This window comes from Leucoraja erinacea, chromosome 10, assembly GCF_028641065.1.
Source record: "Leucoraja erinacea ecotype New England chromosome 10, Leri_hhj_1, whole genome shotgun sequence".
Lineage (NCBI taxonomy): Eukaryota > Metazoa > Chordata > Chondrichthyes > Rajiformes > Rajidae > Leucoraja > Leucoraja erinaceus.
The window spans coordinates 51,629,661-51,918,018 of record NC_073386.1 but is presented as its reverse complement, the minus strand read 5'-3'; the positions used below and the strand labels follow the sequence as shown (position 1 = coordinate 51,918,018).

The window sequence follows — 288,358 nt, the reverse complement described above, 5'->3', positions numbered from 1 at the left end:
CATAATTGCAAACATGTCGGTGGAAATTCTTCTGCGTCACAAGCAAAGAAAGGGCAATGGGTACAACTACTGTGCACGAAGGAACTGCAGATGCTGGTTTAAACTAAAGATAGACACAAATGCTGCAGTAACTCAGCGGGAAAGGCAGCACCTCTGGAGAGAAGGAATAGGTGACTTTTCCGGTCGAGACCCTTCTTCGGACTAGTGAAGTGACTCGTGACTTCACTCTAGTCTGAAGAAGGGTCTCAAACGGAAACATCACCCATTCCTTCTATCCTAGGTTGCTGCCAGTCCCGCCGAGTTACTCCAGCATATTGTGTCTATCTTAGGTACAACTACTGGATTCACAAACAGCTATAGAAAACGATATTCTAAATTAGAGATCATTCTTATACCTAGCAGAGAGTTAGTGCAATAAATCTAAAATGTGGAGAAATTGGCTTTGCTCATGGAGCTACAGTAAATGCGTGCATAAGTATTTCTCACCAACTACAGTCAGTGAAGATATAAAAACCCTGTAGATGCTGGCAATCTGAAGCAAAAACAGAAAATAAAAGAAAAACCTAGGTCAGGCAGTAACTGTGGAAATAGAAACAGGCAACTTTTCAGGCATGTGACCCTTCATCAGAACAGGAGTATTTTGGTTGGTGTGGATCAGTTGGGCTGAAGGGCTGGTTTTCATGCTGTATGACTCCATAACTGACTATAATCACCTCTCATTTGATTCCATTGATTTCAATACAGCCAAATGTCAGGAGACAAATACGAATAACATCTGAGAGACGGAGATGAAAGTATATTTTTCAACCATCTCTACTGGAATTAAATGTGCGTAGCCTGTGAAGCATACTGGTAAAAAAAAGTGTGCAGCAAGTGACAAGTTGCGATTATAAAAAAACATTAATTCTGCTGATATTTCACATGCTGTAAGTGGTTTGCTGATTCAATTCGGTGAATGTTCAGTTCAACATCCATTAATGGAACATACACATTCCTAACTCAGGTGTCAAAATTTCTACTGCATATATTACAACAATGATAATGATAAAGAGTATATTGCAAAGGTGTAAGGAGAGAGCAATCTGGAATATTATTTAACCGAGCATCCTAAAGTACTAAACAGATCATTTATTGTACTCTGGTAAAAGTGCCGCAGAGCCTTTAATTAAGTGCTTGACACTAAAGAATAATGTTGTTCAAGTCTGAATCATACTGTTGATGGCTTTCATAAAGCCACCAATACCCATAGTTGAGTACATCATGTTCTAGTCAAAGCTCATTGACCAGACAGATGATCGTAAATCCACTATGAAGCCGATGAAAGAACTGGCACTTTTTAATTTGTTATTTTCAATTGATACAAATACATCGATAGATGCTCCTGAACACATCATCAGTGATGTAGTCACATCATCAATATTTTAGTGCACACTTGGTTGCTTGATTTAAGTTCAAGCCCAAGGGTCCTAGGCTTTTACCTTGATCATCAAAAAACACCAGCGCGCACCAAGCCAGCTCGGCCCACCAGAAGCACCAACAGACGGCGACGCGTACGAAAACACCGCCGGGGACCCAGAGGTGGGTTAAAGGCCAGGTTAGAGCTAGCCCCACACAGGGCAGCGATTCCTAGCCTTTTCCTCGCCAACGTGCGCTCACTGGCAAACAAAATGGATGAACTCCGGCTGAGGATCACCTCCCACAACTGGATCAAGGACTGCAACATCCTGATCTTCACGGAAACTTGGCTCAACACTGACGTTCCTGACAGCACCATCCAGCTATCGGGGCGTCATTTACTCCGAGCGGACAGGACATCAGACTCCGGTAAGACCAGAGGTGGGGGTCTGTGCATTTATGTAAACAAAGCATGGTGCACGGACTCCACCATCATCGAGAGTCACTGCTCAGCTAACCTTGAGTTCCTCTTGGTTAGATGCAGACCGTTCTATCTGCCCAGAGAGTTCACCTCCACTGTTGGGACTGCAGCTTATATCCCTCCTGATGCTAATGCCAAGCTTGCAATAAAAGAGCTGCATACTGCCATTAGCAAACAACAGACTCACAACCCCGAGGCAGCCTTCATTGTTGCGGGTTACTTCAATCACTCTAACCTGAAGACTGTACTCCCCAAATTCCACCAACATGTCTCCTTCTCCACTAGAGTAGGCAAGACACTGGACAAAGCCTACACCAACATGGCTGAAGTTTACAAAGCCATCCCCCTCCCCCACCTTGGTCAGTCTGATCACGTCTCATTGTTCCTGCTCCCTAAGTACTCCCCACTCATCAGACGGGTTAAACCAACTGTGAGGACAGTTAAAGTCTGGTCAGAGGAAGCGGACTTCACACTTCAGCAGTGTTTTGGAAACACTGACTGGAAGGCGTTTGCAGCCCAGGCTACCCTTGACTCCCACACGGACATTGATTCCTACACATCCTCTGTTCTGGACTTTATAAACTCCACCATCAATAGTGTCACCTCCGTCAAACAGGTGACCATATACCCGAATCAGAAGCCATGGATCAACAGCGAGGTCAGGCTACTGCTGAAAGCACGGGACACCGCTTTCAGGTCAGGCGATGCTCGAGCCTACAGTTCATCCAGGGCTAACCTGAAGAGGGGCATCAGGAAGGCCAAGCACTGCCATAAGCTCAGGATTGAGGAGCACTTCAACAACAACTCCGACCCCCGACGCATGTGGCAAGGCATCCAGGCCATCACGGACTACAGACCCTCCAACATCACCCCCACATCCAGCGACGCCTCCTTCCTTGAGGAGCTTAATCACTTCTATGGCCGCTTCGACAGGGACAATCTAGAGACAGCCATCAAGGCTGTGCTACCTGCCGATCACCAACCCCTCACACTCACCCCCTACGACGTATACGTGGCACTGAGTAGAACTAATGCACGTAAAGCTGCTGGCCCTGACGGCATCCCCGGGCACGTGCTCAGGGCCTGTGCTGCGCAGCTGACAGACGTCTGGACTGACATCTTCAACCTGTCACTTGCCCAAGCAGTTGTCCCCACTTGCCTTAAAACCACCTCCATCGTGCCAGTGCCAAAACACTCCACTGCGGCAAGCCTCAATGACTTCCGCCCAGTTGCACTTACCCCCATCATCACCAAGTGCTTCGAGAGGCTGGTCCTGGCACACCTCAAAAGCTGCCTACCCCCCACACTGGATCCCTATCAGTTTGCCTACCGCAAGAACAGGAGTACGGAGGATGCCATCTCAACGGCACTTCACTCCGCCCTCTCCCACCTCGACAACAGAGCCACTTACGTAAGAATGCTGTTCATCGATTACAGCTCAGCATTCAACACCATTATACCATCAAAACTGATCACCAAACTCGGTAACCTGGGCATCGACCCCTCCCTCTGCAACTGGATACTGGACTTTCTAACCAATAGACCACAGTCTGTTAGGTTAGACAAGCACACCTCTTCAACCCTCACCCTGAACACCGGCGTTCCACAGGGCTGTGTGCTGAGCCCCCTCCTCTACTCCCTCTTCACCTATGACTGCACACCTGTACATGGTACTAACACCATCATCAAGTATGCAGATGATACAACGGTGATTGGCCTCATCAGCAACAACGATGAGTTGGCCTACAGGGAGGAGGTCCAGCACGTAGCAGCATGGTGCGCTGACAACAACCTGGCCCTTAACTCCAAGAAGACCAAGGAGCTCATTGTAGACTTCAGGAAGTCCAGAGGCGGCACGCACACCCCCATCCACATTAGCGGGACGGAGGTGGAACGTGTTTCTAGCTTCAGGTTCCTGGGAGTCAACATCTCCGATGACCTCTCTTGGACCCACAATACCTCTACTCTGATCAAGAAGGCTCACCAGCGTCTCTTCTTCCTGAGGAGACTGAAGAAGGTCCATCTATCTCCTCAGATCCTGGTGAACTTCTACCGCTGCACCATCGAGAGCATCCTTATCAACTGCATCACAGTATGGTATGGCAACTGCTCTGTCTCCGACCGGAAGGCATTGCAGAGGGTGGTGAAAATTGCTCAACGCATCACCGGTTCCTCGCTCCCCTCCATTGAGTCTGTTCAAAGCAAGCGTTGTCTGCGGAGGGCGCTCAGCATCGCCAAGGACTGCTCGCACCCCAACCATGGACTGTTTAACCTCCTACCATCCGGGAGGCGCTACAGGTCTCTCCGTTGCCGAACCAGCAGGTCCAGGAACAGCTTCTTCCCGGCGGCTGTCACTCTACTCAACAACGTACCTCGGTGACTGCCAATCACCACCCCCCCCCGGACACTTATTATTATTTATTCAAATCATTTGCTATGTCGCTCTTCCAGGGAGATGCTAAATGCATTTCGTTGTCTCTGTACTGTACACTGACAATGACAATTAAAATTGAATCTGAATCTGAATCTGAAAAGATATGCAATTACCAAAAATAAAAGATGTGATAACAATGAAAGTGATTACAATGTGTTAAAGAACTGGAAGATCATGACTGTGATTATTGAAGATAGCACAAAATGCTGGAGTAACTCAGCGGGATAGCAGCATCTCAGGATAGAAGGAATGGGTGCCGTTTCGGGTCGAGCCTTCTTCAGACAATGACTATTGAGATTATAAGTGCCTCTTTCGTGGATTATTCTGGATAAACTCTTGCACTGTTGTCAGTGAATAGGAGGAACTTGATGGTTTTCAAGATTAAATTGTATGTTCATAAATTGAGGATTACATTATTATCTATGCTGATATATTCATGGCAATGACAATAACTAACCTTTTTCACTTAAATATCCCATTTTATGGACCACATCAACATTTTTAATTATTATAAACCACAATCAAAAGATGTAAGTCTGTGTGACCCTAGGTTTTCATTCCTTCACTACAAACCAATGTGAGGGGCAAATTCTTAAATTCATTAGGAGCACCAGTAAAATATACATCTCTCTCTTTACTGAATATAGATGATAGCGCATATTCAGATGGAAATATGCATTTTCTTCTGGTCCTAGAGTGGCAAATCTGTGCCTAAAAAAGTACAATGTAACCCCATTTTAGTCAATATTTTCCATTCAGCAGGTTCTGACTTCAGCACAACTAAATCAGACAAGTCTGATTTATCTGCGGAATTCTCTGCCTCAGAAGGCGGTGGAGGCCGGTTCTCTGGATGCTTTCAAGAGAGAGCTAGATAGGGCTCTTAAAAATAGCGGAGTCAGGGGATATGGGGAGAAGGCAGGAATGGGGTACTGATTGTGGATGATGAGCCATGATCACATTGAATGGCGGTGCTGGCTCGAGGGATCAAATGGCGTACTATTGTCTTTTGTTTAAGTCATTTTTGTGAATAATTGAGGTATTTGGATAACTGAGGTATGTGCCTACATCCTGCCATCTGAGCTGAGACTAGATTCTGAGACTAGAAACAGCTACTTTAATTAAAGGAGATTAACATGGGATTTTAAAAGTTAAAAATGACTTCCATTACGCCAGTTGGCTGACAACTTTCAGTTTATAATAAACTGCCAATGTGTTTATTTAACTTTAAATATATTTTGAATTGAAGTTACTTCCGTGCCCTGCAAATATCACTTATTATTCATGACTCAGAAATAGCTCCAAATGACTTTACTGTATGTCCTGGGAACATTTGTAAAGGTTACATGAGATTATAGATTTAATGAGTTTTTCAGTTTATATGCTGTCCCAAAGTGCATACATTCCCGTGTGTTGCCATGAGCACTTTATAAACACTGCACTGTAAAGAGACATAATGCACATTGGATAATTACTTCTGACCTGACCCATTTGTACTGTCCCTGGGAACATCAGCTTTCATTGTCCATGAAATGGTCAAAAATAATATGTATAATTATCTGCAAAATTTGAGACCAGTTGCAGATTGCAAATGCATTGAGACATTATGGTCAAATTTGAAAACCTTTCAGTCCTACAATGTTTTTATAAACAATTATATTGGATACAGTATCTTGTGCAAAGAAGAATCATAATATGTTTATTTCTGCTTTGGAAGATTTTTAAAAAGTTATTTGATATTTCGTTTTTCTCAAGCAAAAGGCAAGTTTGTGTTTATCCTTTCTTGCAAAAAAAAAGCTTAAAGATCTCAACTATCCAGTGCAGACACAAAATGCTGGAGTAACTCAGCGGGACAGGCGGCATCTCTGGAGAGAAGGAATGTGCGATGTTTCGGGTCGATGCTGAATTATCTGTAGAAGACGATACCACATTATATCCTAGGGATCAGATCACTTACATCATCTGATCGCCAGCAGCGCAAAGACAAAATTATCAAAATATTCAAAAAGCAAATTATTGCAGATGCTGCAATTCTGAAATAAATCAAGAATATCTTAGACATAGGTACCATGCAAGATTTCTGGAGAGAGAAGCAAGGTTAATATTTCAGCTTTTTTTGTCCAAAATTTGCATTAGTAGTCCATTAATAGGTTAAACATACTCAAATGGAAACAAACCATGTATTGACATCTGAAAACACCAATGTTGCGTACTTAAACCCCATTATTTCAATTACATTTGCTAATTACATTCATTTACATTACACTAAAATTAATTTAAAATATTTAAAACTAATTTTAAAAATTGAAAAAAGAAACAAAGTGCTACAGAAACTCAGGTAACATCTCTGGAGAGCATCGGTTGGTATTGATTTTGGGCTGGGAGAAACTGGGTTGGGTTGGGTTGGCCCACTGAGGTGCTCCAGCATTTTGTGCTTTTTTTGTTGTAAATCAGCATCTACAGTTCCTTGTACTTCAAAGATTGAAGCTGGGATGTACAACAGCCCTGCCACTAGCCATTCTCTTTCCCGCCATTATCAGTGACTACCAATAGCATGAATGCAGATGCATACTTGGCATCAGTTTCTTGGCACGATGTTTGTGCAGTTTCCATCTCTACGTGATGAGAGATCTTCACAACATGCAAAACACCAAGGGAAGTTGTACTTTGAAGTGGTGGCAGCCAAGTTGACGATTATTTTTCGTTGCATAATATAGAAATTCCAAAGTAGTTGATATTAACTCTAGGAAATTTCACCAACTGTGCCTTGCAAAATCCAGGTCAATTACATATTCTTCAGATCATACTGTATAGATATCACGGTTCCATATGCAGTGATTTGCAGATATCCTTCTTCCAATTTAGTTAATACATTTTAAACTTGAATAATCTTGTCAGAAATATGCTATCCATGTTCGTTTTTGTCTTCCTCTTCATAGGCAGATGCTTAGAATGGAAAATGACTTACTTTCACTATAATTTTGTAAGTTATGATGGCTAACTAAGCCAATGCGAGAACCATACATTCTTCCACAGATGGGCAGGAGGAAAACTGATGATTACGTTCTTACTGCTTTTGCAGGCTGCCTTGATACATTGGCTGTAGGAAGGAACTACAGATACTGGTTTACAGAACATAGACACAAAATGCTGGAGTAACTCAGTGGATCTGGCATCATCTCTAGGGAAAATGAATAGGTGATGTTTTGGGCCAGAACCCTTTAGGCTGTGGGCCGAGCATCAAAAATGTGTCTAGAAATAGGTTTTCGTGACCCAAGTCACCAAACTACATGAAATTTTCCACAGATTTAGATGAAATATAATTGAGAAGGAAGTCATAACTCGTCATTGCCAAAAGTTGCACATTAATTAATTAAACTAATTAGAAAAATGAGATCGGGAAAATAAGCGCCATCTAGTGGCCAATGCCCGTATTACACCATGGGCAGCCTATTTCCGTGTTGCAGTCCATTTAAACTATATATTATTATACCTGTTAATATGAATGTTATCATATATAATTAAGTATAATTATATTATATAAAAATAATATGATGAATATAATTGTGAGTGTGTTTTTTTTAATGACACTGTCGCAGAGGTCCTGCTCCTGAACCAGCCTAATTAATGGGTTAGGGCAGTTCTTGTGGGTTCCTCCCTTTACTGAACCCCACTGACTGCCAGTGTGCAGAGTGGGGGTGACGGCCATAGTGGTACCGGGGCAGTGCCAGGCAGGCATGTTCCAGTCGCTTTAATAGGAAATTAAATGAGACTGCAGCAGATGTCCCAGGTTTTAAGGGCTCATGAACCTGCCTAATTAAAGGGTCAGGACAGATCCTCTAGGTTTCCTCATTTACTGAACCCCGCTGACTGCCAAAGTGGGGAGAGTGGGGGTAACGGCCATAGTGGGACTGGGGCAGTATATTTATATTATAGACCCTCCCCCCCCCGATGGTGCCTTTGCAAATGAGGGCTATTACCTTTGACCTAAAAGAACCCTAAAAGTGTTGCATTGTTTATCTCTAGTTCGTATGTGTGTCTGTGTATGCCTTTCAAACGTGTATCTGTGGATGTAAGTGTGTATGTACGTGTGGATGGATGTATGTATGCATGTATGTTTGGATGTGTACATGTATGTCTGCATGTGAATGGATGTGTGGATGTGTGTGTGTGTGTGTGTGCAGATTTATGTGTGCATGTATGTGTGTGTTTGCATGCATGTGTGTGTGTGGATGTGCGTATGTATGTATGCGTATGTGTGTGTGTGGATGTGCGTATGTATGTATGTATGTACTTTACTTTGAACCTTTACAAATGATGCAATGCGCTGGTAGGACATGCCTACGGTCAGTGTGCTCGACAGTTGCTGTTTGTTGACTATGACTTGTCGTGGATCGAAGCAGTCTCTTTGGGGCCGGCTCATCTGCTTCACCATCAGGAACTGCCACTTGAGGTGATTCACCTGCTTCAGGCTTTTCAGCGTCTTCAACTCAATTGAAAGAGGAAAAAGAAAACAGAAAAGGAATGAAAAGTGAAATAATTCAACATCCACAAATATATCTTTTCTTTTTTCAAAGTAACATCATATGACCATAAGTAAAAAGATTTTTTGTTTGAGTCCTATCATTACCTTTCTTCCTTCTAGACTTTGCTATCGCTCGATTTATTGTTGTTATGTTGTGAAGTGACTATAGCACTCTGCATGATAACCCGGGATACACTGCTGCCTCCTAATAATAGAAGATAATATGTGTCAGGGTGTATTTTACATCTTTTCATGTTTTATATTATGCAAGACAATATCGACATATCAATGAGGAAATTAAACATGTATGCATGTCCAGGTAGATGGGATGGCAAGTCTGCAAATTATCAAATTAGTGTTCATTAAAGCACTGTGAATGTCCACACAAAACACGTTTGTGTGGACAGGCTCTGAAGAGTGGAGGGGCAGAAGCTGCAGAAAAATAAATCTCATATTACTTAGGTCTGCATGGACTTCAATTCATAAAATGTCAATCTCCTCTTAATGTCAATGAGACTTACACTGTAATTTACTGCCATAGATAAGACTACGTTCAAGTGCAGGAGTAGAGGGTGCAGAATAGCTAGAGAAAGAAACATCTCATAGTACCTAGGTCTGCATGGACTTCCATTCATAAAGTGTCAACCTCTATTTAATGTCAATGAGACTTACACTGTCATTTACTACAATTGATAAGTTATTTCAAGTTTAAGTAGAGGCTACAGAAAAAAAAATCTCAGTCATTAAGTCTGCATGGACTTCAATTCATACATTTTCAACTTCTTAATGTTAATAAATTTTGTTAATTACTAATAATTAATAAATTAATTAATAATTGTTAATAAATAATGTTAATTAATCTTAATAAAATTCCACCTCCAGTTTAAATTCCATTTATACTTTGGAGGACCAAGAAACCAAGAAGAATGTTAATGAGAATAACAATAGGTTACTACCATAGAAAAACTAGTTCAAGTTCACATATCACCAATTCATTTCTACAGAAACATCAACCATTTCTGACAATTTCTCACTGCAATGGAAGCCTATAAATAGCGATCGATATCCCTCCGTTTTTCTCCCGTGGTCGGGGTCTGAAAACGGCCGTTACAGACGGCACTATGTACAGCCTCCCCCCCCCTCCCGCCCGCCAGCGGAGATGATCAGCGGCTCCGCGTTCGCAAATCGGCCACTTCTTAATTGAGACCGTGGCTTCACTATACCGCAAGTACCTAGGCCCCACGATCGGAGCATTTTTTTCCGGTAAGTTATCGCAGGCAGCTCCGAGATTAGCTGTTAAAGACTTATTACTCTACACCAAGCTGGCATTAGTGACAATGTTTAATTGACTGTGTTATGGAAACATATAGTTTAGGCCCTCAACTTCATGAATGAATGAATGAATTTATTCACATTATAAAAGGGTGCAATTAAATTAATTAAAGTCCATACAGATAGATTTTCATAAATTCAGACTTTAGATCTTACCTTTCAGTTAGAGTTGATTCCTGGCTGTCTTCTTTGTGTTCCAGCACCTCAGCAGCGACTTTGCTTTCAAGGCTTTCTTCCACTTAGCAGCACATTCTTCAGTCTTTTTAATGCTTTTCTCACTAAATTCAATTACCCTGCTGCAAGTTTCCACGACATGTATTCCACAGAACAAATCGGAATCTCCAGTAAAACAGGCATCTGTAGAGGCACCCTCAGCTATGTTGTGTGCTAGTCTGAAACAAAGCGCGTGATTGGCCAACTGGCAGACAACTCAATGTTAAACGTACTTTGATTGGACTAAAAATTACTCTAAAATTTTCCGTTTTTTCTCTAATTTAAGAAAAATGTGCAAGTTTTGTTCATGACGAGTTTCAGGGGTGATTTATATAATTCTTTTACACAATATGGGAAAATTTCATGTAGTTTGGTGACTTGGGTTACGAAACTGTAGAATAAAGCTCCTCGGCCCACAGCCTACTTCTTCAGACAGTATTTTGTGTCGATCTTTGATGCATAGTCTTGTGATCTCAATAATCATCTACTTGACTTTAAGCCGTCATGATGCACAGATTCCCAGCAGTCAACGATAATTTTGTATTTCTTCAAGGAAACTTTGTGCATATTCTCGATTTTTCTCTCTCTGTACTCCTGGTAATCTCTTTCCATCAGAAAACTCAGAATGGAGTACAGGTGCACAACCTTTTATCCGACAGCCTTGGGACCAGACACTTTTCGTAATTCGGAATTTGTCGGCGTTCGGAATGGAAATTTTTTAGCGTAGATTTTAATGGCTGGCTCAGTGGTAGAGTGCTCGGCTCATATCCACAAGGTCGCGAGTTTGCGCCTTGATCCCGGCAGTTCCTCGGTCGCGAGTTTCAGTCTTCAATGTAGTTTTTTCTTGCAGAATAAATGTCTGTATGAAATGCAGTGTGTTGAATGAATTCCTGAATTTGTAAATGCGACCGCAGCATTGAATCACCTCCCGCACTCATGTCACCCTAACGGGGCTACATGCCCTTGGGCGGCCTAAGGCGACATTTTCACACTATTATATCCGTGTGCAGCAGAAGCGACGTGCATTTGGCACTAAACGTGAGCTTTGGTGTGCAGACGACATCCTGGAAAAAATGTCCGGTTTCTTCCAGGTAGGCGATATACCTTCCCGGGCAATATACCCTCCACTTCTCTTTTATGAATGGGATTTAGTTCCCCTTTCTTCCAGGGCCGACTGGAGGTTCCGCTGTCACCTCTGCGGGTCGCCCTCGGTGAACGTCCTGTCTCCGTCCCTGGGATAGTAGGGGGCGATCAAACAGCACAATACTCCCCTCCCCCTCCAACTCCAGAGGAATCCGCTCCCCGATGAGCCGCTACGGCGACAAGCGGCAGTTCGCCCACAGCCCGAGCTGCGCGACCCCAAGAACAAGACGTACCTTGCACACCATCAGCTTCTGCCCCTACGGGGAGCGTGTTCCTCTGGAGTTGGAGCGGGGCTGGGCTGGAGTTGCTGATCTGGGATCTCCGTGCTTGCAGTGGGCCTGGGGGTCGGTGTCCCGATGAGGGGGCACAGCTCGGGCTGTGGGCGAACTGCCACTTGTCGCCGTAGCGGCCTATCGGGGAGCAGCTTCTGGTGGTCCTGATGTCTCCCGCTAGTTTGCAGATTTCCTCTGGAGTTGGAACGGGGCTGGGCTGCTGCTGGCTGTGGGTCTCTGGGATCTCCGTGCTTGCAGTGGGCCTGGGGGTCAGTGTCCCGTTGGTCCTGACGTCTCCGGTGACTGGCATTGTATGCTGGCATCGCCGACATGAAGACAGTGCAAAGCCCCCACGCCGGTGCAATGGGTGGGGAGCTGGAGAGGGGAGGGAAGGGGTCACACACATGGCCAGGAAGCAGAGGGGTGTAGGTGGGGTGAAACTGAAGGGAGCGACAATCTGCAGCTCCCTGCCCGCTGAGTTAAAAAGTTCCCACGCAAGACTCACGATACACTGTGTATCGTGAGTCTACCGTGGGAACTTTTTAACTCAGCGGGCAGACAGCAGCATATTGTCAATTATTAACCCTCCCACGCAATATACCCTCACCTCTTTTATGAATGGGGATTTAGTTCCCCTTTCTTCGAGGACCGACCGGAGGTTCCGCTGTCACCTCTGCGGGCCGCCCTCGGTGAACGTTTTCAAAGACCTTTCTTCAAGGACTGAAAAAATGTCCGCTATTCGGAGGTTTTCATTATTTGGATCTTCGGATAACAGGTTGTGCACCTGTACCTGTTTTAAAGTCTGGCGTTGGACATTTGAGTGATGTAGTCTGCTCAAAGCGGCTGACTGAAAATAAATAGGACTTCAATGCAGACATTGGTTCATTTTATTCTTTCAGTGAATTTGAAGATATTATGAAGACAACACTGTCTCCACAATAATCAGCTTCTGTAAAATTGTAAATTATCCCTAGTGTGTGGGATAGTGCTATTGTACAGGGTGATCACTCATCGGTGCAGACTCAGTAGGCCAAAGGGTCCACGTTTGTATCTCTAAAGTAAACTAATGTAAAATTAAGAAATTAGCTTCTAGAGAAATTTCATATTAAACATAACACCACAGGAATACAATGATACTAGCGTACAATTAATTAATGCTTTTTTGGGGGGGGGGGGATTGAAAACATTGAAAAGAGTTGGATATTTACTCTCCCTGCCTGATCTCCATCCTTGTGGAGAAGTGGCCACAAACAAACATACTTTTGATGAGGTCTACAAAATGTTCATTTCAGGGGGGAAAAAACTACTTCTCTGTCCTGAGGAGTTCATCCCCATTTCTTAGCTCTTAGTAGGGTGGGTTCTTGGGTGTTTGTACCATGGGTGGCTTCAACAGCACTAAAGAACCCATACACGTCATTGTAATCAGCAAGCACTGTGTTTCCTGCACTCTCCCCATCCATCAATTGTTCTTTAATCCATGGTATTATTCAGCACACGCTGGTTCCTTTCAAAATGATGAATGTAACTTCATTTTTCATAGTTGCAACATTGCAAAAATAAAATGACTTCTTTTTTACTTGAATTAATTAACATCTACTTAAATTTGATCACATTAGCTCTTGTCAGTTGAAAGGTCAGCAGTAGCTGTACCTTCATTTGCACACCGGTCCAATCTGACTGAATTGTTTTGTCACTGCTCCCTCTCCTGTTGAAATAGGGGACTGACAATCTTTAGGGATCAAAAATTTGTAATTGCCTTCCCGCAAGAATCTGTTTAATCATCTCTATTTACTCATTTCACTGCATCCATATATCTAGTGTTGAACAATCTTACTGCGTAAGTTATGACATTTTAGACAGTTACAACTGTGATATACTGTATAGTATCTTAAATTATAATAGATGGTATAATTATATACCTTGAGAAAAAGTCTTGTAAAAATTGTTACCTGTGGTAGAATATTTTAAGGAAAACTTGAGAGGTGTTCAAGCCGAGGTAGGAGATGGCATATGTGTACATTTACTTTGACATGGGCAAGTAACATGTTGCAACGTTATATATTATCAACCAAAGCTTACACATTGCAAAAGTAATAACTCTATGACCACGTGGGTTTTCTCCTGGTGCTCCGGTTTCCGCCCACACTCTGAGGACGTACGGGTTTGTAGGTTAACTGGCTTATGTAAATTTGTAAATTGTCCCTAGCGTGTAGGATAGAGCTAGTGTACAGGGTGATTGCTGATCCGCGGACTCAGTAGTCCAAAGGGCCCATGCTATATCTCTAAATTAAATAAACTAATGTAAAATCAAGAAAATTGTTTCTCGAGAAATTTCATGTTAAATGTTACACTACCAGCACTGGAATAGCAGACAATGTATTATTGTTTTTTTTGGGGGGGAAATAAAAATAATCCAAAGGCTTGGATATTTACTCGGAAACAAACACCTTTGATCCAAAAATTACAGATACTGGTAATTTGATGGAAAAGTAAAACATTTTAGATACAAAAAAGCATCAAAAAAGCAGGTCAGGCAGCATCTATGAAGGGAAGCAGAATTAACTTTTCAGATCGATTCACTTTCATCAGATGATTGCTAAAAATCTATTCCATAAAAATTCCATAAACTCCCTGAAATATAAAGTTTATATAAATATAAACAAATAGAACACATACGTTGGAAGTCATTGGAGTTAAGTGCAAAGTTCCATTGATACCACACGGGTCAGAGATCATAAGGTTAAAATTCCTCTCTCGCATTCTGAGCAAAAAATCGAGTCCAGCAGTCTAGTAATATGCTGAGTTCATATTTTGAACATGTTTTCATTGAACATTTTTTAAAGTAAGTTTGGCAGGCATTATGTATTCATTATGGAGAAAGACATTGTAGTAGGACAATTCTGGGAGGGGGACTGCGGAATTCAAAAGCAAATTACCATACCTTTGAAAAAGAACTGGCATTTAATGTCTTAATAAGTTTAAAGGTGGATTCATCTGCAGGGCCTGATGAGATGCATGAAAGGCAAAAGAGGAGATGGCTGGAACTCTAACAGGAATTTTCAAATCTTAATCAGTCTTTAGAAGAAATGCCAGATGAGTGGAGGATAGCAATTTATTCAAGAAGGGCAGCAAGGATAAGCCATTTAATTAAAGGGTGGTGAGTGTAACCGGTGCTAATTGATTGAATTATTTGAATTAAGGTAAACAATTAGTTTAGCTTAGAGATACAGTGCCCTTCGGCCCACTGGGTCCCTGCCAACCAGCAATCCCCACACACTAACACCATCCTACACACAAGCCAATTAACCTACAAACCTGCACGTCTTTGGTGTGGGAGGAAACCGAAGATCTCGGTGAAAACCCACGCAGGTCACTGGGAGAACGTACAAGCTCCATACAGACAGCACCCGTATTCAGGATCGTACCTGGGTCTCTGCCGCTGCAAGCGCTGTAATGCAGCAACTCTACCACTGCGCCACCGTGAAGAATAGCGTTGACCTTCATTTGGAGAAGCAGATATTGATTGGGTTTATATTTGCTGAAATTTAGAAAGATGAGAGGAGATCTTATAGAAACATATAAAATTCTTAAGAGATTGGACAGGCTAGATGCAAGAAAAATGTTCCTGTTATTGGGGGAGTCCAGAACCAGGGGTCACAGTTTAAGAATAAGGGGTGGCCATTTAGGACTGAGATGAGGGAAAACCTTTTCACAGAGAGTATTTAAATTCTGCCACAGTTAGCCAGGAATTCAGTAAAGACTAGAAAAGCTCTTAGGGAGAATCATGGGATATGGGGACAGGAACGGGGCATGATTTTGGATGTCATCCAAGTTTGGGTTCGAATGAATGAATGGCCTACTCCCGTAGGCAGCTCAGATTACTATGCTATGGAAAGGTCATGGTTGTATTTGAGAGAGTAGAGGTGATTTACTGGGAAATTAGAATAGAGCTTTTCAGCTATATCAAGAGACTGGAAAGATTGGTTTTGTTTTCCTTGGAGCAGAAAAGGCTGCGGATTTGATTGAAGTTTACAACATTAGTTGGGACCTAGATAGTATAGACTCTTTCCCTTTAGTAGAGTCTATGACCAAAGGGAAAACATAGTTTTACGAAGAAAGTAAAAATTTAAGAGGAAACCTGATTAATAAAGAAGAACTACTTGGTGCATCCAGTGTATGATACCTGGAAAACAGATCACAGAAACACCAGTGCTGGAGGCTGCGCAGGCAAATACACGCACAAGATATTTAGATGTATATAGGTAATCAATTTGAACAGGGAGATTATGGTACAATTAGAATGTCATAATAATTGGAGTTCTGTAGGCCCAATTATGCTGGAAAATCATATAGGAATCTAATGGGAAATTTAGAGCCTTTCAGGAGATAAGGAAAGTGGGGGTTTTCCTTGAAAGAAAAGGCTGCAGATGTGAAGTTTCCATGTTGGGACATAGATAAAGATTCGTGAGTCAGGAGGAGGGAAAACATTCTGCCATTCAAGCCAGGAAACTGCCATTCATCGTGATCATGGCTGATTGTCCCCAATCAATAACCCGTGCCTGCCTTCTCCCCATATCCCTTGATTCCACTAGCCCCTAGAGCTCTATCTAACTCTCTCTTAAATCCATCCAGTGATTTGGCCTCCACTGCCCTCTGTGGCAGGGAATTCCACAAATTCACAACTCTCTGGGTGAAAACGTTTTTCTCACCTCAGGCTTAAATGGACTCCCCTTTATTCTAAGACTGTGGCCCCTGCTTCTGGACTCGTCCAACATTGGGACCATTTTTCCTGCATCTAGCTCGTCCAGTCCTTTTATAATTTTATATGTTTCTATAAGATTCCCCCTCATCCTTCTAAACTCTACTTGTACATCAATGCGTCATTGGTGCCATGACTCTCTTTCCAAGAAAATTCTGATTCATTGAGGTCAATTACTTGCACAACATGGTGAAGCTGCAACGGAAACATAGATATATAAACTGAGAAAACATTTATTTTCTGAATAAGAGAATTGAAATACACATTAAAAAAAAGCTGCATTATCTATTTTCTATTAGATTTTGTTTCTTAGATAAACTGAAAATAATGGAATACCATTTCCTTCGTAAAGTGGTTTGAGAATTTGTATCTGCAATTTTATAGTCCCAGCATTGCAAAGCTACCATGCAATTGTTGTAATAATTGACAAGCATTATGTATGCATTGCTTCTCGTTTTTTGTCTATTAACCTTGACAGTGAAAACAAGGTTTAATAATAATAACAATAATACATTTTATTTATGGGCGCCTTTCAAGAGTCTCAAGGACACCTTACAAAAATTTAGCAGGTAGAGGAAAAACATGTAAGGGGAATGAAATAAATAGTAGAGACATGACTAGTACACAAAGTAAAGACAGAATTCAATACAAAACCCAATATGAGGCAATTAATGCAGATAAAAAAGGGAGGGGGACGTGGGGCTAAGGATAGGCAGAGGTGAAGAGATGGGTCTTGAGGCGGGACTGGAAGACGGTGAGGGACACATAATTGCGGATCAGTTGGGGGAGGGAGTTCCAGAGCCTGGGAGTTGCCCTGGAGAAGGCTCTGTCCCCAAAACTGCGGAGGTTGAACTTGTGGATGGAGAGGAGACCGGCTGATGTGGATCTGAGGGACCGTGAGGGTTGGTAGGGGGCGAGGAGGTCAGTGAGATATGGGGGGGGGGAGGGTTCAGATGGTGGCAAACAGACATTTAAATTGATGCAGAAGATTCTTATTGCTTTGACAATTTTATTTGGTCCAGGGAAGCTGCACAAAACAATGTCTGAAAATGAAACAAGAATGAATTATATGGAGAACTCATATGTATAGTGTATTTCATAATTATTGTTACATTTCTGAGACCACAATATTTGAAAATAATCACCTTCAATGTAGATCATAGAAATTAATCAATCGGAGTGGCTCTCTGGAACTCAAATGCCAGACTTAACCACCTCTTTTAAGTCACTTTTGACAAGGCCATTTCTTATAATCCTTGAATTAACTGCCTTGTTGGTCCATTTCAGAGTACCGTTAGGAATCAACTTCATTGCTCCATAACGAGAGACACGTAAAGAATATTCAGATAAGCATGAAGATTTCCTTCTTGAAAGTAAATTAGTAACAAATTAGTTTCATAGTAGCTTTTTTCATTCCAGATTTTCATTTAATTAACCAATATTAAGTCCCCAGCTACCACCTGGGGATTTGAACTGAAGTTCACAGAATTTTAAATGTCATATGACCACCATGCCACAGCACTAAGAAAACAGCTACTAGAACAGCAAAAGCATTCAGATTAATTTTGCAATTGAAATTCCATTTAGCAAATTCTTCGAATAAAATAAGCTAAATGTTTCATTGAGTGGATGCTAATCATTTAGAACTGCAGCAAAAAGCAGATGAGGCTTGTTTTTGTGCCAGATCAGAGGCTGAGCACCCACATCTTTGGCCCATTCATCAGAAGAGATGAGAGGATGGGATAATACACAGCATCCACAAGATGAAAGTTCTCTACCAAATTGCAAACTCTCCCTATCCCAACACCCCCGTCACCACATCAAACATACAACAATGAAGCTTCACACTAGAACACTAGACACTAGAAAGGGTGAACCAATTCCCATATCTTAAGAGCAACCACTCAGTGAAGGCAGATATCAATAATTAAATTCATCCCACCAATGTGTCAGCACAAAGTAGACTAATAAAAAAGGTATTTGAAGATCGAGACCTGTCACAGAATCTTAAAGTATCAGTAATCTGTAGCAGTGATCGCTGCCTTGTATATGCTTCTGAGACTTGCACTACTGAAGCAACCATGTTGGTATTGGTAGTGATTTATGATTGTCACCTGTATGAGAAACCATAAAAAACTTTTCACTATTCATGATCATACCAAGTGCAATCATACCATTTCTTGTGAATAATAGCTGGTGTTAAAAGAGAAACAGTGCAGATTATAGCATTATAACTACACAAAAAGTGCCAATAAAAAGTGCAAGGGCCGCAATGAGGTAGATTGGAAGGTCGGGAGAAATGTCACCAACACTATCTCCAAATCATAAATCTTAAAGGATAAGAAAACCAGTGTCACTATACTCTCCAATCTAGATCCAAACCATTGAGACCCTCGATACACTCAGTTGGTTATGTTGGGAAGGTCACATCATTTGTGTGCCTGAAACAGTCATTCTATTTCAAGAGAGAGGAGAGTCTGAAGAAGGGTTTTGGCCCGAAACGTTGCCAATTTCCTTCGCTCCACAGATGCTGCTGCACACGCTGAGTTTCTCCAGCATTTTTGTGTACATTCTATTTCAAGAACTGTGACAAGATACCAGACAGAGAAATAGATTGAAGGATATGCTCAAAACCTCCTTAAGGAGGTCTACTATCCCCACCGACTGCTGGAGACCTCTGGCCCATGATGTCTCAAACAGGAGGAGATGCATTTGGAATGGCAATGAGAACTCTCTGAGGCAAACATCAGGGGTACATAAAAGCCTTGTCTATTTAGAAATTGATGTGCAGCACCTCACAAACTACCCACCAGGCCACTCCGTCATTCACTTCCTACCCAATAGAGAAAATAAACTGGTTTCAACATTGGTCTCATTAGTCATCTACGATCCCACATAACCAAATGTAAGTACGTCATCAAGTTCCAAATACTGCCTAGGGATATCAACTGTTGATCTATATCATATTTGAATGAACTATGTAAATTTTTTAATTAAATACTCTTAGATCTTAATTGATAAACTGATTGCTTGTGTTAGTGATTTATCAGTAATTGCCTTGCTTTTTTTCCTCTTGCGATGGCTTTTTATTTGTTTTCCTATAAAGCTAAGTTGTTCTGATGATGAATTTTCCTCTAAAATATTAATCTGTGCATTTTTCTGCAGATGTTGATGAACTTGTTGAAATAATTTTGTTAATTATAATTTTTCTATTTAAAAAAAAACTAATAGCTTACTGTTACAATAAAAGTTACTATTGTACCCAAAATGTCACCTATCCATGTTTTTCAGAGATGCTGCCTGACCTGCTGAGTTACTCCAACACTTTGTGTCTTTTTTTGTAAAGGACCTGTCCCACGAGCATGCGACTGCATGCGGCAAGTGCAACCAAACCGGAAGCGGGGGCCGCGCGGAGGTCGAGTGATCCCCGTACAGGGCAAGTCCCACGAGCATGCGACTGCTTGCGGCTAGCGCGACCATACTGGAAGTGCGGGCCGCGCGGAGGTTGTGAGTGACGTGAAGTTTGCGCGTGACATATGGCGTCAAGATGCTGCGTCCAGCATCGAGATGCTGCGTATGCCCATCGAGGCGGTGCGTACGGCATCGAGGCACCTGTGAGCCGCAGGCCGATGCCACGTGGAATTTTTGAACACTGTCAGTTTTTTCGGAGCCCTGCGCGGTCGGGACCAGCTCCGCACAACTCCATACGGCTCCGGCGATCAAAGTGGGACCGGCCCCGCGAGGCAATACGGCTCAAGTGACCACGTTAGGTCGCGCTTGCCGCATGCTCATGGGACAGGCCCTTAAATCAGCATCTGCAGTTCCTTGTGTCAACAAAGTCAACTGTTATAACCACTCTAATTATTTACAGATCTGTGAGTGCACAGAAGCTGAGAGAGAAAAACACAGTAAATTATGAATTAAACATAGCTTTGCCTTCCATCTACTTTATAAACATTGCAATTATTATTATTATTATTATTATTTATTTTATTTTTTTTGGTGAATGATTCTTCCAACTTTTCAGTTCATCCTGCTAACTTTAACAATGCTGCCATCAAGTGGTGGGTTTTTATATTTTTTCCTCATTAATAGTTTAAATTTAAATACACTTCGCCAATAAAGTTTGACAATAATTTAGTTTCTTTAAAATAGAATAATTTACTGGAATTTACTTGGTAATTTACTGGAATTTATCCAAAAAGTTACATTAAGATGAGTGGACAAGTCTCTTCTTCTTCTTCTTCTTTCGTGTCCATCTTGTTACAAATGTTGACCTTGCTGTCATCGTCCGTCCTGAAAAGGACGCAAGCTTCCGGCGACAATCAGTGGGAGCCATCACTTGTCACAATAGAAGAAGGTGGTAGCAGAATTAGCTCAGGATACTTCTACAGCAGTTTACAGCAGTTTACGTGGACACTTCTGTTGTGGGGCCGAATGGACAAGTAAGCAATGCAGTGATCAATGAGATTGATTTTATTTCCTTCATTACTTGTGCCGCATTCAGTTGAACTAAGACAACCCAAATCAGTTTAAGCAGTGAGCTTCCTACTTAAGAACTCAGTCCCTTACTTGAGATTACACCTCCATGTGTAAGTGAGGGGAAGGGGCGCTGCACTGGCGGCAGCCTGTCGGCAGCGTGTCCGGTTTAGTTTTCAACTTTTTTTATTTTTTTAGTATGTTTAAAAGTCTGTTTTTAATGTTTCTTTGTGTGTTATGCGTGGGGGGTGGTGTGGGGGGGGGACCGTTTCGGCCACCTCCTCCATGGAGAGGCGACTTTTTTTCAGGTCGCCTCCCCCGTGGCCTAACATCGAGGATCGGGCGGCCTTTCCCGGAGACGTGCCCGGAGCTTCAGCAGCGGGCGCAGCGTGGACTCTCGGCGCGGAGCGGGTGAGACCTCGCTGGAGGGGAGCGCTCCGTTACGCTGGCCCGCGGCAGCCGGCAGACTGAAGCAGCGGTCTGCAGAACTCCAGCTGGCGCGGCGTCTACAGCCCGGGATCCCTCGTGGAGGACCCGGGGGGAAGAAGCTACCACTGCCGGCCCGTGTCCGTCTTCTACCGCGGGTGCGGTATGGACTTCGACCGCCGGCCCTGCAAACTGCGATGCTTCCGGCTGCGGCACGGCAGGTATCTTAAATCTTCGACCGCCGGCCTGTGGCCTACACCAACCTGAAGCCGCGGTCTCTGGTTGGGAAGAGCCAATCCTGGACTCACCTTGACTTTGACTTTGTCCCTTACCATCTGGATGCCTGCAGCAACGGCTGCGGAGGGTGGAGGTCCCGACCACGGGGGAAAATGGAGGACTGGCCAAGTTCTGTGACTTCCACCACAGTGATGAATGCTGTGGTGGATGTTTGTGTAAAATTTTTATTGTGGTTGTGTGTTCTTTATTACTGTACCGCTGCTGGCAACCCAAATTCCACCGACCTTGGTTGTGTGGCAATTAAATTAAATCAAATTATCAAATTTGCAAACTCATCTGTAAGAGGAAACATCCTCTTATCAATCCCTGCCAATCTCTCTTGGAATCTTTCAAGTCACAATATAATTTAAGTGAGTAATGGCCAAATACAACTCGATGCAATGAATATAAGATAGGTAAGGATACCAACACAAGTACACTTCATCATATCAGTTCTCCTCAATATCCGTCTGGACACCTATATTTGCTGGTGATAACGAAACCAGGTGAGATCATGCGTAGGAAGGAAGGTGTAAAGTCAATATAGGGAAAGTGAATTGGCGAGAATAGATTGAATAGTTTGGAAAAATGTGCTGTAATTTTACTTTATTGTGCAAAACAGAAAACAGTGTTCATTTAAATGGTCTCATAGTGTAAATGTTTATATTCAACGAACCTAGACATTATTGAGAACAAGTCACGAAAGTTTTAAAAAAAAAGTGGAACTCAGCACGTTAACCAGCATCTGAGGAGGGAATGGACAGATGACATTTCGGATCAGGATCCTTCTTCAGACATGATGACATTTTGCGTGAGAACCATTCCTCAAACTGATGTGATGACGATGCTTCAAGAGGGGAACCTTCTTCAAACTACACCCTCTGACACTGAAAGTTCACATGGCTTGCATGATTCACTGTTACACAGAATATTCGCTTCCAGGAATGAAGGGTGGATGTGGATGCGTATGTCAATTAATATAAATTCATGTTACCTCCCAGCCAATGATCTTAGGAGCCTAAATTCTTTCAAAACCTAGAACCCATGTTTCAACAATTTGGCCACAATGTTTTCTGCTGAAATTCTATGGAAGTCTTTGATGATTCAATGTTTAAGAAGGATCTGAAGATGCTGGAAAATCGAAGGTAGACAAAAATTCTGGAGAAACTCAGCAGGTGAGGCAGCATCTATGGAGCGAAGGGAATAGGTGACGTTTCGGGTCGAGACCCTTCCTCAGAAGATTTGATGATTCAAAGATACTTTATTGTCACTTGTACCCAGGTACTGTGAAATTGTTTTTATGTACAATCCGGTAAAATCACAGCAGACTCACGTAGGCAGTACGCAAAGGATTCTCACGTAGGCACTACGCAAAGGGCAGCCCCCCTCCAACCTCAGCGGTCTCCGGCCAGGTCCCCCTACGTTCTTGGCAGTTGCCGCCAGGTCTTCTTCCTTCTCGGAGCCTCCCTCGCTGGGTTGCTCTGGACTGCGCAGGTCTCCCTAGGCTCACAGTGGGCCCCGCCGGGTTTCTCTTGGAGGCACAAGTCCCTCCTCATTCTCAGCAGCCCTTCTCGCCCTGGTGGCCCCCTGCTTGGTTGCTCTGGCAGGGCGGGACCCTCCTCGCTCTCGATGGCTCAGAAAGGTAAGCAAAATGTGATTTTGGACAGTTCTGAATGCTGAGCAAACTGAATAATTAAAGCAAGTTAAAAGTAGTAATGCCAGTCTTATTTCTAAATAAACTTATATTAGATTCACAACTTCACACCTAGAATCAAACAATACACTAAAAGGATATTCAGCCCATTTCTGTGCCTGTGCCAACCTTTTGAAAGCCAATCGGTTTATCTCTCTCCTCGCTCTCAGCGGCCCACTTGCCGAGTCGTTCGACTCTGGTGCATCTCAGGAGCTTTCTGTCATCGCTCAACGCATCTCCGGTTCTACGGCACGCGATCCAGGTGTGCCATTGGGATGCGGCCATACATGGCTCACAATTCCTTTCACTGTGCACGGCTCGCAGATATTCATGTGCTTTTCACATACTCAACAAACATACTTTAACATTGCACACACATTATTTAATTAGTGGGCATGATGTTCCCTCCTGATAGGGTAGAATAAACCCTCCTTGTGAAAAATGTTTCAACCATTCATCTCTGTAATCATACTTCAATATCGTAGAGATCAGATCAGCATTCAATAAAAAAGTGCCTTAAATAAAGTGGCCTCCAATTTCCTGAAGAGGAGTTAGTCTGTTATCAGCTAACAGAAAGTATGTGTGGCCAAGCACTCTCCAAAGCAAAGAAAACTTTGACAGTAACCAGCAAAGCCAGTGAGGACCACAGGCTTTGATCTATTTTTAATTGGACTTTATGGGACTCCAATGTTATATCTTGCACTGAATGTTGTATCCTTTATCCTTTATCTGTGCACGGCTTAATTGTATTCATGTATAGACTTTTTTTCTGACTGGCTAGTGTGCAAACAAAAACTTTTCATTGTACCTCAGTACACATGACAATAATGAACTAAAAATGGAAAAAAGAGAACCCTGGACTCTGAGAGCCCCAAGAAGATGCCTATGAGCAGTTACCAGTGTAATGGATAAAGTTAAGGGCCTGTCCAATGGCTCCGGACTGGTGTCCCGTCAGTCCAGGTAGGACTGTAGGTTAATCTGGCGAGACAGGCAGAGTTGAGCTCGATTTAGCTCTGCTTCTCCGTGCTGGCTGTAAACCTGGGCCGTCGTTCCCATAAGTCCAGGTAGTCAGATGGAAATCCACCACAATCCAGGCATGCTCTGCAGTGAGTGGAAAGCTGTAGTGATGACAAAAAGGACAGATTCCATCAATGAGACTTTTATATCCTTGATTACAAGACATTAAGAGCTTATCTAATTGAGGTGTTGCATCATCACAAAAATTGACAGGTAACACATTTCTCCTGATGGGGAAAAAAACAAAGAAACATGATCTTAAGAACAGGGATGACGAACCAGGAGCCAGGCTGAACCCATGCACCTGAGATGAGAGTCCCAGGAACCAGTCAGGTTCAGACATCCCATTATCCTGTCCTTAGATGTTTATGTTTCAATAACATCACTTCTCACTCCAGAGTATTGGACTAATGCCAACTAGAGAGGGTATTAAATGTATGTATTCAGCCATAGTTCATTGCACAATCCCCAAGAATTAAATCTATTTGACCTCCAAGGCAAGTGGACCAAAAGATGACACTTTTGCCTTGGGAATGTCAACCTGGAGCATGTCCAGATGACTCTGGAACATGGTTTAATATGGTAACAACCCTAAATGCACAGAAACTTCATGTCATGTGACACTTATATATTACAAATATTTCCTACATTTTTAAAGTGGTTTGACAAGTTGGGATAATTAGCATTCGTATTTGATTGCTGTTAACAACCAACATCAATTTAGTAGGAGACATTGCAGGGCTGCTCCCTCTAAACTGCTAACACGTTCAGAGATTTAGGCTGTCATTAAATATCAAATAATAACTGGTTTGGCATTAACAATTGTCGTTTGCACATAAATCAAAATAATGCACTTTGCTTGTTGAGATGGGTTGAAACCAGTCTAGCCTGAAAATCATCCTAACAAACCTTTAGGATGTGCAGAATTTTGCTGAATTTGAACTGAACAGCATCCTCCTTGCACTTAGTAAGCAAAATGTGATCTTGGACAGTTCTGAATGCCTAGCAAATGGTACCCCTGAAAAATTGAACTAAGTTAAAAGTAGTAATGCTATAGTCCTATTTCTAAATAAATGTATATTAGGCCGTGGGCCGAGCATCGAAAAAGCGAATAGAATTTAACTTTCGTGACCCATGTCTGGTATCTACCTCAAACTTGGCGCAGGTTTAGATAAAATATCATTAAGAAGTAATTCATAACTCGTCAGTGCCAAAAGTTGCACACTAATTAAGATAATTATAAAATAAATAAATAAATAAATGGTATCAGGACTTGGTAACGGGAGCTAAAACAACAAAAACAGACTTGGTTGGTAGTCCCCTTTCTGCGGAGTTTAATGTTATAATAGAGCGATTGTTCCTATTTTCTTTTTCTTTCTTTTCTAGGGTCTATTTTCTCACTTTACTTCCTTCTCTAACTTCTTTTCTAAGGGCTTTCTTTTCCCAACACTCTTGCACTTCACGACTCTTGCGCACTTTCTTTACTTGCCTTACTTCTATCTTTTTCTTAAAGCTAAAAAAAAAATGAAGCGGTACAAAAAATGTATTAAGATATATGTGTTGTGTAGTATTGTAATTTACCGTACTTCTAATAAAAAAAAAATTAAAAAAAATTATCAGAAAAAGTAACAGCACCCTCTTCTGCTCAATAATAGGTAAATTAATATTACACTATGGGGAGCTGGATTCCATGTTGCGGGCTATTTACTTCCTGGGTCAGAGAGATCACATAACGGGGAGAGCCCAAGACCGAGCAGCCAGCCTTCCGCCCAGTAGCTACCCGCCAACCACCACCTCCACCGTTGCGACTTGGCCGAAGGACACTGTGGCTGGTGGGCCGGCAGAAGGCGCTGAGGTGGCAGCCGATTCTACTGTCCAGTCCCGGCGGCTGTTCGCAGCCACCCGACTACTTCCCTCCCTGGCTACAATGCGGTGGCTCCGTGCCAGGAACACCGCGCCAGCGGTGAGTGAGTTGCTGGCATGATCCCCAACCCTCTCCTTCTCAATGCTCCTGCCCTCCCCGCAACTTTACCCCTGGCGGCCCAGCCATTTGTGCAGCCCAGGCCATGCTGACCTGGGTCAGACTCCACACATGCTGTGGAAAGGAACTCTCCACCAACACGTTGGAAAGTTTCTTCTGCATGTTGTTGAAGACCAAAATGTTTTGTTTTCCCTCTGCGGCCGAGGCCCGCCAGGTCTTTCTTAGCGGTAGCAAGCCAGGCCTGCCGCCACACGTGGCCATGGTGGGGGTAAGGAGGTTTGGCAGCTTCCTCCCACAGGCCTCAGTCCGCAGAGTCTTTCATCGTCTGGCCACCGGGTCTGCTGGGTTCACGGCTCCGCTGTGTCCGGGCAGCTTGCAAAATATATTTGAGCATATTTTTATGAATGAAGTTTCTTATTTTTAAAGTAAAACTGCACATCTTGATAAAAAATAATTCAGCCCAGGTAACGTGTTTATTTTCCCTATATGTCGTTATTTAATTTAATGTGTTTAAAATCAATTTGATACAAAATAAAAAAAGTACAGAATGCATGTGACCTGGATACAATTGTGTTTTACAAGGTGGAGCAAGAAATGTAACCGAACAGGTATCTGTCTGCACCACAGGTAGAGCAAAAATGTAACCGAACAGGTGTCTGTTTGTGCCTCATCTCCTGTAAGATGGTCAGTGGCTTCTTGGATAAATGGCAATGTATTAGAAATTCCCATGAATCCATGAACTTGCTTCATGTTTTTCAAAGCAGCTTTAAGTATTTCTTTAAGTATTTCTTCTATCCTAGAAATCTCTTACTGTGATATCTTATTTACATGTCCACTGGAGCTGGTTGACCGTGATTAAGTTCTTGATTCCGGGGATGCAGGCCTCGAATATTAGTTCACTTAACCTGTCAATGTGTTTGGAGAATTTTGCCAAGGCACCTCTCTAGTGCCTATTGTAGGTGAGTCATGTGTCCAAACATACAGGGAAGATGATATTACTGCTGCCTAGTAAATCCCAAGCTTAATTCTAGTTCCTGATCTTCAAAATCTCTTCTTGGATGAGCAAAGGCTGTGGTGAAGCACTGGAGGCATTTGTTATTGGTGTTTGTCTTCACTGCAAGTGGCTCCTGATGCATGCAAAGTGATCAATTTCTTCCAGTGTCTCATTGTGGAAGACTAAGATGAGGATTGGAATAATGATGCAACCTTACTTGATCTCTGTCTATGTTAGGATACGGTTTGAGGCCGCACATGAATTAGAATCACAGCTTGCACGTCAACAGATGTCGTATGAAGACACATTTCTTTAGACAGCCAAAGTTAAGAAGAATTTGCCACAATCCCTCTCAGTTGCCCGGTAATAAAAAAAAACCCATGTAACATTGCTGATGCTGCTCCCTATATTTTGCTTGGGTGTGATACATGTCGAAGAACACACCCATTGCACCACATGATGAAAGGTATGTGCATTCTATAAATATTCTGGACCCAGCTTTTATTTATTGTTCCATTACTGCCATCTTTTGCATGCACTACCATCCATTTTACCAGTTAATCTCTCTTATCTTTATGGGGCAGTGGGCAGGTGCTATAGACCTGCACGGGAAGGTAGACGCTCCCGCCCCCATGAGTCTCGAACAGATGGGGCTCGTCAGCCTGGGAATCTAGGAGAGGGTAAACTCCGATTTAAAACCTCCGCTGCCTTGTGGCAATATCCAGTCACGGAAAAGGCTCCAGGAGTAAACCTCAAGAAAATCCAGAGTCAGAGCCCCTAAGGCAAGTCTACAACCTCGCTCTGGCAGTTCCTGTGACGGCGTGGTACCAAACTGTAACGGCCCTGCTGTTCCTTTGGAACGATCAGCGACGTGGAGTGGGGAGACGTGCTGCATGGGCAACAGCCTGTCCTCCATATGACATCGCCCAGGCTTGCATCCGACCACACATCACCTGCAAACCTACATCCAAAACCTGGAGAGGACACTCCAGTTTTGTCTGCAGTATAGACACAACACGGGGAGCAACAGTTACCGGTTATAAGTCATCGCTAGATTGGCGGAAAGCGAGGCTCCAGTGGTTGCTCCCGATGGTGGGAGGGATTTTCGGATCTTCACCCATGGTCAGTCATGACCGAGGGGGGCCTACTTTTGTTTTTGTCCCTTTTCCTTTCTAACTTTCTCAGCAAATTTAAATTTGCTTTATCTATAGCATTTTCTGGTTCTGATGAAAGGTCTGTGACTGAAATGTTAACAATTGCTCACTTCTTGAATATTGCTCAAACTGCTGAATATTAGTTTGACAAAATAAAGCATGAGAAGAATTCAGAGCAGTTACTATAAACTGTGTTTTCATTGCTTTCATTTGCAAATGTTGCACTTGATGAACAATTTGGGGGTGGTGAAGGAACTCTGCAAATATAAAAATTCCATAAAATCTGTTTGTATGCAATACAGTAAACTGCTAACAAATGTGAATACTTTGCTGAAGAATTTGGAATTTACTTAGCATATGCAATAAATTTGTTACAATGTTGTCAAATTAATTAAGAATTAATTTAGCACTCTCCAAACACATTCAGTAATATGAATAGAAATCAATCCACCCACATGAGGAAAGACGTATATCCAAGGGCAAAATTAAAAGGCATTAACAATATGCAGAAAACTGGGGGATGATAGCAGACCTTTGTAGCATTACCTCTGTCAGAAATGTTTCCTTCCTTTGATAGGGAGACCTGATCTGCACATGACATTTAGGTTGAATTTTACCTGAACCTTATATTATTCAGTAATAAATCTTTATTTGTATATTTGGCATGCTCAATGGTTGAAATTCTTTTTGCATAAATCACACATGCACAAGTCGTCATATTTTGGCGTCATTTACAACAAGTCCAAAGTCCACTCCACGCACTCAATGCACTGGAGCACCACCCAATCCAGGAGAGACCCAGGCTGCTGCAGGGCCTCCTCCATCACCCTCGACTGGCTTGGCCCACGAAGCAACATCCCTGACCTCGCCCAACTGTCTTTGAGTCCTGAGGGTGCTGCCTGTAGCCGACCTTGAAGGCATTGGATGTTATACCTCGGTTCTTCTCCTACAGGCTCGTCGTTGCCATCGGCTCCCTCTTCTGTTCTCCGTTCTTTAAGGTCAAGCTTGTTGGCTTCCGATCTTTCTCCCTGCAGCCGAGTCCCGCCAGCTGTTTCTTCATGGCAGCAAGCTAGGCCTGCCGCCGCACGTGGCCACAGTGGGGCTCAGCCGGAAGCTTGTAACTAATGCTAATGTGTGACGGTCCCTGGGGGGTAGGCCACTCCTTGGATCATCCCCCTCGCCGATTGAGGGACAGGGGCGTTGGACTGCCCGAGGGGGTAGAGATAAGAGTGTCGGTGTGTGTTCTTGGACTGTTGGAATTAAAAAGCTTCTTTTGAATCCGCCTGGCGTCCGATCTTTTCCTGACCTTGACCAGGCCACTACAAATGTATCATTTGCCTGGTTTGAAGGTAGACACAAAATGCTGGAGTAACTCAGCGGGTGAGGCAGCATATCTGGAGAGACTGGTTTGCATGCTTTATCACCTCAGTGGGTCATGTACATGGATGCCAAATGTTCAAGAAAAATCCTCGAAAATGTGGATTTTTTTTTCCTCCAAAAATGTATATCATTCACCATTTAAAAAAAATATTTCTACTTTTTAATTCTTTATTAAAGTATGTGGCGTCGGAGATGACCACACTGACACTCGCATATATATTTTATTTACAGAGGTAAGAAAGTCCAGGGGGGCTGTCTCTCGCTGTCTGTGCGCATGTGTGGTGAAACTGGAGCTCTCGGGCTTGACCCAGCAACTCAGTCTTGGTCTTTGAAGGAGACGTGGCGATCTCAGGCTTCTCCCTGAAGTTCATGCTTGCCTTGAGATGAGGCACTGGCGGTCTCAGCTTTATCCTGGCAATCTGAGTTTTATTCTGGCAGCTCAGCTTTTGGCTTGAAGAAGCCGGACTGGCAGTCTCTAGATTACCCTAGTGGTTCAGTCTTTGCCTCTGGGTGTGATCTCAGTCCCTCATTGTCCATTGGCATCTCAATCTTGCCCGGGTCACTCACACTTAATCTCAGTAGGGGCAATGGCTGTGTAGAGCATCTTCATGGCTTGAGTCTTGACTATATGGTGGCACTGTTGGTCTCTGTTTTGTCCCAGTGGCTCAGTCTTCCTCAAACGCATGATAGTGAAGTTCTTTGTTTTCGCATACACAGCACACAAAAAACTCACAAGGCACAGAGAAAGTCACAAAGTACCCTTAGATATCGTTGGTCTCACACCACTGCCACAAGTCCCTCTTGTTCTCGTCGGCTCCCCCAATCTGGTCCCCCCCCCCCCCCCCCCCCCCCCTTGTTCCCAGCGGCCATGCCATGCCCCCTTTGTTCTTCCTGTCCCTCCTCGTTCTTGGTCAATGCCGGTGGCTCGGCCCCGGGTTTGGAATCTATAGTGTGTGGGCCTACCCGTCCTATTGGTAGGTCCTTCATTGACGGTCCGCCGGAAGCAATCTGGAACGTGCGATCCACCATTGTCAAAATGCGGCGGCGGTGAACCAGGCCTGCTTGCCGAGATCATCCCATTGTCGGTCCTTGGCAACAGTGAGCCAGGCCTGATTTTTAAATGTTTTAATCAAAAATAATTTAATCAATTATAAAAATAATAATTATAGTACACAATAAAACAAAACAAAACCCACCAGCATAGTACGAGTCAAAGAAATACTCTAAATGAACTACTATATAACTATATTACAAGATATATTCCTCATCGAGGATGACTTCCACCCCACATGGTGTCCAACGGTGCTGCAAATTCCGCAGGGCGCCCATGGACAGCGCGTAGTCCCTCTCATGTACCATTCTGGCGCAGACATAACCCCAGAAAAGGGGCAGTCAGCCGGCTCGGGCAGAGCCCTCTTCCGCCTGGCGCCATGACTCACGGATGTCCAGCTTGGCCAGGCCCAACCCAACCAGGACATCTTCAGCCCTACCCTATCCCCTACGCACAGGGTGTCCAAAGATGAGGATAGTGGGTGAGAAGTTCAGCTAGAAGCCAAGGAGCAGCCCCTTTAGATGTTGGAACAGGGGCTGCAACCTCACACACTCCATAGACATGTGGAACACAAACTCTTCCAGCCCGCAAAAGTGTCAGGCGGCTGGCGAGTCTGAACTATGAGATAAACTGGTTGCAAAGGACTCCTCAGTGTAGTACCCTCCACCCCAGGTTCCCAATGTAGAGGGGGGAATCCCTGCGTAGAGATCCCCACTGGCGTAGCCAGGCCTGCTTGCCGAGACCTACCCGTCGTCAGTCCATGGCGAGCCAGACCTGCCTGCCAAGATCCACCTATTGCTTCTCTCCCCTGAAGGCTGTGAGGCCTTTCAGGAGGGGGAGGAGGAGGACTCAACCAACACCAATCACTATCAGGGGCACTGAGGTGGAGGTGGTCGCCAACCACAGGTACCTTGGTGTGCAGCTTGACAGTGAGCTGGACTGGAAGAGTCATATGGAGGCGGTGTACAGGAAGGGACAAAGTAGACTGTATTTTTTAAGGAGGCTAAAGTCATTTAATATCTGTCAACCCCTACTGTGCAGTGTCTACCATTCAGTGGTGGCCAGTGCTCTGTTTTTTGCTGTGGCCTGTTGGGGAGAAGGCGCCCGAATAGCGGACAAAAACAGACTGGATAAGCTGATCAGGAAGGCCGGCTCAGTGGTTGGGGCAGAGCAACTAACGGTCAAGCAGGTGGCAGAGGCCAGAACTCTGAAAAAACTAGGCTCAATAATGACCAACCCCACTCACCCACTCCACGCCCTGAAGGTGATCAAGTGCAGCATCTTCAGTCAGAGACTGATTGCACCAATGTGCAAAACGGAGAGACATAGGAAGTCTTGTATACCAGCTGCTATAAGGTTTTATAATGCACAAAAATTTTAACTTATTATGTATTGAAGATATCTGTTGAAATGTGTGGTGTTATGTCTGTCTTGAAGCTGTTGTGGCACTGTAATTTCCTGTAAAGGATTATTAAAGGTTATTCATTCATGTAGCGCTCTGTGGGTGCCTTCAGCCGCGAGCGGCCAATTGTTAATATCCACCTGTAGCTTTTCTGCATCAGCCCCAGCTTTGTGTGGAATGGGTTGAGTTGGGGGACCAGGCCTCCCATGTGACAGGGACCCAACAGGTCCCACTTAGATTAGTTTTAAATCAAATTTTCAAACATAAAGAAAAGCTAAACAAAAACATGTGGCGTCTGGGATGAAGCTGAATTTCGTTGTGACCATGCCAAAACTAACAGTAAGGTGCTCACATGATTTATTTTATTTACATTGGTAAGAAAGTCCAAGACAGCAAACGGATGCTGTCGCTCATAATCAGGATGTATGTTTAGTGATGCTGGCAATATCAGGGTTGTCCTGGCAGCTCAGTCCTACTATTTAAACGCAGGCTTCTCCCTCGAGTTCACCCTAGCTTGATGGACACCTTCGTGTGTGGCTGCATCAGGCGGAGCTTAGAACCCAAGGCACGTGGGCACCAAGTGTCACTACCTGCTGAGGTTCTACCTGTCCCCGGTGTTACGAAGGATGGGCCTGGCGCAGATGCCACGCAATGTGCCAGTCAGCTGGACATTGCTGCACCATCTATCATTCGTGGAAAGGTTCTTCTAGACCAACACCTTTGACCACACGTCCATTGGGCAGTGGTCAGCATGGAACGTCCTGCAGGCACTGCAGGGAAATAACTCCATGGATCCTGTGGCATGGTTCCAAGAGCAGACTGCCCAGCTTGTCTGTCAAAATGCATCATCGCCAGAACTCACCAACATGCACCAAGACCTGGCTTAGCTGGCGATGAGGTGAGCCCTCCCAGTCAGATTCTTCCTGCACCGTCGGGACCTCACTACCAGTGCATGCTGCCCTCGGAACAGCTGCTATGGAGTGGAGACGGTTGCCCACCTCTTTGCAGAGTGTGGATTCGCAAAGAGAGTCTGGAGAGGTCTGCAAGGGTCTCAGTCACGGTTTATTCTGAACAGCTCCGATACAGAGGACTCTGTGATTTTAGGACTGTTCCCAGGGACGCATTCAGAGACGGACATCGAGTGCTGCTGGAAGGTCATCAACTCGGTGAAAGACGCTGTTTGGTCTGCCTGAGCGTTGTTCACCATCCAGCGGAGCAAGATGTCCTTCGGGGAATGTTGCCGACTGCCCCGCTGCAGACTGCAGGAGTACATGCTCAGGGTCACACTGAAGCTTGGTGCAGCCAACGCCAAGGTTCGGGGGGGGGGGGGGGGGGGGGGGGGGGGGGAGGACCACAGTCTAGGTTCCTTCCGCTGCTCGACATGAGGGGCAGGGTGTGGTGGAGACACCCCTCAAAATAAGGGAAGGGATTCCACGCCAGTGGGCCACATGAGTGGCAAGGGTGGGAGATAAATTTGAGCAATGTATTGAGACTGTATTGAATATTTTGTATAGCCTCCGAAAATGTCGGATGAATTTTGTGCATGGTTCATGTATTAGATATATTTATTACCTGAATAAAGTCTATTTTGAATTTTTTTTTAAAAGATTGGCCTCTCCTGGTCAGTCAGCTAGTGAAAGGGATCAGAGCGGGCTCCAAGCGAGGCAGCGCTGTATATGCATTTTGAAAAAAAGTACATTTTAGAATTCTCAGTTTGGAATATTCAAGCAAGGAAATTGCACAACAGTAAAGTAAATTTAGTACATAACATTACCATTGTAGAGATAGTTAGATTACCAATAAAAGTTTAATTGAATCTTATATAATGAAGCATTTGGTTTTTGGGAAAGGGTGTGTAACATAAGTTCACACCAAGTGATTTTAGCTCATCGAAGTAAGAAACTTAGGGGCAACACAGCTTGAAAAGACACACTTAATTATTGCCAAAACAATTGACACACTTAATTATTGCTACAGCCAGACCTGGGCCAAGCAAGCCGACCTGGGCGCTACAGCCAGACCTGACAGCCCACCTGGGCGCTACAGCCAGACCTGACAGCCGACCTGGGCACTAAACCAAACCCTTAATCGTGTCCCGCCAGCTTTATTTCAAAATTTAGCAACTCACAATGGAGGTGTGCCTTCAACGCAGGTGCGTCCTCATTGCCGGGAGATACGGTATGAAAAACCGAAGAAGGGGCTCGATCCGAAACATCACCCATTCCTTCTCTCCAGAGATGCTGCCTGTCCCGCTGAATTATTCCAGCAATTTGCGTCTATCTTCGATGTAAACCAGCATCTACAGTTCCTTCCTACATTGTTCTGGTATATCTTGTCTGCGCTCTCTGCCATGCTTTCGCGCTGTACAGTGCAGTGCCCAATATCCCAGCCTTATTGAAACCAATGTTTTAAGGAAGTTCAACACAACCTCCTTGCCTTTGTACCCAGCACCTTCGGTTACAAACTCGTGCAAATGGTTGGCATTGTTGATACTGCATATTTTGCATAGTGCATTTACTGCATAGTGGAGTATCTTGCTGGATGATCTTTGGCCGGTGCTCCAGGTGGCGTCCTCGAAGGGCGGGATCTATGTGGCACGTGATTTTATTAGCCTGCCATCCGGGGCGGGATCCATATGTGCACATGATAGATGTGGCCTGCCATCCGCTCACAGACATGCGTCCGGCCCCTATACAGAACAAGGTTGCCGACCCCTGCTCTAAGAGCTGGATAAAGCTGATGAACGAAACGGCTTCCTTCTGTGTTGTAGAAATATATGGGGAAAAAAACATTAAATAGTATCATGTACTGACGTATTCTCTAGGGTTATCCAAAATCAATATAACGCAGAATAAATCCCATTATGCAATAATTGTCAGAAACAAATAAATGGTCCAGGCAAAATTTCAAAAGGATCCCAACCCGAAACGTCACTTATTCATGTTCTGCAGGATTGCTGCCTGTCCCGTTGAGTTACTCCAGCTCTTTGTGTCTTTCTTTGTCAATGAGCATCTGCAGTTCCATCTGTCTATAGTCACACATAAACCAGTTTTATGGTGTCAGGGGCACAGCTAATTACATCATCCATTGTACAACTTAAGTCTCCACTTGTATCAACATAAATTGGAGTTTAAACAAATTGAAACTCAATGTTCTGCACGCCAACTGTCACGGAGCAATCTAGACAAAGTTGGAAGCATAACATGTCATGATTTTGCTTTTTCTATTTTTTAAAAACAAATCCTACCGACATCGAGAGATCTGGCTTGGCAATCTCAGGAAGAGTACAGATTGATCAAGCAGCATCCAACATCCACAGAGCATGCAACAACTAACTATGTGTGTTTTGTTCCAACAGTTTGACTGCTGGGCTACTCATTCAGTACATTTCTCAAAAATAACACTGCTGGCAGAACACCATTACTGGAGGCTTCAGGATAGGTGTGGCAGGCCACTTAGGGAATATTGAGTGGACGTAGGACAGATGGCACAATTCTTCATCTCTTCCCTCAAGCAGTGTTAATTATTAAACTTTATTTCAGACTCAAGGTCCAGATAAGAGGCCTTACATAAAATACATTGCATATAAAAACACCATAAAATACATATAAAAGCTTAGTATATTACTTACAAGAGCATCATAAATTAGATACAAAAACACAATACATGATTCAAAATGTTAAGATCAAGGATTATTTGCTTTCACACAGATTTTGTGGTTCTAAAGTGAGCTGATGATGTAAAACACTCAAAATCCACCAGAAGAACAAGAGAAATACTGCTTGCATGCCTGACATCAGAGTCATGGAACAGACGCTTATGTAAAAGAATGTGTGTGTTATGATTGTGTTTATAATTTGTTTGGTTGTTTTGTTGTTTGTCTTTTGCACAAAAGTCCGCGAGCATTGCCACTTTCATTTCACTGCACATCTCGTATGTGTATGTGACAAATAAACTTGACGCGATTCTCAGTTCTGCCATGTAATGAGATTGACCAGGCTGTCAAACGAAAAGATTTATGAACATTCTCAAAGACTCCTTGAAAAAATGCAACAGTTGTTTAGAGGAATTGAGTCATTCTTGCTTCAGAGCGACTGCCTAAGAAGATGAATATCTTTGCCAATTGCCCTTTACACGCCCTTCCAGAGGTCTGTAATAAGACTATGCTTCCAGCAGTGTCATCTCTGAGAAATGCATTGAATGAGTACTCTCAACAATTAACTGCTGGAAAAATCTCATCGGCTGTTGCAAATGAGACTGATGGAGAATTGCAAACTCTGCCACATATGGGATGGGCGGTAGCCAAAGAGGTTGAGGAGTAGTAGAGGAGAGGTTAATAGTAGTTAGAAACACATTGTTGCTGGTGATCATGTGCAAGGTTTGTGTGTGCTCTAAATGCATGGATTTTACGAATCTCAAAACCATCCCAAATTCTCCTCCACTTTGAGCAGTCATGAGCCAGGGATTCCCAGGAGTTTGTGGAGGTGTTGCATTTCTTTAAGGACATTTTGAGGATATCCTTGAAACTTCCTCAATCACCTGCTTCCCTTTATTTCATGTTAGAGAGCAGAATAGCAGGCCTGTTTCAGAAATCTAATGCTAGTCACACAAATTATGTGGCGTCCCCAACGTACCTGAATGAATGGGTGGTTATGGACTGGGCAGTTCACCACTTTTTGTAATCTTCTTCATTCCTGGGTGTTCCTACCTCCTAATATGCTTCTGACCAACCGGTCAATATGCACCCTCAGCAAATTTAAAGATGGAGTAGAATTATGTTCCATAGTGTTGGAAGTGTTATGGCACATTTCAACTCCTACATTAACACCGACCTGAGCCAAATGTACCACCACATTAGGCCAATGGAGGATGCAATCTCGCTGGCTCTCCATTCTGCACTGGACCACTTGGTCAGTAAAACATATGAGAGACTGTCTCTCATATATACAAAATTTGTCCATCTGAAAAAACCCTATCTCCAAAGTGGAATTTGGAGTGGCACTGTGACGTAGTAGGTAAAGCTGCTGCCTCTGATGCAGGTTAATTGACTGCTGTAAATTGCAATCAATTAACCTGCAAGTAAATTGCAAGTAGTGAATGTGAAAGTGTGGGATAGCATAAAACGAGGGTGAACAGGTGATCAATGGTCAGCATGGACTCAGTAAGCCAAAGGGCGCGTTTCCATGCTGCATCTTTCAATCTCATAAACTGCATTCAGAGACACCACGCCTACTTACTTACCTGATGTGCATGCACAGGCTGATTTTTGAAGGCACGAGTCTATGCATACATTGCAAATCAGATTGAGTCTAGGTACAGCAGACTCATCCAATGGCATTCACAGAAATATATGACATTCTGTGGAAAGCCTATAGGTCATATTGTGACTACTCTGCTCTCTCCTTGAAGGTCAAGGTGACATTGAATATCAGCTTGGTGGTCAGTGGATTATTTCAAACAGCAACTACAGACTGTATTTGTCAAATCGTTGCACCAACTGAGGCCCACCAGTTGAGGCCCATTCCTCACAAACATCCCATCAACTCTGGCTTTAGTGAGGAGAAAGTGACACCACAAGCACTGAGATTTGCTAACACTGCTGGCTTCCATGATGCAGGCAAACACTGACTGCACACATATGCTCATAAGAGACCTGATTAATAGCCTGTCCTTTTATGACTAGAACTGATGCACAGCTGTTGGTGAATCATGAGAATTACCTAATGAGCATTTCTTGAAAGCAGCCACGACTCGTACAGTAATGCCTAGAGGGATGGATCCAGGAGAGGTTTGAGAGGTGTGAAAGGCTATCCAATACTTCTGTTAGTATACATGAAAATCCACGCTCCAATCACATCAGGTACAAGAGCCATGCAAATGATCTAAATAATAATAATATAAATTCTTCTGAATCTCAAGAGGTTCCATTGTAAAGTCAAATTTACTGTCAATATACGCATGTATGATGAAGTACAGTACAATGAAAAACATGCTTGCAGAGGCATCACAGGCACATAGACTCAAGCAACATGCAAAACATAACATAAAAGATAACGTGGACTTACCATCCTCGCCGGGGATAGCTAGAAAAGAGCTCCGACTACTGGCCTACAACATCCTGAATCCGCGGACTCCAGTAAGAAAGTGCCGATTCGGGACCTCCAAGCCGTCGAGTGTTCGACGGTCCCGACGAGAGGGCCTGTACATCCGGCCGTCCGGAGTGACAACTGCGGAGGGTTTTATGGCCCTCGACCACCGGTGATCAAGGAGTTCTGACTGAACATTGTCCCTTCCACCTCAGTGAAGAATGCTGTGGTGGATGTTTGTGTTGAATCTTATTGTGTTCTTTTTTAATTGTACCCCTACTGGCAAATTCATTTCACTGCACCTTTGGGTGTATGTGACGAATAAAATTAACTATTGACAAAAATTGCAACAAGATATCAGTGCAAAAACAATGAGAAGAACAATTTCATGGTAGTGCATGAGGTAATCCTTCACTGAGCTAGGATTTGGGTTGGTTCAAGAAATTGATGGGTGTTGGAAAGTAGTTCCCAAACCCAGTGATTCTGCACATCCTGTCTGATTGTCGCAGTTGGAAGACATAGCATAGATGGCAGTGATCCTGGATGAAAAATGCAGCCTTCATGTAGATGCTTTGATTGAGGGGAAGGCTTTGTTCATTGTGGACCAGGTTGTGTACCTGGACGGTTCATAGGAGATGTTAACAGCCAGAAATTTGAATCTGACTCTACTTTCCACCACCAACCCACCAATGAAACTGGCATGTATTCTCCCTACTCTAGCAATGTTACAAAATTTTGAGATTTTAAAAATCAAGTCTGCAATTTATCCCATCAGATAAAGCATAACAACAAGTTTAATTTGACACCAAATTCACTTTCATATCTCAAGTATTAAAAAAGTTATGGCCATTTTCATACTCGGAAATTAGCATCTTGTTCCCTATTGATTTTCAATGGACATTACAAAAAAGCTGTGATCTTGGATAGTCAAAAGCCCGTAACTTTCTTAAGAATTAAGAGAACTGAATGAAATTTTCACTTATCATAGATTGAAGCATTCTGAAAAAATATAAAACAATCTTACTTGGATGACATGAAATTAAAGCATATAATTAGCTAATTACCTAATTGTAGCTAATTACAAAATTGACCGATGTGACAGAAATGGTAATAAACAACCAGACTGCCTTGAAAATTCAAAAATGTGATATTCTCAAGATCAGAACTTTAATATTATTGTATAATATGCTGTCAGTTATGGATAGGTAAATAAATTACAATTTCTAGCAAAAGACCAAGTCTTTATGGAGAAGATCAGCTGCTAGCTGGTACATTGGCATATCATAATCAGTAGCATCATCATACTCCTCAGACTGCAACCAATAAGCAACTCTGTACACGTTGTTTTTCCTCAATTTTTCAATTTTGGCATTGTAAACTACAAGTTTTTGATCTTCAAACCACGCATGGCATGCCTTTCTGCCAACTACTTTCCCACTAATAATGTCGTGTAGATCATCACATTTGGAATAGTCCAAATTCGGATAATCTCTGCGAATGTTGTCTAAATCAGTCTCTTTCAATTCTTTCCCTAGTTTTTTCCTCTCTTTCGTGTCTCGAGCATGCTCCTTGCCTTTCTGTCGCTTGATGATTTCTGCTCTCAATTCCTTCTGTTTTTTCTTCCGTCTGTTCCTCTGCACTCTCCCCCATGTCACTGCCTTACAGAGCACCTCCTCCCTATGATGCTCCTCGAGATTATCAAGGAAGTTGACTGTTCTATTCTTGCAGGCCCGCATCCTACATGACAAATAACACGTGGTGGCATTGGGAGATTTCTGTTTCGATTAACTAAATATCCCCATTATCTCCTCCGCATCAATGTTGTGTGATCTTGCTGATGCAGTCTCCTCCTTCAGTTTCTCAGTAACATCAAGTTCAAAGTATTTACTATACTGCCTCTCCAACACAGTGATGACAGCTTGAAGACAGCTCCTCATCTTTGAACTGAACTGTGGATGTACTGGTAGCTCCTGAAGTTTTGTCAATGTGGCGTCAAGATGTACCTCTTCACCGAAGAAATCTTCCCTTGCCAATATCAATTCCTCTGGATCATCTGTGGCTTCCTTTAGAGCAGCAATCACCCCTTTAACCACTTTGATGCCATCAACATGGTTGATCTGATTCTGGCTTGAAGTGTAGAAGCGCTTCATCCAAGGCCCAGTCAGATATTTGCCAAGTAAGGCCAATATCTGAAGTTCTACTTTTGCTTCAGCCTGGGTGAAGTCATGGAGGATGGCGCTTTTCAACCCCCCACAGGATATTCCGCTATTCAGCAGGGCAACAAAGTCATCATAATGTTCTATTAGCTTGCCACTAATGTGAAACAGTATGTGCAATCTGTTGCCACGATACTGTGGGAGGACACCTCGGGGGATGTTCCTGTCATCTAAAAATGCGACAAATCCTTTTGGGTCCCCTTTTCCGTTTTTATAACGAAGCTTGCTCATCTGCAGAATGGCATTTACTGCTAGACAGTCTTTCCCAAACAAGAATTGTCCTCCAGATTGTTTCTGCATTTTTAGGGCTGAGCGAACTGATGTAGCAATGGAGTCAAGAGGATGCGAGTGGCAGTAGAGCTCGTTCAAATATTTACCCCACTCACTACTCACAATTCTAATAGCAGCATGATTTGCTGCACACCGGTCACTCATTCTGTTTGAAATGTTGCCGATCATATTTTATCTGGTTTCTTGATAATTTGCTTGCAGATTGAAATAAGTGTAGGTTTTACATAAATTGTCAATTGTTTCACAAATATGTTGTGCATAGTCCTCAGCAGTCCCACCAGCTAATTCCTCGACTGCTGCAGAGAGACATTTGTTTGTGGTGGTGAAATGAATGCTGTTAATGTGGATCTCTTCCTGGGTGGTTGCGTCAAAACCCACAGTCAAACCCTTTGTTGCAAGGAGCATCTCTGCTGTTTGCAACTCAGCAATAGCCCCCAATTCTCGGGCCATAACTTCAACTGCACTGCGTTGTGGAACATGATCCAGATGAAGTCCACTCCGCTTGTAGAACTGGCTTATCAGGATTGGAATGTTTGCTGTGGGAGTTTTGTTTACAATACAGTCAAACACATGCATCCTTATTGTTGAGGAGTAAGTTTTCTGGCCCACCTTTGCCTTGACAATACTGGCAGCCTGCAGAGTTTTGATTGTTTCTTTGAGGACAAGAATGTCAAATTCGAGGCGTCTCACATCCTCTTTCCTGTCCTTTAAATATTCTTGACATTTTCTGAACTGTTGAATTGAAACAACTTTTCTCTTTTTCATACTGCCACGAAACATCAGCAATTGTCTGTGTGCTTTTTTAAGTTTCAAAAACTCTGCCTTGGTGTTAGAGAGCTCTCGTGCCAAAGTGTTATCATGTAATTTGGTTTTGAGTTCCTGAATCTTTCTGTCCTTTAAATCTATTTGCTTTTTCTTTCTCTTTAAGGCTTGATTAACTACACATTTGGGAGTTTTCAACCGTGCCCTAAGTTAACTGATCTTTGTGTGATACTTTGTTGAAAGAGCAGCCCTGGATTCGGACACAAACTGTAGTCTTTTCTTCAATTTCTGTTTCCTTGGTGAAACACTTAGAAATTCTCTGCTACATCTTGTAGAAACACCAGATGTCGATGGCATTGGTTCAGGTGAGGCAGTAGCTGTCGTTGGCGTTGCTAGATTCAGTGGAGAATGCAGACTATGACTGTCATCGCCCATCTCCTCGGTCTCTTGAAATATGGGCACTTGGCTTTCAGCTGATGTCAAGAATTCAGGATCTTGAGCACCAGGCAGTGGAATGTCATCTAAAGAAATGTGTCGACTGCCTTTTTGAAGTTTAAAAGTTTCATCATAAATTTCCATAAATGCTCCAAATTCCTTGGGATTGGTGAGTTTTTTAAACTTAAGCGAAGTCCGTTTAACGAGAGCATGCACTCTTAACTTAACAGCAGCACATGAATAGCCTTCTGCATCCGACAAAGAGAAATGCGAACTCAGCACTTTCTCTGTTTCAGGCAGACTTTTTCCAAATGAGGTAAACAAGTACAAGATGTGTCCATTTTTAAGATCCCTCGTAGACTTGGGCATGACAGAGAAATTCACTTCAAGTTGAACTCTAGCTATGCCTGGCTGGGCTTTTGGATTGACAATTTTACATTTCTTCTTTGGAGACATCTGTTTACAATGTAAATAAAACAAAAACACTGAACAGCATTAACAGAAACAAGTTATTATTTGCAGTTTTAGAAAAAAAGGTAGAGATTATAAAGTTAAACGCTAAAACAAATAGTAAATACTAAAAACGAAAATCATGTTTAATCAAAATTCAATTACTAGATATAAACATCTATCCATTTCTTAAGGAAAGATTAACATTTTTAAATAGCCTAAGTGTCCAAAGATTATTCACAAATAATTCACAATATAACATGATTTTTATATCTAATTTACATTAATTTATAGGCCAAATGGAAGGAATTTAGTGTTCAATTGCTGTAAATAAATGCCCATTTAAATCGGTTTTCTAGTGGGTTCCTGTGAACGCACTGGTTTAGAACGTTCACATCGCGCTGGATTTGTGCCCTCAAATGCCGAGAAAAATACTGCGGGATATAAAAAGCCCAAAATGAACTACTCGCTATAGAAAATTTTATATACAGGGTTATATACATGCCCCATTTAATGTAAAAATAAGGTACATATCTTTAATTGTTTGCTTTATAAAACCGTGGGGCTGCGAGAGGTTGCGGAGTGAAAGAGAGCTTTTAAAACTATTATAACTATTATTCAAGGCCTATAAAACTAGTAATAGCTTTTGCGACCGGGTCTTGCAGCGATTTTTCGTTAATGATTTACTAGGCTGAACATCTGCGATTGGAACAGCCTAGTAAAAATCGCGTTTTAAACCCGCCCCCTCCAAACAGCGCCAAAATCGCGGACATGACTTTGGGCAGATTCCCAATGACAATTCAGGTAGGTTTTGTAACATACCTACCTACTCCCCCTTTCAGAACAATTAATTTCTTTTTTTTTTTTACATTGAGATAACAAGGTGTTGAGCTTTCATTATGATAGCATAAATGTGTTGGGCCCAGGACAGATTTTCAGAGATTGGCATGTCCAGGAACTTGAAGTTGTTGGCTCCCTCCGACCTGCCGATGACGTGTACCAGTTTCATTGTCGTCCTGATGAGTTTCACTGTCTTGTGACATTGTGGGCTCCATCCTTCCTTGATCATCGTTACTTGTTTGCAAATCTTTCATTCATTTGTTGTATATCTCTCCCTTTCATCATCTATATAATTCCCTTTCTCCTGACTCTCAATCTGCAGATGTATCTTGAGCTGAAATGCCACCTATTTCATCTCCCCAGAGATGTTACCTGACCTGCTGGGTTTCTCCAGCTTTTTGTGTCTATTTTTGGACCTGTCCACGAAGACAGGTTCGTTGTTCCTCGGCTTTCTTCTTCTAAAATCCTTGGTCTTAAGGACATTCAGAGCAAAGTTGTTGTTCAGGCCCATTCAATCAAATGATCGATCTACCTCCTATATTCATTAGGTTTTGAGAACGTGACCAGTTACACCATGAGTTCCAGATGCTTTCTGAGAGTTCAGCCTGTCTGATATCGGCCTCGGTGACCGAAATTATAATACCAACCAAGTCGATGGGGCCCCAAGAAGGCACATCAGTATTTTCCCTTTCGAAGCATGCGTAGAATGCGTTAGGCTCATCCAGGAGTGATATCTCGCTGTTCCAGCACTCATGCATGCATTTTCTAATGGTGAAGTACATGTGGTAATGAAGGAGTCTACTGTAGTCCTATACTGCTTGCAAAGTGGCTTGTACCTAGTCTATAGGTGATAATCTCCTCCAGCCTGATGAGATGCAACACCCGAGTCACCCCTCTTATGCATAGTCTCAATCTCTCATTTTTGCCCTGAATGAGTGATAAAATTGAACCTCTCTCCAATAGCTATGCAGTGGCTGTGCTATTGTTCAACATGAACCACACCAATCATGTGTTTGCACTTTCTTTTCCTTATGCACGACACAGTCATGCTGTTACAGATTGCTTTCTATTCACAATTTTCTTAGTACTACCCTTTCTGGCACTTTTTCCATTTTCTTTGTGGTTTAGTTACCTTCCTCCCTAACTTTGTATCATCGGTAAACTTATTCACTTCTGGTCCCCTACTCAGCCGTAGTGGCCGCAACACATGCCTTTCAGTAACTTATTGAGCCAAATGAACTCACAATAATTCTAGCAGTTCCTACAACCAGCGAATCCCACACCATGACTCTCATTGACATAAAAATGACCATGTGTGCAGTCCTTAGCAATGTTTAAGGCACACCTACACAAAACAAGTTAATCGTCACATATTGGGCTATATAAGTAATAACATGGTTAATTTTATAATTATATCTATCGTAATTATAACCTGCACGCCTGAAAAGAGAAATCTATCCCAATTGGAATTCCAGACATTTGAGAAAATAATTGTTTGGATATTTTAGAATTTTATTTTGATCTTGGATAATACTTTGCTGTATCAACAATATCTCCTTACATCACTGAATACAAATAAAGGTAGTGCTGGTAAATGTAATAAATGCCTCTCAAATTACATTTAATGTATGATAATTTTGCTTGGTAGTTAATCTTTCACAAGAGTTCAGTCATTGTTACTAAGGCTAGTCCATTCGATTTTGAAACATGCATTTTGAATTAGGTAGTGCTCTTTATCTACATTGCCACATTCTTCGGTCAATGATATCTGATAGCAGCAGTAGATATCCACAGCGCATTTTATCACTATCCACAAGTAAATAGCTTAGTGAAAGTAGAGCGATTGTGGATTATGACTTTCAACCGTACAGCTCCTCACATACAGTTTGAGTCTGCACTAATTCAGGTCCCATTTCTTTATCCTGAGTTGTTGTATCTCACTTCACTAGTCTTGAAATCCCCATGCAATCCCCTTAGTGAATAGTCAAAGGCTTAGGTGCACCAAAACATTTTCAACAAAACCAGGATTGCTGATGCGGAGGGTAACTGCTGAAGCCAAAGCAGATTCCAGATACCAGTGGCGCAGCTTGGAACAGGCACACAGTAGGTCAAAGAGTGACTCTCTGATCAGACCTCAAAGAGTGACTCTCTGATCAGACCTCGTTCTGAGCACTGGAAGGAAAAGCAGCAGCAAAGAAGTACAACTTTTTAATTTCTGTACCTGGAACCCACATTGACATGATATATTTTCAAATGTGAAGTTCCTATCAAATTTTAAATATGTTTGCTAATTCACATTTCATTATGTATCATCTGTGGCGTCGAGGGTGACGCTGGGTCTGCAATGACTACACCGACACTCGCAGTAAGGTGAACTCACGAGATATGATACATTTATAGCGTAGGACAATAGTTATGAGTAGATCCGAGTCCAAGTGGGGCGCAGTCTTACGTCGTCAGTGTCCATGTGAGGAGACTCTGGCATTCGCGGGCTTGTCCTGGCAATCCAGTCTCAGCCTCGAAGGAGGCTATGTCCGTCTTGGGCTGTTCCAGGCAGCTCAGTCCCAGTCTTGAAGAAGGCGTCACAACTTCAAGCATATCCCTGCAATTCAATCTTGGCCTTGAAAAGGAGGGGCAATCTCATTCTTGTCTCTACAGTTCACTCCTGCTTCGTGAGCTGGCAGGACTTCTCATGCTTGTCCTGCCAGCTGTCTGTCCTGTCTGCACAGAGCTTTGATGCCCCTTTCTTTGCTGCATCATGATCTCTCACTTCTTGGTCATTTACCATTTCACTAACCCATGGTATCTTGATCTGGATTTTCCTTCCAAATAACAATTCGGCTGGACTTTTCCCTGTTGGCTGTGTGGTATAGTTCTTATATGCTGCTACAAATGATAAGAGCATCTCCTTCCAATTTTTTGCCTTCTGCTTGGGCAATTCTCATCCTCTTCTCTAGAGACTGGTTCTGATGTTCCACTTCTCCATTAGCTTGCGGCCACTTTGTGTTGGTACACACCTGTTATCTTCATGTGGTCAACAAACCTCTGAGAAATGAATTGAAGCCCATTGTCCGAGTATATCGTCATTGGTAACCCGTATCTTGTGAAGATTTCCATTAAATCTGCTAGTCTTTTCCGATGTTTTAGACTTCATTATCGCATACTCATAATATCTGCTGTGATGGTTAATCACAGCTAGTATTGACTCTCCTGATGGGAGTGGGCCTAGAAAATCTTCAGCAGCGTCTTCCCATCGTCCTGTCAGTAACAACGTACTTCGTATTGACTCAGGTGGATTGTGTCTGCTTACCATCTTACTCCCACATCCTTTTCCATTCCTGGCTACCTTGAATTTGTACGGAGATTTTGTTTAGTTCCAACAAATCCTAAATGTTCTTCATGAGCCAACGCAATCATCCTTGACCTCAGCTTTGTTAGCACTACGATCCTATTTCCTCTCCTTCCAATTGTGCATAGTTAATCGCTGATAGCCGTCCTGTGTGAAAATTCTCCCAGTCACCTCTTTGGACCGCTCTCTAATATCATGTAGTACTGGATCATTGTGCGACTCATAGAACATAGCAAAAAAAATAGGTGCAGGAGTAGGCCATTCGGCCCTTCGAGCCAGCACCGCCACTCAATATGATCATGGCTGATCATCTAAAATCAGTACCCCGTTCCTGCTTTTTCCCGATATCTCGATTCCTTCAGCCCTAAGAGCTAAATCTAACTCTCTTGAAATCATCCAGTGAATTAGCCTCCACTGCCTTCTGTGGCATGGAATTCCACAGATTCACAACTCTCTGGGTGAAAACGTTTTTCCTGATCTCAGTCCTAAATGGCCTGCCCCATATTCTTAAACTGCACTGCCTGGTTCCGGGCTCCCCCAACACCGGGAACATTTTACTTGCATCAAGAACGTCTAATCCTTTAAGAATTGTATATGTTTCTAAAGATATCCTCTCATACTTCTAAATTCCAGTGAATACAAACCCAGAATATAATGCTTTCATTATATGTCAGTCTCTCCATCTGTGGAATTAACCTTGTGAACCGATGTTGCACTCCCACAATAACAATAATGTCCTTCCTCAAATTCGGAGATCAAAATTGCACACAATACTCCAGATGCGGTCTCACCAGAGCCCTGTACAACTGCAGTAGGACCTCGCTCCTAAACTCAAATCCTCTCGCAATGAAGGACATGTCATTAACTTTCTTCACTGCCTGCTGTACCTGCATGCTTACTTTCAGTGATGTACAAGCACACACAAGTCTCGTTGCACCTTCACTTTTACTAATCTGACACCATTCAGATAATAATCTGCCTCCCTATTCTTGCCACCAAAGTGGATCACTTCACATTTATCCACATTATACTGCACCTGTCCACTCACCCAACCTATCCAAGTCACCCTGCAGCCTCATAGCATCCTCCTTGCAGCTCACACTGCCATCCAGCTATGTGTCATCCGCAAACTTGGAGATGTTCTTCTTCTATTTCCCTTGTTCCCGTTGCTCTTGGTTTGGTGTACTGCAACAAATCTAACAAACAATTCTGCTTCTGATTCTGTCTCCAATGTAGATCCTTGCAGCTTGTCTTCCTTCAGCAATCTGGTTGAGTCAGCTATACTGTTTTTTTCAAGCGATGTGGATCACTCTGTATTTGTACTGTTGAAGTCTAAGCATCCATCTTTCAATCCGGGCACACGGTTTGGATCGAGGGGTGTAGAGTTTCTCCTTCGGTTTATGGTCTGACCACAACTCAATACCAATGACATACAGGTATGCATGAAAGTGTTCACATGCCCACACCAAAGCCTCCTTTTGTCTGGGAGTATCTTATTTCTACTTCCATCAATTACCTGCTTGCATAAGCTATGACTCTCGACTGTCCTGCATGCAAGTACAAGTACGGCTCCTAGTCCCACTGCGCTTGCATCTGCAATAAATTGGGTTGATGCCTTTGGATCATAGTAACCCAACGCATAGGCACTCCTCAAACTCTATTTCAACATCTGAAATGCATCTTTGTTCTTGACCAAACACAAAGAGCACATTTTTCCTTGTCAACCTCCTCAGTGGCTCTGCCACAGTAGCTATTTGGAATAAATCTTGCACAAAAAAATCACTAAACCAAGGAAACTACTAACGTGTTGGATCTCGAACATCTGCCACAGGTTTAATTTTGCCCTCAGCTGGATTGATGCCATTACTGGTCACCTTGTGGCCCATAAACACCAATTCTGAAATACCAAGCAAACATTTGTCCGCATTCACAGTCAATCCAGCAGCCTTCAACCGTACTAGTGTCTGCCTGAGTCTCTCATCATGTTCCTCACGTGTGCCACTATGAATAATTATATAATATGCAGTAGAGTCCATAATGTGTGACAAAAGTACTTATTGTCCTTGATTCTGGGTCTGCATCGAACTGATGATAACCCCACTTTAGGTCATATTTGAAAATACTTTGCTTGTAGGTAGCTCTTGGAGGACCTTCAACAGTAGGTTTTGAATGTCTCTCTCTCATATTTTTGCCACATTTACTTGTCCAGGCAAAGCCTTATCTCTCTGTTTGGTTTAGTTAATACTACAACTGCACTGACCTATGGGGTCGATTCTTCAACAGGTTCATTGATATCCTGTTCAATGAGCTCTTGGATCGAGCCTCAACCTTTTCTTATTCCAAATGGAGTTCTTCTCGTTGGTTGTGCTAAAGGCACATTTGGGTCTATCTTAACTTGACCATCTCGCAATTTTCCAATGTTTTCAAATATGGTGTTGAACTTCTCCTTTAAGTCTACTCATGACTTGTATCACCAACAACTTCTCCTGGACCACCCATATTGAAGTAACACCCAAGAAAGTACACCAACGTCTCAACTTCTTTAGAAGGCTTAAGAAGTTTGGCATGTCCGCTACAACAGTCACAACTTCCACAGATGCATCATTTTATCAGGATGCAACACAGCTTGGTTTGTGAACAGCTCCATCTAAGACCGCCAGAAATTGCAGCGAATTGTGAACGCAGCCCAGACCATCACACAAACCAGCCTCCCTTCTATTTACTTCATTTATAGCTCATGCTGCCTCGGCAAGGTTAGCAGCATAATCAAGGATGAGTCGCATATTGGCCACTCCCTCTTCTCCCCTCTCCCATCAGACAAAAGGTATTGAAGTGTGAAAATGCACACCTCCAGATTCAGGGACAGTTTCTTCCCAGCTGTAATTAGGTAACAATCATCCTACCACAACCAGAGAACAGTGCCGAACTATTATCTACCTCTTTGGTGACCCCTCAACAACTTTTCATTTGACTCTTTCCATTTCCTCCAAATCCAAAGCTTATCTAGGGCATGCGCATGGGCCCCAGCTATACCTGCCTCTTTGTAGGGTACGTCGAGCAATCCTTGTTCGAGGCGTACCGTTGCCCTATCCCCGAACTCTCCCTCCACTACATCGACGACTGCATTGGTGCTACCTCCTGCACTGACTTCATCCAATCCACCACTAACTTCCATAAGGCACTCAAATTCACCTGGACCATTTCCAACATCTCCCTACCATTTCTAGACCTCACTATCTCCATCACAGGTAACAGACTACTGACCGACATCTACTACAAAGCCACTGACTCCCATGGCTATCTGGACCACACTTCTTCCCACCCTGCTTCCTGTAAGGACTCTATCCCCTACTGCCAATTCCTCCGTCCACGCCGCATCTGCACACAGGATGAGGTGTTCCACACCAGGCCATCGGAGATGTCCTCATTCTTTAGGGAACAGGGGTTCCCCTCTTCGACTATAGATGAGACTGTGGCGGCTCCTAAGGGTCGTGCCATTATACTGCTGAACCCCTCGGCACAGGAGTGGTGCAGTCCAGAGGCGGCCCTCAGCCGGAGGGTTTAAAAGGCAGGGTCATTGGTGTCATGATGGAGAGACAAGAAAGCCCTACCTCCTCACACGCCAGCCCGGCCCGGGCTCTGGACGCAGTCGCCGTTAAGCTGCCCAACTTCTGGACCACCCGGCCGCTCATCTGGTTCCAGCAGGCGGAGGCCCAGTTCAACCTGCGGGGCATCACGGTCGATGCCACCCGTTTCTATTACCTGGTGGGAGCCCTCGACCAGGATGCGGTTGAAGAAGTCACGGACTTCCTCGCAGACCCCCCGGACAATAATAAATATCTCGGCCTGAAAGAGCTCCTGCTCCAGATTTACGGACTGAGTAGGATGGAGCGGGCAGGTAGGATCCTGCATATGGGGGGCCTGGGCGACCGGCGGCCATCTACCCTCCTAAAGGAGATGGTGGCGTTACTAGACGGGCACACGCCGTGCCTGTTGTTTGAATATACCTACCTGCATCTGCTGCCGGCCTACATTCGGTTGCAGCTCACCGACGTCTCGTTTGCCGACCTTCGGGCCCTCGGGAGGCGCGCCGACGCCCTGTGGATGGCGCGCCCTGATGATGTCAGCGCGCTGGGCGTCAGCAGAGACGGGGTCGCGCTGAGGTCCACGCGCCCTGATGACGTCAATGCGCTGGCCGTCGGCAGGCACGCCGATGACGTCACCTCAGCAGCTCCCGATTTCCTCCGGTGGGGCGGGGGAGCTGTGGAAGGAGTGACAGCTCCAGCCCGACGGACCGCACGATCACCCCCAGCGGCAGTGAGGGGTACTGCACCTGCAGTCCAGCGCCAGCAAGCTGCAGGCACCACCAGCAGGGGCAGGCAAGCTCCAAATAGCACCAACACAAGGAGCTGGTGCTATTTCCATCAGCGCTGGGGTGCTGCAGCACGACAATGCCGCCAGCCATGTACATTCCCGGGAAACGCCTGGGCCGGCTGCCAATAGTCCCAGCGGTGGCTGGCCAAATTCACCGCCTTTTCGCCTGGGATCGGCGCTCCGGGACTCGCTTCCTCGTGGATACAGGAGCGGAGCTCAGCGTCCTGCCCCCATCGCTGGCCGACATTCATTCCGGTAAGCGGGGGCCCGTCCTCACCGCGGCGAACGGCATTTCTCATGGAACTTCACCATTGCCGACGTCTCCCAACCATTGCTCGGGGGCCGATTTTCTCCGGGCGCATTCCCTCATGGTGGACGTCGGGCGTCAGCGTTTGGTCAACGCCACTACGATGGAGCCGATCACGTTGCGTTTGGATCAACCGGTGGGACGGCCACTGGCGTCCGTGGACTCCCGATTCGCACGGATCTTGGCTGCGTTCCCGTACATTCTCACTCCGCAGTTTCAATCAGCAACCCCCAGCCACGGAGTGGTGTATTATATCCCGACTACCAGACCACCACTCCATGCACGAGCACGACGACTGCCACCAGATAAACTGCGTCTGGCACGGCGGGAATTCCGCATGATGGAGGCCTTGGGGATCGTCCGCCCTTCGAGCAGCCCCCACTCCACATGGTCCCTAAGTCAAGCGGGGGCTGGTGACCTTGTGGGGATTACCGACGGCTGAACGCTGCAATAACAGAGCGTTGAGTGGACCCACGAGGCGGAGGCAGCTTTTGACCGTTTAAAGCCGGCGCACCTGGACATTGACCAGCCGGTGCTGGTTGCCCAACCTCGGCCCCGAGGGCGCCCCCCCTCACGACTCCCTCCACCTGTCACTCCAACTGTCCTCCCACCGGTCCCTCGACCTGTCCCTCCACCTACGTCCCCGCAAGCCCCGGGATCTGCTGACTTCCGCACGCGGGCCGGCCGGGTTGTGCGCCCGCCGGTGCGTTTTGTGCCTCTGGTTCTGGGGGGGGGGGGGGGGGGGGTCCTGTGGCGGCTCCTAAGGGTCGTGCCATTATACTGCCGAACCCCTCGGCACAGGAGTGGTGCAGTCCGGAGGCGGCCCTCAGCCGGAGGGTTTAAAAGGCAGGGTTTGGGTGCCATCTTCCTCTGGGTTCGTCTTCCCTTCAACCGGGAGGAATACAATAAAGGTGCTTCTCAAACACTGGACTTCGTGCCTCCTTTTGAGACCCACGCACCACAATACTCTTCTATATCCCGCAGCTCTGCTCTCACTCCCCTTTCCCCCACTCGTAACAAGGGCAGAGTCCCCCTTGTCCTCACCTTCCACCCTACCAGCCATCACATACAACAGATAATCCTCCGACATTTTCGACCCAAGCAGTCTTTCCAGGTGCGGCAGAGGTTCACCTGCACCTCCTCCAACCTCATCTATTGCATCCGCTGCTCTAGGTGTCAGCTGCCCTACATCGACCTCATCAATGTAGGCCCTGATGGTCGGGCATCGTCCATGTCTGTTGTTCGAGCAGGGAACAGATGCCGGACGAAGTCCGCTTAATGCTCGCTGGGGCCGACTTCAGCGATCCCTAGCACGTCACAGAGAGAGCCGACGAACTGTAGACCCACAGATGGCGGAACGTTTGTTCTTTCACCCACCCCACTGCCACGGCTAGGGTGCAACCGAGAAGACATCGGGACGAAGGTCAGGGTCTGCCCAGTGCCGAAGAAGCATCGCCACAGCCGGCGGTGTACAGCCGATGCCGTTGGTGTTATTAGCACCTCTGTTACGGTATGGAAGCCCGAAGATCTCAAAGCCTCTGCTTGTTTCAGGGAAATGCATCTGCCGATCGTCCATAGAGGTGAACGCGATCGGCCCGAACGAATGCCTCTACGTCCATGATCGCCATCCTGCCACCGACCGCCTGAGATACCCGCGTCGGTAAGGTAGGACCCTTCCTCTCGGCCGTTAACTGGAGCGACATTCGAACTTACGGCGTGCGGATCCTGGACTTAAATTTCAATTCCCACCCATATAGGGGGAAGTTCACCGTTGCCCAGCCCAGCCGATATTGGGGGCCGACATCTTACGCCCGTTCTCCCTGTTAGTAGATGTGAGGAGCGGGCGAATGGTTCCGTTGTCAGACCTGTGCCCTGCTGAGCTGCATAATCCGTTCACGCCCCAACAGCAATTTGACGAGGTAACTGAGATCCAGCAACCTTTCGCAGCTTTTCTCACTGAATTCCCAGGGTTGCTCACACACCGGTTCGACGGGGCCATGACCCGTCATGGCGTGGTTCACCACATTCCCACCGAGGGCCCACCGGTTCACACCTGTGCGCGCCACCTCCCGGCCGGTAAACTGCGCATCGCACGAGATAAGTTCAAGCTTATGGAACACATGGGGATTGTCCGGCGGTCGGATAGTCTTTGGGCTTCCTCTCTGCTTATGGTTTCCAAAGCGTCCGGGGGATGGAGACCTTGCGGTGATTACAGGCGTTTAAACGCGGTAACCACAGCAGATCGGTACCCAGTCCCGAACATCCAAGATTACTCGTGTTTAAGAAGGAACTGCAGACGCTGGAAAATCGTAGGTAAACAAAAATGCTGGAGAAACTCAGCGGGTGCAGCAGCATCTATGGAGCGAAGGAAATAGGCAACGTTTCGGGCCGAAACCCTTCTTCAGACCTCCAAGATTTCTCGGCTCATTTGGAGGGCGCTACCTTCTTTTCGAAGGTCGACCTGGTCCGTGGGTATATTCAGATCCTGGTACATCCCGCGATGTCCCTAAGACAGCCTCAACGCTCACCTCCCGGCGGCCCAACCCTCATTTCCCGGCGGTCCCAACCCTCACCTCCCGGCGGAGGCCTGGCTCAATGCTCACCGATGGCCCAACTGACAGATTGACAAACAAACTGACCCTAATCCTAACCCTACATTTGTTATTTATCATTTTTATTTACCAGTACACATTATAACATGATAAAGATAAATCAAATGAAAAACAAAATTATCAGCAAGGTTAGCATTACCTTTATCCTTGGAAACTTTGCTATTGATTTGATGAGGAGGCAGCCATGATCCCAGCGTCCTCGCTGCGTAGCGACCATAAAACAAAGCGCGGGCTTGGCGCGGGCTTGCGCCTGACCTCAATGTCAAACGCGCCTTGATTGGGCAATTACTACTAAGAAAATTTGAGGTTTTTCTCATATTTCTTAAAAATGTGCAGGTTTTGGTCTTGACGAGTTTCAGGTATGATTTATATAATATTTTTATACTATATGTTAAAAATTCAGGTAGTTCTGTGAGTTGGGTCACAAAACTAAACGAATAAGCTCCTCGGCCCACAGCCTAATGGCCAGAGCAAGTCCAACCGCAAATTGGAGGAGCAGCACCCATTACACTTGGGTAGTTTACACCCCAGCGATATGAACATTGACCTCCAATTTCAGGTAGTCCTTGCTTTCTCCCTCTTCCCAGCTCTCCCACAGCCCAGTGTCCTCCTCTTCCTTCCTTCTTCCCCCCCCCACCCCCCACACACCACATCAGTCTGAAGAAGGGACTTGACCCGAAACATCACCTAATCCTTTGCTCCATAGATGCTGCCTCACCCGCTGAGTTTCTCCAGGTTAGCATGCAATAAAAGCTCTTCACTGTATCTCGGTACACGAGACAATAAATTTATCCCAATGTGCAGCATACCTAATGCTTGGGCAGTCTCTCTACTCCTGAGTGGCTCTCCTTTTTCCTCGACTATAAATTCAGACAGTGTGCTTATCACCTGCTTGGACCTCCGCCTTGAACATTGTATTGTATTCAAATTTATTGTCATTGTCTCAATTTGAGACAACGAAATGAATTTCCCTTACAGGCAGTATCATAATTTTTTTTTTTAAATCACACAAAAATAAATAAATAAATAATAAGACATATCTATCTATCTATTATATATATAAAACTCAAATCCGTCCGTCCGCCTGCAGTACGGATCCCTTCCTGCCTTTCGATTCGTGCCCGATACTCGCAGATGTCCAATCGGAATGGCCGATGCTCGCAGATGTCCAATCGGAATGGATTCATTTGCATGTACGGCTGCCGGCTGCATTTCTTCCTTTGATTCATTGCCACGCCCAATCCAGACGCTCAATCTCCGAGATATTTTCCATTTCGGTAGAGATTTCGCTTTTCTTTCTAAGTATCCGCTCCTCATTTCATTTCGTCGTGTTGAAGTACAGGTGCACAACCTTTTATCCGAAAGCCTTGGGACCAGACACTTTTCGTAATCCAGAATTTTTCGGCTTTCGGAATGGAAGATTTTTAGCGTAGTGGTAGAGTGCTCGGCTCATATCCGCAAGGTCGCGGGTTTGCGCCTCGAACCCGGCAGTTACTCAATCGCGAGTTTGAGTCTTCAATGTAGTTTTTTCTTGCAGAATAGGAGAGAATAAGGAGGGTTAGGCTGGGTTCATTCTCTGCGAGATGATCTTAGTGCGGGAGACAAGTGTAGGAGAGGTGTACTGACTGTGTGGGCCGAACTTTGGAAGTGATTGCCCACCATTCTCAAAAGCCGCTGTGTCTCCCTGTCCCTCCAACTCCAGAGGAATCCGCTCCCCGATGGGCCGCTACGGCGACAAGTGGCAGTTCGCCCACAGCCCGAGCTGCGCCCCCTCATCCGCAACCCGGGTTCCTCTGGAGTTGGAGCGGGGCTGGGCTAGAGTTGTTGCTGGCTGTGAGTCTCTGGGATCTCCGTGCTTGCAGTGGGCCTGGGGGTGGGTGTCCCGATGAGGGGACACAGCTCGGGTTGTGGGCGAACTGCCACTTGTCGCTGTAGCGGCCCATCGGGGAGCGGCTTCTGGTGGTCCTGACGTCTCTCAGCTCCTGTCCAGGGGGATGGCCGGAGACGTCAGGACCAACAAGAACCCGCTCCCCGATGCGCCGCTACAGCGACAAGTGGCAGTTCGTCCACAACTCGAGCTGCGCCCCCTCATCCGCAACCCGAGTTCCTCTGAAGTTGGAGCGGGGCTGGGCTAGAGTTGCTGCTGGCTGTGAGTCTATGGGATCTCCCTGCTTGCAGTCGGTGTCCCGTTGGTCCTGACGTCTCCGGTCATCCCCTAGAATGGAGCTGAGACTGGGAACTGTACCGCCCTTGCCCCCTCCCTCTGCAACTGCAAACAGCCCCACAGTTCCCAGTCGCAGCTCCTGTACAGGGGGGTGGCCGGAGACGTCACAGCCCGAGCTGCGCCCCCTCATCCGCAACCCCAAGACCAAGACGTACTTTGCACACCATTAGCTTCTGTCCCTACGGGGAGCGTGTTCCTCTGTAGTTGGAGCGGGGCTGGGCTGCTGCTGGCTGTGGGTCTCTGGGATCTCCGTGCTTGCAGTGGGCCTGGGGGTCGGTGTCCCGTTGGTCCTGACGTCTCCGGTGACTGGCACTGGCTCCGACGTGAAGACAGTGCAAAGCTCCCGCGCCGGTGCAATGGGCGGGGAGCTGGAGAGGGGAGGGAAGGGGTCACACACATGGCCGGGAAGCAGAGGGGTGTAGGTGGGGTGAAACTGAAGGGAGCGACAATTTGCTGCTGCCTGCCCGCTGAGTTTAAAAGTTCCCACGCAAGACTCATGATACACTGTGTATCGTGTCTACCGTGGGAACATTTTTAACTCAGCGGGCAGGCAGCAGCATATTGTCAATTACTAACCCTCCCGCGCAATATACCCTCACCTTCTCTTTTATGAATGGGGATTTAGTTCCCCTTTCTTCGAGGACCGACCGGAGGTTCTGCTGTCACCTCTGCGGGCCGCCCTCGGTGAACGTCTTCAAGGACCTTTCTTCAAGGACCGAAAAAATGTCCGCTATTCAGAGCTTTTCGTTATTTGGAACTTCGGATAAAAGGTTGTGCACCTGTACATGTTTTTAATCAGATCCTTCTCCCCCCCCCCCCCCACCCACCCCCAAGTATTTCAAAAATAAACAGGCTTCTCCATTTACATGTCAGCTTCCAACACACTTCGAAACAAAGTTACAAGAGAGGAACACTGAACTTTTCACTGCTGCAGCAGGCAGGGGAGGGCTGCAATCTTACATTTGGGAACGGGCTCAGTTCCAATGGAGGAGACGGGTGCATGGTGGAATATTGGGTTGGGGGATCACACCATTGGGGGAGCAGACCCAACGGGTCTGCACTTGGTCTAGTTAAAAATAAAATTGAAATTGAATTTTAAAAAAGCACAAACACAGAAAGTCCACGACACAACATAACATAAATGGCACCAAGGTGAGGATGGCACCATAGTCCAGCCAGCCTCCCCTCCGTGTTCATCCGTGGTCGGGGCCTTCCGATCACCCACAGTCGCCGCCCCGATGTTCAGGCCCTCTCGCCGGATTAGTGGACGCCGACGCCGAACCCCGACGGTGAGCATCATCCTCGTCAGCGGCCCGGACCTCCTGATCAGCCGCCTCCCGCAGCCGGAGTCCGCAGCTCCCGAGTCCACAGGCCGAGCCAGGCAGAGTCGCAGGACCCCGCGTTGTTGATCAGCGCCGCCCGCATTGGGAGCTCCGCAAACCACAGCTCCAGGATGTCTGTGCAGCAGGTCCAGCACTCCGGGCTCCAGACGGCGACCCCCGGTAAGGCATCGCCAGCCCCGCTATGTTACAGCGCTGTCCCGCCGCTGCTGGAGCTCCGGTCGATCCCGGCAGGAAAGGCCGCGCCAATCCAGGTAGGTAGGCCGCTGTGGGGGGAGGGGGGGCGAGGACGCGACTCGAATAATAGTCACGTCCTCACCAGGAAGCGGCTGAAGGACGGTATCCCCCACACCGTGCCCTCTTCCCCCACATTAAAACACCTAACAAACACAAAAAAACACACTTTTTCATAACTAAATAAACAAAAAAACGAAAAGATACCGGGCTGTAGGTGGAGGCTGCTGACACCAGCGCTACTGGAAGTACAACACATCCAACCCTCTGAAGTTGTTTCAATGATGTTTAGGGATACAATTTCTTCTCACACGTCCTTGAAGTGCACTTTATCTTATTCGGTTTTTAGGTCTTCCCGCAGTGCTCTATTAACAGCATTGCTCTCACTACTGGAGACTAATATAATATCTACTTCCACACCAATTCTTACTGGCATCTTTACATGCTTATTGTTGATAGCAAAAGCATATCCTGCATCCATCAGCGTTTCATCACATTTACATTATCTCGAACATTCATCAACATGGTGTTAATTTTGATAGTATTCACCTCTCCCTCCTTCTTTCTCCAAATCTATTTGCTTGTCCATCATCTCTTTTTGGTTTGCATAGGGCTCGACACTTCTTTGCAACTGGTCTTCACTGACATTTTCATTCTGTCACTGGCCCAGGGTGTCGTCCCTACTTGCCTCAAGACCTCAACCATTGTGCCAGTGCCCAGTAAGCTTCAGGGAGTCTCAATGACTTTCGCCCAGTGGCATTAACCCCCGTCATCGCGAAGTGCTTTGAGCGACTGATCTTGGCCTCCCTCCCTCCCACACTGGACCCCCATCAGTTTGCCTACCGGCCCAGAGGACGCCATATCTGCGGCCCTACACTTTGCCCTGACCCACCTGGACTGCTACATCAGGTTGTTGTTCATCCACTTCAGCACCGCATTTAATACTGCCATCCTCACCAGTTTGATCACCAAACTCAGCGGACTTGGCATCACCACCTCCCTCTGCAATTGGACACTGGATTTCCTCACCAACAGATCCCAGTCTGTTAGGATCAACAACCTCACCTCCTCCACTCTGACACTGAACACAGGGCTGTGTGCTCAGCCCTCTCCTCTGCTCCCTCTTCACCCATGACTGCGTCCCTATGTATGGCTCCAACGCCATCATAAAATTCGCAGATGACACCACGGTGGTAGGACTGATCAGGGACAATAACGAATCAGCCTACAGGGAGGAGGTCCAGAACCTGGCAGCCTGTTGTTCCAATAATAACCTCGTCCTCAACTCAAAGACGAAGGAAATCATTGTAGAATTCAGGAAGACCAGAGGTGGCAGACATACCCCCATCCACATAAACGGGACTGAGGTGGAGCGCGTCTCCAACTACAAATTCCTAGGGGTACATATCTCAGAGGATTTGTCCTGGTCCCTCAATACCATCAAACTGATCAAAAAGGCGCAGCAGCCTCTACTTTCTGAGGAGGCTTAAGAAAGTTCACCTGCTCCCCCCAGATCCTGTCCAACTTCTACCGCTGTACCATTGAAAGAATCCTGACCACCTGCTTCACGGTATGGTGCAGCAGCTGCACAACAGCCGACAGGAAGGTACTGCAACGGGTGGTGAAAACCCCTCAGCACATCACCGGTGCCCCGCTCCCTGCCATGGATGCCCTCCACCGCAAACGGTATCTGAGACGGGCCGGGGAAATCATTAAGGACCCCTCTCACCCTAACCATGGACTATTTGCCCTCCTCCCATGAGGGAGGCGGTACAGGAGCCTCAGGTCTCGCACAAGCAGGCTGACGAACAGCTTTTTCCAAAATACCATTACCCTGCTGAACTCACAGGCCCGACGCTAGCTATCTTTTATACTCTTTTTATCTGTATATATTTATTTGCCTATGTACTAGTTTAATTCATCCACATTGTACATATTGTTTTAACCAGTATTTTTACTACCTTGCACTCTGATTAGATGCTAAACTGCATTTAGTTGTACCTGTACTCGTATTTGTGCAATGACAATAAATTGAATCTAATCTAATCTAATCTAAAATGGTCTTTTTTTCCCACATTTTCTGCAAGTTTGACCCGTGGCAGGGCTGCATGAATCCTTGGCAAACTGTACAAAGTTCCCACATCTAAAACACTCAGTCATCTTCAGCTTCCGAATGACCCTCACCATGTCCATGTATCTTCTTAGTGCCATAAGATATCATGGCTTCCTCCTTTCAATCTCATCAAACTGGGTTTCCAGGACTTCAAATAAAGTGGCAATTGACTGTGTTTCCGTTAAAGTTGGCATGTCACCTTTATCCAACAACTTGCGTCTCAAGCCATTTGATTTGCAACTTTGTACAACCTGATCCCTGATTTGATTCAACTAAGCTCCATGGTCACAGATCTCAGAAACTTGATGCTATCTTGCGACAAACTGAGCAATGCTTTCCCCCCTCTGTGTCATCTGGCACAATACATGTTGTTGAAACGTAGCATAATCAAAGCAGCAACAGCCATCACATAATCCTCTTTTCCTTGTGTCGCTGGAAGAGTCTTGAAAGTCTCCCGAACTGAAGCTCCAGCGCTGTACGATAACGATGCTCTCGGGCGAGCTGTACCGGTGTTGCTCCTTCAACAAAGTCCTATCCTGTCTGCATTGGCATCAAATTCCACTGACCATGCACCCCACCTTGCACTCACTATACTCGCTCTCCACTCGGGTGGAATTAATTCAAACTTCTAATTCTAGCTGCTTCATTATACGCCATTTCTGCTTCAAAAGCTGAAGTAAACAATTACTAGTTCATGCTCGTGCCAATGTCAGATCCTTGCTTTGATCCGAATATAATAAACATATTCCAAGGACACAAAACAGACATGCTGTGTTTTTATTTCTTCTCCATTCCTTTACATCCCAGAAACATGTGTCATTCGCCTTTTCTGACTCACAGTAACACGATTATAATTAAATATGTCAGTTACCATGACACACGGAAACAGGCCCTTCGGCCTAACTCGTTCATGCTGCCCAAGATACCTCATTCACTCGTGTGTGGCACATAACATTCTCAACCTTTCCTGTGTGTGCTAATTGTTTGTCAACCAACAACCGTGTCTCAATTCTTTTTTGCCGCATGGTGAATCTGTGGAACTCTTTACCACAGACGGAGGCCAAGTCATTGGGTATTTTCAAAACAGAGAGTGACAGGTTCTTGATTAGTAACAATTATGGGGAGAAGGCAGGAGAATGGGGTTGAGAGGGAAAGATGGATCAGCCAGGATTAAATGCAGGAGTATACTCCATAATCGTGCTCCTATCTTACGAACTTATGGTTTTATCGGTTTCCTCTGTAAACTGACAGGTAGCCTGTCAGTGTCCAGGCAGGACCGCCAATCTGTGAGGGGGAGGCGGGAGGGGGAAAATTGAATCTGAATCTGAGGGAAAGCTGGAGGCAATTTGGAAGGAAGATAATGAAGGAGGGAAGGGACGAAGGAGTCAATAGACAATAGGTGCAGGATTAGGCCATTCGGCCCTTCGAGCCAGCATCGCCATTCAATGTGATCATGGCTGAACACCCCAATCAGTACCCCGTTCCTGCCTTCTCCCCATATCCCCATTACTCCGCTATCTTTAAGAGCCCTTATCTACCTCTCTGTTGAAAGCATCCAGCCAATTCCAGAGACTCACCACTCTCTGAGAAAAAGTGTTTCCTCGCCTCCGTTCTAAATGGCTTACTCATTATTCTTAATCGGGGACGGAGATGGAGGACGGGAGAGGGGACGGATGAAAGGAGGGGGGAGGGAATGGGGAGAGAGGATAGGGGTGGGAAAGAAGGAGGAATGAGGGAGGAAAGGAGGGACGAAGGGATGAGAGGGAGGGGAGGAGGGAGGAAGGAAGGAGGAAGGAGGAAGGAGGAAGGGAGGAAGGTAGACGGAGGAGGTAGGAGACGACGAACAACCCACCCACCGCCGGCTCTCACTTTGATGCCGGCACCTTAAATGCCCCGCACGTGGCGGGTGGCGGTGGCAGGTGGCGGGAGCCGGGCCCTCAGCGCCGCCTCAGCTCTGCCATCCCGCCAGGCCTACCTACGGCAGCGGAGGATCGTCGGCTTTGTTATCCGACCGACATCGGGGCTTTCCTCCCTAAAAAACCCCAAGTTTTTGGCTAATATTTCTTGCAGCGGGGAGTATTCCGCCGGCCGGCTCTCTCGCTCGCGCGCGCTTTTATTTCTCTCTCTCCCCCCCCCGCGAGCAGTCGCTTGGAACGCGCGCCCATTGGTTCGAGGTCTCTCTGAGGAACGCGTCGATTGGCTGGCGGTCTCTTGGCACCGCGCACTCATTGGCCAGCATTGGTGCGCGCTCCCAATGGCTCACAGACCTCTCCGCACCGCGCTCCCATTGGCTCGTTCTCCAGGGGCCGCATTCCCATTGGCTTGTAGCCGCACACCTCGCGCTCCCATTGGCCAGAACCGGCTTCTGCACCCATTGGTCGGCGGTCTCTGGAGCACACGCTGCTATTGGCTGGCGGTCCCTCGGCAACGGGCACTCATTGGCCAGTAATTTGTGCGCGCTCCCATTGGTCGGCGGTCTCCCAGGGAAGCGCACCCATTGGCTAGGACCGGGAGAGGGCGGGGTCTCTGGAGCATGCGCCCATTGGTTCTCGCCGCCCCACCTCCCTTCACTCATCACTCGCGGCCAGCCGCTCGGCCGCAGCAGCAATGATGGAGGGCGCTGGCCTGAAGGAGCAGCAGCATCAGCGGCTGGCGGCGAGCGGACAGGCCCACCTGCTGCGCTACTGGGACGGCCTGGAGGAAGGCGAGCGCGCCGAGCTGCTGGCCGACCTCGACGACTGCCACTTCCCCGAGAGCCTGTGTTTCTTCCGCCGGGCCGCGCAGCAGGCGCCGCCGGAGCAGCAGCAGCAGCAGTACAGGGTGGACGAGAGCATGGAGCCGGTGCCCAAGGAGGTGCAGGGCAGCGTCAGCAGGGACCGGGAGCGGCTGCCGGGGTGGCAGGCGGAGGGTGAGTGGAAAACCCGAAGGGTCACCCGTTTCCTTCTCTCCAGAGATCCAGCTGAGCTCCCGCATCTTGTGTCTATCTTCGGAGGGCGAGGGTCAGCCCGCCCTGGGGGTGGGGTGAGGCTGGACTGGGCGGACTCTCCCTGTAGTATAACGTGTCCTTAAACACGGAATGACGCAGAGTGCTGGGGTAACTCACAGCTGGCCAGGCCAGGCCAGGCCAGGCAGCATTTTTGTGGAGGTGAAAGTAACTGCAGATGCTGATTTACAAACAAACCACAAAGTGTTGGAGTAACTCAGGGGGACAGGCAGCAGATCTGAAGGTAAAATGATCTGCAGGTGCTAGATTACAAAAGAAGACTGTGCTGGAGTAACTCAGCAGGTCGGGCAGCATTCCTGTAGTGTAGAACATGGATTGATGATATTTCGTGTTGGGACCCTTCAGTCTGATTATAGTACGTGAAACATCACCTACCCGTGTTATCCAGAGATGCTGCCTGACCCACCGGGTTACTCCTTGTCTGTTTCCTTGTTAAACCAGTTTCGGCAGCTCCTTGTTTCTATACATTGACGTGTCCGAAAACACGTCCTGCTCATGACCCCGCCCCCAATGTACTTGGAAAATTTCCACTGTGGATGTTTTCCTAGTGAAATAAATCTTGGTATTGGTTTACTGTGATACTGTAAAAAACTTGTAAATTAATTTGTAATAAAAGTGATGGGTTGTTCTGAAGATAGACACGATGCTGGAGTAATTCAGTGGGTCAGATGGTCTCTAGAAAATGGATAGGTGAGATTCTTCCGGATGGGCCTGTCCCACTTAGGTAATTTTTCTGGTGACTGCCGGCAACTGTCAAGTTAATGGCAGTCGCCTGAAAAACTGCCAACTGGAACGGCGACTGTCAGAGTGGAACACACACACACCTTCCTTCATCAGCTCATTATGCAGGTGGAGGACAGGGTAAATGGTGGGTGGTGGGGGGGCCAGCGCTGTCTGTGAAATTCACACGGTGCAAAGCCAAGGTGATACAGACACACCGCGATGAACAGGAAGGTTGGTGCTGTAATTAAGCTGGCTAAAAGAGGCAAGTCCTTTAAAAGAGGGGAGGGGGGAGACGGAGTGGAGAAAACTTTTATGAAGCCAGGGATACACGGCTGTGAAGCTCAGCGGACATTTAACATTACCAGTTGGAAAGAACTGCTGTCTTCATTGTTGCTAAACACTAACAAATGTTGGAAAGAAAGTCATCGCAGGAAATGGTGGGTGGGGGATGAAAGTAAATACTGACGTCATTGGGAATAAAACATAATGTGCTGGAACAGGAAAGATATTGCAGTTGTGGAAAGAATGCACAAATTAATGTTTTGAAACTAAGCGCTTGGAGAAGTAGGGGATAAGAGTGTCTTATTGGGCAAAAAGGCTTGTAGGTCTGAGGAAATGGAAAATATGAAAATTGTAATGAAAATAGTTAAGCAATAATATGTTTCGAGATTGTGTGGAAATGGGCTCTTCAGCCGAACGAGTCCATGTCAACCATTGATCACCCATAAATTAGTTCTATGTTATCCCACTTTCTCATCCACTCCCTACACGCCAGGGGCAATTTACAGAGACTATTTAACCCACAAATTTGCATGCCTTATTCAGACTGAAGGATTGAAGATGGAAATTAGTACTGGGTGTTGGGAGAACTGGTCAATGAGGACACAAGTTTTGTGTGGTTATTTTCAAAGTGATTCAGTGGTGTACCAATTGTGAATAGAAGTAGATCTAAAGCGGTAATGTCTACAATGAGACTGCATTGTGCGTTATTAAATACACCATGGAGGTGAAATTTGGCAGTTTCTTTCCTGTGAAAGGAATGCTTAAAGACCGAGGCGGTGTAACAGAGGCGATAATGAAATGATATACCTTTGGATGTTAGGGAAGGGCACCTGGAGTAAGAGAATCCTGTGACGGCTAAAGTGGAAAATGCCAGAAAAGGGACGGATCTTCCATCGACCTGTGGAATTGCTCAAGCTAACGTAACTGCTCAGTCTGAAGGGTCTCAACCCAAAATGTCGCCTATCTATGTCCACGAGAGATGCTGCCCGACCCGCTGAGTTACTCCAGCACTTGAATCCCTGACACCTGTGATGGGCTTGATTATCACGATATCAGAAATGCGACGTTGTGATTGATGCCGGCACGCTCTGCCCTCAGAATAGCTTGGAGAGTTGGTGATGTCCAACTTTAACTTGCCAGCTGCGGAAGAGCTTGTGGGTCTCTTTTGTCTTTTTTTGTGTTAGTCTTTTAACCAAAAGGTATCAAGTATTGTTGTACACGTTCGGAACCATGAGCTCTGGACAGGCTTTTTTCACGTTATCTTCTATACTATTACTAGAACTCTCATCTTGACCACTAGTCTGCATTGTTTTTAAATTTGCGCCCCTAAAAACAAACCTGATACACCCCCTACACCCCCCCCTCCCCTACACCACCCCCCCCCTCCCCCCCCCCCCCCTACACCCCCCCCCTCCCCTACTCTCCTACACCCCCCCTCCCCTACACCCCCCCCCCCTACACCCCCCTCCCTTACCCCCCCCTACCCCCTCCCCTCCCCTACACCCCCCCCCCTCCCCTACACAAAGCGAAGAGACAAACTGTGCAGCAAAGATCGTATACCTCTGCTATAGGACTGAAGTCAGCGTGAGAATTCTGTCATCAGTGTGAGGGTGTGAGAATTTGTTGAAATGAGTGAGTCTCATGCTCAAAGCGTGAGAGTTGGCAGCCCTGACATCCTTTCCAACTAAATACATCTTTATGAGCAGTTTCTTTTGAAGTTAATGGGTACCATAATTTCTCAGCTGACTCAAATTTAGGACATTGTGTTTGGTTGCTTCTTATTTTAAATATCCTAACTTTGATGTCTCTACACATAAGAAATTTCACACGGTGAACTTTGAATGGATGGGGGGAGAATATATTTCCTATTGCAGGGTTATTTTGAGTTTCATACAGAGCAATAATTTATTCATAATCTGAGATTGATCAATCAAGCCTTTTTTTAACTGGAATGATGCTATCTGCATGTGAAAAATCTTATTTTCGAACTGTAGCTACAAACTAAAGGTCTTCATTTATATCATTAAAAACATTGAACATTTTTGCAATGGGGAATAAATTCACTGCAGTTGTACTAAATAGCAGGATTGTTCCTGGAAGAATTCTGTTGGGAATTCAAGCTGAAGCCAACTGAAACCATGTTTGGAACAAGTTTGTTACTTGTTATAAGTTGGACTAACATTGCCAGATGCATTAAGAATGGTGGTTCTGTTAAATAGTTCAGTACTTGATGACATATTCTTATGTGAGATAAATTGGAAAAAAATCGAGAAATACACTACGTTGCTTTTCAAAAAAAATGTGCTGCCTTATGCCATATTCTGTTCCACTTAGCGATGCAACACTGCCGGCTATGGAAAATCATAGAGTGATACAGTGTGGAAGCAGGCCCTTCGACCCACATCGGCCAACAATGTCCCAACAACACTAGTCCCATTTTCCTGCGCTTGGTCCATATCCCTCCAAGTCGGTCCTTTGTCTGAAAACTTTATCCCTAGGATTTCGATTAAATCTTTTCCCCTTCACCTTAAACCTATGTCCTCTGGTCCTCGATTTCCCTACTCTGGGCAAACGGATGCGTATCTACCCGATCTATTTCTCTCCATTTACTGTGTCGGTTCTGCCCTGGATTAACTTCCCAAAATGCAACACCTCACATTTTTCTGTATTAAATTCCATCAACCATTCCTCCGTCCACCTGTCCAATTGATCTAGATCCTGCTGCAATCTTTCACAACTATCTGCAAAATCACTAACTTTTCTATCATCAGCAAACTTGCTAATCCCACCACACCGGGTGGCACCAGCGCAGTGGCTGCCTCGCCAACAGTCTGTCTGTCCCCTCTCTGTTTTTATTATTTTAGGTATGCAGGGAGGCCTGGTCCCCCAACGCAATATTCCACCATTCGCGTCTATCCCCATCCCATCAAATCCACCCCTCTAGTCCAGATCTTCATCCCTACCCCGGACTATAGATAACGGTACTTTACCATCTCACAAACCCACCCCTCCTTGTCACCTCTTCCTCTACTACTCCCCCCCCCCCCCCCCCTCTATCCCACCTTGCCCATCACCATTCGCTTCTACCCCAATCCCTCCCCCTCTCTCCCCCTTCGCCGGCGGGTGGACAGCAGGGCTCGGCGCTGCCCCCATTTCCTGTCCCAGCACCTACCCAGGTTGTAGAGCAGCTCCAGTACCTGGATCTCTGCCTGGTTCTCGTGCTCGTCCCAGCCCTGGCTGTAGCCGGCCGAAGCACTCGCGGACCTGGGACTCGACGGAGCCTGGCTCGCTGTACCGGGGGCGGAGTGAGGGTGGCGGGCGGCCGAGCCAGAGCTGCCCGCAGAGCAGGAAGCAGGGGCTGTGCTGCTGGGCTGCTGCTTGGGACGGGGCTGCTTCGGGTCCCTCCGAAAGTCCGGTTGGAAACCTCCGCCGGCCACTCTCAGCACCAGTAAAGACGCGATGGAGCAGGAAGGGATGGACCGTCCTGGGGAAGAGACTAATCTGCGTGGCGCTGGAAGGCAGGAGAAAAGATCGATCTGCGCACGTGCGGTTTATAAGATATTTAAATCTCGCTAACGTTTATGGCATTCAACTGATCGGAACGAAACTTGGTGCAATCGCAGCATAGGAGAACGGTGAGTGAACTGGCCAAAAATCACAGCGCTATCGTGAACCGTTTTTGCGCAAATAGAATGACCACCAAACCAGCAGGTTACAAGATCAGAGTTTTAGTTGGGTATAGATGGGAAGTTCTGTTGTATGTGCCAACCAAATACTAATGAAATTAATTATATTGTCTTATTTTCTCAGGTCTCCATCAAATCTCACAAAGTAAAGTAGCTGTGCTGCTTTTGGCCGGTGGACAGGGTACCCGTCTCGGAGTAACCTTTCCCAAAGGAATGTACAATGTTGGCTTATTATCGCAAAAAACTCTCTTTCAAATTCAAGCTGAACGGATTTTGAAACTTCAACAAAGGGCTTCAGAGCAATTTGGACACAAATGCACGATTCCATGGTTAGTATCTCGGACCACTTTAGTACATTTAGCAATCTGTATCTACTCAGATGAGATTTTAAACAAGTGATGCTTGTTCTTTTCAGTTGAATAATTGTGGATTACAATTCAGTTTACCATGGTCATATTTGATGCAGTCATAACCTTTGGGTGGAAAGTTGTTTTACTTTAAAAGAACCTGATCTATTGTTCTTGTGGAGGCCATTTCAGCAAACAACGTCTGAATTGTTTCAGATTCCAGCATCTACAGCCACAAGAGACTGCAGATGCTGAAACCTGGACCGATAAAAAGGAGAGCAGCTGGAGGAAGTTGACGGGCCAGATAGCATCTGTGGAGGGAAATGGCACTCAATGTTTAGGGTTGAGATGATTATTCTGGACTGAAAGATTAGAGGAGAGGTAGCCAGTATAGAGGGGTGGGATAAAAAAAAAATATCTCATTTCCAGGTTTATTTTCTTACCCTCCCTTTGCTCTGACTATCTACAATCAACTCCAAAACTCTTGTTCTATGTTCTGCACTGTCCACAGTGGTGAGAGATTATGTTGCACGACACCTACGCCAAGCATATCTGGGAATTGGCCCCAGCCACATTTTGGCCTCTGTTTCCTGGTATAGACCTCACTGTTTTATCTACTGAAATTATTTCAGGATGTACTTTGTCAACATGAGTGTGACAAATGTGGAGCATAGAAACAGAAACATAGAAAATATGTGCAGGAGTAGGCCATTCGGCCCTTCTAGCCTGCACTGCCATTCAATATGATCATGGCTGATCATCCAACTCGGTATCCTGTACCTGCCTTCTCTCCATACCACCTGATCCCTCTAGCCACAAGGGCCAAATCTAAGTCCCTCTTAAATATAGCCAATGAACTGGCCTCAACTACCTTCTGTGGCAGTTGAGGCCAGTTGAGCAGTTATGTATCTCCCAGATGGAGGAGGAAAATAAGAAATAAAAGCATTAAAAATACCCACATGTGGCCAGCTGTATATTTCCAGCATTTTCTCTTATTGTTTCAGATTTACTTCCTACTTAAAATAAAATTAAGAAAATGAGTATCCCTTGCAAAGTTTTGGGAATATTTTTCTCTGTACATAATAACAATATGATTGGTGGAGATTGACCAGCAGTCCAAATTTTATTTTCTTAATGTTAATTTGTTTTAGTTCTGGGTAATCTATTAATTAATACCATTGATCAGATGGCCAATAAAATGTAAGCTGGAGCTAAATCGAACATGGCAATTGTAGATTAACTATATTAGCCTGCCTTTACTATATCTATCACCACACATATTATGCATGCTGCACATTTCATTTGTAGTCCAGATCTTCATCCCTACCCCGGACTATAGATAACGGTACTTTACCATCTCACAGTCAGGCTAGATGCTGACTACAGAGATGGTAGCATGCTATGTTTCCTCCCCTTGCGTTACAATAAAGGACTATGAGTTGTTACTCCTGTGCATGGGTCTCATTACACAACATGGTGTCAGAAGTGGCATGTAATACTATAAATTACATTACTCAGAATTCTTTACTCTTGGTAAATGTTGCCTTCTGTTTGAGACTGCTCTTCTTGGTAAGCCCTTCCATAGTGAGCTCCTACGTTCTCTGTAATTATGTAGCTTAATCAGGAATCAAATGAGGGAGCATTTTGTAAAGTGATTTGTCCAAATGCATTGGCACATGAAGCACATTCTCAAACACTCTGGGGTTGAGGACTGTAATTTAGCCAAGCTCCCAAGAAATATTGAATTTGTTTATTTTTCCATGCGTAAATTCTACACGGTTACACAGTTCCAGAAAGAGAACTAGCATACATTGTGGAAAAGCTGCTGAAATGCATAAATGTTTGCACACATTACTTATACAAACCTGTATGACCTCAGAATCATAAATTCTGACCCTGGAGATGGTCACTGAATTGATAGTGTCTATGTTGGCCGTAATGGAATTTGGGGTAATTCCATTTCTTGATCTGCATGTTATGGTTGGTTTATGTGTTATGCCTCATCTAAGTACTCTTTAAACATGGGAGGATATTTGCCTTTATCAACATTCTGAGGTAGCATTCCAGCTACTGCCTCTTATAAAATGAAATATTGTTCTTCTCAATTTGCTATGATCCAACTAATTAGTGGAAATCTGTGTCCTCGATTACTGACTCGTTTTAGGGAAATGGGATCTTTCATCATATATGTTGACCAGATAGGGGTTGCTTTCTTGGGACCAAGGGAGACGTGTGCCCTCAATTTCCCTTGTTCCAAAGAAAGCAGCCCCAGCCAAAACTACCCTCTTCAGAACTATAACTGCTCTATCTCAGGTGCCTTCACATCATTCCTGTAGAGGGGTGACGAGTTAGAACTGTGTACACAAATGTGACCTGATTAATGTTTTACTTGGAACTGATCAATGATTTGGATGAGACTGTACGGGCAAGTTTAGCAAGTTTGCTGATGATACATAAGTTAGTGGTTTGCAGATAATGAAGATGGTTGTGAACGATTGCAGCAGGATCTGGATCGTTTGGCCAGGTGGGCGGAGGAATGGTTGATGGAATTTAATACAGGTGCACAACCTTTTAATCCGAAAGCCTTGGGACCAGACACTTCTCGGATTTTGAATGGAAGATTTTTAGCGTAGATTAGGTAGGTAGCGCGGGCAGCTTGAAAAGTCTGGAGCGGCTGCCTCCTCCCTGGAGACCGGGGAATCATTGTAAATCATTGCTTAAATGTTAGTCAGTTAGTTTGGAGGGATTTTATGTGGTGGGGGGGGTGAAGGGGGAAACTTTAATTCTCAGTCCCCCACCTGGTCGGAGAGGCAGGGAGCAGGCAATGCCTTACCGGGTCGCCGTGCAGTAAGCTCCGGAGCGCTGTGGCCGCCGACTCCCAACATCGCGGAGCTGCGGGCGGGCGGCGCCGGTTGGAGCTCCGAACCCGGCAACTCTACCCCTGGCCAGTGCCGCCCGCGACCGGACGCCCGCAGCCCCAGCTCCGCGATGTTGGGAGTCGGCGGTGTCGCAGCGCTGGGACACCAGCGGGGAGCAGGCAATGCCTTACCGGGTCGCCGTGCGGTAAGCTCCGGAGCGCTGTGGCTGCCGACGCACAACATCGCGGAGCTGGGGCTGCGGGCGTCTGGCCGTGGGCCGCGCTGGATTTGGAGCGCCGCGCAGCCAGGGTAGAGTTGCCGGGGTCAGAGCTACAACCGGCGCCGCCCGTGGCCGGACGCCCACAGCCCCAGCTCCGCGATGTTGGGAGTCGGCGGCCACAGCGCTCTGGAGCTTACTGCACGGCGACCTGGTAAGGCATTGCCCGCTCCCCGCCTCTCCGACCAGGTAGGGGACTAAGAATTAAAGTTTCCCCCTTCACCCCCCCCCCTTCACATAAAAGCCCTCCAAACTAAGCAATGATTTACAGATGTTTAAGTGTCTCCCCGGTCTCCAGGGAGGAGGCAGCCGCTACAGTAGTACAGACCTGGGTTGACCGTAGGTCGTTTTGGGTCAAGTTTGGCACCAAACGCGAGCTGTGGTGTGCAGACGACATCCTGGAAAAATGTCCGGTTTTCAGAGCTTTTCGGTTTCCGGAACTCCGGATAAAAGGTTGTGCACCTGTACAGAGAAATGTGAGGTGTTGCATTTTGGGATGTCGACCAAGGGCAGGATCTACACAATAAATAGTAGGCCTCTGGGTAGTGTTGTAGAGCTGAGGGATTTAGGGGTACAGGTGCATGGTTCCTTGAAGGTCGAGTTGCAGATAGGGGTGGAAGATTGCAACCTTCATGTGGTCCGCCCTGTTTCGACTAATGCAATCAACTCGACGTGCACAAACGGAAGATCAAATAGAACAAGTTGTCCAACAACTTTAGGCTGTGCACGCCACACGAAAGAAGCAGAGTTGCAGGTAAATAAGGTGGTCAAAAAGGCTTTTGGCACTTTGGCCTTCATCAGTCAGAGTATTAAATATAGAAGTTGGGAGGTCATGTTGCAGTTGTATAAGTTGTTGGTGAGACCACATTTACAATATTGTGTTCAGTTCTGTGTACCATGTTATAGGAAAGATATTGTCAAGCTTGAAAGGGTTCAGAAAAGATTTATAAGGACTAGAAGGTGTGAGCTATAGGGAGAGGTTGAGTAGGCTGGGTCTCTATTCTATGGAGCCCAGGAGGATGAGGGGTGATCTTATAGAGGTATACACAATCATGAGAGGAATAGATCGGGTAGATGCACTGTGTCTTTTGCCCATAGTGGGGAAATCGAGGACCAGAAGACATAGGTTCAAGGTGAAGGGGAAACAATTTAAGAGGAATCCGAGGGGTAACTTTTTCACACAAAGGGTGGTGGTTGTATGGAACAAGCTGCCAGAAGATGTAGTTGAGGCTGGGACTATCCCGTCGTTTAAGACACCGTTAGACAGGTACATGGATAAGACGGGTTTGGAGGGATATGGACCAAGCACAGACAATTGGGACTAGTGTAGCTGGGACACTGATGGTCGGTGTGTAGGAGTTGGGCCGAAGGGACTGTTTCCACACTGTATGGTTCTATAACTAGCTTGACACCCCCAACTCCCCATCTGTACTGATCATGATCTAGACTGCAGGTGTCCTCCTTTTATGCAGCCTTCAACACATATACAGACAGATATTGTGGTTTGAAGGGCCTGTTTCTGTGCTGTTCTGTGTGTGGTATGGTTGTTCTATGTTTCCCCCTCTTCATTTTGCTAATTCTGGGTCTACCTAACCAGTCTGGCATTTTCCTTCTTCACCATCAATCAGTGTTAAGGGATTTTGACAAGCTGGTCTCTAAAATCCATTTATATTATATTTAATACTCTATCCTCATTAAGTCTTTGTTACCTCCTCAGAACATTCGGTTGTTAACCAGGCAAGGTCTTGTTGAAATCGCTCCTTGAAAAATGTCCATGACCGAGCCTGTGTCATGGAGTCATACAGCACGGAAACAGACCCTTCAGCCCAGCTTGCCCATGTCTACCAAGGTGCCCCACTCGGTGCTTTACTAAATGCTGATTTATTGCTATTGGCTTCATTTTTTTCCAACTGTTGGCTTCCAGATAAATCGGATTCACTGACCTGTAGTTTTTAGTCCTTCCCTTTCACCCTTTTTAAGAAAACTTGCACCTTGCGGCCAAAGCGTGTTGCGAAATTGTTTGTCGCGCCTGCATTAATTCTTGGGATTAATTCTCCCATGTTAATTCTTCCCTCGGTTCTTTTAAAACCCTGTAATACCTGTGTGTGTGTATGTATGTAGTGATTTGTTAATTTAACCGCTTTGAAAGATATCAGCATTGCCCTCTCCTTCCTCCCTTTATGTCAGTTCTCCCTTTATCATTTCCAGGACTTTACATTCTTCTTCCTTATTGTCATCGTCTGTTTCATCTCCCACCTCCCCCATTCCGTAGACGTAGAGCTTAGCTTTAGCTACGTATATTTGCTGATAAGGGCTTATCTGTTGGCTTGTCTGTAACATATCCCCACACAACTTGGTTTTCTTACCAATTTGCAACATTTCCTTCTATTCTACCCCTCATCCCCTCCCCCATTTATCTTGAGTGAACACCTTGTACCAGGAATATCAACTTTAAGCCACTTTGCAGTTGAGATCACTACGGCTCCAGTCTGTCTGTGCCATTGTTGCATTTATCTTTACCCTCGACATTGCTTGCATTAAAGTATGAAGAATTAAATACTGCCAGAAAACATTGTTTCTTTTCTTCCCATTTTTGTTCCTTTTGCCTTCCAGGTGTGTTTAATAAACCACTTCCTTCGTTCCGTTTTTATCCTCTCCCTTTTAAAACTGCTGTAAAGTTCACTTCCTCTCCTAAATTATATTGGAGGTGTTCAGATTTTAAATTGAGGATTTGAAGTCAACTGTTACTGTTTATTTCTGAAAATACTTTAACTTGCAGAATTTTCTGTTTGCGCTCCAAGTTTATGTGGGATTCTATCAAAAATATTTTCTAGCATTCAATTAAGATTGGCAGAATGTGTGACACAAAATGCTGGAGTAACTCAGCAGGACAGGCAGCATCTCTGGAGAGCACGAATGGGTGACTCTTTGGGTCGAGACTCTTCTGCGGACTGAATGCGTTTGAATTTCACCGCTGGTCTTCCTCCACAGGTTCTTATTTCAGCAACAATGTTTTTGTAACATTCACTCTTTCTCTCTAAACCCCCTGCCCGCCCGCTCTTTATACTCTGGGCAGCACAGAGATTATGGTGTGAATTAGAAAAATCAAGAGTTCTTAATGTTCTGCAACTCTGTATTAAAAGAAAAACGTTGCCATTCGTCTCAGAGAGGAGACGTATGGTTCGCTCCGACCCTTAAGATATTAAAGATTTGACGATCCTGAACAAAGCCATGCAAGTGAGAAACCCAAGTTTGAAGGTGGATCCTACAATTCATTTATTATGTGCAGATCTTCAGCAGCAGAGGTGGGGAGAACCTGAGGCAGTGTTGTTTCTCTCTTTACTCTGTCTTCTTGCCTTAATCCTTTTTGTTTGAAATGTTGACGTGACTACTCCCTGTGGTAAAATATTCCATACGCCACAACCTATCTGGACTTCCAATAAAATTTAGGAGGGAAAGTGAACTTTACAGCAGTTTTAAAAGGGAGAGGGGGTAAAGTGGATGTAGGAGGTTTGAGATGTATTCTCATTTCCATGGGCCACTGAACCAGGAACTAATGCTACACAGAGCACCCATTTAATAAACCAAAAGAAGTGAACATTTTTTTGTCTATTTATTCCTATTTGATTATTTCACCAGCAGATGGCACTCTCTTCTGTGTTATTTTTTTCCTTCTTGTTGTTGGATTTCTTGTATTGTTTCATTATATTTTGTCGTATTAACTGTATGACAAAGTTAATACTGTGAGGATTAGCTGTATGCTTTCTTGTGTTTCTTTAGGATTAACTGATCTTGTACTGTGTAGAATTGCACTCTAGAATTTTCGAGTTTGGTTTCTGTACAAGTAATATTTTTATGGTGGACACTAATATTCTGCAGATGCTGGAAACCCGAGCATAACACATGTTACAGGAATGAGCAGACCAATATTTAGTTTTCCATATATTTTCCTTCTCAATTCAATTACAATTACTACATAAAATGCAGATCAGCTTGGCTGCCAAAGTTATTGTTAAATTGATCCAATAGTTTAGATTTGTATTTGTGGGGTTATTTGACTTTTTACATCTGTGGGGTATATGATGACTAATGGTCAGACAATGGTTTCTTCTTCTTGCGTATGGTGTGCACAGCCTAAAGTTGTAGGACAACTTGTTCTATTTGATCTTACTTGATTGTGCACCAGTTTGATTGCATTCGTCGAAACCGGGCGGACCACGTGAAGGTTGCAATCTCCCACCCCAGACAATGGTTGCAATTCCAGTTACTGTATAATGAGCGCATGTTATTTGGCCAAAATAATTTTGATCTTGATCCAACTGTTTGGATTTTTATTAGTTGCTCTGCAGGACTTTTTTTGTTTAAAGCACTTTGTATTATGTTTCAGGTATATCATGACCAGTGGTCGGACAATGGATTCGACAAAGGAGTTTTTTGTTAAAAATGATTACTTTCGCCTACAGAAGGAAAATATCATCTTTTTCCAACAGGGAATGTTGCCAGCTATGACTTTTGATGGGAAGGCCATTCTTGAAGGAAAGAGTAAAATTGCAATGGCACCAGGTTGGTTTTCTAACAAAACAAAATGGGTGCAATTTACTAGCTAACTTACTTACTGCGATCTGGATTACTGTGAGCTGCCTAGTGCAGGTCATCAGAGCATTAATGCACGTGTTATTCCACCTGCCCAGCATTCTTGTGCAAAATAAACCTATTTATTTATTTTCTAGAATGCTGGTCATCTTCAATTTCTGAAGTTATTGATTAATGCAACTCATCTCAGTGCTTATATTTGTTTTGAAGAAAGTGAATCATGGATTAAAATCTCAGAATCTAGAGAATAAAGAAACTGTTCCAGTTGAGAGGATATACAGTGCCCTCCTTGATGTTTGGGACAAAGATCCATCATTTATTTATTTGCCTCTGTACTCCACAATTTGAGATTTGGAATAGAAAAAAATCACGTGGTTAAAGTGCACATTGTCAGATTTTAATAAAGGCCATTTTTAGATTTCAGTTTCACCATGTAGAAATGACAGATGTTTATACATAGTCCCCCCCCCCCCCCCCCCCCCCCCCCCCCCATTTCAGCGCACCATAATGTTTGGGACACATGGCTTCACAGGTGTTTGTAATTGCTCAGGTGTGTTTAATTGCCACCTTAATGTAGGTATAAGAGAGCTCTCAGCACCCACTTTCCATCATCACCTTTGGAAACTTTTATTGCTGTTTATCAACATGAGGGCCAAAGTTGTGCCAATGAAAGTCAAAGAAGCCATTATGAGACTGAGAAATAAGAATAAAACTGTTAGAGACCTCAGCCAAACCTTAGGTTTACCAAAATCAACTGTTTGGAACATCATTAAGAAGAAAAGAGCACTGGTGAGCTTACTAATTGCAAAGGGACAGGCAGACCAAGGAAGACCTCCACAGCTGATGACAGAAGAATTCTCTCTATAATAAATAAAAAATCCCCAAACACCTGTCCGACAGTTCAGAAACACTCTTCAGGACTCGGGTGTGGATTTGTCAATGACCACTGTCCGCAGAAGACTTCATGAACAGAAATACAGAGGCTGCACTGCAAGATCCAAACCACTGGTTAGCCGCAAAAATAGGATGGCCGGGTTACAGTTTGCCGAGAAATACTTAAAAGTGCAAACGCAGTTCTGGAAAAAGGTCTTGTGGACAGATGAAACGAAGATTAACTTATATCAGAGTGATGGCAAGAGCAAAGTATGGAGGAGAGAAGGAACTGCCCAAGATCCAAAGCATACCACCTCATCTGTGAAACATGGTGGTGGGGGTGTTATTGCCTGGGCATGTATGGCTGCTGAAGGTACTGGCTCACTTATCGTCATTGATGATACAACTGCTGATGGTAGTAGCATAATGAATTCTGAAGTGTATAGACACATCCTATCTGCTCAAGTTCAAACAAATGCCTCAAAACTCATTGGCCGGCGGTTCATTCTACAGCAAGACAATGATCCCAAACATACTGCTAAAGCAACAAAGGAGTTTTTCAAAGCTAAAAAAATGTCAATTCTTGAGTGGCCAAGTCAATCACCCGATCTGAACCCAATTGAGCATGTCTTTTATATGCTGAAGAGAAAACTGAAGGGACTAGCCCCCAAAACAAGCATGATCTAAAGATGGCTGCAATACAGGCCTGGCAGAGCATCACAAGTGAAGACACCCAGCCACTGGTGATGTCCATGAATCACAAACTTCAAGCAGTTATTACATGCAAAGGATATGCAACAAAAAATACTAAACATGACTACTTTCATTTACATGACATTGCTGTGTCCCAAACATTATGGTGCCCTGAAATGGGGGGGGCTATGTATAAACACTGCTGAAATTTCTACATGGTATAATGTAGAAAATGTATAAAATTGGCCTTTATTAAAATCTGACAATGTATACATGTGATTTTTTTTTTTTCTATTACAAATCTCAAATTGTGGAGTACAGAGGCAAATAAATAAATGATGGTTTTTTGACCCAAACATTATGGAGGGCATTGTAGAAGCAAGGCAACTGGCAAAAGAACCTAAAGTGACACACAGATTTTTTTCTTGAAAAGGAAACAAGTAGTTAGATAATAGAAGGTACACAAAAATGCTGGAGAAACTCAGCGGGTGCAGCAGCATCTATGGAGCGAAGGAAATGGGCAACATTTCAGGCCGAAACCCTTCTTCAGACGTTGCCTATTTCCTTCGCTCCATAGATGTTGCTGCACCCGCTGCGTTTCTCCAGCATTTTTGTGTACCTTTGATTTTCCAGCATCTGTAGTCCCTTCTTAAACAAATAGTTAGATGATAGAATGCATTTGGCCTATCAACCCCCGACCAACTCTGTACAACACTCCAGTTAATGTCTGTCCATAGTCCTGCAATGTGTTTACTTTCAAGTACTTATCTAGTTCCGTCATGATTAAATTTGCATCTGTTTTCTCATGGCATTGCATTTCATTATCTATCTTTTTAGTATTATCTTCCACAAACCTGTCTTCATGAATGGGTTGTTTGTGGAGAGTGCACAACTTCAAGTTCCAGGGCATGCATAACTCATCTACAATTAAGTAATGATTCCAATATGTCTTTCTCTGATCTAAAGAAGATTCTTTCACTTCCCCCACATTGAATTAAATCTTACTTTTGTCCACTCAACTGTGCTAGCTAATGGAGAACGTTCTTAAAAATAAAATTAATCTTAAATTGAAATGTGGGAATTAGAATATGAATATGATTTATTCTTTAAATTATTCTTTTTTTTTAAATTACTTGCAGTATCTGGTAGAAAGAAAAGCAACAAAATGTGCTGATTATTTTGAAGACATTAGTGCTTTTAATACTTTAAAGGCTTTTGTGCCTTTTTGTTAAATTTTGACATTAACTGTAGAACCAGGTACTTGTAAATAAATCTGCCAGAAGATGTTCATGCTCAGAACACCGCAAACAATCTAATGGAATTGAGAAATGGTTGATAGAGTCTACAGCATATTGATAATATGTTTTGCTTTATAATGGTGATTTTGCTTTATAATTATGTTGTTTTGAGACACATTTTTCAGTTTAAATAAATTGGTTCAAAATTGAAACTTGCAGTTTGAATGTTTCTAAATTATTTGGTTTTGCAGATGGAAATGGAGGCCTGTACCGTGCCCTTGGTAATCAAAAGATTGTGGAGGATATGGAAGATCGAGGCATTGCTTATATTCACGTGTATTGTGTAGACAATATTCTTGTTAAAGTTGCAGATCCAACCTTCATAGGCTTTTGTGTGGAACAGCAAGCTGACTGTGGAGCCAAGGTATGTGCATGTTCACTTCCTTTTGTAGAGGACAACAATTATTGCTACTGAGCCTGGTCTACAATCCAGTTTACGGTGTTATTAATGAATACCGACTTATGGTTAGACATGAAACATTCCACAGTATTAAGAGCAGGTGAGATCCTTTGATCTTGCAAGCAAAGTTTAAACACCCAAAATGATTAATCTGGCCATTTGTGTCACTGGAATGTGGAAATTTGCCATGGGAAAATTGGTTCCTGCAGACCAATTTCCTTTTGGGGATGAATAAAGTTCTATCGTATCGTATCATATCGTATATAGACAAAAGGTGCAGGAATAGGCCCTTCGAGCCAGCACCGCCATTCATTGTGATCATGGCTGATCATCCCCAATCAGTACCCCGTTCCTGCCTTCTCCCCATATCCCCTGACTCTACTATTTTTAAGAGCCCTATCTAGCTCTCTCTTGAAAGCATCCAGAAAACCTGCCTCCACCGCCCTCTGAGGCAGAGAATTCCACAGACTCGCCACTCTCTGTGAGAAAAAGTGTTTCCTAGTCTCCGTTCTAAATGGATGGCATAGTGGCACTGCTGGTAGAGCTGCTACCTAAGTGGTAAAGTGGTGTCTGTGTGGATCCCAAAGACTTGTTGGTTTGTAGTTTAACTGGCTCCTAGTGTGTAGGGAGTGAATGAGAAAGTGAAATAAGTGTGAAAGGGAGATTGATGGTTGGTGTGGACTTGATGGGCCAAGGAGCCTGTCCCATGCTGTATCTCTAAGCTAAACTGAATTTCTATCCTGCAGTGCTAACGCCATGTACAGTTCTTCAAACTTTTTTCCCTGTTTTTTTTCTCTCTCTTTGGTGGTGGTTGCCATTTGTCTGCAGATTATATTGTATAATTTACTGCCGACATTACAAGCATGAACAGTGAAGATAACAGGAACTTTATTTTATGATAGAGATGAAAACTACAAAATGAGGTGATTCTTACAAATCGATAGTTTGGTGTAATCTCCAGATTTTATTTTTCTATCTACTTCTGGATGACTGTTGAAGCCAGCATTTACACCCCAATAGACAATGCTTACTTAGAGTACTAGAGTGTCTTTTCCATATATTTATAAGGGCCGACATATCTCACAAATAAATGTCTAAACTAAATTGCACTGGAATGGTTCAATGGTTTTTAATGGCTCAATGGTTTCTTTATTGTCACATGTCTAGAGATACAATGAAAAGTTTGTCTGCATATTATCCAGTCAAATCATACTATACATGATTACAATAGACTTTCTTCTGGAGCAGCACACAGTCGCCACATTCGTGGGAGTTTCTGAAAAGTCTCGCATGGCCCAATGAGATGTGCAATTTCTTATTTTCTCTGATGGCACTGGATGGATGAAGTAGGGATCTGCCTGGCCCAGCCCGTTGCCGTCGGCTCCATCCACCGCTGCTCCGTGTAGCTGCCGCAGGCTGTGCTTGATCTACTCGCTCCCCCGGCTGCTGTAGGGCATCACACGGCCACCTCCACCACTCACGACCATCGCAAACCCTCCGTCCATGGCCTCTAGCAGTTCACTGAATGAATCGTGCAACCGACCAGAGTGAACACGGATTTGCCAGCACTTTACAAGATATGATCGGCTTCACCTGTGAGGAGAGATCTGAGAGCTAATCTATTCACTTTGGTCAGAAATAATTAAGAACTTGGTTCTATTAGTGGGTGGGTCGGTGATGGTGGATTAACACTTATGATAATTAACAGTAGAAACCAAAAATCTGTTTTTAATTTAACGCATGATATTATAATCTTGGGATGCAATGCCTGAATAGTCATGCAAACCTACCCAACAATAACTTGTAAAAAGGAAATTAGGTATTTATTTAAAAGCAGTTATTTTAAGGGGCAAACAGAATGTAAGCATGAAGAGGTCCAACTAGGAAGAGCTTTCAAAGACATTGTACTGCAAGGAAGGTGAGAAGCCTCTTGCAATCCTTTGATTCCAAACTGTTCCTTGAGTACTTAATACAAGAAAGAAGTGTTACCTAAAACTCCCATTCAAAGTAGCAGTAACCTAGAACTCGTTAGAACAGTTAAGTTCTAAGTGACGTTGAATACTCAAAGGTTAATCTGTCTTGTAAAGAAGACAACAGCTATTACTTGATAATGACTTGTAGTCATAAGGAACTGAAGATGCTGGTTTATAAACAAAGCCAAAAGAAACTGGATTAACTCAACCGGTCAGGGAGCATCTTGACATGATATATGAAAATGTATTTCCCATTCTTCACCATCTGAGGCTTCAACCTTGCAACTCTGCATTTGAGTCCTTAAGAACTGACCTGCCATTGACTTGTTTAGTTTAGAGATACGCCACGGAAATGGGCCCTTAAGCCCACCGAGTCGGCGTTGGCAGGCAATCACCCTGTACACTAGCGCTATCATACACACTAGGGACAATTTACAATTTTTACTGAAGCCAATAAGCCTAAACCTCTGCGTCTTTAGAGTGTGGGAGGGAACTGGAACATCCGGCGGAAAGAACCTGTGGGAAGAACGTACAGACAGCAACCGTGGTCAGGATCGAACCCGGGACTCTGGTGTTGTAAGGCAGCAACTCTACCGCTGCGCTGCCTTCTATCTATCACTTTCTCATTAGTCTGTTGCCAAAGGTACATTAATTTTCGGAGAGCCTTTGAGCTCCCAATTGAGGTTTGGTTTGAGACAGTCGAATTCTCTGCTACTTGTCAACCATCATCCGAAGGATTGAGCCCTGCAAGTGCTGAAGGTCCTCACTGCCTGCCTTAACCTTTTCTGAATATCTCCCCCCCCCCCCCCCACTCAATTAGTATACAGCTAAGAAATGCTATGTAGGCTTTCTATGTCTGTCACTTGAGAGGAAGGGTGTATTTAAACTTTTTTTTAAAACTTCTTTGCAGTCTGCATTTATTTTAAAGTACATCACATCCCATCTACTCCCACTCTGAACTCTCCTTCATGCGAGACTACCCTGCAGACTCCCAACTCCTAGGAGCCAGCAAGCTTACCCTTTCCCAGGGCCATATTTAATCAGAAACTTCACATCCTGGAGATCCAAGTGGACCACAAACTCTCGCTGATCTCTGGGCTCTTGCAATCTGGCCAATTTGCAAGAGGGTGGAGGAGGAAGAATCAAATGTAACTGCTGGTTAGCAGCTCTTGAAGACTCAGCACACTCTTTTCCAGTTTGGAATCTTTGGCGCTTGTTTCAACCACAATGTATTTAAGAGCCACAGTCTGGTTGCGCAGGGTAGCATTAACTGGATCTAGGCACTCATGAAATCTCTCTCCTCATACCACTGTCTTTTCTCTCTCTCCCCCTCCCTTGCTGATCAATGCAGCTGATGACGTACAATTAATTCTGGATGTGGCCTAAATTAATTCAAACAAGCAGGCTGCAAAAGTAGGTATCCGGCTTCAAATGCTGTCAAGTGCCAAGCGCAGAGAAATTCCAATGGTTACATTGGTACTTTGTTTGTCACATGTACCGGGGGTGCAGTGAAATTCATTTTTGCAGAGTTCAGTGCAAGTATATCTATACATAAGCTCGTGGACAAGCATCTCAGATACGGTACAAGTATACAGTACTAGTACATTGAGACAATATACAGTGGCGCCATTTTCAATTTCCTATTATAGGCGTGGAGTTCCTAATCTGACCATGAAGTCCTGTTGTCCTGGCAACGTTGCAGGGTCTACCTGGCCAAGTGTAGCTGTGGTGTTCTGAGCAGCACCCGATTCAGCCAAGCCCCAGGTTGCTGCAGGGCCTCTGCAGCCCAGTCCACCCTCGAGGCCGTGCACTCTCTTCCTGCTGCTGATCGGCTTACTGGTCAGTTTGTTTAAGAAAGAACTGCAGATGCTGGAAAAATCGAAGGTAGACAAAAATGCTGGAGAAACTCAGTGGGTGAGGCAGCATTTATGGAGCAAAGGAATAGGTGACATTTCGGGTCGAGACCCTTCCTCAGACTTACTGGTCAGGTGCAGTTTCCACAGAAAAAGCTGCTGATGGTGAGATTCAGTTTTCTGAGGTAGTGGTGGTGGTGTCTATTTCTGATGGGATTCAAGTCAAGGGTGGATGCAAATACTTCACTATTCATGTTCTCCACAGATGCTGCCTGACCCATATCATGGTCCATGAATCCGTTTTGAAGAGTTTGCAAAATTAGCTCCCTCGAACAAAGATTATTTCCCAAGAAGATTTTTTATGACGTTTTTACTTTTAAATTGCACAAAAAATAATGAGAGGAATGATAAGGAATTGTGTATGCCATTTGCAGTTCCTTTTTACTACATAAGGAAAGAGCACCTTGATTGTGATTTTTGGTTTACTTGTGTTGGTGGATATTCTGAATGAGCATGTGCATATGTTTGGGGCCCAGTCGATTTCCATTCTGTGTTTTCTCAAATTCTTGATGTTGGAGAGAAAAATTGTTGACTGTAAAATAAACTAAGCTTGGAAACTTATTGGTGTCAGTTTATGCAGTTTTCGACAAGTGGCAAAAGATTATTGATGTAACATGTAAGATCGCTTTTGCTGTTGGGTAAGTGAATCGACTAGTGGTTGTTTAAGATATTTTTTATTTAATTTCAGGTAGTAGAAAAGACACACCCAACCGAGGCAGTTGGTGTTGTGTGTAAAGTGAATGGCCTGTATCAAGTTGTGGAGTACAGTGAGATCACCCTAGCTACTGCCCAGAAACGGAATGCTGATGGACATTTGATGTTCAATGCAGGGAACATCTGTAACCACTACTTTACACTACAATTTTTAAAGGACGTTGTGACGTAAGTTAAAATACGTTCAAATACATAAGGTTCATTTTGCAAGTATGGTTGTTGTCAGTATCCATTCAGTAAATATTTGACTGGTTCACCATTGCTGAATAAGTCTATTTTTATTTTTTTGTTTCTTTGTTTTGTAGAATCCATGAGCCTAAATTGCAGCATCACGTTGCCCGGAAGAAAATTCCTTACATTAATGATCAAGGTCAACAAATTAATCCGGACAAACCTAATGGAATTAAAATGGAAAAATTTGTGTTTGACATATTTCAATTTTCCAAGTAAGTTTTATTTGCGCGAATGTTCTAATACATTTTACTTCTCTATAGCTATGGTAAGAAGGATCTCGTGCTTTAGCATAACTTGTTCAAGAGGCCATTCTTCATTTGAGGGTGGATAATGGCGGCATAAGATGACAAAAACGCACAATGAAGAATGCCACTGCAGCCGACAAAGTTGTCTTCAAGGTTTCTGCTAATAGCAAAGTAGGAGAAATATTTTGCAGAAGTAAGGAGTCGGGGACCAGAAGGAGCTGCAGACTATGCTGAACGGAGGTAGCTTTTAACTGTCGAGATCAATTCTAGGAGTTGTGCTATGCATTTGGATGCATTGTCTTGTGTTCAAAGCTATTTTATCAGATACACTACTTCGCTGAGAATTTTGTGCAGCACAAACTCGCCCAATTTCATGACCTCCTCAGTCTCTCTAAATCGTATCAACTTCTTTTAAATAAGAATTGCCATGACACAAGGTAATCTTTCACTGTGTTGTAGAAACATAGAAAATAGGTGCAGGAGGAGGCCATTCGACCCTTCGAGCCAGCACCGCCATTCATTGTGATCATGGCTGATCGTCCCCTATCAATAACCTGTGCCTGCCCTATCCCCATATCCCTTGACTCCACTAGCCCCGAGAGCTCTATCTAACTTTCTTAAATCCATCCAGTGACTTGGTCTCCACTGCCCTCTGTGGCAGGGAATTCCACAAATTCAGAACTCTGGGCGAAAAAGTTGTTTCTCACCTCAGTCTTAAATGACCTCCCCTTTATTCTAAGACTGTGGCCCCTGGTTCTGGACTCGCCTAACATTGGGAACATTTTTCCTGCATCTAGCTTGTCTAGTCCTTTTTATAATTGTATATGTTTCTATAAGAATCCCCCTCATCCTTCTAAACTCCAGTGAATACAAGCCTAGTCTTTTCAATCTTTCCTCGTATGACAGTCCCGCCATCCCAGGGATCAATCTCGTGAACCTACGCTGCACTGCCTCAAGGATGTCCTTCCTCAAATTAGGAGACCAAAACTACACAATACTCCAGATGTGGTCTAAGCAGAGCCCTATGCGACTGCAGAAGAAATATTGCCCTGTTATAAATGTTCTTGTGGAATTATATATTGAACTTTTAAAATATGCAGAAAATATGTTGTTGTATTATAAGCTGTTTAAGGGCCTGACCATCTAATTTAAAAAAAAATGTAAGCTTTGTTAATCCTTTTGTAATGTTAATATTTCTGTCAATTTAAAAAACTATTTGCTGGTACAATGTAGCAACAAAAAAGCGCTGAATAAATGTATATAGTTGTATTTAAGTTTTTATTTTCATGCTATGTGAAGTCTAATATTCAGTTTCCAATTCTTAGAAGTTACTTAATGTATATTTTCACAGGAAATTTGTAATATTTGAAGTCTTGCGAGAGGATGAGTTCTCTCCATTGAAGAACGCAGATAGTCAAGATGGGAAAGACACACCTACAACTGCACGCCATGCATTGATGTCTCTCCACCATCGCTGGGTACTAAATGCAGGTGGGCACTTTGTTGATGAAAATGGATCAAGGATTGCTGCAATTCCCAGGTATGTTGTTTGGCAAGCTATATCTTTCTTTGTTAGCCCCTCCTAAATCTGTTGGTTCCCACCACCTGATTAGACGAAGGCAAGGTGCATGCAAAGCTCTTCGCCTATGGGTTTCCTTCCGAAAACATGTAGGTGTACATCACAGTTCACATGGTTTGTGGCAAAGTTGAAATTATTGAATACTCTACCGACCGGTATTTTGGGATGACTTCCACAACACCGCTTGCAGTGATTTGGAAATTCTATCTAGGGATAGTAAAACATGTTGGCCATGTCAGCAATGCTGCGTCCTGAGAATTAATACATGAAGCAAATATTGATGGTTTAGTGCATTAATAAAGCCACCATATTTGTAGTGAAAGAGCTTGCCTTTTAAAATTGTGTGTATATTTCTGTGTTTTTAATTTAACTCCCTCGTTGTTGACCCAAAAAAATGAAAACACTGAATTTTCTCGGCAGTACCCATATGCAGCGGTGACATTAGGAGGCGTCTTGCATGTCGTGTCAATGCATCATCAATATATTCCTACAGCACAGAAATACTACATTGTGCAACTTTCAGCAACTGGAATGGAAATGGTTATCACATCCTGATTATTCTTTAAATAAGCTCCATATACAGTATAGTGTACTCCAGATATACTTTCAAAAGTATACTTGAGCTATAACCTCAATATTTGCATTCAATTATCCTACCAATAAAGAATAACATTCTGTTAGCTTTTCTAACTATAATACCTGCATACTCTCTCCCTTTATTGCCAAGATAGCCTGTCCCTCTAAGTAATGAAGCTCTGAAGTCTTCATTTATTTTCTACTGTAAAAGTGGACAATTTCGCATTCTCTCACTTCATACGCCATTTGCCTGATCGGCACCCGCTCACAGAACCTATCTAATCTTTTTGGTTAAGAAAGAACTGCAGATGCTGGAAAAATTGAAGGTAGACAAAAATGCTGGAAAAACTCAGCGGTTGAGGCAGCATCTATGGAGTGAAGGAATAGGTGACGTTTTGGGTCGAGATCTGAAGATGGGTCTCAATCTTTTTGGTTGGCTTGATAACTTTGAAAATTTCTAAGTGCCCTTCTATAGCATCTTTAGTAATAGATACTCCTTATGTTAAGCTAACCAGAAAGTAATTTCCTCCTTTCTGATTTAAAAAAAAAAAGTTACACTCACTATTTTCCAGATGAATGAAGCTTTCTTGAAACAAGGGGATGTTAGAAAATTTAAAGCAGTGCAGCTACCTCATCAGCCACTTCACTTAAGTCCATCACAACCCAAAGACTTATTAGCCCACAGCTCCAGCTACTTCAAGAGTCAAGAGTCAATTTAATTGTCATTTGGACCCCTAGAGGTCCAAACGAAATGCCGTTTCTGCAGCCATACATTACACACAAATAGACCCAGACACAACATAATTACAATTTTACATAAACATCCATCACATAGCTGTGATGGAAGGCCAAAAAAAAACTTATCTCTCCACTGCACTCTCCCCCCCCCGATGTCAGAGTCAAAGTCAAAGCCCCCGGCTGGCGATGGCGATTGCCCCGCGGCCATTAAAGCCACGCCGGGTGGTGCGAGGTCGCACACCGGGTCTTGGTGTTGGAGCCCCCGGTGTGCGCTCGCAAGTACCCGCGGCCATTCCAGCCGCGCGGGGCGGTGTAGTGAGGCCCCGCTCCAGGAGCTCTTCGACCCCACGGGCGGGAGAATCAGCTCCGTTGCAGGAGCCCCGAAAAGCGGTGTCTCTCCAGGGATCCGCGGGCTCCCGGCGCCGCTGTCCGCAGACCGCAGCAGCAGCCCCCGACTCAGCAGCTAGAGCATCGGACGCAGCAGCAGCAGCAGCAGAGTTCCTCCACCACTCCAACCTCTCCGGTCTCGGCCAGATCCGCGACGGCAACGGTGAGTAGCACCAGAGTCCCCGGCTTCTTCCTGTTGGAGGCCGCTCCTCGTTGCGGCCTCAACGACAACGGAGCCCGACGAGAAAAAAAATTGGGTCTCCAGTCACTAGGGAGAGATTTAAAAGTTTTCCCCCCCCCCCCCACCCACCCCCACCCCCCCCCAACACACACCCCAGCAAAAAATAACAAAAACTACATTAAAAGCACAGACAAAAAATAATAAAAACGCGGACAGACTGCAGAGGCCGCTGCTGGCCAGAGCCGCGCCGCCTACCGGAAAGCATTCTGCTTGTGGCAGAGTTTAAATTATTGAATGCTCTACCGAAGTGTGTACTGGGATGACTTTCACCACATCGATGGCAGCCATTTGGAAAGGTTCTAATGGCCACTTCCCTTCTAATTGTAAATTTCATTAATTCCTCACCCCTTCCATTTCCCAAGCACTTGTTCTGCTCTCAGCTTTTGTTTGAAATTCTGAACTTCATTGATGGCATTGACATAATGGCATTCAGATTATACTTTGATATGTTTCCCATTTTAGGTCACTTTAAAGTTGCTACTGTATAAAATATTTCCCATGCTCTCGCTATTTCGTACTTCAATTTAACAATCAGCTCAACGGATGGTTTTCAGTATAATAGATTTTCATAGCAGTTCCAAATTTCTGAATTAGTCATAGGATATAATTTGTATTTGTTTCTTTAAAAATGTCCTTTATCATATTTCATAATGTTTAAATTTCACATTTCTATTTCAATAAAGTTGTAATGGTGGTGAAAAGTACTGATCGCTTTTTCTTTAATTTCCTCAAATGAATGAATATATGCATGTCTGACTACGTATTTAGGTGATGAAAATTGGTGCAGTATTTAGAAAATTACATTTTAATCTAATAGTTATCACAGTGCTTTTGTGGAAAAACTGGAAACTCTGTTTAATTATTGACAACCACTTTTATTAAGTTCAAGATCTCTAATACGAAATGTGTACTATGAGTTTACTATTTTGCAGATGAATTTAAAGTAAACTAACTAGGTTGTCTCGGACCCTGTCCTGCTTTCATTGAAAGAATGAGGAGAAAATTGAAAACATCGGTGTTATCCATCTTTCACCACGTTACAAATTCTATTAAAATCCACATCTGAATATTAACTACATTTTATGCCTAGTAGAATTTGTTAATTTTTATTTTGATCCCAGTTTTTATTTGTAACATTTTGTGGTTTTGTTGCTTTTTTTTGGCTTTTTTTTTCCCATTAACTCACTTTTTCTTCCCATGTGGCAGTTCGGCGACTGGAATGTCAGAAGCAGTCACTGCTGTTGTCAATGACAAGTAAATATCTTGGGTTCAGTTTAATGCATGGTGATGGGTCACGGGTGCTTCGCTAAAGCAAGACACTAGACTGAAGCAAAATACTTACCTCAATACACTGCCAGTGTGTAAAAGCTCAAAGCAAAGCACAGGTTTTCTTGGGTATTTTTGTCTAATTGTGATATTTTAGCTCTCTCCAATGTGCTTTGGAAACACATCAAGGTTAGATGAGCAATTGTCAATTGTGAAGGGTGCATTATTTTTGTTAGCCAAGTCCAAACTTATTTTCCAAACAAAATTTTAAAAGATCTACCTCAAATATGGAATAACAGAGGTCTTTGTGCACCTTCAATACACACTAGTTGGAATGTAAGGGAGACTTGCTATCAGACCGGCCTGGTCTGATTTGGTGTTTTTTGCAAATACTTTTGTCCTGTATAGATCATTATATCTCTTGTAAATGAAAGATAAATGCTAAATAAAAAGTTGTGTACTTAGCCGGACTGAATTACAAAATATTAAGACATCCAAATAAAGTTGTTCCTTATCATACCCTTTCGTTTCCCCCCCTCCAATTCCCTTCCACCAATTTCCCTTCCTCTGGCTTTACATTTCACTCCTCCTTTCTCCTTATCTGACATTTTTGTCGCCTTTTCATCTCTCATCTTTGTCACTTACTCCAACCATCTGCCAATGAAACCCTCTTCACCAGTCACCACCGATCTCTTTGCAGGATTTATCCTTCCGCCACCTCTCTTTTGTAGCCTTCATTCCCCCTAATATCAGTCTGAGGAAGGGTTCTGATCTGATATGACGCCCGTCCATTCCCTCCACAGATGCTGCCTGGCCTGCTGAGTCCCTTCAGCACTTTATTTTATACCTTTACACGTTTTGTTTTCAGTTTGAGAATCCTTTGCTCTTCAATTTTTTTCTGAATTGTTTGTAATCGATCTGGTTGTAGATGTCCATTTGCACCCAAAGCTATTGAAATATTTGATTTGCTCGTTTTTTTTAAGGATAATATTTTCATGTCATTGTTTCTCAGAGCTTTGTTCAATTTATGAAATGCAAATTGACTCCACAATGTCATTGTTCCTCAGAGATAGTTCATGTCCATGTCCTTTTTATTCATCATCTGGGTTTAGACATTGGCAGTTGCTGGTAAATGCTTACCTTATTAGATGCGTGGTGAAAGGCACATACTAACACAGAAAAAGGTTTGAATGCATGGATATTTTTAACATGTTAACTTAAGCATTGGTGGTTGGTTGGGTCACTTGTGTTATGTCTTCTAAAGAATCTATCCACAATTAGATTAACCAAAATTATTTTAAAATTATGTTGCCCTTTTATTCCATTATTGTTAATGATGATTGAGCAGAAAAGTGTATTTGAGCACACTGATTACAAAGTTAACTGAAAGTAAATTGGCTCAAGCATTTGTTTTGAGTTACGTTTTAGTTTTGTGTAGAGATGCAGCATGGAAACAGGCCCTTCAGCTCACCGAATCTGTGCCGATTGTTCACACTAGTTCTGCATTATCCCCGCTTTCTCATCCACTAAATTTACAGAGGCCAATAATCCCGCATGTCTTTGGGATGTGGGAGGAAACCCATGCCTCGCAGGGAGAACATGCAAACACCTCACTGACATCCCCCGAGATCGGGGTTGTGCCTGGGTCTCTGGCGCTGTGGGGCAGCAGCTCTACCAGCTGCATCATTGGGCTGCTATTCTTCCAAGCCAATCTTTATGCTCATATGGAAAATTGGCTTGAATTTCTTGAACCTACAAAGCATCATTTCTGGAATCAAATAGCTGGGTCAAAGACCGTAGTTATGTTATCCAAGCAAGAGTTTAATTTGCCATGATTATAAACTGCACGCTGATTTGATATTTTAAATGCAAAATATTCCCTCCATTTACTCTTCTGGAGTTTTGATCCATCTGTGAATGTTCTGTTGACTTGCAGCATGGGTTTGAACCTTGTTGATGCCTCCAATTGATCCATAGTGATTGAGATTAAACAGTCCCTCTTGCAATGAATGCCATTATCACAATCCAGGGAACTGGTGATGCCCTGTAGTTATAAAATCAATAACCAAAAATAATAGTTTCCAATTCTAATTTGATTAAGCCTTTAAAAAACCCATCAATATTTACTTAAATGAAATTAGATATTGTTTTGTGTATGGTGGTGAATAGATTCTAAGAAGATTTTTATTTGTTGAGGGAATACCTTTAAGTTGCTAAAAATTATATTTTACTTTTCAGTATGAAAGAGTTGACGGATCTTCCAATAAAATGTGAAATTTCACCGCTTGTGTCTTATGCTGGAGAGGTGAGTATGTTTAAAGGATGGAGGAATGCCGTAATATTGTTGGTCGGTTATTAGAAGCTGTAACAAATAGTATTGTAATTAGTTTCAAATGCTTACGGCTAAGGAATTCCAATTTAGCAAACATTTCTGATCGGTGTTTTCAATTAAATATTCAATTTTGTGAATATAATAACCAACGGGGTGGCACGGCGGTGAAGTTGATGCTTCGCACGTCAGAGACCCAGCTTTGATCCTGACTACGGGTGCTGTCTGTACGGAGTTTGTATTTTCTCCCTGTGACCGCATTGGTTTTCTCCAGGTGCTTCATAGTTACATAGACAGATGAAGTTAATCAAGACCAGTGTGAGATGTTGCACAATGGGAGATCAAATGCAAGAGGAAAGTATACAGTAAATGGCAGGGCTCTGATGAGGAGCATAAGTATTGATGTGTAGAGCGATCATGAGCTACAAGTTCAAGGCTCCTTGAAAGTGGCAACATAAGAAGATAGTGGTAAAGAAGACAAATGCCATGCCTGCCTTCATTTAGTCAGTCAGGAAGTCATGATGCAGCTGTATAATTTTTTTTTTTAAACCTGTGGTCAGGCCACATTTGGAATATTGGATGCAGTTGTGGGTGCCACATTTCAGAAAAGTGGAGGTTTCGGGGAATCGTATAGAAGAGGCATACCAGAATGTTGCCTGGATTGGAGAGCATTAGCTACAAGGAGCGGTGGGACCAACTCGGATAGTTTTCTTTGCAATGTTGTAGGCTGAGGAAGCAACCTAATATATAAAATTATGAAGAGCTTAGGTTAGAAAGTCAATTTTTTCCCCCTCTCACAGTGGAAATATCAAAAAGTTACTAGAGAGTAGAGGATTAGGAGAGCAGGGAAAAGTTAGAAGATCTATGAAGCTTTTTTTTTTTACAGAGCATGGTAAAAGCTGTGAATATCTGCCAAGGGTGGTGGGATGAAAGCAGATAAGATGGTCTGGAAGCTTTTTTTTTTTTACAGAGCATGGTAAAAGCTGTGAATATCTGCCAAGGGTGGTGGTGAAAGCAGATAAGATGGTGATGGTTAAGAGGCAATATAGAGGTGCATGAACAGGAAGGGAATGGAGTCATACAGACAGTGTGTAGGCAGATGGGCCCTTCAGGCCAACTTGTTATGAAACACAGATTCCCCATCTGAGCTAGTCCCAGTTGGCCCATATCCTTCAACCTTTACTGTCCATGTACCTGTCCAAATGTATTTTGTATGTTGTTAGGGTACCTGCCTCAACTACCTCTTTTGGTAACTCGTTACATATATCCACCACCCTCTGAAAAGGTTGCCCCATGGGTTCGTATTAAATCTTGCCCTTTTCACCCAAAACATGTGTGCTCATTTTGGATTCCACTCCACTGGGTAAAAGGCTCTGCATTCACCCTATCTATTTCCCTCCTGATTATTTTGCATCTCTCTAAGATCATCCCACTCCCTCCTGCACTCTGGGAGAAATAAAGTTCCAACCTCTCCCGCTAGCTCAACCCTCATATCCTGGCAACATCCCTGTAAATCTTCTCTACTCTCTTTCCAGCTTAACAACATTCTTCCCATCGGGTGGTGCAGCGGTAGAGTTGCTGCCTTGCAGCGCCAGTGATCCTGACGACGGGTGCTGTCTGTACGGAGTTTGTACGTTCTCCCTGTGACCACACAAATTTTATCTGGGTGCTCCAGTTTCCTCCCCCACTCCAAAGACGTACAGGCTTGTTGGTTAATTGGGTTCTGTAAATGGTCCCTAATTAATTGGCTTCTGTAAATGGTCCCTGCAGGATCGTGGGTTGGTTGCTGGTCATTGAGGACTCGGTGGGCCAAAGGGCCGGTTTCCATGCTGTATCTCCAAAAGGTGTTTTTCTTTGTAAGTGTACAGCATGGTGACCAAAACTGAAGACAGTACTCCATATGCGGCCTCACCAACATCTTGTACAGTTGTAACATAACTTCCAACTTCTTAATTAGATTAGTGGCATTGTCGGCAGTGACAGTATTCTCCAATTGTTCATATGACACACAGTCTTTTTCGTAGAGCTAAAAGAGATGTGTGTTTCAGGGTCTGGGAAAACATGTTGCAGGACACGACTTCCGTGCTCCACTGATCATCGATGAAAACGGGGTCCATGAATTGATCAAGAATGGCCTCTAAAATGCGTGAAGACTACCAGCAGACTGAAGTTCCTTTTGAAGACATCATTGTACAGGAATTAAACTTTGGGACAAAATCCAGTTAGCACCATTTGTACATTGTTCAACATTACAAGACGTAGTTTTATCTGAATTTCTTAAATTATTTTAAACAAATTATTTTCTTTGAAAGAAAATTTTAGTAAACTATTTTAGTTTTCGGTATTTAAATCATTACATGCATTATTACGGAAACGGGATTGCTTGTTGAAAAGAATAACATTTGTTTCAGGGTACGGTTTTTGTAGATCTAAAATATTATTTTACATTTTTTTAAATAAATTGCCGCTCGTTATAGTATATAAGGCACTGTCAAGATAATCAGTTATTAAAACCCTTCCTGTAGCAATAATTAAAATATCATGTTAAATGAAGGAACAACGCAAGTTGGGGAAAATGCAGCACATGAGTTATTGCTCATATTCATGAATGAACAATGATATGGCATCACTGCATATGTTGTATGCTTTATGAAGAGTTTAAAATTATACTAATGATTTGTAATTTGATCTGGACTGTTTTATGCATAATTTCCATGTCTTTTACAGTGATCCTAATCTGCTGAGCTTGCAATATATACAGTAAACCCTCACAATAACGGACCTCTTTATAGCGGATTTCAGTTATAGCAGACCGAGGTTCCCATGAAAAAGCCCCCACCCCCTTCCGCCAGTTTCCCAAAGAGCTGGAGTCGCGTAGCGGGAGCTTCGGTTGTGGGAGCAGAGGGAGGCAGCAGCATGAAGGCTGCGTGTGTACTGGGCCCGTCCACTGGCGTGCCGCGTGTGGGGCCGACCTTTACATTGCCTCCTGGCGTATCTGTCCTCACAAACATGGGTTAATCGGCAATAACAGACATCAGCCCCACCATGGTCCATTATTGTCTGATTTTATTGTATTGCAGTCCAATATTATTCATTGTTCTACAGTTGTGTGACTTCAGTTTGGATGTTATCACAGATTTAACCTATGTTTCAGTGGTTTCACTTGTACTAAGAAAAGAGAGTGCTGCAATATGTGGAGCTGCCTGCCTTGCTGTGCCAGAGGTTTGGGTTCAATCCTGACCTCTCTTTCTGTCTTTCTCCTTTTTGCCCATGTGGGTTTCCACCTACATCCCATAGTGGTAGGTAGGTTAATTGGCCACTAAATCACCCCTAGGTTGCAGGTATATCTTGGAATGTACTGAGAGTTAGACAATAGGTGCAGGAGTAGGCCATTTTGGCCCTTTGAGCCAGCACAGCCAGTCAATGTGATCATGGCTGATCATCCCCTATCAGTACCCTGTTCCTGCCTTCTCCCCATATCTCCTGACTCCGCTATTTTTAAGAGGTGATGGGAATGTGGAAGAATAAAAATTGGGGTTGACTAAGGGTTAGTTGATGGTTTGTTGACCAAATGGTAGTTGATGGTTAGTGTGGGCTTGCTGGGTAGAAGGGCCTGTTTCCATGCTGTATGAATGTATAAGGTCTGCTTTCTATATGTGGGGGAGGGTAGTTATCTTTTGAAATGTGACTATTATGAACTGCTGTTCTAGGGTTCTGAAGTCCATTTTTAAGTTATATTTTGTGCAAGATGAAAATGATGCTTTATCTTCTTTATCGATGGGATCTTGTTACTATTGGGTTACATCCACCAATCTTTAAATGAGCAAAAAATGTATTGTCATAATAAATTCAGAACGTGTGGCTTTTGCAACATTAACTATCCACGTGACGTTCTTTGTCGTACAATATTTATAATAATTGTTTTGGTAAATTTGACAATTTTATTGCCAAATAAAATCATATTTAATTATATCTTTGGATGTTCATTTTAATTATGGATATTCATAATTTAGAAAACGGATCAATGACTGATTTGCCAATTCTACCGTTCTGATCAATGGGTACTATTGTCGAAAAATAGGCGACAATATTAACAAGGTTATGTTGGAGAATGAATGACAAACAAAATTCTGGGCATGTGCTGGTGGCCCAAGGAATGCTACTCTTCCTAACGCTCTTGTTTCTCCTCTCCATACACTCGGGTACATACTCAAGAGTCAAGGGTGTTTCATTTTCAAATGTCCTGAAACAGAACAATGAATTCTTAACTGTAGCGGCACAACAGATATGTAAACATAGTACTCTGTAAACACCTTAATAAACTACAATAGAAGTTCAATAGATAGAGATAATAGTGCAAAGTCAAAAATAATGCCACCAAGTCTATATAATGCAGGGCCTATTTGTAGGTGGTAGTGTTTAATAGCCTGATGGTTGTAGGCAAGAAGCTGCTGCTAAACCTGGAGGTCGAGACAAAATGCTGGAGTAACTCAGCGGGTGAGGCAGCATCTCTGAAGAGAAGGAATAGGTGAAGTTAGTTTTCATGCTCTGATACCACCTTCCCGATGGCAGGAGTGAAATTAGTGTGGGCAGGATGGTGTGATGCTGGCTGCCTTTTTGAGTCGGCTATGCTTTAAAAAAAACATCCACTTGGACAGTGTGCTGCTTTGGCAGGAACCTGGCACAAGTTCCTGTTCTTCAGATTTTCTTTTTTCACAATAGCATGAGCACCTAAATGTACCATGGCCGCTGGCTGTTTACCACTGCTGTTTACCATGCTCTGCAACTGTTCAGCCTTGTCTTTGGCAGCAGAGCGGCAATACACCTTTCTGGATTTGTGCCCCTAGCCATACAAACATCTGCCTTCTTCCTCCCTATTGAGTTTCTTAGCACAGTTGCCCTTAGACATTTGTTCCTCACCAATTGTAAATGCTGTTCCTGTGGTTCTGGCTCCATTTTGGGCAGCACAGTGGCGCAGCTGGTAGATTTGCTGCCACATACATTAGTACCAGAGACCCAGGTTTGATCCTGATCTCTGTTGCTGTCTGTGTGTGGAGTTTGCATGTTCTCACTGCGACCCCATTGGTTTCCTCTGGGTGCTTCGGTTTCCTCCCACATCCCCAAGATGTGAGGGTTAATTGCCTTCTGTAAATTCTCCCAAGTATGTAGAGAGTGGATGAGATGGTGGGATAAGGTAGAGCCAATGTCAATTGGGGATCAGTGGCCAGCATGGGCCGAAGGGCATGTTTCCTTGATGTATCTCTAAGCTAAACTAAAGATGCTTGCATCCACCATTTCAAGCAGAGAAACCAGATTCAGATTCAGATTCAATTTTAATTGTCATTGTCAGTGTACAGTACAGAGACAACGAAATGCATTTAGCATCTCCCTTGAAGAGCGACATAGCAAACGATTTGAATTAAAAAATAAATAATAAGTGTCCGGGGGGGGGGTGGGGGGGGGTGGGGGGGGGGGAGGGCGAGGCGGGTGTGGTTGGCAGTCACCGAGGTACGTTGTTTAGTAGAGTGACAGCGGCCGGAAAGAAGCTGTTCCTCGACCTGCTGGTTCGGCAACGGAGAGACCTGTAGCGCCTCCCGGATGGTAGGAGGGTAAACAGTCCATGGTTGGGGTGAGAGCAGTCCTTGGCGATGCTGAGCGTCCTCCGCAGACAGCGCTTGCTTTGGACAGACTCAATGGAGGGGAGATTCAGAGAGACAGAGCAGTTGCCATACCATACTGTGATGCAGTTGGTAAGGATGCTCTCGATGGTGCAGCGGTAGAAGTTCACCAGGATCTGAGGAGACAGATGGACCTTCTTCAGTCTCCTCAGGAAGAAGAGACGCTGGTGAGCCTTCTTGATCAGAGTAGAGGTATTGTGGGTCCAAGAGAGGTCATCGGAGATGTTGACTCCCAGGAACCTGAAGCTAGAAACACGTTCCACCTCCGTCCCGTTAATGTGGATGGGGGTGTGCGTGCCGCCTCTGGACTTCCTGAAGTCTACAATGAGCTCCTTGGTCTTCTTGGAGTTAAGGGCCAGGTTGTTGTCAGCGCACCATGCTGCTAAGTGCTGGACTTAGTGACAGTGCTAGTGTAAAAAGTGCTCTGAGGTATCCTTGCCTTCCTTTACTTTAGACTTTAGAGACACAGCATGGAAACGGGGCCTTCGGGCCCACTGAGTGCGCTGACCAGCGAGCACCCTGTACGCTAACATTATCCTGCATATTGGACAACTTACAGAAGCCAATTATCCTACAAAACTACATCTCAGGAGCAGGGGAGGAAACCGGAGAAACCCTATGACGAACCAATTCCATGCAGGCTGCACCCGCAGTCAGGATCGAACCCAGCTCTGGTGCTGTAAGGCAGAAACCCTCTGCACCACTGTGCTGCCCACTGTTCCTCTTCCTTGTGGTCACCCACTCCTCTCCTGACTGCCTTTCCTTCAGTTGCAGGTTCATCACCTTTTTAAAAATGCATTATCTGCATTAGTTTCAGCTTTACAGTCTTCAATCTGGCACTCAAGGATGTTGGACTTATTCCTGACGTTAGTTCTGTTTGCCAGAATTGCAGCCTTGTCCATAAAATGTTTTGAAAAGATTTGTCACATTTTCCTAACTTTTGTATTTACTTTACCACAATCTTGTATTATTCTTTAAAATTAATAACTGCAATGCCAATGCAAAACAACAGTCGTTAGTGCAACCAGTGACAGTCCATTGAAGTTTTTAGTTGAGGTTAGTGGTGCGCAGTGTTCAAGAGTCTGATAGTTGCTGGAAAGAAGCTGTTCTTAAACCTGGTGGTCCCTGTTTTTAGACTCATGGAAGGAGTGAACTGAGGCTGCGGCCTGGGAGGGGTGGGTCTTTGTATAATATTTGATTCCTCAAGTACTTATATAGTCTATACCCTTTGTGCTTTGGTTATTGGCCTGATCGCTGTATCTGCACCACCCACCTTCCCTCCCTCTACCTGTAACCATGATATTAAGATACCTTTCCTTCTATGCAAAGTGTTATATAGAGAATGCTGTGGAGGCCAAGTTAAGTGGATGCTTTTAAGTGCTTGATCAGAGAAGGCAGGAGAATTGGGTTAAGAGGGAAAGATAGATCAGCCTTGATTGAATGACGGTGTAGACTTGATGGGCTGAATGGCCTAATTACACTTATGACTACATTTTGCGAGTTTGGAGATTGTGGTTGAATATAGGAACTGCGTATATTTTCACCTGTTCATTCTTGAGTTCCAATCACTGGTGCATCTAAAGTTAATTGTGTATATTTTGAAGGCATCCTGTTTGCTACTACACTAAATCTTCTCAGATTAAGTTCACCTCTCATTCTCAAAAATCCCAAAGAGTATTGCTCTAAATAACTCAATCCTCATGCCTGTCCTTGTCTAGTATTCCACAATTGGATGCAAAGTCATAATTTAATTGCTCATTTTATATATCATGTTAAGAAATATGACTTTCAAAAAAATAGATGTCTTAAATCATCATACTGATCACAAAGTTAGAGCGTTCTCGTATGTCCAATCCAGGCTTTAGTGGATAAGCATTAAGGGGCTCAAAATTCATCACTCCAAGCTCTTTCAAAGTGCTGCAAACATGTCCGGTGCTTTCACCAGACAAGTCACAGTGAAAAGTTAACTTAAGTTGTACAAAGTAAGAATCTAAACTTTTTTTTGACCAAGCATATCAATTATTGAGTTCTTCTTTCAACGTCACATTTTGCGGAGATATGAACAACATTTGATTCGGAAAGAGCAGATGTGGGCAGCACAGTGGTGCAGCTGGTAGAGGTGCTGCCCCGCAACAGAGACCCGGGTTCAATCTGACCTTGGGTGCTCTCTGTGGAGTTTGCATGTTCTCCCTGTGGAGGAATTCAGCAGGTCAGGCAGCATCTGTGGGAAAGGACAGATAACATTTTCGGCCTGGACCCTTCTTAACCCCCCTCCCTTCTCCCCGCTTACTACTATCAGTCTAAGGAAGGATCCCAACCCAAAATGTCATCTGTCCATTCCCTCCACAAATATCTAATCTGCAGAGTTCCCCGAGCACTTTGTGTTTTACTCATTATATTAATGGATTAATATGAATATCTAGATATCCAGCCTTTTAGAAACTTCTATTACTGGGTCGGAAAGAGTTGCTGAATAATCCTTGACTTCCTATGATGGAACAGTCAACATTTCAGTTCTACTTTGAAATGGCTCCCCCTGAGAAATCTCAGTCTCTTCCTCCCAGACATTGTCGAGTGCCAAAAAGTGCTTCGATGCTCCGAACTGAGATTTTTTGTGAACTTTTTTTTTCGAGAATCAAGGAAGTTCCTCACTGCAACAGCCAAACTGGACACAGTTGTTGATTCTGGCCACAGAAAATGAATTATGGGGATAATGTGTTTCCAGCCTCTTACCGTAGAACAGTACAGGGTGGCACAGTGGCGCAGCGATAGTCACTGCGTTACAGCGCCAGAGACCTGGGTTCGATCCTGACTGGGGGCTGTCTGTGCAGAGTTTGTACGCTCTCCCAATGACTGTGGGTTTCCTCCAGGTACTCCGGTTTCCTCCCACACTCCAAAGATTTATAAGTTTAATAATAATCATCGTAATCATACTTTATTAGCCAAGTATGTTTCGCAACATATGAGGAATTTGATTTGCCACACAGTCACACAAATCAAAAGTAACAGAACACAAAAAATACATTTTAACATGAACATCCACCACAGCGACTCCTCCACATTCCTCACTGTGATGGATGGCGAAAAAAAAAACTTCAATCTCTTCCCTTCTTTGTCCTCCTGCGGTCGTGGGCCTCTAACCTTCCGTTGACGGGACGATCAAACTCCCGTAGCCGGCAGCGGGCCTCCTCGTCGGGGCGATCAAGCTGCTGCATCGGGGGGGGGGGAGGAATCTCAGCTGCCCAGGGTCTTGGAGCTTCCCGACTCGGTCTCTCCCGAGACTGCGAGCTCCTTGATGTTAAAGTCCACAGGCCACGATTGGAGCATCGATCTCAGGCTCAAAGTCAGTCCTGAGCAAGGTCTCCAGCTCCACAATGTTAGGCCGCAAAGCGATCGGAATTACGACCCGGAAAACAATCGCATCTCCGACAAGGCAAGAGATTGAAACAAACCAGAGACCATTTGCGCATACTTTTTAAACACACTAAAGATAACAAAAACAAAAGACAAAGGACAGACTGCAGGCGAGGCTGCCATCGAGGCACCACTCGGTGAGGTTTGTAGGTTAATTGGCTTCTGTAAAATTGTAAATTGTCCTTAGTGTGTAGGATAGTGCTAGTGTATGGGGTGATCACTGGTCAGTGGGGACTCAGTTGTCTGAATGGCCTGTTTCCACCCAGTATCTCCAGATTACAGAAACAGGCCGGTCATCCCACAATGTCCGTGCCGAACATAATGCCATGATTGACTCTTATCTGCCTGCACATGATCCATGTCCCTCATTCCCTGCATATCCATGTGACTTACTAAAAGTATCTTCATTGTCGCTATCGTACGTACCTCCACAACCACCCCGGCAACGCATTCTGGGTTCCTACCACACCCTTTCAAAAAAAAAAACTTGCCCCGCACATCTCCTTTAAACTTTGCCTCTCTCACCTTAAAGCTTTGCTCTCTAGTATTTGATATTTCCATCCTGGGAAACATGTTCTGACTGTCTACCTTTTCAATGTGGCATTGAGTTTCTTGTATGCTTGTACCAGAGATGCATTTTAAGAGTCTTTTATTCAGAGTAGGAACCAGAGGACGTATGTTTAAGATGAGTAAGATTGAGTCGGAACCTGACGGGCAACCTTTTCACACAGAGGGTAGTGAGCATACGGAACTATAAACGTTAAAGGACATTTGCAGCGATACATGGATAAGAAAGGTTTAGAGGGATATTGATCCAATGCAGACAGGTGGGATTAGCGTCGATGGGGCATCTTGGTTGGCATTGGCAAGTTGAGCTGAAGGGTCTGTTTCCTTGCTGTGTAATTATAACTCTGAGATGTACATTATCTGAAAACAGCTCAGTTACACAATCTAAACTGTTACTACAGATTGGACAATTAGGGCGGCATGGTGGCGCAGTGGTAGAGCTATTGCCTTACAGCGCCAGAGACCCAGGTTTGATCCCGACTACGGGCGCTTGTTTGTACAGAGTCTCCCCGTGACCTGCGTGGGTTTTCTCTGAGATCTTCGGTTTTCTAAAACACTGCAAAGACGTGCCGGATTATAGGTTAATTGGCTTGGTATGAAAAAAAAAGTTTGAAATTGTCCCCCGTGTGTGTGTGTGTATATAGGGTAGTGTTAACATAGAAACATAGAAATTAGGTGCAGGAGTAGGCCATTCGGCCCTTCGAGCCTGCACCGCCATTCAATATGATCATGGCTGATCATCTAACTCAGTATCCTGTACCTGCCTTCTCTCCATACCCCCTGATCCCCTTAGCCACAAGGGCCACATCTAACTCCCTCTTAAATATAGCCAATGAACTGGCCTCGACTACCTTCTGCGGCAGAGAGTTCCAGAGATTCACCACTCTCTGTGTGAAAAAAGTTCTTCTCATCTCGGTTTTAAAGGATTTCCCCCTTATCCTTAAGCTGTGACCCCTTGTCCTGGACTTCCCCAACATCGGGAACAATCTTCCTGCATCCAGCCCGTCCAACCCCTTAAGAATTTTGTAAGTTTCTATAAGATCCCCTCTCAATCTCCTAAATTCTAGAGAGTATAAACCAAGTCTATCCAGTCTTTCTTCATAAGACAGTCCTGACATCCCAGGTATCGGTCTGATGAACCTTCTCTGCACTCCCTCTATGGCAATAATGTCCTTCCTCAGATTTGGAGACCAAAACTGTACGCAATACTCCAGGTGTGGTCTCACCAAGACCCTGTACAACTGCAGTAGAACCTCGCTGCTCCTATACTCAAATCCTTTTGCTATGAATGTGCGTGAATCGCTGGTCAGTGGGGCGAAGGTCCTGTTTCTGTGCTGTCTCTAAAGTAAATAAAACCAAACCATGTTATGACTTTTCCAGCACAATTGTCATCATCTTTGACATCTATCTATGCACCTCTTTTCCCGAATATACTGTTAACCGTTGATTGGCCCTGCATCTTAGTTACAAATTCTTCAATATGAATTTCCTCCCGTTCCATCTGCACAATCTCAATGTCAATTAGAACCAGATTTTTGGAACCATCAGGGAACAGGTTTTTTTTGGAGCTACTCCACATATGTTAAATTATTTTCCTGGTAACATCTTTTACAATCTCTCAGTGTTAAAACTTTTGCAGCTTTACTGATTGTAATATATTAAAAAGCATGTGTCGTGTGTTCATAGGGATGGCTACATAACCTAAAGGTTTAATTTTATACATGCATAAGTAAAAATAAATATGAATATCTGGCAATTGAATTTGCACATTTTGTGCACTGAAATAGTGTTGTTTTGAATGCCGGTGCCAAATCAAATCCCTGTCAAAGGAGTAGCAAAACGGATCAAATTCAAGTGTGCATTATGTTTATGCTGTTTCACACCAAAGAGGAACCGATTAAACTGAGACCTCTGTGATTTCTGATCGACCCACAGCAAATTCAGTGCAACAAATGTGTTTTTAATGCGGAGATTGACAGTAAAATTATGAAGTCATCATGATTAGTAAGGGTGTCAAAGGTAATGCAGAGAAGGCATGAGAATGGGGTTGAGAGGGAAAGATACATCAGCCATGATTGAATGGTGGAGCAAACCTGATGGGCCAAACTGGCCAAATTCTGCTTCTATGACTTTAGAATTTATGAAATGTTGTTGTTGTGCCTGACTGGACTGCCTCTCCTGGTAGCTCCTCACCTCTACCCACAACCCTCTGTGTGGAAAAAGTTGCCCCGAGTTACCCAAGGTTCCAATTGAATCATTCCTCCCTTCTCCTTAAATCTGTGTCCTCTACTTAGAAACATAGAAATTAGGTGCAGGAGTAGGCCATTCGGCCCTCGAGCCTGCACCGCCATTCAATACGATCATGGCTGATCATCCAACTTAGTATCCCGTACCTGCCTTCTCTCCATACCCTCTGATCCCCTTAGCCACAAGGGCCACATCTAACTTCCTCTTAAATATAGCCAATGAACTGGCCTCGACTACCCTCTGTGGCAGAGAGTTCCAGAGATTACTTCTTGATTTCACAACTGGGGGAAAAGGAGTCTGTGCATTCTCCCTATTTATTCCGATCGTGATTTTATACACCTAGAGCAAAGAGTCACACAGCATGGAAACGGGCCCTTCTGCCCAACTTGCCCATGCCGATTAACTTGCCCCATCTATACTATCCCACCTGCCTGCATTTGGACCACATCCTTCAAAACCTGTCCTATCCATATACCTGTCCAAATGTCTCTTAAATGTTGTGATAAGAATACTTCTCAGCCTCCTTCACTCTAAGTACAGTAGTAAAGTCTAGCCTGTCCAACCTCTTCCTATCAACAGGCTTTCAAGTCCTGGAAACATCCTTGCAAATCTTCTGAGCACTCTTATGTACACAAAAATGCTGGAGAAACTCGGCGGGTGCAGCAGCATCTATGGAGCGAAGGAAATAGGCAACGTTTCGGGGGTTCGGTTTGAAACGTTGCCTATTTCTTTCGCTCCATAGATGCTGCTGCACCCGCTGAGTTTCTCCAGCATTTTTTTGTACCTTCGATTTCCCAGCATCTGCAGCTCCTTCTTAAACATTCTGAGCACTCTTTCCAGCTTAAAACATTCTTCCTCTAGCATGGTGCCCAACACTGAACGCAATATTCCAAGTGCGACCTCACCAATTGATCTACAGTTCACACAATTGGATAGAGACTGAGTGTGTCGAAAGGAACTGCAGATGCTGGTTTATACAAAGTCTACTGGCAGACGCAAAGTGCTGGAGTAACTCAACAGGTCGGGCAGCATCTCTGGAGAAAAAGGCTGCGTGACGTTTCAGGTCCGACCTTCATCACACTGCGATTAGACAGATTGAGATTGAGTACTAACATTGGGCAATGTAATTTTCAAAGACCCAAATCAATGCCAAAGAAAAAAGTAACTCCTTGGAATTTGTACCTGAATGCAGATGTATAAATACATTGCCCTCATCAGTAAAAAAAATCAGACGTGCTGTAAAACTGGCTGCCCATGCATCATAAACTGCTTTGTGTGACCTATGTTGTAGTTTTAACCTTTGACGACAAAATGGAACAAGAATTGCAGTTGATGGAAATCTGAAATGAAGATAGAAAGTTCAGAAGTGATAGGAGCAGAATTAGGCCATTCAACCCATCAAGTCTACTCCGCTATTCAATCATGGCTGATCTATCTTTCCCTCTCAGCCACATTCTCCTGCCTTCTCTCCATAACCCCCGACACCCGCACTAATCAAGAATCTATATATCTCTGCCTTAAAAATGCTCTGTTCAAAAATACATTTTGCAGTAAAATGACATAACGCAATGATATTTGATCAAGTTCTGTTCATTAACTGAGAGGTTGGACAAATGTGGATTGTTTTCTCTGGAACATCAGAGGTTGAGATTAGACCTGAATAAATAAATAAAATTATGAGAGGTATAAGAAGTATTATGAGAGGTACAGAAGTGTGAAAACGCACATCTCCAGATTCAGGGACAGTTTCTTCCATAGTTGATGCAACTGAACTATCACCACATGACCTATCTACCTCATTGCACTGTTTAATTGGGCTATACAGGACTTTATCATGTTTCTGTGCACTGTGGGTGGCCTGCTTGTAATCATGTATAGTCTTTTCACTGACTGGATAACAAATCCTGGACCACTGTTTAATATCAGTAACAGCTCCTTGCTTTAATGTTCAAAAAAGAAATTCTACAATGGTGACTGATCACCCGTAAATTTGCCTCAACAAAAATAAGTAAATGCCCCAAGCATTTGGAATGACTTTTAAATATTCCCAATGCCGACTACACAAATATTACAGCCATTAATGTATCAATGTGGGTGTGTGTGTGTGTGTGTGTTTGTGTAGCAGTCAATTGTAATTGGGCATAATGGGCTGAGTATAAATTAGCCAAGCTTAATGGCAAACTTAATTCTGTAGTTTTTAAATCTTCAAAGGTAATTGTCCAAAGGGACTGGGTGGCACTGCAAGCATTGTCCTTTGATCTCTGCTACTGAGAATGAATCGTCTGTTCTTAATCGAATAAACCTTCATCTGTCCATCAGCTGTAGAGTTCATGTTCATGTGCAAAAATATAGAGGCACAGAGTAATACAGCATGGAAACAGGCCCTTCAGCCCAACTTCTCCATGTGACCAAGATGCCTCATCCAAGCTAGTCCCATTTGCCCGTGTTTGGTCCATATCTCTCTAAACCATTCTTATCCTGTCAAAATGTATTTTAAATGTTGTTACACTAACTGCCTCAACCACCTCCTCCGGCAGTTTGTTCCATATACCTATCACTCTCCGTGTGAAAAGGTTGTCCCTCAGGTTCGTATTAAATATTCCCTCTCCCACCTTAAACCTACGGTTCCTGATTCCCCTACCCTGGGTAAAAGACACTGGTCATTCACCCTGTCAATTATCCTCATGATTTTATAGACCATAAAATCGCCCCTCGTCGTTTTCCAATGAAGTCCTAGCCAGCCCAAAGTCTCCCTCCAGCTCAACCTCTCGAGTTCTGGCAACTTCCTCGTAAATCTTCTCTGACCTCTTTCCAGCTTAATGATATTCATAACAAGAGGAGTTGAGTAGAGGAGAAAAGAGGTCCTTCTGCAGTTGTTCAGGGCTCTAGTGAGACCACACCTGGAGTATTGTGTGCAGTTTTGGTCCCCTGATTTGAGGAAGGACATTCTTGTTATTGAGGGAGTAGGTTTACAAGGTTAATTCCCAGGATGCCGGGACTGTCATTTGCTGAGAGAATGGAGCGGCCAGGCTTGTACACTCTGGAGTTTAGAAGGATGAGAGGGCATCTTATTGAAACATTATTAAGGGTTTGGACAAGCTAGAGGAAGGAAACATGTTCCCGATGATGGGGGAGTCCAGAGCCAGGGGCAACAGTTTAAGAATAAGGGGTAAGCCATTTAGAGCGGAGACAAGAAAGAAACACTTTTTCACACAGAGAGTTGTGAGTGTGGAATTCTCTGCCTCAGAGGACAGTGGATACTTTCAAGAGAGAGCTAGATAGGGCTCTTAAAGATAGTGGAGTCAGGGGATATGGAGAGAAGGCAGGATGGGGTACTGATTGGGGATGATCAGCCATGATCACATTGAATGGCGGTGATGGCTCGAAGGGCCAAATGGCCTACTCCTGCACCTATTGTCTATTGATATAGCTTGCATTGTTTCAGTGTTTAACTTCTGGAAGCTCAGCTTATTTTAAAGGCACAGTGTGGAAACAGGCACGTTGGCCCACCGGGTTCGTGCCCACTAACGATGACCCATGCACTAGTTCAAACCTTGACACTAGGGACAATCTGCATAAATTTGGAATATAGGAGGAAATCAGAACACCCGGAGAAAACCCACGCAATCACAGAAAAAAATGTGCAAATTCCACACAGACAGAACTTGTTGTCGGGATCGATCCCGGATCTCTGGAGCTGTGAGGCAGCAACTCTACCGCTGTGCCACTGTGCCACCCCTACACTATGCACTCTCTGCACTTCCACCTTAATGACGTAGATTAGGGCTGGTTCAATGTTCAGTAGTTCTGGATTCTCAGAAGTCCCCCTTTTTTTTTTTTTTCAAAGAATTATTCAATTATTAAAAATAATATTTGCAATGCAACAAAACAGAACCGAACCCACCACCATAATACAAGATGAACAAATATACTAAATAAACTACTATACAACTATGTTACAATCCTTATTGAGGATACATTCAACCCTCAGCAGTCCCAGGGTGCCCGAGGACAGCGCGCAGTCCCTTGCCAACCCCACCCAGGCGCGGACATAACCCCGGAAAAGGGGCAGGCAGCCGGCTCGGGCACTGGAGACTGAGATCTTTTCCTTGCCTCATTTGTTGACATCACCAGGTTGCTTGGTGGGGAATTGGAAAAGTCACGTCAGTGCAACAGGGCAGTGGAGCCAAGCCAGTCCACTCAACCCCCAAGGCTTGATCACCATTCAACAAGATCAAAGCCCATTAGATTTTAGAACTTAATACAGACTGATGTGCGTGGAGGAGGGAGTCCAGACTTTGTCTCTTCATGGATCGCATGAAGCATGTAGTTGGGACCACATGAAAGGATGCACCCCAGTACTGTTACAACCACAATCACTGAGAACCAGCTGAGGTCTATTATTGGCGTGTGCTCCGAGGTACAGTGAAACACTTTGTTCTGCATCTTATTCAATCAAATAAGATAATGTTATACCTAAATGCAATCGATTTGAATTCAAGTACAAAAGTTTAGTTTAGTGATACGGCATGGAAACAGGCCCTTCAGCCCACCGAGTCCACGCCGACCATCGATCACCCGTTCACACTAGTTCTATGTTATCCATCTTACTCATCCACTCCCTACACACTAGGGGCAATTTACAGAGGGTCAGTTAAAACACAAACCCGCACGTCATTGGGATGTGGGAGCAAACTGGAGCACCTGGTGGAAACCCACGCGGTCACAATGAGAACACGCAGACTCCACACACACAGACAGCACCCAAGGCCAGGATCGAACCCGGGTCTCTGGCGCTGTGAGGCAGCAGCTCGATCAGCCGTGCCACTGTGCTGCCCGTTCAGATAGAACACAGAGGAAGATACAGAGTGCAGAATGTAGTTCTCAGGATTGTTACCCACCAGTTCCACAGACACGAACTGGGAAGGGTAGAACTAGTCGCTACCACTAGATATTTTCTGATATCTCACTATTTTGTGCGGCACGGTGGCGCAGCAGTAGAGGTGCTGCCTCACGGCGCCAGAGATTGGGGTTTGATCCTAACTAAGGGTGATGTCGGTACGGGGTTTGTATGCTCTCCCTGTGAACACGTGGGTTTTCTCTGGGTGCTCCGGTTTCTTCCCACATTCCAAAGACGTGCAGGTTTCTAGGTTAATTGGCTTCTGTAAATTGTTACTAGTGTGTAGGATGGAACTAGTGTACGGAGTGATCACTCGTCGGTATGGACGGTGGGCCAAAGGGCCTGTTTCCATGCTGTATCTCTAAATTAAACTAAACGTTTTCACCAGTCTCTGGTCCCAAGGGATTAGTGGAAGAACAGGGAGTCCTCTGCCAACGTCTATTTTTCCGACAACATCGGAATGAGATTCTTTGGGCATCATTACATTGTTTCTTGTGGGAGCTGGTTGGGTATGTTTGCCTCCCTGTTTCCTACGCTACAACCAGTCACTGCATATCAAAACCTCTTCATTAACTGTTGAGCACTTTGGAAACTATTTGTGTTGGAACACTGAATTCTCTCAGCAGTGACAAAAAACTACTTCGATCCAGGCCAAATGAGTCAAAGTTTTCCTTAGTTCTACAAAGAAGGCTCCAAGACTTTGTCTGTACATTCATGTTCATACTGTAAGGCATGGAAGCAGAATTAGACCATTCAGCCCATCAAGTCTACTCTACCATTCAATCATGGCTGATCTATCTTTCCCTCTCAACCCCATTCTCCTGCCTTCTCCCCATTACCTTTGACACTATTATGGAATTCCCTGCCACAGAGGGTAGTGGAGGCCAAGTCACTGGATGGATTTAAGCGACAGTTAGATAGAGCTCTAGGGGCTAGTGGAGTCAAAGGATATGGGGAGAAGGCAGGCACGGGTTATTGATAGGGGATGATCAGCCATGATCACAATGAATTGCAGTGCTGGCTCGAAGGGCTGAATGGCCTCCCCCTGCACCTATTTTCTATGTGTCTATATTACTAATCAAGAACCTGTCAGTCTCTGCTTTAAAAATACCCAATGACTTGGCAACCACGGCCATCTGTGGCAATGAATTCCACAGATTCACCACCCTCTGTAAGGTCACAGATGCCACAGACTCGCCTCCCTCCAAAGATGCTGCCAGACCTGCCCAGTTCCTCCAGCACTTTGGGTTTTTGCACGTGATGCCAGCATCTGCAGTTCCTCCAGCCTCTCTCAAAAATGGGTTGTTGCATGAGATAAAAAATACCAGCCAACGAGCCTTGATATAGAAGTAAAATCAGTGGCTGACAATTGACTTTCAATTGAGACAAATCAACCCATATGTGGTCTGTGTCACATTTTATTCAGGAACAAGTACATTTTCAATTACAGTAAAATGAGAGAAAAAAAACATCGAGTATTGAATTTCGAACCCACTTTGCATAAGTGGAAGCAGATTGCTTTCAGTAAAATGTAGTATGAAGTTTAGTTTTGTTGAGTTTGGGGACACAGCGTGGAAACAGGCCCTTCGCCTCAACGAGTTCACACCAACCATCGATCACCCCTTTGCTCTAGATCTATGTATTCCCACATTCCTCATCCAATCCCTGCACACCAGGGGCATCTTACAGATGGCCAATAAACCTACTCACACATTCATAGGATGTGGGAGGAAACCGGAGCACCTGGAGGAAACCCACCAGGTCACAGGAGGAACGTGCAAACTCCACATACAGACAGCACCCGAGGTCAGCATCGAACCTAGGTATGTGGCGATGGGAGTCAGAGTCTGTGCCGTTGTGTCACCTTTTTAGGGATGGGATTCCCAATAACCGAACCCAAAGAAGGATTCGAAGAAGAATCTCGAGCCGAAACGTTACCCATCCATGTCCAGCAGAGAAGCTGCCAGACCCACTGAGTTACTCCAGCGCTTTGTGTCTTTTTTTTGCTGCTTGTAGTCATTGTGTTCCGGGGACAGGAAGAAGTCTGGTTAATTCCCAAAAGCTACCCAAACAAATCTTGGAGCCACGAGGCAGCCCAACACTGTAATTTCCTGTCCCTTTGTACTGCTTTTTGGACAAGTTCTAACAATAAAATATGTCCGGCAGAACCTCAGGGCCGACAGTGTTTCCCATTGGCACTGTGGCGCTGTGGTAGAATTGTTGCCTTACAGCGCTTGCAGCATCAGAGACCCGGGTTTGATCCCGACTACGGGTGCTGACTGTACGGAGTTTGTACATGACCGCGTGGGTTTTCTCCAAGATCTTCGGGTTCCTCCAACACTCCAAAGGCGTACAGGTTTGCAGGTTAATTGGCTTGGTATACGTGTAAAATCGTCCGTAGTGTGTGTAGGATAGTGTTAATGTGCAGGGGACGCTGGTCGGTGTGGACCAGTTGGGCCGAAGGGCCTGTTTCCGCACTGTATCTCAAAACTAAACTAAACTCAGTCCTTGTTGTCAGTAACAAGCAGAATCCCTTGGGCAAATGCAAGTGAGTCTAAACTGCTGTGATTGCTCCTAGCCAGGGCGTCTAATTGAAACAGTCTGTGCGTCGTATGGAATTCTGGGATCCTTGGCTGACTCCCAAGAATTCCCAGAATGTTAGAGGGTTTTTTTTTCTTTGCAGGCATCTTACTTCAGCTCTGCTTATGTGAGATAGAGAGAGACCGAGAAAGTAGGAAATTCTAAGTAACATCAAAACCAGAGTCTGATCACTGAAGATCCCCAAACGAAGACATTCATATGTATAACCACCCTGGACAGTTGTGTTGATGGGAAAGTGTTCTTCTTCATGAAGGTATGTAATCCCTTCTTGTAAATCCTTCTGTTGCCGTTCTGCCGCGGGCCACCAGTGGTTCTTGGCTAAGTCTGGGAAAGTTTATAATTTTTTTTAAGATATGGATAGATTCATCTAGCTAGCACAACTCCTTCAGAAAGTAACGGAAAGTGAATTGCGAAGAAAGTTTGTGTTTATGTAAAACTGGTCGCATGGAACCATAGATATTTAAAACTGATGTGATGTGGAAGAAAAAAAAATATTTTCAGGTAAAGTACAACTTTCTTCGCTGTCTGCATGGCAGGCATAACTAGCTGATCGCTGACAGGCGGAGTTGCTGCACAACTTGAGTTGCAACCAAGTGCCGGTTTTCCGACAAAAGTGGGAAACTTTTCAACTTGATGTCCGTCTTCAGACTAACTCGCACACCATCAGCCATTGTATTATCTAGTCCCTCACTCTGGAGTGCTCTTTGCCGTAGTGAGTCTGCAAAGCACCTTTGTTGCAATACATGTTCATAAGTTATAGGAGCACTATTAGGCCATTCGGCCCATCCAGTCTACTCCGCCATTCTATCATGGCTGATCTATCCCACCCTCTCAATCCCATTCTCCTGCCTCCACCTCCTCCCCCCCCCCCTCCCCCCCCCCCCCCCGTACCCCCCGACACCCTGTTTTAAAGTTGTCAATTGAAGTTTAAAAATTGACCAAAACTTAAGAGATAATTGGGAGACACAAGGAACTGTAGATACTAGTTTGTAAAAACGGGCATAAAGTGCTGGAGTAACTCAACGGGTCAAGCAGCATCCATGGAGACATGGATTGGTGCCGTTTCATGTTGGACTGATGAAGGGTCGGGACATTAATCTATGAGAGAGATTCGTTTAGTATAAAATGAATTGATGGGGAATGTGATTGAAACAATTAATCAGATGGAGAACATAAACTCAAGGGCCTAAATTGTGTTTAGTAATATAGGCTAAATGATCTTCTGTTTATGTGGTTAGCAAATTTGATGTAAAAACGTGTACTCTCTGTTAGTCAATGGAGAGTAACATTCTGTGTGGAACTGGCTCCACATAACCCCTCTGTGTCCCTACTGGTGACCTAGACCAACATGGTCTCCCACAGTGGCCTAATGCATGAGTTTGAGCAAGACCTGTAGTTTAGTTTCGGTTTAGTTTAAAGGTACAGTACGGAATTAGGTTCTTCGGCCTACTGAGTTCATGCTGGCCAGCGATCCCCGTACACTAGCACTATCCTGTACATACTAGGGACAATTTACAATATTTACCAAAGCTAATTAACCTACAAACCTGCACGTCTTTGGAGTGTGGGAGGAAACCGACGAAACGGGAGAAAACCTACGGGTACAGGCAGCATCCGTAGTCAGGATCGAACCCGGGTCTCTGGCGCTGTGAGGCAGCAACTCTACCGCTGCGCCACCATGACGCCCAGTTTAATTCTAATGTCGAAACAAGGAACTGCAGATGCTGGTTTACAAAAATGGACACAAAGTGCTGGCGTAACTCAATAGGTCAGGCAGCATCTTTAGAGAATATTGGGTAAAGACCCTTCTTTAGAGTGAAGAAGGGATCGACCTGAAACATCGCCTGTCCATGTTCTCCAGAGATGCTGCCTGTCCCGCTGAGTTACTCCAGCACTCTGTGTCCTACTTTCTTTATCACATTTTTCAAATTGGAGTTGATTATTATTGCCATATCTTGATTTTGGACGGCAGAGAAAGTATTAACTGAACCGTAGAAAGTTTGTTGTTTCGGTGCAGAGAGAAAACAATGGTGTGGCGTCTGGAGGAAATTGGATGAGGAGTTTCAGGAGAGAGAAGATGAGACTATAATATAACGATTGTAAGATCCTGTAGAGAGGGTGAGGGATCTTAGGGTCCAAGTCCATTGCTCACTAGAAGTGGCTACACAACTAGACAGAGCAGTAAAAATATGTATGGTGGGCTTGCCTTCATCAGTCAGGACATGGAGTATACGATTCAGGACGTCATGATGCAGCTTTATAGGACTTTGCTCAGGTCACATTTGGAGCATTGCATGCAGTTCTGGTCACCCTATTGCAGGAAGCTTTAGAGATGGTGCAGAAGGGGGTTACCAGAACACTGCCTAGATTGGAGGGCATTAGCTACAAGGCCACAGTCGTAGAATAAAGGGGAGGTCATTTAAGACTGAGGTGAAAAAAAAACTTTTTCACCCAGAGAGTTGTGAATTTGTGGAATTCCCTGCCACAGAGGACAGTGGAGGCCAAATTATTGGATGGATTTAAGAGAGAGTTAGATAGAGCTCTAGGGGCTGGTGGGGTCAAGGGATATGGGGAGAAGGCAGGCACTGGTTATTGAGAGGGGACGATCAGCCATGATCACAATGAGTGGCGGTGCTGGCTCGAATGGCCGAATGGCCTCCTGCACCTATTTTCTATGTTACTAGGCGAGGTTGGAAAAACTTAAATTGTTTTCTCTGGAACGTCGGAGCCTAAGGGGAGACCTAATAGGTATATTAAATTATCAGAGGCATAGATAGGGTGGACAGTCAGAACCTTTCTTGCAGGGTTAAAGTGTCAAAGATTAGAGTGCGTAGCTTTAAGATGAGATGGGGAAAAGTGTAAAGGAGATGTACTGGCAAATTGTTTACATAGTGGGTGGTGGGTGCCTGGAATGTGCTGCTAAGAGTGAAATAGGATACAATAGTGGCATTTAAGAGACTTTTAGATAGGCACATGGATATGCAGGGAATAGGGGGATATGGATACAAAGGAGACTAGTTTAATTTGGCATCATGTCCAGCATGGACACTATGGGCTGAAGGGCCTGTTCTTGTGCTTTCGTCTAACTTGCTTTGCAAATGCTAGTTTTTAAGTTTAAAAATAAGATGAAAACTGCAACTAATTGCCGTATTTTGTCAAAAACTTTATGCCATTCTTATAATTTTTAATTATCATCGTCAACCTTCTCATTTTCACAAGTGAAGTTTTTACAGTGTGTTAAAAGGTGAATAGAATGTCATTCACGTAAAGATCTTAAAATAATCAACAATTCAACATGTTACTCAAACACCAATTTCACAGTTTGTACTTTTGGAAATTAACTTCACATGGCTTCATTTTAAAAAAAAGATGACTTAAAAAAAGAGCGCTTTAAACTAAGCCTGATTATGCGGTTGTCTTTATGGGAAACAATGTATTTTATGGCGCTTTTAATTCAATAATTAAGCAACAACTTTCATATTATTTGACCAGGATGCGTTCTAAAAGATGAAGTCATGGATTGAAGCTATTAATTGCTGGATTACATAGTTTAGTTGAATTTGGTTTAGAGATACAGTGCAGAAATAGGCCGTTTGGCCCACTGAGTCCGCATCCACCAGCGATCCCCTCACATTAACGCTACTACCCTACACACACTAGGGACAATTTTACATTTACAACAAGCCAATTAACCTACAGTTGGAGTGTGCGAGGAAACCGAAGATCTCGGAGAAAACCCACGCAGGTCACGGGGAGAGCGTGCAAACTCCGTACAGACAAACACCCTTAGTCAGGATCAAACCCGGGTCTCTGGCGCTGTAAGGCAGCAACTCTACCGCTGCATCACTATGCTGCCTTTACTTTGTGGTGTGCTTTGAGAAGTACTTTGGGATGTTCTTGAAAGCTTTGAATAAAGTTACTTTCTTAAACAGCGCTTACAAATTTCCAATCAATTCACTTCAGTGGTAAACAACTGCACGCTGTTGTGTGTATTACATATGTCGTTAAGACATTTAGCTTTGTGTTTTTAAGTGTGTGAAACTGGACGAGGTGGAAACCTAGAGACTTTCCGCCGCATTCCTCTAAATGCCAGTTTTCCGAAGTGCGTCAGAGACTAGAAGCTCAGCAGAAGGCGAGAAGTTATGTGTTGAGGCATGTATCTTGCTCATTTTAACAAATGGACATTGTCCACCTCATTTCATTGTCGGATGACGAGGTTAGACAGATGAAACGGCATCTGACTCAGAGCCAAGCTAATTTTCTCTTCATCCTATTAACAATGGGTGGGAAATAACATGCATTTATTTTAGCACCTCGTCACATCAGAGTTTCCACGGGCAACTCTGGGGCAGCACAGTGCCACAGCTGGTGGTGCCACTACCTCAGAGTGCCAGAGTCCCCAGGTTCGATCCCGGCCTCTGTCTGCATGGAGTTTGCTCGTTCTCCTTGTGGCTGCGTGGGTTTCCCCCGGGTGCTCCGGTTTTACTCCCACATACCAAAGGCGTGAGGGTTTGTACGTTATTTGGCCCTCTGTAACTAGTGTGTCAGGATTGGATGAGAAAGTCGGATAACATAGAACTAGTGTAAAGAGGTGATCGATGGTCGACTCGGTGGGCTGAAGTTTCCATGCTCTATCGCTAAACTAAACTGAACTCCATGGCCCAACGTGGCAGTGTGGTCACTACTAGGAATGTTTCCTGGTGGAAGAAAGTATCAATGTACTGGTTGCGAGGGTGCGTGTGTGGCAAGTGGAGCTCAATAGGAGGTGATACATTTGGGGAGGTCAATTGATACAAAGGAATGAATGTACACCAAATTGTCAGATATACTGAAAAGAGCTGGAGAATAGAGCGATCTGGAAAAGGGCATCCCGAGATCCCTGAAGACAGTAGGGAGGTAGATAGACACAAAATGCTGGAGTAACTCAGCAGGTCAGGCAGCATCTCTAGAGAAAAGGGATATGTGACGTTTCGGGTCGAGACCCTACTTCAGTCTCAACTCAAACCTCCAGCATTTTGTGTCTTTGGTGGCCAAATTCTGCCTCTATGTCTCAAGTTCAAGTTGTATTAATTGTCATTTAACCAACTAAGGTACAGTGAAATTTGAGTTACCATACAGCCACACTAAGTGAAAAGAACATAATACCTACATAAAATATATTTGTGGTACCCTTGGTGTAAACCAGCATCTGCAGTTCCTTCCTACACTAAAGGAGGTAGATAAGGTTGTTCAGAAGACAAAAAAAAGAGAGCTTTCTCAAGGTCACGAAGTGCTGGAGTAACTCGGCAGGTCAAGCATTATCTATGGCGAACATGGATAGATGATATTTCGGGTCAAGACCCTTCATTAGACTGATTGTAGAGTCCTGACCCGAAACATCACCTCTCCATTTTCTCCAGAGATGCTGCCTGACCTGCTGAGTTTTTAGTTTAGTTTTGAGATACAATACAGAAACAGGCCCTTCGGCTCACCGAGTCCCCACCGACCAGCCATCCCAACGCACTAACACTATCCTACACACGCGAGAGACAATTTTACAAGTTTGGAGTCTGGGAGGAAACTGGAGCACCTGGGGAAAACCCACACAGGTCACGGGGAGAAAGTACAAATTACGTGCAGACTGCACCCGAAGTCAGGATCGAACCCGAGTCTCTGGCGTTGTAGGTGGGTCGCCAGGAGGTCCAGGTGGGTTGCCAGGAGGTCGAAGGTTGTCGTAGGTTCTTGTAGGTTGTAGCCGGTGCTGATCAGTGAATTTCTTTGGCTCATTGGGAAAAATAAACGTAAGCAGTAGTTTTCAGAACCAAGGATAACCGACCGGTAATGTTAATGTCCGCTGTGTATCTCTGGCTTCTTAAAGGTTGTCTCCACTCCTTCCCCTCCCTCTCCACCCCTCTTTTAAAGGACTTGCTGTACACTGAGCTTTAGCCATCTTAACTACAGCGCCAACCTTCCTGTTCATCGCGGTGTGTGCCTGTATCACATTGGCTTTGCACCGTGGGAATTTCACTCATACAGCGCTCCTGTGTGTGTGTGCGTGTGCGTGTGTGTGTGTGTGTCTCGCGGCTCCTTCTCCTCTCACTTCTCCCTCTCTCTCTGTCCCTCTCTGTCTGTCTCTCTCTCTCTCTCTCTCACTCTCTCTCTCTCTCTCTCTCTCTCTCGCTCTCTCTCTCTCTCTCTCTGTCTCTCTCTCTCTCTCTCTCTGTCTCTCTCTCGCCTCCTCTGTGTGTGTGTCTCGCTCTGTCGTCTCTCTCTCTCTCTCTCTCTCTCTCTCTCTCTGACAGTCGCCGGCAGTTGTCTGAAAAATCGCCTAAGTGGGCCCATAAGGCAGCAACTCTACCACTGTGCCACCCTCCAGTTACTCCAGCACTTTGTGTCCTTTTGTGCATTAACCAGCATCTGCAGTTCTTTGTTTCCACTAAAGATAGTTGTCTTTATTGGTTGATGTCTTGAGCACAGAAATGGAACTGTGGAATGGGCGTGTTTAGAGTGCTGTGTGAACATTTGGTCATCATACGACAAGACGGTTTGTGATAATACTTGCGAGAAACATAGCAGATTTACAAGGATGTTACTTGGACTGAAATACTTTAGTTATGAGGGGAGTTTTTACTTGGCTGTGCTTGCTCTCGCTGAAACAAAGGCTACAGACAGGAAATGTAATCGAGATCTACAAAGATATGATACGTTTCTGCAAAGGAAACAGGAAGGATCTAATTCGAAGAATCATATTTCAGTTGACCAAATCAGAGGCATCCAGGGAATTCAAATGTAATTTAAAATGTAATTGGTAGAAGAATTAGAGGAAAGAAAGGAAAAGAAAACAGACTGTGGTAGGGATGTTGGAACTTGATTCTTGAAAGGATTTTAGAGATATGAAAGTAAAGGGGAACCTGGAAGAACTCTAGATGCGCAATTTCCAGCAAAGCTCTGGGGCAGAACATGAGTTTCTACCACAGATCCTTGGTCGTTTTGAAGAGATGAATGATCCATGCCTTGTACTGTAAGTATCCATTCTTCAATTTTATAATTTCTTAAGTTCAAATAATTAGGCCATTCTGCCCATCTAGTCTACTCTGCCATTCATTCATGGCTGATCTTTCTTTCCCTCTCAATCCTATATGTGCCTTCTCCCCATAACCTCTGACACCATTTTACTGATAACAGATCACTTTTACAACATGGCATTTGTTGGTGTCCAACTAATAACAGAGGTAAATGTATCCAATGGTTCAATGCTGCTTTATGTACAACTACACAGTGAAATTGTAAGAAAATGGAGGAAAGAAAATGAGTGGTGTAAAGCCCGAGGGAGGGATATGGGTGGAAGGGGGATGGAAGGGAAATGGGGGACTCTGAGATGGGAGAGGTGGGAGATGACTAAGGAGGAGTGGAAAGGAGTATGGTGATGGGGTGGTGGGAGAAATACGAGGGGAGAGAGAAAAGAGAAGCGAGGTGGCACGGTGGCGCAGCGTTAGAGTTGCTGCCTTACAGCGCCGGAGACCCGGGTTCGATCCCGACTATGGGTGCTGCCTGAACGGAGTTTGTACGTTCTCCCCGTGACCTCCTTGGGTTTCTCCGAGATATTCGTTTCCGCACACACTCCAAATATGTACAAGTTTGTAAGTTAAGTGTAAGTTGTCCCCAGTGTATGTAGGATAGTGTTAGTGTACGGGGATCACTGCTCAGTGGCCCGAAGTATCTCTAAACTAAACTAAACAAAGCTAAAAAGGTATTACTTAAAATTGGAGCATTCGAAGTTCATACTGTAGGCTGCAGGCCAACCCAAGTGGACTGAGAAGGAACAAAGAACTGCAGATGCTGATTACTACACAAAAAGACACAAAGTGCTGGATTAACATCACATTGAATGGCGGTGCTGGCTCGAAGGGCCGAATTGTCTATTGTTTAACTCAGCAGGTCAGACCCTGGAGAACACAGATAGTGATGTTTCGATTGAAGATTTTTCTTCAGACTAATGAAGTCTGAAGACTGAAGAAGGGTCTCAACCCAAAACGTGACCTATCCTTGTTCTCCAGAGATGTTGCCAGATCTGCTGTGTTACTCCGGCACTTTGTGGACTTAGAAGTATGTTTTGTTTGTCATGATATTATAGAATTATTTTCCATGGACCTGTATGAACAGGTAGACAGACCCTTGGTGTAAATTCTCACGCTAAAGGCAGCTCCTCCAACAATGCATTTCCACGTCAATTACAACGCTGCTCCGATCTTTCACGCTTTTACGTCTCGGGATATCGTTTTGCATGCAAGGCTCACGTATGGTCATCTGCAAACAATTAGATTGGATAGGTCGTTGGCAGTTTCACGTTCAACCCTGTGGCTGGGATTTTAAATGAAACTGCTGAAAATGTGACAAAGGCCTAATGTTCTTTAAAGACCACATTTGAAGCTCATTAAAAATATTTGTTCAATTCCTGTGGCTGGAAAGCAAAGGGATGTAAAGTCATCTTTACACTTCTTTAAGGACTGGATGGCATTGCTTTGAGGTGAGAGGGGCAAGGTTTAAGGGTGATGTTGGGGCAGCTTTTTTACACAGGATGGTGGGGACCTGGAACACTCTACCAGGGGTGGTTGTGGAAGCAGATATGATAGTGGTTTCAGGTAGGCTCATGGATATGGACATGGATCACGTGCCGGCAGAGGAGATTAGTTTAACTAGGCATCCTGTTCCTGTGCTATGTTCTATGTTGTCAGCAGATATTGAGCCAATAAGTTCATATTTAACCAATATTTTATTTCTGTGGTTCTTATTAATCACATGAGCTTTTATGAATTGACGACAATTAAAGATTTTGGAAGTGGCCGAGCAGTTATTGCTTGTTTAGTTTAGTTTAGTTTAGTTTAGTTTATTATTGTCATGTGTACCAAGGTCCAATAAAAGCTTTTTGTTGCATGCTGTCCAGTCAGCAGAAAGACTATACATGATTACGATCAAACCGTCCACAGTGTACAGATACAGGATAAAGGGAATAACATTTAGTGCAAGATAAAGTCCAGTAAAGTCCGGTTAAACATAGTCCAAGGGTCTCCAATGAGGTAGATGGGAGGTCAGGACAGCTCCCAAATTTGTACTTGGAAGATGTAAATTTATAGAAGTAAAACTAAGATATCAAGGTATCCACATCCTGTCAAAAGCTGTGTCTTATTTTTCTGCATTACCGAAAGCTTAATGAGGTCATTTATTTGGAGAATTGCACACCAGGTCACACCAGGTTTTTTTTTCAAGAACCTGGCACAAATTCACACCAAGCCACAAAATATTACACAGGCCCAGTTACCACAGAAATGTAACTGCTCTGTTTATGAGACATGGCCGGCAGTCACACAATTGCCCTTTTGACAGACTGAGGGAGGATTCCATTCTGTTTCCAATTCATGAGTTTGCGAGGACTTCGGAAAGACCGTGGAAAAGATGTTGTTTTGGTTCAAAACGCAAAGTGCTGGAGTAACTCAGCGGATGGAGCGGGATTGGACAGGTGATGTTTTAGTTTGGGGGCCTTCATCTGACTGATTGCAGTAATGGGGAGGGGCGGGGGGGGGGGGGGGGGGGGGGGGGGCTGGAAAAGAACGATGGGTTTGGGAATAAAGCCAGTCAAAACTGTGACTATCATGGCAAGTGATAGGTGGATAGACACAAAGTGCTGAAAGAACTCGGCAGGTCAGGCAGCATCTCTGGAGAAACAGAATAGGTGACGTTTTAGGCCGGGATCCTTTTTCAGACATTTTATAGTGTTGATAGGTGGACACAGTTGAGGGGAGTTGTTTGGCTGATGGGTGGAGTAAGCGGCAAAGGCTGGAGGTGAAAAGGAGACAAAAGGGAGTTAGATAAGGAGAGAAAGAGGAGGAGTGAAATAGGAGGGGAGGGGAATAGGAGGATATTACTTAAAATTGGAAAATCCAATGTTCATACCGAAGATAGACACAAAGTGCTGGAGTAACTCAGTGGGTCAGGCAGCATCTTTGGAGAAAAGGAATAGGCGACATTTCAGATCAGCACCCTTTTCCCGACCTGAAACGGCAAAGGCTTCCCTTCAGAGGTGAGAAAGGAGACAAGAAAACATAGTCAACATAGAAATTAGGTGCAGGAGTAGGCAATTCGGCCCTTCGAGCCTGCACCGCCATTCAATATGATCAGGGCTGATCATCCAACTCAGTATCCCGTACCTGCCTTCTCTCCAAACCCCCTGATCCCCTTAGCCACAAGGGCCACATCCAACTCCCTCTTAAATATAGCCAATGAACTGGCCTCAACTACCCTCTGTGGCAGAGAGTTCCAGAGATTCACCACTCTCTGTGTGAAAAAAGTTTTTCTCATCTCGGTTTTAAAGGATTTCCCCCTTATCCTTAAGCTGTGACCCCTTCCTGGCTTCCCTAACATCGGGAACAATCTTTGGCATCTAGCCTGTCCAAAAGAATTTTGTAAGTTTCTATAAGCCCCTCTCAATCTTCTAAATTCTAGATATAAAAACCAAGTCTATCCCTTTCTTCATAAGACAGTCCTGACATCCCAGGAATCAGTCTAGTGAACCGTCTCGGCACTGCCTCTATGACAATAATGTCGTTCCTCAGGTTTAGATACCAAAACTGTACGCAATACTCCTGGTGTGGTCTCACCAAGACCCTGACCCACTGAGTTACTCCAGCATTTTGTGTCTGTGTTCGGTATAAACCACCATCTGCAGTTCCTTCCCACACTCAGTGTTCATACAGCTGAGTTGTAAAGTTACCCGAGCGGATTATAAGGTGCTGTCCCTTTAGTTTGCGTGTGGCCTCACTCTGCCAGTGGAGGAGGCCTAGGACTGAAAGGACAGTGTGGGAATGGGAAGGGGAGTTAAAATGCTGAGCAACTGGGAGATCCAGCAGACTCCCTTATTGGCAAATACACTCTTGACATGGTTATTCTTAAGAACTCAATTCAACAAGTAAACCATTCACCTTCCTTGAACGACACAATATTATGCAAATGTAAAAATTCAATCATTTTTTAACGCATCAAAACTACATTGAGTGTTGGGCATTTTATTACTCATCCTTTTACCATTTTCCTTTTATCTTCCTGCCTGTGTTTAATTTAGTTGACATTCCTGCCTATCCTCCCCACATAAGAAGCCTTTGAGCTTTCTATTTCCATTTATACTCAGAGTTAAAAATGCACACATTGTTTTGAGGAATAGACTTCTTTACCACATATTGTTTATTTAGTCCTGGGTTTAGCCCAGGTGAGGAATCTGTGGAATTTATTGCCACAGAGGCCATGTCTTGTGGAGGCCAAGACATTGGGTATTTTTCAAAGCGGAGATTGACAGGTTCTAGATTATAAAGGGCGTCAAAGGTTACAGGGAGAAGGCAGGAGAATGGGGTTGAGAGGAGGAGATAGATCAGCCATGATCGAATGGCAAAGCAGACTTGATGGTCCAAGTGGCCTAATTCTGCTCCTATGGTCTCCACCTTTTTCCATTATGCAATTTTTGCTTTTTATATAACTTCTGTGTGGTCGAATTTAGCTTAGAGATACGGCGTGGATTCAGGCCCTTCGGTCCGCTGAGCGTGTGTCGACCACCAGTTCTATCCCACACACAGGGGACAATTTAGATAATCCAATTAACCCTCAGTCTTTGGAGCGTGGGAGGAAACCGGAGCACCCGGAAAAAAACCCACGTGGTCACAAGTAGAACCTACAAACTCCGTACAGACAGCACCCAGTAGCCAGGATCAAAACCGGGTCTCCGGCGCTGTAAGGCAGCAACTCTACCGCTGCCCCACCTGTTCTGGTCCGAGCTTTTACTGAGTATTACCCATCAACACTAGGCCACCCATTTTTCCACTGCCCTCATTATAGGTTATATCTGTAACTATCCTGCATTAATGCTTACATTGAAATGTGTATTCATGCTGAGTTTTCTAATTGATTGACAGAACACAGAGCAGCACAAGAGCAGGCCCTTGGGCCCACAATGTCTATGCCGAATATGATTCCAAGTTAAAATAATCCCCTTTGCCTGCATGTGATCCATATTCCTCCATTCCTGCATGTCCATGTGCTTCACCTAAAGCCTCATAAACATCACTGTTGTATTTGCCTCCACCACCACCCATGGCAGTATATTCCAGGCACCCTAGGCACCTCTCTATTTAAACAAAATTTACCCCCCTCCTCTCCTTCAAACTTTGCCACCTTTAAAGCCACCCACTAGTTTTTGACATTTTCACCCTGGGAGAAAAAGGTTCTGACTGTCTACCCTCTCTATGCCTCACGTAATTTTATATAATTCAATCAGGTCTCCCTTCAGCCTCCGACGTTCCAGAGAAAACAATCCACGTTTGACCAACCCTGTAGCTAATACCATTGAATCCAGGCAGTAATCTAGTAAACCTCTTCTGCACCCGGTCCAAAGCTTCCTCATATTTCCTGCCATGGGGCAACCACAATTTGGGGCGGCACGGTGGCACAGCGGTAGAGTTGCGGCCTTACAGCGCCAGAGACCTGGATTCGATCCTGGCTACAGGTGCTGTCTGTACGGAATTTGTACATTCTCCCTTTGACCACGTGGGTTTTCTCCAGGTGCTCCGGTTTCCTTCCACGCTCTAAAGACGTATAAGTTTGTAGGTTAATTGGCTTCTGTAAATTGCCCTAAGCGTGTAGGATAAAACTGGTGTGAGGTGATTGCTGGTTGGCGTGGACCCTGTGGGCCCAAAATGCCAGTTTCCTCACTCTATCTCCAAACTAAACTAAACTGCGCGCAGTGTTCTAAATGTGGCACTCGAGAGAAAACAGTCCAAGTTTGGCCAACCTCTCCGTTTGACTCATAAGTTTATGATATTGCCCTTGTGTAATATTACACTGGGATAGGTGAGCAGTGAGCTGCAGACATGACACACATGGTCTCCTCCTAATCGCCTTCTGTAAAATGCCATGTACACCAGACATTAGGTAATGTTGCAGATTGACAAATATCGTAAAAAAAAGTTACATTGGTCAACTGGGAACAACATTTTTGCTTGGAAGTGATTATCAAGTATAACTTTAATATCACAACACCTATTAAAGCCATAACACTTGCCAAGTGCCTATTCTCTGTTCTATGCACAGGCGGAGAAGAAACTCCTTTGAAAGCACATCTTTCTCATTCTGTCTGTTGTGATAATGTCCACATTCCCCCCCCCCCCCCCCCCCCCCTCCCCCCTCAGTGTCCCGCTTCAGAAAAGCTTCAACTGTAGATTCGCAAATGTAATTCGTTCTTCAGAAACACTCATAAAACTTTCTTAAAAATCATAATTTTAATCAGGTATTCTGCCCTGATCTATCCTGTAATTCCTGCACTGTGGCACATTGCCGACCTCTTAAACATAACATCTGCTGTTACTTTAGCTCGACTTTCAAAGCGCATTAAAAATATAAATAGTTTATTTCTCAAGGCTATAGCTGACTATGTGTTAAACATTACTGGATATGGGGCATTAAAATTACTCTTTGGGACGATATAGAACACAGCACAGGATAGAAGTATTTGCAAGATGGTCTTATCATTAATGGGCAGAGCATTAAAAATGCAGTATTTTCAACTTTTCATAATAAATGACTTTTCACGTGGAGTTAATATTTAAACTTCATCAAGAATCAGAGTACAATACCTCAACATTGTGATAAATTATATTAGAAATATAGAATATTAAACATAGAAAAGTACAGCACGAGAACAGGCCGCCCGGCGCAAAATGTCTTATGCCAACCATGATGCCAAGCTAAATTAATCTAGAAACAAGGATCTTGCAGATACTGCGTTGCACAAAAGGACACAAAGTGCTGGAGTAACTCGGCGGGTCAGGCAGCATCTCTGGAGAACATGGATAGGTGACATTTTGGGTCGTGACTCTTCTTCAGACTGATGGGTGACGTGTGGGGTCGGGACCCTTCTTCATACTAATCCATATCCCTCCATTCCCCGCATATCCATGAGTCTATCTAAAGGCTTCTTAAACGCCACTATATTATCCGCCTCCACCACCACCCCTGGCAGCACGTTCCAGGCACCCACCACCCTCGGGGTAAAAGAAAACTTGCCCCACAGATCTCCTTTATACTTTTCCCCTTTCATTTTATAGTCATGTCCTCTAGTCTTTGACATTTGCACGCTGGAAGAAAGACTCTGACTGTCTACCCTATCAATGCCTCATAATCTTATATATCTCTTCCCAATATGAATGCATTTGAGATGCATATTTATATCAAAATTGCCGGGGCCTACTCCACCTCCCGGCTGCCAACCATTTTAAGACTTCTTCCCATTCCCACACTGTCCTTTCTGTCCTGGGCCTCCTCCACTGTCAGAGTGAGGCCACATGCAAATTGGAGAAACAACACCTCATATTTCGCTTGGGCAGCTTACACCCAAGTTCAAGTTCAAGTGTATTGTCATGTGTCCCTGATAGGACAATGAAACTCTTGCTTTGCTTCAGCACACAGAACATAATAGGCATTGACTACAAAACACATGAATAAATAAACTGATAAAGTGCAAAATGACAGATAATGGGTTATTAATGTTCAGAGTTTTGGCCGAGCCAGGTTTAATAGCCTGATGGCTGTGGGGGAGTAGCTATTCCTGAACCTGGTCGTTGCAGTCTTCAGGCTCCTGTACCTTCTACCTGAAGGTAGCGGGGAGATGAGTGTTTGGCCAGGATGGTGTGGGTCAGTGGTATGGATATTGATTTCTCCAATTTTGAATAACCTCTGCATTCCCTCTCTCCATCCCTCCCCCACCCTAGTCATCCTGCTAGTTCCACTGTTCGCAACCTTGTATCCCTTTGTTATCATCTCTTCCCCAGCCAACAATGGACCATTATGGGCTCCACCCTTCCTTGGTCATCTGTGGCCGGCCCTGATTTGTCCTGGCCTTTTCCTACCTTTAGTTCCCTCACGTCTACTTTCAGTTTGAAGAAGGGCCCGAATGGGGTTTCGAGGTAATTTTAAAGTTGATTCCAGTTTTTACTTCATGTAAATAGCAGATCCGAATAATGTTGGTTTTAGTTGGACGGGTTAAACCTTGTTGAATTGCCAAATACTGTGAAATAAAAACAGAACATCCTTCAAGTCAGGCAGCCTTTTATTAAAAAGAAACTGAGTTAGTGATGGTCGGCACAGTGGCGCAGCAGTAGAGTTGCTGCTTTACAGCGCCAGAGACCTGGGTTTGATCCTTTGTCTGTATGGAGTTTGCACGGACTCACCATGACCTGCGTGGGTTTTCTCCAGGTGCGCTGGTTTCCTCTCACACTCCAAAGACGTACAGGTTTGTAGGTTAATTGGCTTCAGTAAAATTGTAAATTGTCCCTAGTGTGTGTAGGATAGTGGTAGTGCTAGTGTGTGGGGGTCACTGGCTGGTGCAAGCTTGGTGGGCCGAAGGGCCTGTTTCTGCGCTGTATCTCTAAATGAAACTAAAAAAGACCGCATGGATTTTCTCCTGATGCTCCGGTTTCCTCCCACATTCCAAAGACTTGCAGGTTTGTTGGTTAACTTCTGTAGATTGTCCCTAGTGTGTAGGCCACTCGCTCTAATGACCCTCCCAACATCCTCCACATCTTTTCTGTAATAGGGATACCAGAACTGTACACCTAATAGACAATAGGTGCAGGAGTAGGCCATTCAGCCCCTCAAGCCATTCAGTGATCATCCCCAATCAGTACCCCATTCCTGCCTTCTCCCCATATCCCCTGACTCCGCTATTTTTAAGAGCCTTATCTAGTTCTGGCTTGAAAGCATCCATAGAACCTGCCTCCACCACCCTCTGAGGCAGAGAATTCCACAGACTCACCACTCTGTGAGAAAAAGTGTTTCCTCGTCTCCGTTCTAAATGGCTTACTCCTTATTCTTAAACTGTGGCCCCTGGTTCTGGACTTCCCCAACATCGGGAACATGTTTCCTGCCTAAAGCGTGTCCAAACCCTTAACAATCTTATATGTTTCAATAAGATATCCTCTCATCCTTCTAACTCCAGAGTACAAGCCCAGCCGCTCCATTCTCTCAGCATATGACAGTCCCTCCATCCCGTGATATTAAGCATTTAGAAAGAAAAACGGTGCAGAAGTGATTCATCAGAATGTTGCCAGGATTAGAGGGTGTTATTTCTAAGGAGAGGTTAGACAAACTTGGATTGTTTTCTCTGGAGCATCAGAGGATGAAGGGAGATCTGATAGAAGTTTATAAATTCATGAGTGGTATAGAAAGCGTTGAAATAACCTTTTTCCCAGGATGGAAATATCAAAGACTAGAAGGCATATAAAGCTATGTGAGTGGGGTAAAGTTTAAAGGAACTGTTTGGTGCAACTTTTTTAACACTGGGATGGTGGGGCCTGGAATGCATTGCCTGGGGTGGTGGTGGAGGCAGACACAAATGCTGCTGACAGACATATGGATATGCAGGGAATGGAGGGATATGGATCACAAGCAGGCAGAGGAGATCAGTTTAACTTGGCATCACATTTGGCATGAACATTGTGGACCAAAGTTCCTGCGCTGCACTGTTCTATGTTCTATATGTTCTTAAAAAAAACCCGTACAGAAATGCAAAAGTTACCAAAATACAGAGCTCCAGCAAATGCCTAGAACAGGCTATAGACTTAAGGGGCTGTCCCACTTGGGCGACCTAATTGGCGAGTTTAGAAGAGCTTAAGAGAGTTTGAAAAAATGACTTGTTGAAGACCTCCTTGGACTATGTTGAAGACTAGCTATAACTAAAGGGCCTGTCCCACTGTACAAGGTAATTCAAGAGTTCTCCCGAGGTTTCCCCTGATTCAAACTCGGAGAATGTCTGCAGCGGGTCCATAGAAGTTCATTGATCTCGTAGCGACTCGTACGAGTAAAAAGTAACAATTTGTTTCATCACGAATATTTTTTTACTCGTGGACATTTTTCACAGTGTTGATAAAACGTCATGAGTTTACCGGATTTCCCGAGTACCTACCGTTACGAGCCGCTACGAGGCATCCACGAACTCCTACGGACCCGCTACGGATATTCTCCGAGTTCGAATCAGGGGAAAACTCGGGAGAACTCTTGAATTACCTCGTACAGTGGGACAGGCCCTTAACTTCGGGATAATTGGACACCGAATAGTGGAGAGTGAAGACGACCTCCTTCGACCTCCCTTCGACTATGATGAAGACTATCTACGACAACCTTCGACTACCATCGACTACCCTCGATTACCTATGACTAACATGCCGACCTACTACGACTAAACCTACGAGTAAAAAAAGTATCGATTTTTTTTCCCTGGCGACCTTTTTTTACACGCACGGCATTTTTTATCATATTGAAAAATACGTAGCGACCTAGCTGAGGCCTCGAGTACGCGGAGACCACTCTCGAGCATGAAGGAGAGTTACGAAGACCTCCTACGACTTTATGTCGACCATGCTGCGAGTACGAGTCGAGGGCAAACTTGCCAGAACTCGCAGATTAGGTCACCCAAGTGGGACAGGTCCTTAAGGGAATCGTACGGCACAGAAACAGGCCATTCAGCCCACTGAGTCCAGGCTGGTGATAAAGCAATAATTTACACTAATTAAAAAAGTGGCGCAGTGTTAGAGTTGTAGCCTTAGAGTGCCTGAGTCCTGGGTTCAATCCTGACAACGTGTGCGGAGTTTGTACGTTCTCCCCGTGACTGCGTGAGTTTTCCCTGGGTGCTCCGGTTTCCTCCCACTCTCCAAAGACGTACAGGTTTGTAGGTTAATTAGGCTTCGGTAAAATTGTAAATTAACCGTGCATTCAGAAAGTATTCAGACCCCTTCACTTTTTCCACATTTCGTTACGTTACAACCTTATTTTAAAATGAATTAAATTCTTTTTTTATCATCAATCTACACACAATACCCCAGAATGAAGAAGCTAAAACAAGTGTTTAGAAATGTTTTGGCGCTTTGGCATTTTTACTCTTCATCATTTCATTTCTTTTAAAAGAAATCTGAAGCTGTATATTAGTACCAAACATAAAGTAATAGAAACATAGAAACATAGAAATTAGGTGCAGGAGTAGGCCATTCGGCCCTTCGAGCCTGCACCGCCATTCAATATGATCATGGCTGATCATCCAACTCAGTATCCCGTACCTGCCTTCTCTCCATACCCCTAATAACCATAATAATCTCTCTATGGTTCCTCTGTGGTTTCCATCAATATTGCCCTGTTTACTTGCGTGGGATTCATCCTTTCATCGGATGAAAAACAGAATGTTTGGTTAACTAAGTTCTCATCACTCTAAAGGCATTGTAAAATATAGAATTGATGTGGAGTTAAAGCAGAAACATCTGCAGAAATACATTTTGGAACTAAGGACTTCAGAAGAATTTCCAAAAAAAAATAAAAAAATGTTTAAAGCAAGTTGTAGAGCTGCTGCCTCACAGCGCTAGAGACCCGGGTTCAATCGAGACTACAGGTACTGTCTGTACGGAGTTTGCACTTTCTCCCTGTGAACGCATGGGTTTCCTCCGGGCGTTCTGGTTTGCTCCCACATCCCAAAGACATGCTGGTTCATAGGTTAATTGACCCTCTGTAAATTGAACCTAATGTGTAGTGAGTGATAGAGCAAGGGGGAATTGATGACAATATGAAGAGAACACAATTGGATTAGATTAGTGAAGGTAGACACGAAATGCTGGAGTAACTCAGTGGGACGGGCAGCAACTCTGGATAGAAGGAATGGGTGATGTTTCGGGTCGAATGGCGGAGTAGATTTAATGGCCGACTGGCCTAATTCTGTTCCTGGAATATATGAATCGATAAATTTAGGAATTCATCATCCCAGCTAATTTATCAAATTAAATCTAGGTCAATTCAAGGTAAATACAGGTCAAAGTGTGGCTTGTGACCGAGTAGTTGGGAGCACAGAATATTATTTTTAATTTATTTATTTTTTATATTAATATCAAAAATGGGCAAATTATTTAATGTTGTACCTGAATTGCACGCCATACTCCAAATGCAATGCTACCATTTACTCGGTGAATACTAGAACATAAAAACAGGGATGTGATGCTGGCACTTTATAAGGCACTGGTCAGATCGCATTTGGAGTATTGTGAGCAGTTTTGGGCCCCGTATCTGAGGAAGGATGCGCTGACATTGGAGAGGGTCCAGAGGAGATTTACGAGAATGATCCCAAAGATGATTGGGTTAATGTATAATGATTGTTTGTATTTACGGGTCTGTCTGTACTTGCTGGAGTTTAGAAGGATGAGGGAGAACCTCATTGAAATTTACTGAATAGCGTGGATAGAGTGGATGTGGAGAGGATGCTTCCACTAGTGGCAGAGTCTAGGACCAGAGGGTACAGCCTCAGAATATAAGGACGTACAGTATCTTTAGTATGGAGATGAGGAGGAATTTCTTTAGTCAGAGGGCGGTGAATCTGGCAGGTGGATGGCGGTGGAATCCAATTCATTGGGTATTTATAGAGCAGAGATTGGCAAATTCTTGATTAGTAAGAGCATCAAATGTTATGGGGAAAAGGCAGTAGAATGAGGATGAGAGAGAAAGATAGATTAGCCATGATTGAATGGCAGAGTAGACTCAATGGGCCTATTTTTGCTTCTATGACTGATGTAAAGTGGCCTGACCAAAGCCTTGTAAAGCTGCATCATGACTTCCTGACTCTTATACTCAATGCCCTGCCCGACAAAGGCAAGTGTACAATACGCCAGTATTTTATATTAATCAGGTTACCTTAAGTCAGCAGTCCAGATATTTTGGACAAGGAATGTAATGTGTGTTGTCCTGGCCATTACTCTTGTTATATAGTGAATGAAAGTTAAATGGAAATCCGGAGCAAACACCTTGTGCATAGAAGGCCAGTGAGAGGGAAATTGAAGTTGGGCCAATGAAAGCATGAATTGTCCAATTTTGTGGGTAACCCGCCTGAAGACTTGTCAGTCGACGGGACGGGGAACCATCTGAAGGCTCGTCGGTTGGTGGGACTGGGAACCAGCCCGCTGGCTTGGCTGACGGCGTAGCTGAAATGTCGGTGGTGAGGAGCAAGGGCCGGTAGCAGGGTGAACTGGGTTAATGCCTCCAGTGCCTACAAGGTCAGCTGCAGGAGGCACCCCCAGGACACAAAGATGGCCGGGCGAGGAGAGGGATGTCGGTTTGCGGGAACTGCAGTACATCGAGAATGCAGGCCGAGAGGACTTTGGACTTTGATTAATGGTGCCAAAAATGTGACATATGCAAAAAGAAATTCACAATTCAATTGCATATGTGACAAATAAAGCACTATTGATCCCTATTGAAATATTGACATATGACAATAAAACACACTTGACTCTTGACTCAGGATTACATAGCATTGTGGATCCTCTTCTTCTTCTTCTTAAGCCATTTGCTCCTCTAGGGAGCATAGGCCATTGACAAATGTCCTCCACCTCACTCGGTTGTTGGCAGTTCTTTCGAGAACTCCCCAGTTGAGCCCACTCTCAGACATTTCTCTCGGACACCTCTTCTCCAGCTGTTCCTGGGGCGACCTCTTTTCCTTTTTCCTGGGGGGTTCCATGTCAGGGCTTGCCGGGTTATGTTTGTGCCAGGTTTCCTGAGCGCATGTCCAATCCATTTTCTCCTTCGAATCTGTAAGTCAATGGGCTCCTGGCTTGTTCTTTTCCACAGGTCCACATTGCCTACTTTGTCTCTCCACCAGATGTTAAGTATTCTCCTAAGGCAGGTGTTAATGAATGTTTTGTAGATGCAAGGCAGATGTGTTGACCAAAGATAGACACATTGTGCCGGAGTAACTCAACGGGTCAGGCAGCATCTTGGGAGAAAAAGGATGGGCCCTTCTTCAATCTGAAAGTATGGGTTGGGGGTGGGAGTCCCAGGTTTGATCCTGGCTGTGGATGATGTCTGTATGGAGTTAATACGTTCTTCCTGTGACCGTGTGGATTTTCTCTGGGTACTCCGGATTCCTCCCACACTCCAAAGACGCACAGGTTTGTAGATTTATTATCTTTTGAGATTGTAAATTGTCCCTAGTGTGTAGGGTAGTGTTAGTGTAAGGGGTGATCGCTGGCCGGCACGGACTTGGTGAGCCGAAGGACCAGCTTCCTCATTGTATCTCAAAAGTCTAACCTGTGGAACTGGTTAAGTGACTGGGGTGGAGGAAGTGGCCAAAGGGGGAGAGTAGTGTAAGTAGAAATTATTTAAATTTAGAGAATTCAATGTTCGTATCGTTGGGTTGAATGGCACTTTGACCATTTATTTTTAATTTGCCGTTATCATTTGTAGCATTCCTGACTCCACTCTGAGGAACTCCACCAAAACGGCTGATCCGTGGAATCCAAATTCCAAAGTACTGGAAGAAACGATGGAGAGGGGTTTGCAGAACATTTCCGTAACAGAAGCAAAGATCATCTAATGTAAGTCGTTTACAAAGCAGGCAGAGGAGATTAGTGTTTGGCATCATGGCCACCATTTGGCATGGACATTGTGGGCCGAAGGGCCTGTTCCTATGCTATGTTCTATGTTGTCAGCAAATATTGAGCCAATAAATTCTTATTTAGCCAATAATTTATTCTGTGGTTCTTATTAATCACATGAGCTTTTATGAATTTACGATAATTAAAGATTTTGTAAGAAGTAGGCAGAACAGTTAATGCTTGTTTAGTTTAGTTTTGTTTATTATTGTCAGGTGTACCAAAGTACAGTGAAAAGCGTTTTTGTTCCGTGCTATCCAGTCAGTGGAAAGACAATCGATATTACTAAAAGTTTGATCTTGACCACTTCCTGGTGTCCTGTATATTGATTTTAGAAAAAACGCTGCCACTTACGGCTGTGATTTTTGGCCATCTTACTCAGAGTCACCCTCCGCTGGGCAGGGCAAAAAGAGGATTTTTCCCATCGATTAAAAATAAAAGAGTTATTAGTGTTTAAAAAATGTTGAGATTCTCTCTCCTGAAGGCCATGCCCCTTCCGGAGGGATTATAAAACCCGGAAGTGTTGAGTGCATCAGTCAGTATCTGCAAGTGAGTGTGGTTTTACTGACCCTGAGTGCCCTTAATGTGGTTTGAAAATGAAAATGTGGTTGGTTTGAAATTATGCACTGCAAATGGTGGTTGGTTTGAAATAATGCACTGCAAATTGTGGTTGGTGGTGGTTGGTTTGAAATGAAGCATGGCAAATGGTGAATGGTTTGTAATAAAGTACTGCAAATGGTTGTTGGTGGAGGTTGATTCGAAATGGCAATTGATTAAAAGTCTAAACTTGCCAACTTCCTGTTTGCACTGTATGTTGATTTTAGGTAAAACGCCACCACTTATGGCTGTGATTTTTGGCCATCTTACTCAGTCCCCCTCAGCTCATCAGGTGCAGAGGATTCTTCCCATCAATGAAAAATAAAAGTGTTATTAGTGTTTAAAAAATGTTGAGAATCTCTCTCCTGTCAATCACGCCATGAAGGCCATGCCCCTTCTGGTGGGAGCGGGGAGGGATTATAAAACCTGGAAGTGTGAGTGTGGCTCAGTCTCTGCAAGATGGGGGAGGGAGAGGTCACAATTCTGTCTGAGCTGTGAATCAACTGAACACACTGAATGTCTGCTGAACAATGAGCGTGTTGTTTATGTGGTGTTTATGTGGTGTTTTGTGTGGTTTTATGCTGGCTTTATGGGGTTTCACGCTGCTTGAAATTGTATGAAACTGCATTTGAATTTGGTGGCCTTGCACTCTGCTTAAAAATTGAATTTCAAGGAATAGCCGTGAGTCAACTGCCAGCCCACCAGCCGTGAATGAGCAGCCAGCACATCAGGCTTGAGTTACTGAGCTGCCACCCCAAGAATATCCATACTAGCCCTCTGGAAACCAGTCCCTTCAGCCCACAACACCCATACTAACGCTCCAGAACCCCCCCCCCCACTGGCCGCCAATATTGGAATTGGTGGAGAGGTAGAATATTGTGTTGGGGGACCAGCCCTCCCGTGTGAACATGGGACCCGACGGGTCCCACTTAGTCTAGTACATGATTATAATTGAGCCATCCACTGTGTACAGATACAGGATAAAGGGAATAACGTTCACTGCAAAATAAAGTCCAGCAGTCCGATTAAAGATCGTCCGAGGGTCTCCAATCCGGTACATGGTAGGTCAGGATCACTCTTTAGTTTGTAGGAAGGAACTGCAGATGCTGGTTTAAATCGAGGTAGACACAAAATGCTGGAGTTACTCAGTGGGCCAGGCAGCATTTCTTGAGAGAAGGAATGGGAGGCGGTTTGGGTTGAGACCCTTCTTCAGACTGATCAGGACAAAGGTTATATTCTTTGTGTCCAACCAATCCCTTTACGCATTCTCATATGGAATTCGCATAGTATTATAGAACTGCATAGCACGGAAACAGGCCCTTCAGCCTGAGCTCAGGAAACTGAGGGCCTGAGCTATATGGAGAGGTTGAGCAGGCTAGGACTTTATTCCTTGGAGCACAGGAGGATGAGGGGTGATCTTATAGAGGCACACAACTTGTGGGCGGGATGGATCAGGTACTCTTGCCCAGAGTTGGGGAATCGGGAACCAGAGCACATAGGTTTCAGATGAGAGGCGAAAGATTTGTTAGGAACCTGAGGGTTTACTGTTTATACACAAAGGGTCTATGTGTATATGGAAGGAGCTGCCGGAGGATGGAGTTGCAGCAGGTACTATCACAACTTTTAAGACGCATTTAGACTGGTACATGGATTGGATAGGTTAGGAATGTAGGCCAAACGTAGGCAGGTGGGACTCGTGTAGTTCAGCATGAGCAAACAGGGCCGAAGTTTCACGCTGTATTGGCTCAATGAATCTATGGCTGACCAAGTTGGCATATTGAGTTTAGTTCAAAGTTCAAAGTTCAAAGTAAACTTTATTGTCAATTCAATTAAATTGGATTGAAATTGCGTTTCCCCATACTCCAAATGTGCAAGTAATATTTATAACACAGACAGACAATATACCAATAAGATACACAATATACATTATTTAAAATATTCACAGTGTGCCAGACTGTAGTAAAATGTTGAGGTATGTTATTAAAGTGCAATAATAAAGGTGCAATATAGAAAAGTGCAAATAGCATACTGCAGACATTGAGTTAAAGTTAAATGTTCATGGAATTTTCTTGAGTGTGTTGAGTAATCTGAGGGAAAAAGCTGTTTTTGAATCTGGTGGTTTTGCTCCGCATGCTGCGGTAGCATTTGCCAAATGGTAGGAGAGTGAACAGTTTGTGTGCTGGGTGGGTGGTGTCTTTGATGATATTGGTTGCTCTCTTGCGACAGCGAGATGGGTATAGTTTAGTTTAGTTTTGTTTATTGTCACGTGTACTGAGATACAGTGAAGCTTTTTTGTTGAGTAATATCCAGACAGCGGAAAGACTATACATGACTACAATCAAGCCATCCACAGTGTACAGATACAGGATAAAGGGTATGTCATTTAGTGCAAGATAAAGTCCAGTAAATCTAAAGATAGTCCAAGGGTCTCCAATGAGGTAGCTGGTAGTTCAGGACCGCTCTCACCGCAGTTGGTGATAGGATGTTCAACTGCCTGATAACAGCTAGGAAGAAAATGTCACTGAATCTGGAGGTGTGCGTTTTCACACTTCTGTAATCCTTGCCTGATGGGGAGAAGAGGGAGTGACCAGGGTGAGACTGGTCCTTGATTATGTTGCTGGCCTTGGGTCTATTTTTTTTTGTCCTCAGGGGGTAGTCCGTATCTGGGATGAGCTGTGTCGGAAGAAACTGCAGATGCTGGTTCACAGTGAAGATAGACACAAAATGCTGGAGTAACTCAGTGGGACAAGCAGCATCTTTGGAGAGAAGGAATTGGACACGTTTCGGGTCAAGTCTCTTCTCTCCAGAGATGTTGCCTGTCCCGTAGAGTTACTCCAGAATTTTGTGTCTTTCTCTGGAATGAGGATGCTATAGGAACAATTATTATTAAAAAAAATACATTTGAACAAATATACGGTCAGGAAGAGTTTAGAATAAAAAATTGAATAAAAAATTGAACTAAAAATTCTATAGTGAAAACCCTATAATATATAGTGGTATTCGAATTTGGAAGTAATTAAAAAAGACATGGAAATTGGATAATTTATCACTTTCTCTCCCCATTGCAAATAATCCCTCATTTAAACCCTCAGTGTTGGATAAAGGGTTTGCACAATGGAAAAATCATGGAATTAAAAATATGGGACTTCTTTATAGAAATGGTATTTTGCTCTTGTTTCAGGAGTTACAGCAGAATTACAGATTACATTCAAATAATATTTTTAGATATTTACAACTTAAAGAGCATGTTAAAACACATACATGAGAATACAGAACTAGAGACCCAGATATTCTAGATGAATGTTTGAATAAACACCCTAACACAGTCAAATTAATATCTCACATTTATAATATATTATTAGGCAGTGAGAATCTGCCGACGGAATTATACAGACAAGCATGGGAAAAGGAATTAGCTCAACCTATAACGAAAGATATTTGGGACGAAAACCTACAACATATACACCGATGTTCGTTAAATACCAGACATTCTTTAATTCAATTTAAACTACTACATAGACTGCATTATTCTAAAACAAAATTAAATCAATTTTTTCCTAATATCTCTCCTATCTGTGATAAATGTCAATGCCAAACGGCTAACTTAACCCATACTTTTGTAAATTGTACTAAAATTAAAAATTACTGGATGGATATTTTTAAAATAATCTCTGTAGTCGTTAATATCCAAATGGATCCCGACCCCAAATTAATAATATTGGGCATATCAGAACATTACCTAAAACTCACAATAAACCAAAGACATTTATTTGATTACAGTATATTAATTGGGGGAAAAATGTATATTAACATTTTGGATAAACCCAACCACAGTCCCACGATCAAGATGTGGATTACGGAGATGTCGGAGAGATTAGATTTGGAATCAATTATATTTGTCTTAATTGACAAACCAGAATTATTTATTCGAATCTGGTCTCCATTTATAGATTACTTGAAGGGGTAGATTTGACCGGCATGGAGGCCAGACTGAAGCCCGAACCCAGGACTAGATGAATAATTATGTTCTCTGACCTACGGACCTATCTCCCAAGTTGTATTATTTTTATATTATTATATATATATATTATATTATTATAAACTCCCGAGTTGTTTATCCTATTTTTCTAATTTCTTTCTTTCTTTCTTTTTTTTCTATCTATAAATATAAATAAATAATTAGAGCCAATGTTAAAGGAGGATCCCAGCCACTTTGGTAACTGAGTCTCTGAAAACCTGGATACTTAATATGTAACCGCTAAACAAAGTCTGTACTGGTTTGGATTATGATATGCAGATGCCTCTAATAAAAAATTATTTAAAAAAAAGGAAGAGTTTAGAGAGCAATGGGCCAAATCCAAGACTGCAAGGAATTGCAGAGAATTGTGGATCCAGCCCAGACCATCATGCAAAGCAACCTCCCTTCCATTGACCCCATCTACACTTCATGCTGCCTTGGCAATTCAAAGATGAGTCTCACCCCAGTCACTCCCTCTTCTCCCCTCTCCGAACAGGCAGGAGGTACAGAAATGTGAAAACATATACCTCCAGATTCAGGGACAGTTTCATCCCAGCTGTTATCAAGCAACTGCACTGTCCTCTCACCAACTAGAGACCTGACCTTCCCTCTACCTCATTATAGATCATGAACTATCTTTAATCAGACTTTACTGAACTTTACATTGCACGAAGCGCTGCACCCATTATCCTGTATCTGTACACTGTAGAAGATTTGATTGTAATCATGTATAGCCTTTTCACTGACTGGAGACCACACGATAAAAAAGCTTTTCACTGAAGCTTGGGTACACGTGGCAATAATAAACAAAACTAATATAAAGATACAGAATAGTCCACAATGGGGTAGAGGTGAATCGGACAGTACCCTCGCTTATGGAAGGACCGTTCAGAAGCCTGATAACAGAGGGGGAAAGCAGCTCTAGCACTAAAGTGAAATTGCTCAAGATTTAGCACAGAGAGTGCATGTTGGATGATATTTAGTAATGTAGTTGAATCCAACCCTTTCCAGACTCAAAGGCAATATAAATGAACCTTCAAATAAGAATTGCCATCTGAAACTAAGAACATGAACCTGGCTTATTTTTTCTTCGGATATTAGCTATTTCAAGAAAGCAATAAATGTGCTCTATGTTTTTTCACCCACACATTTTTCTTCGTTAATTGAGCCATTTGGGGAATGTTTCAACTTGATTTTTATACAACACTCTGCGGACTTGTTGATCTGGCAGGCAATTCAAAACCTCGCACAATCTCCCATTTCAGAGGTCCCAACTTAGTTAAAATCGAGAGTCAATCGAGAGTGCTGAATTGTCGTATGTCCCGCAATGGAACAGTGCATTTTTTTACATGCTGGCCTGTAAACACAATGCACATAGGTAATATGTAATAATCAAAAATATTTCAGTAAATTTATAACTCCATAGTAGCCTGGACAGAGTGGATGTGGAGAGGATATTTCCACTAGTGGGACAGTCTAGGACCAGAGGTCATAGCCTCAGAATTAAAGGTCATTCCTTTAGGAAGGAGTTGAGGAGGAATTTCTTTAGTCAGAGGGTGGTGAATCTGTAGAATTCATTGCCACAGAAGGCTGCAGAGGCCAAGTCAATTTATCTTAAAGGGCCTGTCCCACGAGCATGCGACTCTATGCGGCAAGCGCGGCCTAACGTGGTCGCTTGAGCCGTACGGCCTCGTAGGGCCGGTCCCACTTCGATCGCCGGAGCTGTATGGAGTTGTGCGGAGCAGGTCCTCACATCGGCGGGGCTCCGAAAAACTGACAGTGTTCAAATATTCCGCGTGGCAACGGCCTGCCGGCCCGCAGCCGCATTGAGGCCGTACGCACCGCTTTGACGGGCATACGCAGCGTCTTGATGCCGTACGTGACGCGCGAACTTCCCGCGGACTTCGCTCGAACTTCACATCACTCACTCGACCTCCGCGCGGCCCCCGCTTCCGGTTTGGTCGCGCTTGCCGCATGCAGGCTGGTGGGACAGGCCCTTTAGGCAGAGATAAATAGATTCTTGATTAGCACGGGTGTTGGGGGTTATGGGGAGAAGGCAGGAGAATGGAGTTGGGAGGGAGAGAGGTCCTCCATGATTGAATGGCGGAGTAGATTTGATGGGCCGAATGGCCTAATTCTGCTCCTATCATTTATGAACAGTGCAACCAAGATAGTTCCCAAGTATCCATAGTTTCAGGAAGTCCATAGTTCCTGAGATTTTTTTACTCAGAGTAGGGGAATCAAGAATCAGGGGGCATAGGTTTAAAGTGGGAGGGAAAAGATTGAATAGGAATCTGATGGGCAACTTTTTCACTCAGTGTAGTGGGTATATGGAACAAGTGAGTTAGTTGAAACAGATATTATAACAGCATTGAAAAGACAGTTGGACAGGTACAGGAATAGGAAAGATTTAGACAATAGACAATAGGTGCAGGAGTAGGCCATTCGGCCCTTCGAGCCCGCACCACCATTCAATGTGATCATCTCCAATCAGTACCCTGTTCCTGCCTTTTCCCCCATATCCTCTCTCCATTATCTTTAAGAGCCCTATCCAGCTCTTTCTTGAAAGCATCCAGTGAACCTGCCTGCACCGCCCTCCGAGGCAGAGAATTCCACACACTCACAACTCTCTGTGAGAAAAAGTGTTTAGTAGGATATAGACCAAATGTAGGCAGGTGAGACAAAGTGGATGGGGCATCTCGGTTGATTTGGGCAAGTTAGGCCAAAGGGCTGGTTTACATGCTGTATGACTCTAAATACGATTCTAATGTCAAGGTGTTGAAGAGCCTGATGGTTGTTGGTAAGAAGCTGGTCTTGAACCTGGTGGTCATAGTTTTCAGACTCTTGCACCTTCTTCCCGATGGTAGGAGTGAAATGAGAGTGGAGCTAGGGTGGTGTGTGCCTTTCATGTCCTATCACCAGACATTTCATCAACGATACCACCATCTTTGATGATGCTGGCTGCCTTTTTGAGGCAGTGTCTGCTAGAATTCCCTACAATGGTGGGGACGTCAGTACCTGTGATAGACCGGGTAATGTCCACCCCTCTCTGTAATCTCTTTCGTTTGAGTGGCTGAACCAGGCCGTGATCTCTGATCATCACACTGTCATCCAATCCCACCCAACATGTGGTTGGTTAATGTCTGTTAGAAAATTATCTGTTGCATAATGGTTAATTACAAAATGTTGCGCTTTGGCCTGAAATACACTTCAGTGAAATGATAAATGGAATCGAGCAGAAGCTTTTTTTTAAATTTAATATTTTTTATATTTTTTATACATTTTTTTAACAAAACAGAACAGAACAAAACAAAAACAAAAAAAATAAATAAAAACAACTGAAAAAGACAACAGGGAAAAAAAAAAATGTTGCGCTTCGGCCTGAAATACACTTCAGTGAATGATCAATGGAATCGAGCAGAAGCTTCATTTTGTTTTTTAAATATCTGCTTTTGTCATGCAATGCACCAGTCACATATTCATCACTCATAACTTCATTGCAAAATGCTCTGTTCCACCAAGCTTATCTTGAATCAGACATGTATGCTCTTTCCTGGTAGATCACATCCTGAGTTAAATGGAAATTTGTGAATTATTTTGAAGTATAATATAGTTTAGTTTTAGTTTAGAGAGACAGTGCGGAAACAGGCCCTTTGGCCCACCAGTGATCCCCACATACTAGCACTATCCTACATACATTGGGCTCAATTTACAATTTTCTTTACCGAATCCAATTGACTCAAACCTGCACGTCTTTGGAGTGAGGGAGAACGTACAAACTCCGTACAGACAGCACCCGTAGTCAGGATCAAACCCAGGTCACTGGCTCTGCAAGGCAACAACTCTACCGTTGCACCAATGTGCCACCCAAAATATTTGAACAAAACACAAAGTGTTGGAGGAACTCAGCAGGTCAGTTTCAATGAGCGTCTAGGACTAGAGGGTACAGGCTCAGAATAAAATGACGTACCTTTAGAAAGGTGATGAGGAGGAATTTCTTTAGCCAGAGGGTGATGAATCTGTGGAATTCATTGCCACAGACAGCTGTGGAGGCCAAGGCATTGGGTAGTTTTATAGCGGAGATTGCCAGGTTCTTGATTAGTACGGGTGTCAAAGGATATGGGGAGAAGGCAGGAGAATGGGGTTGAGAGGGAAAGATGGATCGGTCATGATTAAATTATGGAGTAGACTCGATAGGCTGAATGGGCTAAGAATTCTGCTCTTGTGACTTACAAAGTTATGAACTATCTGTGGAGGGAATAGACAGGCGACGTTTCGGGTCGTGGCTCTTCTTCAGACTCTGGTCTAAAAACGTCACATATCCAATGGTTTAATGGTACTCTATCATTAGATGCTGCCTGACCTGCTGAGTTACACCAGCAGGTTGTGTATTTTTCATGTACAAAAACCTTGTTGACAAATGTCCTTGTAGAAGATAAATATTCACGCTTGTGTCTGGCATTAGATAACTCCACACCCAGCAGTGTGGCTGACTTCTCATTGCTTTTTAGTTTAGTTTGGAGATATAGCACGGAAACAGCCCCTTCAGCCCACCGAGGTCTGTGCCAACCAGCGATCCCCGCATATTAACAAAATCCTACACAATTTACAATCTGAGTGAAATCTCAGTGAAAGGCACTTTTTTGGGACTTTTCCTGGCCTGGCACTGGCCTTTTGGGCCAAAATTCTCCTCTTGGGCTAATACGGGCATTTTGGGCAAAAGGGATTGGTTTCTTGGCTAATAGGGGCCTTGTGCGCCAAAATTAGTGGTTTCAGGCAGGCCAAACAACTAATTTTATTTAATTTCCATTTCAAATTCAAGCACAGGGCAGGCCAAACAATTCATTTAATTTCCATTTCAATTTCAAGCACAGGGCAGGCCAAACAACTCATTTCATTTTCATTTCATTTCCATTTCCATTGCAGTTTCAAGCACAGGGCAGGCCAAACAGCTCATTGCATTTTCATTTCATTTCCATTTCCACTGCAGTTTCAAGCACAGGGCAGGTCAAACAGCTCATTGCATTTTCATTTCATTTCCATTTCCATTGCAGTTTCAAGCATAGGGCAGGCCAAACAACTCATTTCATTTTCATTAAGGGCTAACAAATCATTTATTGCAAGTACATTACAGACTCACAGTTCAGTTGATTCACAGCTTAGAAACACAGTTGTGACTTCCCCCTCGCAATCTTCCAGAGTGACTGACTCACATCCGGGGATCTTGGGTATTATAGTCCTGTATCCCCCCCCCCCCCCCCCAGAAGGGGCGTTACCTTCATCATGGTAATTGACAGGCGAGAGGACCAATCAGCTGATCTCAAGATTTTTTAAACACTCATACCTTTTTTATTTTTCATCGATTGGAAAAATGCTCAGGGCTGCCTCAACGGAGGAGGGCTGTAAGTAAGATGGCCAAAAATCATACTGATATAGGGTAGCTATTTCTTCTAAAATCAATATATAGTGCAGACAGGATGTGGTCAAGATGAGACTTTTAGTTATTTAGATATCTACTGACAAAAGAACACAATCCTTACTGGCAACAGCACAACAGGCTTGTAAACACAGAGAACACAGATAAAACATAATCAACAAAATTCAATACATTAATAACCACAATATTGCAAATAAAACAACAACGTCCATAATGCTCAGGGCATGTGCTCAGGGCGTGTGCTGCACAACTATCCCTGGTCTTCACTGACATTTTCAATCTGTCACTGGCCCAGGGTGTTGTCCCCACTTGCCTCAAGACATCAGCCATTGTGCCAGTGCCCAAACAATCAGCTACAGGGAGTCTCAACGACTTCCGCCCAGTGGCACTCACCCCTGTCATTGCAAAGTGCTTTGAGCGGCTGATCTTGGCTCACCTCAAAGCCTGCCTCCCCCCCCACACTGGACCCCCATCAGTTTGCCTACCGGACCAACAGGTCTACAGAGGATGCCATATCTGCGGCCCTACACTCTGCCCTGACCCACCTGGACAGCAATAACACCTACATCAGGATGCTGTTCATTGATTTCAGCTCCGTCTTTAACACTGTCATCCCCGCTAGCTTGATCACCAAACTCAGCAGACTTGGCATCTCCACCTCCCTCTGCAATTGGACACTGGATTTCCTCACCAACAGACCACAGTCTGTTAGGGTCAACAACCTCACCTCCTCCACTATAACACTGAACACCGGCGTGCCACAGGGCTGTGTGCTCAGCCCTCTCCTCTACTCCCTCTTCACCCATGACTGCATCCCTAAGAATGGCTCCAACGCCATCATTAAATTTGCCGATGACACCACGGTGGTAGGACTGATCAGTGACAACGACGAGTCAGCCTACAGGGAGGAGGTCCAGCACCTGACAACCTGGTGTGCCAACAATAACCTCGTCCTCAACTCCAAGAAGACGAAGGAAATTATTGTTGACTTCTGGAAGAACAGAGGTGGCAGACATACCCCCATGCATATAAACGGGACTGAGGTGGAGCGCGTCTCCAACTACAAATTCCTCGGGGTACACATCTCAGAGGATCTGTCCTGGTCCCTCAACACCTCCAAGCTGATCAAAAAGGCGCAGCCGCGCCTTTACTTCCTGAGGAGGCTCAAGAAAGCTCACCTGTCCCCCCCAGATCCTGACCAACTTTTACCGCTGTACCATCGAAAGCATCCTGACCACCTGCTTCACGGTATGGTACAGCAGTTGCACCGTAGCGGACAGGAAGGCACTGCAACGGGTGGTGAAAACCGCTCAGTACATCATCGGTGCCCCGCTCCCTGCCATGGATGCCCTCCACCGAAAACGGTGTCTGAGACGGGCCGGGAAGATCATCAAAGACCCCTCCCACCCTAACCATGGACTGTTTGCCCTCCTCCCATCAGGGAGGTGGTACAGGAGCCTCAGGTCTCGTACCAATAGGATGAGGAACAGCTTCTACAACAACACAATCACATTGCTGAACTTGGAGTCCCGCCGATAGATTTCTCCAGTCTCTCCATCCACATTGTTTGCTTATTCTGTATTTTTATTTCTATATTGCACTATTACTACGGACTGGCGCTAAACTACATTTCGTTGTAGCCATACTTGTATCTGTGCAATGATATTAAAGTTGAATTGAATTGAATTAATGCAACTGAAGACAGTCCACGGAAGTTTACAATTTAGTTTAGTTTGGAGATACGAGTCCGCGCCGACCAACGATCACCAGTACACTAGTTCTATCCTACACTCCATGGACAATTTACAAAAGCCAATTAATCTACAAACCTGCACATCATTAAGGAAGTGGGATGAAACCGGAGCACCCAGAGAAAACCCACATGGTCACAGGGAGAACGTACAAACTCTGTCCAGACAGCACCCATAGTCAGGATTAGTTTAGATTAATTTGTTGTCACATGCACCGACAGTTTTCACAGTGAAAAACTTTTTGTTGCGTGTTAACCAGTAAGTGGAATGACTACACATGATTAGAATCAAGCCGTCCACAGTGTACAGATACACGATAACGGCAATGGCATTTAGTGCAAGATAATGCCCAGTAAAGTCCGATTAAAGTCTTCAATGATGAAAGTCTATTGAACTTGGGTCCCTGGCGCTGTGAGGCAGCAACTCTACCGCTGCACCACTGAGGTTAGTGTTGTGTAGATATTCTTAACTTTTTTTTAAATTTTAAAATAGAATTTATTCAAGTAATAAATATACACAATACAGGAATCGTGCAAAAAATTAATCCAACATTCTTGGAGGCTTTTCATTCAACTGTTTACACACATGACACCATGTTTTTTCCTCCCCACCCTTGCCACTCATGTGGTCCATTGGCGTGGAATCCCTTTCCTTATTTTTGAGGAGCGTCTTCACCACACCCTGCGCCCCATGTTCAGCCGCGGAAGGACCTTGTTCTAGAGGCTGATAGTTGTCAGGTTAGCACAGGCAAGGAAGGCATCTTTCACCTGTACCCACAAATGAATTCCCCTTTGGTTGGCAGCAAGGAGAGTGTTTATTTTCTCGATCACTTACGTGGCAAGCCCTCTCTGGATTTAATTAACACAGGAACCTATTGCAACACTGACTTAATTTTTTTTTTACATGAAAGCGATTTATCTGCATCTTATTTATATTATACTGGAGGATGTAATAAGTAGCACATGTTGGCCAACATATTCACTGTAAAATGAAACACTTGTTTCATCTGGGAGGGAGAAGACCACAAGGCATTCTGTATCGCTGAAATGATTGCTGGTTTTCAATGCACCTCAGAGACAGTCGTATAGTACAGAAACAGGCCCTGCAGCCCAACATGCCTGTGTCATCCACGATGCCCCATCTGCACTAGTCCCACCAGCCTGTGTTTGGCCCATAGCCCTCTTAGTCTATCCCATCCCTGTACCTTTCAAAGTGTCTTTTAAACGTTGTTATTGTGTCTGCCTCAAAGACTTCCTCTGGCAGCATGTTCCATACACCCACTGTGTGAAAGAGTTGATCTATTAATCTTTGTTAATCCCTGTTAATCTATTAAATCTTTCCCCTCTCACCTTCAACCTGTGTTCTCTGCTTGGTTCCATTAACTTGAGTAAAAGACTGTGCATTCCGCCTATCCATCTCCCTCATGACTTGTACGCCTCTGTAAGACCACCCCTCAGCCTCCTGCACACCAATAAGGGCAGCACAATGATGCAGCAGTAGAGTTGCTGCCTTACAGCGCCAGAGAACCAGGTTCAATCCTGACCTCGGGTGCTGTCTTTACGGAGTTTGTACGTTCTCCCTGTGCCTGAGCTCTCCAGTTTCCTCCCACACTTCAAAGATGTGCAGGTTTGTAGGTTATTTGTTAAAGATTATAAATTGTCCCCAGTATGTAGGAGAGTGCTAGTGTAGGTGATCGCTGATCGCATGGTCTCGGTGGGCCGAAGGGCCTGTTTCCACACTGTATCTCCAAAGTCTAATGAAGTCCTAGCCTGCCCTGTAACTCAAAATGACTTTGAGCACAAACCTTGGCCAATGCTCCAGAGGGATGCAGGTAGAATGCTGTATCTTTGGAGGTATCCACGAGATAGACCAAGGGCCTACCTCCATGTTGACACATGATATCTATGTAATTGCTGAAGGTTAGACATGGACTGGTGTCTCAACCAAAGTGGAGATGGGGCTGTGGGAGGGTTGGGGGGAAGGGGAGGTGGGTGCTGGTAAATAAAGGAGTAGAATAAGAAAAGGTGAGAGGGCAAAGATGTAATAGGAACCTGCCAGTCAACCCAAATGTTCACACAAATGGTGGTGGATGTTTGCAATGAGTTGCCAGAGATAGTAATTGTGGTATTTTAAAGACACTTGGAAGGTACCTGGAATAGAACGGTTTAGAGGGATATGGGCTAAATGTAGGCAAATGGGATTAGCTTAGATGCGGCAAGTTGGGCCGATGGCCCTGTTTCCATGCTGCATAGGTTCAGCATGTAGTCCCCATAATCAGTTGATTTACTGAACGTGAAACCCAGTTCTCAACCTTTCATAGAGCTCTTCCAGAGCATAAGTTCTAGGAGCAGAATTAGGCCATTCGGCCCATCGTGTCTACTCCGCCATTCAATCATGGCTGATCTGTCTTTCACTCAACCCCATTCTCCTGCCTTTTCTCCTCACAACCCCTGACACCCGCACTAACCAGCTGAACCAAAACAGATCAGAAACACTCCCTCATCCAGGGAGTTTTACCTTAAATAGACACAAAATGCTGGAGTAACTCAGCAGTACAGACAGCATCTCTGGGGAGAAGGAATGGCTGACGTTACGGGTCGAGACCTTTTTACCTTACCGTCCATTGTAATCTTATTGCTTCACCTGACTTCCCTTTGTAGCTATTAAACGTAGTCCATTGACGTAGTATAACCACAGTATTGGGCCGGTTACCAATTGAGCTGAGTTAATGTCTGAGAATGGTGAAGGTTTTTTACTATAGACTGTTAATTCATTGAAATTATATTTCCTCTCTGACTGTACTGTATACACTGCTGCCTGGCGTGTAGTTACCTGCCCAGAAATGTTAGCAACAATCCAAAGACATTCTGTGTGTTTAACTGTGATGTTAAGTCCTCCCAATGCCAACCAAATTACACAAGGCATAATTGATTTACACAAGTCGACACAGTGACGCAGCTGGTAGAGCCTCTGCCACACAGCATCAAAAATGCAGGTTCAATCCTGACCTCTTGTGCTGTAATTGTAGAATTTGCACGCTCTTCCTGTGACCGTGTTGGTTTCCTCCAGGTGCCCTGGTTTCTATCCACATCCCAAAGAGATGCAGGTCTGTAGGTTAAATAGCCTCCTTAAATTGCCCTTCATGTGTAGGGAAAGTGGGATAACATGTGATCAATTGTCGGCGTGGACTCGGTGGGCTGATGGACCTATTTCCACGCTGTATCTCAAAACTAAACTAAACTAAACAAAACAACTAAAAACTAAACTAAACAAAACAAGCTTGTGGACAAGCTTTTCCCTTTGAGAAAGGGAAGATTCAAACAAGAGGACATGACTTCAGAATTAAGGGACAGAAGTTTAGGGGTAATATGATAGGGAACTTCTTTACGCAGAGAGTGGTGGCGGTGTGGAATGAGCTCCCAGTGGAAGTGGTGGAGGCAGGTTCATTGGTATCATTTAAAAATAAATTGGATAGGCATATGGATGAGAAGGGAATGGAGGGTTATGGTATGAGTGCAGGCAGGTGGGACTAAGGGGAAAAAAATTGTTCGGCATGGACTTGTAGGGCCGAGATGGCCTGTTTCCGTGCTGTAATTGTTATATGGTTATATGGTTAAAACATACTGTGATAATGAAATGTAATAAAAATGAACTGCAGATGCAAAGATAGACACAAAAGGCTGGAGTAACTCAGAGGGTCAGGCAGCATCTCTGGAGAAAAGGAATAGGTGATGTTTTGGGTCGAGACCCTTCTTCAGGCTAAGAGAAAGGGAATCAAGAGATATAGACAGTGATATAGAGAGACATAGAACAAATGAATGAAAGATATGCAAAAATGTAACTGTGAATCACTTTAGACCTTCCTGAGCTGGTGAGAAGTATCTATTAAAGTCTTGATGCACAATAACATCATTAATGTTGACAGTCCTGTACTACCATTCTCCTGCCCCAGTCAAATGGAATTAGCCAAAGATTCCTTTTTGAAGGTTGTACTGATTTTACAAAATTACTTTCAAAAGTGCCCAAAAGTCATAGACAAACATTTTCCACATAGCAGGGTAATGTCTTGGGAAAGTTATTTGCTGTGCGTATGCAAATGTTTTCCATGTGGCTGTATCAAATATAATATGAATTGAAATTCTATTTAATTGTCTTGTAAATTCTAGACAATTGACCATTGGGTAATTCTCCCTAAAAGCAGATTTCGCAAGGGATTTTGTTGGACTAATTTTGTGCCAGGTAGACTTTAGCACATTCCCCAATCTGATTTGTGTTTGGATTCATTTTTCAAATCCCGGAAGATCTCCTGGAAGAAAACAAAATGAGAATCTGGGATGTAGTATGGAAAAAGATGCCATTGCATGTAGCTCCATGGTACTCCCATGTAAAGATTGTCACCTGACATGCCTGGAAGGTGAGATTAAAATGGATGGATAACAATTAGTGGGAATGCATACAATGGGCCGAATGGCCTGTTTCCATGTTGTATGACTCCATGACTCTTGATAGCTCTTTAAGAGAGTTAGTGCAGGCACAATGTACCCATTCTATGTTGTAAGATACCACAATTCCACAGGTTAGGACTTTATTCCTTGGTGTGCAGGAGGATGAGGGGTGACCTTCTAGAGGTGAATAACGTCATGAGGGAAATAGATAGGGTGAATGCACAGAGTCTTTCACCGAGAGTATCAGAATGAAGAACCAAAGAATATAGGTTTAAGGTGAGAGGGGAAAGATTTAATAGAAACCTGAGGGGCAACTTTTTCACACAAAGGTTTGAGGGTTTATGGAACGAGGTAGTTGTGGCAGGTACTATAACTATAAAGGCATTTGTGGATTGGAAACATTTAGAGGGATATGGGCTAAAAGTGGGCAGGTGGGACTGGTGTAGATGGGGCATCTTGGTAGGCATGGGCAAGTTGGACCAAAGGGCCTGTTTCTGTGCTGTATGATCCTATGACTGTATGAGACCTTTTGAGGATTGCAACCAGGATGCAGATGATACATAAAATATTTTTTCTCTCCTTTTTTTCACATCCTTATATCCTGGCTCCCACCTTAAGCACAATGTCCCAGCAAATTAAAAAGCAATTCTCTTAAAGTGGAGTGATGCTTATATTTGGACTCTATTGCTTCCTCAAATAGGGCACAGTATTTCCTGCCACTTGGGATCATCAATCTTCAAACATGACATATATAGTCCAAGCATCTTCAAGCATGGAAATCATTTTCTCTATGTATCAATAATAGTTTGATGGTACAATAGACAATAGGTGCAGGAGTAGGCCATTCGGCCCTTCGAGCCAGCACCAATCAGTACCCCATTCCTGCCTTCTCCCCATAGTCCCCAGAGCAGGGACTAACTCTACTGAATGTTTTTCCTTCCATTATTTATTATGTAAAGGTATATGTGTGTTATGATTGTGTTTATAGTTTGTTTGGTTGTTTAGTTATTTGTCTTTTTGCACAAAAGTCCGCGAGCATTGCCACTTTCATTTCACTCCACATCTCGTATGTGTATGTGACAAATAAACATGACTTGACTTGATATCCCCTGACTCCGCTATTTTTAAGAGCCCTATCTAGCTCTCTCTTGAAAGCATCCAGAGAACCTGCCTCCACCGCCCTCTGAGGCAGAGAATTCCACAGACTGCATGAGACCTTCTGAGGCGCAGTGGTAGAGATGCTGCCTTACATTGCCAAAGATCCGGGTTCTATCTTCACTATGGGTGCTGTCTGTACGGAGTTTGAACGTTCTCCCTGAGACCTGTATGGGTTTTCTCCGGGTGCTCCGGTTTCCTCCCACGCTCCAAGGACTCAGATGTTTGCAGGTTAATTAACGTCTGTAAATTGTAAATTGTTTCCGGTGCGCTAGTGTACGGGGTGATCGCTGGTCGGTGCAGACTCGGTTGGCCAAAGGGCCCGTTTCCTACGCTGTATCTCCAAATATGTAATGTTAACGGAAGGTCTGGTGAATGGCGAGGGTGAATCATGAACACCCAGCTCGCTTTCCAACACATGTGTTTGAAGGGACTTTTGACCTGTTCTTACAAGAAAAACAATAACCACATTCCAATCTTGTTTTTCTTGTAAGTGCTGCACAAGCTAAACCGGCAGCAGGGATGCTCATCAATGGTCACAGATAAAATCTAACTGGTAACGAGACAAGTGGGCTAGAGAGAGTTTCAGTTCACATGCTGCTGCCTGGTATCCATTTTCAAGAAGACTGCTTTTAAGAGACTTTTGGATAGGATTTGCTGAGAAAGGAGGAATATGGATTGTGTGAAATGTTCCTCAAATATGTCACAATTTAACAGGGAATCATAGAGTCTTCCAGCCATACTTGTGGCTTGTGGCTAAGGGGATCAGAGGGTATGGAGAGAAGGCAGGTACGGGATACTGAGTTGGATGATCAGCCATGATCATATTGAATGGCGGTGCAGGCTCGAAGGGCCGAATGGCCTACTCCTGCACCTAATTTCTATGTTTCTATGTTTCTATACAACATGGACACAGGCACTTTGGCCCAGCTTGCCCGTGCCAACTAAGAAGCCCTATCTACACCAGTCCCACCTGCCCATGTTCAGCCCATATCCCTCAAAACCTTTCCTATCCATGCACCAGTCCAAATGTCTTTTAAACATTGTTGGGGCAGCACAGTGGAGTTGCTGCCTCGAATCGGCAGGGACCCGAGTATCATCCTCACTGCAGGTGCTGTCTGTACGGAGTTTGTACGTTCTCCCTGCGAACGCATGGGTTTTCTCCGATTTCCTCCCCCATTCCAAAGATGTGCATGTCTGTAGGTTAACCTGTAAATTGTCCCCAGTGTGTAGGATTGACCTAGTATACGGGTGATCGCTGGTCGGCGTGGACTCAGTGGGCCGAAGGGCCTTTTCGACACTCTATCTCTCACCCAGACTAATTGTTTGTGTAGAAAGGAAATGCAGATGCTGGTTTATACTGAAGATAGATACAAAGTGCTGGAGTAACTCAGTGGGTCAGACAGCATCTCTGGAGAAAAAGGACGGGTGACGTTTCAGGTCGGGACCCTTCTTCAGACTGGTTTCAACCTAACCAATTTCAAACTAGTTAATATAGTACCAGTCTGAAGAAGGGACTCGACCTAAAACATCACCCATTCCTTCAATCCAGAGATGCTGGCTATCCCGCTGAGTTACTCCAGCATTTTGTGTCTGTATTTTGTGTAAACCAGCATCTGCAGTTCCCTCCTACACTTATTATAGTTTCTGGCTTAACTACCTCAACTGGCAGCTCTATACATCCACCACCCTCTGTGTGAAATAGGTGCCCCTCATGTTCCTAATAAATCTTTCCCCTCTCACCTTAAACTCATGTCCTCTGGTTCTTGATTCCCCTACTCTGGGTAAAAGACTCTGTGCATCCATCCTATCTATTCCCCTCATAATCATATACACCTCTGCAAGATCACCCCTCAGCCTCCCGCACTCCAAGGTATAAAGCTCTAATATGCCCAACCTCTCCCCATAGCTCGGGCCCTCGTGTCCTGGCAACATGCTTGTAAATCTTCTCTCCACTCCTTCCAGCTAAACGTCTCCCTGTCATGAGACTCGCTGTTCTTATAAATAACAGCTATTCCGACCAGCATGGGCTATATCGTGCTTGTATAACTTTATGTGTAATGAAGAACATCTGGGTTTCCTGGCAGCTGTTGCACACAGCGCAGAAAGCTGCGGTTTCCAGATTATATCCTCGGTGGATGAATATTCAGTGGCGAGAACTGAATCGGAGAAAGGAGGAGCTTGGCGGTTCAGATTGGTCTCTCTTGAGGGAGTTAGCGTTCGGGAGAGTAACTGAAGACCAGCTCACAACAGTTAGATGAAGACAAATGAAGAGTCCACGAAGGGTGCAACATCTCTGCATTGTATGAGCCGCTGTCAGCCCTTATACTTGCGTTTCTGGCTACTTTCCACGGTACGACCCCGAAAATCTTCTCAACCTGCATCTCGCTCCTTGAAAACCTTTCTGTCATGTTTGCTGGTGAGTACTCCGTTCAATGTTGGAGTGCAGGCCACGTTTAATCTTTGCCAAGTAAATACTTCAGCCATTCAAGCCGGGGGCGGTATATTTGATTGCATGATTATCGGTACCTGATTTCATTGGACCACAGCAAGAGAATGACCCATGAATCATGTTAACGAACGGTTCTGTCCGTTGAAAAATAAAACCAAGATCTTCCCTGCTTTTTCTCAGAGCTGGTCTCTGCCATTTAAGAGCAGGACACGGACTGTTTAACGCACCGTTTAGAGTACAAGGAACATGGTGCTCATTTGATTCGGAAGTGTTTTAAAACTTTCTGGGGGAAAGTTAGGATCGCCAAGATATTCCTCACTCACTTTGTTCAGGTATGTGGAACAAAGGAGAGGGCTGGCTTCATGAGTTTGTGCTTGTTTCCTGTGTCTACATCTGACATTTACTGTTCTGCTGCCTCATGTCGCTCGCCATTACCCAGTGGAACAGTTATTCAATGTGTAGGAAGGAACTGCAGATGCTGGTTTACACCGAAGATAGACACAAAATGCTGGAGTAACACAGCAGATCAGGCAGCATCTCTGGTAGAAAAGGAATTGGTGACGTGTTGGGTCAAGACCCTTCTACAGACTGATAGTCATTGCGGCCCTTCAGCCCACAATGTCCATGCGGAACGTGAAGCCCAGATAAACTAATCTCCTCTGCCTGCACATGATCCATGTTCCCTGACTCTCAGTCTAACGAAGGGTCTCGACAAGAAACATCACGTATTCCTTTTCTCCAGAGACGCCGCCTGACCCGCTGAGTTATGCCAGCATTTTGTGTCTATCTTGCACATTTATTCAAAACTTCCAAAGCTGACTTCATTCAGTCGATTGTACCGCTAGCTGGCAAAATGTGCTCTTCAAGTTATCTCTCAGGATCTGTCTATTTATGGCACTGTAATCTTTGTAATTAGAATATTGAATAGTTCAGCGCAGGAACTGGCCCTTCAGCCACAATGTCCGTGGCAAACATAATGCCAAGATAAACTAATCTCCTCTGCCATCACGTGATCCATATTTCCTCCATTCACTGATAGTTTAGTTTAGATTAGAGATACAGCGCGACAACAGGCCCTTCAGCACACTGAGTCCACACCCACCAGCGATCCCCGTACACTAACACTATCCTACACAAAATACACAATTTACAATGTATACCAAAGCCAGTTAACCTACAAACCCATACGCCTTTGGAGTGTGGGAGGAAAATGGAGCAACTGGATAAAAGCCCACGCGGTCACGGGGAAAATGTATAGAAACATAGAAACATTAGGTGCAGGAGTAGGCCATTCGGCCCTTCGAGCCTGCACTGCCATTCAATATAATCATGGCTGATCATCCAACTCAGTATCCCGTACCTGCCTTCTCTCCATACCCCCTGATCCCCTTAGCCACAAGGGCCACATCTAACTCCCTCTTAAATATAGCCAATGAACTGGCCTCGACTACCCTCTGCAGCAGAGAGTTCCAGAGATTCACCACTCTCTGGGTGAAAAAAGTTCTTCTCATCTCGGTTTTAAAGGATTTCCCCCTTATCCTTAAGCTGTGACCCCTTGTCCTCGACTTCCCCAACATCGGGAGCAATCTTCCTGCATCTAGCCTGTCCAACCCCTTAAGAATTTTGTAAGTTTCTATAAGATCCCCTCTCAATCTCCTAAATTCTAAATAAAGTATAAACTCTGTGCAGACAGCACCCAAAGTCAGGATCGAACCCGGGTCTCTGGCATTGTAAGGCAGCATCTCTACCGCTGTGCCACCATTTTTTTGTTAAATAAAAGGACATACAAGGATAAAAGCCAATCCCACCATCGGCCACCTCTTGTGTGACCACCTCTCTTGGTGCATCCTGACTCCATGTCAAGCATTTGTTGACTACTCCGCTGTACATCAGTTTGCAATGATTTTGTAACTTCAAGTAGCCCCCAATGTACATTCACTGCAGAGTTAATGGGTTCATCTAATCTTTTAATCCACACTGGACACAAAAATGACAGCCACTTCTAATTTAAAATCTGCACCCTGTGATTAATCAAGGAAACGAGTTCACAAATGAGTACAGTAGTTTCATTGAATTCATAAAGGGACAAAAAGAGAAAATCAGAAAATAGAATATAGAACAGCGAAACAAACCCTTTGGCCAAACTTGATGCCAAGCTCAACTAATCTCCTCTGCTCCATATCCCTCCATTCCCTGCATATCCATGTGCTTATCTAAAAGCCTCTTAAATCCCATTATCATGTCTGCCTCCACCACGACCCCTCCCAGCAGCGTGTTCCAGGCACCCACCACCTTCTGTGTAAAAAAAACTTGCCCGTACATCTAGATATAACTAAAAGTCTCATCTTGTATGTATGTATGTATGTATGTTCCCGAAATACTGCCAAAACGGTACACGATAGCACAACAATTTTAGGGGCATCTCACAATTTGCCTGTGGTGTGCAGTAGCAAGTTTTGTTTGATTTTACAAGGTATTTCCCTTTATAAACTTTAATTTCTATCCCTCCGGGCGGCGGCGGCGAGCCTGCGCAATGCGCTCCTGGGCTGTCAGCCGCGCCTGCGCAGTTGGGGGAGGGTTGCTGGGCCCGCTGCCATTTTCAGATCGCTATTTTGATCTGGCGTCACAACGGGGACTCAACAGGCTTTCGACTTTAGAGATACAGTGTGGAACCAGGCCCTTGGGCCCACTGAGTGGAACTCATTGCCACAAACGGCGGTGGAGGCCAATCATTGGGTATTTTTAAAGTGGAGATTGATAGGTTCTTGATTGGTATAGGTGTCAAAGGTTTCGGGGAGAAGGCAGGTGAATGGGGGTGAGAGGGAAAGATAGATCAGCCATAATTGAATGGTGGAGCAGACTCGATGGACTCCAATGTGTTATGGCCAAAAGTCAAAGTTTGGAGAAGTGTGGGAAGTGTCTGCACTGCACTGCACGAGACAAGAGTCGAGAATGTTTAAATGTCATGCGTGCAAAGGAACAATGAAATGCTTACTTGCAGCAACATACAGATTGGTAAACACAAAACATAGATAACATATAATAATATTTTTTAAACCCAACATATTAATAACCCCAATACTAGTGCAAAAAAGACTGAAAGCAGGCGCATTTCATTCCTACCTATGGGAAGAAGTGACCTCCACGTTCATGAACAGCTTCTTCCCAACATAGAGGTTCATGCATCCGCATAGAGGTTCATAGTTGAGGTTAGTGTTGTGCAGTGTTCAAGAGCCTGATATTTGCTGGGAAGAGGCTGTTCTCGAGCCTGGAGGTCATGGTTTTCAGACTCATGTACCGTCTTCCCGATGGCAGGAGTGAAATGAGAGCGTGGTCAGGGTGGTGTGGGTCTCTGATGATGTTGGCTGCCTTTTTGAGGCAGCGACTCCTGTAGATCCCTTCAATGGTAGGGAGTCAGCACCCGTGATGGAATGGTCGGTGTTAAATCGAAATCTTGACACCTCTCAAAAATGGGCATAATGTGTCCAATTTTAGCCCCATGACTTAAACATAGAAACATAGAAAATAGGTGCAGGAGGAGGCCATTCGGCCCTTCGAGCCAGCATCGCCATTCATTGTGATCATGGCTGATCATCCCCTATCAATAACCCGTGCCTGCCTTCTCCCCATATCCCTTGACTCCACTAGCCCCTAGAGCTCTATCTAACTCTCTCTTAAATCCATCCAGTGACTTGGCCTCCACTGCCCTCTGTGGCAGGGAATTCCATAAATTCACAACTCACTGGGTGAAAAAGGTTTTTCTCACCTTAGTCTTAAATGGCCTCCCCTTTATTCTAAGACTGTGGCCCCAGGTTCTGAACTCGCCCAACATTGGGAACATTTTTCCAGCATCTAGCTTGTCCAGTCCTTTTATAGTTTTATATGTTTTTATAAGATTCCCCCTCATCCTTCTAAACTCCAGTGAATACAAGCTTAGTCTTTTCAATCTTTCCTCATATGACAGTCCCGCCATCCCAGGGATCAATCTCATGAACCTACGCTGCACTTCCTCAATCACATGGATGTCCTTCCTCAAATTAGGAGACCAAAACTCTACACAATACTCCAGATGTGGTCTCACCAGAGCCCTATACAACTGCAGAAGAACCTCTTTCCTCCTATACTGAAAGGAGTATACAAATTTAATTTGGCCAAACTGAAATGGAGCCCTGGAGACTTATTTTCAAAGTCTGTTCCTCATTTGCATATTTTATTTCAACTTGAAGTTTTCAACCAACTTGCGAATCATCCTAAAGTGGTGCCAGAAAATGATGTTTGCCCAGTGCATGAGGATTGCATCAGTTCAATATTGCAGAGCCAACTGTCAAGTCCTTGTTGTGAAAGTTGGCACCTTCTCCAGACCTTCCACCAAAATCATAGACCCTTGCACTGACTGCTACCATGCCAAGTTTGGCCTTGGCAAGTCCTCAGACCATCACATAGCCATACAGCATGGAAAAAGGCCCTTCAGCCCACCAAATCCGTGCCGTCCATCGATCAACCAGTTTACACTACTCAGTCTGAAGAAGGGTCCCAACCCGAAATGTCCTTCATCCATTCCCTCCACAGATGCTGCCCGATCCACTGAATCCCACCAGCTCCAGTGTATTGCTCCAGTTTCCCACATGTGCAGTTCCTTGTGTCTCCATTACACTGGGTCCATTTTATCCTCCGCACTTTCGTATCACCTCTCCACCGATCCTAACCAACCACCCACACACTCGGACCAATTTACAGTGGCCAGTTGACTTACCGATTGGCGTGTCTTTACGAAGTGGCAGGAAACTGGAGCACGGAGGCAGGAACTTGCGATTACAGGGGGGAAACAAGCAAACTTCACTCAGTGAAGGGCGACACCCGGGATCGAACCTGAGTCACTAGGGCAGGATTTCCACCAGATTGCACCACTCCATTATTCCTTGGCATTGACAGTGAACAGACCAAAATGTGTTGGCTGCCTCTCACATTACTCAGTGGCGTCAAGAGCTGTAGCCTAGTCTGATTCAGTGTGCTGGCTCTTGAATAACCAACTTGGATGTAGAGATTGTACCTAGGTGGTTCGAGATCACAGTGTCGAGATGGAATCTTACTTTGTAGACAGGAACTGCATATGCTGGTTTATACTAAAGATAGACACAGTGCTGGAGTAACTCAGCGGATCAGGCAGCATTTTTGGAGAAAAAGGATGGGTGTCGTGTCGGGTTGGGACCCACCTTCAGACTGAGAATATCCTCTTCGGACTTAGTTTGTTGAAGTTACTATACACAAATCACTGGTATTATCAATGGGACGGCACAGTGGTAGAGCCACTGCCTCACAGCGCCAGACCCCGGTTCGATCCTGACCTCGGGTACTGTGTGTGTGTGTGTGTGTGTGTGTGTGTGTGTGTGTGTGTGTGTGTGCGTGTGTGTGTGCGTGCGTGTGTGTGTGTGTGTGTGTGTGTGTGTGTGTAGTGCGTGTGTGTGAGTGGTGCGTGCGTGTGTGTGTGTGTGTGTGTGCGTGTGTGTGTGTGTGTGTGTGCGTGTGTGTGTGTGTGTGTGCGTGTGTGTGTGTGTGTGTGTGTGTGTGTGTGTGTGTGTGTGTGTGCGTGTGTGTGTGTGCGTGCGTGTGTGTGTGTGTGTGCGTGCGTGTGTGTGTGCGCGTGTGTGTGTGCGTGTGTGTGTGTGTGTGTGTGTGTGTGTGTGTGTGTGTGTGTGCGTGCGTGCGTGCGTGCGTGCGTGTGTGTGTGTGTGCGTGTGTGTTTGTGTGCGCGCGTGCGTGTGCGTGTGAGTTTGCACGTTCTCCCTGTGACCGCGTGGGTTTCCTCCGGGTGCTCCGCATTTTCCTCCCCACATTCCAAAGACGTGCGGGTGAGAAGGTTAAGAGTTCCTGTCTGAATTGCCGCAGTTGTGTAGGGAGTGGGGTAACATAGAACCAGTGTGAACAGGTGATCTCGATGGTCGGCGAGGACTCGGTGGGCCGAATGGCCACTTTCCATGCTGTACCTTTCATTCAATGAGGTAATGATTTTAACCAAGGAGTTGGGGCAAGTTGAAGAAATATTCCTTGACATTTTCATTTGAGAAAAAGCGCATAATGTGGCGTCACTTATCCTCAGAGCTACCCACAAACCCAATGACTTGGAAGATCAATGCTGATTAAGCCCCAGGAGATGTTATTCTAGCCTGGCTCCTGGAGGCATGGGTGGTTCAGATGAACTTCAAATGAGTATGTTCTATCTGCTAACATTGCTGGAATGGGGGGGTCGGTGAGAGTAATGTTAAATTTTAAATCCTAATTCTTCCACCACATATTAATACATATTATTCTTCGTAAAGTTCTTGGTATGACTGTCTTTTTGTAAACTTCCTGTGGAGCTCTGCATATAAAGGCAGCTGTTGTTTATGTTGTTTAGGGATTTGCCAAAAGTAAAATGGCATTTTCTTTACTGCCAAAAACAGCAGCAAAATTATTTCTTAAAGGGGCATTTTTCATCTAAAGGTTTTCATAAATGTTGACGATTGAACATTGAAGATTCTGCCATGTTTTTACACTGGGTTAGAGTCATACATCGCAGAAACAGGCCCTTCAGCTCAAGTTGCCCACATTGACCAATATGTCCAATCTACACTAGGCCCACCTGCCTGCATTTGGCCCATAACCCTCTAAACCTGTCCTCTCCATGTACCTGTCTAATTGGTTTTCAGTTGTTGGGATAGTCCCAGCCTCAACTACCTCCTCTGGCCACTCGTTCCATACACCCACCACCCTTCGTGTGAAAAAGTTACCCATCAGATTCCTATTAAATCTTCAACCCCTCTCACCTTAAACCAATGTCCCTTGGTTCTAGATTCCCCTACCCTGGGGCAAGAGACTCTGTGCAACTACCCAAACTACACCTCTATAAGATCATCCCTCATCCTTCTGTGATGAGTCCTAGCCTTCCCAACCTCTCCTGAGAGCTCAGGCCATCAAGTCCTGGGAAGTTACAAGTCCTCAGAAATCTTATCTGTACTCTTCCCAGCCTGCTCAACCTCTCCCTGCAGCTAAAGGCCCACGAGGCTTGGCAAATATGAACGTGAACTTTATTCTTTACCAGGGCTGAAAAATATGGAGCAAATTTCAGAGAACACAATAAAACAACTCCGGACAATTAATCAATTTGCAGTAAAGACACAAGGAACTTTTTATTATTTTAAAAATTTATTCTTTTAAAAATAAATTGGATAGTTATATGGATGGGAAGGGAATGGAGGGTTATGGTCTGAACGCGGGTATATGGGACTAGGGGAGATTATGTGTTCGGCACGGACTGGAAGGGTCGAGATGGCCTGTTTCCGTGCTGTAATTGTTATATGGTTATATGGTTAAGGAACTGCAGATGCTGGAATCGTGCCTGGACCACTGGAATAACTTAGTAGGTCAGGCAGTATCTGCGGAGGACATGAATGAGTGAAGTTTGGATCGAGAACCTTCTACAGACTCCAAGTTGCCAAGCAGAATGCCAATTGTGAAGAAGTGTCCCGACCTGAAACGTCACCTATCGATGTCGCCCAGAGATGCTGCCTGACCCACTGAGCTACTCCAGCACTTTGTGTTCCAGTCAATTTGTAAGACATTGAGAGATCTTCCAGATAGCATTCTTCATATGGTGCAAAGATTAGCAAGAATTTGTGTTATTTTCTCATCCTGGTGGATATGATGATATAATTTTCTTTTGTTTTTTTTGTTTTTTGTTTTTAATCAACGATTTTAATATTGATAAATGTATTGTGATTTTATGTCCTGTAAGGTGTCCTTGGGTGTCCAGAAAGACGCCAGCAAATAAAATGCATTATTATTATTATTAATGTTCACGCATTGTGAAAATAATATTGTTATTCATGAAAGACATTTACAAGACACCTGGCGAGGTACATGGATAGGAAAGATTGAGAGGGATATTGGCTAAACAGAGGAAAGTGTTACTTGTGTAGATTGGACATCTTGGTCGTCATAGGGCCTGTTTCTGTGTCATGTGACTCTGACTCCAAACAGAATGGCAAATGATTATTAGAAATGACATTATGGACGTTATTATAAATGAAATTAAACTCAAAATAGACTATGTATCAAAAGAAACTTAATTATTATTTAAAATATAAAAATCTAATCTTAAATGAATAATATTTTTCTTCACAATTTTTTTTTCAGTATGTTAAAATCTTTACAAATCTCAGGTGTCACAACTGGTAGAGTTGCTAAAACAATACACAAATAGTGCTGGAGGAACTCAGTGGGTCAGGCAGCATCTGTGGAGGGAATGGAGAGGCGTAGCTTTGGGACGGGACACTTCCCCAGCCTATTTTTTTAGATAAAACCAGTCACTGCTGGGTTGGGATCTATAAGGCTGGAGGATGTGGAGGATGTGGTTTGAGGGATCGTCCGTGAGGTCAAGTTCAAGGGGTGGGTATGAGGAGGTGCCTGAGAGCTGGCGCCTGGCCTCAGTACAATAGATGTCAGCCCACCGGACTATAACTGCACCTCCCCTGTCGCCAATATTGATGACAACGCTTGAATTGGCTGACAAAGTGTCCCAAACAGAAACTTTATTTGTCCAGACAGCACAGTGGCGCAGCGGTAGAGTTGCTGCCTCACAGTGCCAGAGACCTGGGTTCAATCCTGACTACTGCTGCTCTCTGTGTGGAGTTTGTACGTTCTCCCTGTGACCCTGTAGTGTTGTCCGAGTGCTCCAGTTTCCTCACTCCAAAGACGTGTAGGTTTGTACGTTAATTGGCTTCTGCAAATTGTCTTAGTGTGTAGGAGTGGTGAATCTCTGGAACTCTCTGCCACAGAGGGTAGTTGAGGCCAGTTCATTGGCTATATTTTAGAGGGAGTTAGATGTGGCCCTTGTGGCTAAGGGTCCCATCAGGGGGTATGGAGAGAAGGGCGCCAGGTAGAGGGCCTCACATACAGAGACCCGGGTGATCCTGACTATGATCATATGTGAATGGCGTTCTCCCTGTGCAGGCTCGAAGGGCCCAGAATGGCCTCACTCCTGCAGACTAGGTTTCTATGTTTCTGCAAATTTTCTATGTTAGGATAGAACTAGTGTACATGTGATCGCTGGTTGGCATGGACTCGGTGGGCTGAAGGGCCTATTTCCACCCTGTATCACAAAACTACTCTAAACTAAGCTAAATTAACTAAGATGCTGCCTGGCCCATTGAGGTCCAGCAGCACCCTGTGATTTGCTCAAGATTCCAGCATCTGCAGTGTCTCTATAGTAGAGTTGCTACCTCACAGCTCCAGTGACCTGGGTCCAATCCTGACCCCACTCACCGTCTGTGTGGAGTTTGCACGTTCTCTAGTGGCTGCATGGACTTCCTCCGGGTGCTCCGGTTTCCTCCCACATCCCAAAGGCTCCCATATCCCAATGGTGTACTGGTTAGTCGGTTGTTTGGCCTCTGCAACTGTCCTCTGTTGTAAGTGTGTGGCAAGAAAATGAGAAATAGAAGTATTACTAGTCAGGCAAGAGTTCGAATACGTTATAGGGTAAGGTAGATAAAAATGCTGGAGAAACTCAGCGGGTGAGGCAGCATCTATGGAGCATCTATAGGTGACGTTTCGGGTCAAGACACTTCTTCAGACTGATGTGGCAGTGGTGGGGGCGGGAAGAAAAAAGGAAGATGCGGAGACGGTGGGCTGTGGGGGAGCTGGGAAGGGGAGGGGAAAGAGGGAGAAAGTAAGGACTACCTGAAATTGGAGAGGACAATGTTCATACCACTGGGTTGTAAACTATCCAAGCAAAATATGAGGTGCTGCTCCTCCAATTTATGGTGGGACTCACTCTGGCCATGGAGGAGGCCCAGGACAGAAAGGTCGGATTCAGAATGGGAGGGGGAGTTGAAGTGCTGAGCCACCGGGAGATCAGGTTGGTTATTGCGGACCAAGCGGAGGTGTTCGGCGAAGCGATCGCCAAGCCTACGCTTGGTGTCACTGATGTAGACCAGTTGACATCTAGAGCAGCGGATGCAATAGATGAGGTTGGAGGAGATGCAGGTGAACCTCTGTCGCACCTGGAAAGACTGCTTGGGTCCTTGGATTGGGTCAAGGGGGGGAGATAAAGCGACAAGTGTAGCATTTCCTGCGGTTGCAAGGGAAAGTACCAGGGAAGGGGGTGGTTTGGGTGGGAAGGGACGAATTGACCAGGGAGTTACGGAGGGAGCGGTCTCTGCGGAAAACCGAAAGTGGAGGAGATGGGAAGATGTGCCCAGTGGTGGGATCCCGTTGGAGGTGGCGAAAATGTAGGAGGATTATCTGTTGTATGTGACGGCTGGTGGGGTGGAAGGTGAGGACAAGGGGGACTCTGCCCTTGTTACAAGTGGGGGGATGGGGAGTGAGAGCAAAGTTACGGGGTATAGAAGTGAGTGGTGAGTGCCTCATCTATAGTCGAACAGGGGAATCCCCGTTCCCTAAAGAATGAGGACATCTCTGATGCCCTGGTTTGGAACACCTCTTCCTGGGAGCAGATGCGGCGTAGACGGAGGAATTGGGATTAGGGGATAGAGTCCTTACAGGAAGCAAGGTGGGAAGAAGTGTAGTCCAGATAGCCATGGGAGTCAGTGGGTTTGTAGTAGATGTCGGTCAGTAGTCTGTTAATGTCGCTAAGATGGAAAGAGTGCGGATAAGATTTATAAGATTTATGTTGCCAGGACTGAGCTATCGGGAGAGGCTGGACAGGCTAGGACTTTATTCCTCAGAGTACAGGGGGCCAAGGGGTGATCTTATAGTGCATAAAATTATGAGGGGAATAGATAAGGAGTCGAGACCCAAAACGTCGCCTCTCCCTTTTCTCCAGAGGTGCTGCCTGTCCCGCTGAGTTACTCCAGCATTTTTGTCTTGTTTGCAGGTAATAAAAATGTGATCAATTTGAGAAATCAGCTGAAACAAATTTAAAATTGGAAATATTGGATGGAAACTACCTGAACGCGGGTACTTGAATTTGCAGGGAGCAATGCGGTTAGCAGTCCTTGAGTGTTCAATATTCCATAGTAAACAACACACCGTCCATGTGCAGGGATGGAGATTTTTATTGTGGCCTCGTTGTGAAATGGGGAGGGAGTTATTGTCATCCTGGGATTTGCGGGTCAACAAAGAATGTGCTGTCATAGTTTCTTCCACAAAAACATCGGCGAGGGTATTAGCGCTGATTATGACAGTCATAAATAATATTTCATGCTGCTACTGGGCTAGACAAGGAACGGTCTTCTCCGTTTCCATTAGAACAGCAACAGGAGGAAAACTGAGACCTGGCCAAGTTGGCCATCCGCGAGTCACGGCGCCGGGCGGAAAGGGCTCTGCCCTTTTCCGGGGTTACGTCCGCACCCGGGTGGTGCTAGAGAGGGATCACGCCCTGTCCACGGGCGCCCTGGGGGATTTCCGAGACCGTTGGGCACCGCGGGGGGTGGAATGTACCCTTGACAAGGATTGCAACATAGTTCTTTAATACTCAGTATATTTGATATTTAAGAATTGTACTGTGGTGGTGGGTGTGTTGGTATTGTTTTTGGATTGTATCCTCTATAGTTGATTAAAATTATTTTTGGTTAAAAAAATACGGAGGAAAGCTGAGTTTAAGAACAACATGTTATTTGGGTTATGCTAAAGGAATGTTGTTCAGAGAAGTTTAATAATCAATCATTTCCAATGTGTAGTAAAGCACAAAGTGCTGGAAGAACTCAGTGAGTCAGGCTGTACATGCGGAAGGAAATGAACAGATGATGTTTCAGGCCAGTTTGAATCTACAGACTGGTTAATGTTTGTGTCTCCATAGCGAATTTGGATTCAGTTTATGATTATGATTATGAGTCTAAGTTTCAGATTGTGGAAAAGATCTCTGTGTGGGAAGGAACTGCAGATGCTGGTTTAAACTGAAGATAGACACAAAATGCTGGAGTAACTCAGTGGGACGTGCAGCATCTCTGGAGAGAAGGAATGGGCGATGTTTCGGGACGAGACCCTTCTTCAGATGCAAATTAGATCTTTCATTTAACAATCAACAAACACCAGGCCTTCACTGTTCTATCAATGTTCGATTTTAACATTGAGAAGCAGCGCTATTTTTGTAGCTAAAAAGGTGCTGGGACACAGCAAATAAAAATTAAGCCTCATTTATCAAATTTTTTTCCATCAATAGGCTCAATGTTAGGGACTGTTTAACCTAATATAATTACAGAACTCCAAATCTAAATAAATAAATGTTCTAATTCATTAAATTACATTATGCATTAGATAAACACGATTTGTAAACAGATGCAAAACACTGGAGTAACGCAGTTGGCCGGGTAGAATCTCTGGAGAACGTTGGCAGGTGATGTTTGAGCTCAGGACCCTTGTTCACACTGATTGAGATGGGGCAGGAGGGGGGGAGAGAAATCTCAAAGAGTGGTGGAACGAGAACACAGCACCTTGTGTCAAATACTGGAGGGGGTAGATGTAAGGAGGAACATTTAAAGCAGCCAAGAGTACACAGAGTGCCGGAGTAACTCAGCGGGTCAGGCAGCATTTCTGGAGAACATGGATAGGTAACGTGAAAGGGTCGGGACCCTTCCCCAGCCAAATGGGACATGTTAGAAGGTAGACACAAACTGCTGGAGTTACTCAGCGGGACAGGCAGCAGATCTGGAGAGAAGGAATGGGTGACATTTTGGGTCGAGACCCCTTTTCAGGCAAGTTAGAGATGCCCATGCACTATGCTGCTATGTACCATCACAACAAAAGCACAGCTTAGAATTGAGTACCAGTATTTTGGAAAAGTGTTACCAGTAGCTTGTGTTTCAAGTGGAGAATGATGTTTATTCTCAGCTGGATGTCACAGATGTTGTGGTGAGTGGGACAGTAGCAATGGACTTGAGGTCCATCTGCACAACACTGTATAAGCCAGTGCACTACACACAAACCTGCACATTAACATTGTGTATTTTAGTTAACACTGGTCATCGATAAACGTGAACTTATTGGTGCATAATTGTTGTGCATTCCAGAACATTTTTTTTTAACCACCTGATATTTATCGACATATTTAATTTGACCTGCTCAGAACTGACTCCATCTCCACCTTGCATTCTCCCTGAATAGCAGCCAACGTAATCAAAGTCTTGCCCGACCCCGGTCATCCCTTCTTCTCCCTGCTACCCTTCGGCAGAAGGTACAGAAGCTTGATAGCACGCACGACGCACCACCAGACTCAGGAACAGCTTCTTCCCCACTGTTATCAGGCCCTTCCATAAGCGAGGGATACTGTCAGATTCACCTCAACCCCATTGTGGACATTGGACTTTTGGCCCTGTCCCATGGTACGAGTTCATTCAAGAGCTCTCCCGAGTTTAAAAAAAATCAAACTCGTTGTAAGCACGGAGAATGAACGTAGCGGGTACGTCGGAGCTCGGGGACGTCTCTTAGCGGCTCGTAACGCTAATAGCAGGTGCTCGGGAAGACTCGCTAACGGCAGGTAAGCTCTGGAAGACTCGTGAAAATTTTTTCAACATGTTGAAAAATGTCCACGAGAGCCCCGAGTATCGACGAGCGGCCAATACCGAGTTTGAATCAGGGCAAACTCGGGAAAACTCTTTGAATGAACTCGTACAGTGAGATAGGGCTTTATGAAGGGCTACAATGATGAGAACTATATCTAGCTCTCTGTATCTTCTCCTTTGTTCTACCTATTGCACTTGCATTTGACTGGATTGTATTTATGTCGGGTATTATCTGATCTGAAAGCTTTTCACTGTACCTCGCTACACGGGACCACAATAGCCCTAAACCTAAGCTTAATAAAGATTAAACTGTTACACATAGCAACAACAGTGGAGTGATATTGAAATATTTCTCTCAATCATTTTCAATGGCACAATGTAGGGGCTTGGAGTGATGTGTCACTTAAATTCTCATTCTCCCTGCGTCCAAACCTTGAAACTTCTTGAAGCAGATGGTTGCTAGATATTGCCAGTTGCCATTGAAAATCTGGCCCGCATTTCAGATTGGAGTGTATTAGTCCAAGCAGCGAATACCTCTACTTCCGAGTGTCTCTTCTCAATGTTTCTAATCAGTTGAATGCTTTAGTCTTTGATGCTGGGAAGCTGTTATTGATAAATGCCACATTTGAACGTTTGCTAGCTTGTGCACGTTCCCGCCATTGAAATTCTGGAGGCTTTCTGCATTCTGCACAGCTGTTATACAGACAATGCCTGAGTTATTTCCTGCGTCTTCTGCAACGGCCAGTTAATAAGCACAGGTTGTTTAACTGCACTGGTGAAAGGCCGTTAACTTTGAAGGATAGCTCTGCATCTCTCTCTCTCTACAGATGCTGCCTGACCCGCTGAGTATTTCCAGCATTCTGCTCTTATTTAAACCAACGTCAACAACATATGGTTCACGGCTACCTTGGGCAATTCTTATTTTTGTTACCATACTTAATTTCAGGCTGAAAAAGGGTCTCGTTGTATGTTGTACATTTTGCAGAACCAAAGAATTGCAGATGCTGGTTAATACACAAAGGTGACAAAGTGCTGGAGTAACTCAGTGGGTCAGACAGCATCTTTGGAGAACATGGATAGTTGACGCTTCGGGTTAGACTCTAAAGAAGGGTCCCGATGTGAAACGTCACCTAGCCACGTTCCCCAGAGATGCTACCTGATCTGCAGAGTTACTCCAACACATTGTCTCCCTTTGTGCATTAGCTGGCATCTGCAGTTCCTTGTTTCTACCTATTATTTATGCAGGCGTTGGTTGGTGGTGTTGGTTAGCAAGTAGAGGGCAATATGGGGCTGGCAATGGAAGAATATTGACCAGGGGACTGGTTATAGGGAGAGAAGGTGTGTGCCACATAGCATATACAATGGTGCAGCGGTAGAGTTGCTGCCTTATAGGACATTAGAAGCCCGGGCTTGAGCCCAACTATGGGTGCTGCCTGTACGGAGTTTGTACGCTCCCCCTGTGACTGCATGGGGTTTTCTCCGGGTGCTCCAGTTTCCTCCTACATTCTAAAGACGTACAGGTTTGTAGCCTCAGTAAATTGTCCCTTGGGTGTAGGATGGTGCTAGTATACGGGGTGATCACTGGTCTGATCGGGCCTGTTTACGTGCTGTGTATCTAAAGTATCTATGTGTTTTCTGCTGGGATTACAAGCCTTGTGTCTCTATTGGCATCCATTTTACCGTGCAGGTAATAAATAGAACAGCCAAAGAAATCCCAAGTGCTCCTACAAAACTAATAATCTGTTTGGAGAGCACTATAGATCGGGCTTGTGAGAAATATAAAATGTGACCCAGAAATGTTGTTGATTCCAATGTGTTAAATTGGCTGGTGAATTCCTAATTATACACTCGTATTCTCTTACAACTTGGATGGAGGCTATTCAGGCCATCAAGCCTATACTAGCACACCAGAAAATCCCATCGATCATATCCACTGCCATTTTAATCCCCCATTGCATATTCTCTCCCCATCAATTCCCTCCGAAACTACTTATTATTTACTCGCGTGGAATTGCAGCGATTGTGGACTCAGCCCAGATCACCACACAAAGCTCCCTTCCTTCCATTGACTCAATTTATACCTCACGCTGCCTCGGCAAGACCAGAAGCATAATCAAGGACCAGTCACACCCTGGCCACTCCCCCTTCTCCCCTCTCCCATCAGACGTTGCTGTCTTTACCTTGCACTAAACGTTATTCCCTTATCATGCATCTATCTACGCACTGTAAATGGCTCGATTGTAAACACGTACAGTCTTTCTGCTGGCTGGTTAGCAGGCAACAAAATATTTTCACTGTACCTCAGCACATGTGACAATAAACTAAACTGAACTGAAGACGCATTACAAGATGGCGGGTCGTGGCCTGTTTGAAGGGAGCCGCTGCTGACCCAGACCCTGCTCACCCCCGGAGACCAGCAACAACGGACACAGGGCCGGGCGGCGGAAGCTCTCAGAGGGCCTTGCGGGCGGTTGCCAAACCCCGACAGGCAGCTGATCGCAGATCCGGGGAGCCCACCCGGAGTGGGTCTGAGTCTCGTCTCCCACTCGCCCCCGTGGACAGGAAACCAGATGGGGGAGAGAATCGGCGACACCGGTGGATACTGGACACAGCGGCGCTAGAAGAACCCGGGGGGGGGGGGTCATTGAGGTCGGCTGCGGGAGGAACCCCCCCCAGGAAACAAGGCTGAAGGCCCGGAGAGGAGAAGGACGACTCGCTGGCGATCTGACTGAGGTGACGGCTACAACAGGCCTTTATGGCCAACTGCAGCCTGCACTGTGTAAAACGGCACCCAAACCCGGCAACCATTGCATATGGACTCCGTGGATGCATGGGGCACTTAATCTGGGATTGTCTTTATGTATGGCAACAATCCCACTGATATATATACAAAAATATATATTTCTCGGCACCTTTGGCGCATGTGACAACAAAAGAGCCATTGAACCTTTCAAACTTCATCATCACCATCGATGATCCCTGGAAGCCAAGTGTGATGGTCCTCCTGGTGGGTCCAGTACCCGGGTCTTGAGACGGCTGAAGAGGCCGACCCGGGAGCCGCAGACTCTACCTCCAGGCGGACGTCCATATGTGACCTCTTTGACCGCGGGGAGATTCAGACCCGGACACCCCCCACAGAGACGGTCCTTGACAGAGACAGACCCGGGACCAACAGCATGGCGTCTCTCCCTGCTGCAGCGTTCTTCCACCTGTTGTGCAACTACACCCGCCGGCCAGACACCACCACCCGCCTCTTCCACCGTCGAAGCCTGAAGAAGAGTCTTGACCGGAAATGTCACCTATTCCTTTTCTCCAGAGATGCTGTCTGACCCGCTGAGTAACTCCAGCTTTTTGTGTCCATTTTTGGTTTAAAGCAGCATCTGTAGTTCCTTCCTACACCTTACAGGATTCATTTTGATTCCTGGCTTCCACCTCACTATACCACCCTGTTTCTTAACTAATGAAGTTTGGCATGTTGCCCATAGAGCATAGCATAACATGCGTGCTTGGAATGTCAGCTCCATATAGCCAGTTTCATCAACACACTCAAAGGCCTTGACATTTTGGCATAATTCTTAGAACTCAGCATCCCCAGTATCATCAGATTTGGAGCCTAATGTGCGGTTTTCTCTTGGACTTGCAAAGTCACAACAAAGATAAAAAGAGATACTGTAAAAATGTTTACGATACCAAGAACTCTCAAAATTATTTTACTTTTTAAAACTATTGTTAAGATGGTCAAGTATTTCCAGGATGTGCACTAAATGTTTTAGTTTTAACGATACAGTTTTAGTTTTGGAGATACAGTGTGGAAACAGGCCCTTCGGCCCATTGAGTCCATGCTGACCAGGGATCACCCCGTACATATTATCACTCCTATATATTAAGGGCAACCTACAATTAACCTACAAACCCACACATCTTTGGGATCTGGGAGGATACTGGAGCACCCGGAAGAAACCTACTGTATGTGGTCACAGGGTGAACGTGCAAACTCCACACAGGCAGCACCCGTAGTCAGGATCGAACTTGGGTCTCTGGCGATGTGAGGCAGCAACTCTACCGCCGCGTCACTGCGCCACCTCAAAGAATGCGCCGTCGTAAAGGATTACAATGTGACCCATTGGGGGGGGGGGGGCCTCAGAGCGTATGTTGGGTCAATATTGAGTTTGAATCCGACTCAGTGGTTCGATATTAAATATTTATTTCTTTTTGGTGGCCTTCAACTGAAATAAAATCAGTTGCGAGCTTAAAACATATTCAACATAGAAGGACAAATAATTTGAGGCGTCATTCAGAGGCAAATAATTTAACATTAGCAAGAGATGAAACTCTTTGCTAGGAGTGGTTTTCCAAAGTTTTGGCTCAACGGCAGAGTTTTAGTGCTCAGAATCATTGTTGATATAGCTGCTCTTAGTTTGGGATTGACGTCAAACACAAAAATATCCATCGGTACAGCATTAACATGTCATCTTGCTCTGGTAGAACCACTGCCGTACCTGACAGTACAGAGACCGCAGTTCGATCCTGACCTCGGGTGCTGCATGTGTGGAGTTTGCAGTCTTTCCCCGAGAACGTGTGGGTTTCCTCCGGGTGCACTGGTTTCCTCCCACATCCTGAAGACGTGCGGGTTTGTACTTTAATCGGCCCTCTGCAAATTGCCCCTAGTGTGCAGGATGTGGATCTGGAAGTGGGATAACATGGGACTAGTGTGAACGGGTGATCGATGGTCGGCGTGGACTTTGTGGGCTTTGGAGCATCAGAGGTTGAGGGGAGACTTGAGAGAAGTATATAAAATTATGAGAGGCGTGGATAGGGTAGAAGCGTTTTCACAAGATGGAAATGTCCAACCGTCGAGGGGAGAGCTATAAGGTGAGGGGGGAAATATAATGGCGATGTGCGGGGGTATTTTTTAACACCCCCGCACAGTAGGGGCCTGGAACACACTGCCAGGGTAGGTGTGGAATGACCTGTTTCCATGCTGTATTCCTAAAATAAATTCTTCCAAAGTCAGAGTAGCCGTTGGAATAATTAATTTTTAAATGCTCAATCGCGGTTTAAATATGTAAAAACATCAAATAAATTGTAATCGCACATTTGATGTTTTTTGCCGTTGTGAATATTCAGGCATAAAAACTTGTTTCAAAACTTCCATGTAAATGGACTAAAGTTGGAGAGGAACTGATGGAATTTACAGAGAGTTGGCAGAAGAAAGTATAGGTTGCTAAGCACTATTGCAGTGTTTGGGAAAACATTGCAATATTTTTGCCCATGCTCCTCACGTGATTGGAATGTCTAACTTATTCTCCACGATGGCCAAACTAAGAGAGCTTATTTCTCTTTAGCATACATCTGCGGCACTTTATATCCATTTTTATATCGTTTTTTAGTTTAGTTTAGTTTAGTTTAGAGATACAACGCGGAAACAGGCCCTTTGGCAAACCGGGTTCCCGCCGACCAGCGATCCCCGCACATTATCCTACACACACTAGGGACAATTTACATTTGTACCGAGCCAATTTACCTACATATCTGTACGCCTTTGGAGTGTGGGAGGAAACCGAAGATCTCGGAGAAAACCCACGCAGTCACGGGGAGAATGTACAAACGGCGTACAGACAGCACCCGTAGTCAGGATCAAACCCGGGTCTCTGGCACTGCAAGAGATATTTGAGATACAATGTTTGTCATTTCTATCATCTTTACACTCCAACGCAAGTTCTTTGACTTCACCAATCACACTTCTCTCATTCAGTGAAGCTGGCACCTAACTTGGGATTTTCAGGATGCTTTTGGCTTCAGTATGCTTCGGTAAACAAGGTATATGGTTTCCCTGCCTAACGTTGCTAGAGGCATTGAATATAAGAGTCAGGATGTTATGATGCAGATCTGTAGGACTTTGGTTAGGCCTCAAATGGAATTTTGCGTGCAGTTCTGCCCCCCCCAATTACAGGAAAGATGTGGAGGCTTCAGAGAGGGTGCAGAGGAGGTTTACCAGAATGCTGTCTGCATTAGAGAGTTTCAGCTGCGGGGGGAGAGGTTGGAGAGTCTTGGAATTTTTACTCGGGAACGTCAGATGTTGAGGGGAGACTTGATAGAAGTATATAAAATTATGAGAGGCATAGATAGGGTAGACGGACCCTTTTTCACAAGGTGGAATTGTCCAACTCTGGAGGGCAAAGCTATAAGGTTGGAGGGGGAGCATTTAATGGACATGTGCGGGGCACATTTTTACACAGAGAGTGATGTGGGCCTGGAACGCTTTATCAGAGGTGGTGGTGGAGGCAGAGGCAGATACGATAGTGGCATTTAGCGAGGTTTTAGAGAGGCATGTAGGGAAAAGAAGGAAATGCAGATGGGGCAGATGAGATTAGTTTAAGTGGGCATCATGTTTGGCCCAAACACTGTGGGTCGAAGGGCCTGTTCCTGTGTTGTACTGTTCTATGTGCTTATTGTCCGATTTATTGAAGTGGGCTTATTCATAATTTATGGAGTTGATGGGGAATACAATTTGTGGCAGAATATGAGCCACAGAGTTAGAATGCGTGCTATGAGGAAAATGATCTGTTGGAAGAAGTATTACTTATTACTTGGCCTGTAAGCACCAAACTAACCGTCTAACATTTGCTCTGCTCAGCAGTCGACAGAATAACAAGACTGAATGACCCCTGTGTATTGTCAACATTCATAAAAGATAACAATTTTGAAGCAAATATCCATTAGTAAAAGCCCATGCTTGCTTCAGCAGCTAGCAACCCAAGTTATAGCCAGAGTTAGTGCCGCAGAATTTATATTCCTTCCTTTCTTCATAGGACTATGAAGAAACATCGTAGATTTACCAAGATGTTGCCAGGATTAGAGGGTCTGAGCTATAGGGCGAGGTTGGGTAGGCTTGGACTCGATTCCTTGGAGCGCAGGAGGACGAGGGGTGATCTTATAGAGCTGTATAAAATCATGAGAGGAATGGATCGGGTAGATACACAGAGTATCTTGCCCAGAGTAGGGGAATCGAGGACCAGAGGACATAGGTTTAAGTTGTGGTGGGAAAATAGGAATATTTTCACACAAGGGGTGGTAGTTGTGTGGAATGAGCTGCCGGAGGAAGTAGTTGAGGCTGGGACTATCCCCAATATTTAAGAAACATATAGGCGGGTACATGGATAGGACAGGTTTGGATGGATATGGACCAAATGCAGGCAGCTGGGACTAGTGTAGCTGGGACATGTTGGCCGGTGTGGGCAAGTTGGGCTGATGGGCCTGTTTACACGCTGTATCACTCCATTACTCGTGAGTTGAACATGAACCCTTGTGCTCGAGATAATATATTAAAGCCTTGATATGGGAGCTAAGCAGTCCAAGTGGCGCGTGAGGCAGCGGCTCTACCCCCTGTGCCCCTGTGCCGCCAACACTACCTCGCCTACGAGTATACTGTGAAGGCAGTTATTGAAAGAAGGGTCTCGACCTGAAACATCACCCCTTCCTTCTCTCCAGAGATGCTGCTTGTCCCACTGAGTTACTCCAGCATTTTGCGAATAAGGTGGTTGTCAAAGTGAAGTGGGGATTTATAGTATCTGGGAGGAATTCACGTGGCTTTTCACCAACGTGCATGTTAAATGTAAGGCCAGGTAGGCTTGTAGTGCATGCTATCTTGCAGCAGCTCCAACCAGCAAGGTGGTCTTCTGTACGTTTAATGTCACACGGAAGAGATACAAGAGAGATGAACGTTGGTTGCAATGGTCTAAGCCCCAACCCGAAACGTCATCTTTCCATGTCTTCCACAGATGCTGCCTGACCCACTGGGTTACTCCAACACTTTGTGTTTTACTCTTGATTCTAGCATCTGCAGTTACTTTTGTCTCAGAATCACTCATGCCCCATTTGTTTGGATTGGTTATGAAACTAACGGCCGCATCGTGAATGATTATCCACGGTAGCGCCATGGTGCGGAGGTAGAGTTGCTGCCTCACAGCGCTATAGACCAGGGTTCAGTCCTGACTATGCGTGCTGTCAGTATGGAGTCTGTACCTCCTCCCTGTGACCACGTGGGTTTCCTCTGGGTGCTCTGGTTCCCCCCACATAAAAGGCTGGCAGATTTGTAGGTTAATTAGCCTCTGTAAAAATTGCCCTTAGTGTGTAGGAAGTGGATGAGAAAGTGTGATGACAGAAATAGTGTGAATGGGTCATCGACAGGCAGCATGGACTCGATGGGCCAAAGGGCCTGTTTTCATGCTGTATCTTTCAATCAAAGCTTGATGGTTCCTTACATGTTGCAAGGATGAAAGAAGAATCAGAGGACAAAGATTTAAGGTGAGGAGGGTAAAGATTTAATAGGATACTGAGGCGCAATGTTTTTACAAAGGGTGGTGGTACTGTATATCAGTGATTCCCAACCTGGGGCCATCCATGGCAAATTTCAGGGGGAGCAAAGAAAGATTTGGGGATTTAGGGGGCCACTGGTTCAATGGAGGGGGCCACTTTTATTTCAGCTAATAAAATCAGGGGGGGCCACACAATTAAAGAGCCCAAAGGGGGGCCATGAACTAAAAAAGGTTGCGAAACACTGCTGTATATGGAACAAGCTGCTTGAGGAGGTCATTGGTAGTCGGCATGGGCTAGTTGGGCTGAAGGGCCTGTTTCTGTGCTCCATGACTCCATGGCTCGAAGTGGAAAAACGATGGTCAAAACTTAAGACTAGGGTACAACCGCAAAGTACGTCTTGTCAATGCTTATATTTTTTGTAACAAATCCCTCTGTGTGCTGTCAGAGAGTGACAGATATTTGATTATTATGGGTGTCAGGGGTTACGGGGAGAAGGCAGGAGAATGGGGTTGAGAGGGAGAGATAGATAGATCAGCCATGATTGAATGGCGGAGTAGACGTGATGGGCCAAACGGCCTCATTCTGCTCCTATAACTATGAACTATGAACGGCCATTGTGCAAAGTGAATAAATATTTCAGGAAACTAGAAGGCACAAATGCCAAAATAAAGAGGCCGGCTTTGAAGTAGGTTTCAGTTATAGTGAGGCGGGAAGTGAGCATTACCAAAAGCAACAGTGGAACCAACAGTTTCCATTCTAGCATCACCATTGTTTCTCGTAAAGAGCTTTTAACAACAGCAGCGAGTCTTTCAAAAGTTTCATTTGCGCACAGTCACATAGATGATATGTTGAAAGATTCCCTGATCTCCTTTCGATTATTTTGCTCTGGATACAAGTTGAGCAAAAAGCTCCGGAAGGCGGGGGAATATTTGGTTCTTTTGCCTTTTGTTTGCTTTGGAGATACAGCGAGGAAACGGGCCCTTCGGCCCACCAAGTCCAATGATCACCCACCCGTACATTAGTTCTATCCTACACACTAGGGGCAATCTACAGAGGGCCAATTATCCAACAAATCTGTACTTCTATGGAGTGTGGGAGGAAACCGGAGCGCCCGTGGAAAACCCACACGGTCACAGGGAGAACGTACAAACTCAACACCAAAGGGTCTGTCCCACCTTCACGACCTTTTTTTACTCGTGGACATTTTTCATCAGGCTAAAAAAAAACGCCCCGACCTACTTGATGCCACGAGTACCTACGACTAACATCACGGCCTGCTACGACCTACCTACGATCTCCTACAACCTCGTGACGACCATGCTGCGAGTATGAGTCCAGGGCAAACTCGGCAGAGGTTGTGAAAATGGGAGAGGCCCTTTAGGCAGCGCCTGAGTTTAGGAACGAACCCGGGTCTCTGGCGCTGTGAGGCAGCAACTCTACCGCTGCACCACCGTGATACAGTAGAACTTCTCCCACTTCTATTCTGGAAGAACCTATGGGTTCTTCACTGCTGATTCAAGCTGTGGTCTTCACCCCAATCCTCAGCTCAAATAGCTGTTGAAGCGTTCTTTCACCATCGAACCGGACTAACGGTGATTGCACAGAGCAATGTGGGAGGTTTTGTATCCCAGGCAATGTTTTGTCAAAAACCAAAGATCCTTTTTTTTTCTCTCTCTCACTCGGAGCTTTGCCTGTGTGAGTGGAATACATTGCTCGATGGGTCTGCTTTGCATTAGTGGCAGTGGGCAGAGTTGCAATAGTATTTCATCATTTTATACAGTATCCGAGATTCGCAGTAACACATGGGCTAAGTATAGAAGGAGGCATTTTTCTCAGATTGAGGATGTGCTGCTTCCATTACAGTTCTGTGAGTTCGGAAATGGCAATAGAGTCATACAGTCAAAGGGTGATACAGCATAGAAACAGGCCGTCCAGCCCAAATCGCCCACACCGGCCAACATGTCCCAGCAACACTAGTCCCACCCGCCCGCGTTTGGTCCATATCCCTCTAAACCCGTCCTATCCATGTACCTGTCTAACTGTTTCTTTTGACCTCTCTGTCCTGGGCTTCCTCCACAGCCAGAGTGAGCAACACCGGAACAGCACCTCATATTCCGCTTGGGGAGTCTGCATCCTGGTGGCATGAACATTGAATTCTCACAATTCTGTTAGCCCTTGTTGTCTCCTCCCCTTCCTAGCTCTCCCTCAGCCCTCGGGCTCCTCCTCCTTTGTCTTTCTTCACCCCACCTCCCCGCACCACCCATCAGTCTGAAGAAGGGTTTCGGCCCGAAACGTTGCCTACTTCCTTCGCTCCATAGATGCTGAGTTTCTCCAGCTTTTTTGTCTAACTGTTTCTTAAACGTTGGAATAGTCCCAGCCTCAACTACCTCCTCTGGCAGCTCGTTCCATAAACCCACCACCCTTTGTGTGAAAAAGTTACCCCTCAAATTCCTATTAAATCTTTTCCAATTCACTTTAAACCTAGGTCCTCTGGTCCTCGATTCACCTACTCTGGGCAAGAGACTGCGCATCTACACGATCTATTCCTCTCATGATTTTATACACCTCTAAAAGATCACCCCTCATCCTCCTGCGCTCCAAGGAATAGAGACCCAGCCTACTCAACCTCTCCCTATAGCTCAGACCCGCTAGTGCTGGCAACATCCTTGTAAATCCTTGCCCATACTTGGCCTGTACGCTGCCACAGGTAGAGCAGGAGGTTCCTGAGGGGGTCAACTGAGTGTGCTGGAACGTACCATCCCCCACAAACTGTGTCGCAGAGGCGCAGCGGGTAGAGCCGCTGCTTCGCCACGCCAGAGACCCAAAGATAGGGATGTGGAGAGGATTCCTGTAAATGGGAAATTCCAGAACCAGAGGGCGCAGCCTTAGAACAAAAGGATGTACCTTTAGAATTGAAATAAGGAGGGATATCTTTAGTCAGAGGGTGGTGATGCTGTGGAATTCATTGTCAAAGACGGCTGTGGAAGTCAAGTCAATGGCTATTTTTATGGGCTATCCTCAAATACATCAGGTATTTTGAAAAAGGAGATTGATAGATTGGTGATTAGTAAGGGCGTCAAAGGTTACGGGGAGAAGGCAGGAGAATGGAGTTGAGAGAATAAAATAGAGCAGCCATGATCGAATGGCAGAGTAGACTCGATGGGCCAAATGGCCTAATTCGGCTTTGATGTCTTATGGTTCGATCCTGAAATCGGGTGCTGTCTGTGTGGTGTTTGCACGTTCTCTTTGTGACCGCGAGGGTTTCTTGCGGCTGCTTCAGTTCCCTCCCACATCCCAAAGACGTGCGGGTTTGCAGGATAATTGACCCTCTGTAAATTGCCCCTAGTGTGTAGGGAGTGGATTTTGAAAGTGGGATGATATAGAACTAGTGTGAACGGGTGATGGTTGATCTACATGGACTCAGTGAGCCCAAGGACCTGTTTCCATGTTGTATCAAAAACGAGGTTAGACTAAAAACTAAATTCCTCTCTGTTCCCAACAAATGGAGTCTTGGTTCTCAATGCCATTTTGAAAGACGCTTCTCCATTTTGGTGGGAATTATGCGCTTATTAAAAAAAAGGGATTTTAAGAACATTCTGCTGCCAATCTAAATAATCTCTTGAGTTGATGGAGCTTGGAATACAGACTTTGGTGGTCAGGGGTGTGGCATGCAAGCGGTGTGCCTCACCCATCTGAACTAGGGAGGGTGTTTTGTGCCTCACTGCAGGAGATGTGGAGGAAGGAACTGCAGATGCTGGTTTACACCCAAGATAGACACAAAATGCTGAGTAACTCAGCGGGACAGGCAGCATCTCTGCATAACAGGAATGGGTGACGTTTCGGGTCTAAATCTTTCTACAGACTTTCTTCAGTCTGTAGAAAGGTCTTGCCCTGAAATGTCACCCATTCCTTCTATCCAGAGATGCTGCCTGACCCAATGAGTTACTCCAGCATTTTGTGTCTATGTTCGCTGCAGGAGATATTGGCCGTAAGCGTTTGTTTGCATTCGCTGCTGTTGCAACTGGAGGGTTTTGTAGATCCATCGGTGGTGATATTGCTCCAGGAACTCAAGGTGCCTGCTATAGGTGATTCATGTCTCAGAAGAGAACAGGAGATGGGTTCACTCCTGTGAGTTAGCTCCCAAGATACGTGAAGCAATTCACTTTCCCCATGGTGTGACAAGAACCTTCATTGTCAGAAGTGCTTGTTATACAACAGGGGCAGAGTGCCAGAGGATCATATTTTTTTGCAGATGTTAAGTGTGGAATTTCAGTTTCAGTGTAGATTATTGTCACGCAAGGTACAATGAAAAGCTTTTTGTTGCGTGCTAACCAGTCAGCAGAAAGACAATGCATGATTACTATCGAGCCATTCAGTACCGATTCATGATAAGAGAATAACGTTTAGTGCAAGGTAAAGCCAGTAAAGTCCGATCAAAAATAGTCTGATGGTAGCTCTCCATAAGGTAGCTCTCCAGTTGGTGAGACGATGGTTCAGTTGTCTGATAACAGCAGGGAAGAAACTGTCCCTGAATCTGGAGGTGTGCGTTTTCGCACTTCTATGATATCCAACTCAGTATCCCGTACCTGATGAGAGAGGGGCCACATCTAACTCCCTCTTAAATATAGCCAGAGAACTGGCCTCAGGGCAGAGAGACCGGGGTGAGAAAAAAGTTCTGGTCTTTTTAAAGATTATATCCTTAAGCTGGCCTTGTCCTGGACTGCTCGGGAGGTTCCTGCAGAGCGCCAACCCCTTAAGAATTTGTAAATGGAGTCCTAATGGAGAGAGTATAAACAAGTCCCTTCATCTCCTGACATCATGAGATGAGGCCTTCTCTCACTCGTGTCTCCTCAGTACCCCACAGCTCCGCCCTTGCTCCCCATCCCCCTAGTAGCAACAGATACAGTGTCCCCCTAGTCCTTACCTTCCACCCCATCAGCCATCACATACAACACATCATCCTCCAAAATTTCCGCCACCTCCAACGGGATCCCACCACGAGCCACATTTTCCCATCTCCACCCCTTCCTGCCTTCCCCTTCAACCGCAGAAGATGCAACACCTGCCGCTATACCTCCTCCCTCAACTCCGTCCAGGGACCCCGACAGTCCTTTCAGGTTAGGCAGAGGTTCACTTGCACTTTCCTCCAACCTCATCCACTGTATCCGTTGTACAAGATGTGGACCCTTATACATCGGCGAGACCAAACGCAGACTGGGCGATCGTTTTGTGGAACACATTCGCTCAGCCCGCCTGAACCAACCTGAGTTGCTAAACACTTGAATTCTCCTTCCCATTCCCACACAAACCTTTCTGTCCAAGGTCTCTTCCATTGTCAGAGTGAGGCTAAATGCAAATTGGAGGAACAGCTCACATGCAGTATTTTGCTTGGGCAGCTTACAGCCCAGTGATTTGAATATCGATTTCTCTAATTACAGGTAGCCCCGGCATTCCCTCTCTCGCTACCCCTCCCCCACCCAAGTCGGTCCAGCTTCTCATTTGCACCCTACAAGCAGTTTACTTTATAGCCTTTTGTAGCCTGTTTCCTTTATCTCCGTTACTGTTTTGCATATCTTTAATTCATTGTTCTTTATCTCTCCACATCACCGCCTATATCTCTCATTTCCCTTATCCCTAACCAGTCTGAAGAAGGATCTTGACCCGAAACGTCACCCATTCCTCAGAGTTACTCCGGCTTTTTGTGTTTATCTTCAATGGAAGGGAGGCCGGTTTGTGTGATGGTCTGGGCTGCGTCCACAATTCTCTGCATTTTTTTGCGGTCTTGGATGGAGCTGTTCCCAAACCAAGCTGTGATGCATCCTGATAAAATGCTTTCTACAGTGCATCTGCAGAAGTTGGTGAGAGTTGTTGGGGACATGCTGAACCTCCTAAGCCTTCTGAGGAAATAGAGGCACAGAGGTGGGAGATGGTGGGTCTATCATATGCTTTCTCATATGCTCCATCAGAGACTTTATCAAATGCTTCAAAGAGCCAGTAGATAATATCTTGAAGCTTGACTAGTTTTTTTTAATTTTATTTTTATTAGCAGTACAGTAAATCACATTAATACATTGCATATATCTTATTACATTATGTTGTACCACTTCATTTTTTGAGCTTTAAAAAAGATAGAAATAAAAGAAGTAAGGAAAGTAAGCAAAAATCGTGAAAGTGCAGGAAAGTGGTGGGAGAAGAGAACCCCTTAGGGAAGGAATTAGAGAAGGAAGTAAAGAAAAGAAATAAGACCCTAGAAAGAAAAGAAAAAAAAGAAGAAAGGAAAATCAATCGCTCTATTGTAACACAAAACTCCGCAAAAAAGGATACACCAACTGTGTTTTTATTTAAAATTTATTTTATACCCCCCGTTACCAGGTCCTGGTAGCCTTTATGTTTTAACTTATTATTGCACCTTATGGGCTTGACTTTAGTTGAGATTAGTTTATTTATTATTGTCACATATACCGAGGTACAGTGAAAAGTTATTTCATATGTGCACTTGTGCACGTGCGGTCCGCATACTACCGCGTACTTATTGGTTTAAATTGTCACGTGTGCCGAGGTACAGTGAAATGTTATCCTATCAAATTATACATACATACATACATACATGTGTGCATTGAAGTCACGCACAAGAGCAACAGGGAGAGTAAAGAGAAAAATGCCACAGTGCAGAATATGGTACCCGGTCGTGGCGTCGAAGGACAAGAAGCTGAAGCGAAGAAGTGGAAGCCAAATAACCGAACGGAAACGACGGCGAAAAGTCAAATAACCGAAAAGGCGCAATGTCGAAAAACCAACTCACCGAACAGACGCAACGCCGAAAAGCCAAATAACGGACATGACGTCACCGGGGCGGACGGGACTTGTCAGAGATTGGTCCAGACTCCCGCGTCCATCACATCACTGGCCGTGGGAGATGGGCGGGTGGGGGTCATTTTCCCCACACAATACCACCCGGGGCTGGAGGGTGTCTGGGCACTCTGAACCCGAGCACCAAGCTGTAAGTGGCCGCAGGAGCGCATCCCTCAGGGCAGCCCCCACTCTCCTCCCCCCTCCCCCTTGGGGTCAGCGTTGGGCTGTGGATCGGCAGCACACGCACATATGGAGATGAAAACCCGGTAACATCTCTGTCAGCTGCTGCACAGTTGGGGACAGTCCGGTCCCTCCGCCCACCCAGAGTCACTGACCGCAATGCACCGCCACCGGACCCCGACCCCGACACCAGGGTGATTCACCCCCCCCCCCGGCGTTGTCATGTCCGATATTTGGCTTTTCGGCATTGCGCCCCTTCAGTCATTTGGCTTTTTCAGCGTTGCGCCTGTTCGGACAGGTGGCTTTTTAGCGTTGCGCCCTTTAGGTTATTTGGCTGTTTGGCGTTGTATGCTTCCACTTCTTCGCTTCGGCTTCTCGTTCCTCGACGCCACGTCCGCACACGGCAGAATATAGTGCTATAGTGTTTTAGCCAAGAGTCAGGTCAAGTGTCATATATTCGGAAACAGAATGATGAAATTCTTCCTTGAGGCAGCACAACAGATTTGTAAACAGCACAGCAGATATGTAAAGTTACAGTTACAGAAAATGTGCAGGGGAAGAAAAAGTGCAAGATCTTTCATGAAGTAGGTTGGAAGGTCGTGATTATGCCCTATTTCATGGGCGTTTTCCTGATAGTCTCTTTGTACTGACTGTATTCAATGGTCTCATAACTGTGGGGAAAAACTGTTCCTGAATCTGGTGGTTCGTGCTTTCAAGCTTCTGTATCTTCTGCTGGATGGGACACGGTAGAATAGGGGAGCGTGAGGTGTGAGTTGTCCTTGATTGTGTTTTCTGCTTTCCTGAGGCAGCGTGATTTTGATGGAGTTCATGGTGGACAGGTTGGTCTGTGTGATGGACTGGCCTACATCCACAACTCCCTTGCAGTCTTGGGCAGAGACTAACTAAGCTGCGATGCATCCCAATAGGACATATCTGATGTTATAGCATATTGGTTATGGAGTGAAGGTGATTATAGGTTGAATAATCTCCCACTTGTAGTGTAACTTTAACTTTACTTTAGACTTTAGAGATTCAGCGTGGAAACAGGCCCTTCGGCCGACCGAGCCCATGCCGATTGGTTACTAGACTTCCTCTTGGCAGCATTCCCTTGTTTGGGGGTGGGGGGGGGAGGAGGGGGGGAACAGGAAATAAAAAATTGCCGCTGCTACTCCCGAGTCCCACCCCTCAAATACCACATGGTGGCGCAGCGGTAGAGTTGCTGCCTTACAGCGCCAGAGACCCGGGTTCAATCCTGACTACCGGTGCTTGTCTGTACGGAGTTTGTGTTTTCTTCCCGTGACCTGCGTGGGTTTTCTCCGATATATTCTGTTACCTCCCATACCCAAAGACGTATAGGTTTTGTGCGTTAATTGCCTTGGTAAAATTGTACATTTTCACTAGCGTATGTAGGGTAGTGTTAATGTGCGGCGAGGACTTGGAGGGCCGAAGGGCCTGTTCCCTCACTGTATTTATAAAGTAAACTAAACTGAGCTACTAACCTCATGACGCTTTAAAATTATTTGCTGGAAAACTGCAAATTCCACTTGTATGACCTCCCACAGTAACTTGCAGCAGATCGAGACACTACTTATAGCTGCTGCACAGGTCAGCTATAAACATGCTTCACTGTGACTATCGTTTAGAAGCTCGTGATTTCTAACTAAGAATCTAATTGAGAATAATATCCTCAGCAAGGTCAATGGTTTGCAGGGTAGTTGCTGTTGAGTTTCTAGTTTGATTTCAAATCACAACGTTTTATAAATTAGGTTGGCACAGCGGCTCAGCGGTAGAGTTGCTGCCTCACAGCGCCAGAGACCCAGTTTCGATCCTGACTATGGGTGCTGTCTGTGTGGCGTTTGCATGTTCTCCCTGTGACCGCGTGGGTTTTCTCTGGGTGCTCCGGTTTCCTCCCACACTCCAAAAACGTGCAGGTTTGTAGGCTAATTGGCTTCAGTAAAGATTGTAAATTGTCCCTAGTGTGTGGAATACTGCTAGAGTACGGGGTGATTGCCGAACGGCGCGGACTGGGTGGGCCAAAAGGCCTATTTCCGTGCTGTATCTCTAAACTAAACTAAACTAAACACTAAATGCAACAGCACATCAACAAACAATGTTGACAAGAGCTGGAGTAGTTGTTACAGTAATTTATAAGAAGAGCAGCCTAAGTAGTCATTTTAAATTGTTTTTAAAAGTTTCCTATTGTTTGGAAATACGGCATAGAAACAGAATTCAAGTCTGCGCCGACCATTGTTCACCTGTTCACAGTAGTTCTACGTTATCCCACTTTCTCAGGAGCAACTTCTCTGAGGGACAATTCGCCTACAAACCCACACATTTTCAAGCTGTGGGAGGAAACCTTAGCGCCCGGAGAAAACCCAGGGAGAACTCCACAGAGACAGCACCCGAGGTCAGGATCGATCCCTGGTCTCTGGCGCCGTGAGGTAGCGGCTCTACCAGCTGCATCACCGTGGCTGAAATGACAATTTTCCTGAAGAGGTGTGGAAAGTTGCAAAATTCCAATAAAATTAACCGAATCAGCAGTTGTTGTCTAATCCACTATGTTATCCCATATGGAACCCATGCAGACCAAGGCAATGTAACGCCCTGTTGAGCTTTCTGTGATTTGGTAGATTATCTCCACTGAGTCAGAAGGTAAGGGCTCAAGTTTCAACCTGGAAACTGAAGTCAAGTTGACTATCTGGCACCAATACGAGGGCCTGACCTTTGGATGAAGTGTTAAGCTCCCCTTTCAGTGGAATGTAAGTAATCTCTTGGTGCTAGGCTGAAGAAGAGCAGAGGGTTTTATCCCAGTCTGACAGCCCACATCGACATAAAAGCAGATGATTCAGATACCATTAAATCCTTCTTTCTTGGCATTTTTCCTACTTCTGTGATTACACATTGGCACTGTGGCGCAGCAGTAGAGTTTGTTGCCTCATCGCGCTAGAGACGTGGTTTTGATCCTGACTATGGGTGCTGTCCATATGGAGTTTGTACGTTCTCCCTGTGACCTGTGTGGGTTTTCTCCAGGTGCTCAGGTTTCCTCCCACACTCCAAAGACATGCAGGTTTATAGGTTAATTGGCTTTTGTTGAGATTGTAAATTGCCCCTATTGTGTAGGATAGTGCCAGTGTATGTGGATTGCTGGTCGGCATGGACTTGTTGTATGAAGGGCCTGTATCTGCACTATATTTCTAAACTAAACTTAAAAAAAAGCTAAAATGAAACATTGAGATGAATTAATTGGGACTTTCAAAAGGGCCTGTCCCACTTTCCCAAGTCCTCTGCCGAGTTGAAAAGGACCTTAGGAAAAAAATCAAGATTTTTTTAAATCTACGAACTCCTCCCGACTATATTTTTACTCGTGGACTTTTTTGTCATGCTGGAAAAAACGTCCCGACTTACCTGATGCCCCGAGTACCTACGGCTGGCATAACGCGCCGCTACGAAATATCTACGGACTCCTACGGCCTCCTCCGAGTTTGAATCAAGGGGACAACTCGGGAGAATTTGTGAGTAACTCGGGAAACTGGGACAGGGGCTTAAGGATGTTTCAGGAGCTAATGCTTACAACATAGAAGATAGAAGAGTAAATGACAGAAACAAGCCCATAATGCCTGTGCCCAGACATGATGCCAACACCAATTCTCCTCTGCCTGCACATAAACCATATACAGTACTTCCATTCCCTGCACATCAATGTGCCTATCCACAAGTCTTTTAAATGCTACTATTGTATCTGTCTCTCCACCACCTGGGGGAGTGTCGTTCAAGGCATCCTTCGTCATTAAAACAGATTTCAGGTTCACCTGTTTCTTCTACAAGAAGGCAGTCGGGGAGATGGACAATGTTCTTGCTTTGCTTCAGCACAACAGAATTAGTATTCAGAGAGAGTCACCATATACCAATGAATATTCTATACTGCCTAGTAATGTTCACGCTTTGATTGAGTGAGTTAATAGCGTGAGATGGGGGAAGAAGCTCTTGGAGGGGCTCCTGTATCTTCTACCTGAAGGCAGCGGGGAGATGAGTTCTTTGAGAGCATCTTGGACAATACAGCTCATCCCTGACACACTGGTCAACCCGAGGAGCACCTTCAGCAACAGTGTTTAAGAAGGAACTGCAGATGCTGGAGAATCGAAGGTACACAAAAAAGCTGGAGAAACTCAGCGGGTGCAGCAGCATCTATGGAGCGAAGGAAATAGGCAACGTTTCGGGCCGAAACGTTGCCTATTTCCTTCGCTCCATAGATGCTGCTGCACCCGCTGAGTTTCTCCAGCTTTTTGTGTGTACCTTCAGCAACAGACTGGTTCCACCAAGATGCAGGACTAAACGCCACAGGAGATCCTTCTTCCCGGTGGCTATCAAACTGAACAATTCCTCCTCCTTCTGTCGTGGGGGCAGATTGACTCCCTCCCCCCCCCCCCCCCCCCCCCCCCCCCTCCCTCCCCCCCCAATCTTTGCATTTCATCCATCCTTTGCACTCCTCACTTTAGTTTCATGTTTCATGTATCTAGTGTTCTATGACTGTTGGCAGACCAATTTCCCTCCTGTGATCAATAAAGTTCTATCGTATTGTATCATATCAACTACAAGTAATGTGCAGTAATATGGGAAGCACAAAAACATTGTATCGAAAAGTGCTGAGGTATCTCTGGAAAAAAGCGGATAGGTGATGTTTTTATAAGTGATTGGAGCAGAATTAGGCCATTCGGCCCATCAAGACTACACTGCCAATCGATCATGGCTGATCTATCTCTCCCTCCTAACCCAATTTTCCCGCCTTCTCTATATAACCCCTGACAGCCATACTAATCAAGAATCTATCTCTCTATACCTTAAAAAAATACCCGTTGACTTGGCCTCCACAGCCTTCTGTGGCAATGAATCCCACAGATTCACCACCATCTTGGTGAACATCCTTTAATTCTCAGGCTGTGACCTCTGGTCCTAGACTCTCCCACTAGTAGAAAGATCCTCCTCAGTACCTTGGGTCTGTACCTTTCTTCAGACATCTGTGACTAAATCTAAATATGTTTATGGAGAGATAAAATGCTTACTGGTTTACTCACGATAGATTCTGATTCTCTCTTCAGGTCTCGAAGTCCGTCCATTTAAAATGATCCACGCTTCCTTCCCAATGATGCTGCTGATGCTGCTTCATTGCCTTGGGCTTGCAGGCGCCCAGGTGAACCCAGGTGAGCAGGCACACACTTTGTACGAAGGAACTGCAGATGCTGCTTTACAGAGAAAATAGACATAAAATGCTGGAGTAACTCAGCGGGACAGGCAGCATCACTGGAGTGAAGACCCTCAGTCTGAAAAAGAAGGGATTCGACCTGAAACATCACCCATTCCTTCTCTCCAGAGATCTCTGTCCCGCTGAGTTGCTCCAGCATTTTGTGTCTACTTGTCACACTTTGAGGAACAGTGAAGGAGCCACACTGTTTGTACGCATGCTTCATCCCACCTTGGCTATTTAGTCATAGTCAATGTGTCATAGAGTGATACAGTGTGAAAACAGGCCCTTCTGCCCAACTTGCCCACACCAGCCAACATGTCCCAGCTACACTAGTCCCACCTGCCTGCGCTTGGTCCATATCCCTACAAACCTGTCCTGTCCATGTGCCTGTCTAACTGTTTCTTAAACATTGGGATAATCACAGCCTCAACTACCTCATCTGGCAGCTTGTTCCATACACCCACCACCCTTTGTTTGTTTCATGTATCTAGTGTTCTATGACTGTTGGCAGACCAATTTCCCTCCTGTGATAACACCCTAAGTTACCCCTCAGATTCCTATTAAATATTTTCCCCTTCACCTTGAACCTATGTCCTGTGACATTCAGCTAATAGAAATAGTTTAGTCTATTATTGTCACATGTATCGAGGTACAGTGAAAAGCTTTTTTTGTTGTTGTGTGCCATCCAGTCAGCGAAAAAGCTATGCATGATTACAATCAAGCTGTCCACAGTGTACAGGTGCAGAATAAAGAGAATATTATTTAGTGCAAGATAAATTCCGATTAAAGACAGTCCAAAGGTCACCAATGATGTAGATGGAGGTCACGGCCACACTCTAGCTGGTGAGAGGACTGTTCCGTTGCTAAACCTTTCCTATCCATTGTGTTGCAATTCAATGTGGCTTGGTTCGGAAACTTGAGCGCCCTGGAGCGGAAAACGACTACAAAAAGTAGTAAACACTGCCCAGTCCATCATCGGCTCTGACCTCCCGTCCATCGAGGGGATCCATAACAGTCGCTGCCTCAAAAAGGCTGACAGCATCATCAAGGACCCACACCATCCGGGCCATACACTCATCTCCCTGCTACCTTCAGGTAGAAGGTACAGGAGCCTGAAGACTGCAATGACCAGGTTCAGGAATAGCTGCTTCCCCACAGCCATCAGGCTATTAAACTCGGCTCGGACAAAACACTGAACATTAATAGCCCATAATCTGTTTATTTGCACTTTATCAGTTTATTCATTCATGTGTGTATATATTTATACAATGGTATATGGACACACTGATCTGTTCTGTATTTGTGCCTACAATGTTCTGGTGTGCTAAAGCAAAGCAAGAATTTCATTGTCCTATCAGGGACACATGACAATAAAACTCTCTCTTGAACTCTTGAATGAAAGCTTGGCAGAGTACAAAACGCAGCAACTTTTGTCAATGTTACACATTCCAGATATTGGTGCTGAGGAAAGTAAACATGGAAAACGTTGGATGCCACGTGGCTCAACTAGGTTTTAAGTCAGCTCAAATCCACAGGTCATAGAGTTATATGGAAGTTATAAAGCATGGAAACAGGCCCTCCAGCCTGACTCACCCATGCCAGCCAAGCCGCCCACTTAACCTCCAAATGGCAACCTTTAGCCCATATCCCTCTAAACCTTTCCTACTACCCAGGTCCCTGTCAAAATGTCTTTTAAAATGGTGCTATAGTCCCTACCTCAACCAACTCCTCTGGCAGCTCGTTCCATACACCTACCCCACCCCAGTGTGAAAAAGTTGCCCCAAAGGTTACAGTTAAATCTTTCCAACCTCACCTTAAACCTTTGCCCTCTGGTTCTTGATTCCTCTCCCCTTCGCTGCTCATGTACCTGTCCAAATGTCTTTTCAATATTGTTATTGTACCTGCCTCAACTACCTCCTACATAGAAACATAGAAACATAGAAATTAGGTGCAGGAGTAGGCCATTCGGCCCTTCGAGCCTGCACCGCCATTCAATATGATCATGGCTGATCATCCAACTCAGTATCCCGTACCTGCCTTCCCTCCATACCCCCTGATCCCCTTAGCCACAAGGGCCACATCTAACTCCCTCTTAAATATAGCCAATGAAGTGGCCTCAACTACCCTCTGTGGCAGAGAGTTCCAGAGATTCACCACTCTCTGTGTGAAAAAAGTTCTTCTCATCTCGGTTTTAATGTGAGTTTTAATGTTAATCCTCTGGCAGTTTGTTCCATACACGCACCGCCCTCTCTGTGGAAAAGTTGCCTTCAGGCTCCTATTGACGCTTTTCCTTCGAACATTAAACCTATACCCTCTGGTTCTTGATTCCCTTATCCTGGGTAAAATACTTTGTGCATTCACATTTTTATTCTCCTCCTGATTTTATACGCCTCGATAAGACCATCCCTCAGCCTCCTGCATTCCAAGGAATACAGTCCTAACCTGTTCAGCCATTCCCTATAGCTCAATCCCTCAAGTTATCTGCACTAAACCTTATTCCCTTTATCCCGTATCTGTACACTGTGGATACCTCATGTATAGTCATGTATAGACTGGATAGCACGCAACAAAAAAGCTTTTCACTGTACCGTGGTACACGTGACAATTAACTAATCTAAACTATTCTCTTTATCCTCTATCTGCTAAGTGTGGACGATTTCACCGTAATCATGTACAGTCTTTCCGCTGACTGGATAGCACACAACAAAAGGTTTTTAACCGTAAAATAACTTTTAACTGTACCTGTGACAAGAAACTAAACAAAACTAAACATACTCGTAAACACATATTGCTTTGTTTTTGGATGGTGTTGAGAATTTTGAGGAGCAAAAGGAGCTGCAATCATCTGGACATGTGGACCATTCCATCACACACCTTGCTTGTCACTTGTAGACATGGAGTGTCTAATTCACTGCTAGCAGTTATTTCATGAGGGCTTGTATACAAAAACAGAGATGTAATGCTGAGGCTCTATAAGGCGCTGGTCAGGCTGCAATTGGAGTATTGTGAGCAATTTTGGGCACCATATCTGAGGAAGGATGTGCTGGCTCTGGAGAGGGTCCAGAGGAGGTTTACAAGAATGATCCCAGGAATGATCAGGTTAACCTATGATGAGCATTTGTCGGCACTGGGCCTGTACTCACTGGAGTTTAGAAGAATGAGGGGGGACCTAATTGAAACAGAGAATAGTGAAAAGCTTGGATAGAGTGGATGTGCATGTTTCCACTAGTGGGAGAGTCTAGGACTAGAGGTCATAGCTACAGAGTTAAAGGTCGTTCTTTTCGGAAGGAGATGAGGATACATTTCTTTAGTCGGAGGGTGATGAATTCTTTGCCACAGAAGATATTTTTAAGGCAGAGATAGATAGATTCTTGATTAGTACATGCGTCAGAGGTTATGGGGAGAAGGCAGGAGAATTGGGTTAGGAGGGAGAGATAGATCAGCCAGTCTATCTTGGTGGTCTATCTTGATTGCCTATTTTAGACCACGTTATCAGCCAATAACCATATGAATGTTAAAACAAACTGCTGGAGTAACTCAGCGGGTCAGGCAGCACTGTGGTGGTAGAGGGATGGTTGGTTTTGGGTCGAGTCTTGTCAACTCCCTTCACAACTGTTCTGTTCTGTATCTGTACACTGTAAACGGCCTGATTGTAATTATGTATAATCTTCCTGCTGACTGGATAGCAAGCAACAAAAAATCTTTTCACTGTACCTTGGTACACATGACATTAGACTAAACTAAACTAGTCTGTATCTCTACACTGTGGGCAGCTTGATTGTAATCATGATTGAATTGAGACAAGCGTACAGTGACAGAGAAGGAGAGAGAGACACAAGGAACTGCAGATGCTGGAATTTTGAGCAAAACGGAAAGTGCTGGAGGAACTCAGCAGGTCAGGCAACATCTGTAGAGAAGACAAAATGTAGAAACAAAGAACTGTGGATGCTGGTTCAGATCAAAGGTAGATACAAAGTGCTGGAGTAACTTAGCGGGTCAGATGGAGTTGATAGAATGGAGAGGCTGGGCTTGTATACTCTGGAATTTAGAAGGATGAGATCTTATTGAAACATATAAGATTACTAAGGGTTTGGACACGCTAGGGGCGGGTGAGTTCCTGATGTTGGGGGAGTCCAGAACCAGGGGCCACAGTTTAAGAATAAGGGGTAAGCCATTTAGAACGGAGATGAGGAAACACTTTTTCACACAGAGAGTTGTGAGTCTGTGGAATTCTCTGCCTCAGAGGGTGGTGGAGGCAGGTTCTCTGGATGCTTTCAAGAGAGAGCTAGACGGAGCTCTTAAAGATAGCGGAGTCAGGGGATATGGGGAGAAAGCAGGAACAGGGTACTTACTGAATGTGGATGATCAGCCATGATCACATTGAATGGCGGTGCTGGCTCGAAGGGCCGAATGGCCAACTCCTGCGCCTATTGTCTATTGTCAGGCGGCATTTTTCCGGCCAGTCTTGATCTGAAATGTCACCCATCCTTTTTCTCCAGAGATACTGCCTGACCCGCCATGTTACTCCGACACTTTGAGTCCATCTGTGGAGAGAATGTCAGGTGACGTTTCAGGTTGGGCTGATGGTAGTAGGGGGAGAGAGCAAAAAAGAGAGATGGGGGTGGGACAGTGATAGGTGGATACAGGTGATGGCAGTTTGAATAGACTATGGGTGGAATAAGTGACAAAGACTGGAGGTGAAAAGGAGACAAAAGTGTCACATAAGGAATAAAGAGGGGTGAGATGTAAGGCTGGAGGGAGGTATGTAGGTGGAAGGGGACAGGTGAGGGTGAGATCAAGCATGGCACGGTGGTGCAGTGGTAGAGTTGCGGCTTACAGCGCCAGAGACCCGGGTTCGATCCTGACTACGGGTGCTGTCTGTACGGAGTTTAAACGTTCTCCCCCTGACCTCGTGGGTTTTCTCCGGGTGCTCTGGTTTCCTCCCACACTCCAAAGACGTACAGGTTTGTAGGTTAATTGGCTTGGTATAATTGTAAATTATCCCGAGTGTGTGTAGGGTAGTGTTGGTGTGCGGGGATCGCTGGCCAGCACGGACTCGACGGGCCAAAGGGCCTGTTTCCATGCTGTATCTCTAAATGCAACTAAACCAAAAACAGATGTGTGTCCCTTGTGTGGGTTACCACCTCCTGCGGAACAATCTGGCAGGCATGTCCTTCAGGAAATGACTAACTTCACCAGCTGGTAGAGCTGCTGCCTCACAGCTCTAGAGACCTGGGTTCGATCCTGAGTACAGGTGTTGGCTGTGTGGAGTTTGCACGTTCTCCCCGTGACTGTGTGGGTTTCCTCCAGGTGCTCCGGTTTCCTCCCACATCCCAAAGACGTGCGGGTTTGTAGATTAATCGGCCCTCTGTAAATTGCCCCTAGTGTGCAGGGAGTGGACGAGCAAGTTGGATAACACAGAACTAGTGTGAACGGGTGATCGATGGTCGGCGTGGACTCGGTCAGTCCAGATGTAGGGTCCGGACCTGAAATGTCACCTTGTCCATTCCACAGATGCTGCCTGACCCACTGAGTTACTCCGGGGACCCTACTTTGTTTTATTTCTCTGTAACTGTCTTGAAGCCCATTAGGAATAAAATCTAAGGTAAATGCAAAAAGCTGGAGTAACTCAGCGGGTCAGGCAGCATCTCTGGAGTAAAGGAATAGATGACGTTTTTGATTGAGACCCTTCATCAGACTGAGAGTTAGGGGAGAGGGAAACGAAAGTTAGAGAAGGTACATAGAACAAATGAATGAAAGATATGCAAAAAAGTAACGATGATCAAGGAAAGGTGGAGCCCACAATGGTCCATTGTTGGCTGGGGGGGGCAAGGTAATAAGGAGTTATGCAGACAGTGAAACTCAACAGGACGACAGTGAAACTAGTACGACAACTAGGGTGAGAGAGGGATGGGTAGAGAGAGAGGGAATGCAAGGGTTACTTGGAGATATCAATTATCATACTGCTGGGCTGTAAGCTGCCCAAGTGAAATATGAGATGCTGTTCCTCCAATTTGCGCTGGGCCTCACTCTTGACAATGGACGAGGCCCTGGACAGAAAGGTCAGTGTGGGAATGGGAGGGAGTGCTTGGGAACCAGGAGGAATACTGGAGGAATAAAATCTATTTTTGCATTGAACTTTGGGAAAGCTTACTTTTACCGTACCACTTTCTCTCTATAACATTAGGTGGTTGAAATATGATTCTTTTATCCGTCTACTGGCACTTTCATCCATCCACTCGGGTGCTTGAGACTGAGACTCAAAGTAGCTGAAATGGAAGCTTGTTTAACAGCTGAAATCACAATCCTCTCCTCACCCTCAATATTGCTCGTTAATTTCAACACTTGGGAGCTGTGGAATGTTTTTAGTGGTAGTGTTTCCATGCTCGGAAACAGGCCCTTCGGCCCACCGAGTCCGCACCGACCAGTGATCCCCGCACGTTAACACTATCCCGCACACACTAGGGACAATTTACATTTACACCCAGCCAATCGCCCTACAAACCTGTTCGTCTTTGTAGTGTGGGAGGAAACCAAAAATCTCGGAGAAAACCCACGGGGTCACGGGGAGAACGTACAAACTCTGTACAGAGAGCACCCGTGGTCGGGATCGAACCCTGGAGCTGTGAGCGCTGTGAGGTAGCAACTCTACCGCTGCGCCACCATTATGTTTCGTGTTAGTAAGGAGGACCCTGAACCAAATTTGCAGTTTCCGCCCAGGCTCTGCAACTTTTGCTGCAGAGACTATGTAAACTGAGGCATTGGCCTGTCAGCCAGAATTGAGCACCAGAGCATTGCTGCATGCCATTCACATTGCTGCCGCAGTTACGGATTGGTCAAAGAGCCATGCATGCAAGCAAGTATGTTAATAGGTTAACCAACAGCCTCCACAGCCGTTTGGGCAACTGATCATTCAATAAGCCAGAGAGAAGCCCTGACCTCCCATCTACCTCATTGGAGATCTATTTTTAATCAGATGTTATCGGACTTCAATGTTATATCCTGCACAAAATGTTGTACCCCTTATCCTTTGCTGGTGCACAGTTGACGGCTTGATTGTAATGTACAGTCTTTTGTCTGACAAGATAGCACACAACCAACCTCGGCATTATTGTGCTTCGGTACACATGACGATAATGAACAAAACTAAACTAAACTATTTCACACTGTTCAATGTGCCATGTTCGTGCATCTTGTTCCTTTCGAAATTGTAAAATAGTTATTGACCAGTGTCTCAGTGCACTTTTGTAATACTGTAACAGTATTGTAACAGGAAAACCTGTACTGGTAAGTATTCTCTATTACATTGTCCGTTCCCAATCTATCCAGGCCAATGAGCCGAAATTATGAGCTGAAGAGATGTGGCTTCTTACAAGAAGTAATCTTAAAAGAACCAGCCGATCTAAGTTAATATAATCAAGGACATAACGCAGCATCATCAAGGACCAGTCTCACCCCGGTCACTCCCTCTTCTCCCCTCTCCCATCAGGCAAGAGATACAGAAGTGTGAAAACGGACATCTCCTCCAGATTCAGGGGCAGTTTCTTCCCAGCTGTTATCAGGCAACTGAACTAATCTATCACCAACTAGAGAGGAGTCCTGACCTATCATCTACCTCATTGGAGACCCTCAAACTATCTTTAATCGGACCATGGTAGATGCAAAATGCTGGAGTAACTCAGCGGATCAGGCAGCATCTCTGGAGAAAGGAATGGGTGATGTTTCGGGTCGAGACCCTTCTTAATTGGACCATACTGGACTTTATCTTGCATTGAACGTTATTCCCTTTATCCTGTATCTGTACACTGTGGACGGCTCGATTGTAATCATGTACTGTCTTTCCACTGACTGGATAGCACGCAACAAAAGGTTTTTATTATACCTCAGCACACGTGACAATAAACCAAACAAATTAATTATCAATCCTAGTAATAACCATAATTAATTAATTAAACAAATCAATCAAATCAATCACATTGATTAATTGCATGATATCCTGTGACTGTAGATGGCAATAATCTGATGATGACCAGCCTCAAACATTTTTTGAAGGGTCCTAACCCGAAACGCCACCTATCTATGTTGTAGAAACAAAGAACTGCAGAAGCTGGTTAATACACAAAAGGACACAAAGTACTGGAGTAACTCAGTGGGTTAGGTACCATCTTAGGCAAAGGCTAGGACTTTATTAGAGTCATAGAGTTATACAGCATGGAAACAGCTTGCCCACACCGACCAACATGTCTCATCTACACTAGTCCCACCTGCCTGCGTTTGGCCCATATCCCTCTCAACCTGTCCTATCCATGTACCTGTCGAAATGTTTCTTAAATGTTGAGATAGTCCCTGCCATCAAACACATCCTCTGGCAGCTTGTTCCATACACCCGCCACCCTCTGTGTGGAAAAGTTACCCCTCATGTTCCTATTAAATCTTTCCCTCCTCACCTTAAACCTCTGTCCTCTGGTTCTCGATTCCTCTACTCTGGGCAAGAGTGCGTTTACCCGATCTATTCCTCTCATATTCCCTGCCGCGCAGGAGGCCGAGTGATGGTCTTCTTGAGGGGCATAACATCATGAGGGGTACAGATAGGATGAGTCTTTTACCCAGGGGAAAGAAATCAAAAACCAGAGGTCATGGATTTAAGGTGAGGGAGGCAACATTTAATTGGAACATAAAGGGCCTGTCCCACTTGGCCGTCATTTGCACGCCATTTACGCGGTGTGGTAGCGTGTGGGTAGCGCGGGACGGGCGCATGGAGTGGCGTTGTGTAGTGTGGAGTTGCGCACGGTATCGCACAGAGCTCCAGGATTTCGTTTTGCACTAAATCTTCGCGCGCCACCGGCCTGTCGCGTAAATGACGGCCAAGTGGGACACCCTGGCGCGGAGCAACTGCAGCAGAAACAGGCAAACGATCGCCGAGCTCGGCCTGGGCCTCCGGATCCGCCCCCACTCCTTCTCCCACAGCGGGGCCAAGACGTTTGGAGATAGACACAAAATGTTGGAGTAACTCAGCGGGACCGGCAGCATCTCTGGAGAGAAGCAACGGGTGACGTTTCAGGTCGAGACCATTCTTCAGACTCAAGAAGAGTCTCGACTCCTTCTCTCCAGAGATGCTGCCGGTCCCGCTGAGTTACTCCTGCATTTTGTGTCCATCTTCAAATGACATCACGCGCTCCAGGCGGCTGTGCGGACGCATGATGATGCGCGCGACCATCGCAAGACCGTCACTACTGGCCTGTCACGTAAATGACGGCCAAGTGTGACAGGCCCTTAAAGGGCAATTTAGGTTGGGTGTATGGAACGAGCTACCAGGGCAGGTAGTTGAGGGAGATACTATAACAGTATTTAAAAGACACTTGGACAGGTACATGGACAGGGAAGGTTATAGGGATTTTGTCTAAATGGGGTTAAAGAGGACTGGTTTAGATGAGGCATCTTGGTCAGCATGGATGAGTTGGGCTGAAGGGCCTGTTTCTGTGCCATAGCCCTCTATGACTGACATCTATGGATGGTTTTGCTTAAGATTCCTGCATCTGTAATCCCGTGCCTCCATTTCCCCCTGTCGTACCTGTAGAACCATATATCTAAAGCAGCGGAAAAAAACAGCTGCTTCATTTTCTGATGAAGAAAAACTACTTGAAGGCTTGGCACTCTCTCATCCTTCCAGACAGCTTTGGTCTTTAACCAAATTTTTACACAAGGTGAAAAAAAAAGAGGAATCATTGTTTGCTTAGGCAGCAAGATATCCTGATTGTGCTTTTCCTATTTACATTCTCTAATATTGTTTCTCAGAAAACATTGCTGCAATAATTGACATGAGCTGACCCTTTGGTCACACCGTAGCATAGACATAATTTATGTGTACTGGAGCCAGTGGTAAGACAGTAAATATCAGGGAAACAAGCAGCCCATTCATCTTGTAGTTTTTTTTTCCCCCTCCGCACATATGCCACGGTTTTACAGCTTTGCCTGAGGATTGGTCCGGGCAGCTGTAACGTCCGTGCAGAGTCGAGCCCAGTACTTTTCCACTCTTTGCAGTCAAATCTCATATTGTAGCTCGACTTATGTGTGCGTCCAATCCCTGGCTCTGTGGCTGACAACAGGCACCACCTATCCTGCTTGATGCCACATGGGCAAGGCATGGAGAGGGAGGGGAGGGGAGGGAGGGAGGGTGGGGGGGGAGGGGGGGGGAGGGGGGGGGGAGGGAGGGGGGAGGGGAGGGGGGGAGGGTGGGGGAGAGGGATGGGGGGAGGGGTGGGGGGTGGGGGGGGGGGGGGGGGGGGGGGGGGGGGGGGGGGGGGGGGGGGGGGGGGGGGAGGGGGGGGGGGGGGAGAGGCAGGGGAGGGAGCGGAGAGAGGGGGGAGAGGAGGGGGGGGGGGGGGGGAGTAGAGGGAGGGGTAGGGAGGGGGGAGAGGAGGGAGGGAGGGTGGAGGGGGGCGTTGAGTTGGAGGGGAGGGGGGAGGGGGGGGGGGGAGGGGGGGGGAGGGAGGGGGAGGGGGGGGAGGGGGGGGAGGGGAAAGGAAAGGGGAGGGGCAAGAAAAAGGGAGCAGGGGGGCGGGAGGAGGGAAGAGGATGGGGAGGGGGGGGAGAGGTGGGACGAGAGGAGGGGAGAGGAGGGAGGGAGGGGAGGATGGAGGGGAGGGAGAGGAGAGGGGGGGGGGAGGGGGGAGGGGAGGGAGGGGGGAGCTGTCAGCTGACAAATTTAAATGGAGACCTGACCAAAACTCACAAAAGTCTGATGACTTAAACAAAAACAGAGCCACTAGTGTCTGGAAGCAGGGCGATTGCAAATAGCTCCAGTTATCAGGCAACTGAGCCGTCCTCTCACCAGCGAGAGAGCAGTCCTGGCCTCCCATTTATCACATTGGAGACCCTCGGACTATCTTTAATCAGACTTTACTGGGCCTTATCTTACACTAAACATTGTTCCCTTTATCCTGTATCTGTTCACTGTGGACGGCTCGATTTAAACTATGTGTAGTATTTCTGCTGACTGGATTACACAAACCGAAAAGGCTTTTTACTGTAGCTCGGTACACGTGACAATAAACTAAATGAAACTAAAGTCTGTAGATGTGACTCTGCTTGTTTGTCTGAAGATTCTGTCTTACTTAGCCCCACTGAAGATGAGAGGGAAAATATTTAATATGAACCCAAGGAGCAACCTTTTCACATAAAGGGTGGTGGGTGCATATGGAACAAGCAGTCAGAAGAGGTAAATGTGGCAGGAAATAGATAGGGTGAAAGCGCAGAGTATTTTACCCAGCTTAGGGGAATGAAGAACCAGAGGGTGTAGGTTTAAAATGGGCAAGGGAAGATTTAATAGGAACCTGAGGGGCAACTTTTTCACTCAAAGTGTGGTGGGCATATAGAACGAGCTGCCAGAGGAAGTAGTTGAGGCAGGTACTATAACAACTTTTAAAACGCATTTGGACAGGTACATGGACAGGAGAGGTTGGGTTAGGTTAGGGTTTGGGTTGGGGTTAGGGGCCAAATGCAGGCTGGTGGGGGTAGTGTAGATGGGGCATCTTAGTCAGTATAGGCAAGCTGGGCTGAAGGGCCTGTCTCCATGCTGCATGCCCATGTGACACTGCCAATCCATAATCTCCCTCCACCAATCCCCACTCATTAGGGGGTGGAAGTTAAAAGCCATGATGTCTTTGAATTACAAAACTTTTCTCTGGGAATTACACCGTCATCCTGCCATGATTAATTTTGCGTTTGATTTAAAAAAATAGCAGGCTTGTTTTCTTTGGAGATATTATCAATCGGCATAAATCCTGTCATTCTGTTTGGCCAAAGACGGTCAAAGGCCTTTTGAAGTCTGCTCTTTCTCCAAACCGGGGATGGAGAGCTTCCTAGTCTTTTCAGTAACATTCCCCGACTGTATTCATGTTTATCGGGATAAATGACCATCTTTATTTACTTTTTTCTTTCTTTTTAAGAATATAAAATAAGGGACACACGTTGCCCAATGTATTCATTCAAGGGAGGAATGTAAATGAAATGCAAATATAACCCCTGGCCATGCTTTCTCTACACAAGTGTTGTTCAACTTCAATGAAATTTGCCCTGCATGCTAAATTATTTGGCATCGAGGGTGGTATTTAAAGATCTATACCTTTGTGAAGTTAAAATACGTGCAACAATAGCCACCAGGTTTTCATAAAAAGTACCTTTGTCTTATTAAATGTCACTACCAAGACCAAAAGTGGCATTTTAGAGACACAAGGAACTGCAGGTGCTGGAATCTTGTGTAGAAAGACAGAGTGCTGAAGTAACTCAGCGGGTCAGGCAGCATCTGGGGAGGACATGGATAGGCGACGTTTCGTTGCGGGGGGGCCTTCTTCAGACATTTTGGGATTAATTCGGACTTTGTGAACATTGAGAAAATAATGATAATGATTCAGAAGCAGCACATTATATATATATTAGTATATATATTAATTCATATATATATATATTAATTAATATATATATAAATATATATATTTCATACGTATAGCAGGGGACCCCTGGCTGTTAAATCAGAAGTGTGAAAAAGCACACCTCCAGATACAGGGACAGTCCTGCTGAGTTACTCCAGCATTTTGTGTCTCTCTACAGTTTCTTCTCAACTCTATATCAGGTACAGGTAACTGAACCATCCTGTCGCCAACTAGAGAATGTCCCTCGCCTCCCATCTACCTCATTGGAGACCCTCGGACTATCTTCAAACGGACTTTACTGGACTTTATCTTGCGATCAACGTTATTCCCTTTATCCTGTACCTGTACTTGAATGTAATTGTGTGTAGTTTCGATTATTATTGTCACGTGTGCCGAGGTGCAGTGAAAAGCGTTTTAGTTGCGTGCTATCTAGTCAGCTGACTTTTTGCCCTCTGTAGATTAGCAAAAGTGTAAATGAGCCTTGGATTAATGAATTCCCAAAAGTAACGGGTTGAAGGTAGGATCTGCAATAAACCTTGTACATGTTACAATGTTTGCTGACCATCAACACTGAGAAAGTGTAGACAGACACAAAAAACTGGCGAACCAGCGGCTCAGGCAGCATCTCTGGAGAGAAGGAACGGGTGACGTTTCGGGTCAGGGGAGAGGGAAACAAGAGATATTAATGGTGATATAGAGAGATATAGAACAAATGAATGAGACACAAAAAGCTGGAATAACTCAGCGGCTCAGCCAAGCAAAAAGCAACAGACAGCACAAGGAAGTGTAACCAGGAATTTTAATCCAACCCGTCCACCCCCAACCCCTTAATTTTACTTTACCAATTGGTGATTAATACGGGGCCATGTGTAAAACTAATATTTCAACCTATCTCCTGATTTATGTTAAAATTCACCTCCTCTAACCAATTATGACTAAGATCTTCCCAGAAATGATTTAGACACAAAGTACTGGAGTAACTCAGCTGATCAGGCAGCATCTCTGGAGAACATGGCGAGGTGATGTTTTAGGTGGAGTTTGAAGAAGGATCCCAACTTAAATCGACACTTATCCACGTCCTCCACTTTGCTTCATTGACCTGCTTTCTTTCTTCAGTACTTTTTGATTTTCACATCTTTCTATCCTTTACTATCTAACTTCTTTTTCTTATTCTAATCTTTTTTCAATGTAACAAAAAAAAAAAAAGTTGTACATAAAATGTATTATGAAAATATATATTAGGCACTTTGGTGCCATATGATAGTAATTACTTCTAATAAAATAAATTATTTAAAATAAAAAAAATAAAAAATAAAAAAAATTCTCCTCTCATATGACTAAGATCTTCCCAGAAATGATTTAGACACAAAGTACTGGAGTAACTCAGCGGAGTTGACCTTGCTTCTCCAATGACATGGCAAGGTGATGTTTTAGGTGGTAACCTTTCTTCAGTTTGAAGAAGGATCCCGACTTAAATCGACACTTATCCACGTCCTCCAGGGATGCTGCCTGACCTGCTGAGTTACTCCAGTACTTTTTGATTTTCATTATTGTAAACCAGCATCTGCAGTTCCTTATTCATTGTAAACGACTTAATGGGTAGGGTAGGGTGCGAAGAAGGTCTCCCACCTGAAAAGTCGCTGGTTTGTGCTTTGTTTTTGGAACTGCAGATGCCAGCAATTCCTTGAATCTATACCCTACGATTATCGTTGGCATGGGCGATACAATTTTCATAGACGTGATTTGAGAACTCACTGTAGAGGTTGAAACTTGCTGTTTCTGCATGTCATACACACAAAAAAGAACCAAAGGTCGATGCCTTATTACACAAACAGATGGCATGTCAGCGCATGAGGGTCGGCACTGTGGCGCAGCGGTAGAGTTGCTGCTTCACTGCCCCACAGACCCGGGTTCGATCCTGACTGCGGGTGCTGTCTGTACGGAGTTTGTACTGTTTCTCCCTGTGACCGCGCGGGTTTTTGTCCGGTGGCCATTTCCTCCCATCCCAAAGACGGCCGGGTGATGCAAGGCCACTTTGCTCCAAGAAGGAACTGTTGTTGCTGGAAAATCGGACGTACACAAAAAAGCTGGAGAAACCAGCGGGTGCAGCAGCATCTATGGGCGAAGGAAATAAGGGTTTCAGCCCGAAACGTTGCCTATTTCCTTCGCTCCATAGATGCTGCTGCACCCGCTGAGTTTCTCAAGCTTTTTTGTGTACCTCAGGTTTGTAGGTTGATTGGCCTTCTGTAAATTGTAAATTGTCCCCAGTGTGTAGGATAGTGCTAGTATATGGGGTGATCGCTGATTGGTGCGGTCTCGGTGGGCCGAAGGGCCTGTTTCCGCGCCGTATCTCTAAAGTGGTGAACTAAGGCTTCAATGTCTCCGTCTTATGAGCCAGACTCCTGACTTTCTGTTGCCTTCCCCAGCTGTTTGCCGTTACCCCCTTGGGATGTCTGGAGGGCAAATCCAGGATGAAGATATCACCGCCTCCAGTCAGTGGTACGACTCGACAGCAGCCAAGCACGGCCGGTGAGTTGCCGATTCCTGCTCTCAGTGGCCGCTTAAATACCGTGGGTCTTGTACATCACCGACTCAGTGACTGCTCCCAGCCTAGTGGTTTGGTAACAACGCAGGGACGCATGGCTTTAGGGGCAAATAAAATAGATATAAAGGATTATCGTACAGGGCCGGAGATGGACATTTGACCCATTTCGTAAGGAGAAGGAGGGAGGGAGGGAGAAAGAGGGGAGGGAGAGGGGGAGGGAAAGAATGGAAAGGAGAGAGAAGTGGAGAGGGAGTGGGGGAGTGAAGGAAGTAGGAGAGAGGGGGAAGGGAAGAGTTGGCAAGGGAGAGAGGGTGGGAACTTGAGTGCGGGAGAGAGAGATGGAGTGGGAGGGAGAGAGAAAGGGAAGGTGATGGTGGGGGAGAGAGGGAGGTAGGGAGAGAGAGAGAGGGAGAGAGGGAAGGAAGGGCTGGAAGGAGAGGGATGGATTTGGGGAGAAGGAGAGAGGGAAGTTGGAAGGAGAGAGAGAGAGGGAAAGAGAGGAGTGTAAGAAGGAGATAGGGAGGGAGAGGAGTGTGTGGGGGAGAGAGAGAGGGCAGCCCAGCTGGTCCATGCTCCCCCATGGCCCCTGGTGATGAAACGGTTGCGAGCAATAATTCCTTGACTTTGGGCGCCACGGTGGCAGAGCGGTAGAGTTGCCGCCTTCCAGCGATTATAGCGTTAGAGACCTGGGTTCGATCCTGACTACGAGTGCTTGTCTGTACGGAGTTTGTACATTCTCCCCGTGACCTGCGTGGGTTTTCTCCGGGTTCTCCAGTTTCCTCCCACACTCCAAAGACGTGCAGGTTTGTAGATGTTTTTTTGGCTTTCCATCACAGCGATGTGATGGATGTTTATGTAAATTATGTTGTGTCTTGGGTCTATTTGTTTGTAATGTATGGCTGCAGAAACGGCATTTCGTTTGGACCTCAAGGGGTCCAAATGACAATTAAATTGAATCTTGAATCTTGAATCTTGAGATCAACTGGCTTGGTACAAATGCAAAAAAATTGTTCCCAATGTAGGATAGTGTTAACGTGCGGGGATCGCTGGTGAGTGGGCTGAAGGGCCTGCTCAAAGGCTCTGTGTCTCTAAACTAAACTAAAAACTCTTGTTCGTTCACTCTCGTCTCTTGAAGCGAGTGGCTTTACTTTAGTCCTTGGCTTCACTGAACATGCTCTGCGACTGATGAGCCATGCGGGCTGACAAAGTCTTGCTTCCTTGCATCCCTAGACTGGACCTAGAAGGAGGAGATGGAGCCTGGTGCCCACAAGGGCCGGTGAACCCACACGATACGGAGTTCCTGCAGGTTGACCTGCGGAGCCTGCACTTTATTACCCTGGTGGGAACCCAGGGCCGGCACGCCAGAGGCCACGGCAATGAATTTGCCCAGACCTACCGCCTGGACTACAGCAGGGATGGAAACCGATGGAACTCGTGGAAAAATCGATTCGGCAAACAGGTACATTCCAGTCTCGAGGCTGGAGAAATAGCGTCTCAATGGCAGTTCAGAAGCCTTGATATTTTTCCACCAGAGGGTGGTGAATGTGTGGAATTCATCGCCACAGACGGCTGTGGAGGCCACGTCAGTGGGTATATTTAAGGCAGAAATTGACAGATTCTTGATCAGTACGGGTGGCAATGGTTATGGGGAGATGGCAGGAAAATGGGTTGAGTGGGAAATATAGATCAGCCATCATTGAATGGCAGAGTAGACTTGATGGGCCGAATGGCCTTATTCAGCTCCTTTCCCATTTCAGGGACAATTTGGCATTGCCACCATTGAATCTCCTTCCCAGTATCAATATGCTGTGGCTAATATTGACCTGAAACTGTAACGTGGCTATAATGTGGCTAGAAAAACAGGTCAAAGGCACGGAATCTGAAACGTTGGAGGTTGAGGGGACACCTGATGCAAGTGTATAAAATTATCAGAGGCATAGATAGGGTAGACAGTCAGAATCTTTTTTTCCCCCAAGGTGGTAATATCAAAGACTGCTTTAAGATGAGAGAGTAGAGATTTAAAGGAGATGTGCAGGGCAGGTTTTCAGGGCTGGAGACCCAGTTCGATCCCGACCTCAGGTGCTGTCAATGTGGAGTTTTCACGTTCTCCCTGTGACAGCGTGGATTTCGTTCACGCTAGTTCTACCCTGCTCACTCGGGATAATTTAACAGAAGCCAATTAACCCACAAACCTGCATGTTCTTGGAATGTGGGAGGGAACCGGAGCACCCGGAGAAAACCCTTCCACAATCCAAAGACGTGCAGGTTTGTAGGTTATTTGGTTTCTGTACATTGTCCCTAGTGTGTTGGATAAAACTAGTGCAAGGGTGATCATTGTCAGCGTAGACTCGGTGGGTCAAAGGGCTTGTTTCCATGCTGTATCTCCGAACTAAACTCCTAAGACGGCGTCTTCCAAATCCACCATGTCAACCTGGTGGAAATCCGGACAGCAAAATCATACGAAACGATAGAACGTATTTATCCCAGAGGGAAAATTGATCTGCCAACAGTCATAAACACATAGGTCTGTGTAACACCCACTCGCCTGACTTCAGTCTGAAGAAGGGTCTCGATACGAAACATCACCCATTCCTTCGCTCCAGAGATGCTGCCTGTCCTGCTGAGTTGCTCCAGCTTTTTGTCCTGTCACCACCCCCTCACACTACCCCCCCACATCACCCCCCCCACACTATCCCCCCACACCACCCCCCCACATCACCCCCCATACCACCCCCGAGCCACACTCCTCCTGACTTAGCACATGGAAACCAGAACCAGGGGCCACAGTTTAAGAATAAGGAGCAAACCATTTAGAACGGAGACGATGAAACCCTTTTTCTCACAGAGAGTTGTGAGTCTGTGGAATTCGCTGCCTCAGAGGGCGGTGGAGGCAGGTTCTCTGGATGCTTTCAAGAGAGAGCTAGATAGGGCTCTTAAAGATAGCGGAGTCAGGGGATATGGGGAGAAGGCAGGAACGGGGTACTGATTGGGGATGATCAGCCATGATCACATTGAATGACGGTGCTGGCTCGAGTGGTCGAATGGCCTCCTCCTGCACCTATTGTCTATTGAAAAGTGATGCGTGGGGCGGCGCGACCAACATCGCAGTGGCCTCTGCAGTCTGTCTGTGTATTTTTTATTTTTTTGTCCTGTTGAGGGTTTAGTTTGTAGCGGGTTTTTAAATGTGTATATGTGGGGGGTGGGGGAAACTTTTAAATCTCTTCCCTGCATGGAGACCCGACCTTGTCCCTGTCGGGTCTCCGTTGCCGTTGGGGCCTAGCGCCGTGGAGCGGCCTCCAACCGGAACGACCTGGAGGCTCAAGTCACGGAGCCTGTGGAGCTGCGGAGCTGTGGATTTGCCGCAGACTTGCCAGCGCCCGCCGGGGGCTCCAACACCAAGTCCCGGGGCAGGGCCTTACATCGCCCGGCGTGGCTTTGAGTGGCCGTGGGACTTGCTAGCGCCCGCCGGGGGCTTTGACCTCGACTTTGGGAGAGGAATGGAAAGCAGAGGAGAGACAAGACTTTGCCTTCCATCACAGTGAGGAGAAGACTCACTGTGATGGATGTTTGTGTAAATTGTGTTGGTGTGTGTCTTGGTTCTTTTCTTGTATGGCTGCAGAAACCAAATTTCGTTTGAACCTCATGTGAGGTTCAAATGACAAATAAAAGGTATTGTATCATATTGTATTGTATTGTATTATTGCCATTTAATTGTCTCATGCTTTCTTCTTCTTCAGATAATTGAAGGAAATGTCAACCCGTATGATCCAGTGTTGAGGGATCTGGAGCCTCCAATGATAGCTCGATTTGTCAGGTTCATACCAATTACTGATCACTCAATGAGTGTGTGTATGAGAGTGGAACTCTATGGATGTGAATGGTTAGGTAAGTGAATGGGCCGAATGGCCTACTCCTGCACCTATTGTCTATTGCCCATCGAATCAGACCTTTAAATCCCAAACTACCCAGCCAATCACCCAGACTTACACATTCAAATGGGCAGTGTGTAGATGAGAGGGTGGGTGGGGAGACGGGACTTGGAAAGATTATACTGAGATACAGATAGAGAGATACACTGTGGACAGCTTGGTTGCAAGCTCAGGTACAGTCTTTATGCGGATTGGATAGCACGCAACAAAATAAGCTTTTCACTGTACCTCCGCACACAGGGCAGTTAAGTATTAAACTAAACTAAACTAAAGCATGGAAACAGACCACTTGGGACACCGATTCCACGCTAACCATCTGAAGATCTGAAATGTCACCTCTTCCTTTTCTCCAGAGATGCTGCCTGACCCGCTGAGTTATTCCAGTATTTTGTGTCTATATGTTCTGACCATCAACCACCCATTGACACTAATCCTACTCTAATCTACATTTTTTCCCCGCACATTGTTATCAATTCCCCTCAAGTTCTACCACTCACTTCTAAACAAGGGACAATTTAGAGAGGGCCAATTAACCTGCAACCCAGAGGAAACCCACATGGTCGCAGGGAGAATGGGTAAATTCCACACACGGACAGCACCCGTGGTCAGGATCGAACCCGGGTCTCTGGTGCTGTGAGTCTGCGGCTCTACCCACTATGCCACATTGCTACCCCTAGAGTTGAGGAGGTGACGTACATATACAGGGAGAGATGAGCTTTTAACACTAAGGAATGGTATTAAAGGAGAGATATGTGAAAATCACTGCAAATAATATAAAGAGGTGAACTTATCCACACTATCTACACAATGCAGATCACCATAAGATAGACACAAAATGCTGGAGTAATTCAGCGCGTCGGACAGCATCTCTGGAGGAAGGGAATAGGTGACATTTCTGGTCAAGTCCCTTCTTCAAATTGAGCCATAAACCAATTTAGTGAGACCTTGCAGTGCACATTTGGAAAAGAAGTTTTAAAAATATACCCATTCTTGCTTTTATATGCTTTGATTTTAAGTAACAAAAATTATTCATCGTTCATCCAGTCTCTCCCCAAACGTGGAGAAAATGATTAAATATATTTTATGAAGTTGCCTTTAACGACGAGAATGTTGAATTGCCTTTCTAGATGAGGAGGAATATCTTTAGCCAGAATGAAATGAAATGAAATGATTCATTGTGGTGAATCTGTGGAATTCAATGCCACAGATGGCAGTGGAAGCCAAGTCATTGGGTATTTTTTAAGGCAGATAGGTTCATGATCAGCAAGGGGCCAAAGATTCCAGGGAGAAGGTCGGAGAATAGGGTTGAGAGGGAAAAATAGATCAGCTTTACGGGAATGTTGCCAGGGTTTGAGGGCCTGAGCTATAGGGAAAGGTTGAGCAGTGTCGGACTCTAGGCTGTTCTTGGGTCAGTCCAAGAACTTTTAGGGAGATGAGGGGTGATCATACAGAGGTTTAGAGAGGGTAAAGGGCCTGTCCCACTGTACGAGTTTACCCAAGAGCTCTCCCGAGTTTAAAAAAAATCAAACTCGTGGTAAGTACGTAGAATGTACGTCGGAGCTCGGGGACGTCTCTTAGCGGCTCGTAACGCTAACGGCAGGTACTCAGGAAACGCGGTAAGCTCGGGAAGACTCGTGAAGATTTTTCAACATGTTGAAAAATGTCCACGAGAGCCCCGAGTATCTACGAGCGGCTATTACCGTAAATCTCCACGTTTGAATCAGGGGAAACTCGGGAGAACTTGAATTAGCTCGTACAGTGGGACAGCCCTATTAATGTACAGCGTACTTTCCCCAAAGCAGGAGAATCACGAAACTGTGGACATTGGTGTGAGGTGAGAGGGGAAAGATTTAATAGGAACCTAAGAGGCAACATTCTACACAAAGGGTGGTGGGTATATGGAACGAGCTGCCAGAGGAGGTAGTTGAGGCAGGTCCTATCACAACATTTGGACAGGTACATGGATAGGAAAGGTTTAGAGGGATATGGGCCAAATGCAGGCAGATGGGACTAGTGTGGGGCATGCTAGTCGGCACAGGCAAGTTGGGCCGAAGAGCCTGTTTCCACGCTGTATGACTCTACGATTGAATGGCGGAGCTGACTCGATGGGCCGAACGACCTTATTCAGGTCTTTGGTCTTATGGACTTATTATGGCTTTAACTGTAGCCCCAAAGCTGCTGATGTTCTGACCCTGGATAGACACAAAATGCTGGAGTAACTCAGTGGGACAGGCAACATCTCTGGAGAGAAGGAATAGGTGACATCAGTCCAGAGATGCTGCCTGGCCCTCTGAGTTACTCCAGCGTTTTGTGTCTATCTTTGATTTAAACCAGCATCTGTAGTTCCTTCCCACACATTGTTCTCTCTGACCAGCCAGTCCCCTGTACTACCATGCAGTGCTAAATCGTATTTCACACTTTGGAAACCTCCGTCAGCAGAGGTTGTGAAAGCTGCACAGTTTCCACGCTGTCACACTCCTAAAGAAAAAGAGATTCAGACTGACTGTAAACAAATGTGACTACCATTCTCCCTCGGGATTTAAACAAAGGCCAAGCTTTCTTCTGGATGCAAACCTCAAGGCTACTGAAATCTTGTGGGTTGGCAGCAGAGTGGATTACAAAGTGAGTCACAATCACAAGAATACTTGGTTTTGTTTTTTTCGCCCTGATTTAGGGATTGTTAACGAAGGAAGGAAGCAAAATGCTGGGGTAACTCAGAGGGACAGGCAGCATTTCTGGAGAGAAGGAATGGGTGACGTTTCGGATCGAGACCCTTCTTCAGTTCTTCAGTCTGAAGAAGGGCCTCGACCCGAAACGTCACCCATTCCTTCTCTCCAGAGATGCTGCCTGTCCCTCTGAGTTACTCCAGCTTTTTGTGTCTATCTTCGGTTTAAATCAGCATCTGCTTTCCTTCCTATACAAAGGAAGGAAGCAGTTACATTTACATGCTGTTTTATTACATCCTCAGGATAAACCCAGAGCAATCTTCTAAATGGATTGCTTCTGCAGAACAAATAAGTGTAGAGGCTGGAAAGCTGGCTTCAATGCGACAGATACTCAGCAGGTCAGGCAGCATCTGTGGAGGGAAAAGTTCATCTTTCACATTGAACATTCTTCATTAGAACGTTCTTCCTTGGAGTGCAGGAAGATGTGGGGGGGTTTTAGAGAGGTGTATAAGACCACGAGGAGAGTAGATAGAGTACAGTCTTTTATCCAGAGTAGGGGAATCAAAAAAACAGAGCATCATCACCATCATCGTTGAAAGTATCAGTGCCTTACAATGCCATGTACGACAGTGATCGCAACTTCTACTGAAGTGTGGATGGCCGTTGGCTCGCTAGGAGCTCATCCGCCCTTTGACGGGTCTTGTTTTTGGTCCTACTGGGGGTCCACAGCCCCCTCCTCACCTGGAAAACCAGGTGGGGGAGACGGTTTAGTCGCCGACTACCCGACCATGGAGCAGGTAGCACGGGGTTACATGGTACCCGTGGCGGAGGGGGAAACTCCCCCTGACCTGACACACCAAAAACCAGAGGACATAGGTTATTGTGAGAGGGGAGAGATCCTCTCCGAGAGGGTAGGATGGAACTGCAGATGCTGGTTTACACCAAAGATAGACACAACATGTTGGAGTAACTCAGTGGAACTCTGGCGAGAAGGAGCGGGTGACATTTCAGGTTGAGACCCTTCTTCACAGAGTGCACATATGGCCCGTGGAGATAGTTGAGGTAGGTACAATAACAACATTTAAAAGACATTTGGAAAAGTACATGGATAGGAAAGGTTTAGTGGGTTATGGGCCAAATGGGAGCAGCTGGGAACAGTGTAGACGGGGCATCTTTAGCCCAAGGAACTGTTTCCATGTTGTATCATTCTATGACATTAATTTAGTTTGAAGTTATGACACTAATTTAGCTTCAGTTCGGCTGTTCCCAGGATGAGGTTTTCCATACATCCAAGATGTCTTCATTCTTTATTAATGTGGTTTCACTCTTTCTGTTATAGATGGATTCCACACCTGTGTCTCCTCTGTGTCCCGTAGTTCTGCCCTCACTCCCCCTCCCCACAGATGCAACAAGGACAGAGTTTCCCTGGTCTTTACCTTTCTCCCCACCAGCCTCCGCATCCAACACATCATCCTGTGACATTCCCGTCACCTCCAATGTGATCCCATCACCAACCTACTAACTCCCACAGCTATCTAGACTATACTTCCTCTCACCCTGCCTCCTGCAAAGATTTGATCCCCTACTTCTCCCTTACAATTCTTCCATCTACACCACATCTGCACCCAAGATGAGGTGCTCATTACCAGGACATCCGAGAGGTCCTCATTCTTCAGGGAACAGGGGTTCCCTTCTTCCATCATAGATAAGGCCCTCACACGTATCTCCTCGGTACCCCACAGCTCCACTCTAGCTCCCCTGCCCCACGCTCGCAGCAGAGATAGTGTCCTCCTAGTCCTCACCTTTACCGCACCGGCCGTTGCATACAACACAAAATCCTCCGACATTTTCACCACCTCCAATATCATCCCACCACATTCACATCTTCCCATTTCCACCCCTTCCTGCCTCGCGCAGACAGAATACAATATATCATCTCCCCCCCCCCCTTTGCCCCCACCCCTACCTCCACCAAAGTAAATTAACCAGTCCACAATTCGCAACAATGTATACCTCTTAGAATCATACCATCCCTAGCCAACAATGTGCCCATCAGGGAATGTACGCATTTGCCTGAGGTCATCTGTTGCCAGTTTTGACGTCCTGGTCTTTTCTCTCCACTATGAGTCTGAAAAAGGGGCCTGATTCGAAATGTCACTTGTCCATGTTCTCCAGTGATGCTGCCTGACCTGCAGAGTTACTCCAGCATTTTGTGTCTATCTTTGAGCTAGACTTCTGTCTGGTTCTCAAATGGATTTCAAAGCAAGACTTATTTGGATTAAAGTCCCATACAAATTGGTGGATGGGGCAAATGAAATGTGCATAATGAGTCAAACTAGATAAATTACAGTAGATGAACTGCGGATGGTGTATCTCTGATGTGACTGGTTTGTGTCGTTCTACAGATGGTCTTGTGTCTTACAACTGTCCAGTGGGCCACCAAATATTCTCCTCCAAGAACCCCACAGTTTATTTGAATGATTCGGTCTACGATGGTGCAATCAGTTCAAGGTAATTGATTATGTTATTCATTTATTATATATTTTATTGATGGGCGGTACAGTGGTGCAGCGGTAGAGTTGCTGCCTCACAGTGCCAGAGACCCGGGTTCGATCCTGTCTACGGGCGCTGTCTGTACAGAGCTTGTACGTCCTCCCCGTGACCTGCGTGGGTTTTCTCCGGGTGCCACCGTTTCCTCCCACACTCCACAGACATACAGGTTTGTGGGTTAATTGGCTTAAGCAAATTGTAAATTGTCTCTCGTGTGTAGGGTGGTGTTAGTGTTGGATCGCTAGTCGGTGCGGACTCAGTGGGCCAAAGGTCCTAAAGTCTAAAGTAGGATACCCTTCGCTCCTCAACAATGTGACATTAGCTCTTTATTCCACCCATTTCATTAAAAATTAATACAACGGCTAAGATTAGAACTTCTTTGCCTCTGAAATTCCCGTTTCTACTTTTCAATACAATCCCCGAGCAATGAGTCTAACAAAGTTACAGAACCCTAAGTTCTTCCAGTGTCAAGAAGCACTCACAAACAAAACATTCATTAACACCATTCAAACTCTTAGGCACAAGGAGCTCAATGTATAAATAAACTAAAACTATTCAAACATTGTAAATCAGCCAAGACTATTATTAGTTCCTCAGATATAAGTCCCTGATGAATGAAGACCACGCACTTCTTCTGCATTATTTCGAATCTGGAGCCATTTATCTGTGAAGACTTTGCAGCAATAGACACAGAGTGGTGGAGTAACTCAGCGGGTCAGGCAGCATCTCTGGAGGACATGGATAGGTGACGTTTCGGGTTGGGACCCTTCTCCAGACTGTTTGTCGTGGGGTGAGAAAGCTGGAAGAGAGGTGGAGGTGGGACAAAACCTGGCGAGTGATAGGTGGAAGATAGAAACAAAGTGCTGGAGTAACTCAGTGGCCCAGGCTGCATCTCTGGAGAAAATGAATAGGTGATGCTGCAGGTTAGAGCCCTTCTTCAGACAGGATACCGGTGAGGTTGTCAGGAATAAAAAGGAGACTTAAGGGCCTGTCCCACTTACGCTACCTTTGCAGGTGACTGCCGGCACCCGTGATAGGTCGCCGAAATTTTCAACATGTTGAAAGATGCTACGACTCTTTGGAGACCTCTCATGACCACGGTTGTGAGAGGTTTCCTACGGTGGTGCGAGGTTGCCAAAGAGTCGTAGCGTCTTTCAATTCAATTCAATTCAATTCAACTTTAATGTCATCGCACAAATACAAGTATCAGTACAACGAAATGCAGTTTTGCGTCAGTCCGTAGTAGTTGTACATAAAGAAAAACAAAAAAAATAGAAAGAGGGAAGATACAGAATAATCAGGAAATACAGAATGATTAAACAAAGGGGACGGAGGGACCAGAGAAATCTATCGGCGGGACTCCGAGTTCAGCAGTGTGATTGTGTTGTTATAGAAGCTGTTCCTCATCCTACTAGTACGTGACCTGAGGCTCCTGTACCGCCTCCCTGATGGGAGGAGGGCAAACAGTCCATGGTTGGGGTGTGAGGGGTCTTTGATGATCTTCCCGGCCCGTCTCAGACACCGTTTTCGGTGGAGGGCATCCATGGCAGGGAGCGGGGCACCGATGATGTGCTGCGCGGTTTTCACCACCCGTTGTAGTGCCTTCCTGTCCGCAGCAGTGCAGCTGCTGTACCATACCGTGAAGCAGGTGGTCAGGATACTCTCTATGGTACAGCGGTAAAAGTTGGTCAGGATCTGGGGGGACAGGTGGGCTTTCTTGAGCCTCCTCAGGAAGTAAAGGCGCTGCTGTGCCTTTTTGATCAGCTTGGAGTTTCAACAGAGTGTAGGGCCGCCGATATGGCATCCTCTGTAGACCTGTTGGTCCGGTAGGCAAACTGGTGGGGGTCCAGTGTGGGGGGGAGGCTGGCTTTGAGGTGAGCCAAGATCAGCCGCTCAAAGCACTTTGCAATGACAGGGGTGAGTGCCACTGGGCGGAAATCGTTGAGACTCCCTGTAGCTGACTGTTTGGGCACTGGCACGATGGTTGATGTCTTGAGACAAGTGGGGACAACACCTGGGCCAGTGAGAGATTGAAAATGTCGGCGAGGACTGGGGATAGTTGTCCAGCACATGCCCTAAGCACCCGGCCAGGGATGCCATCGGGGCCGGCAGCTTTGCGCTCATTCACCTTGCTCAGTGCATCTTGTACAGCAGAGGTGGAGAGTTCTGGTTGCCCCTGAATTTTCAACATGTTGAAAATTTCAGCGACCTATGACGAGTACTGGCCTGTAAAGGTCGCGTAAGTGGGACAGGCCCTTAAGTTCAATTTAGTTTATTGTACCGAGGTACAGTGAAAAGCTTTTGTTGCGTGCTATCCAGTCAGTAGAAAGACAATACATGATTACAATCAAGCCATTTACAGTGTATAGGTACATAGAAACATAGAGACATAGAAAAATGGTGCAGGAGTAGGCCATGCGGCCCTTCGAGCCTGCACCACCATTCGACATGCATTTCGTTGTCTCTGTACTGTACACTGACAATGACAATTAAAATTGAATCTGAATCTGAATCTGATATGATCATGGCTGATCATCCAACTCAGTATCCCATCCCTGCCTTCTCTCCATACCCCCTGATCCCTTTAGCCACAAGGCCCACATCTAACTCCCTCTTAAATATAGCCAATGAACTGGCCTCAACTACCTTCTGTGGCAGAGAATTCCACAGATTCACCACTCTCTGTGTAAAAAATGATTTTCTCATCTCGGTCCTAAAAGACTTCCCTCTTATCCTTAAATTGCGACCCCTAGTTCTGGACTTCCCCAACATCGGGAATAATCTTCCTGCATCTAGCCTTTCCAACCCCTTAAGAATTTTGTAAGTTTCTATAAGTTTCTATAAGATCCCCCCTCAATCTTCTGAATTCCACCGTGTACAAGCCGAGTCTATCTAGTCTTTCTTCATATGAAAGTCCTGCCATCCCAGGAATGTCTGGTGAACCTTCTCTGTACTTCCTCTATGGCAAGAATGTCTTTCCTCAGATTAAGGTTAGTCCTCATGATAAGGGTATAACGTTTAGTGCAAGGTAAAGCCAGCAAAGTCTGATCAAGGATATTCCGAAGGTCGCCAATGAGGTAGATAGTACTTCAGAACTGCCCTCTGGTTGTGGTAGGATGGTTCAGTTGCCTGATAACAGCTGGGAAGAAACTGTCCCTGAATCCGGAGGTATGCGTTTTCACACGTTTATACCTTTTTGCCTGATGGGAGAGGGGAGAAGAGGGAGAGGCCATGGTATGACTCGTCCTTGATAATGCTGCTGGCTATTGCCGAGGCAGCGTGAAGTGAGAAAAGGAGAGAAGAGGCCCGAATTGTGAGGTAGAGATATGTGTGGAAAGGGATAGTGCAAAGGGGAAAGGGGGAGCACTTTCAGGGCACATGGAAGGGAGGGGGAGAGAAAAGAGTTTGGGGAGGGAGGGAGGGGGGTAAGTGAAAGGGTAGTTGGTTAGTTGCCTAAAATTGGAGAGTTGAATGTTCACACCAAAGATAGACACTAAGTGCTGGGGTAACTCAGCGGGTCAGGCAGCATCTCTGGCTAAAATTGATAGGTGACGTTTCGGGTCTGGACCCTTCTTGTGACTCACACTGAAGACAGACACAAATGCTGGAGTAACTCAGCGGGACAGGAAGCATCTCTGTAAAGAAGGAATGGGTGACGTTTCGGGTCGAATCTGAAGAAGATTCTCGACCTGAAACGCCACCCATTCCATCTCTATTATTCTGACAAAGGGTCCTGACCCAAAACATCACTGATCCATGTTCTGATAAGATGCTGCCTGTCCCGCTGAATGACTCCAGCATTTTGTGTTCCTGACGGACACGCACGCACGGGGACACACATACATTGTGTAAGCCAGCATCTGCAGTTCCTTGTTTCTATCTAACATATGCTTTAATGTAGAAACAAATAACTACAGATGCTGGTTTACCAAAAGATACACAAAGTGCTGGAGTAACTCAGCGGGCCAGGCAGCATCCCTGGAGAACATAGATAGGTGATGTTTTTGTTTGGAACACTTCTTCAGTGATATGTTTAAATGTGCTTTGATGTGTTCAATGGTGCAGCTGCTGGAGCTGCTGCCTCACAGCGCCAGAGACCGTGGCTCGATCCTGACCTTGGATGCTGTCTGTGTGGAGTTTGCACACTGTCCCTGTGACCACATGGGTTTCCTCCAGTTCTCCGGTTTCCTCTCCCTTTCCAAAGTCGTGCGGGTGTGTAGGTTAGTTGTAAATTGTCCCTAGTGTGTAGGGAGTGGATGAGAGTGTGGGATAACATGTAACTAGTGTGAACGGGTGATTGATGGTCGGCGTGGACTCAGTGGGTTTCTTTGCTCTAAACTAAATCTAAATTAAGCAGATAATTTGTCCATTGCATCATATTCCTTTTCATTCCTGCCTGTTCCTTGTGTTGCTGGAGCCAAGTACTGTGTCCTCTGGAAATGGTGAGAAAGTTACATTGAAAATCAGCAGGAATTAGTACAGAATGTTCTGCAGATAATGGGTGACATTTCGAGTCGGGACCGTTCTTCAAAACCTCCTTCACGTTCCTTTGTTCTTAGGATGGTTTCCGAAGGACTCGGGCAGATGACAGACGGCGTCTGGGGTTTGGACGATTTCACCCAGAGTCACGTCTATAACGTGTGGCCAGGATATGACTACTTAGGATGGCGGAACGACAGCTTTGAAAATGGATTCGTGGAGATCTTGTTTGAGTTTGATCGCATCCGGAATTTCACTGCAATGAAGGTGCAAATTTCTCAATAATCAGTGAATCTGTCTTGATTCCCATTCATTCATTTACTCCACTCATTCCTCCCTCCATCCCTGCATCCAAACTTCCATGCATCCAACTCTCAATCTATTCATCCGTCCCTATCCACCCATCCCTTCATCCCTCTCTCCATCCATCCCCTCATCCCTCTCTCCATCCATCACTCCACCCCTCTCTCCATCCATCACTCCACCCCTCTCTCCATCCATCCCCTCATCCCTCTCTCCATTCATCTCCTCATCCCTCTCTCCATCCATCCCCTCATCCCTCTCTCCATCCATCCCCTCATCCCTCTCTCCATCCATCCCCTCATCCCTCTCTCCATCCATCACTCCACCCCTCTCTCCATCCATCCCCTCATCCCTCTCTCCATCCATCCCCTCATCCCTCTCTCCATCCATCCCCTCATCCCTCTCTCCATCCATCACTCCACCCCTCTCTCCATCCATCCCCTCATCCCTTTCTCCATCCATCTCTCCACCCCTCTCTCCATCCATCCCCTCCATCCCTCTCTCCATCCCTCTCTCCAACCCTCTCTCCAACCCTCTCTCCAACCCTCTCTCCATCCCTCTCTCCATCCACCCATCCATCCCTACTGCCTTCCCACCATCCCTCCATCCATCCAAGGGTTCTTTAAAAATAACGGCACATCTGGTCTCTCTACTTTTTTTAACATGATACGCAGGGGTAACCATTATTTCTAAACAAACTCAATGTTCCCATTGTCTTTAAAGTACAGTTTGGTACTATTGTAAAATAAATAAATTGTTACTTCCTTTTGAGGTTCAATAACAGCTGAAATGATTATATTTATATAATTGTAGTTCATTCCTGCACATAATTTTCAATCCAATGATTTCCAAAGTTCTTCGGTTGGGTAAAAAGCCAAGGTCCCCAACAGACGCTGTTCTTGGGCTCAAAATACTTGTTAAGCAAAACATTTCTAAATGAGAGGCTTTAACAGCAAGGATTGTCTAGGACCTGTAACTCCCACCATTTTACATTGCAGTTTTAACACCATCATTTGCATTGATGGCGTTGACTCGTGGCACAGTAGGGTGGTGCAGTAGGGCGGCACGGTGGCGCAGCGGTAGAGTTGCAGCCTTACAGCACCAGAGACCTGGGTTCAATCCTGACTAGGGGTTCTGCCTGTATGGAGTTTCTATGTTCTCCGTGATGACGTGAGTTTCCTCCTTGTGCTTCGATTTCTTCCCACATCCCAAAGACGTGTGGGTTTGTAGGTTAATTGGCTTCTTTAAATTATCCCTAGTGTGTAGGACTGAACTAGTGTACAGGTGATCATCGGTCAGCACAGGTTCAGAGGGCCGAAGGGCCTGCTTCCATGCTGTATATCCAAACTAAACTAAACTAAACACTCTGCAGTACTGTAACAACATTTAAAAAACATTTGGTCAGGTACATGGATTGGAACGGTTTAGCGGGATATGAGCCAAACGCGGGCAGGTGGGATTAGCGTAGATGGGGTATCTTGGTTGGCATGGGCGAGTTGGGCCGAAGTGTTGTATGACTCTATGTAGCAATGTTACAACATTTTGAGATTTAAAAAATCAAGTCTGCAATTTATCCCATCAGATAAAGCATAAAAAGAAGTTTAATTTGACACCTAATTCACTTTCATATCTCAAGTAATAAAAACGTTATGGCCATTTTCATACTCGGAAATTAGCATCTTGTTCCCTATTGATTTTCTATGGACATAACAAAAAAGCTGTGATCATGGACAGTCAAAAGCCCATAACCTTCTTAAAAATTAAGAGAACTGAATGAAATTTTCAGTTATCATAGATTGAAACATTCTGAAACAAATATAAAATAATCTTACTTGGATGACATTAAAGCATATAATTAGTTAGTTACCCAATTGTAGCTAATTTCAAACTTCAATTTACTAGATCTAAACATCTATCCATTTCTTAATAAATGATTAACATTTTTAAATAGCCTAAGTGTCCAAATAATATTCACAAATAATTCACAATAAAACATGATTTTAAAATCTCATTTACATCAATTTATAGGCCAAATGGAAGGAATTTAGTGTTCAATTGCTGTAAGTCCATTTTAAATCAGCTTTCTAGTGGGTTCCTGTGAACGCGCTGGTTTAGAACGTTCACATTGCGCTGGATTTGTGCCCTCAAATGCCCAGAAAAATACTGCGGGATATAAAGAGCCCAAAATGAACTACTTGCTATAGTAAACTTTGTATAAAGGGGTCTTAAGAAGCCCCTTTTAATGTAAAAATAAGGTACATACCTTTAATTGTAAAGCTTCTTTATAAAACCCTGGGGCTGCGAGAGGTCGCGGGTTGAGAGAGTGATTATAAAACTATTATAACTATTATTCGAGGCCTATAAAACTAATAATACCTTTTGCGACGGGGTCTTTCAGCGATTTTTCGTTAATGATTTACTAGGCTGAACATCTTCGATTGGAACAGCCTAGTAAAAATCGCGTTTTAAACCCGCCCCCTCTAAACAGCGCCAAAATCGCTCACACGGCCTGGGGCAGATTCTCAGCGACGATTCAGGTAGGTTTTGCAACATACCTACTCTATGGTTAACTTTTCCCAGTGGAGTTTCTTTTGAAAATACATTCGATACCCAGACAGATCCTGACTTAAGAACCAAAAGTCCCTTCAATCGTTGCACAATAATATATCATTAGAATTCAGCTTCACTAAATCCTAAGCATCATTAATTACAAAATTACATTTTTAAGTGGTTACATGATAACCGCTGTTAGTAGAGTACTTATTACAAACAGCTGGATTTGATTTTGCTTCAGTTACGTTATGAGATGTGTATAGTGTGTAGAACTACAGTTAATTTCAAAGGTTTCAAAGGTCTTTTATTGTCACGTGTACCAATTAAGGTACAGTGATGTGTGAATTACCATACAGCCAAACCAAAAAAAGCAACAAGCCACACAACTATATAAAAGTTAACATAAACATCCACCACAGTGGATTCCCCACATTCCTCACTGTGATGGAAGGCAATAAAGTCTAATCTTCTTCCCTCATTTTTCTCCCGGGGTCAGGGCGGTGGAACCATCCGTTGGGGCGATCGAAGCTCCCGCAGCCGGCAGTCGAAGCCCCCACGTTGGAGCGATCGAAGCCCCCGCGTCAGGGCAGTTGAAGCTCCCGTGTCGGTGCGGTCGAAGCTTCTGCGGCTTGGAGCTCCCGATGTCGGTCTCTAAACAGAGACCGCGAGCTCCAAGATGTTAAAGTCCGCAGGCACCCGCGGCAGAGCTCAGAGGTCGATCCCTGGCAAAGGGATCGCGGGCTCCACGATGATAAGTCCACGGGCACCCGCTGTAGAGCTCTTGAAGTCGGTCTCCAGCAGAGGCCGCCAACTCCTCGATGTTAGGCCGCAATGCGGACAGAGATACGATACGGAAAAAAATTGCATCTCCGTCGAGGTAATAGATTAGAAAAAGTTTCCCCCAACTCCTTCCCCCCCTCCCCCCCCCCCCCCCATAAAACAAGCTAAAGAACACAGAACACATACATTTAACACATACTAAAAAAACAATGAAGAAGAAAGAGACAGACAGACTGTTGGCGAGGCAGCTATTGCTGGCGCCACCTGGTAATTGACACAGCTTGGAACAGAGTGACTACCCAGATAGTTTTCCACAAGACAATTGCCTTAATCTATGTTTCCTGCACATTATTTTTCATCAGCGGTCCTGAGGAATGGACAAAACCAACTCCAACATATAAGCTGGACAAAATGAAGTGTGTCCAGACACTAGGTAAAAGAGAACATTTGCACACCGGTTTTAGTTCACCAGTGCTATCAAGTTTTTGCTAACATTGAGCTGCACGGTGGCGCATCAGTAGAGTTGCGGCCTTACAGAGCCAGAGACCCGAGTTCAATCCTGACCTTGGGTGCTGTCTGTACGGAGTTTGTACGTTCTCCCCGTGACCCCGTGGGATTTCTTCAGGTGCTTTCTCCGGGTCCCAACCCAAATCGTTGCATGTCCAGTCCCTCCACAGATGCCGCCTGACCCACTTGAGTTCCTCGTGCATGGAGTCATAGAGTGATACAGTGCGGAAACAGGTCCTTCGGCCCAACTTGCCCGCACCAGCCAACATGTCCCTGCTGCACTAGTCCCACCTGCCTGCATTTGGTCCAAATCCCTCCAAACTTATCCATGTGCAATTTATGTTTTGCTCAAGATTCCAGCTTTGGCGGTTCCTTGAGTGTCCAAAATAATAATCTTGTTAGGAATGTAGGCCATCCCAGCATTACGGGCAGGGAAAGAGGGTGGATTGTGATCCTATCGTAAAGTCCCTATCATGAAATTCTGTAACGCCTCATCTGCCTCATCTGCGTGACAAAAAAAATATGAGCGAGTTGAAAACATTAAGAAACTGTGGGCCAGTTTCTGTGCAGTACCATTCTATGTTCCATGTTAAGATGCTGTGGAAACAATTCAAAGTTCAAAGTTCAAAGTTCAAAGTAAACTTTATTGTCAATTCAAATAAATTGGATTGAAATTGCGTTTCCCCATACTCCAAATGTGCAAGTAATATTTATAACACAGACAGACAATATACCAATAAGATACACAATATACATTATTTAAAATATTCACAGTGTGCCAGACTGTAGTAAAATTTTGAGGTATGTTATTAAAGTGCAATAATAAAGGTGCAATATAGAAAAGTGCAAATAGCATACTGCAGACATTGAGTTAAAGTTAAATGTTCATGGAATTTTCTTGAGTGTGTTGAGTAGTCTGATGGCCTGAGGGAAAAAAGCTGTTTTTGAATCTGGTGGTTTTGCTCCGCATGCTGCGGTAGCGCTTGCCAGATGGTAGGAGAGTGAACAGTTTGTGTGCTGGGTGGGTGGTGTCTTTGATGATATTGGTTGCTCTCTTGCGACAGCGAGATGGGTATAAGTCCTGGATTGAAGGTTGGGGTGATCTGATAATCTTCTCTGCTGTCCTCACCACTCTCTGTAGTGCCTTCTGGTCAGCTATTGTTGATACATGCACAACTGACTAGCTTGCAGTTGAATTTCAGGTTAGTTTAGGAAGGAACTGTAGATGCTGGTTTAAACCGAAGATAGACACAAAATGCTGGGGGAACTCAGTGGGACAGGCAGCATCTCTGGAAAGTTTCGTTTATTATTGTCATGTGTACCAGAATACAGTGAAAAGCTTTTTGTTGCTTGTTATACAGTCAGCAAAAAGACTACAGAGGATTACAACTGTACACAGTGTACAGCTCCAGGTTAAAAGTTATAAAGGGCCTGTCCCACTGTACAAGGTAATTCAAGAGTTCTCCCGAGTTTCCCCTGATTCGAACTCGGAGAATTACGGTAATAGCCACTCGTAGGTACGCGGGGCTCTCGTGGACATTTTTCACAGTGCTGAAAAAACTTCACGAGTTACCGCGTTTCCCGAGTACCTGCTGTTAGCATTACGAGCCGCTACGGGACATCCAAGAGCTCCAACGTAGCCGTTACGTACATTCTACGTATTTACCACAAGTTTGATTTTATTTAAACTCTTGAATTATCTTGTACAGTGGGACAGGCCCTTTATGTATAGTACAAGATAAAGTCTAATTAAAGATAGCTCGAGTGTCTTCAATGTGGTAGATAGTAGATCAGGCCCGCTCTCTAGTTGATGATAGGATGGTTCAGTTGCCTGATAACAGCTGGGAAGAAATTGTCTCTGACCTTGGATATATGCATTTTCCCACCTGTACCTCTTGCCCGATGGGAGAGGGGAGAGGAGGGAGTGACCATGATGAACCTGGTCCTTGATTATGCTGCTGGCCTTGCCGAGGCAGCGTGAAGCGTAGATGGAGTCAATGGAAGGGTGAAAGAGCAAGATGTCTTGTGTTATGCTGCGTGCTTATTTGCACTAGATTTTGTGTGGAGATTTAACCTACCCTTTGCTAACTGCAGGTCCATTGCAATAACATGTTCACAAAGGCAGTGAAGATATTCCGGGAAGTGCAGTGCTTCTTCCGCTCAGAACCAGGGAAGTGGGAGCCGACCCCCGCCACATCTGTTCTGGTTCTGGATGACGTCAATCCGAGCTCCCGCTTTGTCACCGTTCCACTGCAACAGCGCATGGCAAGTGCCATCAAATGCCAGTTCTACTTTGCTGACACGTGGATGCTGTTCAGTGAAATTTCTTTCCAGTCAGGTATTGCCATGTGATTTTTTTTTTTCCTTTTGGTCTCAACTTTCAGTATTGTTTTCCCTTGCGATTCCTACAGTACATTTCTTCCCCCCCATTGGATGCTGCTTAACATTACCCTTAGCACAGTGACGCAGCTGGTAGAGCTGCTCCCTCAAAGACATATAGGTCTGTAGGTTATTTGGCTTTGTTAAAAATTGTAAATTGTCCCTAGTGTGCAGGATAGTGATAGTTTGCAGGGTGATCGCTGGTCGGCGTGGACTCGGTGGGACGAAGGGCCTGTTTCCACGCTGTATCTCTAAATGTACCAAGGTACAGTGAAAAGCTTTTTAGTACGTGTTATACAGTCAGCGAAAAGACTGTACAGGATTACAATTGTCAACAGAGTACATAAAGGGTATGACGCTTGGTGCAAGATAATGTAATCTAATTAAAAATAGTTCAAGGGTCTTCAATGAGGTAGATAGCAGGTCAGGATCGCTCTGGATAGTTGGTGATAGGATGGTTCAGTTGCCTGATAACAGCTGGGAAGAAACTGTTCCTGAAACTGAAGGTATGTATTTTCACATTTTGCCTGATGGGGAGGGGAGAAGAGGTAAAAAGAGATGGGGCAAACAATCCTATCAAATCAGATACTATACATAAATACAATCTAGCAAATCTCAAGTGCAGCAGGTAGTTGACGCATTGCACTTATCTTACTGATAATATTAATAATGTTACTGATTCGTATGTGAAAAAATAATGTAACTATCTTGGGGCACGTGATGACAAAGGAATTATTGAACCGTCGAGCAAAGGGAAAGATGCAGAGTGAATGTAGTTCTCAGCATTGTAGCGCATCAGTTCCAGAGATTCATTCAGATCCCAATGGAAATCTGCCGCTACAAACATCTCTCGATCTGACAAGAGGTGAAATCTGACTGCTGGTGCTACGTTTGCATCGTAAATAAAACGAAGAAATTCATAAAATAAGAAGATTTCACAATGGCACGATTGTTCTTCTCTTTGCAGACACTGCGATGTACAACAACTCGGGCGTTCACCCAACAGTGAACATCGACACTACAACCCACAGTGACATTGGTAAGAAGCTACGGATTCAGCTAAAGACCTCCAAACACATTCAAACAAGCCTTGTCTCCCCATTAGATATTCCGAAAGAATGATGTCTTATTTCCCTTATCACATACACACATGCTGAGAAAATGATATCGCTGGTGCCAGGATATGTCATATAACCATATAACAATTACAGCACGGAAACAGGCCGAAACTCGATCCTACAAGTCCGTGCCAAACAACTTTTTTCCCTTAGTCCCACCTGCCTGCACTCATACCATAACCCTCCATTCCCTTCTCATCCATATGCCTAACCAATTTATTTTTAAATGTCAACAAATTCTTTTTTTTAACTTATTTATTTGTATTTTATTTTAATCTGGTAGGAACTGCAGTTGCTGTGACTTTATGCTGGGCCACTGACAAATGTAATAGCCTCTCTGTTACATGGATAAATATCACTCAATTTCCAGTTTCTCCAACAGTGCCTCAAAATACTGAGGAGCAGTGTGAATGCATTCAGGAATAGGTCAGCACATCCATCATCTCTCCGTCTGTTAATGCAGGTCACCTCAGGTCATCTGTAGGAGGGAATTCTGTGCTATACCCGTACCCTGTATCTGGCTTTACTCAGATAGGCACAGACACAAAATAAAACATAGATCAGTGGTGAGTCTCTCAAACAAGTCGGTTTATTGAAGGCCTTAACAGTGTGCACTGAAAAACACTTTGAGAGAACCCCAAGATTTGTTCACTTTCAAAGATTCGCAGTACCTACAGCTTGTATCTGTTCTCGTGGCACAATGGTCACATGAATTCTATATATTTTTAAATGTCATCATTGATCAATGTCACTGTAACCTTTCATCTTTGTCTTTCCCGAGAGATATCTTTAACCCTATGCTCCCTGTTACTCAGTACACCACTCTTCCCATTTTGTATAACAAATAGGTAATCATAAATGTCAGTACTACTGATTAGTTTTATTACCCCCAATATTTGCTTCAACTAAACTAGCTGTGCTTTGGAACCTGAACACCATAATAAATCTATTCACTGCTTCACTAACATCCTTAACGGACCCCTATGTTGGCCACTTTTCCCATCATGCTTCCCCAGTATGTAAACTCTTGGGTTAAACAGATTATGAACTATGTTTATTCATTCATTTGTTCTATATCTCTCTGTATTGTCTATATCTCTCGCTTGACTCTCAGTCTGAATGAGGGTCTAGACCCGAAACGTCACCTATGCCCTTTCCTCAGAGATGCTGCCTGTCCCGCTGTCTAGCTTTTTGTGTCTATTTTCATTATTTCCTTATACTTTTCTAAATGTTTTACATCATTTGAGGCCCCAACAACATTCTGGTGTTGTGAGATGTGTGTGTATGTAAGGGATCTGCATGAATGCAGGTACGAAATCTGTGTAAAGAGCCCAGGTTCCAGCCCTCTCGAGACTTCAATGCCATGGACCAAGACCCTGCTCTAACTAGACTTATAAGTTTCAGGTGAGAGGAGAAAGATTTAATAGGAACCTGAGAGGCAACTTTTTCCACATGGAAGATAGTGAGTTTATGGAACAGGTTGCCAAAGAAGGTTGTTGAGGCACTATCTATTAGTTTACTTTAGTTTTGTTTATTAACATATGCACCAAGATATGGTGAAAAGCTTTTGTTGCATGCTAACCAGTCAGCGGAAAGACAATACATGAATAAAATTGAGCCATCCAAATATAGGATAACGGGAATAATCGTTAGTGCACAAAGTCGATTAAAGATAGAACGAGGGTCTCCAATGAGGTAGATCTAAGATTTAAAAGACATTCGGACAGGAACATGGATAGGAAAGGTTGATGTACTCCAAAGTGCAATCAGTTCGCAGTGTGTGTTTCAGTGTGCTTTAAAAAAAATTGCCCTTCAGGTTCCTATTAAACTTTTCCCCTCTCACCTGAAACCTATAAACAACCAGCTCTATAAGTCTAGATAGAGCAGGGATAGCCCATGGCATGGAAGACCAATTAGGGCTTGAAACTGGGCTCATTACATACATTTATCACCCGAGGGCCTCAGATAACGAGGTGGTGTTGCCTGCATTAATCAGACCAAGAATTGATTAAATCGAGTCTCGACCCGAAGCGTCACCCATTCCTTCCATCCAAAGATGCCGACTGTTCCGCTGAGTTACTCCAGCATTTTGTGTTTATCAAAGAGTTGATGAACGTACGCACACTATTCCTGAATGCATTTGTGCTATTACTCTGTACTTTGATGTACCCCAGAGCAATCAGCTAGCAGTCCGTGTGTGCTTCAATATACTGAGATTTACACAATGAAAAGCACCCAAAACTGTTTCAGCCCGAGTTCCTTAGAGATGAGTCAAATACAAGTACAATTGTCTTGAAAGTATTCATGATCTATTTTGTATAAACCCACTTCCAACCAGCTAATTGACCGACTCCATTCGGTTTCATCTCGGCAAGAAATAAACTTTTATAGCCACGCATTCCAAAGAGATTAACTGTCACTGATTGTAGAACGCAAACAGGATATATTTCAATTACTGACCTGAACGGCTGCCAGTTAATGAATCAGCCAATGTGGCGCACAAATCTTGTTCTGTTTCCGAGCCTGTGTTTATCGTGTCACATTCTCTTTGAAGACCAATGTTGGAAGACCGTGTCCTTGGTTCATTGGTTCATTCTGGGACGTCATACAACAGTACAGCACAGGAACAGACTCCTCCAGCCCACAATGTCTGTGCCTAACACAATGCCAAGATAAACTATTCTCCTCAGCCTGTACGTGATTCATATCCCTCCTTATCCTGCATGTAAATGTGCCTGTCCAGAAGCCTCTTAAACACCGCTATCGTATCTGCCTCCACCACCACTTCTGGCAGCATGTTTCAGGCACACACTACCCTCTGTGTAAAAAAACTTGCCCCGCACATCTCCTTTAATCTTTCCCCCTCTGAACTTAAAACAATGTCTTTTAGTCTTTTACATTCCTATCCTGGGAAAAATGGTTGTGACAGACTACTCTATCTATGCCTCATAATTTTATATACTCCCATCAAGCATATACATCGAATGCATCTACTGCATTTGGTGGTCCTGATGTGGCCTCCGTTACATCAGCGAGACCAAGCATAGACTAGGCGAACGTTTCACCAAAAACCTATGCTCAATCCGCCAAGGCCTGCTGGATCTCCCAGTTGCCAACCATTTTAATATTTCCACTCAATCCCACAATGACCTTTCTCTCCCGGGCCGCGTCCATTGCCAGAGTGAGGCCACACGCAAACTGGAGGAACAGCACCTCGTATTCCGCTTGGGTAGCTTCCAGCTAACATAGAAACATAGAAAATAGGTGCAGGAGTAGGCCATTCGGCCCTTCGAGCCTGCACCGCCATTCAATATGATCATGGCTGATCATCCAACTCAGTATCCTGTACCTGCCCTCTCTCCATACCCGCTGATCCCTTTAGCCACAAGGGCCACGTCTAACTCCCGCTTAAATATAGCCAATGAACTGGCCTCAACTACCTTCTGTGGCAGAGAATTCCACAGATTCACCACTCTCTGTGTAAAAAATGATTTTCTCATCTCGGTCCTAAAAGACTTCCCTCTTATCCTTAAACTGTGACCCCTAGTTCTGGACTTCCCCAACATCGGGAATAATCTTCCTGCATCTAGCCTGTCCAACCCCTTAAGAATGTTGTAAGTTTCTATAAGATCCCCCCTCAATCTTCTGAATTCCAGCGAGTACAAGCCGAGTCTATCCAGTCTTTTTTCATATGAAAGTCCTGTCATCCCAGGAATCAGTCTGGTGAACCTTCTCTGTACTCCCTCTATGGCAAGAATGTCTTTCCTCAGATTAGGAGACCAAAACTGTACGCAATACTCGTGGTGTGGTCTCACCAAGACCCTGTACAACTGCATTAGAACCTCCCTGCTCTTATACTCAAATCCTTTTGCTATGAATGCTAACATACCATTTGCTTTCTTCACTGCCTGCTGCACCTGCATTCCTACTTTCAATGACTGGTGTACCATGACACCCAGGTCTCGTTGCATCTCCCCTTTTCCTAATCAGTCACCATTCAGATAATAGTCTACTTTCCTGTTTTTGCCACCAAAGTGGATAACCTCACATTTATCCACATTATACTGCATCTGCCATGCATTTGCCCACTCACCCAACCTATTCAAGTCACCTTGCAGCCTCCTAGCATTCTCCTCACAGCTAACACTGCCCCCAAGCTTCGTGTCATCCGCAAACTTGGAGATGTTGCATTCAATTCCCTCATCCAGATCATTAATATATTATTGTAAATAGCTGGGGTCCCAGCACTGAGCCTTGCGGTACCCCACTAGTCACTGCCTGCCATTGTGAAAAGGACCCGTTTACTCCCACTCTTTGCACGGTATGAACATTGAATTCCCCAATTTTGGGTAACTACCTTACAAACAACTCCTCCCCTTTCCTCACCCCCCTCTATTCCCTGTGGCCCACCTGGAGTTGCACATATTTCACCCTTTCCTCCTCCCCCTGTCCCTTCCACCTATATTCCTTCCTTCCTCTGGCTTCACAATTCGCACCTTTTACAACCTTATCTCACACTTTTAGTCTCTTCATCTCTGGTCTTCATCCAATCATCTACCTATCACCACCCCCACCTCCCTTCACCTATATCCACCTATCACTTGTCAGGCTTCTATCACTTGTCACCCATTCCTTCTATATATACAACAAAATCGAAAGTGAAGTCGAAAGTAAAACGTTGTTTTTTTTAATACAGGCATCTTGTCATGTCATAATTAAAAACCTCTGTTGTACATGCTTGGTATTTAGCCTTGAGGTTTTGCTGTATTCTTGCTCGGATGCCATGTGTAATCCCCATTGTGTCCTCAGACATCAACCCAATGCATAAAGTGGACGACAGCAACACTCGAATCCTCATTGGATGCTTGGTGGCTATTATTTTCATCCTGGTCGCGATCATCGTCATCATCTTGTGGCGCCAGTTTTGGCAGAAGATGCTGGAAAAGGTGACTTTCCCCGACTCTGTATTAGGATCCGCACATTGCCAACCCTTCTGTACAGGATCTGGTGGCTGTAATCATAGATGTCAAGGAACGCAACCCACTAATGAGAGGGGAAGCAGATATTGGGGGAATTGGGAATGGTGGGAATGAGTGATAGTCTGGTGAACATCAATGGAAATAGGGCAGATGGATAATTGTGGTGGACATTTTAACCAGAATCTAGCGTTCTGATGAAAACCAGCTCACCATAGTTAATTGACCAGTTCTGCTCACAAATGCATTGTGCATCATCAGCATTTTATGGTGTCAGGGCCATATCCCAATTGGGAGAGATTGGATTGGCCAGGTCTGTTTTCCCTGGAGCAAAGGAGACTGGGGATGGGGCACCTTATTGATGTATAGAAAATGATGACGGGGAAATATAGGGGAGATGGTAAGAATCAAGAATCATTTTCCCTTTGTGTGGGTGTCCAAAACAAGAGGGCTTATAAGGTTTCAAATGTCTTTTATTGTCACGTGTACCAATTAAGGAACAGTGATATGCAAATTACCATACAGTCATACGAGAAAAAAAAGCAACAAGACACACAACTATATAAAAGTTAACATAAACATCCACCACGGCAGATTCCCCGCATTCCCCACTGTGATGGAAGGGAAATAAGTCCTAGCTTCTTCCTCTTTATTTCTCCCGTGATCGGGGCAGTCGAACCGTCAGGGCGATCAAAGCTCCCGCAGCTGGCGGTCGAAGCTCCCCCGTCAGGGCGATCGAAACTCCCACGGCTTGGAGCTCCCGATGTCGTTCTCTGACCAAAGACGGCGAGCTCCGTGATGTAAGTCCGCAAGCACCCATGGTTGGTGCTACGAGGTCGATCCCTGGCAAAGGGATCGCGCGCTCCGCAATGTTAAAGTCCCATAGGCACCCGCGGAGTAGCTCTCAAAAGTTGGTCTCCAGCAAAGGCTGCCAACTCCTCGATGTCAGTGCGCAGTTGGAGACACGATACGGGAAATAAAATCGAATCTCCGTCGAGGTAAGAGATTAGAAAACGTTTCCCCCAACCCCCTCCCCCACCACCCACATAAAACAAGCTAAAGAGCACTAAAAACATACATTTAACACATACTATTTAAACACAAAGAAGGAAGGGACAGACAGACTGTTGGCGAGGCAGGTTCAGAGGAGATCTGAAGGGGAATATTTTCAGACAGAATGTAGTTGGAATCTTAAACCTGGTGCTTGAGAAGATGGTGGTGAAGTACTTTTGCAACATTTTGGAAGCATCCTAGAGTCATAGAGCATGGAAATTGACCCTTTGGCCCAACTTGCCCACACCGACCAACATATCCCATCTACATTAGTCCAATTCTGACTGCATTTGGCCCATATCCCTCTAAACCGGTCCTATCCTTGTACCTATCTAAATGTTTCTTAAACGTTGCGATAGTACCTGTGAATCCTAATCCTTATAGCCTGACATAACCACTTGCATTACCGAAGCATAGAAGGCTACAGACCAAATGTGGTTTAATGGGCCAAGTATAGAAACATAGAAATTAGGTGCAGGAGGAGGTCATTCGGCCCTTCGAGCCTGCACCGCCATTCAATATGATGATGGCTGATCATCCAACTCAGTATCCTGTACCTGCCTTCGCTCCATACCCCCTGATCCCTTTAGCCACAAGGGCCACATCTAACCCCATCTTAAATATAGCCAATGAACTGGCCTCAACTACCTTCTGTGGCAGAGAATTCCAGAGATTCACCACTCTCTGTGTGAAAAATGTTTTTCTCATCTCGGTCCTAAAAGATTTCCCCTTTATCGTTAAACTGTGACCCCTTGTTCTGGACTTCCCCAACATCGGGATCAATCTTCCTGCATCTAGCCTGTCAAACCCCTTAAGAATTTTGTAAGTTTCTACAAGATCCCCCCTCAATCTTCTAAATTCTTGCGAGTACAGATAAGTCATAAGTATAGATAAGTCAGCATGACCTGGTGGACTGCAGGACCTTTTTCCGTATTCTCCACATACCTAAAAAGAGACAGGACCTATCATTCAGATGGCATTTGAGTCATGTAGATTGCCATCAATCAATTTGGCAGCATTTCAAAGAGCAAGCGTTGTATTATTGAGAAGATCATCGTGGCTTCTTCTGAGTCCGATTCCAAGATCCTCATCACATTTGCACTCCCAGTGATTTGATAGGATCTGCAGCAAAAAAAAAATGCAGAGGATTATTGTTTTTCTGCCCACTAGTTAGGATCACTTACGCCAATTGAAGAACCTATTGGTTTTCTCAACTGATGTGCAGGCTTAGGATAGATTTGGCACAGAGCTACATCACAAAACTGCACATTGAGCTAAAGAGCATTTTGGGTCCCTGTGAGACACATGTGGGCCCAAGTGATAAGGGGAAATCTATACTGGATTTCACTTTAGAGACTTCCATGTAGGCGAGTATTCCATCAGCTAATGTAGTTGTAATACTTTACTGCATCTGCCCATGATCAAAGCACACATTTTAAAAAATATTTTGGGCTTCATACACAAAGACGCAAGGTGGACGTTGGCTGAAAAGCTAGTGTTCATTTCCCACTTCTACCTGTTTCGCTTTCCTGAAATCCGATAACTTTTGTGGCCAAGTCCATTCTGCAGAATTTAGCAATAATCGGTTGATTTATTCAGAACAAATGTGCACACACATAAGAACATAGCAAGAGTATAGGCTACTTAGACCTTCAGGTCTTTTATAACTCAATTACATTGTATTTAGTTTATTTCTTAACCAATCCTATCAATTATGATTTTGTAATCGGCAGTTGAATGAACACACGCACGCACACACACGCACGCACACACACACGCACGCACACACAGATGCATACACCACTATTATATACATAGATACAAACACACACATGCACAAACACACCGAGACAAACATACACACACACGTAGCAAAACAGTCTGAAGACGGGTTCCGATCCAAAACATCCCATCCATGTTCTCCAGAGATGCTCAAAAGGACACAAAGTGCTGAAGTAACTCAATGGGTCAGATAGCATCTCTGGAGAACATGAGGTTTCAGGTTGAGATCCTTCTTCAGAAATGTCTTGAGCCGAAACGTCACCTACCCATGCTCTCCAGAGATGCTGTCCAACCTTCTACATTACTCCAGCACTTTGTGTCCTTTTGTGGATTAACCATCATCTGTAGTTCTTTTTTTCTCCATTCTCCAGCGATGCTGCTGGACCCGCTGAATTACTCCAGCACATTGTGTTCCACACACACTGTTCATTACTTTCTATCACTCACACACACCATACACCACACATATCTATATATAACAATTCAGCATCAGGCCATCACAAGTCCATGCACACCCCTTAGTCCCCACCTGCCTGCACTCACATCCAATTTATTTTAAATGATACCAATGAACCTGCCTCCACCACTTCCACTGGGAGCTCATTCCACACCGCCACCACTCTCTGCGTAAAGAAGTTCCCCCTCATATTACCCCTAAACTTCTGTCCCTTATAACATATCCTTAATAACATATACACAAACACAAACACACACCTATTTTCAGAGTTTCCATGAGGGTTATTCTCTGGTACGGGCTGATGCGTTATTTACTGACTGACGACATCTCTCCTAGGCTTCACGCCGGATGCTGGATGATGAACTCACCGTGAGCCTCTCGCTGCAGAGTGAGACCATCATGATCAACAAGTCCTCCCCGCCCAGTGAACAAGAGTCCAATTCCACATATGACCGGATATTCCCACTTGGTCCCGACTACCAGGAACCATCAAAGCTGCTCCGTAAGCTGCCAGAGTTTTCTTTAAGTTGGGATGAGGCAGGTGAGGAAAAGCAAAAGTGGGATATGCCAGTGGATCTATTGATGCATTTTCTCCGATTTATTTTATTTATAGGTTTACTTTGATACAAGTGAACACTGGTCTTTGTCAGCCTTAGTGTAAATCCCACACCTTCCTTCCACTTTTGTCATAGTCATGGAGTGGTACAGAGTGGAAACAGGCCCTTTGGCCCAACATGCCCATGCAAACCAAGATGCCCCATCTACACTAGTCCCACCTGCTTGCACTTGGCTCAAATCTCTCTAAGCCCATCCATGTACCTGTCCAAATGTTGTGTTTGTACTTGCATCAACTACCCCCTCCAGTAGCTCTTTCCACCTACCCACCGCCCTTTGTGTAAAAAAGGTGCCCTCCAGATCCCTGTTAAATCTTCCCCCCCCTCACCTTATGACATGGTTATTGATCCCCTACTCTGGACATGATACTCTGTGCATTTACCCCATCTATTCCTCACATGATCTAATACACCTCTTTAAGATCATCCCTCGTCCTCATGCGCTCCAAGAAAAAAAGTTCAAGCTCATCTGTCCAACTTGTCCATGCTTTGCCTGCAAGGACATTAGCCTCCTGGATGGTGTGAATGGAAGAGGTAAAAAGTCAGGCTTTGTGTCTCCTGGTGGTTGGTATAGGGAGTAGTTGGTGGTGGGACTAGGGAGTAGTTGGTGGAGGCCAGGTGTCACAGGGAGAATAGCTTCATGAGAATGCTGAAAGAGGAGGAAAGTAAATTGGGAGAAAGGCGGGTGAATTTAAATTGGAACAATTTCAAGAATTTCACTGTGCTGGGGCGGCACGGTGGCGCAGCAGTAGTGTTGCTGCCTCACAGCGCCAGAGACCCGGGTTCAATCCTAACTACGGGTGCTGTCTGTATGGAGTTTGTACGTTCTCCCAGTGACTGCATAGGTTTTCTCCGGGTGCTCCAGTTTTCTCTCACATTTCAAAGACATGCGGGTTTGTAGGTTAATTGGCTTCCGCAATTTGTGCCTGTGTGCAGGATAGGACTAGTGTACGGGGATTGCTGGTTGGTGCGGACTCGGTGGGCCGAAGGGCTTATTTCCATATTGTATTTCGAAAGTAAATTAGAAGATATGTGTCTGTCATATCGGTTCTGATGAGGAAACCCTCAACACTGGTGCTATTAAATTGCCTTTCTTTTTTCCTTTGTTCCGAAGTGGTTTCCTCCTTTACTATACATGACAGGGCTCTCAATTGCATTTCTATGTCTTGCAGATCTGCTCTCAACCTTTCTCCTCCTCTTAGGTTAAGGATAGAGTTTCTCTTTACATAGAAACATAGAAAATAGGTGCAGGAGTAGGCCATTCAGTCCTTCGAGCCTGCACCGCCATTCAATATGATCACGGCTGATCATCCAACTCAGTATCCTGTACCTGCCTTCTCTCCATACCCCCTGATCCCTTTAGCCACAAGGGCCACATCTAACTCCCTCTTAAATATACCTTGCCTTCCATCCTTCAGCCTCCATATTCAATGGACAATATCCACCATCCTCAGTAGGATTCCACCACCAGACACATCTTCCATCTTCACCTCCTCTTTAAGACTTCCAAAGGGACCATTCCTTCCATAATTCCCTATTCACTCTTCCATCTCCGTCTCCACCTCACACTTCCCTTTGCAGAACTTTTTCAGTCCAAAAGCATGTCTGAGCTTTCAGTTGTCTTTGCTGAAATTCTCCATCCCATGTTACTTCTCCCCCTTCGGACTCCTGCGGTGCTCCAACAGCCCAGGTGGCACGGTGGCGCAGCAGTAGAGTTGCTGCCTTACAGCTTGCAGCCCCAGACTCCCGGGTTCGATCCCAACCACGGGTGCTTTCTGTACAGGGTTTGTACGTTCTCCCCGTGACCGCATGGGTTTTCTCAGAGAGCTTTGGTTTCCTCCCACACTCCAAAGATGTCCTGAAGGGCCTATTTCCTCGCTGTATCTCTAAACTAAACTAAACCCCCAAAATAAGGCCCTTGGGGCTCTTTATGGGATTGATTGATTGATCGTTTGATCTTCTTCTGTCGTATGTCTTTTAGAGCTGCAGCTCCGTTGAGGCGGGCAAGGCCAACGTGTCATCATCCAGGTCATTCAGACCTCGTTCACCATTCGGTGGCCGGTGTTTGGGGCAACTGGTGACTATGTGCTCCACTGTCTGTGTTGGGTTGAGCTTGGCAGTGGTAATGCCTTCAACATTGAGCTGCAGTAGTGCTAAACTTCGACAGTTGGCGCCATTTAACGGTGCCGCCTGGCCTGGGGAGGCATGGCTTTTAGCGGTCTGCAGACGCGGTTTCGCTTTGTGGGCTTATGAGCCTGTAAGCTACTCGTGGATGAGGCCGCGTAGAGGCGGTCTTTGTCTCCCCCGATCGTTTGATCAATTGATTGATTAACAGACACAGTATGGAAACAGGCCCTTTGACCCACTGAGTCCACGTCAACCATCGATCATCTGCTCACGCTGGTTCTATGTTATCCCACTTTCTCATCCACTCCCTACACACTGGGGGAAATTTTCTGAGGCCCAATTAACCTACAAACCCGTGGTTTGGGAAACTGGAGCATCCAGAGGGAACCCAAGTGGTTGCAGGGAGAACGTGCAGACTCCAACCACAGATAGCAGCTGAGGTCAGGATTGAATCTGGGTCTCTGGCACTGTGTAGGCCGCAGCAGCAAATAATTAATTAATTAGTTAATTGCAACCATCCTTGTGTTTTTCTCTCTCCACGCGTAACTTTTCATTTCAAAATATTTCCTTTTACTGGGGCATAAATTGCTGGAGTAAGTCTAAAGTCTGGAAAATGATCCGACCCAAAATGTCACTAATCCATGTTCTCCAGAGATCCTGCTTGACCTGTTGAGTTACTCCAGCACGTTGTGGAAACCAGCATCTGCATTTCCTAGTTTCCATAATTCCTTTCACTCTTTTGTCTCCAACGGCTGACTTTGAAATGTTCTCTTGACATCCTATCGTAGATGCTTCCACTGTTCCTCCCACCCCTCCCCTCTCTGCAATTTAAAACGTGCATTTCTCACCTCTCCAGTTCAAATAAAGGTTCCTTGACTCAAATGGGCGAGTCTGTTTCTCTCTCCATCGATGCCCCTTAACCCGTTGAGCCTTTCCAGCCTTTTCTGCTTTTGTATTGAAAACTTTGGAACTATATCTAGCCTATTGGAAGATGATGGTGGTTCCTGGAAGCCAACCATCTCTGTATCGGTGAGCAATGAATGAGTTTTTTCAAAAAGGCAATATGTATTTAATTTTTCATAAATGTAACTGCATATATTAATTTCCTTGGGAAGATTTTAGCCTCATGAAAATGAAAAGGTTTTGAAAGCCATGTTAAAGGATAAAGAACCTTGAGATGTTGACATAATAGGGTTTAGTCGATTATATGTTCCCAAGCAAACAGAGACGATGTTAGTGCACTTTCACACAGAGATTTTGATCCTTCACGGAACCATTGATAGCAATATTCTGTCCTGGCAACACCATTGTTTCTGCCTGCTCCTGCCCAACCAAACTCTTCTCCAAATAATGAGCATGGAATGTTCTAAGTCTACATGTTATTACCCCCTCTATTGCCACTTTCTATGACCCTGGTGTGCACCCATTTCTCCCACTACCAGACCCCTTTTCTCCCCCCATACCGTTCCATAAATATCCCTTCAATAAATATCCCTCCCATGTATATCCCTCCCTCTGGCTTTAGATTTCCCTCCTCTTCTCTCCATATCCAACACCTTCTTATCTCTGAAGTAGGGTTTGGGCCCGAAACGTTGCCCATTTCATTCGCTCCATAGATGCTGCTGCACCCGCTGAGTTCCTCCAGCTTTTTTGTGTACCCTCTTATCTCCAATCGCTGTCACTTACTCCACCCACCAGCCAAACAACCGCCCCCCCCCCCCCCCCCTCACCTGTATCTACCTAGCACCATGTTTTGTCCCACCCCGACACTCTTTTCCAGCTTTCTCCCCTCCCCTCCCGTCCCACCCCTCCCACAACAGTCAATCTAAAGGAAGGTCCCGACCGGAAGTTCACCTCTCCATGTTCTCCACAGATGTTGCCTGACCTGCTGAGTTACTCCAGCACTTTGTGTTTTGCTCAAGAATCCACATCTGCAATTCCTTGTGTAGAAACAAGGAACTGCAGATACTGTTTTACAAAAAAGACACAAAGCGCTGGAGTAGCTCAGCGGGTCAGGCAGCATCTCTGGAAAACGGGGAGAGGCAAGGTTTCAGGCCCGGAGTCTTCTTCACTCTGAAGAAGGATCCTGACCTGAAATGTCGCCTCTCCATCTTCTCCAGAGATTTTCCCTGACCCACTGAGCTACTCCAGCACTTTGTGTCTTTCTTCGCAATTCCTCGCGTCTCCATAACAAGTATTCTTCTTCCTTTCTGAACATTAATGATGGATTTTGCACGCAGGTGACAGATGAGTGAAATCCAGTTCCTTTGATTTCTCTAGGATGTAGCGGTGACTATGCAAAGCCACTCGGTGCTCCACAGGACAGTGTACCTCACTATGCAGAGGCCGACATTGTGAACTTGCAGGGCGTCACTGGAAGTAACACCTATTCTGTCCCTGCCGTGACCATGGATTTGCTGTCCGGGAAAGATGTGGCCGTGGAAGAGTTCCCGCGTAAACTGCTGGCCTTTAAGGAGAAGCTCGGAGAGGGACAATTTGGGGAGGTTGGAATGCCTTCATTATGATTAACCGTTGAACTCAAAACAGTGGTAGATAGAGTCAAAGAGCCATAGAACAAGGAAACAGGCCCATCTGTCCAACTTGTCCGTGCCGACCGAGATGCCCATCTAAGCTAGTCCTATTTGCCCCATATACCTCTATACCTTTCCTATCCATGTACCTGTCTGTGTCTTTTAAATGTTGTGTAGCACCTGCCTCAACTACCTCCCCTGGCAGTTTATTCCATATACCTACCATCCTCTGTGCGAAAAAGTTGCCCCTCAGGTTCCACAGAACATAAAACAGAGCACAGGAACAGGCCCATTGGCTCACGATGTCTGTGCCTATTAAATCTTTCCCCTCTCACCTTCAACCTATGCCCTCCGGTTCTCCATTCCTCTGCATTTCACCCTATCTATTCCCTTCATGATTTGATAGACCTCTATAAGATCACCCCTCGGCCTTCCTGTGCTCCAAGGAATAACGTTCTAGCCTGCACTACCTCTTCCTATAACTTAGGCCCTCAAATCCTGGCACCATCCTTGTGAATATACTCTGCGCTCTTTCTTGCTTAACGCCATCCTTCCTATAGCAGGGTAACCAAAACTGAACATAATATTCCAGATCAGAAACAAGAGTCCAGCCATTTGGCCCATCAAGCCTGCTCTCCCTGTCAATTGATGGTGTCTGAATGTATTTCCTCGACCAGCACTATCTTTTCTAACAAGATGATACTTTTAAACATATCATCCCTTATCCAAATTAATGCCAAAATCTATGTACATTCTTAGTGTAATATATTTTAAACTGTGATTTTTAATGACCAGGTCCACCTGTGTGAAGCGGAGGGGATGCAAGAATTCATCGACAAAGAGTTTCCTTTCGATATTTGCGCTAATCAGCCAGCTTTGGTTGCGGTAAAGATGCTACGATCAGACGCCAACAAGAATGCTAGGTGAGGGACACTCACCTCTCTCACTCCTAAGTCAATGACAGGATGCCCCCTTTACCATTGTTGACAAATCTTTGCTTAGGAATTGGGAAAAGCTTGTTTTCGGGTTAGAACAGTTAGTTTACGGGCAGCATAGTGGCGTTGCTGCCTTACAGCGCTTGCAGCACCGGAGACCCAGATTCGATCCCGACTACTGGTGCTGTCTGTATGAAGTTTGCACGTTCACCCCGTGACAATATGGGTTTTCTCCGAGATCTTTGGTTTCCTCCCACACTCCAAAGACGTACAGGTTTGTACGTTAATTAGCTTGGTATAAATGTAAATTTGAAATTGTCCCTAGTGTGTGTAGAATAGTGTTAATGTGCGGGAATCCCTGGTCAGAGCGGACTTGGTGGGCCGAAGGGCCTGTTTCCGCACTGAATCTCCAAAACTAAACTAAACCTTTTGGAAAAGTTACAGCAGACAATTTATTTAGCTAATCCCCAGTATTATCTGGTATCAAGGCAAAGTCACACACAGCATAATCAATATTTCTCATGCTTTTAAATATAGAATGTATCCTCCAATCGTCTATTGGAAGTCTGTGCCTTCTGATAAATACAAATGTTTGAGCTTTACTTTACCATATATAGTGGCTAATTAATATACTGCTAACTGGGAGATTTAAAGTAATGAGCCAGAAGAATATTAACTCAAAATCCTATCATCAGATAGGGCACAGGGTGCACAGTAGTAGAGTTGCTTCTTTAAGGCCTGTCCCACTTAGGAGACCAGAACAGCAACCTCTGGTGACCTTGCCCACCACCCAAGGTTTCCATGAGGTCACAGGAGGTTTCGGTCACTCCCTAATTGTCGAAAGTGGTTTCCGCGTAGTCGAGGCTTTTTCTTTGTTCCTGCGATTATTTCAACAAATTCAAATCCGGCCTCGACTAAAAATAGGTTGCCTATAGTTTGGACGATGCCAGTGGAGTGGGGTTGCTATTTACTTACAGGCAGTCGAAGGCAATCTCCTTCGCTGACCGCCCATTTTGATTGTCACATTGGAGTTTTCAGCAAAGATCCTGTAGGATCTTTGGTTTTCAGGACCTAGATGACCCGCCGGAAGGCAAAATGCCCGCTAACTTTATTAAACTTCTTAAAACTGTCTCCACTCCTTCTCCCCCCTTCTGCCCCCTTCTCTCCCCTTCTGCCCCCTTCTCTCCCCTTCTCCCCCTTCTCTCTCTCCTTCTCTCCCCTTCTCTCCCCTTCTCTCCCCTTCTCTCCCCTTCTCTCTCCCCTTCTCCCCCCTTCCCTCTCCCCTCTCCTCTTCTATTCCCATCTCTTCCCCTTCTCTCTCCCCTTCTCTGTCCTTCTCTCTCCTTCTCTCTCCTTCTCTCTCCCCTTCTCCCCCCCTCTAAAGGATTTACCGTTACTGTGCAGCCATTTTACCATCTTCATCGCGCAGACAGCGTTCCTCCGCTGTCCCTGGCCCCCGCATTCACGATGTGTGTGTGTGTGTGTGTGTGTGTGTGTGTGTGTGTGTGTGTGTGTGTGTGTGTGTGTGTGTGTGTGTGTGTTTGTGTGTGTGTGTGTGTGTGTGTGTGCGCGCGGTCGGTAGAAAACTTCCTGTCGGATCTTTGGTCAGTAGATGCAGCTCACGCTTCGGTCGAGGCTTTCCAGGCGAGTGACCAAAAACTCTGGCGACTCTTGGAAACTTTGGGTGGGGCGCAAGGTCACCAGAGGTTTCCGTTCAGGTTTCCTAGATGGGACAGGGGCATTACATTCCTAGAGACCTGGGTTCGATCCTGGCTACGGGTGCCGTCTCTATGGAGTTTACATGTTCTTCCTGTAACCGCGTGTGTTTTCTCCAGGTGTTACGGTTTCCTCCCACAACCCAAGGATGTGCAAGTTTGTAGTTTAATTGCCCCCCTAGGGTATAGGATAGAACTAGGGTGATCATTGGTCGCTGTGGACTCAGTGGGCCGAAGGTCCTGTTTCCACGCTTCATCTCTAGACTAAACTAGAACAAGGATTCACGCACCCAAGGTATTGATGAGAAGACCTCCTCTTCTCAGAGTGTCGTCGGGCTTCGGGACTCTCGTCCCCACTGAGCTGTGGTGGATGAACAACTTTCCATATTCAAGATCGAGGCAGACATGTTTCTTGTTTAAAAGCCAATCTGTAACGGGTATAGCTTGGACCCAATAGCAGCATAGAATCAGGCAGGTATAATTGGTAATGAACTTTATTACGATACCGTAACCCAGAGTAGTAACACAGGAATGGGTACACCGTACTCACACAGAGGCTCAGGATTGAGCGAGGGTTCCGAAGAGGGACAGGCAGGAGACGTAGTCGGGGTAGCGGAAGGTCCGGTAACCAGGAGATCCAACACACGATGCAAACAAACCAGCGAGGGACAGACGAAAGGAGAGTCGAAGCCAGGCAGGTAGTCGAGGAGCCGTTGCAGGGATACACCAAACAGCCCAGGAGAGAGGCAGACAGAAACCAGGAGGTCGGGGACAGAAGGCTGAGGTGCTATCCGGGAAGACGACAGGACGGAATGGTCAGGGGCAGGCAGGTTCGAATCCGTGTAGGCAGTCGGGAAATCGCTGGAGAGTCTTGCATGAATGCTGAGAACAATCTGGCACTGTGTGAACGGTGAGGAGAGTCTATATACCGGGTTAATAGGTGATCAGAGGCAACTGAGTGCAACAGGTGAGGAGAGTTAGGCTGATGAGAGGGGAGTGGCAGGCGAGGAGAAGGAGGGACCGGTGGAAAAGTACTGGGAGGTGAAGTGGATGAGAATGAGGAGAGGGCAGACTGTGACACAATCAAGGGTTCAAACATGACTGAGGAGCAGAGGCCAAAAACAGATGGCTTTCGCCTGAAGAGTTAACTCTTTTTCTCTTGCTACAGATGCGGCCTGACCTGTTGAGTATTTACTGCATTTTTCGTTTTAGATTTGCAGTATCTGAATTTATTTTTTAATTTTTGTGCTTGACAGAATTTGGCTCACCTACAAGCTCAACTGAACCCATGTGGATAGACACAAAATGCTGGAGTATCTCTGCGGGTCAGGCAGCATCTCTGGAGAGAAGGAGTAGGTGATGTTTCGGGTCGGAAACCTGTGTTGCAAACCGAAACATCACCTATTCCTTTATTTTTTCCAGAGATTTTGCTTGACCCGATGAGTTACTCCAGCATTTTGTGTATATCTTCGGTATAAATCAGCACCTGCAGTTGCTTCCTACACAATACACAAGTAGGACTATTTCAACACACTGGACCTCCATAAATATCTCTGGTGGTTTCCAAAGCAACGAAAAACAAACTGAGTAACTGAGTGGGTCAAGCAGCTTCTGTGGAGAGAAAGGAATTGGTCCTGGTGGAGGGTCTAAACCCGAAATGTTAGTGATTCCTGTCCTCCCAAAGATGATGTGCGAGCAGTATGTATTTGCTCCAGGTTCCAGCATCTATAGTCTCTTGTGTACCTGTTTGCTTTCATCTGAATTTAGTTTAGTTTAGAGATACAAGCCCTTTGACCCACCACGTCCACACCGACCAGCGATCCCCGCACATTAACACTATCCTACACACACTAGGGACAATTTATATTTATACCAAGCCAATTAACCTACAGACCTGCGTGTCCATGGAGTGTGGGAGGAAACCAAATAATTCAAAGAAAGCCCACGGAGAGAACATGCAAACTCTGTACAGAGAAAAACCCGTAGTCAGAATCGGACCCTGGTCTTTGGCGCTGTATGGCGGCAACTCTACCGCTGCACCACCATGTCGCCCAATCTTCAGTGCTATGCGGTATACACCATCTTTCAGTGAAACTTAAATGATATAATGAACCTTCTGCAGGAATGACTTCCTAAAAGAAATCAAGATCATGTCTCGGCTGAAAGACCCAAACATTATCCGGTTGTTGGCCGTCTGTATCCGCGATGACCCACTCTGCATGATCACCGAATACATGGAAAATGGGGACCTCAATCAGTTCTTAACTCGTCATGAACCAGAAAGTGCAGAGCCAATGGCAAGCAATGCTCCCATTGTAAGGTGAGATATCTGTAAGCATTTATTCATTGTCATTTTAATGCACAACTTCTGCCCACATAAGATTATTATGTTATTATGTTTACAAACCTGTTGTGCTACTCCAAGTAAGAATTTCATTGTTCCATTTGAGTACATACGACAATTAAACACTCTTGACTCTTGACTAGCAGAAATGTCTGCCCAGTACATATTATTAGTCCTATATAATATAAATTGCAAATTTATTAGCAAATATATTGTGTAATGTGGAAATAGCAGAGTAATTAAACGTCTTGTTCATTTGGACATCACAGGCAAAACTAGTATCTAGCAAAATACAAAGTGCTGGAGGAACTGAGCGGGTCAGGCAGCATCTGTGGAAGGGATGGACAGACAATGTTTTGTGTCGGGACCCTTCTCAGTAACCTGTCCATTCCTTCCACAGATGCGGTTCTTTTTTTCTACTCATCCTCCGGCACTTTGTGTTTTGCTCAAGATCCCAACATCTGCAGTTCCTTGTGTCTTCAAGGCCAATATTTATTTCCCTTCGCTAAGAATTGGGATTGAATTTTTTTAGCAAGGAAATCAAAGGACAGATTAGTGACGACCCGTGGTGGATGAGGCTAAACAGCAGCCGTTGCCTTATTGAATAGGGAGTAGGGCAAAAGATGCAAACAGGAATACATCTGCTTTTTTTTCTTACTAGCTCATTCAATGTGGGTGATGCCAGGCTTTGCTCTGAAGTTCATGATTAATCTTGCAGATTCTTCCATCAATGGAAAATTGTGTCCTCGGAAATTAGAATGAAGTAGAGAACTGAATGGGGGAATATCATAATAATGATCCAAAGATAAACACAAAAAGCTGGAGTAACTCAGCAGGTCAGACAGCATTGCTGGAGAAAAGGATTAGGTGACATTTCGGGTCGAGACTTCTTATTCTGAATGGTCTCAACCTGAAACATCACCAATTCCTTTTCTCCAGGGATGCTGTCTGACCCGCTGAGTTACGCCAGCTTTTTGCATCTATCTTCGGTTTAAACCAGCATCTGCAGTTCCTTCCTACACTTTATAATAATCCAGTTGGGCTAGATCCAAACTCTCTTAGGAAAGTTAAATTTAATTTAGAAATCACGTTTAAATATATGAGTTGGATGATCAGCCATGATCATATCGAATGGCGGTGCAGGCTTGAAGGGCCGAATGGCCTACTCCTGCACCTATTTTCTATGTTTCTATATCCCATCTTGATATTTTAGTTTCAAAGGTACTGGATAACAAGTTATAATAATTTAAAATAAAAGAAATGTTCCATTATTGTGAACAAGAGTTAACCCTTCAGCTTGTTGACTTTCGTTAGAACCAAGAAATTTTCAGAATTAAACATGTTTTAAGTTACAAAGAATTGGAGGATGTGGAGTAAATGAAGGGAATGTCTGTACCGATGTTTATTCCTGCTTTCTTTTCTTGATCCCAGCTATGCCAATCTCATACTGATGGCCATGCAGATAGCCTCCGGCATGAAGTACCTCTCCTCCCTCAACTTTGTACATCGCGACCTTGCCACTCGCAACTGCTTGGTGGGAAAGAATTACACCATCAAGATAGCGGACTTTGGCATGAGCCGTAACCTGTACAGCGGGGATTATTACCGAATCCAGGGACGTGCTGTGCTTCCAATTCGCTGGATGTCCTGGGAGAGCATCTTACTGGTGAGGAACCTGAGCTGTGATTCCAATTCATTGTTCATGTTGCTCTGTGTGTGTGCGCATGCGTGTGCGTGTGTGTGTATGTGTACGTGTGTGTGTGTGTGCATGTGCGCGCATGAACATTATCTGCTTGCATGTGGTGTGCGTGTGTGGAGTGTGTTGTGTATATGAGCGGTGTGCATGTGTGTGTGTGTCTGTGTGTACGTGTGTGTGTGTGCATGTGCGCGCATAAACATTGTGTGCTTGCATGTGGTGTGCGTGTGTGGAGTGTGTTGTGTATATGAGCGGTGTGCATGTGTGTGTGTGTGTGCGCACACGCGCATGCATGTGGTGTGTTGAGTGTAGGCATGTTGTTTTGTGTGTGTGCACGTGTGCAGTGTGTGTGTGTGTGCGCATGCATGTGTGTGTGTGTGCGCGTGCATGTGTGTGTGTTTGTGTGTGTATGTGTGTGTGCTTGTGGATGTGTGTGTGTATGTGTGTGTGCTTGTGGATGTGTGTGTGTGTGTATGTGTGTTTCTTTAAGCACCCATATGTAAACACAGGTGGCTCAGTGGGACAGCAGGTAGAGCCGGTGCCTCACCATATTTAATAGGTATCTACTGATGAATTGCCAGGAGAGAGAAGGCAACAGAATCAAATACTAGAGGGCATAGCTTTAAGGTGAGATGGGGAAAATTTAAAGGATATTTGCAGGGCACGTTTTTAGATGGAGAGATTTGCAGGGGCCTAGAATAAGCTGCTAGGGATGGTGATGGAAGCAGATACGATAGTGGCATTTAAGGGGCTTTTTGTTTGGCACATGGATATGCAGGGAATGGAGGGATGTGCATCAGGGATTAGTTAAGTAGGCATCATGTTCTGCACAGATATGGTAGACCGAAGAGCCCGACCCTATGCTGTACTGGTCTGTTAAATCTGTTCATCTGGGAGCGAGACACTGAGGGGAAAAATGACGTGAAAAGTAGATCTGTTTGAAATAGATTGAAATAAATATGAATAAATTGAAAAAGCCTGGTGTTCTCTTGCTGCTGAGGCAACATTTGACCCCAGTATCACAGAAAAATGATAAACATTTAGTGCTCTTGCATTTAGTTTTACATTTCTGCTGCTGGTTAGAGAAAATGTCCATCTCAGCTTTTTCAGGTCAAAATAAGACATGGAATAATGTGGCTTTAATCAGCTCATTGAAGTTTAGGTTTGTTTAAACCGGATAGATGCAAAATGCTGGAGTAACTCAGCAGGGCAGACAGCATCTCTGGATAGAAAGAATGGGTGACGTTTCGGGTCAAGACCCTTCTAGTTTAGTTTAGAGATACAGTGCGAAAACAGACCCTTCGGCTCCAAACCGACCAGCGATCCCCGCACACTAACACTACTCTACACACACTAGGGACAATATTACATTTACACCAAGCCAATTAACCTACAAGCTTGCACGTTTTTGGAGTGTGGGAAGAAACTGAAGATCTCGGAGAAAACCCATGCAGGTCACGGGGAGAACGTACAAACTCCGAGCCAACAGCAACCGTAGTCAGGATCGAACCCGGGTCTCTGGTGCAGTAAGGCAGTACAGTAAGGCAGTAGCTCTACCACTACGCCACCGTGCCACCCTTGAAAACATGGTCGGGATAGTGAGCTCTCCACTTAAAAAGATCAAATGCAGGCATGCAATGAAAGATTTGCACGGACAGGAAAGATTGCGTGAGTTGTCAGAAGAATGCAGAATGACATATTTGCAGCTACAATTCCTGTTTATCTGGCACAGAGATTAGACAAATATTTGCAAATTCGCAATGTTAACCTGTATTGACAGTTCAAACAACATCTCGAGATATGAAGCGATATAGACCATTTGTGGCTAAATTACTTTACTTGTCCAAAATCAAAGTCGTTATTTATAACATGCCTTAATTCGGCTTTTTATTAAATCCAGAAGCAAGACGCCAGCCTCCCATGCAGAGAATAGTTTGGTGTATATTTCCCCACCTTCCAGAGGAAGCTTTGAAGTTGCCACAGATGAATTTTCTCGATAATCCTTGTATCTCTGCTGCCTGTTTAGTGGTCGTCCCCACTATTTCTTTATCCTATTCAGTTGCAGTGCTATTTTCAAGTTATGTAACTAATAGTTTGCAATTGGAATGTTCCCCTTTATATAACTGATGTCTATGGTACGCAACGTGATAACTATTTCCTGACAAGCCATCATCTCCACACCATGTTGTTCATTTTTGTCTGAAACTATCACGTTTTCTTTTACGTTAGAGATACAGCAGAGAAGTCGGCACTTCAGCCCACCGAGTCCATCGATCACTCGTTCACACTAGTTCTATGTTATCCCATTCCCTACAAACTCAGGGGCAATTTACTGAGGTCGCACAACCTGCAGACTTGCACGTCTTTGGGATGTGGGAGGAAACCAGAGCACCCGGAGGAAACCCACATGGTTACAGGGAGAACGTGCAAACTTCAAATGGACAGTACCCGAGGTCAGGATTGAACCTGGGTCTCTGGCGCTGTAAGGCAGTGGCTCTATTGGCTATGCCAGTGTGCCACCGTATTCCATTCCTTCTCCTGTACTGATTCAGTCAGGATTTATCTCAGGAAATAGTTAATTAATAATTGTTGTGATGCCGATATATTTATGTATTTCTGTGCAGGGCAAGTTTACTACAGCGAGTGATGTGTGGGCCTATGGAGTTACCCTGTGGGAATCTTTGACTTTCTGCCGAGAACAGCCCTATTCCCAGCTGTCCGATGAGCAAGTCATCGAAAATACCGGCGAGTTTTTCAGAGACCAGGAGCGGCAGGTAAGTCTGTGTTTTGTCAAGTCTCAAGGTTATTGGGGTAGATCTTCCATTGCCTTGGGGATCGCCACCTTCCTGCCACTAGTTCTACATTATCCCGTTCCCTGCAAACTAGGGGGGAATTTACACAGGCCACATAACCTACAGACCTGCATGTCTTTGGGATGTAGGAAGAAACTAGAGCACCCGGAGGAAATCCACACGATCACAGAGAGAACATGCAAAGTTCAGACGGACAGTACCCGAGGTCAGGGTGGTTCTATCGTTGCCCTAAACTCAACGCCCAGCAGTGTGAACGGGTGCACTGTATGGGTTGGCTGCTCCCACAGAACAGCTTCAACAGCCGGCTCCACCGCTAAGGGCTAAGTGGGTATCAGAGACATCAGTGTTGATATCAATGTTGAATGCGAAGGGCACTCACAAGCATTCAGTAGCATTTAAGATCCTTTATAGAGAACACTCACATCTCCCATCAGGCAAGAGGAACAGAAGTGTGAAAACGCACACCTCCAGATTCAGGGACAGTTTCTTCCCAGCTGTTATCAGGCAACTGAGCCATCCCATCACCAACTAGAAAGCGGTCCTGAACTACTATCGACCTCATTGGCGACCCTCGGACTATCTTTAATCAGAATTTACTGGGCTTTATCTTGCACTAAACCTTATTCCCTTCATCTGTAATGGCTGTAATCATGTATTGTCTTCCCGCTGACTAGTTAGCTTGCAAAAAGCTTTTTACTGTACCTCGGTACATGTGACGATAAACTAAACTAGTATTGTTTGCTTTAACATTCAATATTCTAAGATGGTGGAATGGTGAAGTTATCTGACTTGTTATCCAATCGCCTGGACTAAATAGTCTGAGACCCAAGTTCAAACCCCATTTAAATTCAGTCAATGTTCAGTCATAATCATCAGTAATGAATGAATGATTGAATGTATGAATGAATGAATGAATGAATGAATGAATGAATGAATGAATGATGAATGAATGAATGAATGAATGAATGATGAATGAATGAATGATTGAATGAATGAATGAATGAATGATTGAATGAATGAATGAATGCATGATTGAATGAATGAATGAATGCATGATTGAATGAATGAATGAATGAATGATGAATGAATGAATGAATGAATGTATGATGAATGAATGAATGCATGATGAATGAATGAATGAATGATTGAATGATGATTGAATGAATGAATGAATGAATGGATGATTGAATGAATGAATGAATGGATGAACGAGTACGTTATGTCAGATGTGACAAGTCACAGTGAAATTCAAGGTATTGCAAATAGTCACCCATAATGGGTGCTTACAAAAGTTACAAAGTACCCCCTTTGTTCTCCCACCCTCGCTGACCCACGAGGCTCCGACCCGCGAGCCTCCGTAATGATCACACAACTACCTAATGGCGATCACACAACTACCTAATTGCCATTAAAAACCACTAGCTCACAAATGTCATTCAAGGGAGGAAATGTCCATGGTTTTCCCTCTATGTGATTCATAGATCCATAGATTCAATGTGATCATGGCTGATCATCCACAATCAGTACCCCGTTCCTGTCTTCTGCCCATATCCCTTGATTCCGCCAGCCCTAGGAGCTCTATCTGACTCTCTTCTGAATGCATCCAGTGATGCCCAGGTTCTGAAATGTTAAACAAAATATGACTTAAAAAATAATTGAAAATAAGATAAATAAGTAGTAGCTATATCCCTCTCTGCAAGCAGATTGGCTAATTTCTCCCTATCACTTGAATGGGGACTAGGTTTATACAGATGGACAGATTCAAAGGACAGGTTTCCTTGTGTGGCACAGTGGCGCAGCTAGTAGAGCTGCTGCCTCACAGCACCAGAAACCTGGGTTCGATCCTGTCCTTGGGTACTATCTGTGTGGAGTTTAAATGTTCTTCCTGTGACCACGTGGTTTTCCTCCGTGTACTCCAGTTTCCACCCAATGGCATGCGGGTTTGCAGGTTAAATGGCCTTTGTAAATTGGCCCGAGAGTGTCGGGAGTGGATGAGGAAGTGGGGTAACATAGAGTTAGTGTGAGTGGGTGATCAATGGTCAGCATGGACTTGGTGGGCCGAAGGGCCGGTTTCCATGCTGTATCTCACAACTAAACTAAACTAAATTTCCCGACCTAAGAGATTTTGATCTGCCCCACTGCCCTCCTTGAAGACTCCTGTATAAAACCACATTAAATCAAGCATCAACATTTGATCTCATGCGTCAAGCTATAATCTTATAGTTTTTTGATAAAGTCTTTCAGGAGAGTACATTTTCTATAAGTGTTGCATTTTTTTTTCGTAACGTCTTTGTAACAATACCTTTAAGAATAATAAACATCTTTCAGTGTGCAAATTCCCATAATTTCCTGGATTATGCCTATTTCCCTTCTTAAACGAAGGAACAACATTGATTCCTCTCCAGTCTTTCGGTACCTGACATGTGGCTGGAGAGGGGGTACAAAGATTTTTGTCAATATACACATGATAATGGTGTGTGGATTTAAACTTTGTAGTCCCACCCTTTGATATCTGGCAACTCTAACAACCCATAACATTATAGATTGAAACTCTTGGAGCTACAGTTTCATCTTACAGTGGAACCTCCTACAATGCAGAAGTCTGCCAACATAACAATGAATTTTCAGTGTGGATTATGTGACTAAAATCCTGGATACTTGTTGACCGAGGCAATTTTTTTTTTAGAACTAAGCCAAACTGACATTTAAACAAAAAATAAAATTTTAAAGTAAGATTCTGATCAAGAATTCTATAAATGAAGGTGTGCTTATTTCAGGATAAAAGTAAGATATTTTGAAATATCTCACATTTTAAAATAAAAATAATTACTAGTACATACACACATATCAGTATATTTAATTTTCCATACTTCAAAGAATTTTTGAATACACATTAACTGATTGGAATTCTTTACACTGGAAAATTGTAATTTCATTGAAATGGTAGATTAAACCATGAACAATCAGTTAAACATGCCACTGCAAATGTAATGCTTTAAGCTTGGTTTAGGCCGATATGGGTATATTTAAATCACATTAAATTGTGCATAAAAATCGGATCCCAAAGGTTGAAAACAATCTTATAAAGTGCCTTGCAACTTTCGGTAAAGTATTTGAGTACATTTGTTGAAGTCTTCTATCACATTACCTTTAAGGCCGATAAACATTTTTCTAATTCAACGTGAACTAAGATACAGTTGACCTGCTGGGATTAATTAAAAAAGAATAATGATGGTGACATTTCAGTCATCACCTGAAAAAGATAACTTGCCTGTCATTTATCCAGATACTGAAGACTGCCTGTTCAGCACTCTCTGGTTTATGTTTCTCACAGTTATCAATCTTGTCCCGGCCTAAAGAACTTTAATTCCTGAGCCAGATGTTAAATTCCCCACAACAGAAGTTAATTAAAAAGGCCCAATCTTCCTTTTTCTTGAAATGTCAAATCATTGCCCGCCCTCTAAGGTACATGTAGCACCCGAAGAAAACCCACGCTGTCACAGAAAGAACGTACAAACTCCGTTTTAGACAGTACCTGTAGTCAGGATGATTTCCACCCACATTCCAAAAACGTGCAGGTTTGCAGGTTAATTGGGTTCAGTAAATTGTCCCTAGTGTGTAGGATAGAACCAGTGTTTGGGTGGTCACTGGTTGAATGGACTTGATGAGCCTGTTTCCACACTGCAGCTCTAAATTAAACATTCCCTTTCCAGATGGACACAAAATGCTGGAGTAACTCAGCGGGCCAGGCAGCATCTCTGGAGGGAAGGAATGGGTGATGTTTCTGGTCGAGACCCTTCTTCAGACTGAAGACCATCACCCATTCCTTCTCTCCAGAGATGCTGCCTGTCCCGCTGAGTTACTCCAGCATTTGGTGTCTATCTTCGATTTAAACCAGCATCTGCAGTTCTTTCCTACACATTCCCTTCCCAGATGCTGCCCAACCCACTGAGTTTCTCTATCACTTTATGGTTTGCTTACACAGGCTATTGTTCTTTGTCCCATGATCTACAGGTTTATCTGCCTCAGCCAGCAAACTGTCCGGACGGTGTGTACAAGTTAATGGTCAGCTGCTGGCGTCGTGAACCCAAAACCCGGCCAACGTTCCAGGACATTCACCGTGTGCTGCAGGAATCTGCCGTCGGACTTGGGCTGGAGGAATGAGCCCCTTCCCAGGGGGATGTGAGAAGAGTCGTGACTTTAACATAGACCTTTTCATGTCTGATTATTAGCACGTATGCTGCCATGTTCAAACTAAGGGGGGTGAAACGAAAGCCGCTGTTTCCAGTGCTGGGTGACGGAAGCATATTTGAAGAAAGGAGGACCAAGGACAAGTGGAAAGCGATATTTTCAAATACAGTGGTGGAAAACATGACATAAATGATGCAGCAAAGGATTAGCATCCTTGCCTCCTTTTTCGTTCAGGCTTCCTACGATTAAATGGACATGCTTGTGAAAGTGGACCAATATTGGATTAGAAAGTTTCGTGGTAAGGTGTAAGGACTTGAAAAGACTAAAATAATAACAAGCAGTAAATGTACAGTAGCATATAAGCAGTAGAAACTCCTCCCTCTGATCCCTTTACTCTAAATGATCTAATTGCATTTACCGGTAACAATTTGGGAGGGTTTGTAAATGCTGTTTGCGATAGGAAAGTACAGAATATTTGATAAATTCTTTTTTTTTCTATGATTTTTCACTTCAAAAACATTGCTTAGGAACTTGGAAAAACAAATTTTAGATTACTTTTTAAAAGAAGCACTTTTTTTTGCTAGTAATGTATAGGAAAAGGCTTGATTATGAGCCTTTTTTAACGTACAATTTAGTACATATTCAAGAGTAAAGTTTCTTATGGCTTAATAGCAGATATTACAGTCAAAAAGTATGTCTACTAATACATGATGTTCTCTGAGTTATTGCCATGCAATAAGGATGCTGGCTTAATTTAGGTATCAAAATGTCGATTAGCAGGCGTTTGTCATTGCTATATTAATTTGATTGTGGATATCTGTATGTTGTCTAGATGTTTTCATTTTGAGCGCAGTTACCCAACTGTATTTAGATATTTATGCAAATTTTATTAAATATATGTGCAAATATTATCTAAGTGTTATCTAACTGATTGCAATCATTTACAATCCACTTATATAAAGTAAACAAGATGTACAGTTCCCTAAGATAGACACAAAATGCTCAGTGGGACAGGCAGCATCTCTGGAGATAAGGAATGGATGACGTTTCGGGTCAAGACCCTTCTTCAGACTCGTCCCAAAATGTCACCCATTCATTCTCTCCAGGATGCTGCCTGCCCCGCTAGTTACTCCTGCATTTTGTATCTATCTTTGGTTTAAACCAGCATCTGCAGTTCCTTTCTATCCAGTTCCCTAAGGTGCATCTAAATTTCACGCAGTGGCTGTGAGTTCTGCATCCCTCATAGTTAAAAGGGAATTTTCTCTGAATCTGCCCATTGCTTCCTTGGCGACCATTTTATATTGATGGTCTCTGTTTTTACCCACCCAAATTGTCCACCCCTTTTCAAAGGGGCATAAACTGTCATTGCTGAGCCTCTGTAGTATATCTTTTTGACAGTATCCCTGGTGTGTTTTTTTAATCCCTTTTTATAATTCAGCAACCAGAATCAAATTCACTATGACATCCCTCATTTGGAATTCTGCCAGCGCCCAGTGCTCTATTCAACGTAAGGTCCAACAAAACGGTGTCACTAATTTGTCTGAAGAAGAGTTCCGACCCGAAACATCACCTATACATGTTCTCCAGAGATGCTGCTGACCTGCTGAGCTACTCCAGCACTTTGTGCCTTTTGTTTGCAAACAATCATCTGCAGTTGTTTGTATTAATTTCAGTGACTTGTATGTTTGTACCCCAAGATCCTTTTTACTTTTTGACCTAATTGGGTCTTTGTTTCTTATTGACGATGTAAGGTTTTTTTATCTTGTGTATCTGTGTTGATTTTCCTAGCCATTCCAATTGCATGCCTTATTCTGTCATTGTGCATAAATGTATGTACATGTTCTTTTTAGCAGCCCTGCTTGGCATGGATTGTCATTGTGCTCAAGGGTGCTATTTCCTCTGGCAAGGTTTTACACGTGGATGTCCTTTAAAAGGCTGTAGGATAATTGGCCTCTGGAAATTCACCCTAGTGTTGGGAGTGGATGCAAAAGTGGAATAACGTAGAACTAGTGTGAGTGGGATGATCGATGATCGGCGTAGATTCAGCAGGCTGAGGGGCCGGTTTCCATGCTGTAGCTCTCAACTATTCCAAACTAAAAAGGTTGACAGGACTGTCCAGAACAAACCCCGATGTACACCATTGAGAAATGTGAGAAGCGATAACTTGTTCTACAGGGAATATCTCGGCAGTGTAGCTTACCAGAGACAACAAGGACATTTTCCAAGGAATAATCCACCCAGCATTTTACATGCCAGCCTTTCTTTAAATATATTGCCTTTGGAAACTGTTTAAAGGTATTTACATTTTTTTATCTTTGCTACATTTTCTCCAGGACAACATTACCATTACTAATTCCCCAAGTCCTATCACTATTTGTGTACATATCAAGAAAACTTTAGCAAGCAAGCCAGACATTCAAGAAATGCAGCACTTTATTGACCAGAGACAAGAAGAATGAAAGTAGACAAAAATGTCTGAAGACAGGTCATCAACTTGAAATACTCCACGGATCTCTGCTGAGTATTTCCAACACATTCTGTTTTATTTCTGATTTCCAGCAACTGCAATGTGTCGATTTAGAAAAATTCACACCTTATTTTTTGTTCCCATTTATATTTCAGATTTCAAATGCTCTGCACAGCTGTCCATTTAATAATTTTAAGCAGCACCATTAAAACAAAGTTGATGTTATCCATAAAATGATTGAGTGTTAGAGGAAGAAAATAAGGAATCTGTATATATTTGAATTAACAGGTTATATATTAATATGAACATTGCTCTCAAAGGTGATAACAGTGGTGCATCTATTACAACTGCTGCCTCAAAGCACTAGAAACCTGGATCAATCCTGTACTTGGGTTCTGTCCAGTGGAGTTTGTAGGATTCCTCTGATTTTCTCACACATCTGGTAGTGTGGGTAGTAGATTAATTGGTCACAGTAAATGACCACTAGCATGTAGGAGAAAGATTGAATCTGCGGGGCGGTGGGAGGGGGGGAGTAAAACTGGGATGAATTTATGATTGGTGTAAACAGATGGTTGGTGGTTGGCATGGTGTTGACAATCTCTATATCTCTCTGACTCTGATATTATATTATTATTGCTAAGTTCATAGCTCTGAATTTGAACACCTTAAAAGTTAATAGAGTAAATCATGTTCAACAAGAATCATCTGATGTAATCTAGTTATGCATTTCTCTCATCTCTACGCATTTAGCATGGGTCAGTAGCCAGGGCCTTGCATCATAAAACTGATCATAAAACAAATCCTTTGACTTAGTGGGTCATGAATGATGTTCACAGGCACATTTATTGTACTAATATCTACTAGCCTCCCTGGTAATTTGTCAATTACGATTAGTTTATTTTAGAGGAAGGCAGTTGGTTGCGGTTACGAAGGCTTACAGCGCAGGAGACCCGGATTCGATACTGACTACGGATGTTGTCTGTACGGAGTTTTGCGTTCTTCCTGTGACCATGTGGGTTTTCTCCGGGTACTCCGGTTACCTCCACACTCCAAAGACATGCAGGTTTGTAGGTTAATTGGCTTTGATAAAATTATAAATTGTCCCTAGTGAGTGGGATAGTGCTAGTGTTCACTGATTGGCGTGCATTCAGTGGGCCAAAAGGCCTGTTTCTACACTGTATCTCTTAAGTACAATAGACTAAACTAAAGTCTTGTCACGTGATTTGGATGAGGGAATTGAATGCGACATCTCCAAGTTTGCGGATGACACAAAGCTGAGGGACAGTGTTAGCTGTGAGGAGGATGTTGGGAGGCTGCAAGGTGACTTGGATACGTTGGGTGAGTGGGCAAATGAATGGCAGATGCAGTATAATGTAGATAAATGTGAGGTTATCCACTTTGGTGGCAAAAACAGGAAAGTAGACTATTATCTGAATGGTGGCCGATTAGGAAAAGGGGAGATGCAACGAGACCTGGGTGTCATGGTACACCAGTCATTGAAAGTAGGCATGCAGGTGCAGCAGGCAGTGAAGAAAGCAAATGGTATGTTAGCCTTCATAGCAAAATGATTTGAGTATAGGAGCAGGGAGGTTCTACTGCAGTTGTACAGGGTCTTGGTGAGACCACACCTGAAGTATTGCGTACAGTTTTGGTCTCCTAATCTGAGGAAAGACATTCTTCACCAGAAGGTTCACCAGACTGATCCCTGGGATGTCAGGACTTTCATATGAAGAAAGACTGGATACTCGGCTTGTACTCGCTAGAATTTAGAAGATTGAGGGGGGATCTTATAGAAACTTACAAAATTCTTAAGGGGTTGGACAAGCTAGATGTAGGAAGATTGTTCCCGATGTTGGGGAAGTCCAGAACAAGGGGTCACAGTTTAAGGATAAGGGGGGAGTCTTTTAGGACCGAGATGAGAAAAACATTTTTCACAAAGAGAGTGGTGAATCTCTGGAATTCTCTGCCACAGAAGGTAGTTGAGGCTAGTACATTGGCTATATTTAAGAGGGAGTTAGATGTGGCCCTTGTGGCTAAAGGGATCATAGGTATGGATAGAAGGCAGGTACGGGAAACTGAGTTGGATGATCAGCCATGATCATATTGAATTGCGGTGCAGGCTCGAAGGGCCGAATGGCCTACTCCTGCACCTAATTTCTATGTTTCTATGTGATGCAATATCCATTATAACTACTGGCATATTTGAATGGAGCACAAAATCTTTCCTAAAAGAAAGAAGAAGGGAACAAGGATTAGGCTATTTGGTTCCAAGAGCATTTTCCGATCATTCATTAGTTCACTACTGCTCAACTCCATAATCGCATGAATCCATCTCTGCTCCAAGTGTCAATGATGTGTTTACCTCCTTCTATCGTATCAACTGTGCTTTGAAACTGCAAATTGGTCTACCATTACCACATTTTAGCAGAGGTAAAGATGTTTACGGAGGGGATTTCAGAGCATGCGACCCAATGGTAAGAAGGCTTGGTGCCCAAATGTGGGGCAATATGCCAGGATGCTCAAGAGGATGTAGTCAGAGGAACAAGGAGTGTAGGAAGGTTATATATCTTTCAAGAGGCATATTCAGGTAGTTATGCTATATCATGAATTGGACACAGTGGAATCCAAAAATGGGTGGTATTGTACTGGAGATCGCTGTCAAAAATCACAGCAGGATCTTGATCTGTTGGTGGGCTGGGGAATTGTTGACATAATTTAATACAGAGAAGTGTGAGGTGTTGCATTTTGAAAAATCTAACATGGGCAGGACCTACACAATGAATGGTAGTGCTCTGGAGAATGTTGTAGAACGGAGGGATCTAGGAGTGCAGATATGTGGTTCCTTGAAAGTGGTGTTGCAGTTACATAGTTGCTTGAAAATGGTGTTATGGGTAAGGTGGTCAAACAGGATTTTGGCACATTGGCCTTCATCAGTCAAAGTATGGAGTATAGATGTTGGGAGGTCATGCTGCAGTTAGATAAGATACTGGTGAGGCCACATTTAGAGTATTGTTTTGATCACTATGTTATAGGAAAGATGTTGTGAGGTTGGAAAGGATGCAGAGAAGATTTACAAGGATGATGCCTGGACTCAAGGGTCTATGCCATAGGGCGAGGTTGAGCAGGCTAGGAGGATAAGGGATGATCTTGTACAGGTGCACAAAATTGCCCAAAGTAGGGAAATCGAGAACCAGAGGACATAGGTATAAGGTGAGAGGGGAAATATTTAATATGAACCTGAGGGCTAACATTATTATGCAGAGGGTGGTGGGTGTATGGAATTCTATGAGGAGAAAGTAGTTGAGGCAGGTACTATAGCAACGTTCAATTTTCAGAAGCATTTAGACTGGTACAGAGATAGGATAGGTTTAGGGGGATATGGGCCAAACGCAGGCAGGTGGGACTAGTGTAGAGGGGACCGTCCCCCCCACCCCTTTTCAAATCATTTAAGTGGCAGGCGGTGACCATTGCTTCCACGTAAAAATAGGTACCATCAATATTGAGAAAGTGTAGATAGACACAAAAAGCTGGAGTAACTCAGCAGGTCAGACAGCATCTCTCTGGAGAAAAAGAATAGGTGACATTTCGGGTCGAGACCCTTATTCAGACTGAGAGTCAGGGAGAGAGAAACAAGAGATATTAACAGTGACATATAGGGATATAGTACAAATGAATTAAAGATATGCCAAAAAGTAACAATGATAAAATAAACAGGCCATTGTAAGCTGTGTGCTGGGTGAAAACAAATTATAAACAATGAGACTCATCAGGACGACAATGACTAGAGTGGGGGAGGGATGAAGAGCGAAGGGATATAAGGGTTGCTTGAAGTTAGAGAAATCAATATTCATACTACTGGGTTGTATGCTGCCCAAGCAAAATATGAGGTGCTGTTCCAAATTGAGCTGGGCATCACTCTGACAGAGGAGGCCCAGGCCAGAAAGGTCAGTGTGGGAATGGGAGAGGAAGTTAAAGTGTTTGGCAACCAAATCGCTTAGGCCAAGGCAGACTGAGTGGAGGTGTTCAGCGGAACGATCGCCCAGTCTAGGCTTGGTCTCACCAATATGTAGTAATCCACACCTGGAATAGCGGATACAGTAGATAATGGAGGAGGTGCAAGTGAACGTCTTGCCTAACCTGAAAGGACTATCAGGGTCGCTGGACAGAGTCAAGGGAGGAGGTATAAGGACAGGTGTTGCATCTCCTGCGGTTGAAGGGGAAGGTACCTCGGGAGGGAGTGGATTGGGTGGGAATCGATGAGTTAACCAGGGAGTTGCAGAGGGACTGGTCTCTGCGGAAACGTTTCCTTGATCATCTTAACTTTTTTGCATATCTTTCATTCATTTGTTCTATATCTCACTATACTACTGTCTATATCTCGTTTCCCTTTCCACCGACTCTCAGTCTGAAGAAGGGTTACGACCCGAAATGTCACCTGATTCCAGATATGCTGGCTGTCCCGTTGAGTTACTCCAGCTTTTTGTGTCTACCTTCTTTACTGCGAATCGCTTCAGACCTTCCTGAGCTCGTGAGAAGTATCTATTAATGTGTTGATGCACAATAACATCATTAATGTTGAGAGTCTCGTACAACCATTCTCCTGCCTTGAAGAGAGACACAAAAAGCTGGAGTAACTCAGCGGGGCAGGTAGCATCTCTGGAGAAAAGGAATGGGATACGTTTCGGGCCGAGATCCTTCTTCAGACTGAAGGCTGTGCTAGTCAAGTCAAGTTTATTCGTCACATACACATACGAGATGTGCGGTGAAATGAAAAGTGGCAATGCGCGCAAACTTTGTGCAAAAAAACAAACAAACTACAAACAGAATGGAACAGAATCACATATTCTTTTACATATTACATATTGTGGGAGGAAGGAAAAAAGAAAAAAAACAGCAGTTTTACAAACAACATTACTTTCAAGTGTCCAAAAGGCAGAGGCAAATGTTTCTCACAAGCTGGAGTTTCCTTCTCTCCAGAGATGCTGCCTGGCCCGCTGAGTCACTCCAGCGTGTTTGTGTCTATAATCAGTTGAAACCAGCATCTGCAGTTCCTTCCCACACATGTTTTCCACAAAGCGGGGTAATGTCTTGGGAAAGGATATTTGCTGTGCGGATGCAGATGTTTTCAGTGTCACACATACACACACACACGCACACACACATAGACGCACACACACGCACACACACACACACACACACACACACACACACACACACACACACACACACACATACACACACATAGACACACACACAGACATACACACATAGACACACACACACACATAGACACATACACACATAGACACATACAGACACACACACATACACACACACACAGACACACACACACACAGACACACACACAGACACACACACACACACACACACACACACACACACACACATACACATACACACACACACACACACACACACACACACACACATAGACACACACACACACACACATAGACACACACAGACACACACAGACACACACACACACACACACACACAGACACATACACACATAGACACACACAGACACACACACACACACATAGACACACACACACACACACACACATAGACACATACACACATAGACACACACACACAGACACACACATAGACACACACACACACACACATGGAGCAGCGTCCGCTGATAGGCGCCGCCGCCATCACGGCGCTGGGCTGGGCTGGGGTGACGATGACGCGCTGTGGTCCGAGGGGGCGGGGACACGGCCGGGGATGGCGGTTGGGCGGGCCGCTTCAACGGATGACTGGGGGGAGGGTGGACGCCTCATCGCGGAGAAGGACAAGGAGAGGGCGTGAAGCTGAAGCGGTTTACCTGTCATCCCCTCCGCCCCCCCGGGGCCGCCGTGGACGAGAGAGCCGCCGCCGCCGCCATGGCCGCGCTGTCTGCGCGCCGGGTCGTCCTGGTAACGGGCGCCAACAGGTAACCATGGCGACGGGTCGGACAGCGTGTGTGTGGGAGGGAGGGAGGAAGGGACAGGGTTGCCTCAGGGTTAGGAGGCTGGTGTTAAGATGCTGGGAGGACCAAGGTGAGGTGGGACAAGATGGGGAATGGATCTTAAGTTCATAAGTGATAGGAGCAGAATAATTCGACCATTCGCCCCATCAAGTCTACTCCGCCAGCCATTAAAACATAGAAACATAGAAATTAGGTGCAGGAGTAGGCCATTCGGCCCTTCGAGCCTGCACCGCCATTCAATATGATCATGGCTGATCATCCAACTCAGTATCCCGTACCTGCCTTCTCTCCATACCCCCTGATCCCTTTAGCCACAAGGGCCACATCTAACTCCCTCTTAAATATAGCCAATGAACTGGCCTCAACTACCCTCTGTGGCAGAGAGTTCCAGAGATTCACCACTCTCTGTGTGAAAAAAGTTCTTCTCATCTCGGTTTTAAAGGATTTCCCCTTTATCCTTAAGCTGTGACCCCTTGTCCTGGACTTTCCCTAACATCGGGAACAATCTTCCTGCATCTAGCCTGTCCAACCCCTTAAGAATTTTGTACGTTTCTATAAGATCCCCTCTCAATCTTCTAAATTCTAGAGAGTATAAACCAAGTCTATCCAGTCTTATGGCTGAGCTATCATGGCTGAGCTATCTCTCCCTCCTAACCCCATTTCCCTGCCTTCTCCACATAACCCCTGACACCCGTACTAATCAAGAAGCTATCTATCTCTGCATTAAAAATATCCATTGGCTTGGCCTCCACATCCTTCTGTGGCAAAGAATTTCACAGATTCGCTACCCACTGACTAAAGAAATTCTTCCTCATCTTCCTAAAGGAATGTCCTTTAATTCGAGAGCTCTGACCTCTCCCACTAGTTGCAACGTCCTCTCCACATCCACGCTATCCAAGCCTTTCACTATTCGGTAAGTTTCAATGAGGTCCCCCCTCATTCTTCTAAACTCCAGCTAGAACAGGCTCACTGCTGTGAAAAGCTCATCATATGTGAACCCACTCATTCCCGGGATTATTCTCGTAAACCTCCTCTGGATCCTCTCCTGAGCCAGCACATCCTTCCCCAGATATGGTGCCCAAAATTGCTCACAATAATCCAAATGTGGCCTGACCAGCGCCTTATAGAGCCTCAGCATTACATCACTGTTTTTGTATTCTAGCTCTTTTGAAATAAATGCTAGAATTGCATTTGCCTTCCTTACTACTGATTTATCTTGCAAATTAACCTTTTGGGGAATCCTGCACCAACACTCCCAAGTCCCTTTGCACCTGCGATTTCTGGATTATTTTTAGAAAATAATCAATGCCTTTATTCCTACTACCAAAATGCATGACTGCACACTATTCCATCTGTCACTTCTCTGCCCACTCTCCCAACCTGTCCAAGTCTTTAAGAGCCTAGATAGGGCTCTTAAAGATAGTGGAGTCAGGGGATATGGGGAGAAAGGAGGAACGGGGTACTGATTGGGGATGATCGGCCATGATCGCAATGAATGGCAGTGTCGGCTCGAAGGGCCGAATGGCCTACTCCTGCACCTATTGTTTCTTGTATGACCTCTGCAGAGTCTATGCTTTCCCTACACTACCTGCCCCTCCACCTATTTTTGTATCATCTGCAATCTTGGCCACAATGCCTTCAATCCCCTCATGCAAATCATTAATATACAACATGAAGAGTAGCAAACCCAGCACAGACCCCTGCAGAACTCCGCTAGTCACTGAGAGCCAAGCAGAAAAGCTCCCTTTATTGCCACTATTTGCTATTAGCCATACAGATAACCTGCTTTCGATACTAGTATCTGCCCTTTGTTACCATGGACTCTAATCATCCTTTGTAGCCTCACGTGTGGCACCTTATTAAAGGCTTTTTTTCACTGGCTCTCCTTTGTCCTGCTATTTCAATGAATTAGAAACATAGAAACATAGAAATTAGGTGCCGGAGTAGGCCATTCGGCCCTTCGAGCCTGCACCGCCATTTAATATGATCATGGCTGATCATCCAACTCAGTATCCCGTACCTGCCTTCTCTCCATACCCTCTGATCCCCTTGGCCACAAGGGCCACATCTAACTCCCTCTTAAATATAGCCAATGAACTGGCCTCAACTACCCTCTGTGGCAGAGAGTTCCAGAGATTCACCACTCTCTGTGTGAAAAAAGTTCTCCTCATCTCGGTTTTAAAGGATTTCCCCCTTATCCTTAAGCTGTGACCCCTTGTCCTGGACTTCCCCAACATCGGGAACAATCTTCCTGCATCTAGCCTGTCCAACCCCTTAAGAATTTTGTAAGTTTCTATAAGATCCCCTCTCAATCTCCTAAACTCTAGAGAGTATAAACCAAGTCTATCCAGTCTTTCTTCATAAGACAGTCCTGACATCCCAGGAATCAGTCTGGTGAACCTTCTCTGCACTCCCTCTATGGCAATAATGTCCTTCCTCAGATTTGGAGACCAAAACTGCACGCAATACTCCAGGTGTGGTCTCACCAAGACCCTATACAACTGCAGTAGAACCTCCCTGCTCCTATACTCAAATCCTCTTGCTATGAAAGCCAACATGCCATTCGCTTTCTTTACTGCCTGCTGCACCTGCATGCCTACCTTCAATGACTGGTGTACCATGACACCCAGGTCTCGCTGCATCTCCCCCCTTTCCCAATCGGCCACCGTTTAGATAATAATCTGCTTTCCCGTTTTTGCCACCAAAATGGATAACCTCACATTTATCCACATTAAACTGCATCTGCCAAACATTTGCCCACTCACCCAGCCTATCCAAGTCACCTTGCAGTCTCCTAGCATCCTCCTCACACCTAACACTGCCCCCCAGCTTAGTGTCATCCGCAAACTTGGAGATATTGCCTTCAATTCCCTCATCCAGATCATTAATATATATTGTAAATAGCTGGGGTCCCAGTACTGAGCCTTGCGGTACCCCACTAGTCACTGCCTGCCATTGTGAAAAGGACCCGTTTACTCCTACTCTTTGCTTCCTGTTTGCCAGCCAGTTCTCTATCCACATCAATACTGAACCCCCAATGCCATGTGCTTTAAGTTTGTATACTAATCTCTTATGTGGGACCTTGTCGAAAGCCTTCTGGAAGTCCAGATACACCACATCCACTGGTTCTCCCCTATCCACGCTACTAGTTACATCCTCGAAAAATTCTATAAGACTCGTCAGACATGATTTACCTTTCGTAAATCCATGCTGACTTTGTCCAATGATTTCACCACTTTCTAAATGTGCTGCAATCCCATCATTAATAACTGACTCTAGCAGTTTCCCCACTACCGATGTTAGGCTAACTGGTCTGTAATTCCCCGTTTTCTCTCTCCCTCCCTTCTTAAAAAGTGGGGTTACGTTTGCTACCCGCCAATCCTCTGGAACTACTCCAGAATCTAAAGAGTTTTGAAAGATTATTACTAATGCATCCACTATTTCTGGAGCTACTTCCTTAAGTACTCTGGGATGCAGCCTATCTGGCCCTGGGGATTTATCGGCCTTTAATCCATTCAATTTACCCAACACCACTTCCCGACTAACCTGGATTTCACTCAATTCCTCCACCTCCTTTGACCCGCGGGCCCCTGCTATTTCCGGCAGATCATTTATGTCTTCCTTAGTGAAGACGGAACCAAAGTAGTTATTCAATTGTTCCTCAGCACCCCTGCCAGTTTGATTCACCCAATCTATATGTAGATTGAAGTCACCCATTATAACTGCTTTGCCTTTGTCGCAAGCATTTCTAATTTCCTGTTTGATGCCATCCCCAACTTCACTACTACTGTTAGGTGGCCTGTACACAACACCCACCAGCGTTTTCTGCCCCTTATTGTTTCGCAGCTCTACCCATACCAATTCCACATCCTCCAAACTAATGTCCTTCCTTTCCTTTGCGTTAATCTCCTCTCTAACCAGCAACACTACCCCACCTCCTTTTCCTTTCTCTCTATCCCTCCTGAATATTGAATATCCCGGGATGTTCAGCTCCCAGCCTTGGTCACCCTGGAGCCATGTCTCCGTGATCCCAACTATATCATAATCATTAATGGCTATCTGCACGTTCAACTCATCCACCTTATTACGAATACTCCTTGCATTGAGACACAAAGCCTTCAGGCTTGTTTTTACAACGCTCTTACCCCTTATACAATTATGTTGAAAAGTGGCCCTTTTTGATTTTTGCCCTGGTTTTGTCTGCCTGCCACTTTTACTTTTCACCTTGCTACCTATTGCTTCTACTTTCATTTTACACCCTCCTGCCCCTCTGCTCTTGTACCCATCCCCCTGCCACATTAGTTTAAATCCTCCCCGACAGCAGTAGCAAACACCCCCCCAAGGACATTGGTTCCATTCCAGCCCAGGTGCAGACCGTCCTGTTTGTACTGGTCCCACCTCCCCCAGAACTGGTTCCAATGCCCTAAAAATTTGAATCCCTCCCCCTTGCACCATTTTTCAAGCCACGTATTCATCTGCAATATCCTCCTATTTCTGCTCTGACTGGCCCGTGGTACTGGTAGTAATCCAGAGATTATTACCTTTGAGGTCCTACTTTTAAGCTTATCTCCTAGCTCCCTAAATTCATCCTTTAGGACCTCATCCCTTTTTTTACCTATATCGTTGGTGCCAATATGCACCACGACAACTGGCTGTTCACCCTCCCCCTCCAGAATGTTCTGCAGCCGTTCAGTGACATCCCTGACCCTTGCACCAGGGAGGCAACATACCATCCTGGAGTCTCTTTTGCGGCCGCAGAAACGCCTATCTATTCCCCTGACAATTGAATCCCCTATTACTATTGCCCTTCCACTCTTTTTCCCCCCCTCATGTGCCGCAGAGCCACCCATGGTGCCATGAACTTGGCTGCTGCTGCATTCCCCTGATGAGCAATCTCCCTCAACAGTTTCCAAAATTCCACCAGATTTGTCGGGCAAGATCTCCCCTTCACAAAGCCATGCTGACCGTCTATTTTATCAAGTACATAACCTCATCCTTTATTATGGACTCTAAAATCTTGCCAACCACTGAAGTCAGACCAACCGGTTTATAGTTGTCACGATTCTGCTTTGCTCCCTTCTTGTACAGCGGGTTAATACGGGCAATTTCCCAATTGTCTCAAACCACTTCACTAGTGACAGTAGTGATTCTTGAAATATCACTATTAATGCCTCCACAATCTCTAAAGCAAGATGGGACAAGAGGGGGGACGGATGAGACACGATGGGGGAATGGATGGGACAGGTCACTCTGATACAACGAGTTGTTTCCAAATACACGTTTTTTTTAAAGCTAAAAATGTATTTTTGTTACTGCAAGCTAAAAGGCTGCACGTTACATTGTTTAATGCGGTATCATTGTACAAGTGTTGATCGAAGCAATTGCTTGTCAATTACAATGAATTCCCATGGTGTAACTATCAGCCTGTGCTCTTAAAAAGACAAATGGTGTCTGATCACTGTAGGGATGCCCCGTCCACAATAACTGAAATACATAGTAAAGACGTCTGTGATAATGTGGGGAGACTGCATTTCTTTGCCAATAGATGACCACAGATTTGTCTCTTTTCCAGTGGTATTGGACTGGCTCTTTGTGATCGCATTCTGTCTGAGGATGACCAGATCCACCTGTGTATGGCATGTCGAAATATGCAGAAAGCTGAGGCTGCCAAGTCTGAACTCCTGCTGTCTCATCCGGGGGCTGACATTAACCTCCTGAAACTGGATGTAGGAAATGTTGACTCAGTGATCAAAGGAGCAAAGGAGATAAGGCAAAGGTACTTCAATATTATCAATTATGTATTTTTTTACAATTTACAATAAATGTAATCATATTTACTGAATTAATTTTCTATCATTATTCCAGCATACAAAACGAGGCAAAATTCTGAATGTCATGTACTGTACTTGTAATGAATTGCATTTATCATAATTTGAAAATAAACTTTTTGCTACTCATAAGGAATAGGATCAGAATTAGGCCATTCGGTCCATCAAGTCTGCTCCACCATTCTATCGGCTGATCTACCTTAACCTCTTAACCCCATTCTCCTGCTTTCTCCCCATAATCCCTGACACCCATATTAACCAAGAATCTATCTATTTCTGCCTTAAAAATATCCGTTAATGGCCTCTGCAGCCCTCTGAGGCAATTAATTTCATGGATTCACCACCCTCTAATGAAAGTCCTCCTCATCTCCTTCCAAAAGGAACATCCTTTAATTCTGTGACTATGGACTATGGCCCGACAAATCTGGTGGAATTCATTGAAATGGCAGGACTATGGAAACATCCACTCTCTGCATTCCTTTCACTATTCGCCATTCATTAGTCAATTTTATGCTTTTATAAGCATAATAATGACGATGACATATATTTGCATATGATCAATGTCTCCCTAAAAAAGCACTACATTCATATTGAGACGATCAGAGAACTGTGTATTTTGGTCATGAGATCTTCTGATGTCCTTTTAGTTTCTGAGATAACTTAATCGCTGACTCTGCCACCCCATATTTTCATCATCAATTGCAAATTGAGAATAAACTTTTACTTAGTTTATTATGTACTGGGTGTAGTTTCTATACTAGGTGAACATGAGTCTGTGCCTTATGTTGTCATTCCTCCCTTATGCTTAATTTGAAATAATAATTGAAGGAAATATAAAATGATCTTTTAGTAGTAAAATATCTAACCCACATCTGAATGTCAGAAGCTGAAATTACTCTGAAATATATGAATCCTGTAGCCATACATTACTTAAATTTTGTCAACTTTCAGCCACTATCCTGGGATGAAACATCACTTCCATTTAATTTTTGGGGCTTTGGGAAAGAAATATCATTGCTTCTGAAAATGGCATTTCCTGCAATTTTAGCATTCAGGGATTCAGCACTTGCAATTAACAGGAGAGTTGCCAGGACTAGAGGGTCTGAGCTATGAGGAGAGGTTGAGTAGGCTGGGACTCTATTCCCTAGAGCACAGGAAGATGAGGGGTGATCTTAAATCATGAGAAGAATAGATCGGGTAGATGCACAGAGTCTCTTGCCCAGAGTATTAAATCGAGGACCAGAGGACATGGGTTTAAGGTGAAGGGGAAGAGATTTAATAGGAATCTAAGGGATACCATTTTCACACGAAGGGTGGTGGGTGTATGGAACAAGCTGCCAGAGGAGGTAGTTGAGGCTGGGACTATTCCAATGTTTAAGAAACAGGTACATGGATAGTGCAGGTTTGGAGGAATATGGACCAAACGCAGGCAGGTGGGACTAGTGTAGCCGGGACATGTTGGCCGGTGTGGGCAAGTTGGGCCGAAGGGTCTGTTTCCACACTGTATCACTCTATGATACAAAGAACACAGTTCTCTCTATTCTCCGCTATTCAAGATATAGGGAAGATATATCTGAAATTACAAGTGTAATGTGAAATATGTTTGGATAACTGTCCACTCTGACTTTTGCTCACAATCTATTGGCCTGATCAGCAAGGTGTAATCCCTTATCCAGTATTAAATGCAGCAAAGAAGCAGACTGCATGATATTGTATGTTGTATATGTCAACTTTCTCTAAATAATTAATATTTTCTTTTGATGCAGGTATCAACATTTAGATTATCTCTATCTAAATGCTGGGATTATGCCAAATCCTCGTTTCAATTTGAAAGCCTTTCTAAATGGTTTATTTTCCAGGTATTGTATCATGAGGATTTAGAAATAATTACTAAAGTTGCCGATTCACATTAAGCGGTTTAAATGTTCTTTATGCTGTAATCTACTGCATTTGGCTTTTGAAAATGCACCCCCAATGCCTCAAGGATATCTTGGGAATTTGATGATGGAATTGCTTGACATGGTTTCCCCAATAGTATCTAAGACTGGGACTGCAGACATGAGAGATCTCTCAGTGAAACTGATGTTATGAGTGGAAATGATGTGGAACCAGATTTAGAAATTGTCTTTTGGATCTTTTAGATTATTTTAACCACCTGAGAGAACAAAAAGGACACTATAGACATTGGACATTGCATGTTGTCTCCTGCCCTGTAATTATTGTCCTCATGCCCTCTCTGGGATTGTCAATAGTCATTGCCTGTCCTCCCACCTATGAGTGGCATGATGGCACAACAGTTAGCATTGCTGCCCCAATGTTTCAGGAATCTCTGTTTGATCCTGACCTCAGGTGAGGCCAACATGGAGGTTGTGCGTTCTCACTGTGCCTGCAAGCGTGTCTACTGGGTTTTCTTCTACTTTTCAAAATTAAGTAAAGAGAGATTAATTTACCCCTAAATCTTGACTTCACTTGATCGTAAATTGCTGAGATCAATTAGCAAAGAGCTAAGTTTTAATACAGCTAAAGTCTGGATACTGTAAATCTGAATTATTAACATAGGGATCAATAGAATTGCAAAGATTAAGGAATTTGGCATTGGTGCAGGAAGTTGGCATTGAGGTTAAGGATCAGCAATCGTCTTATTGAGTGGTAGAATGGCCAAAATGGCTTGCAGCTGCTTCTTTATCTTAAAATGCTGAAAGAATTTAAACCAGGATCTATCTATGATGAGAGATCAGTAATGGCCTGCAATATACTTTCCTTTTGAAAGCAGCACATTAGAGAACTGCTGGTGAGGTGCACTTTGCAAGTGACTCCACATTCATGCATGTCATCTCGAGCTCACCTCTGCAGTTATGCCAGAGTCTGGGGCTAGAGCTCAGCCTGTCTGACTTGAACAGCATGTTACACATCTTGTCCATTGCCTTAAACATACGGCATCAGAATGGGGTTGCTGTTGTGAATAGAAAAGTTAAATGTAATGAATAGTTTGTTTTTAGTTGAGTTTAGTTTATTGTTACGTGTGCCAAGGTGCAGTAAAAAGCTTTTGTTGCATACTGACCAGTCAGCAGAAAGACAATACATGATTATAATTGAGCCGTTCACTGTGTACAAATACATGATAAAGGGAATAACTTGTATACTGTTTAGTGCAAGATAAAGCCAGTAAAGATCGATCAAAGATAATCTGAGTGCCTCCAATGAGATAGACAGTAGTTCAGTACTTCTCTCTAGTTGTGGTAGGATGGTTCAGTTGCTGTATAACAGCTGGGAAGAGGGAGTGGCCAGGGTGTGACTCGTTCTTGATAATACTGGTGGCCTTACTGAGGAAGTGTGAGGTATAAATGGAGTCAATGGAAGGGAGATTGATTTGTGTGACGGTCTGAGCTTCATCCACATTTCTCTGCAATTTCTTGTGGTTTTCGATGGAGCTGTTCGCAAACCATGCTGTGATGCATCCCGATAAAATGCTCTCTACGGCCCAACTGTAGGGTTGTTGCAGAGCTGCCAACATTGGGTGAGATTTGAGTGAGAAATTGCGACGGAGCATAGCGACTGAGGGGGAGAGGGTGTGGGAGGGGGGTGTAGTAGGGAGCTTTCGCATTTTTTAGCTTGAAATTGTGCAATCTGGTGCATACTGTAGCGAGTCTTTTAACTTACGCTTGAATGCAACATTAATGCTTTAAATTGGATTAGGTATGAATAAGGTTAGGCTAAATTACATTCCTAATTACATTCCACAGTAGAGCCAGGCTCTGATCAACAGGTGCAGCACATGAATGACTATATTCATGTATGGAAATCAGATTATAATTCATGCTTTTATGCATTTATATAGAGAAAAAACAGAGAAACATGGCAAGTCAGACTTCCATCACTGTTCTGCACAAAAAAAAATCAATCAACCTTACCCTTTGACTATCGAAACAAGACAAAAATAATGCCACATATTAAATCGTATATGGTTCAATGAAATTTAGATTTATACATAAAACATATATATGGAAACAGGCCCTTCAGCCCACCGTCAAATCTTTCTTCAAAGTGAAAAAAAAATTCCAGTCCTGCCAACATCTTCATAAATCGCCCCTAGATCCTCCCCAGAGCAATTGCACCCTTTCTACAGTGTGTCATACTTACAGCATGGAAACAGGCCCTTCATCCCAACTGGTTCATGCAGATCAAGATGCCCCATCTAAATTAGTCCCATTTATCCGCATAAAGATTTGTGATCGGGGTTAGAGTGTGAGAATTTGTCAAATGCGTGACTCTCACGCTCAATGCGTGAGAGTTGGCAGCCCTGGTGTTGTTGGGAACTTGCCGAACATCCTAAGCCTTAGAAGTAGAGGCGTTGGTGTGCTTTATTGGCCATTGCTTCAATATGGGTGGTCCAGGAGAAGTTGGTGATGATATTTACTCCTAGGAATTTGACGTTTTCAACCATCTCCACTTCAGCAACGACCAATGCAAACCAGGGTATGTGTACTTACCCTGCGTAATTAAAATATTTGTTAAAATATTAAAATGATGTATAATTTAAATATCTATTTTAATTTTGATTAATACTTCTAATTAAGTATATCACTGAAATGTGTTTTTCAGAAAATGCATTTTTTAATTAATACTTTTTTAAAAACGTTTAAAAAATATTTTGGAACTTTTACCCTCTATTCCCACTCCAACCTCTCAGCCCATCCCCCAATGCTATCCCTTTTATCCCTCCCACCTTCTCCACCGAGCTCTCCCCTCTTCCCCAAGATCTGTATTTGTGATGACTATTAATTGATATTAGTAATGTTGCCAAATGATGGTATTTTCACATTAACAGGAAAATATTTAGTATGTTTGCAACTGCGGATGGATTGCTAACCCAGGAAGATTGGCTTAGTGATGACGGACTACAACAGGTCTTCATGACAAATGTCTTTGGGCATTTTTTACTTGTAAGAATCTTTTTGTATTTGTAATGTGGTTCAACATAAAATCCATCCTGGTCTCAAGGCATCTATTTATTTATTTATTTTATTATTTATTTCGAATGGCAAAAAGCAAGTGTGAAACAACATACAAAAAACAAAACAAAAATATTTATAAAGTGTCATGAACAATATCCATAAATAAATGAAATCATATGTGTCCGAAAAGGAGCAGGAAGAAGCAAAGCTTATTAATTCCCACCCCTTATTCAACTGCTTGTAATTATCTTGTACAAATGTAGCAGCTATATGTACACCCTATGTACACCAGTCACTATATGTACACCAAATTATTTACATTTGAACACTAATCAAATATTTACAAAGCCATACAAAAAAGAAAAAAAAAAAAGAAAATAAAAAACCCTCATATACTATACAGTATCTTAGTCATATATACAACCCATCACTCTATAATCACCCTTCCCAATATAATCAGTATAACAAATATCCCACTCACAATCACGTATCCTCATCCCAATATCCTTTTAAACAAGTGTTTTTGTACATCTTTTTAAACTGAATTATGTTTGTGCTAAGTTTTATCTCCTGTTCCAGACCATTCCACAAATTTACACCACAGATTGCTGTGCACATACTTTTAAGAGTTGTTCTGACATTGAGTTTTTTTAAATTATGTTCCCCTCTCAAATTATACCCACCCTGTCTTTCCATAAACAGTTTTTGTATATTTCTTGTAAGTAAATTATTTCTTGCTTTTGTACATGATTTGCGCAGTCTTAAATTTAACCAGATCAGTGAACTTCAGTGTATGTGACTTTAAGAATAATAAATTAGTATGTTCAAGATATCCAACGCTATTGATAATTCTTATTGCTCTTTTTTGTAATGTGCATAACGGCTGTAGGTTGGTTTTGGTTGGCATTCATTTATGGAGAATAGTTAAGATCATTTCTCCTTAAACCCCCCCCCACACACACACAGTTTGTATCTCCCCACTATTTCTTTCTGAGTAATTTCTGTTTTTTCTTTAAATTGGCCAGAGCAAAGTATAATTGTCCTACCATCAATATCCGTGGTTAACCACTGATCACAGGCTTCCAATAACAAAATCAACCTGCTTATACCTGTGGCCCTTCTTTAATAAAGGTACCACATTTGCTGTCCTCCAGTCATCTGGCACCTCACTTGTGACCCCGAAGACTAGATTTATATCTTGCTGCAAGCATGACTCAGCCTGCCTGCCATGCCTAACAATAATGACCGGGCATTATAAAAATGAAGTTTTTATCCTCAGCACAATATATTTTTTACTAGTAACTTGGTTTGCTGTTTTACAACTATCTCTTAATAATAATAATAATCTTATTTATATAGCACATTTTTAGTCAACTTGCATTGACCCCAAAGTGCTTCACATAATTACATTACATTCACACACAGGCAAAGGTGGGTGAAGTGTCTTGCCCCAAGGGGGCAACGACAGTATGCACTCCAAGCGGGATTCGAACCGGCTACTTTCCGGTCGCCAGCCGAACACTTAGCCCATTGCGCCATCTGTCGTTTGACCACATCCATTTGACCACATTCCGCTTTAATGCCATGAACCATTAATTTTGTTACACCTATTCTCCATCCTTCTTCTGCAATTGTCTTTGAAATCCAAATTAGTTGCACCTCATACACTTTTGTTATTTCCTTTATTTTTTTTTGTCAAACTTTAGAATTTTATCATACAGAATGTAGACAACCCCTTCCGCTCACCAAGTCCACCATACTCATCAATCGCTCATTCACACTAGTTTTATGTTATTCCACATTATCATCAACTCCCTATACACCAAGGGCAATTTACACAGGCCAATTAAACTACTATTTCTTTTGATTGTTATTTTTGGTGTGTATTAACTTTTTTGTCAATGATTAGTGATGTACAGCACTTTGTTGCAGCTATGTTTGTTTTTAAAGTGCTCTATAAATAAAATTATTATTATTATTATTAAACTACAAACCCGTACGTCTTTTGGGATGTGGCAGGAAACTGAAACACACAGAGGAAACCCACGCGGTCATGGGGGGAATGTGCAAACTCAACACATGCAGTACCGGGGTCAGGATTGAATCTGGATCTCTCATGTTGTGAGGTAGCAGTTCTACCAGCTGCGCCCCCATATTACCCAATGATTATTGGACCTGTTTTTAAATTCCTGCCCATCCAAAAAAATTAATAGCAGTGAAATTTGTAATGAACCAAATAATTAAATAAATCCCGTGATCTTAACACTGTGGCTAACAAAATATGTTGTGCAGATTAAACACATTTTTTTAAATGTAATTTCCATTGCCTAGATACGAAACTTGGAAGCTCTGTTTAGTCGATCTGGCTGTACATCACAAGTTATTTGGACATCTTCTAGTAATGCAAGCAAATCCACCTTCAGTTTAACTGACTACCAGCATAGCCAAGGCCAGGAATCTTACAGTTCATCCAAATATGCAACTGATCTTTTGAGTGTATGCTTGAACAAGCACTACAATAACAAGGTAAACATGATCCGTTGTTGCAGCCCATTTGGAGAGATGGTAATGACTGTAATGAGATGTGCAATGGAAAATGTAATAATCTATGAAACGTTGCTACTTCAAGATGATTAGAAAACCATATTTCATACTTTAAGCCCTAATGCACTTAATATACAATTGGATGGTAAGTGGAGTTTAAATTGACAAGTGTCCAAAAGTGGACAGTAACTTTGACTAGTTTCCAAAGATTGCTTTTATGCTATGAAAAGGAACTGCAGATGCTGGTTTATACCAAAGATAGGCAGAAAATGCTGGAGTAAGTCAGTGGGCAAGGTAGCATCACTGGAGAAAATGGATAGGTGACATTTCAGATAGACACAAAATGCTGGAGTAACTCAGTGGGACAGGCAGCATTCAGTCTGAAGAGGGGACTCGATCCGAAACGCTACCCATTCCTTCTCTCCAGAGATGCTGCCTGAGTTACGCCAGCATTTTGTGTCTTATCTTCGGTTTAAACCAGCATCTGCAGTTCCTTCCAACACATCGGTGACATTTCAGGTTGGAATCAATCCATTTTCTGTATCTTTGAGTCTGAAGAAAGGTTCCGACCTGAAATGTCACCTATCCATGTTCTCCCGAGATGCTGTCTGACCCGCTGAGTTACTCAGCATTTAATGTCCATCTTTGGTCTTTACGCTGCCCGCTACTTTATGAACATGTTATTACTTGTGTTGCTGAGTGGTTGGAGACTAGTTTTGCCAGTAATTAGCTACAGTTTAAATCAGCCTGCATCATTTATTTTAATTTGATGGGCAAATTGAAGTATATAAAATTATGAGAGGCATTGGTAAGGTCAAAACCATTTTCCCAGGGTGGAAATGTTCATCGCTAGAGGCCAGAGCTGTAAGGTGAAAGGGGGAAAGTTTAATGGAGAAGAGCAGGGCATGTTGTTTTACAGAGGGTGGTGGAGTCCTGGAATGCAGAGGGATATGGATCATTTGCAGGCAGAAGAGATCAGTATCTAGGCATCTTGATCGGCAAGAGCATTGGGGGCCAAAGGGTCATTCCTGTGCTGTACCTTCAACCCTAATGCTGACAACTGCCAGCATGCCAAAAATTGTTCAATGTGATATGGTAGATGGACATTGAGGAATAAAATCCTTTTTAGTTGCTGTAAATCTGAGTTGACTTATTTTCTCTGCAGAATGTTACACATGCAAACTGTGGCACTGTGCAACACAGATAAGCCTTCAGTCCAGGCAATAATGGATTTCATATGCCTGATGTTAGCTGGAGCTGGGATCAAAAATAATGTGTGCTGATTGATAAAATGATGTGCCCAATCCAAAGAGATCTTTCACCAACATGGCAAGAGGCATGAAACCGACTGCCAGGCACCATTTGCAAATTAACTGACACCCATTGACACAAAAAATTGAATCTTGTTCCCAGAAATTCTTCCCATTAATGGACTGTAGCAATGTGAACCATTTGCATGGAGATCTTTCTCAACTTTATTATCAGTACAAGTGTTATGGTTTTTATGTATACTTCTCATGCACACTCGTATGCCAGCATAGATTGAATGTACTTCCACTTTTGGACAACTTGCATGCTTAGAAGAATTAACAGCCTTCTACTCAAAAATAACTCCTGGCAAGCTTGTGACAGACTGGTGCTTAGTTATTTTTGGCACTGGAATTCTGACATTTTGTTGTTCTTATAAAAATCAGATTTTAACAGGAGAAAAATAACGGAGTGTGGAGAAGATAGCAAAGGCAACACATTCCATTCACCTTTATTCATAATATTGCATTTCAATGGAAAGGTAGATTGAGGCAATTTGTCTCCATCTTCTAAGCATGTAAATTATTATTTACTGGAGAATTAAAAAAGGGTCACATTCCAAAACCATTGCTGGGTATGTTCCAAACCATGTATTATAATATATGTTAATTATATTGTAACATAATGTATTATGATTATATTATGAATTATAATCATCATAAGGAAGAAATCTGTCATTGTGTCTGCACTTTACTTCATGATGAAATTATAACTTTATCAACCAAATGCTAAATCTTTCAAAGTATCACTGTAGTCAGATGCTAGAAGTGATTGGTTATGTACACCCTATAACTTGGTGTTTCTCACTGCAGAATTATTCCTTTGTTTCCAGGGCCTGTTTTCCAGTGTGGTGTGCCCGGGATTTGTATTGACCAATTTGACCTTCAACATCTTTCCACCCATTTTCTGGACAATTATTACCCCCATTATGTGGCTGGTGAGTGGAATGTCTCGTGCATTTTCATCCATTTACTGCTTATAATGTTTGCATTTTGAATAATATTTCTGCGACATGTTCTTTTCTCCAGATACGTATATTCACAAATTCATTTACGTTGAGCCCTTACAATGGAACAGAAGCCATGGTATGTAGTTTGCAGAGAAAACAAATTATAATTATTCAGATACAATGTTTTATTCCTTTTACTAATATTGACAGCTCACAACATTGAGTCTTAAGAAGGGTCTCGACTCAAAGTCACCCATTCCTTTTATCCAGAGATGTTGCCTGTCCCACTGACTTACTCCAGCATTTTGTGTATATCGTCGGTGTAAACCAGCATCTGCAGTTCCTTCCTGCACACTTCACAACATTTGTTCAATTAAGTTTTAATGTTATTATGGGTTACATTTTATTCCCTAAGTGTAAATTCTTTATCAGCAAACATTGCCAATCAACTTGCCCAAAGGAGTTATGTCAGGTAATTCATCATGTATAGATTAAATGTTTTACAAATATTAAACCTCATAGACACTGCACATACAATACCATTTTCAGTTGATAAATTCTTCTGTTTCAGTACCAGATTATAAATATTGGCTCTCAGTTTGAAGACGGGTCTTGTCCCGAAACATTTCTCCAGAGATGCTGTCTGACCCGCTGAGTTACTCCAGCTTTTTGTCTCTATCTTTGGTTTTAACTAACATATGCGGTTCCTTCCTACACATTATAAATATGTTAGTATCTATATGGCAACAAAATATTTTTTTGTAAAAAGGTCTCATTTTTTCCTGTACCATCATTAAACATATGCAGGTTTTTAATCTTGCTATTAAAATTATGTTACTCTTCCTTCAGGTTTGTAGCCATGTGTATAATGTGTAACTTTTAACATGAAACATTTACGATTTCAATCAGAATTACTGTAAATTTTGCCCCAATCAAATTTTGCCCTGCATCTTCTCACCAAGTGTCCCAAAAAGTGTAATAGCTTAGTGGTTACATTACTGAATTAGTAGTTAGGGGCCTAAAGTAAAATAGCAAACTACTATTAGTAGTCAGGGTTCAGGCAATATCATTCAAATTGTACTTTGGCTGCTGTGAATTTAAATTCAAGTATTTAAGGAAAATAACAAATAACTAACGGTAAACATGAAACTACCCAATCATTGTAAAAGTCCATCTGCTTCAGCGTCGTACTTCATTGTAAAAGTCCATCTGCTTCAGCATCGTACTTCAGGTTAGAAAACTAACCATCTTTACCAGGATTGGCCTTGAACTAATTTCAGACGGTTTACATGGGTCTTGTTGATATTTCTTCACAAATCGCTGTGTCAGGAGGAGTTGGGTATGGATACTAAAGGCTGATTTTTTTTTCCACAGTGACATCCATGTTCCAATGAATAAATAAGTATTTTATTAGAATTTATAACCTGAAATAATTCAGTGATGTACAACATGGAAATGTGCCTTTCCAGCTCCATGCCAACTCCAAGTTACCAGCTCCATGCCAACCATCAAGCACTCATTTATACTTAAATATTTTATTCTCCCCGCAATATCATCAACTACCCCACACTCTGCGGCCCACATGCACACTGGCGGCAATATACAGTGGCCAACTAAACCACTATGCTGCATTTCCATGGTAGCATGCTGGAGCACACGGCGAAAGTCCACATCATCAAAGGGAAAACAAGCAAACTCCTCATAGGGACCACTGGAGGTTGAGATAGAACATGGTTTACTGGAGCCGTGAGGCAGCAGCTCCACCAACAGTGCCCATTGCAAATATATATATATATATATTGTAGCGGCACCAGACGCAGTGAATAAACAGCTGCTTTATTCAGACATAATAGGATCGAAATACATACAAGTTTGGTCCTCTAACATAATAATGTCATTGCTGCTGCAGCTGAGCGAGGATGTTGTCTTGAGCTCAGCTACCTGTCGACTCACGATCACAAGATAGATCTGCTTAAGTAGCAGGACACTCCCCTTAAACCATGACGTAACAGCCCTGGTAATCACTGAAGAGGGTTTGACCGTAAGTAGTCTGACTATCAGCTGACGCCACAATATATCTTTATTTTTAAATAGTTCAGGGTGCAATAACAAGAAACTGTAAGCACAGGTTTTACTAAAGAAAGACACAATGTGCCGGAGTAACTCGGCGGGTCAGGTAGCATCTCTGGAGAGCATGGATAGGTGATGTTTGGGTTGGGACCCTTCAAACATCAATCATTCAGGGGTGTATTATTTTAGTTTTGTGCCTTTTCAAGTTCCAGAGCCAGAAATCTAGGTATGTTCCTTTACATTGCTCCTCATTGTCTACTTTTCTTCTCAAAGATGTATGTGAATGGTCTGCTGGCTGTTAGCATTCTGAGAGTAATCCGCCTCAGTCTCTGAGATTTGTATATACCACGCACTAAATTTGCACAGGACGCCTTGATCTCTATCTATTTTAAGTCTCTTAATAACTAAACAAAGTGAGCTAGATTATTTACATAAACTGCCAACAAAGTTTTAGAGGTTTTGTTATTGAGACAAAATCGTAAACTTGGTGTTCAAGAAGGAATAGCAGATGCTGGAAAATCGGAGGTACACAAAAGTGCTGGAGAAACTCAGCGGGTGCAGTGTCTGAAGAAGGGTTTCGGCCCGAAACATCACCTATTTCCTTCGCTCCATAGATGCTGCTGCACCCGCTGAGTTTCTCCAGCACTTTTGTGTAAAATCGTAAACTTGTTTTGTTTATTACTGTTACGTATACTGGGGTACATTGAAAAGCTTTTTGTTGCGTGCTAATCCAAATACTACACATGATTATAATCAAGCTATCCACAGTTTACAGATAAAAGATAAGGGTAAACATTTACTGCAAGGTAAAGTCCGATTAAAGATATTTTAAAAGTCTCTAGTGAGGTCGATGGGAGGTCATGACCACATTCTAGCTGCTGAGAGGACGGTTCAATAACCTGATAACAGTTTGGCAGAAACTGTCCCTGAATCTAGAGGTATGCATTTTCAAACTTCTGCACCTCTTGCTGGATGGAAGAGGGCATAAGAGGGAGTGACTCGTCCTTGGTTATGCTTCTTCTTGCGTATGGCATGCACAGCCTAAAGTTGTAGGACAACTTGTTCTATTTGATCTTATTTGGTTGTGCACACCAGGTTGATTGCATTCGTTGAAACAGTGAAGGTTGCAATCTCCCACCCCCTTGGTTATGCTAATGGCAATATAGATTGCTTTAGCTTGAGAAGCAGGTCACAACAAAAGAAAACGCCAATTTTGTAACTTTCCATTTGTTTTTTGTCACTTAAAACCACTCCCATTTTAGTTTCTAATTCCGTTTCTGATTGTTTTCGATGTTGTAGGTTTGGTTGTTCACACAGAAGCCAGAGTCATTGGATCCAATGGTGAAGTACCACAGCTGCACATCTGGAGTGGGAAATAATTATGTGGCCACATACAAGGTTAGGTGACGGGATTATAACTAAATTACAATGAACGATGCTGCTCCTTCTCACTAGATATTTTGCCAAGCAGTGCATTCTCTGGCTATTATCTTGGATATGATGAATAACATTTGTCATGCATGATAGCATATCATTTTCGCCATTGTCTTATTCCACATAGTTGAAGAAATTGTTGCAACCTGGTAAATTGTACCCATAAACCAAAAACAACATTACTAATCATTATTCACCATGGCTGCCAGTGATTTTATTTTTACTTCAATTTTATAACCATATAACCATATAACAATTACAGCACGGAAACAGGCCATCTCGGCCAAGTCCATGCCGAACACATTTTTTTCCCCTTAGTCCCACCTGCCTGCACTCATACCATAACCTTCCATTCCCTTCTCATCCATATGCCTATCCAAAATAATCCTATTTTGTGTTTTGTCTGTCAATTTTCCTTTGAGTCATTGGACTTTATTATGTTCTTTCTAGATGGACATTGATATTGAAACGGCTGAAGTATTTTATCAAGAAATTTTAACGCTTGAAAACAAGATGACAACAAAAAGTCAAATAACTGGGGACAACAGCTAGTATATTGCCATGATAATAATGCTGCATGTAGCAGTTCCTAATGCGGGCATATGAAAATAGTTGTGAAAATGTGAGTTGTATGTACGGTACCTTTTAAAAGTATCCTTCAGGAATTGCAAAACTATATTGTCCTCTGTTGCCTTTATACTTTTATTTTTCCAGGTTTAATTATCCAAATTTGTTCCTGGGATTGATCAGGAAATTTAGCAAGAATAAGTACCTGGGAACGGGACTTTGTTCTTCATTTGAAAACAATGCTCACAGTGATCTGAAAACAAATGTCTACTTAACAATGGGCAAAATCCGTAACAGTTCCCAGCAGTGTTCTTTTTGTACACAAAAAAGGTGCTGGAATGTCAATTAATAAATATACACCTCGTAGCTAGAAAATAAAATAATAGCGTTTTACTTTTTAGTGGTGCTGGTATTCCATACTGGCATGTACTGTCACAAAGAAAAAACACTGGTGCACAGCTAAATATCAAGATTTAAGCCATTTTATTGGGTTTCTGTTTTTTTTTATATTTGCATTGTAAATCGTCTCTTCTGAAGGCCAATTTTCATAAGATCATGACATAGGAGCAGGTTTAGGCCATTCGGCCCATCAAATCTGCTCCGCCAATCAATCGTGACTGATCATTTTTTCCCTCTCACCCCCATTCTCCTGTCTTCTCCCGGTAACCGTTCACCCTTCCCAATCAAGAACCTATCAATCTCCGCTTTAAAAATACCCAATGACTTGGCCTTTGATCACGTTTAACAGCACATTGTATTGAAGCATTATGCATGGCATTATTAATTAATAGCTAATTATTTGTATTCTTACTTTTCTGTCAACTAGTTTTAAATGTGATGTTGGTTACGTTTTGCAGGTTTAATGTGGCTTGCACATCACCAAAATTATCTTTAAGATGCTTGCATTTCTTCACCTCCAGATTTTAAATTCTTTGTGTAAACCACAATGTAGCAGTTACAAAATTTTGAGATTTTAAAAATCAAGTCTGCAATTTATCCCATCAGATAAAGCATAAAAAGAAGTTTAATTTGACACCTAATTTACTTTCATATCTTCAGTATTACAAAATGTTATGGCCATTTTCATACTCGGAAATTAGCATCTTGTTCCCTATTGCTTTTCCATTGTCTTAGCACAAAAGCTGTGATCGAGGACAGTCAAAAGCCCATAACTTTCTTAAAAATCAAGAGAACTGAATGCAATTTTCAGTTATTATAGATTGAAGCATTCTGAAACAAATATAAAATATCTTACTTGGATGACCTGAAATTAAAGCATATAATTAGTTAATTACCTAATTGTAGCTAATTACAAAATTGACCGTTGTGACGGAAATAGTAATAAACTCAGACTGCCTTGAAAATTCAAAAATGTGATATTCTCAAGATCAGAACTTTAATATTATTGTATTATATGCTGTAAATCCGTAACAGATAGGTGAATAAATTACAATTTCTAGCAATAGACCAAGTCTTTATGGAGAAAATCAGTTGCTAGCTGGTACATTGGCATATCATAATCAGTAGCATCATCATACTCTTCAGATTGTAACCAATAAGCACTCTGTACACCTTGTTTTTCCTCAACTTTTCAATTTTGGCATTGTAAACTACATGTTTTTGCTCTTCAAACCACACATGACATGCCTTTCTGCCCACTACTTTCCCATTAAGAATGTCCTGTAGATTCCTTTTCTTAAGAAAATGATATATTTTTTTAAATAGCCTAAGTATCCAAATAACAAACTAATCCCATTCACACAAGAATTCACAATATAATATGATTATTAAATCTCACTGTCATGAATTTATATGCCAGATGGAAGGAATTTAATGTTTAATTCCCATAAATTAATCTAGAAACATCCACTCAATATAATTAAAATTATTATTTTTTTGCACAATACATGGGACTATAACTGATATTTAATATAAAAATATTGACTATGGGTAGACAATAACACAAAATATAGGTGATTGAGATGCTCTTATGATATGATTGTCCAAAAAAAAAGCATTTAAATCATCTTGCGAATGTTTTTTTCTGGAACGCGATCGATTGGAACGTTGCATTTGCAGTGAATTTGAACCCCATATCGGCAGGAAAAACACTGCCGGTTCGTATATGGGGCCCAAATCACATTTTCGCATCATAAAATTTGATAAAAGCCATCCCAAGAAACAAGTTTATATGTAAAATAAACGACTTACATTTTGTTTTATCCCGTTCATGCGATCCGTCATGCTGTAGGCGTTGAGGGCTTTAGAAGTCGCTTTTTATTTTTATGTAATTATTAAATTGTCTCGCGATTAAACAAAGAAAAAAATCGGGAACGGAAGTCCGATCGATTGTTCTTCAGCAGCTGGCAGCCCGAGGAAGTCCGCCTTCGATAAGCAGGAGAAAACGACATTTTAATCCCGCCCCCCCCCCCTCAATGGCGCCAAAGTCACGTACACGGCCAGTGGCAGAACTGCAGCGCCGCTGAAGGTAAGTTTTGTAACATCACTACTCAATGGTCTTACAACTGTAGATAAATAGGGGCGCAAATAAATTTCTGTATTTAGAAATAAAGTCCTGCCTAAGATTTTATTAAACTTCTTTATTGATGTTTGGGATTAAATAAACTATTGCTGCAAGCCAAGGTGGTACTGTAGGTTCTTGATAATGCTGGCTGCTTTTTTAAGGCAGTGCCCCCTATAGGTGGGGAGGTGAGTACTTGTGATGGACCGGGTATTATCCACCACTTTTACTAATCTTCTTATACCTGGGTGAGATGCAGCCGGTCAATATGCTATTTACCGTACACCTGTAGAGATTCAAGAGACCCAGAATCACCAATTGTTGTCATGGTCTTGCAGCTGGTTAAAAATCATTTTTGTTGTATGTAACCTGGAGGGTAAAGCCAGCAACTATGTTGAGTCTCAAGTGAACAAATAAAGTCAGGGTTACTTTTTAAACTCTTACTCCATGCATCGACTTCTGGAATTGAAGCCTTAGATGGAAAACCAAGCTCTTTTCCTTATTATCATGATTCTATCAGCTTCTTAATATGCAGACTACTCTGTTCTCTTGGTATATTTGTAAAGATGTTTGCCGTCGGCTTTGGTAATTCTTGTGAACGTTGCTTGCATTCCTCTCCTGTCAGCTCCTTTACACCTAATTGTTTTTCCATAGCTCTATGACTTCAGCATGTAAACTTGATTATGCCTCTTACCTCATTTGACGGCTATAATTTCTCAGCTGCACAGGTCAGAGACCTTTCAGTTGATTTATTATTCGGAATATTCTATTGCTGGAGGAAGAGGTGATAGAATTGCCATGTTTTAAAAACACTAAGAATAGTAATTTGATGAAGTAAGTCATCTTAATTATTCAGACCAAAACCTTGAGTCGAGTGACTCGAGTGCGGGAATTTTGGATGTTCTCCCTGTGACCGCCTGGGTTTTCCTTGGGTTCTCAGGTTTCCTCCCACATTTCAAAGACATGCACATTTGAGGGTTAATTGGATTCTGTAAATTGTCCCTAGTGTGTAGAATAGAACCAGTGTACGGGTGATCGTTGATCGACACAGACTCGGTGGGCCAAAGGGCCTGTTCCCAAACTGTGTCTCTAAACTAAACTAGACTTACACTAACAGTAAGGAAGTTCACAGCTCTGTATTTTTAAGCATGTACAAAAAACACAGAAAAGTACAGCACAGGGACAGGCCCTTCGGCCCACAATGTCTTTGTTAAGCATAATGCCAAGTTAAACTAATCCCATCTGCCTACACATTGTCCATATCTCCCTGTTCCCGGAATACCCATGTGCATAACCAAACAATTCTTAAATGCTACTACCATATCTGCTTCCACCACCACCCCTGGCAACACGTTCCAAGCAAGCACCATTATCTGTGTAAGAACAAAACTTGAATCTAGCTCATCTCCTTCCAAACCTTGCCCCTCTCGCCTTAAAGCTACACCCTCTAGTCTTTGACATCTCCACCTTGGGAGATACAGGTTCTGACTGTCCACCCTATCTATGTCTATCATTTTTAATATTTCTATCCATTCTCTCCTCAACCTCCGGCTTTCTAGAGAAAACAATCCAGGTTTGTCCAACCTCTTGTATATATGGAAGAATGTGGAGGCTTTGGAAATGCAGTGGAGGTTTACAGAATGATGCCTGGATTAGGGAATATTAGCTACAGAGAGAGGTTGGTCACACTTGGATTGTTTTCTTTGGAACGCCAGAGGTTATTGGGAGGCCTGATAGAAGTACATAAAATTAGGAGAGGCATAGATAGGGTAGACAGTCAGAACCTTTTTCCCGCAGAATGGGGAAATCAAATGCTAGAGGGCATAGTTTTAAGGTGAGAAGGGCAACGTTTTGAAAGAGATGTGAGCAGCAAGTTTTTTTTTTTACACAGGATGGTAGAAACATAGAAGTTAAGACAAATTCTACTATTCCTTGTGTTTGGCAGATGGGTAGAGTAAGTGACAAAGGCTCGAGGTGTAAGGAGGTCAAGGGGTGTCAGATAAGGAGAGAAGAGTTGTGCAATGTAGAGACAGGATGGGATCGTTACTTCCTGATGTTTGTGGGAAGGACATAATTGGGATGAGGGAACTTCCTGCTTGTGTCACTTACCTCCATTTCACCTCTGAGTCAATTTATTTGTGTAAAAGGTTAACGGAAGTGGGAGCAGTAATGACGCCCCCACCCACATCAGACTATATGAAATGTATCATGAAATGTTAATGAAAGAATTGATACATCTTAAATTACTCATTAGTGTGTTTTTTTCTTTAAAAAATCAGGTTTTCTTTTTCCTATTTCTGCTGACATACAGAACTGCACTTTTAATTATCAATGGGGAGTTTTGCCTCTGATGGCTGTGTTTTAAAACTGAATACAAAGGAAAACACCTACCTGCATTGACATCCTGTTCATTGGCGAGACCAAGTATCGACTCAGCAATGTACAGGATGGCGACTGTTTCAATGCACTCTTGCGCTTGGTCTACCAAGGCCTACTTAATCTCCCGGTTAACAACTTTTCCCAGTCGCATATTGGCCTTCTGCCCTGAGCCCCATCCATTGCCAGAGTGAGGCCACATGGAAACTGGAGGACAGACACCTCACAACCCAACGGTATGTACGTTGAATTTTCAAATGTTAGGTAACTAGAAAACCATCCCTCTCCCCTGTACCCCACCTACTTCTCCCCTTCCACCTACATCCTTTCCTCTAGCTTCACAATTTGCCAATCTTCAATCCTTTGGTCTCACACCTTCTGGCTTTTGTCCAACATCTGCCTATCAGAAAACCCTGTATTGTCCTATTACCCACCAGACTTTTTGCCTGGCGCCTCATCTTTAGAGAGAGATACAGCGCGGAGATAGGCCCTTCAGCCCACCGAGTCCACGCCAACCAGCGATCACCCCGTACAATAGCACTATCCTACACACTAGGGACCATTTATAATTTCTGTTACCAAAGCCAATTAAACTACAAACCTGTACGTCTTTGGAGAGTGGGAGGAAACCAGTGCACCCAGAGAAAACCCACGTGGTCATGAGGCGAACGTACAAACCCCATATAGACAGCACCGCTAGTCAGGATCGAACCCGGATCTCTGGCCGACTCTACAGCTGCGCCTCCATGCCGCCTTAGCTCTATTGAAGCTTTCCTTCCACCCCCCCCCCCCCCCTCACCCCACATTCAGTCTGAAGAAGGATCCTGACCTAACCATATTCTCCAGAAATGCTGCCTAGCCTGTTGCGTTACTCCAGCAGCACTTTATGTGTTTTGTTTAAACAAACATCTGCAGTTCCTTGTATGTAACTACATTCTGATGAAGCACCCTACGTGATGTGAAAGCCACTGTGTTATCATATAAGGAAGTATATCAAATCTCAATTCACACAATGAAAGTTTTGTTTTAAAAGTTATTTAAAGATTGCGAAGTGACTCAGTGACGCACAGAACAATATTTTGGTCATTCTAAACCTTTATTTTGACGGTTGAGGAAAAGAAGTCACAAAATGTGAGAAGCTTCAGGATTCCGCTCTCCGTCTGGCTGAGTTAATTGATTTAAAATAATTAGCGCAACCAATGGTGTAAGGTGTAGCCATGCGAGTATCTTTTACTCGGTGTGTGTAATTATAGAGATACAAGCTGGAGATAAGACGGATCAAATTTATTACAGGTCACGAGAAGTCAGGGAGAGAGGATACCACATCTGATGGAAAATGTGATGGGAAAACAGAACAGCAGTGAATGGTGAAATGACAAAGATGACAACTAATGAAACTCATTGCAAATAGGGGAGGACAAAATAGGCAGGAACTGCTCCAAACGCTTCTAATGAATATCAGAAAGCTATCCTTCAAACAATGTCTGGAAAACATCTGGGAATTCTCCTGCCAAAAACTGTTCTGGTTACGTCACTTACAAAAAGTGGTGGATACTGCCCTGGTCCATCTTGGGTACTGACCTCCCCACCATTGAAGGGGTCTACAGGGGGTTCTGCCTCAGACAGGCAGCCAGCATCATCCGAGACCCGCACCACACTGGCCACACTCGCATTTCGCTGTTAATATCGGGAAGAAGGTACCAAGAAGGTCTGGAAACCATGAGCACCAGGTTCAAGAACAGCTTCTTCCCAACATATATTGGCTCTTCAACAGTACACAACACCAACCTATGACTTATGGACAATATTTGGTTGCACAAATGACTGGCCTTTTTTTGGGGGGCTTATTAATTTATTAAATGTTTGTTTTTTATATATTATCTTTGTATATTGTGTTAATAGGCCAGTTCATCTGCTGCAAGTAAGAATTTAATTGTTCTGTTGGTTGGTACATATGATAATGAAACAGTCTTGATTTGACATTTAAAACTTCTGAGAGTGAGATAAATTTTAGTTAGGCAAGGAGATTAAGGCATAAGAGGGCAGCACAATGGCGCAGAGGCATAGTCTCTGCCTTACAGTCAGAGATCTGGATTTGATCCTGAGCTTGGGTGTTGTCTGTGGAGTTTGTACGTTCTCCCTGTGACCCAGTGGGTTTTCTCCAGGTTTTCCGGTTTCCTCCCACACTCCAAAGACTTGCAGGTTTGTAGGTTAATTGTCCTCTGTAAATTGACTCTAGCATGTTGGATAAATTAGTGGATGGTTGGCGCTGTCTCAGTGGGCTGAAGGGCCTGTTTCTATGCTGTATCTCAAACTAAAACTTAAACATAAAACCGTTCAGCACAACTTTCCACGCTGTATATCTAAACTAAACTAAGAGCAAGGCGGGTAAAGGGGATTAAGATATCAGTTTGCTAACTGATTGGCATAACAGACCCAATATTTAGATACCAAGCTCAAGATGTCATTTGCTCAAGATTCCAGCATCTGCAGTTTCTTGTGTCTCTCCAGAGGCTTGGTGGCCTATTCCTCGTCTTCTCCCAAAATTGGTGTAATCTGTATAAATGAACTAAACCAAAAATAGACATAAACTGTATCACAAAACTATGTCACAACAAGGTGATTTATTTGGTGCACTTTTAACAATTCAGGGTTGTTACTGCATGGTGTTAATTACTCTGTGAGATGTGCTTCTTTATAGTTAGAATTCCTCTCAAGTCCTTGTGTTTGTTTTAAAAGAAATAATGCACTTTGGACTCTGCCTATTCAAATTGTAGCTTACATAGTCAATAGTCAGGAGTTTTAATCGTCATTTGCACTGATAACTGAATAAGGAAATTCTTCTTTGCAGCAGCATAACAGGTGTGTAAACGCAATGCACATAGATATAAAATAAACAGAAATGAATATATTAATGAGCGCAATATGAGTGCAAATAAAATAGTGCATCAGTCCATAGAAATTTATAAATTATTGGCTGCAACCTTCCATTCCATAGACGAACTGTACACTGCAAGGGCCAGGAAGCGAGCGGGTAAGGTCATCTCTGACCCCTCTCACCCTGGCCACGAACTCTTTGAAGCACTTCCCTCTGGAAGGCGACTACGGACTGTCAAAGCTGCCACAGCCAGACATAAAAACAGATTTTTTTCCACGAGTAATAGCTCTACTCAATAACCAAACACCTGTAGCCTCCTTTTGATCTGGTATTTTATTTAATTCACATCAAAGATGTTTTATTATTAATGTTTAATGTTTTATGTATCATTCTTAACTGTCACTGTATGTCATGTTGTCACTTGCGGGCATAGCATCAAGGCAAATTCCTTGTATGTGAATACTTATTTATTCATTCATAGTTGAGGTTGGTGTTGGATTTATTTAGTTTAGTTTTGAGATACAGCACAGAAACAGGCCCTTCAGCCCACCGAATATGCACCGACCAGCGATCCCCGCACATTAACACTACCCTGCACACACTAGGGACAATTTACAGAAGCCAATTAACCTACAGCCCTGTACGTCTTTGGAGTGCGGGAGGAAACCGAAGATCTCGGAGGAAACCCACGCAGGTCACAGGGACAATGTACAAACTCCGTACAGACAGCACCTGGAATCGGGATTGAGTCCGGGTTCCTGGCGCTGTAAGGCATATTAATTAATTGCTATGCCACCATGCCGCCCACATGTAATGGTTGTTGGGAAGAAGATATTCTTCAATCTAGTGGTCAGGTATCTTCTGTTGATGATATTGGCTGCCTTTTTGAGACATATCTGCATGTCAAAGGCACAAATTAAGGCAATGTTAGACACTAAATGCTGGAGTAACTCAACGGGTCGGCCAGCATCTCGGGAGAAAAGGAATAGGTGACTTTTCGGGTTAGAACATGAAGAAGGGTGTCTGAAGAAGGGTTCCAACCCAAAACGTCGCCTATTCCATCTCTCCAGAAATGCTGCCTGGCCCGCTGAGTTACCCCAGCATTTTATGTCCATTTTCGGTATAAACCAGGAGTTACTTCCTACATAAGTTAAGTCAATGTTTACAGTAATTATTTTTGATTGATTAAACAAAATAAAAATTAATTTACTTCTTGATCACCGTGACTTTTTAATTCTGAGTTAAAGTATTTCAGTCCGATCTTAGATCTAAAGATTTTAGTTGTATAATGTGGGATTGCTTCAAGGAGCTTAACCTTTCTCCGAACCAGGCTCCTAAAATATTAACAAAATAGTTACAGTTCATTTGCAGAAGTTAATAGCTATATAAATTCTGACATAAAATACCAAGTGTAATCCAAATCCTGGTCTTAAATGTAATTGTAACTGTGATCTAATTGAATCTCAAAGTTCACAAGTTATTGGAATAGAATTAGGCCGTTCGGCCCATCGAGTCTACTCCGCCATTCAATCATGGTTGATCTCTGCCTCCTAATCCCATTTTCCAGCCTTCTCCCCATAACCCTAGATACCCATTCTAATCGAGAATTTGTCTATCTCTACCTTAAAAATATCAACTGACCTTCCCTCTACAGCCACCTTCTGTGGCAATGAGTTCCACAGATTAACCCCGAGTACTCTGACAAAATAGGTTCCTCTTCATCTCCTTTCTAAAAGAGCGCGCTTTAATTCTGAGGCTGTGACCACTCGTCCTAGACTCTCCCACCAGTGCAAACATCCTTTCCACATCCACTCTATCTATGCCTTTCATTATTCTGTAAGTTTCAATGAGGTCCCCCCTCAACCTTCTAAACTCCAGAGAGTAAAGGCCCAGTGCTGTCAAACGCTCATCATATGCTAACCCACTCATTCCTGGACCCTCTCCAGAGACGGCACATCCTTAGATATGGGGCCCAAATCAGCTCAGTACTCCAAATGTGGCCTGACCAGCACCTTATAGAACCTCAGCATTACTGTTTTGTATTCCAATCCTTTTGATATAAATGCTAGCATTGAATTTGCCTTCCTTTCTACCGATAGCCCTAAACTTAATCCAATCAGGAACATTTGAATGTTATTTTTTAATTTATTTTTATTATTATAAGTAAGTACAATAATGTAGTACATAAGTATCTAATACATAATGAGATAATACAGTTCATGTACAACTTCTATTTTCAAATTTAGCAGAATAGAACAGAAAATGAGAGTAGTCAAGATAGAGGAGAAAAGAATATCATAAGCCGCAGTGTTAGTTCGTGATTGAATGTTAAAGACAGTAGATATTGCTCCATCTGCACACACCTATCTTGATAATGGATTAATTATGGTCCATGTCAGTCCAAATCCATATGCCTTGCCAACCATTGATAATTTCTATATATGCCTACCAAAGAGGTCTTCATAGTTTCTACTTGATTATCTTGTGGAAACAAATGGAACAATAAAGGTCAGAGGGAGCAACAAAGATTTTAACATCGGGAGCCTGGGATCTCTCGCCGAGATCGCCAGTGGTGGAGCTCCGTCCGGCGCGGCCTTGTTGGCTTCGGAAGCCGCGGTCTCCGGTAAGGGAAGCGGCCGTTCCAGGGTTCCCAAGCCGCTGAGAGGATTCTCCCGACGCCAGAGCACCATCACCCAGCGAGAACGGCCTGGAGCATCGGGCCTCCGTAAGGGCAACTGTGGAGGCCTCAAGAGGCCCGACTATGGGTGGACATGGGATGGGTCTGGACATTGTGCCTTCCCTCATAATGGGAACCATTGTGGGGGGATGTTTTTATGTTTAAATTTCTTTATCACTGTTATGTCTGTATTCTTTATGTGCTGCATTAGCAAAAAGC

The 288,358-nt window shown here is 44.3% G+C and overlaps 3 protein-coding genes across 5 annotated transcripts; all 3 read left to right on the top strand.

Annotated features, from left to right (window-relative positions):
• Positions 1–62,604: 62,604 nt before the first annotated feature.
• uap1 (UDP-N-acetylglucosamine pyrophosphorylase 1) lies at positions 62,605–95,238 on the top strand. Of its 2 annotated transcripts, XM_055642303.1 has the most exons (10): positions 62,605–62,945; positions 67,857–68,061; positions 75,602–75,777; positions 78,863–79,035; positions 83,646–83,839; positions 83,977–84,117; positions 85,502–85,690; positions 88,878–88,925; positions 91,176–91,242; positions 93,315–95,238. In XM_055642303.1, the coding sequence occupies exons 1-10, from the start codon at positions 62,645–62,647 to the stop codon at positions 93,405–93,407; spliced, it is 1,587 nt and encodes a 528-aa protein (XP_055498278.1). In that variant the 5' UTR covers positions 62,605–62,644; the 3' UTR covers positions 93,408–95,238. The 2 variants fall into 2 exon arrangements, with proteins under 2 accessions (XP_055498278.1, XP_055498279.1); XM_055642304.1 differs by lacking the exon at positions 88,878–88,925.
• A 15,415-nt stretch (positions 95,239–110,653) lies between these two features.
• ddr2a (discoidin domain receptor tyrosine kinase 2a) lies at positions 110,654–250,475 on the top strand. 2 transcript variants are annotated; one of them, XM_055642301.1, is made up of 18 exons: positions 110,654–110,926; positions 131,959–132,089; positions 185,945–186,046; positions 200,948–201,050; positions 202,297–202,525; positions 204,804–204,951; positions 210,067–210,172; positions 214,771–214,957; positions 220,928–221,171; positions 222,180–222,251; positions 227,140–227,276; positions 230,935–231,100; positions 235,620–235,843; positions 236,666–236,793; positions 240,643–240,840; positions 242,296–242,530; positions 245,185–245,334; positions 249,388–250,475. In XM_055642301.1, the coding sequence occupies exons 3-18, from the start codon at positions 185,968–185,970 to the stop codon at positions 249,535–249,537; spliced, it is 2,556 nt and encodes an 851-aa protein (XP_055498276.1). In that variant the 5' UTR covers positions 110,654–110,926; positions 131,959–132,089; positions 185,945–185,967; the 3' UTR covers positions 249,538–250,475. The 2 variants fall into 2 exon arrangements, with proteins under 2 accessions (XP_055498276.1, XP_055498275.1); XM_055642300.1 differs by having other exon boundaries at positions 230,935–231,139.
• A 7,348-nt stretch (positions 250,476–257,823) lies between these two features.
• Positions 257,824–278,070, top strand: hsd17b7 (hydroxysteroid (17-beta) dehydrogenase 7). The gene is made up of 9 exons (XM_055642305.1): positions 257,824–257,996; positions 263,605–263,808; positions 265,627–265,719; positions 268,689–268,803; positions 271,147–271,341; positions 273,500–273,604; positions 273,696–273,752; positions 276,986–277,084; positions 277,571–278,070. Exons 1-9 carry the CDS (start codon positions 257,947–257,949, stop codon positions 277,670–277,672), a joined length of 1,020 nt encoding a protein of 339 aa, XP_055498280.1. The 5' UTR covers positions 257,824–257,946; the 3' UTR covers positions 277,673–278,070.
• The last annotated feature ends 10,288 nt before the right edge of the window (positions 278,071–288,358 follow it).

Bases quoted from the DNA above. Each gene is read 5' to 3' on its own strand.
- uap1 (XM_055642303.1), top strand. From the start codon at position 62,645: ATGATGGAGGGCGCTGGCCTGAAGGAGCAGCAGCATCAGCGGCTGGCG. The intron at 62,946-67,856 runs GTGAGTGGAAAA...TTATTTTCTCAG, and splicing joins GCCGGGGTGGCAGGCGGAGG to GTCTCCATCAAATCTCACAA. The intron at 88,926-91,175 runs GTAAATATCTTG...TTTACTTTTCAG, and splicing joins ACTGCTGTTGTCAATGACAA to TATGAAAGAGTTGACGGATC.
- hsd17b7 (XM_055642305.1), top strand. From the start codon at position 257,947: ATGGCCGCGCTGTCTGCGCGCCGGGTCGTCCTGGTAACGGGCGCCAAC. The intron at 268,804-271,146 runs GTAAGAATCTTT...TCCATTGCCTAG, and splicing joins TCTTTGGGCATTTTTTACTT to ATACGAAACTTGGAAGCTCT. The intron at 273,605-273,695 runs GTGAGTGGAATG...TCTTTTCTCCAG, and splicing joins TTACCCCCATTATGTGGCTG to ATACGTATATTCACAAATTC.
- ddr2a (XM_055642300.1), top strand. From the start codon at position 185,968: ATGATCCACGCTTCCTTCCCAATGATGCTGCTGATGCTGCTTCATTGC. The intron at 235,844-236,665 runs GTTGGAATGCCT...TTTAATGACCAG, and splicing joins GAGAGGGACAATTTGGGGAG to GTCCACCTGTGTGAAGCGGA. The intron at 236,794-240,642 runs GTGAGGGACACT...AACCTTCTGCAG, and splicing joins GACGCCAACAAGAATGCTAG to GAATGACTTCCTAAAAGAAA.